At 43.6% G+C, this 237,305-nt stretch overlaps 3 protein-coding genes and 2 long non-coding RNA genes across 11 annotated transcripts; 2 read left to right on the top strand and 3 right to left on the bottom strand.

Moving 5' to 3' along the window:
• The first annotated feature begins 10,722 nt into the window (after positions 1-10,722).
• zgc:158464 (uncharacterized protein LOC791139 homolog) lies at positions 10,723-95,854 on the top strand. 5 transcript variants are annotated; one of them, XM_027008002.2, is made up of 8 exons: positions 10,723-11,380; positions 27,627-27,759; positions 70,402-70,617; positions 71,297-71,383; positions 76,921-77,067; positions 85,846-86,020; positions 86,297-86,416; positions 92,003-95,854. In XM_027008002.2, exons 1-8 carry the CDS (start codon positions 10,940-10,942, stop codon positions 92,187-92,189), a joined length of 1,506 nt encoding a protein of 501 aa, XP_026863803.2. In that variant the 5' UTR covers positions 10,723-10,939; the 3' UTR covers positions 92,190-95,854. The 5 variants fall into 5 exon arrangements, with proteins under 5 accessions (XP_026863803.2, XP_026863806.2, XP_026863804.2 ...); XM_027008005.2 differs by lacking the exon at positions 92,003-95,854 and adding an exon at positions 87,390-87,771; XM_027008003.2 differs by lacking the exon at positions 71,297-71,383.
• A 3,565-nt stretch (positions 95,855-99,419) lies between these two features.
• Positions 99,420-104,189, bottom strand: ubl7b (ubiquitin-like 7b (bone marrow stromal cell-derived)). Its single transcript, XM_027007976.2, has 11 exons — positions 104,088-104,189; positions 103,699-103,876; positions 103,469-103,588; positions 103,233-103,315; positions 102,920-103,004; positions 102,776-102,833; positions 102,233-102,366; positions 102,042-102,091; positions 100,409-100,585; positions 100,051-100,161; positions 99,420-99,685 (listed from the first exon to the last, which is right to left on the bottom strand). The coding sequence occupies exons 2-11, from the start codon at positions 103,871-103,873 to the stop codon at positions 99,545-99,547; spliced, it is 1,134 nt and encodes a 377-aa protein (XP_026863777.1). The 5' UTR covers positions 103,874-103,876; positions 104,088-104,189; the 3' UTR covers positions 99,420-99,544.
• A 3,602-nt stretch (positions 104,190-107,791) lies between these two features.
• cd276 (CD276 molecule) lies at positions 107,792-167,927 on the top strand. Of its 3 annotated transcripts, XM_035525229.1 has the most exons (8): positions 107,829-108,123; positions 111,164-111,344; positions 119,883-120,233; positions 122,442-122,738; positions 142,763-142,897; positions 150,286-150,336; positions 155,098-155,135; positions 166,787-167,927. In XM_035525229.1, the coding sequence occupies exons 2-7, from the start codon at positions 111,245-111,247 to the stop codon at positions 155,118-155,120; spliced, it is 957 nt and encodes a 318-aa protein (XP_035381122.1). In that variant the 5' UTR covers positions 107,829-108,123; positions 111,164-111,244; the 3' UTR covers positions 155,121-155,135; positions 166,787-167,927. The 3 variants fall into 3 exon arrangements, with proteins under 3 accessions (XP_035381123.1, XP_035381122.1, XP_035381124.1); XM_035525230.1 differs by lacking the exon at positions 155,098-155,135 and having other exon boundaries at positions 107,792-108,123; XM_035525231.1 differs by lacking the exons at positions 107,829-108,123; positions 111,164-111,344 and adding an exon at positions 118,125-118,212.
• On the bottom strand, positions 124,401-126,276 carry LOC113576078. The gene is made up of 3 exons (XR_003410466.2): positions 126,219-126,276; positions 125,849-125,931; positions 124,401-125,202 (listed from the first exon to the last, which is right to left on the bottom strand). It is a non-coding gene; the product is annotated as an uncharacterized LOC113576078 (long non-coding RNA).
• Positions 167,928-215,941: 48,014 nt separating the features above from the next.
• Positions 215,942-218,751, bottom strand: LOC113576096. The gene is made up of 3 exons (XR_003410469.2): positions 218,662-218,751; positions 217,158-217,231; positions 215,942-216,222 (listed from the first exon to the last, which is right to left on the bottom strand). It is a non-coding gene; the product is annotated as an uncharacterized LOC113576096 (long non-coding RNA).
• Between the last annotated feature and the right edge of the window lie 18,554 nt (positions 218,752-237,305).

Genomic DNA, 237,305 nt, shown 5'->3' with positions numbered 1-237,305 from the left:
AGGAAGACCAGACCATGACACCACCGCCTCTCCTTCTGGACTGCAAAAGTGTGTGTCTGTGTGTGTGTGAGAGAGAGAGGGAGAGAGAGAGCTGAGAGCCAAAGAGCAACCTAAGGCCAGCTGCAAACCTAGGACTAGTGTGTAATTCATAATCATATTGAGCATATACATTTTTGTACGTTACAGCTTTTAAAGTCGTTCAACTGTTTATAGACTGTAGTTATGCAGCTATGAACTGATTCAAATTCCATAACATATGCGAGAAGTGATATCTCATTATCTGATACATATCTAGTAGTCCATGCATAAAATCTGCATATTACATTCACCAGATTCAGCAACTGAGCATGTAATGTCTTGAGGGAAAATGAGGTACTCGCAAGCCTGTTTAGTCAGAGGGGAGTTGCAGTTAAATCGAGCAGGCGGCAAAAATCGCCCATCAGCCACATGTGTCATAAGATAAATAGTTTAGCCAGTGCGGCTGGGTTAATGAGGCTGCCCTTCGAGCAGACAGGGGTGGTCGTCTTGGCGGCTAACCGCCAGTTGGTGCGCCGCCCGCACACTTCTCCGGTCCCGGAACCTTCGCCTCCATCATCCATCATCTTCAGCATCTAATCATCTTTCCGACAACTGCACTTCTATCGGGTTGGCCGGATCGACAAGCCGGCGAGGAAATTACTTATTTATCATCCATGGGCCGGTGATTGCAGAGCCGCATGTCTTAAAGGACTCTCTTCGTCTGGCTGTCCGGAACATGAAGATATTCTATTTCTATGGTGCGTTGTCATGGTAATTTCTCCTCTCAGCAGAGCTGTTAAAGAGGATGTCATTATGTTTTGATTGGAGATGATGTTCAAGTGTGCAGAATGGTTTTCCTGCGATGCATAGAATGCATTCATTTGAGATTGCATTCTAAACCAGGCGTTAAGCAGTTATTCTCAACCTTTATGCTTTAGAAAATAACATAAGGTGAGATGGTGTATGCCTTTTCTTTTATCACAGCCAATATTTAACATTTACAACCTAATGCAAAGTTCTATAGGCCATTTCAATTATCAGTGCTGTTTACGAGTAGATGTATATTCTTTTATAAGGCATTGTTTCATAATTGAACATTTAAACTAAATCCATCACAGTGATTAGGTATACAGTACAGTTAAGTATACAGAGCAGCTGCTGGAGTTTTGCTAGTTCTTAATGCCCAAAACTAAGGTTCTAGGGTCCCTGCCCATCAAGCAATGCTAGAGCTCATCTGACAGTGCCCTAAGCTGCATGCCACAACCCGGCCTGTTGCCCTGGGAGTGTTTGTGAGCGTGATGCCAGCGATACACCTACTCTTATAAAATAAAGGCTGACAAAAAAAGACAAAGTGCAACCTATGGATCACAGTATATTCATATATATAGTTGAAAAGTATGGTGGTGTTTCTGGAATCATTTCAGTGTGATTAGACTATATTTCCTCATACAGGATAGTCACATGCCTAAGAATTATACATTAATAAATTATTCTCAAGTAATTAGTGTCATAAAATTGCCTTAACACTAAATTTGCGTTCTTATTTTTAACACTGGGTTTATTAATTAAAATGAGAACTATTAATGGTATTCAGTCAAATCTAAAATATAACAGTATGCAACTTCTTTCTAAAGAAAGTAATATAAATTACTGGACCAGGCTGTTTTCTACATTTTTTTACATCTCCTAGATACCAGCAACAGCCAATAGTTAAGTGATATCAAAACAGACAACTTATCTGAATGTCTAAATGGTTATTTAGTGTGTGTGTGTGTGTGTGTGTGTGTGTGTGTGTGTGTGTGTGTGTGTGTGTGTGTGTGTGTGTGTGTGTGTGTGTGTGTGTGTGTGTGTGTGTCCATATATTACAAACAATTTGTTCTGTATTTTGAAAAGGGGTTGGATAAGGTCTTTGTTCCAGTAGTTTAGTCTCTTGTCAGAAACAAAGGGGCACATGGTGTTGACTTGTAAATGAAAAAGTGTACAATGCACACATGCTGCCATGAATTATACTCCACAATACTGCAAGTATTTGTATGTACAAGCTGGGTTTTCATAGACTTTCAGTTCTTGGATTTAGGAGACATACAGGGCATTCCAATGCTGCACATACATTGATTCCTGCACATGCATGGATTCTTTAATTCCTACATAAAAGTGTTCCTGGTGAACATGTCTTAAACGTGCATAATATTCTTCATGGTGTATTACAAGAACTGATCCTTAGTCCCTTCCAGTTTTCCTACATGCTGCCATTGTGTCAATTTTTAATGGACCATCAGGCCAATTTCCATAACTGATATAATACACAGCTATGCATATCTGCTGCACCATGATACAATTGATTGTCAATTATTACCTGCATTACCATCAAAATGTTTCACAGTTCACAGGCTGAGTGTTTTAACTCTGAACCAGCTACAGCAAACTCCCCATTTTGAGTGTTTTTGAATGTTTCTGAGTGTTCATATGTTTCCAAGTGGATTTCAGTAATGAAGTGTATTCAACAATTGAGGATTTTGTAATGGTGCTTCTGTACAGGTACACCTCTTAAAGTAGGTGATGGCAAGGGTATTACTAACTGTGACCTTTGTTTCCATAAAATATCTCATCTGGGCCTCTTAGGCACCTTGTAGACACCAGGAGGTGTCTAGACTTTTTCTCAGTTAGTCAGCTAGACTTTTTCTTCATTTATAACACAAATACAGACTGTTCTCTTTTAAGTATTTTGTGCATTTGCTGCACACAAACAGAAAACGAATAAATATCACCCTTAATAAACAGGAATCAATATGCAATTAAAAGACAAACATGGTATTGATATAGCTTAAAGATTCCTGCAAGCCAGCCAGGCAACACATTAAAACACAAGCAAGAAGTCGATGCATAATTAATACTATGTGACTACACTAAATGCTTTACGCATGTCTGCTACAGAATTCGAATCTTTTGTTGCATACACAGTGGCAATTAGTAATAAAAACCTGAAGTCCAGTAGTTATGAGAAATATGATTACAAAAAGCTTACAAAAGTGTAAGTTTTATTAATTTGCCCCAAGTTAAGTGACATCCTGCTCTACTGTTCATTATTTTACAAAGGGTTTAGGCTGTGTGTTTTATGTTCTGCATCAAACATCAATAATACTCAATAAATAATTAGCCAAGGAGTGCTGTGTTCATTTTAAATTCAAAAGCCCCTGGATGTGCAGAAAGAAGTAAATGTGAGTGATATATACAGGTGAAACGGGCCAGAGTGGCACACCACGGTGCGGGCAGAGTCCCGAGGGGACTTGGCACTGCCAAGCACATGTCGGGCATGACAGCCACTGCAGCACCTGTGGACAAGAGTCACAGTCAAAGGCATTACAAGCATGAGAACAGCTCAGACAGAATCCCAGAACTATAGACCTCATTTTTACCATTAATACAGCCCATAATATCCTCAGCAATAAAGTTTTCGGAGAAGACACGGACAACAGATCTGCACACACTTATACACACAGACAAACAGATCTTTGGTCTGTTTGACAATTTTCATTCTCTCAAATTCATTATGGGCATATCTCAATTTTAATGTAAGCTGCACTGTGGGAAGTCACTACTGTGAAGACTGACAGAAAGAGGCATTTAATGAAAATAGAGCCTTGCAAAATGTGTGTTTGTGTGTGTGTGTGTGTGTGTGTGTGTGTGTGTGTGTGTGTTTGTGCGTGCGTGTGGGTGCGCGTGTGTGTGTGTGTGTGTGTGTGTGTGTGTGTGTGTGTGTTTATGCGTGTGTGCTTATGCATGTGTGTGTTGGAATCTATATCTTGTCTCTGGACTCTTCTTTTTTGGCACTATGATCAATAATGATCTAAGGGCAGTTCAACTAGATAATCACCCCTCAGTATAATGAAATGCCACATTAGCAGGAATGAAAACCCAATGGGTCTAACTCTGAGCTGTCCAGACAGGAGCGAAAACAGGGTATTGATGCGAGCCATTTTCACAAGTCAAGACTGTTGCGGTTTTACAGAAACCTGGTTACAACATTGAAGTCATCTGTATTTCCCTTTTTCTTTCACAAAAAGAGCAACATGATTGAATGCAATTTTCTGCAATTAGTAGTAGAAAGAAATTATTTCTGCTCCAGAAATTCCACCAATCTACTAGCCTTCCAATTCTGTCCAAGGTGGTGAGAAGAACAGAGCCATTAGAGCCACTGTTGCGGTGTTTTAAGTATGGTGCACATATGTGACATGAGTTTCAAAACCAAATCCTTCTATTACAGGGATGTCATTTTAGACACATAAATTGGACAGATGTATGAGGTTCGAATCACAGAATGGAGGGAGGGCTCACATTTGTCAATGGCTATTGAGTGTGTCAGTTTGTGTGTGGAGGCTGAGCCATGGAGCATGCTGCAGTCATCCATCTAAATCACACACACACTCGCACACAGCACTCAAAACCACAACACATACACACACAGCGCAAGAGCTGAAGGACCTTGGACATAGCACATGCTGGACCAAAGGTGCGCAAGTTACCCCATTAAAAGTAACTGAATACAGGACAGAAGACAAGCAGCATAAATAGGTCAAATGGGTCTAGACAAAAACAGGTTTTGGTTATTATGTTATTTAATGATGAAGTATGAAATGATGGAGTCTAAACCCTGTGCATATTCTCCAGTACACATTCCGAACAACTGAGTCACACTATAGTGCACAGAAAAACAAGCTTGTTAGCTCCTGTCACCTTAACTAAATTATGCACCTTATACTCATGGAAGGGAAGGTCAATACATAGCAAATCAGAGTGAGATAACCTTTATTAGAATGCTTCCCTTGGTCCCAGCAGAAAGGAGATGCAAGAAAAGCATTTGGGGTAGAAAACAAAACACTGAAATGCATCTCATGAATAACTTGCTGAATTCTGCCATGATGTGCTGTCATGCATGTAACGAGGACAGGAGAAAGTCTCACAGGAGCAGACATGTTCAGGAGGAGTGTTGTCCTGAAGGAGGTAATGGAGGAGAGAGAGATTGAGACAGACTGGCTGAAAGACAGATGGATTGTTAGATAGATAAAGAGAAACCAGGATGTAGCGACAGAGCACAGTGAATTACACTGAATGATTGTCTTGCATGTTATTTTTCTGACTTCTATATAAAGGAGAGAGAGGATAAAGTCATAGAGCCAGAGCAAGATTTTGCTCTGAGGGCATTGAAAAATATCCTCATACAAACTGCCCACACAAATGTCACTTTGTTAGAAACACCTCTGTTTCACCTAAACTCATTGGTCACTTTATGAGGTACACCTTATACATCTTGTAGGTGCACTTTACACATGTACTATTACTCTCTAGTCTATATGTTGTAATGCACAGTTTTAAATAATTTGACAGTTTGTCAAACACACTCTACCTGGTGCAATGTTCAGTGTCAACATCTGACAATGCTTGACTGGATATTAATAATAATAATAATTTTCTATAGCACTTTCTAAACAAGAAAAATGTTACAAAAATATTGAATTAAAATTAAATATGGATTATTTAAATAGAAAACTAAAGCTAATGTAAATATATAAGGTAAGAAAATAACAAAACATACATATAAAAAGTTACAAATAGAAAGAACAGATACTGCGCAGTGCAAAATATAAAATACCAAAAGTAAAATAATTTTAAATAATGTCCTTCAAGGATATAAAAGTGCAACTGCAGCAAGTAAAACAAAATAGCATCGTTAAACGTGTTTTTAAATATGAGCAAAGTAAAGATACAGGCAGAGCAGTTTATTTACAGGCCTAGAGAATAAAAGGTTATATGGGAGTTTGCCTATTCCCCACACAGCAGTGAAGCTGACATGGTATTGGCATGGTAGTGGGTGCTATGCTGGTGCAAGTTTATTGGACACAGAAGCATTGCAGGGGTTTTTAGACGTCAGTGTTATTCCTGAGTCGAGTGTGATTCATAACCCAAAAATATCCGACCAGTAATGCTTCCATCCAGTGGCCAGAAACCGACCACTTATGAGGCACCAGAGGATGGGTAGCATACATTTTGTATTCAGTGATTTCCGCTGAATAATTCTGTCAACTAGCATTCTACTTCAGATCAAACATGGAGATACTCAAAGCATTTCAGTTAATTCTGTAGTGGATACATTTCTCAAAAAGGACATCAAAGGCAAATTATTCTTATTATGATACTGATGCATATCGCCATATGCGCCATATTTACTCACTATTAATTCCTAGCAAGCAGTCAGCAACTTGTTGGCAATACGGGGCGTTCACAATACGGTTTTTTAAACGCCAGGCGCGTCGCATCGCTGGAAACGCCAAACGGGAGTACGGCAAAAAGAACACACCGTCTGTTAAACATTTCCTAAACTAAACGGGTTTTCCTTATCACGTTCGGAATGTGGTAATCTTTGCTTCGAGTGTTTTATACCCCGGGTTGTTCGAAAACAGCTAAAGGAAGCTTTTTTCATGTTGTATGAGTATAAAAGCAGTGAATGACGTATGTCACTCATTTGCAGGGCTCAGCGTAAAAGTTGACAGGTTAAATAAACACGAAAGGCGCTGCGTAAAGCTCATTTTACACTACAAGTGGGGCGGCAATCACGGGTATTCGTGGCTACTCCGCGGCACTATTTCACACTGGACGTGAAATCGGTTTTCCGATTAATGCTGATTAGTAGTAAAAAATTAAGATAAAATCTACACCTTTGTCGAGGTTTGTATTAATGCTACTGAGTCAACAATATAGCCCAGGTTCGCTATTTTTTTGTTCTAAATATGAGATTAGATGATGTAGCAACAATACTTAATTCTGTACTATTTCTATGTAGAAACTGCTAGTTTGCAACGCATGGCAAGTAGCAAAAATGGACCCAAAGCGTACTTTTTCTGTTGCTGCGAGTTGTGGCGCACACACCGGTGTGAAATGGGGTTTAGGTAGAGAAGCGCGCTTCAGTCTCAGTGCACGCTACTCCTAGTAAACTTTGAAAGAAGGCACGCTTTGGAGCGTTTTAAAATCCATGGTTCTATCAGATACGGTTTACCATACTCTCAATTTACTTGGCCCTGTGTCCGATTTTTGAAGTATGTGATTCACCTCGCGGGTAAAAAAAAAAGCATCACGTGAACACACCCTTGTTCTGTGGAAAATACAAATTCTCTGTACTTCAGAGTTTAGTACAGACCATTACTAGCAAGTTCTTTGCACATAACCCCATGCCCTAAAACGTCACTTTATTGGCTTGGAGGACAGAAATGCACATGCCTCATGAGCATGTGCTGTCTGGGCCGCAGACAGGGTGCGCATGCCAAGGATCAGTGTGACACACCAGGAGAGAAGCAGAGTGAGACGAAAACACAAAGGCGAATGAGATAAAGATAAAAAGGATGATGGAAAGAGGGATATATGGAAGAAGAGAGCGCAGTTTGAGTGCTCTCACTGGGCATGTATCACCTCAGCATCACATAAACAAATGAGTCTCACTCCAATGCAAATTGCCCTAAATGTCCCCATTTAACATATGGAGGTTTACAACTGAGTGGTTCTAGCTGGTGTTTAAAGAGTACCAAAATGCCCTCCGGAGAAAGTGGGCTCAGTCAGCAGGTAGCCTGACTGCATTTTGCTCTTGTTCTGACATTTGGGATTATCACTTCAAAAAGTAAATATCAGTATAATTTCACAGAGGATAGAAGCCTGACTGAAGGACAGATGAGACTGAAAGCCTAGGCAGATAAACATTAGAGGAGAAAATAACAGCATCTCACACAACACATTTGTGGAAATACCACGGTGTCTTAAATGAAATCTGACAGCAGTAATCTCTAAGGGTTTAAAGTCAGAAGGGTGCACCCACTCACTGTAAGCATAGGTCATATTAACCAAAGCCCAATAGTGACTGAACTATAACAAAGTTCAAAAGACAGCCTACATTTAATAATTCTACTTCACTCACATGCTCCTATGTTGCCTAACTGAAACTCTGGCACTTATTATAGGGTCTGAGATAGAGCTTATATGTGTTTTGCACTTCTAGGCATCAGCATTGATCCCTGTATTTCAACAGCATTCTAGTTCAATAGTATCTTGGACTCCATCCTACTGTACCAAGTAGGATGCATTCTATGAGTAAATGGCAAAGCAATTTTGTAAGTTGCTCTGGACAAGAGCATCTGCCAAATGCTGTAAATGTAAATGATGATATGACAATGAGAAATTAATACATCATATTCTTAAAAGAAAATATCCTACATTATTTATGAGTCAAGTCTAGTTATGAACACTGTTGATCACTGTAATAATGAAATCCTCCTCAGGGTTTCAAAGATATAATCAACAAAATAATCTTTTAATCTGTTTATTCAGTCCTGCATTCAGCTGGCAACAAAGTAAAGAAATATAAGCAAATAAATGTATGTGAAATAAGTATGAAGCATATATCCAAACCTTTTAATATGCATGTCTTTTAAAGAGCATGAAGGTTGATCAAAGGCAGGACCTTTTTTTATATACAGTATATACTGTTTTTATTTATATACAGTAGATCATTCAGTGGATCAGATAATATATGGTACAATCCCACAAACAAAATTATTTTTGCTCTCAAAGCCCAGCTGAGACAGTTGAGGTGCAAATCCACAATCGGATGAATATATCTATTCATAGATTCTCTTAAAGGTCAGGTGTAAAACCCTTCTTGCTGCTCATCTCTGCTCCCGCCTGCCTATAATGAATGTGTCAAGGTGGCAGATCCTGTGTGGTTTAAAGGAAGTCTGTCACCTGCCTTTAACCAGCACAGTACATTCTCTGATGACTTGGTTGACAACTAAGAAAAGGAGAAAGTCTATGGAAAATAAAGAAGCAACTCACCTCAAGGACAGTGACAAGCTGAGTTCTGTGCTAATATATAATTTACATCTACAGAGTTAAAATGGCAGTGTACTGTATAAGTTCGCTGGTCATCTGCTTAGTTTACTGCTTAGTTTACTGTGCTGTGATAAGTCATCTGAGAAATCAAGCCTGCACTTACATTTTATAGAACCAAAACAAAAAAAAAGAATGTTTCAAAAGAAAGATTGGAAATATGGGAAGATGGTGCTTTCAAAACTAATGAATTCCTCTATCAACAATTCAGATTTGGGTTGGTGAAATACGAGTGAAATTCACCATTGCCTCAGCTCCGTATCTGATGTGTTCTCCAGCAATTTCAGCACCACCCACTAAACAGGTTATGCCTTGCCAGGTGACAGGCAACAAAAGCCCTCTCAGAGCCAATAGATTGCTCTTCTAGCCTCTACTCACCCCCCTCTTCAACAATATGTCACATGATCTACAGAGGCTTCAAGTATCCGCATCTGCAGAAGACATACAGCAGATTCATATGACAGAAATGATCACTGTTGCGATAAGACATTTCAATTTGAGGTCTCAGCTACAGGATACTGTTGCCCTTGTATAAGTTGCTTGTGTTCCCACTCTATATATGTACAGGCAACTAAAGTATGCAAGTGCTAATGCACTTTAGAGGAGGGAAATAATTTTTTTACCCTAAGCAGATGAAAACACTAATTTACTACAACCTGCATTGATTTAACTAACAGTTTTTAAACACTGTGCATTCTTACATAATACATCTTCAACATAAATCCAGGAAAGTTATTGTGAGTTTAAATAAAACCAGTCCCCAGTCTACCAACTGTAAGTGGTTTATCATGAAAATCGTACAGTAATTCGACTGTGAGTGAAGGCAGGATAGAAGCAGAAGCAAGATTAAACCTCTGTGTACCGTGAGCTTTTGCCTAGAGGATACTAGGTTATTAAGAAGAAATATTGCTTCATGAGAAGCCATAGTCCCTGGCCATGTGCGTGCGTGTGTACATGTAAAGACAAATGAAATGACGCGTCACGTTTTGGGTTATCTAGAGAACGCATCTAGTATGCCATATATCGCGCCTGGCAGAAGCTGAAACAGCTGTGCGGGTGAGTGATGCATTCAGGGACATCCTTATTTGTTTAACCTCGGCAGCGCCGCACGTATGTAAAACGTTTTAGATTCTGCCAGGTCACTGGAAACCTTTGCTACACGGATTTGTTAACTACACACAGGGGTTTCCTTAATTAAATCCTTCTGGGTAAAGCCAAATGTTTGCACTGACATTTTTATTCTTCTCCAACAGAAAGGCAGTTCTCGCTGCCCATAACAGCCTGAGCGCAGCCAAATACTTTCTTGTACTTGTTGCTAATCTCTCTGTGAGAGTTACTTATGGGTCTTCAAATTTAACATCTGACAAGTATACATGCTGAGAATGTGACTGTAGTGTAGTCTGAAACATGTTAGCAATTCATAGGTGATCCCTTGATAGTACTGAAAATGGTGCTGAAATTACTATCATCAACTGGTGTTTGACAATGGCTTTAGTAGGTGGCCAATTCAAACACTAATAAACTGAGTATCTAAATAAAGTAGGCCTATAAGAATATGATAAACCTGTCTGTTTATTTATTCTATCATGAAACAATCATTGCTTCTTTTGTGCATTGATAAAACAGCGAAATGTTATACGGTCTCCTGACTTGGGATGGGGAGACTATTTTGCTGTAGTATATCAAACCGATAGGTGGCAGTGCACGCACTCCGGTAGCGCTTGGTGCGGAGCGTATCCCGTAGCCAGATGAGCGGTACACCGCGCACAGCGTGGGCAGAGCGCAATTCTAGACTCACCGTCAGCACGCACGCCAGAGTTTCCCCGAACAGAAAGTGTTCGCTCGTTAGAAACTGGCAACTCTGACTAAAGCGAACAAACTGTCCGGATTCGAGAGGGGCGACCTGCTTCGGAGCCCATAGGAGGACAGACGTTGGTAATAGAAAACTGGTACGGAAATATAGTATTTGAGTTTTGAGCGATGCACTGGCAGCATGGCCAGATGGTTCAAGGAACACCTGGGATTCAAAACGACCAAAGCTTCTCCACCGGCGCCCCCGAAACCGGACTACCGACATTGTCATACCGCCGTATCAGGTACGCCTGGCTACCACCAGCCAGGCACCGGTGCGACCTCGCTTTACCAAAGCTCCGCTCAACCCGACATACTCACTGCGTACAAACTACAAAAGGAACTGGACTTCGAGGATCCGTACACGGGAGGCGGAAATATTCCCTTCTCGAGTGGACTAAGCTCACTGGGGTCGCCGGATGTAAAGTACGTGTCTCCAAAACACAGGCTTATCAAAGTGGAAACAATCGAGAGAACGAGCTCGAGTTCGGGCAGTGGTGTTACCACAACCCAAGCAGTGGCTGCGGGGAGCGCCAAGTCCCCCACGTCTCCACCCGCGGAACCGGAGAGTAAGCAAGACAAGGTAAGCACGAGCTACGCTCGATAGACCGTGCTGTTCCAACATCATTTCACAATTGTTTCTGATAGAACAGCTGTTTCTTGAAGCTCAAACCAGTTTCTTTACCACACACTATTGCCCGACGTTAGGTGTGCTGTGACAAACTACTTGAACTCTTTGCATGTCCGACTTGTATAGCCCAGTCCCTAGGCTACTATTATCTATCAATGGTCTCGCGCTCCACGTGCTTTACGTTGTCAAAACCTGAAAAACTCGTTGTTTTATCTGATCCCCAACGGTTGTGTTGGGTCTTGGCAAAACATTGTTATATGACATTATAAACACTCTTCACGCGACGTCAACTATGCCCGACTTAGTATTCATTCATAACGAATGAATTACAACTAGTGTGTATTAGGACTCGTCAATTTAGATTCGTCTAAACTTTTTATTCTTGGAGGGGCGTGGGTGTAGCCTACCCTAGTCGTACATTATAAACGTCAGCATCGCATCTTAAAAATGACTATCCAAAATTACTTTATTATATACTCTGACGAGCTAAAATTGTTGTGTGTCGTAAGATGAGGAATGTACCACTACAGCGAATAATACGAGTAATAATGACGATGATGCGGATGTGATGAAGTCTCCGCTCGATCTTAAGGCCTTACGATACCTGTGATAATGAATTGCTTTATGATTGCTCAATACCAATGTAGCACCCAGAATAAGAATATATCACCCACGTGCGATGTCACACCCGCACTCGCCCACTGTGTTTATTTAATAAACGTGTCACCTTGTAATAACTTGGTTGATGTGTGTGTAAAACAGCCAGGATCATGCTTGTTATTTCATGTTATTGAACCTAGACTTCCTCTCTCTCATACCTGCCGCACCTTTTGTTCAAGGTGTGGCACGCTCGCTGCGCGCAGCTAGGCTAAACTTGCTCACACCTGAGTCGGTTGATGCTGCTGGCAGCGACTGTGAGAGGCTAAATAGTTGTGATGATGGATAGAAATTGATTGTCCACTTGCGCTCCGTGTGCTCAGGTCACTTTAGGTGTTATGCCCACCTAAGTTCCACCTTATGGAATTAGAAGCAGTGATATAACAGCTGTACAAAACGAAAACTGTACAGCAGTTTTGTTATGTTTGGTTCCACTGTATTCTAGCAGTGCACATTATAGTTGAGCTTTGGAGATGCTTAAACCACAGACCAAACCTCGTCGGTTCATTAAGTGGGCAGTGACGCTTGAAGTACCTAATGTCTGATCTCAGATGGCAGCATTGTAGTGTGTGCCTCTGACTGGCTCTATGCTGCATGCGGCCTTTGTCTGTGTTCAGTCTGATGACGGCTGTGGAGCATTTTAATCCAGGATTTAATGAACATGCTCCAGTACTGCGAAGCACTGTAGGGTGGCTGACTTACCTGTTCTTTCAGACCTTGCAGTGGCTGTTCTGTCTAATTAAAACGCTGCATGCTGGCTCCTCTTAACTGGAGCTTGGCTGTATTTTGATGGTAGTGCTAAGTGAACCCCTGCATTTGAAACAAGTCAGACAATGTAGTGAGTGCTGATAAGTACTGTTATTAGTGCTGAAAGGCTGAACTGGAGAGGCCAGTTCACCCAGGTCAGTGAATTATATAGTCCTGAACGATGAACACACGCATACACACAAAAAAAAAACGTGTAAGGTAAAGGATTGAAAGGGAAAGAGTGACACTGTGATGACTTGCTTTATGTTCCTAAAAAAAGGTGCTAAAGTCTCATTGCTGCTTGGAAACATTCACAGTGGAAGTATTTATAGTTTGCTGTATGTTTTAAGCTAATATGGGGCATTCATTTCGGCATGAAGATTTTTGGGATATTTGGAATGTCACTAATAATCTTAGCAGGGTTCATCAGTATGAGCATGGACCTATGATGTTATGCCTTCCAGTAATGAGGCTGCCAGAGTTTCCTGGCCACGACGGACCGGGCTGCAGTCCATCGATCGCCAGAGACTGACGTGCCGCCTACCTCATGATACTGCAGAAAGGCCAATTGATGTTTTAATTACTTGATTAGTGAGGGCTAATTATATAACTGCTTACCTAAATGCTCAGAATGCCAATAACCATGTCAAGTGTTTTATATAACCTGGGGCTTTGAGGCAACAGCAAGATACCCTTCATTCAGATCGGAATCGGCAGGCCAGGTAGTGGCAGGCATCGGGTGCAGAAGGAAATGTGTGGGACCGTTTTGAGCTGTAAGTACAGCGGTAGGATGCTGTTAATGTTGCTGGCATGGGCAGTGCAGGACCAGGCAATCAGACTGAAGTGTGCAGCAGAGGTGAAGGTGGTAGCTCTCGGCATTATTACTTTTAATGTGTTTTTGTTTAGAGTGATTAAACCTTCATGAGTGAATGGGTTTAGGTAGATTATCAATTATCATTCAGTTGCAGTGCTAATTAACACACATGCATACAGGCACACATATACACACACATCCACCCACCCACCCAAGCACACACACACGAACACACACACAGACAGCTTTCACCATTCTCAGCACAAGGTGGTCAAGGACTCTTCAAAGTGAATTAGTAGAAGATAAACAGCAGATAATGAAAGCAAACAAACCTTACACATGCAAACAAGTGCACACATGCACACACAAACACACACACACACACACACACAGACACACACACACACACACACACACACACACACACACACACACACACACACAAGCTCTGACCTTGCACTTGCCCACACCTTTGTTTAAGGTTTTCCTTCTCACGTGTGGTGATGATTTAAGATTTCTACCTTGTTCCTGTAGCACTAAACTCAAATTTTAGGCAACATAATCATCTGGATAGACAGTGCAGGGGAAATAGAGACAGGGTGAGCATGTTTGGAATATAAGTCACTTGTTTTCTTTTAGTGAATCAAATAATCATAGGTACATGGTGAGGTGGTATTTACTGCCATCTTCCTTCACATGTGGTGCATGCAACTAATAAGATGTCAATTGGTGTGAACCTTAGCCAGATCAAAATGTTTCTGCATAACTTATGTTGGGTGTTACACTCAGGTTTCAATGCTAACTACTTCGTGTGGATTCTACATTTACATTAGCATCAGGGTCAGGATCAATATTTATATTAACACAGTCATGCCACCACATCCCTACATGTACATTGGGGTGCAGATGTGGTTTTAGCTGATATGCCTGTCACCATAAAAAATTGATAATGTCTCTCACAGTGGCAAGATATGCAAAGCATGCATATTTGGGCCTTGATATCTTTCTGAGAGTTCCCGACCACTGCAGCAGTTACCAATACGTCTGTGTCAGGATTCAAATTTAAGCCTGATGTTCATGTCTGCACTAAATGGCCTGGAGCTTATTACAAGAGAAGGCAGGAGGCAGGATATCAGAGAACCACATGTAGCTGGGACACTGCTGCTTCTCCTTGTTGACTGATTATCTGATAATCTGCGTTGCTAGCCACCACCAAGTCCATCTTTGATGTTTGAAGCGATAGCTTTGAGGTGGGGTGGCGTGCATGGAGCGACTACCGGACCCTCCCCACGGTTAAAGGTGTATTTCTGTCAGCACATGAAGGAAGTGCAGAGAGCCTTTGGGTCTCTTGCTGGCTTCTCCTGCCTTGAATACGCACTTGAGTATCCATTTATAGAAGAGCTTTTAGACTTGTAGCATTGAGCTGACTCACATAATCTTCCTGACATGCTACTGATACATTTTCAGTGGCTTTTCTTTAATGGATTAATTTCCCTCCACCCTTAAATGGCTTTGAAGGAGACTAGCATACCCTTGAGCGGGAAGCTTTTTTATTTTCACCCAAGGAAAAGAAGGGTAAAGAACATGACCAAGGTTTGCTTTCCAAAGAGTAGCACAGCATATAGATCATAAAGCAGACATAACAGTATCATGTTGAACACTGACGGTTAACGTGACTTTGACACTTATATTCAGAATCTTTAAAAGTTACCTTCGAAATATTCTTTTGTTTCCTGAAATTAGCTACTTTGAATGGCTTTACCCTTTGTGTACTGCGATCAAATGTGCAACTGCATTACCCATAAAGCAATTACAGGACACTCAGCCAATTAGTTGGCTTCTCTAGTGTCTGTGATGGAACACTTCAGTGTCACTATCTTGTCTGAATGTGTCAGCAGTGCAGAGGCAAATAATCCAATTAACTTTAATACACTGGAAAATAAAATTAACATTTCCTCAAAGAATACTCCAGAAATGGAGGTCATATTCAAATTTCCTACAGTTTGGTATTACATACCCTCACTATGTGGAGTCACGTTGTCCGAAATATTTTAGTTATTTATCATTTTTATGTATGGAAAAGCAATAAAATATTAATAAGGTGAACTAAATTAAGTAGGTCCATGTTTTCATGTTTGACCACCAAACACGCCTTAGCTTCTGTATTTTATTGTTTTAGTAAAAAGCAGTTAAACCCAATTTGATTTTTTTTTTTACCATTTAATTGGCTTTAAAGTACCAGAGAAGAGGTACTGCTATTCCTCTTGAATTAGACTGATGGGGCTTCAGACTACAAAGGCCATTGTATCAGTAGCTATGGCAACAGATTGCACACATATGCTACTTTGGGGATTTTTTTTCTTTTTTTGAGCTTTTGTGAGCATTGTAATTGAATGGATGCGGAGGTAAGGCACAAAGACTGAGGCATTTGCTCTGGTATGTCAGATATTCATATCTCAACTGAAATTATTGCTCAATAAAAAGGAAAAAACAAAGTACTCCTTGAATACTGGCTAACCTCAAGTATGTGGATTTTGTTTCCTTATCACACTTCATACTTCTGGCCTCTTTGCAAGTGTCAGGGTGGAAGTGTGTTTAGCTGAGGTGGGAGAAAACCTCCCTCTGTATAAGTATCAGGCAGGAGTAATGGTGACTTGTGCTAGCTGAATCACACAGCATTCTTGCCTAAAATAGTCATGCTTCATTCATAAGCTTCCCCAGGGTGAGGATGACACCACCCAGTTCAAAGATAACCACCTCCCAGCTGGCAGTGGCGAGGTGGGGAGTGGATAGTGAAATCTACATAGCTTTTGATAAAGGTCCAATGAGTTCATGAAGGGTCCATCTCTGCTGCCAAGCTTAAAAAATGTACGCCAAGTACTTAAATCAACTTAAAACAACTTAAGCAGTTGATTAACCTGTCACCAAACATAATTTATGTTATGGCACTAAACTGCTGTGTGTCTTTCAGGCTCAGATTAGAAGTGTCCACTAGGAACAGTCAGTCAGTCTGAGTTGGTCTGAACAGGGCACACGCGTGCACACACATGCATGCTCGCTCATACATGCTGGGTGTTTCTGCTTCATGACAGAATGAGGAAAGGATGTGTGCTTAGAATTTTAAAAAAGAACCTGATCAGGCCTAGAACTTCGCCATCCAGAGAATGAGAGAGAAGACTGCATGGAAATGGAAAAGAGAGAAAAAAAACCCCAAAACAAAACATCTGAGCACCGCGGATGCGCAGGGTGTGGGGAACAGGAGGTATTTTTAACCACCACACTGAAAGCGTAGGGTGGTCAGATGCTGCATCTCTGCCCACCCCATGATGGCTGGTGATGGTGTTCTCTGGGGCAGTAAACACTCAGCTTGCTAAAGGTGACAGTGGCTATTGAAGCTTTTTTCGGCGGGGGGGATTCCTTGGCCCATAGACCTCAGACCTCTGCTATTAGGTTGAGCAGACACTTTGTTAGGAGTTCCTTGTTAGGAGTGCTGTCCTTCACCAATACTATGGCTAACACAGTAAACTATTGTTAGTTCTAAATGGCTACATATGGTTACAACAGTGCATTATGGTACTAAATTTACACCTTGGCAATGACTATGGCCATTTATTTTTAAGATGAAAACTACAGTAGGCATCATAAAATACCATTATTGAGGATTTGTAGTAACAGTTTACAAGGTGCAATGTTTAGTTTCATGTACTTTGTGTAAAACAATCAAGTAGAAGTCGAATAAAGTAGGCTGGTCATAGTTTAACTTTCAGTTGCTGGAAAAAAGGCTAAGAGGCATTTGCTCCAGGGTTAAGGAAGTGCTCTCTTCCTGACAGGAAGTGTTTACATTCCCTTTTGACTGAGCAAGTCTGCTCCCTCCACTCGAATTAGACAGGGAGTGGTTCCCTCCCTTCTTCAGCATCTTCGCTATGACATCTAGAGCTCCAGCGAAACCTCGCGGGTTTCTGAGCTTGCTCGGCTCTACTAAAGTTGGGCTTGCCGCTGTCTGAGACACCCAGACTCTGCTTGAGTTGAGACCAGCGTCGGCGTGGCTGTGGGGGTCAGGTAGACTCTGGCCACCGGCAAGCGGTGGAAAGCCCCGCTGCAGGGTTTGCACACCAGTGGGGTCGCTGGATGGATGTGGCCCTCCACCCTACTCTGCCCGCCCCATTGTCGGGTGCCCAGGTCGGAGGTACTTGCGCCACTCCGGGGGTATGCGAGGTCAGGCTGCTTCCTCCTGTAGCCAAGAGACCCGTGCGTAGTCCTTTGGTGTGGTTCGCCACAGCTGCTGCAACTTCCCCAGCATGTGCCCAGTGTTGCCGAACGTCATGAGGAAGCCTGTTTAAAGTCAATGGGAGGAGGAGCCATGCGACAGTGAGGTGTTGCCTCGAGTTACTGCTCCAGTGGGGTGTGCACAATATTGTTATTTTGTACACAAAGAAGGTGAAGGCGGTTAAAGAAGGCGAAGCCAGATATGTATCTCGGACCATTTGTAAGAATACTGTTTAAAGTGATTCCACATGTCTCTATACCCAAAGAGTAATAAAAAAAATACAAGAAGTGGTTTAATCTTGGTATCGTGTAGCCAAACCCTTGGCCTAAGTCTGCACACGTTTTCACATAATGCCCATGCATTATTATACACTATATTATATCTTTGGCACCAATTCTTATGTCCTAAAAATCATGTTTCAGTTTCTCTCTAAAACGCCTACTCACAAATCTTTCAACGAGTGAGAGATGGTGAGAAAGAGAGAGAGAGAGAGAGAGAGAGAGAGAGAGAGAGGGAGAGAGAGAAAAGATAGAGAAAGGAAATTGGATTTTGTCAAGCATGTCCCATAGTACTTAATCTTGAATATCTGTGGTGTATTAAAAGGCATGTAATCTACCAGCACCCCTCTCCAGCCTGTGGCAGGTGGCAAGCGGTTCCGGCTGGGCCAAAGAAGCACTCGAGTGGGCAGTCAGCCTTCGAGGATTGTCACCTCCTCCATAATGGAGAGTGGTTATGAATGAAGAGCGAATTTGACCTCAGCAGGGCTGCTGTATAGGCATTTTGCTGTGCGAGGAAGGTTTAATCCGCAGGGCTGTTGGGGTGTAGAGTAATGGAGTTTTAAGCAATTTTTAAACTGTGTGAGCACACATATTCTGTCATGAATTGTAAAGGAACATATATACAGTAGCAGTTTGCTGGTGAGAGAAAACATTTCTTCACACAACAGTGGGCTTTTTGAACAAGAGACCTGAACAATTGCTGTTTGGGCGAAGGACGGACTTGGCTGTCTTGGACGGCAAAGCGCATACCGAGTCCTGCAGTGTGGTCATCGCGTGCAGCTAAAATGCGTGTGAAGCATCTTGCGCTGTGCGCCCCCAGTGACTTTGTTAATGTTTTCTCCAAATTATATAAAAAGGCCTTAAGCGACTTGCTGGCTGAAACTCACTGTGCATGTTCACAGACGCTGAAATTTGAGACAGCAGAGTTTACATGAATCCTAACAAAGATGCTATTAAGTAAGTCAACACAAATGTTAAAAGTTCAGAGACTCGCAGTTCTGTCGACGCAGATGGCGAGCAGACTGGAGGAGAGGTCTGTGGTGGAACACGAGTGTATCGCTCATCATCTCACGAGTTGCCGAGCGGCATGCTTCTTGCTCCTGTTGCGCTCTTGAAATCAGAGCTCTTGGGGCTGCTTTTCTGCTCACTGAACCTGAAAGAGCCTTGGGTGAAGTAACTTGTCTGGATTACAGTCTAATCCAGTCCAAGATTGGACGTGGTGTCTGTGTGTAAAACGTGACCTTGATAGTTTTGGACCCGGACGTGAACGATCAAGCACGGCCGGCCATGTACTCTTGTATTAGGGCAAGAGCGGCATAAAGCTGACTGTGAACATTTCAAACGCAAAGTCACTGTTTTGCCTCTGTGAATCAATTCCCCGAAAGCCTATCAAATGAGGTAATGCAGAATCCTGAGGTAGCTTTTATGCTAAACTGCCTCCACAAGACTGTAGCGGTTAGCACTTTTTCTTTTTTTTTATCTCCAATTCTCTCTTCTTAATTTTTTTTTTTTTGATTGAAGCCATTGACGCTGGAACATTCAGTTGAAGTACATTTAGCTAAAAAGCATGTCTGATGACGGCATCTCATTTATCCACCCCCCCACCTTCTCCCCCTCCCTCTCCTTCCTCCCTCTATTTCTCTCCCTCTCTCTCCCCGTTCTCTCTGCTGTTCGTTATGTTGTTTTGTTGTTCGTTAGTGAGAATAGAAAAAAGATGTAAATGGAAGGCAGTAATTGGATTAGCTACCTTTCTGATCGCTTGAGTGACCACTCTGGCACTGTCTAATCCTTCTGCCAGCTGCCCCTGTCTTTGATGAGCCATTCCTCTGTGCTATTAATCATCCTGAGATATGCTCACGATACGCTGCATGAAATCACGTGTTTTCCAGACGATCCATCTCCATTAGGGAAATCGACAGCCTTTCCAACGCGACAGAAATGACTGTCGTGACAGCAGCGGGAAATCTCCACGTTGACGTTGTTCTAGTAACGTCGAGGTGCTGAAGTCTACATGCAAATAGAAGAGGCCTCTACAAAAACGCCTGTTCGTTCGGCTTCGGACCTGAAGGCCGTTTTCCTTTATCTTCAGCATGTGCAGTTGGCCGCATGGCATCCCGAATGCACCGGGCATTGTCCTGCCTTTCAGACTGTAGTCCCGGTCTGAGTGCGCTGCTCCACAGTTCCCGCTTCATGTGAACATCAAACCTGGAATCGTTTTCCTCTCTTCCTCCCCGAGCTGAGCCATTTGGTCTCATGCAGTAGGCCCTGAGTGCTCCTCCATCGCTTCATCTCGTGTTTATGTTGGGTGAGGTGATGTTGGGTTCTACACTTTCTCTGTCCAACCTTTTCAGCACAAGAGTCTTTTTGTGTTGTTTTATTTTCTGTTTTTCACATCAGCACACAGACCAAGGCCTCCTTGATGTCGTGTGCTCTCTCTCTCTCTCTCTCTCTCTCTCTCTCTCTCTCTCTCTCTCTCTCTCTCTGTCTCTCTCTCTCTCTCTCTCTGTTATATCTCTGTGGACACTTGGGCTATGGACTGAAAATGCCATATATCAAGACATGAAACTGGGTGTTGTGTTCATAATTACATGGTGTTACATTTTTGGCTGCCCATCATAAATCTCCCAGTAAAGTGTCTCGTAAGCTATTGCATTCTGTTGCTTTGTTTTGAATCAAAGCAGCGAGGATGATCTAGTTTAAACAGTTGCCTCACTGAGCACAAAGGTCTGATTTGCTTTCTGTGCTTCTTTCATATACTGTATTACCACACTGTAAAAATGCCCTGCAAATGTTCTGTTTAGCTGTTGCAAACCAGCTACATAATATACCTCCAAGCCGCATCTTTCTCACCTGGTGCGGTATTAACTGGGCCAGGACACAAGGGTTTCGATTCGGCCTAGTCTCTCTCCAACCCCTGCTCCGGTCCGGCCGGGCCTGGCTCTCTGTCCCTGCTCCCCCTCCCGAGGTTGGAGGGCAGCCCTGAGCAGTGTTTAGAGGGCAAGCACAAAGAGCAGTGGCAGCAGAAAAAGCCCCTTTGAAACAGCCCCTAATGCGACAGAGCTGCCCAGCCTTGGCCTGCATTAGGTTATCAGCAGCCCAAATCCCTCGTGGCCCGAGACATAAATCACACGTGACAGCCGCTGCAACCCCCCCCCCCCCCCCCCCCCCCCCCCCCCCCCCCCCCCCCCCCCCCCCCCCCCCCCCCCCCCCCCCCCCCCCCCCCCCCCCCGCCGCCTTTTTTTTCCACTGTTTTCCCTTTCCGTTCTTGGCGTAGAGGAATTCTTAGAGGAATGTCAGCCTGCATCATCTCCTGGAGCAGCGCTCTTCTAGCAGGGCAAACCAACGAGTATGCAGTCACTAGAAACTTGAAGATAAAAAGAAACGAAATTAAAAAGTTTTGCATTTGTGGTTCTGAAAAACCTATAACGAGACGGATGAGTTGATATTCATCGGCGCTCTTAACCCAGACACTCAGATTTCGATACAGCATAATGACAGAACATCAGCTGGAAAATAGCGGTTCGCTTACACAGACAAAAGGGAACCTCTCCCCTCCACCCACTCCCCCGTGCTTTCATTTGGGGTGCCGCTTTCCTTTTTATTGCCCTAGATTCTCAAAATGTTAATTGCTTTCCAAATTCATTTTCTCTCATTTGAGATTCTATCATTCTCTATCATTCTCCAGCAATAATGGAGGAATGTAGGATGATTGAATATTTCATTTGGAATATCTCTGGATGACCCGGCTGGGGACACTGGTGTGTGTTGCCTTTTTCTCTACCTGGTTAATTCACCCACAGGCTCCCACTGGATCCAGGTTCACTGCTGGGCCTGTGGTTAGCGCAGGCATTTTCGTTGAATTGCTATTTAACTTCCATGTGTTTACAGTTGAATATTTTAGTTCCCAGAGCTATAAAACGCCTGGAGGACATACAGGTGGAGTCAGCTTTGATTTTGTGCAAGAGGAAAGAAAAGAAAATGGTTAGCAAGGGAGTTTGGAGGTTTTCCTGTTCTCTGTGTGGTCATTGCAGGCTAATGATATGGTTGTGGTGACTTAGCCTAGCCTAGCAGACTGTGAAATAAAATTTTTATAGTACAATGTAGCAAGCTCTGTGACACCCAGAGACGACTACAAGTAACCAACGGTCCAGCTACAGCCAGTGGTGGGTTTTGAGTTTTCCAAGTTCATTTCTTTTGGTAGTGTGTTCTTTCATGGTGATATACTTTATTTCAACATCGTGAAGCCATCTGCCATCTTTAGAACTGTGGTGTTTTCTTGGCCGCCTGCCATAGCTGTCTGCTCAGGAATGCAACCAGGACCAGGCTTTCTGTTAAGTACCGTACTTGTCCATTGCAAGGTTTTGGGGCAAGCCACCTCTGCCTGCTGATTTCAGGTCAGTTTATTTCACCTCCTGTCAATATGGATCAGGTTAAGATGGAGAAAACAATGCTGATCTAGGAGCTGGGCTTGCTCTCCGCTTCTCTCTTCTTTCAAGGGAAACGTAGCGTGGAGCTTGTGGTCCAATTTGACTTTCATGGCAGCTGTGGCTTGGCTCTCCTCTCTGACACGCCCTGTACATGCCCGCCGGCAGATGGAGGGTCCCCAGGCGGCACTCTGCTCCCACGTCGAACCAGTCTCTCCAGGAGGCCCTTCCCACCCTGGCTGCCAGTTGATTAAAGCAATGTGCAGGACTCACTGTGAACGGGTGTTGTCATATTGCTAATAAGACCCACTTTGTTCAGTGGCTCACTCGTCATATCAGATGAGAAGATGGCAGCAATTGCACATGCTGCTTAATAGGAGCAACATGCAAATGATGGTGTAAACAATTTCTGTCCACAACATTTGGGCGTTTATGGGCTTAGTAGGTTCAGGGTTTTGTTTTGTTGTTTTCTGTTTTGCCATTCCCCACACCGCCCCTATTAGTGCGACCTTGGGATAGTGGCAGAGAGAAGGCTTGTTTATCAATGAGTAATTTGCTGACGTTCACTTTAGCAGTTTCAGAAGCACTGCCATAGCCTGGATTATCCTGCCTCGTGGTCCTGCTGAAGAAAAAAAAATCTGCGATGGAAAGAAGGCTCAGTAGCAGCAGCGCTCTTCTATTGAAGATCCTCTCTCTGGCCTCGTCAGAGAACGCCCTCTCTCACATGCAGCTTGTTCTATTCCCAAGCTGGTGTCAAGGTTCTGAATGGATCCCCAGCTTTAAGTTTAAGATCCCTGGACACACGCGTGCCTGGGTTTGCGTGACGACGGTATAAATTTGGAAGCGTATTTTGTTTATTTAGTAGCGGGGGAGATGGATCGATGCGCAGACAAGAATAAAAACCTGTCATTCCCAGTAGTGCAAGCAGGGGTCCCTCACGGAAGAAGAAACATTAGAAAGTTCTAAAATGATCTGTCACTCGTCCTTCAGTGGAGGGAAACAGTATGGTACATACACCCCCCTCTCATATTTAATGTATATTGGTGCTTGCTTTCTGGTGACAAGACCACACTCTCCCACTTGTGGTTTGGGGGCTCTGCAGAAATCATAAAAAGTGAAGCTTTTGCTGTTTAAATGTTGCTGTTTATGCCAATCTGGGTCACATTGGCTAAAAACAACAACAATAGCAACAACTGCAAACAACAGTTTGGCATTGTGAAGATCTTTGCTTACAATGACCATAATTCAACTTGGAAGTGAACAGCTGTTCTGACTGTTAAACACTAAGGTCTGGTTCAGGTCATCCATGTAACTTAGCCCTACCATTGTATCACTTTTAATAATAAACGAAATTGCCTCCTGAAGTCAGATAGCAGTAAATAGAATGGAGGAAGGTATATTGGATTCATTTTTAATTAAAAGAATTTGACCCGTGCAACAACATCCCACAGGGTTAAGCATGTTTAAGGTCATGTAGTAATTAATGCCCGTGTCTCTGGTGCTGTAGTGTTTATCCAAACATACTGGTGCCTTCACACCTAGGGAGCCTCAAATGCATATTACATCCTGCAGGCTGCATGCAGCTTTATACTGGCCCTGTATGGAGCAGCAAGGGTAGGGTTCGTGCTGCTCGCCTTCCCTTTAACAGGTGCTTTTCTAGCTGTAGTTCTGGAAGTATCCACTGTTTTCTTTGGGAGCATGTACTCTGTAAAACACGGAGGAGTTAAAGGAGGGTATGCGGAGTCAGTGATGATACGAAGAGGAGAGAAAACAAGGAAAGATTAAACGACTCACGCATCAAAAGGCGTAAACATTTTGTAACTGAACCTCCAGTCTCGTGTGTTGTCTTCTAACCAGTACTGGACTTTAACTGTGACATTAAAGTTAATTATCGGGGATGTTTCAGAGAAAATATGACTGTGGTAGAGACATAAACCATCGTGTTTGCTTTGGGTTGCTCGTGTCCGAGAGACACTGGGTCAAACAGAGAGGAGACCGAAATTACGTACGGGCTGTCCTCAGAAACAGAAGACAGCAAGATGATGCACATATGAGGCATATGGCACGCCCATCCACATTAGCAAGGTGGGCTAGTTTATGTTCTTAAATGTCCTATTTAGTGTTTCCTTTTTAATATCGAGTTGTTATAGCGCTAAATGATATGTAGTCATTTAAACATAGCCTGTATGTGTTTTGAGTCAATTGAGAGCATTTGCCTTCAGTTTAGATTGTAGAGCATATGGAAAGCCAGTGGCTGTGGTGGGACTGACTCCCTGTCAGATGTATTTATATTATGCCCAGTCTATGAAGTGTTCTAAAATGTCCACAGGCCAGTCTGTGAGAATGGTCTGCATGCCTGACAGATGTGCAAGCCGCACACTGGGGGAGGGTCAGGGAGCACTGGAGACGGACTGGCTGGGATGACGGCGCCCACGCTGCAGATGTCCAGTCATCCGACATGTGACAGGAGAGCTGAGTCACTGACAAACACAGAGCTTTTTTTTCCCCCCTGTATGACTTGCGAAGTTAGTCAACTGCAACACCCCACCCAGTCCCACTCTGCTCTGATCAAACCCCACCCAGTCCAGCCCCGCCCTGCTCAGGCCCCACCCAGTCCCACTCTGCTCTGATCAAACCCCACTCAGTCCAGCCCCGCCCTGCTCAGGCCCCACCCAGTCCCACTCTGCTCTGCTCAAACCCCACCCAGTCCAGCCCCGCCCTGCTCAGGCCCCACCCAGTCCCATTCTGCTCTGATCAAACCCCACTCAGTCCAGCCCCGCCCTGCTCAGGCCCCACCCAGTCCCACTCTGCTCTGCTCAAACCCCACCCAGTCCAGCCCCGCCCTGCTCAGGCCCCACCCAGTCCCACTCTGCTCTGATCAAACCCCACTCAGTCCAGCCCCGCCCTGCTCAGGCCCCACCCAGTTCCACTGCGCTCTGCTCAAACCCCACTCAGTCCAGCCCCGCCCTGCTCAGGCCCCACACACAAGTCCTGGATGCCCTATGAGAAGTGCTGCTTTTTTTATATGGCCCTGCTGGCTCTGTCTCTGCATTTTTGCTGATGTCCTGTTTTTTGTTTCGTTTTTTCTTTTTTGGAGGGGGAGAGGGGTTGCCTTGTCAGTGTAAGTGTCGGTGTGAATCAATGACTTTTTGTGCAGCCAAATATTCAATAACAAAGATGAATGAACTAGCAAAGGAATCAATTAATAAAGAGTCCATATGATTATGAAAAAATGAACGGTATTATTCGCCATTTCAGATATTAGTCTAAAATCAGTCTTTGTTATTTAACACAAGTTTCTTTGTCTGATAGTCCTGATAGTGAAGTACATGATAGTTGATATGCTGGAGAACAGTTGATGAATGCTCTCTTCTGTTCGTCCTGCCATTTCTGCCATTGAAAAGCAAAGAGATTTATCCCATTGATTGTCCACATACAAATCACCACAGAACGGTCACTGTATTTTCCCAATCAAACTCCTCAGTTGTCAGATCGGCTGCACTCGCATCTCTCCTCTCCTTCAACGCTGTCATCGCATCACTTTTCCGTTGCTTTCTTCTTGTTCCTTCCCCTCCTGCTATTCCGGCTCTGCTCGCTTCCCTCCGGACTCCGTGCGAGCTCGTTTGGAGAATGCGGAAGTGTTGCGTGCTGTGGGTCCTTTTCCAAGCTGTGAACTGGACTCGGAGCTGTGGGTGAGTCCAGCTCAGCAGATGGCATGCGCTGACTGTGCTCCCGCTCAAGACTAAATCACTGACATCTTGCATTTCAGACCATAATTAGTGTTGCCACTGTAGTGGTGTAAATTATTCATTCATTTATTTTGCCCAGTTTTATTAGGTTCTGACAAACGGTTTCCCAAAACCATGTTACCCACCCTGAATTACACAATGTAAAATGCACATGTATGGAGTTGCTACAACGAGTTGGACATCTTTATGTGCATGTCAACCACATCTCCTGTTTGTTTTTCCACTGGATACTCAGAAATTTTGAGCCCAAACATGCGTGTTTGTATGCAGGCTGCCAGTCATGTAAGCCCTCCTAAAAATGTTATGGTGGAAAATATTCCAAATTGCCGGCTTAGCGTGGAGTAGATTACAGCCCTCTGGTGTCCGAGGACTGCGTTCCAGCAGGAGATACAGTTCTGGGGTAATGAGTGAATATCAGAACCTTTTGTTTGTGTCCATGGCCCAGGATGTCCACCTAATTGCCATGCTCAGTATGAAATATCCTTTACAAAAGTCTAGGCCTGCAATTAGACTGGCTTCCCTGCCAAAGGCTGAGTTTGTCCTGTGTCGCTTGAGCACAGAGAGAGAGTTTACTAGTCGTTGTGGGCCAGTAGGTTCTCTCTCGCTCTCTGTCTTTTGCTTTGTCTTTCAGTCTTGCTTTCTACTACTAGCTTTGTATCACAAAGACAATGAGTGTGTGATGTTAATGCAGGTGACTTGGCAATAAAACATCCTCAAAAGAAAATAAAGGGAAAGATTAAAAAAGAAGAGACTTCTTTCCACACCACTGTTCTTGTCCTTTGACATTAAAGCAGCATTCTGTGTTTGTTTTCTTATTATGTTAATCTTCTGGGAACACAACATATACAAAATGTGTCTTTTGAATATCAAATTCCAGAAAACGACCAATTCATTTGGCCAGACTTTCTCCCTTTCTGACATTAAATGGGTAGTCCTAACGCTGGGTAAAAGTTTAAATGCAGGACACAACAGTAGTCAGTACTAAGTTATTTTGTTAATGTAGTCTGTCACAGTGAGCTGTCAATCAACCACGCTCATTAGAATATTACAACCACTCCCAGATCACTATAAGTTAGGACCGATGAGCAAAATTGTTTCAGAACTGACTTAACATATAATATAAAATGTTTAAATATGTTCCCTTTACTATGTCTGTGTTACTACCGAGTTAGCCTGCCTGCTCTCTCATCTGTCTCTGTGGGGTTCAGCCTTCAGGGCCTTTTGATCACAGCCCCTATGGTACTGTCCTTTCCCCCCTGCAGGTGATCATCCTGGAGGACTATGCAGACCCGTTTGATGCCACAGATCAGGCTGGAGTCCCGCAGAGCAGCGCGGAGAAACCCGTGGAGAACGACGGCTACATGGAGCCGTACGAGGCTCAGAAGATGATGGCTGGTAAGGCGGTGCTCTCACCCTGTCGTAGTAATGTTGCTTTTCGATAAAAGGCTTGATACACCAACATATTTTTTAATGTATTTATTTGCTTTTTTATTGTTTTCGTTGGTTAATGATGGATGCTGTCATAGGCGGTTTTGACCCACTCAGTGACTTGTGGACCTTGACCATAAGGTTTCGTCATCCATAGCTTGTCCTCTTGGTCTGCTGTTCCACACGCAGTCGGTCGTGGTTTCTTTGTTCTGTGCTCTGCGGCTAGCGTTTATTTAATCAGCCCTGCTGTCCAGAACTCGGGGGTGGGGGGGGGGGGGGGTGTAGCTCACCTGTCTGAATGAGGACACTGGCCATATGTGGCCTGTCTAGGTTCAAATAAACACATTCTGAACCCTGACGTTTCGTAGTAAATAAGCAACAGACTGTGTGTGTCAAGAGGCATGTGCACCCATGCACGCACCCACGCACGCACCCACAAGCGTATACACCCATACACCCACCCACACACACACACACACACACACACACACACACACACACACACACACACAGGATGTAATGAGGCCTGGCATAGTTAATAGGAATTATGATGTCATCTGGAGAGATTGTCTTCACTATCAGATTCTTTCTCATCTGGCTGTAGGCCGGAACAATAGAAGGCTCTGTGGGTGAACTGTATTCCTCGTCTGGCCCGAAACAATGGAGTGCCGCTCCGCTATTGTTCCACCCTTCTCCGATATCATTCGCCGAGGGACAGTGTGCAGATTTACGCCATGAAAGACAAATGGAAAGGCAAATGAGTGTTAATCTGCATCAAAGAAGGCATTTGCATTTCAGTTTCCCTTTCTTAGACCCATCAAACCAAAGCAGCGATACGTGTGAATGAGAGCAGTGCTGTGTGATGTTCGTTTCTTTTGGCAGTCTGGTATGTTTATGTATTTTGCTAATGGGAAAAATGTTATTAAAGAACAAAAAAAATCATAGCACTCCCTTTGAGAAAGATGTAGGTTTATTTCATTTGCAGTTCAGTTACTTTCTCTGCTAGTTCAGTAATGAAAGCAAAGAATACAATGAAAACTAAGATTACAGTGAAATTTCATGGTTCTTTGGCTGCATTTGTTATTGGCTCCTCTCCTCCTCTCCTCTGCTCTCCTCTCCTCTCCTTTTCGTCTGTTGGGCACTGAGCTGTAAAGCAGCATCGGCCTTCCTGATCAACCTCCCCACTCCCTCCAGAGAGCTGAGGTGAGCGATGGGAGGAGGGTCAAGGTCGACTCCCTTTGTGTCACTGTGCCAGCGTGTGTTTGTGTGTGCGCAGATATGTGAGTTTGTCGAAAAGGAAGGTGTTTTGTAAGACTCTTATTCATTGCGAATACAGGATATCATTAGGGAATGAAGAAATTACTGAGAAACGGAAACTGTCGAAAGTAATCCGCTTAAAGTGGTCTTTAAGGACAAGACTCTGAGTGCAATAAATGTGTGTGTAGTCCCTGCACTTGTAATACAATACATGCTGTTTTTCTCTGTTTGCTCTTTACCTCTTCACACAGGTTCAGATTGCTCACAGCTAGCCTGCAGTCGTTGACTGTTCTCGGGTTATGTTGACTATATTCACATGTACATTCACATATGATGTTTATGCAATTCCAGGTTCTGATGTTATATTTAAAGCCCAGTTCAGGAAGTTTCCTTAAGCTTCTGAGTTGGTACTTAGGCTGTACTTGATAACATCAATTATAGAAATTCAGATCTGTGCTTGCAATAACGTGGATGAATAATGACCATTCTGAACAATGTTGAAACACTTTTCAGCTTTTACAGCGAGGCCAGACTGGATAACATCAAGTTCAGCAATTTCATCTCAGTCCTCTCAGAATGTGAAAATAGCTTTGTTTCTTCTGTACTCAGGTGCAAGGGCTCAGACCAAGCCTGGGTCTGAGGTTGAGAATCTCTCTAAACTGCTGGCAAACTGTAGCTTTCGGAGGCATTGCTGCATATCGGATCTGTATTTCATTCCTGGGAGAGACTTTTCGTTCCACCATCAACATCACCATTACACCATGGCCATAAAGATAATGGCTTTTCTGACATTTGTCTCGCCTTCCTGTCCACCGATGCGCCTGCATTCCTCCAAACCACCCTCCAATCCCTTTTGTTCCAACTACCCTCCCACCTCTCCTGCCCCAACTACCCTCCCACCTCTCCTGCCCCAACTACCCTCCCACCTCTCCTGCCCCAGCATACCCTCCCACCTCTCCTGCCCCAACTACCCTCCCACCTCTCCTGCCCCAACTACCCTCCCACCTCTCCTGCCCCAGCATACCCTCCCACCTCTCCTGCCCCAACTACCCTCCCACCTCTCCTGCCCCAGCATACCCTCCCACCTCTCCTGCCCCAGCATACCCTCCCACCTCTCCTGCCCCAACTACCCTCCCACCTCTCCTGCCCCAGCATACCCTCCCACCTCTCCTGCCCCAACTACCCTCCCACCTCTCCTGCCCCAGCATACCCTCCCACCTCTCCTGCCCCAACTACCCTCCCACCTCTCCTGCCCCAGCATACCCTCCCACCTCTCCTGCCCCAACTACCCTCCCACCTCTCCTGCCCCAGCATACCCTCCCACCTCTCCTGCCCCAACTACCCTCCCACCTCTCCTGCCCCAACTACCCTCCCACCTCTCCTGCCCCAACTACCCTCCCACCTCTCCTGCCCCAGCATACCCTCCCACCTCTCCTGCCCCAACTACCCTCCCACCTCTCCTGCCCCAACTACCCTCCCACCTCTCCTGCCCCAGCATACCCTCCAACCCCTCCTGCCCCAACTACCCTCCCACCTCTCCTGCCCCAGCATACCCTCCCACCTCTCCTGCCCCAGCATACCCTCTCACCTCTCCTGCCCCAGCATACCCTCCAACCCCTCCTGCCCCAGCATACCCTCCAACCCCTCCTGCCCCTCACCACCTGGGACTGCGGAAGGTTTTGCCGTGTTTCAAAAGCACAAAAGCGGAAGCTATCTTTGACTGAAGGAAATTGTTACCTGGATTTTATAAATGATGCAATTCATCAGAACACCCACAGAAGACTCATCTGGAAAGTTCTAGGTTGATCAAGATGCACATTGCAAACACATGCACACACATACAAAAAACATTTGACCACTGGTTTAGTGCGCACACACACACACACACACACACACACACACACACACACACACACACGCATACACACACGCACACACACACACACACACATATATATATATATATATATATATATATAAAAATAATAATGGAAGTGATATATCATGCAAACCTATCTTCATTGCGGGAGTTTTCCTAGACTGCTGTTAACCATGCCTCAGGTCCCGTGCTTGATAAGGAAGAACGAATACAGTTTGGACACGGAGTGACATGTTGTGGGGAATGATGTCACAACCCTTGATTTCATGCTGTCAGGCACAGGCTTAGCATGACAGGGGCACTAGTTCGCCACGGTCACCAGTGTGCGACAGATGAGAAACCATGCCGCCTCACAAACCACATTGAATTTATGGTCACAAAACCAAAATATGCCATTATATCATGCCAAAAAAAAAATGCAATAAGTCATTGCTTTTTTAGAGTAGATGAGAATGGAAAAACTACAAAGGTGAACAAAAATCCATTCCAGCTGAATTCCTATGTGTCATGTCTCGTAGTGTTCAGTGATAACGCTGCTTTGCTATGCGAGTCGTGTTCCCCTTGGCTGCGCACCAGACCAGACCTTTTCGGACAGACCCCTTACCATGCTGAACAGAAGGCACAATAAAAAAGACACAAACAAACAAAGGGGAAAAAAACACAGCATTTTTAAATCTCATTTGCAGCTCTGCATTTCAGATTTAAAGTTGTAGCTCTATAGATCAACGATAGGGGTGTCTACTTAAATAGAAGTTGTTTTTCACTGTAATATAAAATGAAATAACATTTTTAGTAAATTGCTAAATTGCTCAGTTAATAATAAGTGATTTTGTTAATATGTTTGTTTTGTGGTCTTTCGAATCCCTCCAGTGTGTGCGCATGTGCATGCGTGTGTGAGTGTGTGTCAGTGAGGGTGTTTAGTCTGTTTAGTATGTTTGATCTGGAGTGACCTTTTGTACCTGTTCTGATTCCATGTGAACCCAAATGCTGTAATCCAGTTGTCCACCACCACAGTGACAGCTTACATATCAGCTGTGTACACATACCAACCCAACGCCCAGTGCGTCCTTCTCCTCCTCCTTAGAGGCATTGTGTGAAAAATGCCATGTAGGCGGAAGGAAGTGTGCTGCCAATTCCATCTTTTCCTTTCCCTTTCATTCTTACTTTCATGTCTTCCCCCTCATTCCCACCCTTTACACACACACACACACACACACACACACACACAAACACACACACACACAGATGGCTGTGTTGGGACTTGTCTCAAGCTTGCGTTCAGTAGGCATTATGGCCTACCAACTCTGTCCTGCCCTGTCTCTGTGTGTCTGTGTGGGGGGGTGGGGGGTGGGTAAGTGTGAGGAAGAGCTTGATTCCTCCCCTTGCCCCCACATGAGAATTTTCCCACAACCCCCAAGCCTTTCCCGGTTGCACAAACATACAAGATGGAAATGATGAACAAATATGGCCTTTATGGCGTTTCTCGGTTTCTCTCTTCCTCCCTTGCTCATACTCTTTTCTTTTTCTCTTCCTCTCTTTCTCTCAGCTACACACACACACACACACACACACACTATCTCTCTATCTCTCTCTCTCTCTCTCTCTCTCTCTCTCTCTCTCATTCCTACTCTTGTTCACACAACGATAATTCCCTGAGTAAGAGGAGAAGCTGAACAAGAGAGAAATGGATAGCAGTATGACGACAGGAACATGACTTCCTCTGCAGATGCCGAGCGTGTGTGTGTGTGTGTGTGTGTGTGTGTGTGTGTGTGTGTGTGTGTGTGTGTGTAAGAGTGGTGTTTTTATTTGCCTGAAGCCAATGGATGACTTGTCTGCTGGGCCGTGTTGCTTCACTAGAACACACTGCTTGCCAGTTGTTGTAATCCATTCTCCTGCAGTGCTAGCTGTGACATCCACCATTGCATTGAGCAATACAACATTCCCGGAGCTTACAATGATGGTCTTAGCTGACTAAGTGGCTATCTGGATTTGATTCAAGAGCCTAAACCTAATTAAACTACCGCCAGATGTTTTAGTGACATAGTATATATATATATATATATATATATATATATATATATATATATATATACACATACACACACACACACACACACACACACACACACACACACACACTAACATACATAATATATATGTATGTATGTGTGTAAAATGAGAACGATAGTGTGTGTATATGTCTATACATTATCATAATAATTCTCCTAATATATAATAGCTATTATTTGAGGATGAGGAAATGCTGGATGCTGGTGAGAAAGGCAGTAACAGAATTCCTGCTTTGTGAGAGTGAAGGTTGCTATGGCCGTTGCTCTGGGAAACCCTGCACCTCCACATACGACATCTTACTCCTGCTTCTGCACTGGTTGCCCTCAGCCTTCCATACCACATTACTGTCCTCAGAATCAGAGGCAATCCAGTATGCATATTCACACACACGCATGCCCGCACGCACGCACGCACACACACACACACACACACACACACACACACATGCACCCTTCTCTCTCATTTTGCAACAGATCCCCACCTGTGCTGTTATTTATCCGTGGAGGAGGAAGAGATTTATGCAAAGCGGCTGCTGAGTTGCTCGCGCGCTCTGGGTCTGGCGAGCCAAAGCATGTTGCTGTACGTCCTCACCCTTGTACTGGTTTGCTGAGAGCAAGAAACCTGAAGATGTTCAGACATGTGAAGGCGAAGGGGTGGGAGTGAGAGGAGAGTGAGGGGGGGCATGAGAGAGTAAGAGAGGGAGAGGAAGGGAGAGCAGAATGCTTCCTTCCAATGCTATGTACCTCTTGCAATTATTCCCCCCCCCCCAAAAAAAACCCCCACTTTGTGGGTCATCCTCTCTCCGGTGCACGGTGAGGCGTGCTGATGTATGTCCTTCGCCTCCTCATTCCATAAGAACCCGTAGGGGAGAGGGGGATTGGAACCAGCCATCCGCCATAGCCGTTAGCGGGTGGGACGTCCACTTAGCGATGAAGCGCACAGCATGGGCCCCAGTGCCCCGCCCCCATCTTCCCCTCTTACGGAGGAGAAGAGGCCAGAGATGGCCAGACCTGTGCGGGGCTGATGACCGCGGGCCTCCCTCCCTCCTGATGCGTCGCGCCCTCGGCTGGCGCAGGCGAAAATGGCTACAGCCACTGCTGGACCGCATGCGGTACGTGAGGGCTTGTCAGCAAGTGGGTGTGGGTGGGTGGGTGCGCATGTGTGCGCATGCGTATTCGTGTGTGTGTGTGTGTGTGTGTGTGTGTGTGTGTTCGGTGGCACGAGCTTTTGTCAGTATGAGTCAGTATGAGTCCTGACTGGGCATCTTGAGTTTGTGCCAGACTTGATATTCTTCATTTATGCCTGAGAAGTCAGAGACTCTGTCTGTGTGAGTGTGTCTATGAATGTGAGTGTGTGTGAGAGTATGTGTCTATCAGTGTGTATCAGTGTGTGTCTCTCAGTCATTGCTGCTGAAGATTTATGGATATATTAATCTGTCAGTAGAGGTGTGTGAAACTCTGCTGAGTTTCATGGTTGAGGTGTACATATTCAGAGTGCCATGGTAGGTGTGTATCTGCTGGGTTTCATGGTTGACGTGTACATATTCAGAGTGCCATGGTAGGTGTGAATCTGCAGATGGGTCATGGTGGAGGTGTATGTATTCAGAGTGCCATGGTAGGTGTGAATCTGCAGATGGGTCATGGTGGAGGTGTATGTATTCAGAGTGCCATGGTAGGTGTGTATCTGCAGATGGGTCATGGTGGAGGTGTATGTATTCAGAGTGCCATGGTAGGTGTGTATCTGCAGATGGGTCATGGTGGAGGTGTATGTATTCAGAGTGCCATGGTAGGTGTGTATCTGCAGATGGGTCATGGTGGAGGTGTATGTATTCAGAGTGCCATGGTAGGTGTAGATGGGTCTGCAGATGGGTCATGGGGCTCTTCAAACATGCCTGGAATTGTTTCCTTCCCGAATGTCTCTTCCTTCCTTCTTTAACACTCTTTAATCTGAACATTTGGGTGAAAGGTCATTGGTACTGGCAGCAAAAGATCGGCCCAGTGACCTGTCACACTAATTAGACGAGTAGTCCTACTAGTGTTGCTTGTCAATGGGCTAATCTTAAAGCATGCCTTCTCCACTGTCGTGGTAATACGTCCCCACAGTTTTCCAGTTTCAGGTTGCAACTAATAAATCCATTAGCCCAGACTGAATAAACACACACACACACACACACAAACACCAATGCCCAGCTCAGTCTTTACAGGAGTATTTAAGAGGGTGAAGTTTAAAAGAGGTCACCACTTTTCATAAATTATCTCAACAATGTATGTCTGCTTGAGTCCCTCACAGTGCAAGTCTTTTTGTTTTTTTGTTTTTTTTTTAAGTTGTTTGTTTATTAAGGCCTGGGGGCAGTCAGCGATGCTTGGGTGTGAAAGATAAAGAAAAAAAAACAGCTGTTCAGATTTTAAACTGTTTTAAAGAAATCGGAAATTTTGCTAAATTAATAAAATTATTTGGAGGCAAAGAAATGTTATATTAGGCACAAAAAAGTAATATGATGATGTGTTTTCTTTGACGGCGGTGACACAGAGGGAGCAAGAGGCATGGATGAAAGAAGGTGCTCCTTATTATCTAGAACCCAAATACAGAGTAGCGACCAAAGCAAAACAAACGGACGTGGCATAGCGCTCGGTCTTGACGCTTCAAGGCGTAGTCCGCTAATGCACAGCACTGTCCTCGGGGACCCGCGGGTTTAAATAGTGAGGGAGAGAGACGAGGAACAGGTGGAGCGGGATTAGTAGGTAGGTGACTGGGAGCAGGAGGGGGCGTGTCCCTCCTGCTGGAAGACCGGCCACCTGTGGCATTTTCAGAATATATGATATATACGTATCACAATGTTGAATTTTTCGGAGGCTTGCTAACAAGTTAGAACAGACAGCCTGCACCAGCTAAATGGCAGTGCTACATTTTAAAAGCCTCTGAAAAGCTGTGAGTATGATTTTATACTTAGTATCGTTAACAATAAACTAAGAAGAAAATGTAACCCTTGTTGGCAATATTAATAACTGAACCTCGGTTAGGCCTGGCTGATAGTGGATACAATGCCACTATAGTGCCGGTAGTGTTGGCTTCTTTCCCATCACACTGTGTCAGACTGTTTGTTTGCTTATGATTGACCTTATTTTATTGACATTATGGTATATTGCATATGGCATACGGTATATTACATTTATTAGCTACAACGTTATAGGAATTATGCTTTTTTATGTTAGAATCATTTGCTTGTGTGGGTTGAAGGCACCACTGTGCCCTGTGCTTTAGATTAGGAGTAATGAGGCTCATACACACACACACACACACACACACACACACACACACACACACACACACACAAACATATACACACACACACACACACACACACACACACACACAGGCACAAGTGCCCATTGAAAATATAGGCCTACATAAACTTTGCAATGGACTGAAGTCTTTAAAGCATTGTATCTTGTTAAAAGTTCCTGTGCTATTTACCTCATGACCAGTTTAAACATGACATTTACTGAGCAGTGACCTTCACTATATTTCTCACTTGGAACTCAGTTCTCCCGGCAAAACACAATTATTATTCCAAAGTACTTTAAACATTAACACCACATCACCTCACAGTTAACACGTCCCATTTCTCAGCGGACGCCCCTGTGGAGTTCTACATACATGAAAGTGCTCTAACCTAGAGTGGCCATAGTTCTTGTTTCTCACCATCACACCACACTGCCTTTTCTTAGTATGAAAATGTGTGGTAGTTTTTTTTTTTTTTTTTCTAATTGATGAACTTGTTAACCCTTTATAGTCCTACTCATCAGAAAGCTTTTGAGTTTTAGTAAGACCTGATCCATGACGCCTGCCCCTGTTAGTGCAAAAGCAATTAATTTGATCCCTGCAGGTTTAGATTAATCAGACATGTAATCATCAGATTATCTGATTACCAAATGAATCATTTTGCTGCAGCTGTATAACTCTCTCTCGTCCTCAGTCTTGTACACACAGACATGCAAGCACACACATATGCAAGGACACACATGCACTCCCACACTTCATGGGCACTGAAGGGTCCAGTCATGCCACAGTCATAACACGATTACATGCTTTGTTGGGCCCGTGGAAGCCGTCTGTGTGCGTGTGCATGTACGAGTGTGTACCAGTGCGTTTGTGCGTGTTTTAGACCAAGCACTATGTCACAGTGACACACACGTTTCTGTGAACCCCATTAGCAGCAGGGCTACAGTGGGTCACCTCACCTCCGGACCTCCAAGGGGCAGTAAATGCCTGGTTCATGGCCGTGACGTCGGCACCCAGCATGGGTTCATTAGGGTGTGTCCCGCCCTGCTGGCCCCTTACACTCAGCGGTCCCCCCTGCACTGGGGCCACTTCTCAGCGCCATGCCTGCATTAGCGGCCATAGCCACTGCTCTGCTCTGACTGCCACTGGGAATGCCAGTGTGAAAAAGGTGAGATGAATTATAATGGACTTACTTCACTTATATACTGTACTGTGTATGAGGTGTTGTATTTATTATTAGCCATTATATTAAATGGCAGAATATTAAACATATTAATTTTTCTGTTTGTAATGGATAGTAAAGTTTTCAATACGTTTTGTGGATGCTGGCGATGACATTTCTTTCAGACAATTTCTTTTTAGGGCTCTCTGAAGTGTAACCATAATTGTAATGACTCCCAACAGGGTGTGGTGGGGTTGCTACAGTGACTCATTACCGTTGTGGCGGCTTGTGCCCGTGTTCGTGAGCCTTCTGGCCCATGCACAGCGACAGGCACAACCGCGCGGGCATGTTGCAGCAGACCCCAGACCGCACGCTCACACGCCGCCATGGCCCCTGGTCACCCATGGCTACATTCCCGGTGGGGGGCTAGCAGGGGCCGTTTCTGGAGTAGTGTGAGGTGGGACAGGGCGTACCTGCCAATCACTTGCAGCCGTCAGCAGCGCCGAGGGCTGGGGGCGGAGTCGGAACAGGTTCTGGCGGAAACCAGACGTTACCATACGGAAGAGACTGTGCTCATTATATCGCCACAGCGGTAGGCGTAGGTGTGACTGGAAGGTTGTTTTTTTCCTTTCAGATTTTGTTTTTATGTGCATACCCATGCACTCGTGTGTATGCATATATGTGAACGTGCATGCGCCTGTGTGTAGATGATTAGAAAGCACATTTCAGCTTTCTCAGCTAGTTTCTGTTTTCACCAGTCCACCAATAAACAGAGCTAGTTAGGGGAAATTCCCTCTCCCTTTCTCCAACTCCCTTTTCCCTCTTCCCCTCTCTCTCTCTCTCTCTCTCTCTCTCTCTCTCTCTCTCTCTCTCTCTGATGAGCCAAAGCATGTGATGGTTCATTCTCACGCTTGTGAGCACGTTTGCTGAGAGCAAAGATACCTGATAGTGATCTATACTTTTCAGCTTGTTCCTGTGTTCACCGCTGAACAGTGAAGGCGCTACTGAGAGAAGAGACAGACTCCATTAACTGTTGATGGCACTATTAATGTACAGATGTGCCCTGTACTGATAATTCAATAACTGCTGCATGATTTGGCTGTCAGAGGGACCGCCTCTCTTGCAGGGAGTGCCCACGTGATTGGCTCTCCCCGTGCAATTGACTGTGCATTGATTTGCTGCTTGATGTAATTTAGGGGGAGGTGTGGGCAGGGCATGAGTCAGTGCATGGGATGGATAGGAGCCCCTGTACATGATGAAATGTCTCCACTGGGCTGTCATAGCTGGCCATGATAAATCAGATCTAGAAATCTGGAAACGTCACTGGATGTAATGACTGAAATTGGATTGAAAGTGTTGCAGGGATCATCAGTCCCCTCCCTGCTCTCTGATTTTCTGTTGCACTCTCTCCATCTCTCTCATAGTGTGTGTGTGTTTGAGAGGACCATCATGCTATGTGATTGTACAAGGCAGGGCCTTTGGATCCTAACCTCCCCCTTACTTGATGCTGCTGGCCCAGCCAGACCACTGATTGGGTGTGTGTGTTTGTCTCTCTCTCTCTCTCTCTCTCTCTCTCTCTCTCTCTCTCTTTCTCTTTGTTGCAAAGGCAGTTTCCTGTTTTTGCTGTTTATTTGACTTAGTGCCACTTGGTGTCATTATAGCAGCTGGCGATGGCTGTATTTCAAGTGAAAGAGGCAGTAGTTCAAAAGAGCAGGAACCACAAGGCCTTGCTTACCTTAGCTTTAGCCTAGCTTTGGTCAAGGGAAGTACACATATATCAAACAAATTTACTTTTTAAGTTTTTTAAGCTTTCTCGGTAAATGGCTTTTTAAAATAGTTTATGTGTAAATTATATGAGTACAAGTTATAAACTTCACGCTTAAAACTGTATTGTAAAAAAGGGCTTATGTCTCATTTGGGTAAATAATTGACACACCTGGTCAAACATTAACACTCAGAAATGTACAGGTACAGTAGCTGTGGAGGAGTGGGGGGAGGTTGGGAGGGGCGTGGTGGTGGTACTGTGGGGGCGGGGCTGTGTCCCAAACGACTCCATTTGTAAGCTCTGCATACTGGCCGTGTCATTCACATTAGCCTGCCACCTTCTGAGCACGTCAGCCTGCGTTTAGGGTGATTGCTGTCAAAGCAGATTAAATTGGACTCCCATTAGAGGGACAAACAGTGGCTGGCTTGGCAAGTGCAGCAGTCCCTTGGGCAGTGCAGAAAGGAAGAAAGTCCTAAAAGGCTGTGTGTGTGTGTATGTATGTGTGTATGTGTGTGTGTGTGTGTGTGTGTGTGTGTGTGTGTGTGTGTGTGTGTGTATGTATGTGTGTGTGTGTGTGTGTGTGTGTGTGTGTGTGTATGTATGTGTGTATGTGTGTGTGTGTGTGTGTGTGTATGTATGTGTGCGTGTATGTGTGTGTGTGTGTGTGTGTGTGTGTGTGTGTGTATGTGTGTGTGTGTGTGTGTGTGTGTGTGTACACTTGTGTGTATGTGTGTAAGTGTGACTTTAGCAGCACATAGATGGGATGGTAAGGGAGGGGAATTGTTGGCCTGTTATGGTGACGTCAAAGAGGTATTTTGGTTACTGCCAGTGAGATGGACATTAGATAGCTATGGCTCTGTGTGCACATGTGTGTCAGTGCCTGTGTGTGTGTGTGTGTCCACATGTGTGTATGAATGGATACTTCCAAGTGTGTGGTGTCAGCTGTAGCTAAGGCAATAAAAATCAGCACTGGTCTTTTATGAGATCTCATTTAGCTATGAGGGTGTTATACACACACACACACACACACACACACACACACACACACACACACACACACACACACACACACACACACACACCTTTTCAGATGCCTCTAGAGGGTTTAACACATTTTGTTTTTTAATTCTACAAGCACAGTGTGCTGACTTGCATCATCACCCAGCAAAAAAAAAAACACTTACTCCAATCCTGTCTGTTGTCTCCTCATCCCTTTACATTTTAACACATTATAAAACCCACCATTTGCTATGAAGAATAGAGCTTTTGCATTACTTAACTTTGAATTATGCATGAGAAGTTTAATTACCAAATATTCCACAGTGATGTATTGCCTCGGCACACGTCCCGCTCACCGGAGAGCGTCGTTTGTCATCGGGATTACTAATAGCAGTGCAATGAATCAACCTTGATGCGCCTTCAAACGCAGTGTGTCTGAACTGAGCACAAAATCAAAGACTTAATTTTATGATTAGGCTAAGCCATTCAGATCTGACTCAGTCAGTTAGGTATAAATCAAACTGGCAGAGACGTCTGCGGGTTCGGCTGCAATCCGGCCGACGGCCATGCAGTAGGGAGTGTGGGAACTTTCCCTCGCTGACGGCACTCCTTTCCCGACAGTCAGGAGAGGTTGTCTAAAGATCTGGGTGTCGACCCCGATATGTGTAAGAAAATGGCGCAAGCAGGAGATGATGAAGATTCTCTGAATCTTGAGTGGGACCTGGCACTCCGAGAAGGCGCACACAATCAAATTCGAGCGCTTTGCAGGGTGCAGAAATCCTGTGACAGGAGGAGTGTGGCTTTTAGGAGACACGTGAGATCCGCAGCCTGACCTTTAATGATTCATCCGACTGAAATAGCATCCCGAGGTTAGCGATTAGCCAAAACAACTCACGGTCAGACATATTTGTGTTTAAGATGAGAGTGTTGTGTTACAGCGTCTCATTCTCTCATGAAACTTATCAGCTGCTGTAAACATGTCCCACTTAACCCAGACCTCCAGCTGGAATGCTTGCGGGAATAATGACATCATAGTGGAATACCCATAAATACAAGAGAATAGTGATATCATACGGGCCATATAAGTGTCGTATGTAAACTGGTACATCTTCAAGCACACTCATAATCTGAACATACACTGAACTTCTGTTTGTCACATAAAACACCTTTACTGTATTATTCTAAGATGAAATAAGTGTAATCCGATAAAGGCTTGAGCTGGTCTCTTAAAGTGCTGACTTTCATGACTTGCATGCAGATATTTAGGAAATGCTTAACAATGGACAGTATAAGTTCAAATAAAGCAGACTTTGATAGATTGATCGTAATGCACCCAGTGAGTCAGGAACTGCTAGCAATCTAATTAAGAAAGAAAAGGTTTGTTCTTTGTGTGAAACTAAGAACGCAAGTGCAAGAAAAACATCAGCAACCTACTAAACCTGCTTACAAAAATGTATTGTTACAGGCAGCTCGTTAAGGCCGCAATATAAAGGGCAGACCACCACAATTTAATGAAAATCTATACATTTTATTTTAGCAAAAGTGGTTAAAGGTTTAATAAGAAACACTGTCTAGGACAAGACTAAAATTTGTTCCTAATAAGATATGATGAGAAGATCCAGACAGTCACATCAGTCTACACAGCACACTTGGTTCACACATGGGAGAGAGAAGAGAAACAGGATTAAACCTCCCTTACAGTGCACACACAATTACCTCTGTGCTCAGTCCCTTTATAAGCCATTCACCTAAAGACCTGCAGGTACATTGCATAAACACAACCCCACCCTAGGCCTACCCCCAACCAGAAGAGGACATGGTGGTCGTCACAATATAATACCCAATATATAAACAGAATATAATATATTGCATTTAGAACATGCACTTAGAACATGTAAATATAATTATAATTTTTCTGGTATCACTGTAACCTGATTATTCACAAAAAAAGAAAAATTGTATTTCCTTTCCATGTTGAGCTTCTGATGCCTGCTACAATAAGCAAACATAACAGACTTGCAGGCAGAAAATGAAACTCCATCAGCACTTACCAGGAAGCACTGGGGCTCGCCAACATGACCTCGAGCTGGGGTTCACTGTAGGGCTGTACCACACCCTGCTGCTATGCATTATGGGCACTTCTCTTTTAGTGTGCTTATTCCCATGGCTTGCATGCCTTCAGCATATGGTCACCAAGGTGTTCTAGAATGTTGTTTCATTGAAGCGAAAGAGTGAGAGAATGACAGTTTGCAGTCACAGTTGTTGGCTACAGTACAATTTTTGAAGCTTGTCTCAGTGGTTGCTCATCTCTGAAATGAAGAGGTTGGCGGAACCTCACGCCGCGGCCAGCCGTCACCTTTCTCGACAGGTTGGGTCTCTCTGTAGGCTGGGCAGCATGGAGCTGGGCTGACGTCTGTTCTAGAACAGCTGGTCCACTGTGAACAGATTGTTGTGCTGTGTGAGGACCCTTCTGCGGTCAACCACCTCCGAACTACCATAAGACCCATGGATACTTGGCCAGCTTTCATTTCTCCCCTGCTTGACTAGCCGCTGATTAACACACCAGATCTGAGCTGGATCATAGGCAGCTATGTGGACCGTAAGACCACATAGCCAACCTGCAGCAGTATGAGTAGTAATGAGTTTGAAATAGTGCTGTGCTTTGGCCATGATTGCATTTTTTACATACCTGTAGAATGCAGCTCAATCATCAGGTGATCTTGTGTACACATAATCACAAACTAGAAGGCCCGTGTGGTGGCAGTTGTTTATAAATAGTTGGAAGAAAATGAGTGTGTGTGTGTGTGTGTGTGTGTGTGTGTGTGTGTGTGTGTGTGTGTGTGTGTGTGTGTGTGTGTGTGTGTGCGCATATGTGTGTTCATCCTTGAGTGTTCCAGCAGATCCCTGCAGTGTGTTGGTGTGTGTTCCAGTAGATCCCTGCAGTACAATAGTGTGTGGTCTGGCAGATCTCTATATTGTCTGTGTGTATCTTTTCTGTTTGTGATACAAACTTGGACAGCACAACTAAAAGGGACAAAGGACACTGATGTCTGCATTATTGCACTGAGCAGGTGGTGGTAAAAGCCCTTCTACTAAAAGAATAAGGATGTAGAGCACTAATATGATTGGTCTGTGTGTGTGTGTGTGTGAGAGAGAGAGAGAGAGAATGTGAATGGATGAGGCTGTTCTGTCGTTTTTTTATTATCCACTTTTGGAAATGCAATTACTGCTCCCACCCTGGCAGTGTGTGACTCTGAGCAGTTCACCTCAATAAAAGAGAGCCACAGACAGGATGAACTGATGGCATCTTCTCTTCAGCCCTCATCTGTCTATGAGTGCCATTGAAATGAATTTCTACACACTCAAAGACTCGTTGCCGTGGAGCGATGAAGCACTGCCCAAAGAAACAATAAGGAGACAAAAAAACTCAAACAAAACAGTTTGTCAAAGTTTTTGGAATACAGCTGCTTTGGATACAAGCTACTCTGTAACTCATTTTGGCTTTTTTTTTTTTTTTTACTGCTTTGCATTTTAATGTAATTCCATTATCAGAAAATGATGTGACACCTATTAAGTTTCCAGTTCTAAACATATCTCCTGTAAGCTTATGGAACGAATGAGCTAATATCTGTCGAATTGTTGGACAGTGGACAGCTGTGGCCGGCTCTGAAACTAAGAAACATTTTTACCAGCCAACCCAGCCAATCCTCTTCTCGGGCAGTGTCATTTAGCCTGGTGCTAGTCATTATGTGACCGTCAACTGAAACTCCCACCTCTTGGATATGTGTTGTGAGATGACGGCAGAACATTTTTACCTGCTCTTTACCTGCCTAAAGAGGAGGTAAAAGCCAGGCTATGTAAGGGGAGAACACCCTCTCCTTATCATTTAGCCAACTCTTCTCAATTTAAATGCTGTCAAGATCAGTTTAGATTAGATTAGATTAACAGATAGATTAGAAAAGGAAAGATGGATTGTTATTAGTTTAACTGGGCAAAGACATCAGCAAGATAGAAACATAGTTTATCATAAGAGGAAAACAAGATATTCATGGAGTTTTAACCTGCGCAAAGGATGTGAATGACCTTATGATTCACAGTAATTATTAGGTTTGATCCTGATTCACACCTTTCACAAATGGCTTCTATGCCAGCCACATACCTCCTCATCCAGGTGGCCCGTGGAGAAACATTAGCGGGAGAGCCCAGAGAACACTGTGATGATAGTTTAGTGGGAAGTAGCTTCAGGGCAGGGGCTTGCTTGCTGGATTCCCAAGGTTAAGTGGTGTAGGCAGACGTCAGAGGGAAGGTTTTTCGATGCATGCTTCAAAAATGGATGAGCCATATTTTCATTTTCCTTTTATGGGTACGCATATATGCTATAGCAGCTGTAGATGCTGCAGCTCTGGCTTGTAAACACATCTGATCCTGGAAACAGGATTATCCTATTCCGGAATTGGTCTGCACTGCATAGCAAATCGTATGAGTTTGTTGTGTGTGATTAAAAACGCCATGACTAGCTGGATCTTGAGGCTGCAGCGGGGAACAGGCGCGCTCTCCCCCTCTCTCTCTTTGAGCTAATCCCCCCCCCCCCAGACTCCTCTTCCTTCGGCTCCAGACCTGCTCTGAATATTTAGGAGATTCAGATACTCCCACAAGGGATTTTTAGAAGGCACCGCGATACGGCTGAGGGAATATTTCATTCAGTACCGAGAGAGACAGCGATTATGCCAGGTGCCAAGTGTGTAGAGAGAGATGTATGTCTCCAGGGTGGGTTCTGCCCAGTGTCTCCACTTAGCATCTCCCAGTGCATGTTGCTTACAGGCTGGGAGCTCGTCACGCTGTCCTCGTGGCCTCACGTGAGTCACGTGTAAGTGTCAGATGCAGTTCAACTTAGCTTACGCCTTCCAGTTTGTTAAATTCCATGCCCAGTCCATTTGCTTAGTCTCCTCCTCCCTGTGTGCTGCTCCTGGGTGGTCTGTCTTACACAAGTAAAAGGTGCCCTATCAAACAAACTGTAGCTTCAAAGCAGGCGTCTGATAGAGGCACGGCCAAGGCCTACAGCAGTCTAGTCTTTCTCTTTTCCAAGAGCATCCTCTAACTTCCCTCTGATCTGGTATTATCTCAGCAGGCCTTCCAAATGGATGCCCTCAGGATGCCACAGTGTGGCAGTGCCGGAGTCTTGAGTTATTTCCCGAAGACGTGCGCGCCGCGATTGCGGTTTCATACCGAGTAATTGGACTCTGCAGGGCTTTAGTGCTCCATCGCGCCTGTGCTAAAACCGGCTGGGCTCAGCCCGAACACTCCTGCCAGCCCACCAGGCTGCCTTGGCCCGAGATGCCAGTCTGCACTGCTGACGTTTAATTGGAGCAGACTTTCGAGTGCCTGTGCCGGCTGGAGTTTTTCCTCTCCCTTTGTTTCCCAGGCCAGCCCCAAGCTCTCCGCGGAGACGTCAGCGGTGTCCCACATTCACGCCACCGTCTCCCCAGGGCTGCCGGTCCACGCTGAAGTCTCAGCAAAGCCCACCGACCCGAAGACTTTTCAAAGTCATGCAGTTTTCTCTCGTCCCCTCTTTACTCGCCTGTCCCTCTGCCTCTTTTTTTCTCCTATGCCTGTACCTTCATCCATCCATTGCTCCCTGTGCACATGTCAGACTGATTGGCTATGCAGCTCAGTACAGTTTTACTGCATGGCCAAATTACCAGCTTTGCTGCAAACTTAAGGAATGCTCAGACGTGCTATGTAAAAATGAGTAACACCCCCCCCCCCCATCTGCAACTCCCATGAAGAATTGATTTCCTCAGCTGCTGGAAGGGTTTGACTTCAGCACAGCATACTTCTGCTTACTGGCTCAATCCTGGCAGTGGCAAATGCTCCAAAGAGCCCATCCGAGCCGTGGCATCAAGGAAAAAGAGCGATTTAGAGAGTGTTAGTATTTGTATATGTTTGTGCGTACATGTGTGTGATCCTGAAGGTAGCACACAGCTTGTGTTGTACACACATTTTTCTCCTCGGATTTCTTTCCTTCCTCAGTTTGGCGGCTACATAATTCGGGGCGCTCCCTCCAGGCTAGATAGGGGAAAAAAGAAGACAGTTGAGTCGGAAGCTTGTGGGTCCATCCCACTGACACTGCTCCCTTATTGACTGACTAATTTAGCACTTATTGTAGGGCACTATTTATGCTTTTTAACAAACTCTAGCACTTATTGTTTATAGCACTTATCATTGTTTAAGACCTTATGTATTTTGCACTTCTAGGTATCAGCATTCATCCCTTTATTCTACAGTATTCTAGTTCATTGGTATGTTTAATTCTAACCTACTGTACTGTATTTATATTCTATGAGTAAATGACAACGCACTTTTGTAAGTCGCTCTGGATAAGAGCGTCTACTAAATTCCGTAAATGTAAATGTAAATTCCCAGCCCTTCCTCTCGGAGCCAAGAGCCTGCGCACGTTGGGCTGGGTTCGGCGGAGGCTGGATCAGCGTCAGGCTCCTAAAGCCGGTTTTGGAGAGGTGGGGAAGATTCAGAGCTTGTCTTAGAGTTTGCTTTGAACCGTCCGTCCACTGTAACGCGTGTTCGGATTAACACGTGCCGCTGCGTCCATGATGGAACCGCTGAAAGACGATGCATTCCAATCCTTCGAGAGGCCTTCGAACTGATGTGACAGGAACCCCTTTAGACACATCACAAAGAGCGCGCACCTATGAGACGAGCGTGCACACGCTCGTGCACGCATGTTTGCGCATCTACCCGTCAGCCTGTGGCACTAGCTCGACGCCATAGGCAAAACACAGCAAGGTTGCAAATACCGGTCTCACGCCGAGATGGAGGTCAGTCCCAACATAAGCACCGCCGTGTACGCCGTCTCTGTTTTCTGATAAGGGTGGACGGCCCTGGCGCTGGGGACAGATAAGGCAGGGCATGTCAGGGCCGGGCGCAGAACACGCCATCTCTCCCAGAGTAGAACACAATCTCTCGTCTGGCTTTTGAACCCCCCCCAAAAATCTGTTTGATTTTTCTTTTCTCCTTCTATTTTTCCTGCTTTCTTCTGCTGGCTCGGTATCTCTGCTGGAACCATGGCGCACGCTATTAATACTGCGGGGACCCCGACAGCACCCCTAGCGGTACCGCCCGAGCTATCGGCTGACACCTGTCTGCGGCTTTTGATAAACGGCAAAATCAGCTCGGCGCGCCTTCACTCGCTAGCCCTGGTGTGCCGCAGAGCGTGGTTTCGGGGTGGGCGTGTGCGTGCGCGTCGGGAACAGGGGCGGCGACCCGGCGTTCTCCAGCTCAAGAGCGGAGGGGCAGTCGCCTTTGGCCCAGCATCTTAACATGCCACGGGACCGCCGCGGACAGACAAGCCCGGGCAGCTGGGTCATGGGAACACCCGTGTTCCGCTTTGGTGACACACTGAACTAATGGCTGGAGCAGAAGAAAAGATGGAGGCAGCGTGCGCGGCTGAGGGAATCCGGGGCAGCCGCGCAGGTGCTGCCCCTCCCTCGCCTGGTTGTGCGCCGCGAGTGCCATATTAAGCGCTCGCTTTATGGATTTACTGTCTGTTGCTCTTCCTGCACCACTCAGTGTGACTGTACTTCGAGATAGAAACTTAGCTGAACTGCCAAATAGAAGACTTATTTATACTAGACGTGTTAATAGGCAGTAAGCACTTAGCAGCCGCTGTATAAGAAACACCTTCACTGCCTCCTTTATTAGGTACATCTATCGTAGGTGTAGTTTTGGTGCACGTAGGTGCATTTTGTAAGTGTACTGACTGCTGGCATGCACAGTACCACCATTCTCTATCCTTCCTCTATCACTGGTCTGTTTCTGACCACAGGGCCATGTTGCCCAGATATTATTTAGGCAGCGGACTGTTCCCAGCAGGACGTTGACTCCACAGTGGCTTTTGTGTGGGCTTGAGCTTGTAAGAGTCTAACAAAGCAGTGTTGCTATGTATTTTTAAATGTGTGAACATCTCTGGTGGGATAAAAGTAGTCTGTCACCGGAAAACGTCCAGCCAACAGTGGTCTAATAGCCAATAAGGAACAAGTGACATAGCGCTAGAGGATGGCAACACAATCTGTACATAGCGATAGACTAGAGACTCGAACTGCACACCTGCAAGGTGTTCCTACAAACGAGTGGTGGGAGTATTTTGTGCTGTGTTAAATAATAAATACAAAATAAAAGATCAGACCCAAAGATAATGTTTTACCAGTAGAATCGGCACAGGGCCTCTTGTGTGCTCGCTACCCGACAAGCTTGTGCCTCTGAATCTTTGGCGTCATCGCTTTGTCCGTAATGCCAGACATGGCGGCTGACTTTCGGAGATGTTTCAGGGATGACACGGGGGGGGAACTCAAGGTGTCTGCACCATCAGCGCACGCTTTCATCAAGGAGCCGCAGCGGAGATGACGTACCCGACGCCAACCCTCGGCGCGCTCCGAGCTCACAGTCCAACAGCTGCAAAATGTCGGGGCTGCCTGGCAGTGGGAGCCAGAGTGTCGAGGAGCGCTTTGTAAATTTGAACAGTGCGCACCGATCGCTTGCTTTTGCTGACTGTAGTGAGATAAAGGTAACGCCTGTGGCAGTGTCACTGCGTCGGTGATGATTTAGATCTGGCTGTGTCTTCTGAAGCTTCAAAGTTTCTCTTGTCTTGGAGAGCCCAAAACAGTAGAATAAGACACCGGGGATTTTAATGTGAAACAAAAATACATTACTGTGTGTCAATAGGAAGTTACTTCTGTTCTGTGACTTGCTATTACTCAGAAGTGGCATATTCATTGTATCTTTAGCAAAAAACAAGCAAGAGATGTTGAAAAACAATATGAATGCCCTTAGTAAAAGGTGTAGGTTAGGTGTCTGTTTGGCAAGTGACTAACTATTCCTGTATATGCGCCCTGACATTTAGATTAATAAAATAAAAAAGTGTTTTAGGCCAAACAACAGCCTAAATCTTGGGCTAATTTTATTCCTTTAAATGTTTCTAATGATTTTTTTAGTTAACAAGCATTCCACTGTACTCTGACCAGTTCCAGCCAAATCCTGAATCAGGTTAATAAACGAAGAAGTGTGGAACCCCTGAAAGTGCCTCAGTGGTACATGTACTGTTAGGTGAAAGGGGTCTCTGATGGCTTCTAACCAATGACGATAGATTTTTCAACCACTGAATTAAAGCATGATCATGTATTGTGATGAAATACCTGAGGACGTCGCACTTGGGTCGAAACATCATAGAAATGGAGTGTCAGAGCATGTTTCTGTATGTGGGGTTATCCTCTAAAAGCCTTTGCCCAATATAAGAGTTGTGTATGGCATGGTTACAACTGCCACGTGTAGGAATGTGCTTAAAAACTGCAAAAAAAGGCTTGGCTCTCCTAGCTTAATTACAGAATGGTGTTAATGTATGTAAATTAAGGCACCTTGGGTCTTTTCTTATGAACCAATGAGTGGAGTATGGAATTGGTGGTGTTTTCATAGCAGTGGAAGTCATTATCACTGTCTCTAGATGCCCTTTATGGGAAGGTCAATTAAAACAGTAGTTAGGTCATGCGATGAAACCTGGATTAAGCGAGAGCTGCAAGCATAGGTTTTTGGTTTTTTAAAAAAACACATAAACACACAGACACACAAGCACACACACACACACACACACACACACACACACAGAAAAAAGTGCAACGTCCTCTCATGAATGCAGATGTATAATCATGTGCACACACATAGACGCGCATACAAACACCACACACACACACACAAACACACACACACACATACACAGAGACTTACTTCAATTCTGTAGAGTGACATTTAATTAAAAAGCAAGGACTTGCATCAGACTAAGTCATCTCAGCTGCATGTATATCAGTCTTCATGATAGAGTGAACAGTAAGTGTAGCCTGATAAACTAATTAGAGCAGATTAGAGCATCTCTTTTCTGTTGCGCATATATGTGTGCGTGTGTGTGTGTGTGTGTGTTTGTGTTTGTGTTTGTGTTTGTGTGTGTGTATGCACATCTATGTGTGTGCACATGCTTATACATCTGCATTCATGAGCAAACGTTGCCCCCCCGCTGACAAAACAGGATTAGCATTTCGACATCGTCAGGTGGGTACAGAGGTCTAATTGAAGAGCGTCGAGGAGCTTTTGGACGTCGTTCGGAGGAAGCAGCATGGAGGGCAGGGAGATAAGAGGAGGAAAGAGAGAGAGCGATGTCGTTCGGAAAATGATAGACAGAACTGGAATCAGCCATGCACACTGATTGCCCTCATCCCTCTGAGCCATGGCACACTAGCACCAAGTGGCCCTCAGCCACTGTCTCATTTTTTGTGCCTGCTCACTCTGAGCTGTTGGACAGCCACTGCAGCGCAGTGTTTATGGCTCTGGTTAATGGAGAATGAAACTGAGTGAATAATCAAAGGTCCTTTACACAGTTTTCTGGCAGGAAAATAATGGCGAGAGCAACCAACAAGAAAGGAGGTGTCCAGCAATGTGTATCATAGCAGTCATCACTGTCCTGACTTATTGTCCATTCTTATTATGCTGTTTCACGGTTTTTATTGTCCTAGATTATAGCTTTTGCAGATCTGTAAGACACGATGCATCTGCCTTGCGGTAATTTGTACTATAAATTGTTACATGAGTAGTTAATTACTCTTCTAGCTCGTATTCAAGTTATGTATGGACTGGTGATCAGAGGGAGGGGAACTGCTCTTTTTAGAGGCCCCACCCATAGGTTTCTGACCCCAGTTCCCTACACCCCGGCACAGGAGGGGTGGTAGAGCAGGCTGCCCATGTTCTGCTCGTCCTGGGGACAGCGTAGGGCTCTTGCAGACGGCTCCTCAGCCTTGGTCTGCAGCATGGAAGCAGGGAGCCCAGCCAAGCAGACAGGGCATTTAACCTTCTGGAAAGACACCTGGTTAGGGCCCTCTCACCTGCGGAGGGACAGCGAGGCTCTGGGGTCAGAGGGAGAGGGCGACGTGGCCTCTTACTAAAACAGGCCCATTTAGTATGCAGAAATGGGTGATCTTACAAGGTTAGCATTTGGACAGCGTTTCACACCTGGATATGTGTAGTTTATTATGGGCGGCAGTTTACTTTATGCTTTTTAATTCACTTATTTCAGGCTATGTTAAAATTACCTACTGTGTAAACAAGACAATGGAACGATAACAAAACTTAGTGGCCCAAACCTCCATTATGCAAATCGACCAGCTGCTGCAGCAGGAGCCTGTATGCCCACCAGAGGAAGGTTTCGCACCCATGTGTGGCACCACTAATTATCTTCCATCCAAAAGCTCAATTCATGAGATCAGCTGCTTTCTCGCCTTCATTTGTTCTTTCCATTTTTGTTGTTGTTTGTTTCCTTTAGATTTACAGCATTTAGCCGCTAACCTCGCCCAAATCGGCTTACAAAAGTGCTTAGTTTTCTCCATGGAAGTAATCTTTATTCTAGTGCATTAGGCTGGAGTCTAAGGATACCATTAAGCTGTCAGAATCCTATCAGAGAGAATACACGCAAATAACTTAAATACAAATAGGAGAATAGGAGAACATGTTTCATTATATATTTATTTATATTTACATATGTATATGTGCACTTGTAAGTGCAGGTGATTAATCAAGTGCCACGAAAGTGTCTCGGGATCATCCAAGTGCCTTTTGAAGAACTGGGTCTTCAGTTTATGTTTGACTCCACTGTAAACAGAGACAGGCAGAGGACAGGCAGGGGAAGTTCGTTATTCCACCGCCTTGGTGCTGGCTCCTGAGTGCCGGCGGTTCAAGACGAGCCGTACTCGAGGAACGAAGGGCGTTAGATGAAGTACGGGGTGAGACTAACGCTTTCTGTTAGGAGGGGGCACATTCATTTTTGGGAAGGAGAAGCCATGCGAGGATATCGCCTCTAAGAGAGCACAGAGAGACAGGACAAGAGGCCCAAGCACTGATCCTTGTGGGATGCTTGTGCAGAAAAGAAGGATCCTCTCCATATCGGATATTGACTACCATGCTGAGTCAGTGATGCCAAAACTGGAGAGGATGGATAAAATAATGCTGTAGCTAACCGTGCCAAAGGTAGCAGAAAGTTTAAAGAGGATCGGGACTGGTGACATTTGGCCTGATCAGGATACAAGAAGTTACTGTGGTCAGGGTAGATCCTGTGGAATCTTTTTTTGTCATTTTATTCTTCTTATTGTTATTCTTTTTAGTCCCGATTCCTTGTTCTTTAATTTCTTCCTTCTTTAATGCTTTCTTTTATTATTTATGTCTTTACTGCTCATTTCCCCCTCAATTTTCTCCCTCTCCAATTGGCCGTTTGGCTGCCTTTCAGAGCCACGTTACTTCGACTGGATCATCAGGTACGATCAAACCAGCTGTCTAAGCCTGTAAGTGCAATCAGTGGTGCACTTTACACTCGCACACACACTTCGGATCCCTCTTTTCCTCATAATTACCCGTATGCTGTGTTCTAACGAAGAACAAGGCTGCAGTCGTCTAATTAAACACAAAGGCAGAAAGGAAATCAGCATCTCACTCAATGAAGATGCACCTCGTGTGCAAAGGGTTTTCTCAGTTCCAGCTATCATTTGCACAAAGTATTAAGGTATCAATCATCTCATTGATCCGGGCGTCCTCAAAATGTCAGCAAACGCTCGGGATTGATTCACGTGATGGTGTGCCTCAGACAGCCTGTCAGCGACATTGTGGGTTTTGAGCTGCTTTTCTCTCCCAGTCCTGCGGAACGGAGGCCCTGCCGACATGTTTTAGCGGCGAACGGAATTGCTTTCAGCGACGCAGCGAAGTGAGCAGACAGTTGCCTTCCGATGTTGCAGCTTGACTGGATCTTGCTTGAATGCCCGCTGCTTTGACTTTGATATTTTCTGACCTGAAAAAGAGGGACCCGTCTCATTTCCCGTTGCCTTGTGACCTTTAGTGCGTCGCCAAGGCGAAAAGACGCCTTGCATCCTCAAAGAGAAAACGTATGGTTTGCCTAAAAATTAATGACCGAGCGATACTGAATTGAGATTTCACTTATTTCACTTTTACGAGACAGGTAGTGTGTTTCTATTACAGGTGGTGTGTTTCTATGACAAGTAGTGTGTTTCTATTACAGGTGGTGTTTCCGCGAGAGTTAGTGTGTTTCTATTACAGGTGGTGTTTCCGCGAGAGTTAGTGTGTTTCTATTACAGGTGGTGTTTCCGCGAGAGTTAGTGTGTTTCTATTACAGGTGGTGTTTCCGCGAGAGTTAGTGTGTTTCTATTACAGGTGGTGTTTCCGCGAGAGTTAGTGTGTTTCTATTACAGGTGGTGTTTCCGCGAGAGTTAGTGTGTTTCTATTTTGTTTTTCTGCTTCCTCTTCCCTCAGATTCTCTTTCTTTCCTTCTTTGACGCCCAGTGAAGTCTGCCATGTAACTTCCTCAGCAGACCATTTACTTACACACACACACACACACACACGCGCGCGGCTTTCTTTGAGGCTGTATCCTGTAGCTGTTTCTTTATTTGCTAATCTTCTCCAGCTCCTTTCTCTGCTGTGCTGTGGTAGGCAGAGTTTAGGAAGGGCAGATGCAGGGCGGAGCCTGGCTGTAAATCCTGGGCGTGGCTCCTGGTCAACACGTGGCTCCTCCTGCCTCGTCCATCCTCAGGTTCTATTTACAGTGAAGTTTGGGTCTGGACTAAGCAATGTCCTTATAAAGATTAAGGTTTGGTTTATGATTTGGTGTAACATTTGGTTGTACTGTGCAGGTACAGTTGTGTGGGTGTGCACGCCTACGTGTGTGCCCGCCTGCGTTTGTGTGCGTGCATGCGTGGGTGTGTGTGGGTGTGTGTATGTGAGAGTGAGTGTGTGTGTGTGGGTGTGTGTATGTGGGTGTCCTCTCTACTTTACTGCAGTAACTCCCAGTGGCCCTCTCCATTGTAAACATTATGCCCAGCTCCACCGTAGCTCCGGCGCAGATGGTCCGTGCCGCTCTGCCACCCTTTCGTGCTCCTTCAGCAAACCTCAGGAAATGAGACACCTTCGTCACACTCCCCCTCACTGCACTGTACCACTGAGCCCAGCACCTCCATCGTCTGCTCCAGTTTGCAAGAATCTCATATGTGGTTTAGCTGCAGAGTGCAGGTCAGTCACTTGTTTCGTTACAGTGATCTCAAACCCTTTGCAGGACTTGTCGGAGACTTTTTTTGAGGGGCCAGCCGTGGTTTCGCCACTGCCCGAAGGACGTGGGATACTTTTGTAATGTTCAGGATGGTGTCTTGGCTGGGGTTGTGGTTTGCCTAGGACAGGCTTTGGGGTAGCGTCATGCGGGATGGTCGCGCGCTACCTCACTGTGATTGGCTGTGCTGTTCTGTAGCACGTCTGGAAACTGAGCGACAGGTACCGACCTTTATCCTCAGCCCCCAGTTCCTCAGCACAGGCGTCATTTAGCCAGTATCTTGGCAACGTAGTCTTTTGCTGGCGTTAATCATGAGCGGCCATTTAGAATCAGCCGATACTAGTAACTGAATATGTAAAGTAATGATTATTACTGCATACATTGGCGTTGGACATTTAAGGCTTTGTCTTATTTAAGCACAAACAGATTAAGAGAGTTAAATGACACATTTCCTGTAACAGATTAAGATAAATCTTCAGCCAAGTTACACCATTGATTATCTGCCATTGAAAAGATGGTTTAGTCTGCAAATTGGCTGCATGTGTGTCTGGAAACCAGCCTTGTATTTTTAAAATACTAAGTTCCAGTGTATCTGGCTTTCTGTATCATTTGAATATGTTCAGTGGCTCAGGTTCACTTTTATCTCTAAGTGCTTGTCCATTATTGAATTTTCCTAGCTTAGCCCAACGGTCAGTATCGTGTGTGTGTGTGTGTGTGTGTGTGTGTGTGTGTGTGTGTGTGTGTGTGTGTGTATGTGTGTGTGTGTGTTTTAGAACGTTTTGCTGACAATTTAAATCTAGTGGCTACCATCTAATTATTTCCCCTTCAGTTGTTCAATAATAAAATTCTGTCCTCTCTGGTGTACTGAACCCTGGGTTGTTATGATGTCTTGGCTTCTTCAGAACTTACTCACAGGTGTTTGCTTATCCTGAATGGACAGCTTTTACTAATCTATAGTCATAATGCGTTAAAGGGGTTTAAAATTGATTTGTTTTACACTTTAAAATATGATAGTACAGCTTGGATTTCAATATGGTATGGAGCAGTATGTAAGATGCAGTGTGTGTGCGTGTGTGTGTGGTGGAGGGATTTGGAGGATGGTTTTAAATTTGTGTGTCTGTGTGCGTGCATGTGTATGCGTGTGCACATTATAACCTGAAATCCGCTCGGCCTTATCGTTGTTATTGCCCCTAATATTATAGTGTTTCACTTTATCCAGGGATTCAGAGCTGCCAGACAGAGGAGATAGCAGGATGGCAAGCTCAAGCTAATGAGGTTTTTCCTGTCGCACTCTGCAAACAAAGTGATTATGCGCTACGCAGTCATCTGCCTGCCGGAGAAGCGGAATTGCACAGAGGGATTTTATCCCCATTTTTCCATTGTGTAACAGGCCAGTGCCCTGAGGCATGCTGACTGTGATCACACACACACACAGAGGCACACACACACACACACACACACACACACACACACACACACAGTTTCTTCATTTTAACAAGGACATGCTGTTGGTACATTCTGCATATTCTAACGGTACCTCAAAGAATTTTGCCATTGAAGACTCCCTCATACTTTTGTATGGTTAGCTAAAGTATCTTCCCATGCATGCATCACCTTGTGGGTCTGGAAACTCTCCATTATCTCAGCAGTGCAACATACCAGCAACTTCAAGGTCCATGATACTGGTTCTGTGTGAGTTGTGTCTTGTTGAGTGACTTGGGAGCTTTCACTCTGCCCTGTCCCTCTCTCTCTCTCTCACTCTCTCTGTCTCTCTCTCTCTCTCTCTCTCTATCTCTGGTCCATCTGAACACCACACACAGCGAGTGGTATGACCTCCTATGTACCAGCGGTACTGGTACTACAAATGAGTCTCTCTCTCTCTCTTTCTCTCTCTTTCTCTAATGAATAGGCCTGAGTGAAAGGAGGTAACGATGTGACCGTGTGACTCCCTCCTCTTGGCAGGCAGCCATGTTTTCCTGTCGGAGGAAGTGGCTGGCGTAATGGCCATTTTTATCGGACGGCAGCTCAGTCCAGCATCACCGCCCTAAATTTAGCCGCTGACCGTATCCCCTTGGAAATCAGTCGAGTGTGACAGCAGCCATCACACACTGTCGACGCACATACTTAAGACCGTTTGTGTTTCTTTTGCCATTGCTTGAACATTCTTTGTAGTACAAACAGTGGTTGAGAGTGTAGCGAAAACACGGAAATCCTTGTGTGAGCGTATGTGCAGTTATTCCCTTTTCTACATGTTGTTCAGTAATTCAGGCTCCGGCCGTGGCGGACGACCCCGCTCCATCGTGCTTCCTTTTGTGCTGTCCGAGCTCAGAGCCACGGCCTGGTCTCACTGTGGCAGATGGTGGATTACCCAAACAAGTGGACAAATTACCCACGATGCCCCTGCGTTCCGGAGCACAGCATGGGCAGCGGAGTGCCTGGGCGCCAGGACGTGAGCCAGCAGGTTGACAGGCAGGGTGCTATCCCTCACCACCATGCCAGGCAGTGCTCTTTTACAGATCCACCCCATTCTTCCCCTCTTCACGCCCTCGCTCTCTCTCTATCTCCTTCTTGCTGTCTCTTTCTCGTTTTCTCGCTCTCTTTCTACACACACACGAATTCAGTGGAAAAAAGCTTTGTCCTCATAGTCATATTTCGTTATAGTATTGCCAAAGCGTCAACGCAATTCCTGATGAATAAATAATGTGTATGAACAGATGAACAGGTGTAAGTCTGTCCAAACAACAATGCAGATTAAGGGCTTAAACTGCAGCGCTCAGTAGTTGACGTCCCTCCTTCTCATGCTATCCACACAGTCATGCTTCTGGGACATCCATCTCATCCCTTTGCATTGCCTCTTGGAAGCCGAGCGCGGACGGTCAGTCTCGGCTGTTTTCCGGCCCGGCTTGCGGATGCCGGGCCTGGTTGTGATGAATAGGCTGTTTGGCCAGCCACGCTGTCCCGCCCTCTCCCTGCGCCGTCCCGCGCCGGTCCCAAGCCACCTCCCTCTAATCGAATTGCACTGTTTGCGCTGAGTTGACGGATGTTGTACCGGGGCATCAGTGCCATCACAAGGGAGCGAGCGTGACGGGATGTCAGTCCTCTGCTCAAATACACTGTGAATGCCTAATGAAGGTTATCAGTGGGCCGAGCGCAGTCCCACCACTACTGCCTTGAAACAGAAACCCTTTCCAAGACAAATCAGGGACTGCTGTCCCAATCTATTTTCTCACCGACAAGCCTTGCCCTCCTAATCATCCAACGCTCTCAGAAATATTTGTCATTCCTGTCGCTATCGTCACATCTCTCCTTGGGCTGTGTTTCAGCGTGTTTCTTTTTCCCCCTGCCTTTTAAAAGGTTAGCTATCTTGCACTAGGGAGGACTGTTGTTTTGTGAACGCCTTCGTGTCTGTAGGAATTTGGGGAATTATAGGAGAAAATGTCACGACTTAAAGGGCATCAACACAAACACACGAGGCACCGGAGAGCACTCGTAGTGCCGCCGAGCATGCGTGTGTGTGTTAATGCCACAAGTGCAGCTACACTTTTTCCCTCTTGGGCTCCTTGTACTTTTACACGTGCTGGTTACACGTTGAAACCCCCCCACCCACCCCCAACGACTGTAGAGTGCAGGATTTACATCGCAAGAATCTCCTCATTTTCGCCTGCGATGAAAACCCTTTAAAGAATGTGCTGGTTATTGATTTGTGGATTTGTCCTAGAGGGAGTCGAGTCTGCCACAAGCAGGCGGTGCTGTCAGCTCAGAGCCTCCCCTTCCTGACAGGAATCCTGCTACTTCCTGTGTCTCCAAAGGAAGTACGTGAACTCAAGCTGTTTTATTTCTTGTACACACACACCCACGGACACAAGCATATATTCGCACACAGAAATGTGGTGTTCTTCCTATTAGGAGTCTGATACACTTCAGATAGAGACAGACATCCACAAATTTTAGTACTTTTAATGCAACACACTAGGAAATTTCTGCTCAATCTAAAGTCTCTGCTATGAACTAAAGATGTTGCATATATTTTATACAATACAGATATATCCTGTTTTTTTTCTTTCTTGAAGTAGTGATAAATGGAAGGTTAAAGGTGAACTTCCTTCTGTATAAGCTGGGCATTTATTATAATATATTTAAAACAATGTTTCCCATTATAGTTGTGTGAAATTAGCAGTGTTGAGGTAAACATTCCAGATAAACGAACTGCAACAGTATAACCAGTAGCAGTGGAGTAAGAGGTTTTTACAGAGCTAGGGTTACTGCTTCAGCACTTTATTAGCATGCATTGTGTTGGTGTGTGTTGGAGTGTGTGGGTGTGTGTGTGTGTGTGTGTGTGTGTGTGTGTGTGTGTGTGTGTGTGTGTGTAATGCATGTGTCAAGAGCAATTATTCATTGACTCTCCTTTAAAACATCTCCATATGACTTCCTCAGTTTTTATTTATAGACACAACTCCCCTCCCCATGTGCTGTTCTGCTGCAGCTGTCAGTTTACGATGAGTGCTTGGAGGGTCTTTACTTTTGGTTTTAGTCATTTATTAGGTTATCCTTCACAATGCAAGCTTGCAAATCTCAGCAGAAAGGCTTCGAGGTGCACATACCAAGACTTTAATGTCATGTTTCTCTCTCTTTGTCTGTCTTTTAATGCTTTCTTAACAAAGTGCTTTGGCGCATTAAGTCTCTAGGTTCTAACAGCATCCCCTATCTAGTCCTCCTGCAAGCTGCTGGCCTCTAGTTCTCATCTCTTTCTCCTTTTGAGCGCTTCAGCTCCTCTGTTCAGTGCCAATTAGGCCCTTCACACCGGTCCATTAGCATTCTGCCATCGTGACGGCCCCGCGTCAGCCGTGTTCCAGACCGCCGTTCTCCCAAGTCTGCGACATCCTGTTTTGCGATGGTCACATGACCGCGGTCCACTCATGCTGAACTGACTGATGGCAGCACGTTGTAGCGGAAGGGCCCCAGGCAGAGTCGGAAGGTGCAGAATCCAGAGCTTTATACAGAGGCACATACTGGTACTTTCTCGTTGAGGTTACGGTGGTTTTCTTGTCAAGACTGGTTAATGTTGGTGGCTGCATGCTCCCCTTTGGGAATGACTGAGTCGAGGTTTACTCGCTCTGCATCATCCTTTCATGAAAGTGTTAATTGGATGCCCTTGGCTGGGTTTTATCCTGTGTGGGATGGAAACGATCATATCATGTTAGTCATTGTGTTCTCTCTGGAGGCTTCTTGCTAATGAGTGTGGGAAGTAGCCCTGCCTTTCAGGAAAAACGGGGCCGGCACAAGGCTCAGCAAAGACACTGATCTGGGACCAGGACAGCGTCATTCCCGACCCTTACAAGAGGCAGCTGAAGCTGGCCCTGGGTCAGTCACACGAGGGGGGCGCGTTTCCGGCACGGCTGGCTGATGGCCTGTAAAAGCAAGCCTGTGCGTGAGCCCACTGGCCGAGTCTCGTGGGGAAAGCAAACGGCTCGCTAACCGATGTTTGGCAGAGGTTTGCCGGCCCCGTGGCGCCGGAGACACCGGCCCGGAGTCCGTGCCAGGGCAGAGGCACGAGAACGCCGACATATTGCATGGGCCTGGCCCAGGGCTGACGAGATGGCACAGCTGCCAGGAGCCTTCTGACCGTAGTGTCCCTTCCCCTCAAAAGCGCCATAGCCTCCAGGTGTCAGGCCGCAGAGGTGGGTAGGGACCTGTTCCAGGGGCGGGAAATACAGGACGGACCAATGTCAAATAAGGTTCAGAGGTTTGCACATTTAGACTGTAGGTTGGTGAGCACGCCCTTACACCCTCAGCACGTCTGCCTGTGGTTCACGCGTGTGTTCTTCTTAGGCAGATTTCATCAGCTTTCCATGATATATGAAGATCAGGAGGTGAGGGGTGGGGTTGAGAGGATATTTCGACCCTACTTCTAACAGATTATGGCACAAGACAGCAGGAAAATATTGATATTTTTCCAAAGGAAGTTTCACTGTATTTTCAAGTTCTGGTAATTTGACCCATATTGTCCCTGGTGATGTTATACTAATGTCTGTGAGACTCCGCCCACATACTCCTTGCATGTTAAAGGGATATACATCAGCCTCAGTGAGGAATGAAGAAGAAGCCAAAATCGTTAGTGTTAATCTCCGCAAGTGCAACGTTCCATTAATGTCAGATCAATCATGGGGTTATGTCAATGCATTAACTAATGAAATGGGCTTCGGCCTTAAGTGCTCTTGTTGGACTTCGCTAATGCATGTTAACTATGGAGCGCATCGTTCACCTGGTTTCGGTTCAGCTTCTGCCTTTGTGGTTGCAGCTCTGTGTACTATGTTTATTTTAGCTTGCTGAGACAGTGAAAGAGCTCCTGTGGCCAAAGTGTTGTTATTTATGTCTGTGTACTGAGTACTGAGGGCTCCCTGTGTCTCTCTTCTATGTCTCTCTCCCTGTCTCTATCTCTTACTCCTCTCTCTCTCTCTCGGTCTCTTCCTGAGTCTGAGGGTAATATGTATTGTAATAACTTGTGAGGGGAAATGTTGTGAAAGTGAATCTTGAAACCTGTCAGTGAGCTCTTGGAGCACCCTGGGTTGTCACCTTTTAGTGGAAACTGTGGTAATCCAAACCACGGGACATCTATACGTGCCTCCAGATGCTCCACACTGCGAGCAGTCCATACTGCTTGTAATCCATGCTGATGGCCCAGCAAAAACAGGAAATGTCACAAAGATTTTTTTTAAATATCTATGACAACATGTGAATGTTCTGCCAGAGGAAAGCAGTGTAAGAAATGCAGTCTGTGGGTCGCACTAAACGCAAACCGGATGGGACTGCATGTGGCTACAGAATGCTGTGGTTGCCAGGCTGGTTAAGTGTGCCTTAAATTTGGACTAAATCACCAACAAGTGTCACCAGCAAAGCACTCCCATACCATCACACCTCCTCCATATTCCTCCAGCCTTCATGGCAGCTCAACCACAAAGGCTACTTTCACACGGTCTCCTCTGAACAGTTGATGTTGAGATGTGTCTGCTCCTTGAACTCCATGAAGCATTTATGTGTAGGTGTTGTTTTGCAGAAATTTGCAGTTTCTGAGGCTGGTAACTCTTATCTTCTGCAGCAACTCTTGGTCTTCCTTTCCCGTGGTAGTCCTCATGAGAGCCAGTTTCATCATAGCATTTGATGGTTTTCATGACTGCACTTGGAGTACATTCAAATTTCTTGAAATTTTTCAGATTGACTGACCTTCATGTCTTAAAGCAATGATGGACTGTCACTTCCCTTTACTTAGTTGAGTGGTTCTCGACGTAATGTGGATTATAACAGTAGTAGAATAGGGCTATTCACTGTATAGAACTGTGTACGAACCCTGTACAACACACACACAACTTCTAAACACATGTTTCTGTTTCACTTCTAAATACAATGTTTATGTGTGTTTATGTGTGTTTATATTTATGTGTGTTTATGTTATGTGTTTAGAAGGAGGTCAGTTCAGTGTCTTCTCTCATAAATCAGTGGAATAAATGGAAACTCCCGCAGGGCTTTTCTGTGGGCTGTGATAGCTGGACCCTTCCTGCTGACCTGAGATCAGCCTGTTGCTTTCAGTTCTGGTGCTTGGCGTCCGGGTTCCAATTGTACTGCTTGGACCTCGATCAGTGTGACACACCTAGCACCGGACGTCAAGGGCTGTCCGCGCTGACGGGAGAACGACTGAGCGGACAAAAGGCTCAGTGTCGGACTCGGATGGCTACCCTTTCTGAAATGAGCCCCTATGCTTGCATCGCATCAGTGTGCTGAGCCGGCCTGCCGGAGCCGTTATCTGGTAGTGTCGCACTGCAAACCCGTTCATACTCATAATCTGCTGATGTGGGAGCACGGCTCACCGAGTACCGAGCCTGATGTTCTATTTGGAACGAATGTGGCATCATCTTCACGCCGGCAAACTTTTCAGACCAGTCTAACATGGAGACGGTCCACCCCACCCCCGTCAAAACCCCCCTCAGAGGAAACGTCAGCTCCTTGTTGATGCCTGATTTCTTCTCAAAAGCGTACAGCACTTGCAAGACTGGGTTAGCTCTCTCTGAAACATGAGCAGATGATTCAACTGCCTTAATGCCCCTGCCAAGCCCACCCACCCCAACCCCTCTCGGACTGCATACACGACCTTTTTTCATTAGCTCTGCTCTCCAGAGGACAACATATATGCTATATAATGAGCCCCTCGCTGGTGGAAATATAGGATCAATACCATATAGCCCAGTATGCTTAAACCAGAGATCTATATTCTGCCTTCTATACTCACAGCTGCTATTGGGTTTTTTGAGTATTAGGAGTGTAGCAGGTTCTAACATTTTCCTAGATCTCCTCTCAGATATTCTCTGCATTGATCATGAACTAAATGGCATACTTTTTTGAGTTGTGGTTTTTTTTTTTTATTGCTTTATTTGTTTACCCGTTTTCTAGCTCTAGATGCGCTCTGTGCTGAAATGAGTGCACCACAGCAATGCTGTAAGTGGACCCTTTGGGGTTTGTCCAGGTCATTAAATGCAGAAGCCTGTCATTATAAGCTATAGCTAGTAGCTGGGACTTACAAGAGTCCAGGAACCGTGGTGCTGAAGTAGGGAAAAAACATTGCCATGCAAGAAGCTCGTAGATGCCCTGAGTTAAATGACTGTAACCGGGCCTGTGAGACACCCCCCACCCCCACCCCCGTTCACTGGTGACAGTATGGAGGTAAGGAGGTTTAGTTTCTCACACATATCTTCACTGCACTGTCTTCTCTTAAGCGACGGGGAGAGTGGATTATCCGATCATGAGGTAATAAGCAAACAGGCGATTTCATTTTCCACGGCGAGGGGGTGGATAGGGGCTTTATCAACACACACCAAATGGTGAGAATGAACTGAATGTGATTTTTTTTTTTTGCCCCCGCTAATCCTTGCGATGATAATGAAGCGCTGGGGTGCCTGTGGATGCACTTTGACCTCTGTTTCACCCTGCCATTTTCTATTGGTGCCCTCCAGCTTGACTGTGGGGAGTTTTCTCTCTGTCGTGTATCCACCGACTCTTGACTTTTCCCTCTGGAGAGCAGCAATAAATAGAGAGCTTTTGTCCCTTCCAGGACACTAAAGCTAAAGGGTAGTCTAGGGGCATGTGAGTGAGAGTGTGTGTGTGTGTGTGTGTGTGTGTGTGTGTGTGTGTGTGTGTGTGTGTGTGTGTGTGTGTGTGTGTGTGTGCTGGTGTGTGCGCATGTGAGTGTGTGGAAGAGAAAATTTCTGTTAAAGGTTTAAAAAATGCCTGTGTGTGTGTGTGTGTGTGTGTGTGTGTGTGTGTGTGTGTGTGTGTGTGTGTGTGTGTGTGTGTGTGTGTGGATATAGTTGTTTGCACCTGTGTGTGTGTTTGCACTTGTTTGCACCTGTGTGTTTGTGTGTGTGTGTGTGTGTGTGTGTGTGTGTGTGTGTGTGTATGCATGCGTGTGTGTGTCCATCGCTGTAGGACCTGTCAGCACTAATGGTCTGTTGACCCCCAACAGGGGAAGGGTTGAGTGGTCATCCATCATCAGCACCTCCACACTGCCTCCTGGCCTCCCTCACCACCTGATCACTAGACAAGACTCAGCTTTGGTAGCAAACCCAAGACAGCTTCTCCTCTCCTCTCCTCTCCTCTCCTCTCCTCTCCTCTCCTCTCCTCTCCTCTGTTCTCCTGTTCTTCTTTCCTCTCATCTGTTCTCTTGTTCTCATTCTCTCTGTTCTTCTCTCCTTTCATCTTCTTTCCTCTGTTTTCCCATCTCCTCTCCTCTCCTCTCCTCTCCTCTCCTCAGAAATGCCTGATCTCTGTGTGCACCTAGCTGACACTACTGCCAGTGTTCTCTCCTCTCCAGAACAGTCCGCACAGAACGCTGCTGGCTCAGGTAGTTCAGCGGGCGGAACAGCACCAAGGGCTGTCGTTAGTCTCAGCTTGTTCACCCCTCACTAACAGAACAGCCTGGGAGAGAACATTCAAACTTCTCACCCTTCTGTTCCGTTCAGAGCCTGTCAGAAGCTGCACACGCTAAGTTGTAACTCTTCTGCCTGCACAGCACAAACACAGAATCGAGGAGCGTAACGCGAGGTTAGCCTTTCTTTTTTTTTCCTTGTTGCGTGTGCGGTGTATGTGTGTGTCGTGTTCCATCTCTCCAGAGTTGTTGCTCTCTTAAGGGGCGAGGTGATGCACGCGGGTGAATCCGCCCGGCAGGAAGGATCGTTAATCTTCCATTAACAAGCCCTCGCTCAGGTCCTAACGAGCTATAATTGCTCACGTGCTATAGAGGGGATCGATGCATCTGTTCAGGCCAGGGTCTCCCAGTGGTCGGCCAGCTGCCACGTCTGGACTCTCCAAGACCTGCTCGCTCTCTGAGCTTCAGACCAAGCTCCCTCTTACATTATTTATGTTTAAATTATGAGCTTCTGATTTGCTCTTCTTGTGCCACATTTAGGGCCAAGGCTATGGGCATTTGTACCTTTTTCTATGGGTTTTATTTGTTTGCTTTCACCACAGGGCAGCTGAGCCTCGTTAGCATTCTGCTAGCATTCTGGCAGACTGTCTTTGGTCAAGCACTGAAAATACTGTCCACTGGACGAGAAGGCAAATGCTGTGTTTTGAATGGCATTTACTTATAACGTTGGCTTTGTTTGCACTTATGGCGGCCATATGCTCGAGGTAATCCAGCTCTGCTTGTTTCATGCTAACAGCCGCCAGCACATTAGCAGTTGATGTTCATCCACCCTTTGCCTTCTGTTTATACTCTCTTACTTACTGTCTCTCACTCTCACGTACTGTCTCTCTCTCCCTCTCTGTGTCTCGCTCTCTCTCTGTTTCTCTCGCTCCTTCCCTCTCTGTCTCTCTTTTCGTCTGTAGCCTACCTGCAGGCGCCTGGCGTGTGTATGCGTGGTGCCAGCTCTTTGTCTATACCAACCACCCAGACTCCCCTGCTTCAGACTGAGATATGTCTCTATCTCCACCAGCCTCCAGACTCCCACTGCCCCGCCCCTCCACCATCTCTCTCTCTCTCTCTCTCTCTCCCTCTCACACACACACACACACACACACACACACACACACTGTGAAACATTCAGTCAATACATGTCAATGTTCAAGGAATAGAAACGTTTTAGCATGTCTTCACTCACCTCTGCCTGTCTTTTTGCCACAAGCACACACACATCTGACATCACTCTCAGGAAAGCTTGTGCGAACTAATATTAAAAAACGAAATCTTGGCAGGCTGAACATATTGGCAGTTTGAGGAGCTAGACAGGTTGCTCACATATTTTGTCCAAATTATCTCTATCTGCCTCTCCACTACAATACACTGCACACACAGCTTCTGAATTCCTCTTGCAGCTGTTGGGTTTTTACACACTCTTGCATATGTCCTCATAAATACTTCTGTGTGACTGTGCATGTGTGTCCCAAGCCTTTCCTTTATACAGCATTCAGCTCAGTTTGCTGTTGCCAAAGCAAGTTTCTCTACAACTGTGTACACACACACACACACACACACACACACAGACGCACACACATACATATGGGTGGTTAACATCTGTGAGCGCATCTCATTTTTCCCCGCCTTTCTGCACACAGTCCTCTGTTTACAGACAGGCACACACACCACAAAGAGACTGAAAATACTCCCTCCCCTCATGCAAGTCCAAGACTGCTGGACCGAGAGGCTGCACAGCCCAGAGAAACACAACCGTCCTGCAGTAGAACCTCAGCTATGGGTGTGGGTGTGCGTGGGTGTGTTCAAGGGTGTGTGCGAGAGAGAGGGTGAGAGTGTGAGTGCATGTGTGTGAGTGGTTGTGTGTGTGTCTACATGCATGTATACGAGAGAGTAAGAGATTGTTGGGAGAAAGAGCTGGAGTGTGAGAAAGAGACTGTCTGCATGTGTGTGTGTGTGTGTGTGTGTGGGTGTGTGTGTGTGTGTGTGGCACACTGGCAACACAGGAGTTGGCATGGTATTGGATGGCCACTGGGAGAAGAGGATGGCTGCTTCTGTTTCAGCTGTAGGACGGAGATAAAGCAGACAAGCTTTCCACAGACAGACAGAGTGACAGGCTGGGCCAGGCGGACACCACAGCAGGCAGACACAGGCTGACACTCACACAGGATTTGGGGCATTGGTGTGGCTTTCAAAGAATTATGACAACCTGGGATTTAATATTGGAGAAAAACCAAAGCTTTTTGAATGACATCCATTTTTTTTAACACATTCATGCTTTCTCAGTTATTTCTCAGTTACTTACACGCACACACACACACACACACACACACACACACACACACACACACACACACACACACATATGGGGCTTGTGTAAAAGGCTGCAATACCTCATGGGTGCTGCGGTCAGGTGGCAGTTCTTTCCTGCTGGGCTGAAGCTCGACCCAGACAGCTGGGCACAGCACCAAAAACAGCAAACAATAAACAACAAAGAATAAGCCTCTAATGCAGTGAATATACTAGGTCTGTGTTAGCTGTCCATCTGTTTGCAGAAAGACTCTGCGAAGTCGTGGACCCATACACACCAACCCAGAGAACACACGCGGTCACCATATATGTGGCTCAACATTTGGTGTAATGGAGCTGCATAAGCAAGCGGCCTTTTCTTTCATGTCCGTGCGTGTCGTCTGCAGGTGTGAGTGGAACTCTTCCCAGGCTGCGTGCCTCCACTCGGCCCCTTCTAAATGTCCACCTGCGTCTTTCATCTGTGACCACTGAATAAGGCCATTAATATTGATGATGTCACTTTGATGGACTTACCTCATTCTGTGTCCAGCCACAGTCTTAAGGGAGCAAAAGAGAGAAAAGTGTGTATAAACACACACACACACACACACACACACACACACACACACACACACACACACACACACACCAACAATGTGGACTTAGCCGCTGCCTCCTCCACACACACTTGTGCGCTGTGGAGCAGCTCAGTCCTGGGTGGAGATACGGGTCAGGGAGCAGACACAGGGAGACAGTCGTACAATAGCACCGATCAGCTCTGTCTGTGGACGATAGCACGCGGTCCGGCAAGGGGACTGCACCTCCATTTCTCTTGCTCCTTTCCGAGTCAGGCAGATAACACGGAACACAGAAACCACTCGTTCCTCTGGGCTTTTACAGATTACCACAGGAGAAAAGACTGGTAAAGAAATAAAGGAGAGAATAGAATAAAATAGAATAGAATAGAATAGAATAGGTAGCATTTTCAGTGCAGTTTGAAAGCACTGAACCTAATTTTTATTTTGACTCTGGTCATTGATTTCTCTGTACTCTAGCACATCAGACTAAAAATAAGATAGGGAAAGACTGAAATGAAATGGAGACAGTCAGCTTTAAATCAAGGAGAGGCCACACTTTAGTGGAAGTGAAAATGGCTCGGGTCTGATGCCCCCCCCGCCTGAGTATTATAGCGGACGAACACAAGCTGGAGCTTCACTCCAGAATAAGGTGATGAAAACACCTCGGCCATGCAAAACACCCACATCATTTGTCTGTCAGCAGACATCTCAAAAACGATTAGTGACTGCTCGGCATCGCTGTGAGATAACAGTCAAATAAACAGCCATGATGGACGTGCGAATCTCTGCAAGCAGCCCTGACTGACGGGAAGAGCTTTTTTTTTTCCAGTTTGGAGGGCGAGGGAAAAAGGCGGATGGTCTTCTTTATTCTTTTCCAGTCACGTAATGTTAATCGCATCTAAACCTCGGGGGCTACCGGAGGGCGTGTCCCTCCAGAGGGCCTGGCTGGCGGGGGCGTCTGTCGGGGGCGGCGGGCCTTTAGGCAGGTGGGCGGGCATCCGGGGCGCCCCGCATCTGGTTTACCGTAGGCCTGCATGCACGTGCAAGGACGTGAGTGTGCTCCAGAGGCTGGGCGGTGGGATTAGACACGGCCCGAAACCGCACAGGTGTTTTCGGGACGCGCGCGTATGGCCGGGCGTGCACTGCCGCTGATGTGAGAGGTCAAAGGGGGAGGGGGTCAACGGTTAACACTTCCGCTGTGCACGCCCGTCATTTTTGTAACGTGCACTGGCAGATGTGCACACCCGCCTCTCCAGAACATCCGGAGCAAGTCTGTACGTGTGGCTATAGGGTGTGAAAGCAGAGCTGCATAGAGGCGGGCCTTTCATGACAGGAAACAAGCCTACATATTAGAGTTCTGCTCCCGGTGACAGCCGGCCCGCTTTTACAGGTCTTGTGTCTGCTCTGGTCAGTGGCTGTCTAATCCTCCCACTGCACTCTATTTCAACTAGTGCTCGTCTTCCTTCTGCGACGCCGGGCAGGTCGACTCCTCCACTGTCTTGTCCTTTCTCTCAGTCTCCCTCTCACTCTCTACTGCTCCGTGTTCACTTTTGTAAGAGTGAACTTATACTGGTACAATCACGGTGTCTTAAATCTTCTCTCTCTCTCTCTCTCTCTCTCTCTCTCTCTCTCTCTCTCTCTCTCTCTCTCTCTCCCCCACTTACACGCCCGTGAGCTCTCTCACCTTTAACGGCAGTGGGAGGATTCTTATTCCGCCACGATCTTCTATCATCCGAACTGTTAAAAGGGAGATCTAAAGGCGAGAGACTTTGCCAGACGTTGGCATATTTAAAGATCTACACCCTCCCCCCCTGCATTTGCCTGCTAGCTCCATTAGTCCCTGCACTTTTCTCATTTTTCCGCAAGAGCTCCCTCGGGCTGAGAAGCAATTATGCCGTCGTGTGGTGTTATATTTCAGTCCAGAAGCATTCCTGCATTACGCCACTGCCACACAGTGTAATGCAGTGGACGCTTCTGGTCTGATCAGCCTATAACAGCTTCATTGCGCATCCAAGAAAGACAGGAGAGGATGCTAACAGCTCTGTGGGCCGGGGTGGGCGTCGAGGCTTCACAGGCCAGTGTCTGCGTTGCTCTAATACACACGTCGCATTAAGGCTGCTTACAAAGATATTGACATGCTGCTTGTTTATCGAGGTTGATTGTGTTGGTCATCTATAATCTTGGGAGATTCTAGCTGTTAGTCCCACAGCTGGAATTTGTTCTGGATATTAGAACATGCTGTTAGGAGTGACCGATTGGCATCAGGACAGATTTCTCTGTCCTGGACAGATTTCTTAGGTTTCTCAGAGCATGCTGAGCTGCTGATGCTAACCCCTGCTGCCCTGTTGTAATAAGTGCAACCTATATGTCGCGTTGTCTTCTCACCACATCTTGGGGGAACTGTCATAAGGACAACAAACCTTGAGAGAAGGAGCATGCTTTCACTGCTAGGACTTAATTAGCAGGTCTTGAGTGCCCACAGGGCCACCTGGAGGAACTGCCCTGCCAAGGCGCGTGTGGCCGGGAGCCTCCCCGCCGCATGTCCTGGCGTCCTGCTCAGGGGCTTTGGTGCGCCTCATTTGCCGATGGTCCCAGGTTAGCGTTGGGCCCTGTTCGAGCAACCACGCTAATTAGGGCGCGGGCGCACCGGGGCAGCTTATTTCAGTGTCCATCACGCATGCTGCAAAGCGCCATGATCCCAGCAAGCAGGTCTGTTCAGCCTTAGTGAGATGCAGGTAATTAGTCTTCCTCTTCAGGCACTGCAGCCTGGTTCTCCTCTGTAGGGCTCTCTGTGGGTCTGGAGGAGACAGCTGGAGCTTTCTACAGCAGCCTCTGCTCCACCAACACAGCAGGCTTCACTATTAAACACAATTAGCTTACTAAAAGCCTGTTTTAAGCCAAATTTACGGAATGCGAATGAGCCCTCGGGCTTACAGGAAAAGCAGAAGACCCAGTGCAGATGGTAAACAATTGTCTTTTGGATTTTTCTTTCTTTGCACCCATGTCATAAGCGAAATCGTGTGTCTTTTCCAAACTAACAGCCTAGTAAAATGTTTAACTCTTAAATTACGCAGCGCTAAAGGTGGCTGAAGTTCATTGTAACGTGCCATCTCAATATTAAGCTGCTTTTACTACAGTTAATATATAAGATTAATATTAGTGCACCCTCTCATCTCCCCTCCTCCATCTTCCTCTCCCTCTCTCCCCCCCTTCAGAGATCAGAGGTGGCCGAGGCCCGAAGGACGGGCCAATCCGTCAGCTGCCCCTGTACGACACGCCGTATGAGCCAGCCGAGAACGGCGAGGGGGCGGAGCCTGGGCGGGGGCGGTGCTTGCGCGAGAGCAGGCTGCCCCAGGACGACGAAAGGCCGCCCGAGGAGTACGACCAGCCATGGGAGTGGAAGAAGGATCGCATCTCCAAAGCCTTCGCAGGTATCTGCGCGCGCCACCGACGCCGTATGAGCCAGGCGTCGATGTCGTATGTGCTCTCCCTGGCTGGGGGCTGGTGAGGGGCATGGTACTGCTTTCCTGCTGGTGATGGGGCATGGGCACGTAAGGAACGGTGGAGCCAATTCCGCAAGGCCTCACGATCCGCACGGCCTTGAGCGGTTAAAGCGTTGTGATTAGTGAGAGCGGGGCTTTCGCTAGCTGGGGTACCGCTGCTGAAGCGCTGGCGCGGTCTAGGTTGTTTCCTGCTCGCTAACGCTGAATGGCTCTTTTCCAGTGCTCTGATGGGATGCCTTCAGAGTTAGATTAGATGGTGCCAGGGGAGGTAAGTGTGTGAACGTCTCTCACTTACAGGGGGTGAGCCGGGGTGCTGCTGGTGGAATGTCTACGCATGGTTGTGTGCGCGCATGAGTACGTGTGTGTGTGCGCGCGCATGCATGTGTTCGGAAAAAATTTAACTCTGAATGGCAGACAATCTCATGGCTAACTCAGCCATAACTAAGCAGGGCTGTTCAAGGTCAGGAGTCCTTTAGACAGTTATCATTGAACATGGTGGGAAAAAGACAAGATCCGTTAAGCAGAAAGCACCGGCTGCTTTTAGTTCTTGAAAAGTTTTTTTTTTTTTTCTCCCTCTTTTTCTTCCTTTTCCTGTTTCCTGGAACAGCTCTGCTTTGTTATGACTGCATTAGCAGCAAAGGAGCAGGGAGAGGATCACCTCGGAGAGACGGCAACCGCGCAAAATCCCGTACAGGTACCATCAGAGAAGGGCTTTTTCTTCCTCTCCATTAATCACTCTCTTTCTCTCTCTCTCCCCCTCTTACATGCATTCAAATGTGTTTGCATGAACACATCTGTGTCAAAAGCTACTCTTTGTATTCCAGCTCGCAAATGACTTTCTTGCACAGTGAAAACAGAACGCGCGTCCAGACGTCTCTCCCCCGTCGGCTCCCTCTCGATGTCTGCCTCTCGCTTGCAGAGTTGTGCAAGGGTGTGTGAGGCACGCAGACGACGCTCCTTCCTCGCCACGTTCCGATCATTAATTTCCCTCCGCCACGATCGCGCATTAATTCTTCCCTTCGAAGAGGAAACATGAGCACTTGCTGTCCCGTCTTGACAAGCTTTGATATTTCCCACCTTTGTTTGTCTTCTCGCTTTTCTGAGACAGGTTTAGCTTAAAATAGCATTGTTTGACAGAAGAGAAGACTCTCACCCCTCCCCCGCCTTTCTTGAGTTAGGAAACAGTTGTATGATAAAACGCACTTCTCTTCTCCTCTGTCACTGGAGCCCCTGGGTGGCGGGAGGCCTCTGCGTGAACCCCTTTGCCCAAGTTCAAACGAGACCCTCGCGAAATTCGGCATACGCGCCGGAGCCTAAAGGGCCGCGCCGAAGCGAGAGGCGGCGCCGTGCTCAAGGCGTGACGTGACCGCCCCCCTCCCTGAAAGGTCAAAAGGTCAAAAGGTCAGCCAACGGTCGTGTCGAGCCGTCGGTAGGACCCAGTGAGCCTCTGTTTTCCATAGTGAGCCCTTGTCTTCGGTTCACCCCTCAGAGGAAGGAGCTACGGCGCCGTTATCAGCAGACATGCAGAAGGTGCTTAAAGAGACTTTTTTTTTCCTCGGAGGGGATTCGGATGTAACTGGGTCACTGCCTCCTTTTTTATACCGTCTCCATTTTCACATAAAAATATGCAGGCCAGCTCCGGCTCTCTGATTTCCCATGTTGCACCACACTCTGCGCATTATGGGCTTTATTTACATCCACAGTTTGAATTGAGCTGTCAAGTCACAGAATCTGTGTGGCTAATTGAGATGAATGTACATACAAAAGAAAGTAAGGTTGGAAAGAAACAACTCTCAGACCAAGAATGAGAGAAAAAAACAAACTTCTGTTTATCAGAGTGTTGCAGTTTGTATTGTGCATTATGATATTTGAAATGCATTTCATTTTTTGCCATAAATCTTCATTAGGTTTGATGAAGTATTTCCAGTTAGTGGCTGTGCGCACGGCACTGTTATGTGCCGTGTGGTGCTTGTGCACGCAGCTCTTTGGTATCATGTTGGGCATTTCCTTTTGCTCCTGCCTCCGGGAAACGTGGCAGCATGCAGATATGCACCCAGAGCCCTGTGGGAGCGGGTACGTCACATCACTCATTTTTTGGTGCCCCGTAGGAGCGGGCGCATCACATCACTTATCCCCGGTGCCCTCTGGCCACAGATGCATCACATCACTCATCCCCAGTGCCCTGTGGGAGCGGGCATGCCACATCGCTCATTCCCTGGGGTCCTGTGGGAGTGGATATGTCATATCACTCATCCCCAGGGCCCTGTGGGAGTGTGTACATCACATCACTCATCCCCGAGGCCCTGTGGCAGCTGGTACGTCACATCGGTCCTGCTCGGTGCCCCGTGGCGGCGGGTACGTCCCATCGCTCACCCCCAATGTCCTGCGGGAGCGGGTACGTCGTATCACTCACCCTTGGCGCTCTTTGAGAGCGGGTACACCACATCACCTGTCCCCTTCAGCAACATGTTGGAGTCTAAAGGGCTGCACCAGTGCGTAAGCGGGTTCTGATGTCCAGATGCGACACCACCTCGGAACCCAAGCCCATGTCAGACTTTTCATAGCGGTCAGGACAAGAGGAGCTAACATTGTCTTCAGCTATCAAGCTTCACATTCCTTGCCTTAGACTGTTGTAAATGGTAATCTAGTGAATAAGATCAGTGAGGGTGTATAATCTGTGAGCTCCAGGTGACTGCGCTGAGAGAGACTGAGGAGGAGAGGGACTGTCGACCACCTCTAGAGGCCTGAGCTCTCTCAACTATCCCTACTGCTCTAAGACCCATTTGGCATTCATTTTTGGCCCTGCCATTGTGTAGTGATGACTTTACTTATAGGCTTGTATCATATCTCTCTCTCCCTCACTCTCTCTCTCTCTCACACACACACACACACACACACAGACACACAGACACACACACACACACACACACACACACACACACACACACACACACACAGACATATATATGTATATATTGTTAGGATGGTGCTGATTCCCTGACTCTAGACTACAGGTGTGTCCTTATCTTCATGTACACACATTGGCAGTTCTGATGCCACCCCTGCCAACGCCCCCACAGCAACAATCCCCAGTACCAGGATAAGGTACACACACACACACACACACACACACACACACACACACACGCAGACACATACAAACACGCGCAGACACATACACACACGCGCAGACACACACACACACACACACTCACACACACGCGCAGACACATACACACACGCGCAGACACACACACACACACACGCATGCGGACACATACACACACGCGCAGACACACACACACACACACTTTTATAATGCTTCTTTTTTTAACGATTCCTACAATTGAGCAGCAGCAGGTTTATGAAAATTTTTTTTTGTTGTTGCATTTAGCATGTAATTGTTGCATAAGCATCAGAAATGTCAAGCACTGAAAGCTCTCTGTATGCTAATGAAGCGTCACGCTCCGCACCCACGTGCTTCCGTTAAGCACGCAATCAGCAGGCTGCGATAGACACTGCCAAATCAAGAGGCACTCTTGAGTGAACAGGCTTTTCTCTTATTTACAATATGACATTCGTACTCAGCCGTAAGAGCTGGGATTGCATAATTGGAGTCAAATGAGTCAGACTAATTCCTCTACAATGGTACTACACTGAAGCATGCGACTGCCACAGCTAAAGACGTGACACACAACTCAAATGACCATTCCCTGTTTTCTTGCTCGGTGCTTCTCAGCGCTTGAACCGTTCGACTGTGCTGCCCAGTCCTGTTGCCTTCTGTCTCTCACATCCCCACAAGGGAGTGTGCAGCTCACAGTAGTTAACAGTAGCCCTGTCAGGACAGCCTAAACCCACGAGGCCTTTAGCCTGTTAACATCAGGCTGTTTTCTTGTCAGAGTCTTTTACAGTAATTGAATGCTCTGCAAGGTTTGAATGAAGGTGGAGATAAAGGTTTCTAACATAGCCAGCCAGTCCTGTAGCCAAATCAGGTTCAAATCCAGACAGCGTGACATCTCTTCTGTCTCCCTAGGAGAGTTTGGCTGAGTCGGGGTTGTTGGGAGCCTGAGAAGCTAGCCCCCCTCCCCCACCATCCTGCACCACCCTGGGTGCAGTACCGGTGCTGCCTGGCCATCAGGGGGTTCAGGGGAATGACGTCGTGGTGCACGACGGGTGGAGGTGCATTGCTAACCATCTCAGCATCACTTCTCTGAGCTCAGCCGTGTTCATCTGCCCATTGTGCGTAGATGACAGGCACACATAGTGTGAGCATGCAAGTGTGCATCTGTGAGTGTTGGGTGTGTATGCTTTTGTGCGGGTCCATGTGTGTGTGTGTCTGAAAAGACTTGTGTATATTTAAACTTTTCTTCAATTAGCTGCAACTAAGCCAGTGGATTTCCAGCCAGCCCTGGATCCCCCATACGTGACATATTTCTGTGTTTTCCCTGCACCAACACAGCTTACTTAGGTGATGAAGTCTTTGGTAATTAGCGCATGAATATACTCTGGTGCGTCTGAACGATCACAGAATTGCGCAGACTCAGAAACACTGCACATTCCAAGCCTGTAAAATGTCCTGAAGTCCTGGGAGTCCTGCGAATTCTGCAGCAGGGACTCTGCCAAGCCCATAAGCCCCGTTGATGTGCACCACTAGGACTGGCAGCTCTCCCGAGGTCCCTGGCCAAATGGCAGAAAAGTCACAGCTGAAAAACCGCCGCTTGATTCTCTCTCTTTTTAACGGAGGCGGAGCGCTAAAAGTGTGACAATTCATCTCGCTACTGTGTCAGCTAATCCGCCTCCAACCTGTGCAAGTTCAGTCCTCATCCTCGCTAGCGGGGAAGCAGCGGGGCGGCCCTCTCCCAAAACAATTACACGCTAATCTGCAGCAGCGAATGAGAATTAGCGCTTTAATCAGGCCCGCCACAAGCCCCAAGCTTCACTTGCCCATGGAAGAGCTCATTATACTGGCTGCCAGAGGCGTGACCCCTCTCTGACTCCCATGCCCGGCTCCCTTCACCGACACGGGGAGATAAGAGCTTCCCTGCCGGCTGTCACCGCGAGCTAGCCGTCCTCTGACAATGGACGCCGTGGCCATTCGCTGTGAGGAAGGCAGTGCTCCAGAACGCTGATGGTGTGGCTTGGTGCGGCAGGGTGTGGGGAGGGCATCCATAACCCACCACTTACAGGCCAAGCTTGGAGGCGTCGCTTTATCAGGCTGTAAAACGAAGCACGGCTCAGCGCGGCAGTCAACAGCCCAGCAGGTTTATTTCACTTAAAATAAAGGCACTTCCTCACTGCGCTTCCGTCACACGGCGAAGGCTGGTAGTTCAATCGCAAAGATTGCGATAAATATGACAGAAGCTTGTGTGTGTGTGTGTGTGTGTGTGTGTCTGTATATGTGCATGGGCGCAAGCACTCGTGCATGTGTGTATGATGGGGTGGTTGCGGTTGTTTTGTGCTCTGGGATCTGGTCACAGAAACTCAACAGGGTGAAGAGTGAGGAGAATTAAATGGTTTCCTCTTTGTAACATTAATTCTGGAGTACTTTTTGGAGCAGCTGTTGAGGCATGGAACATTTTTCTTGCAGACTTCGCCCTGCAGTCAGTATAACATGACCTTGTTTCCTATGTTCCTTAGCTAGTGCAGTGAACTCATGGAAGGTTAGAAAGAGAGAAATACAAAGAAAGTTATAAAATACACCTGAGCCAGTTATATGCTGTATGCTTATGTGCTGTGGTGCTGTCCTCTCATGGCTCTTGCGTTTGCTAGCTACTTTGTTGAAAGGAATCATCAGTGTTTTATTTGTTATTCCTCCCTAAATCCTAGAGAAACAAAGGGTTCAGAATTCAATATCGGTTAATCCCACAGACATCTGCCAGGCCAAGAGAGAGCGTGCAACTCGGAGTGAGAAAAAAAGCCTCTTTTAAAGGCTTATGCTTGCTAATTTCCTTTTTTTTTTTTCCCAGAGCAGTTTTCCTTGAGCGCTTCCTTCCTGTTCTGGGTCCCGGTTTCTGATGCACGGCTGACTTCTGTGTCCTGAATCTCAACCTGCTTCAACTGATGTCCTGTTTCACTCATTCACCAACCACTGTCTTCTCCCCTCCCTATCCTTCTCTTCTCTTCCCCCTTTTTCTTTTCCTTTTATTTCTCCTATTTACCTATCGCTCTCTCTCTCTCTCTCTCTCTCTCTCTCTCTCTCTCTCTCTCTCATATGCTGTTGCGTCTCTGCAGTAGAGATTAAAGTGATTAAGGACCTGCCCTGGCCTCCACCTGTGGGGCAGCTCAACACCACTTCCCCCGTGGCGGAGGCGGTGGAGGCGTCCCAGCCCTCGCCCGGACACAGCGTCTCGGCCGCGGCCTCAGACCAGCACCACCAGGGTGGGTCTTGCCCTAACACCCCCCACCCCACCCCACCCGCCCCGTCTGTCCATCCACTCATCCATCCCCGCTGGCCATTGCTGCTGTCTTTATATCTTTTTACATGGACTGCCACATCCTGTTTAGGTCCAAAGCGGAATTTAGTCCCCTTGCGCGCGAACAGCGGTATCGCTCCGCGAATTTGACTGACGTCTTTCAAAGGACTTGGGAACGGATGAATCTCGCACGTTCACATCAGGCTAATGGGGTGTGGTGTGATTAATGTTTCTCCCCAGTGGAGAGCACCTGCTTCCTTCGAGGCAGAAAATCGCAAGGCACCACCAGTGTTAGTGGAATCAGCCCATCGGTTTTAATGGCACAGCGCTGGCCTGTCCACGGGTAATTACAGACACAGGTGACCCAGGCCTTATGGCCATCAGCATCACTTATCCTCACCCTGCTGACATGCAGGGAACATCTGGCATTACAGGCAACGAGTGGGTCGCTTTGGTAATGCGACCTCAAACTATCAGACGGACCCAGTGTTGTGCTTTCAGCATGTGGAGAAAATCCGGTGGTGGTAGTTGCCCTCAAGAGATTACAGGCCTGCACTGAGCAGCAGGGAACGTGATCGGAGGCGTCTTGCCTTCGTGTCGGATCAAGCTTCACGAACACATGCTTCAATGCAGGGGGACGCTCGTGCAGCTGTTCGTGCGACAGGGAAGGTACTCCGAGTCTCAGCCCTGACGTTCGTTTCATCTCGCTGTCATGGCCCAGAGGCTCAAGCTGGGGGTGGTGGGGGGTGTCTCCTCACGGACACGTTATATCACGTCGACCTTGAAGACGACTCTAAATCAAGATTTATGCCGCGTGAGGCAGAAGGGAAGAGATCCATTTACTTGAGCGATGTACAGAGATTTAAGCGTGTCGGCAGTGCTGTAAGTTAACCTTGATTGATCTGGGCCAAAGGCCAGCTCTTGGGATTAGGAGTAAGTTGATCTGCGTTTCTCTGCCTCCTCTGAGGAATACGTGGGTTCAGGGGTCAGCTGAGAGAGAGTTAGAGAGAGAGAGAGAGAGAGAGAGAGAGAGAGAGAGAGAGAGAGAGAGAAAGAGAGAGAGAGAGAGAGAGAGAGAGAGAGAGAGAGAGAGAGAGAGAGAAAGAGCGAGAGAGAGAGAGAGAGAGAGACTATTGCATCACTGATTTTAGCCTTGTGTCTAGAGGAAAAGGAAAAACATTTGCTGAACAGTGACAAAACGTTGTCTTCTAGTGATATTTTCATCTCACTTGTCAGATCTTTTTGCAGCAGTGTGGAATCAAAATGGGAGTTCGTTCGGGCCATAGTTGCTGCAAACCCTTCCGACAGCCACCTAAGGATATAAGTTGTACATGGAAAATGATCTCAACTATTTATAGACGTGTTTCAGTCTGTATTTATCTGTTATTTTTTAATTGTTTTTTTCCTACTGCAGGTGTAGACAGTATCCCCTCCCCCGCACTTGCCAGCGTCTCAATATGAGCTCATTTCGGAACGTTAGTTGACGAGGCCGGACTTCCTTCTGCATATAAATTGCAGAGGAAGCTTTTGTCTGGCCAGAATGAAAACCTGGTGCCCCTTTGTTTTCTTGGATGAATTAATTGCTTTCAGCCCTTCCCACCTCTCCGCTGGGTCTCTGCAAAATGCACAGCAGCATCCTTCAAACATTTTCCGAATACCTTAGGGCAGCTCTAGCTTGGGGCCCGGGGCCTGCCAAGCTTTGCTTACCTTTTGTCTGTGCGATGTTTGTTCGATCACTCGTTACCGTTTGACGCAGCAGTAAAGGCTGTATTTCTCCCTGATTAATTCAGCACAGATTTAGGCCTCCGGTCAGGGTGCCGTAAACGGAGTTTTGTTTTAGGGCCCGTTCGGCGTGTTTTGCGTCTTGGAGGGACATTTCCGCTGGAACGTGAGCCGAAATCGGAGCTCTCTGCTCCTCCTTGTCTGGTGGGTCTCTGTTTGACAGGAAGCATTTCAACGCCACGTGCCCTTCCCGGCCACGAGATGGTGATTTGTTAATCATGTCAGCAGTCAAAACGAGAAGGCTTAATTGCAGCCCTGGTAACACTGCGATGAATTACAGATAAGTCTCCCTACTGAGTAGTGCATTTGTTTGATGGAAGTGCCATTAGTGAATGAGAATTAATTCGTGAGCTTAATTAGTAAATGTGCTCAGGAAGAGTGGTTCATCTCTCTTAGGCAGTTACAATGGACCGTAGCAATGTGCAACAATGTTTGAGGTGCACGTGTGTGTCTGTCTATATTTTGTTCTTTATTCAGGCTTCTAGTTCTTCTCTACACATTGTTTCACACTACTAGACGTTAGTAACCAAGTTGTCGCATTTCATCAGCTCTGAAAAGATTGTGCTTACATTCTGATTCAGCCAGCCCACAGGGACATAAAGTCCAGCAGCTGAGAAACCTGCCATTGCTTATTTAAAGGTGAAAGAGCATTTCTGTAGGGCCTTTATAATCATTTAAAACGTTTTTTAGCCAAAACAACAGTTACTGTAAGCCAAAGGCAGAGGTAGAATAAGGTGTTACAAATGTATGAACAAATGAAAATAAAGAACAAAGACTGCTAGAGAAAGAAAACAGAAAGAATAAGGCCAGCAAAACAATGATCTTTAACCTCCTACTTGGTCACATAGTCCATGCGACATTTGAGCTGGCTCCATTTAGACTCAGCATTGGTTTGTGTCTGGCTTGAGGAGATACTACAGATGGCCCACTGATTGCTGTGCGTGACCTTGGTGATAGCTCCGCCCCCTCCAATGCAGCCCTGTGCCGAAAGATGGCTCTGGTGGGAGGGTCTTTAACCTACCTATCATTATTTGATTGACAGCCTGATCAGATAAAGCTATTCTGTTCACTCTGTCACATGCGCTCGAGATTGCGAGTAAACAGACTCAGCGGCAGATAGACACTGCTGTTTTTCTTTCTTTCTGTGTTTCTCTCATTCCACTCGGGTTCCTCTCTGTACTCACCCTATTTCATGGCTTCTGTCTTACTCTGCAGCTTGAATTCCCTGCCTCTGCCAATCTCCCACATGTTCCCTCAATACTCACTTCAATCTTCTGTGCTCGCGCTGTCCTGCCTGCCGTAGAGATCAGCGGAAAATAAACCTGCCCCTCTCGCTGTATGAAATTTAGTGCAAGTTTAGCACTGCTGTCATTTCCGCTATTGTCACAGAGAAAACTGTCAATCACGTGAGAGGCTGTGTCTCTCCGTGCTATAATAGAAGTCCATTATTCAGAAAGGAAAAACGAAGGAGCAAAAAAAAATAAAAATCTAGCCTCTGTAGAGAAAAAAGAGGAGAACCCCAGTCTTGAAGTTATCAAGAAATTGTGTGAGAGAGAGAGAACTGTCTCCCCTATGCTGATGTGCTAACAGATATTGAGTGATATTCTAAAGTACTTATTGTGAAGCGAAATAAAAGTGGTAAGTCAGGGCTCTGTTTTCATTACACTGTAGATTTTTAAGGTTGTACTCGTAGTAAATCTAAACCAGGCAAAGGATTTGTCCTCTTCAAATTGAGTCCTGGAGCATCTCCTCACTGGATGCACTAAAAACAAATTCTAGGAAATTTACTGGACTGCGCGATGAGCATTCGACTAAAAACAACAGGCCAATAAAGAAAGCATCTAAACCAGCGAGCGGAAGAACACCACCATAACCATGCAGGATAGAACAGCACTTTAACAATGCAGAAGGGAACACCTCCATAACTACATTGGATGGAACACCACCTTAACCACACAGGAAGGAACACCCCCAAAACCACATTAACCAAGCATGAGGGAACACCAAAATAACCACAGAGGACGGAACACCACCATACCCACGCAGGATGGAACACCACCTTATCCATGCAAGAGAAAACACCACCATACCCACACAGGAGGGAACACCACCATAACCACCCAGGAATGTGGCTGTGTTCACGGTACATTAACGACACAATCCGAGTACCATTATCTGGCCAGTAGCTGCTTGAGTGCTGAAGTGAAGATCTTAGCTATGTGATGGCATCAGAGCATGGAAGTGCATGCCAATTGGACATGCTGTTGCCAAGGTTACAGCTATGTTTTTGGGTCCTCGGGGCAGGCGACTGAGACAAGGGTCATGGGAGATGTTGTATGTCGTCCACTGAAAACTAGCGGATTGTGGGTCCTGAATTCAGTACGTCCTGTGCCGCTAGAACCGAACACCTCCTACCAACCGGCCCTCTGTCTCAAGGTTGCTGTTTGTTGGGCCAATGACTGTAGAATACAGGGCTGCCATGTGCTCCATGCATGCTTGTTACATACCTCTTTTCCTCTTTCTCTCGGTTTCCCTCTCCCTCTCTCTGTCTTTCTGTCTCTCTCTCCCTTCCTCCTTCTCTCTCACTCATGGTCACACACACACACACACACACACACACCTCTATTATGATTATTGTGGAGTGTTCATATTGTGATTTGACAGTTATGACAGGACTGAGAAGCTGAAAACAGCTTTGCCAGTTAGGTTTCCATGGCAACTGACTTATTCCAGTAAACATACGATGCTCGCACTAAACAAAATCTATGCCTCTTTGTCATGGCTTTACATCTAGCTAATGTTTCATGTTTTTTGAGTGTGTGTGTATATAAAAATTTTTTTTTTTAAATGACCTTATATATATATATATACACACACAAACACACACACACACACACACAGAGAAGAAATTGCAGTGAAGTACAAGAAACAGGACATTTTGCTGCTGTGCTAGCAAATTGCTTCTGAAGTTCTAGAGGTCTCAGGAAACCTTCACTGCCATTTTTATTGTCTCTGCATCTTTAACTACAGTGCATTGCAGTTACTCACCTGGAATCTTCTTCAGGTATATATATATGTACCTGAAGAAGACTCCAGGTGAGTATATATGTGTGTATACACATACACACACACACACACACACACACACACACACACACACACACACACACACACACCCCTTCCTTCCTTATAGGTGCACAGTCTGTAGCTTGATTATAGTTATCCTGTAGTGTTATTTTAGCAACTGTGTTTCTGCTGTGGGCTGGATATCTCTGAATGGCTGTCCACTCATACCCTGCCAATGATGTTAATACATGTAAAACCCCAATGAAAAACAAAGGTAGCTGAGCCTGATAAACTTGAAGCAGCTCAGCACCCACCCTCAGGCCACTGGCAGGTCAGAGTTGCTGCCGTGATGCCTTGCTGGCGATGGTCAACCGCCTGGCTAGCTGCCATGTCCAGTCAGCAGTGCCCCTGTGGTCTGAACCTAACCAGCGATGAACAGAGTCAAGGGTGGGTGATGAACTCTGATTGTACCCTTATAAAGTGCATGTACCAGATAGGTGTATCTTATAAAATGGCTAGTAAATGTAATTACAATGTAGATGTTTCTAATATAGTAAAAAGAAAAAAAAAAGATTAGAGCAAATTGAATTTTATGATTTAGTGCAGTTTACAGCAGCACCATGTTCATTAATATGCCACGCTGATATTAAAATGGGTATTTTCCTTTTCCTTCTGTGAAATGAAATAGTGGAGTTGTTGATAAGGTTTAGGCTGTCCCCTAGTGACTCGCTCTGGAATAACATACGCATACAGAACAATCGTGTCCTGCTGTAGATAAACATATGCTCTTTTCGTTCAGATAATTAGTGTGCTTTACACTATAGTCACACAAGACCTGAGGCTGTATTAGCTGTGTAGAGGACTCCATTTCCCAGGATGCTTTGCCTGAAGATGTTGTAGTGGATCAATGCAGAGAACAAAGCAAGGTGCTCAGACAAGCAGTCAGTGTCTTTTGGTAAGCTGAAGGTGTCTCCTGCTGTTCGACATAGCAGTAAATGTCGATTAAGTGCTGTATGGATCTGAAAAGCCATGAGTCATGCCATTCATTCAGAGTAATTATACTGATAGAGTTTTAATTGAGAGAGAGAGTAAAATAGCATGCTTGGGGATGCTTGGGTATATTGAATTACAAACACTCTCACATGTGTATAAATACCTTTATACACATATACTTAGAAACACCTAGTGCTCAAACATACTATCCACATTAACACCCACCCCCCCACACACACACACACAGTGAGTTAGTCTTCCATTTTGTGTTCTTTTTTGTCCCGGATATGTGTGTTACTGAGGTCTGTAGTGTGCATACTTAAAGCCTCAGCTTCGGGGGTCAGCCAGAGCAGAATTGAATGCGTTACAGTGACACAGAGCTGACATCCATCTCAACCGGTGATTACAGGCACATCCTGTGATCTCTCTGACCCACACTGGAGCACCTGTGACCTCTGAGTGAACAGAAGGCGGCAGCGAAGTCTCAACCCTAATGAGCTTGCAAATCAGCTGGTTCTTTTCATTCTTTTTGGGGCACAGGGAGATATGCTTTCACCTTTACATGCACTCTGGTACCATTTTGCAGAAAAAAATATATAAAACAAAATATAAAAAAAAAAAACCGAAGAAACAATCAGAAAAGGCTGTGTGATTTAGTACTTGTTGTTCAGAAGGGCAGCAGTGGGATTTATTTATTTTTTTCCCCACTCACTCACTGATGGTTTGTTTAAAATTGTTCCTTCTTGCTTGCTTTTGTTCCCTTTTGAAAAGCACAGTGTTCTTGTAGCTCACATGGTAGAGCAGGTGGAACAAGGCTCCAGCGACACCAAGGTCAGGGCTTTGGTTCCCAGGAAGTGCATGTACTATCATACTGATAAGTATGTATGTTACTCTCACTGAGGCTGCCTGCCATGTAAATTAAAACCTAACAGATGCACTATTGTGGTAAACTGTCTGTGTTCCCCATGCTATCAATGAGCAGGTATGAGACAGCTGTTCTTGGTTCTCATGGTAGCCATGGGAGGTAAGAATTGAATATGTACTAGGCTCATTCTCACATCTCTCTCAAGTAGCATATCCCCACCCAGTCTGCAGTTTGTGATATAACACACCTGGATGCTTCACACACACATGCCCTCACTGTTGTACACGTAGCTATGGGACCCTTTTAACTCTGACAGCTGCCTGGAGCCCGCTCAGTGATTTAGCAGGGGACAGTTTTTCAGGACGTTTTCTGTCTCTCCTCTTCTCTCAAGCATGTGCACACAGCGGTGCTGTATTGATTTCTCTTCTTGTCTTTTGTGTTGAGCAGCTGGTCTTCAAAGCAGGCACTTTGTGTGCTTGTGCGCATTCCTTTGTGTGTGTGTGTGTGTGTGTGTGTATGCATATGTCTGTGTGAGAGAGAGAGAGAGAGAGAGAGAGAGAGAGAGAGAGAGGAAGACAGCGTGTGTACATGAGCATTGTCTCATGTCTGTTCGGTGAGAGAGTGAGCCGAAACCTCGCCTCAGGCTTCGTGGCATTTAGCACCCCCTCCTGGCCTGCACAACGCTGGCTGGATGTGGGCGGAAAGGCCGGTTGAGTATGCCACATTGGCATTCGGTCTGAGCAAACTTTATATGGCTCCAACGGCCTATGATGGCCTAGTATGCTACTTAACAACAGAGCCTGTGTCACGGACTGCTCCTCCCCCATAAGTCACGTGGTACGGCCCGCCGCGTGCAGGGGGATCCACATGTACTGTTTATTTGTGTTGTAACCATACCCCTCCGGGATTGCACACACGTGCACAGGATTTAATGCTAATGCTCCCTTTATTGGTCATTGTCGCTACGTGTGTTCAAGTAGATCATCATAGCCATAACATTAGTTTGTCCCATGTTAAAGTGTAGGTGTTTATCGTTTAATGTTAAGTGTATAGTTATGTTCGTTGTGAATGTATACGTGAGTGCCACCTTTGTCTTAAATGTGTACTGTCAATAAATGTTCTGCATGAACGAGAACGTCTGAGCGCCCTGCCCCGCGCCCTGCGGCACTTGGGCCAGAAGCGTTACAAGCCTGATTTATATGTTCAAGGTTGAGCTCAATATAAAAAACACAGTGAAAAGTAATAATGAATAAATAAGGAAAGGCTTTTTTCCCTCTAATTCAGCCTGTAGGTGTCAACTACAGTAGCATACATAATGAGGAACCAGGTTATGGAGAGGAGAACTATTGAAACTACTTTGAAGAGTCTCCTTTAAATATAGGTCCACCTGAGGAGATCAGAGAAGCCCTGGTTGCTTATAATTAGCAAATGCAGGCGGCTTGGGTTTAGTGAGAACAGTGTATGTCTGCCTGTTTAGGAACATCCTGGTTTTTAATATCTGCGGTGCCTGGTACACAAACACAATGACGACAAGCAAAAACAAAGTGTGCAGGTTTGTCAGAGCGGTTTTGAAAATGGAAGGTTGTCAGCAAAAGACAGTGGCAAACCTTCACTTGCCATCTGTTTACAAAAAGCCCCTGACTGTTATTGATGATGCAAGACAGCCCGTGCACTCTGGGTTAGAATGACTCTTCAGGCCTGTGTGACAGAGGACTTCTAGTGAACATGATGTGCAGTATCTTTGTTCCTAGTGCAATTAATCCAAATAACAAAGCAAAAAATATATGTTATTATTCTCCAGAATGATGTATTTGTGTGTGCACAGTATTGTATTGCCTGTATATAAGTCTGTATTTGCCATGTATTTGTTGTGCCTGACAGGTCTAGATAATGAAGCTCTATTCTATTCTATTCTATTCTATTCTATTCTATTCTATTCTATTCTATTTTGTCTTAACCCTGGCCATGATCCGTGTGTGTGTGTATGTGTGTGTGTGCGCGCGTGTGTGCATGTGTGTGTGTGTCTCTCCACTGTAGTCCAGTTCGAGAATGTGGAGAAGTGCCGGATGTCTCCCACTAAGGAGGGCTGGTCACGGCCACCCCAGCGCCACTCCAGTGGCTGCCTGGTCAACACGAAGATGAGCTCCCTGGAGCACTGCTCGTCTCCGCTGGGCGAGCGCATCGACCCCAGCCTGCCCCTCGACAGCCAGTTGTGAGTCGGTCCCTGCCAAAGCCCGTCTACACCACTCAAACAGAGCTGTTTGGAGCCTGTTAAACCGTGCATTCATTCTGGTTAGCAGGAATATTGGTTCCAAGATTGGTTTCTTTGTTTAATCCCTGTCATTCTTTCTCCTTCGTTCTGTGTCACTCTTGCACTCTCACTCCTTTACCCCCTTGCTCCCCCTTTCTTTTTCACATTCTGTCTTTCTCTCACCCCTCTTTCATCTTCTCCTTTTCTTTCTCCTCTCTCTCTTTGTCTGTCTCTCAGCTGGTATCACGGCGCAATCAGTCGAACGGACGCTGAGTCATTGTTGCGGTTGTGTAAAGAGGCCAGTTACCTGGTGAGGAACAGCGAGACCAGCAAGAACGACTTCTCCCTCTCGCTCAAGTAAGAGCACTCACCTCATAATGATGCTGCCATGTTTTGGCTGGCCTCTTCTCAAACACTCAGCAGTTGGCCTTCTCTCTAATACTGTGCATCGTTCATACAGCGATTCCCTTTAGAATGTAGGATGCATTAAAAACAGCTTTGATTTGAAAAAGATTGTCCATAATGTAAGAGGTTTTTTATTTTATTTTTTTATTTTTTGGTAAAAAAGCACACTTTAATACCCACATGCAGTAGAGTACTGGGTTCGGATATGGTGCTATAAAACAACACCCTTATGATGATTCGTGACTTCCATCTTTAATAGAAGGTCTTCCTCATTAGAGGTTCTAACGTCAGTCATTAATGGCTGGTCTTCGCTGGGAGACATCTTCTACATGTGCCCTATTAGAGGGTCTAGTGTACACCCGCTCTTCCGCTCTCTCAGTATTTCCTGTGGTGGGAGAGGCCACCACCTGCCACTACCCCCCATCTTTTAATTAATTCTACCCCTTACAACCATCCATCTTTGCGGTTGTCCCTCATTCCTTCAGGTAACCTTCCCGCTTGGTTTCCTCATTTTCTGACGTGCTCCGTTGTTCAGCCCCTCCCTTCTCTTGCCTTCTCTCTCTCTCTCTCTCTCTCTCTCTCTCTCCCTCTCCCTCTCTCTCTCTCTCCCTCCCTCTCTCCCTCCCTCTCACTCTGTCTCTACCTTCCTCTATCTGGTATACCGGCAGCCGATCAACCCCCATCTTAGGCTGCTCTGACGTCTGCCCCATGTACTGAGGCGGTCACCTTTAACAGGGTCACCTCTGGTTGGCTCACTGTGGGGGTAGGGGTAGAAGGGGGTAACTATCACAGCCTAAAGGAAATGAATACAAAGAAAACACTGGCCAACTTACAGCCTAAACAAGCCTTATATTACAAGAATCCTTTTCTGTATTGCCTTATTTTTGCTTATTTTTTACTTTTTCTATATTGCTTTATTTTATAGGTTTAATTGGCTGCATCACTGAAATTCTTGCAGAAAAATCTGGGTGCTTCAGGGATTAAGGTGCCCCGTTGCTACGGCTTAGAAAAAAAAAACTGTCCAGCTTCTCGGCTCTCTGCTCGTCTCCTCCCCCGCCTGCAGCCGGCTACTCTCACTGACCGCCAAGACAACGTGCTGTTCGAACAAGCCTAATATTTCACCATAATGTTCTGGAATGCCTATTCCTTCTTTGGACGAGAAATAATACAAATTTTAAGAAGTTAAATTTTCACTTCTTGGCCATCATTCGAATTATAGATCAGTGCTTTTGCAGTACTTGTTATCATCATGAGCCCTGTCATGCTCTTGTATGTGACTGGCTCATAGATAGTCCTTTTGAAAATTAAGAAATTATTAAACAATAAATCCACTTTAAAAATCTGATTTTAACTCTTTAAACCAAGATCCACCTTCCAAGCATGTAATCTGATTGATGTAATTGATGTTATTCATAACTGTACTTGCTGTACAGGTGCTGAGGGCTAGTGGAGTGTACCCACTGTCTGACAATTTCTCAGCCGCCTCTTTATTCACAAAACCTATGGGAAGCCACCGCTCACTGGGAAAAAAATATCACCTGCTCCATAAAAGTCGAACAGAACCTGCCTTTTCTAAAAAAAAAAAAAAAACCCTCTGTGTATATTTTAGATGTGAATATGACCTGAACAAACTTTTGTTTTTCCTTCCTGTGTTAGAAGTGTATAGTATGGTGTTGCTGCTATGGAAAGGCTCCTGTGTGTGGTGTTCTAAGGACAGGGTGAGGCTGTGCTAAGCTTGACCCTGCATTACCTCAGTGCTACTGCTGTTACCATTATGTGTCTTCTTCCCAGCAGAGAACCCCCCCCCCCCCCCCACACACACACACACACACACGCACTCACACACACATACAGGTGCAGGAAGGGAGAGCAGAGACAGCCAAGTATAGACTAAACAGGCAGACACAAAAAAACTCCTGGTTGCCCAGAGAGAGAAGACTGTGTGGTCACTGTGAGAATACGGATGTCAAGACAGAGCTGCATTTTCTCCTTTACTGGAAAAATTGTAAAAATTTCAAACAAACACGCACGCACGCACACACAGACACACACACACACACACACACACACACACACAAATAATAATAATAATAATAATAAAAAAAATAAATAAAACCGAAATCCTGCCAACTATTGGAATTCTGGTACTGTCTGAAAACGTCTAAATTCCTCTTGGTGAAGGGCAAACAGCATCTACCTCAGTGAGATGTATGCCAGCAGTATGCCACAGCCTGAGGGACAGTGAGTAACTCACTAATGCCTGCTGCTGTTGGTCTGGCCGCTCGTATTCTTTTATTAATGCTGTTTTATTTCATGTCAGTTATTTATTTCTATACTCATTGCTTTGTCTCATATTTTGTTATTATTAGTTCCGCCAAGAATCTTTAATATTTTAGGATGCTTTGACAACACTGGGCTTGCGACAGTCATGCCAATAAAGCTACATTAAATGGAATGAGTTAGCGATAAGGGTGGGCTGCTAGATGTTAGATCTGCTTAATGTTAACATGGATGATGCCAGGCAGTGATGAGCTGGGGTGGAGGGTTAAGCCTCCACCCCAGCGCATCACTGCCTGGCATCATCCATGGGCTTAACCCTCCACCCCACGAGCCCTCGGCCTTGGCCGCACGGGCCCCTGGCTCATGGGCCCCAACACGGTGGCGCGCCCACCGAGACCTCCAGCCAGGAGCGCTTTAGGTCTCAGCCTGTCAATGTCACCGCGACGTTGTCAGCATCTGCCCCCCTTTCCCCATCACAAAGGGGCCACAAGCTCTTTCTTCATCTAGGTTTGTTTCTTGTAAAGGCGGGAGTCCTCTGAGCGGAGAACACGTGCGGTTAATTTTTTGTGGGAGCCTGGTAAGCCTCCCGTGTCTTCCGGGACGTCTCTCCACGCATCTGCTTTATGAACAGGAAGACCATAAAAATGGAGAGGGGAAAAATAAATGGAAGGGCTTGGGTTTAATAAATACATTATGATCAGAAGGGACATTAAAGTTTATTCTCCTAAGAAGCACACGTGTCACATCCTATCGAGAGACCAGAGACCTGGAATACAAGTCAGCAGTGGAAAGCACAGCCAAGCGGAATTTTCTCGTTCCCTCCTAATTCTACACTGGTTACTGGTATATTTACCTGAACTGAAGTGATTTAAAATGACTTTGGAAAGGTGATTAATAAAGCCTACAGGGAATGCAAATGTAGATGTGTGGCTTATTCTTAGCTGCAGGGCTGGTTTCCATCATGGAAACCCTGAAGTAGCAATTTAACAAAGTGGCAACTTTCCAATGGATTGAACAGCTGTTGAAATATATCCTACACTAAAGCGATAGATTATCCCGCCATTCGTGACCCCGTGCAGTAACTCAAAATAGACGTGTTCTATTTTGACTTTCCCTCTCTGTCCGAGGTAGCTTTACCAGGAGTGGGGTCTCGATGGAGGTGTTGGCACACATAATACAAATAGCTAAAGATAAGAATTTCCTCCTGCCTGGAGGGTTGTGAGCTACAAGTCATGTTCTCTGACGGCCTTTTATCCAAAGCCCGTACGAGAAATAAGTCCTGGGTTAGAATCTAACAATTCCAATTATAAAGGACACCGCGATAATGTCACCGGAACATCAGTCTCCTCACGGCGGACAATGTGCCCGTCCTCTTATCGGTGATTGTGATAAATTGTGTTTTTCGCTTTGTTTTCGTTGGAGTGATAAGACGGCACGTAGACGCTTAAACTTGGATAGAATTGAACAGAATCCCGGCGTGCAGAGATAGGACGATTTTCTCCCGGTTCCCGACTGACCTGCGGCCCTTGTCTCCACGCTGGTGGGAAGATTAATCAGAGGTGCTTTAGAAAAGGCCTGTGGTGGTCTGCGCTCGCCAAAATGGCCTCCCGTCTCCCCTAACGATGATGGAGACGTAGGCCCGCTGATGGAGTGGAACGGGCCGAGGTGCCGGAGGACTTCGTTCTTATTTTAGTGCGAGTGGGTTTATAGATCATCCACGTGCCATCAGCACGCCCATGTACTTCCTTCGCCACGACGCTCCTATTAGAAGGGATTTGACTAGATGGCATTAAGAATAGGACTTAAAATCTCCGTTTCTGAGAATGTCTGTTCTGTGAAAGGCTTTGTCATTTTATAGCAGCATGTACGCAAGTCAAATCTCTCGTGACGCACCGCACTTAAGGGCTGCGGTGTTTGACTTGGCACAGGGCACTTGCAGTCGTTTTGGCTGACCAGCACTGTCTGCCCTGCCACCAAGGCCCTGACCTCTGTATACATGGGCGAGCTCGCAGGTGTCTTTGCAAATGTAATTCTGAGTAAAGCAAGGCATGGACTGGGCGCTAATTTACGATGCCTAGCACGTGTGAGGATTTTAATAGCATTGTTCTTTCTCCCTCTCCCTTTCTCTCATCATTTTGTGGAACACGTGCGCAAGCATTGTGAATAAGGCACGTTATCAAACCGAAATGTGGCAAAGAAAGGGAAAATTCTCTTACGTCTGTCAAATCTCTTTTTTTGATCTCATAGATCTCTCACCTCCTGTGTGTGTGTGTGTGTGTGTGTGTGTGTGTGTGTGTGTGTGTGTGTGAGTGTGTGTGTATGTTTGTATGTGTGTGTGTGTGTGTGTATGTGTGTGTATGTGTGTGTGTGTGTGTTTGTGTGTGTGTGTGTGTGTGTGTCTGTGTGTGTGTATGTTTGTGTGTGTGTTTGTGTGTGTGTATGTGTGTGTGTGTGTATGTTTGTATGTGTGTGTGTGTGTGTGTATGTGTGTGTATGTGTGTGTGTATGTTTGTGTGTGTGTGTGTGTGTGTGTGTGTGTGTGTGTATGTGCGTATGTGTGTGTGTGTGTATGTTTGTATGTGTGTGTGTGTGTGTGTGTATGTGTGTGTATGTGTGTGTGTGTGTGTTTGTGTGTGTGTGTGTGTGTGTGTATGTGTGTCTGTGTGTGTGTGTCTGCGTGTGTGTTGTTTGGACATCATACACTGATGAGCAGACTCCTGAGGAGTTTTTCCCACTACTTTACATTGCTTTTTGCTATCTCAATGACCAAGCTCTGATTAATGCCTTGTTCACAGCACCGGCTGTGGACACTGAGTGCTCTTCCTCTTCCTCTAGTGATGTTTTTCATCCATTTAAACCAAAGTAGCTGCTGGGACCATGCAATTCCACTCGCGCAAAATCTCGGCTCTCTAATTGGATTAGAGTAAAACGCCTGATACGACTCCCTCGCCCTTAGAGGTGTTGGGTGGACAAGCTTTTCATTTGCTTTTCACGTTTACTGGCCCGCCAAAGACTCGTTGGCTTAACGGTCTGTGCCGGCGTGCTCGTTAAAAGCAGCACAATTCCAACGCCTCTCGTGACCGGATCGCAAATGAATTCCTCCAGCACATTGCCCACTAAGCGGACCTAACGAGTGGCTTCCTTTCCTTTACTGTTGCTTAACCTTTCCCCTGTGCTCTCTCTCCCTCTCTCTCCCCCTCCATCCATCCCACTCTCCATCTCTCTCTCTTCCCCCTCCCTCCTTCCTCCTCTCCGCAGGAGCAGCCAGGGTTTCATGCACATGAAGCTGTCTCGAACCAAAGACAACAAGTACGTCCTGGGCCAGAACAGCTGCGTGTTCGACAGCGTGCCAGAGATCATCCACTTCTATTCCAGCCGCAAGCTTCCAATCAAAGGAGCCGAGCATATGTCCCTGCTGTACCCCGTGGCCATCCGGACACTATAGCCTGCCGCTGTTGCTCAAGTACAGGTTAAAGTGGTGTAGCCATTTCAGAATGCTCTGTAGATGCCCTGGATCGTGTTTTAAGGCCATCATGGATGGATTTATCACCTGTGTCCTCATGTTATAGCAGCCAGTTTTAGGACATCTTCTATAAAGCATTTAATAGATGCCTTGGTTGACAGTGATGGCTCACTTGGCGTTTATTAAGCCCTTATGAATGGCTACTTGTGTGTACAATGCTACTGTAACAGTCAGCAGACAGGGACTGGATGTCTTTATGCTGTCCTATCTCCGGTCTTAAGTGTGCAGCAAGTCCCCTTCCCACCAGATCAGAGGACTATGGCAACAACACTGATCCCTGAATAGAGCAATGTGGTTTTCCAGCTGTTTTTCTGTGCTGAAATGCAGCTGCTCTCTGATCCTAGAACTGTTTCTTCTCCTTTGCTTCTCACATCGCCCGCTCACATGGACCTATAACGGTGACCTTACACCTGCGCCCAACACTTTAGCCTCATTGGCTGTCCTTTCTTCTTCCATCATGCACACTGTAATAAATCATACAAACCATTAGTTGTGGATGAACTAATAGGCCTTTTGGAAACTCCGGGATGACATAAGTGTTTTGTAATGCTGTATATCACTAGTGAAGCCTTTGGAGTACTAGGCTCCATCTAGGCTGCCAACTTTCTTCCATTCATTAGGTATTCAGTCTTCATAAAACTAATAAATCTCTGGTGCCCACAAATGACTGACACCCAAGAACACATCTGCCACAAATCTATTGGACCTACTGAGAAGATATTATTGTGTACAACAGTGTAATGAGAATTGAGGTGGCAATAATGGAGGATATCATGAAAGGTATTTTTACTGAAAAGGTGATTGTTTATCTTATTCAGGCATAATTAGCAGGTGTTTAGAAAGTGTTGCTTAATCCTTAGAACAAGGACACATCACCTTTCTAGCTTAGAATGAAAATTCTCCTCTATTATAATTGAGAATGTGGAAACTTTGTAAACCATGCAAGTGAGTTTTGAGCAGTCCAAGGACCTTCTCCACCAATTAGAAGCACTTGGACTAAGCTGAAAATGTAAATAATGTCATACATATTTGACCCAAGATGTCTTATAGAAAAGTGAACAGAAGAGTGAATTGCCTTGTGGCTCAACCACCATGTGAAAAAAGGACCTTTTAGTAGCTTGATAAAACTGAGCCACTTTGCATTCAATCCCCCATCTTAGAACGCTCTTGACAAGGGAGAATGAAATATGTCTGTATTGTCTACCTCAGAAAATAAATTGAATTCACCCATCAGCCGATCAATAAGGTACAATAAGATTGCAGATATTGATCCTGCTCCCCCTTCCTCTCATCAATTTCCACAAAATTGTATCTTCGGTTTAGGAATAGTTCTTCTTGCCTAAACTCAATCAAAAGTGGTTGTGTGCTCTCTAGAGATTGTTTTATGATGCTATTTGTATGTAAAGTCACCCCGTGCTAGTATGTGATGCCTGTGACATGCGTTCGGTTCATGTCTTTACGTAAATGCATGGTGAAAAGCAAATCAGTCCAGTATGTCAAACTGATTTTCCAAAAAGTTCTGCTTTCAGTGAATGTTCTGTGACTGTAATTTATCAAGGAGTAATGATGCTTATTATAACGTGTGTTTTACTCCCAGACATAGTGACTGACACCCATTTTATGTTCTCTCTGTTCTTTGCGCCATGCGTGTGTGCATGTATGTGTGTGTGTGAGTAAGAAGGGAACTAGAAACTATGGTGCTTGGGTGTGTGTGTGTGTGTGTGTGTGTGTGTGTGTGTGTGTGTGCTTCAAATGCTGCTTCATCTTACAGTGTGTGTGCTTACTAATGGCCCAGTGTACTGACCTGGAGACCAAGTGTGTGGCGGCACACCACACAAAGGCTTCGGGGTGAGGTGTTCAGGTCGAGAGCAGACTCCTGCCTGCTAGCCTGGTCCCCCTTCCCACTGCCTGTGAGGTCTCGTGCATGAGTGTTAGAGACGATGTTCAGCTTGATAGTGGTACAGATATATAGTCAGATTATGCAACGGCTTTGCCTGTGTTTCTGCCTTTGTTTCTTGATCGTTAACCTCTTGGTAGCTGAGACTGGAGACAAGGCTTTCTCATCATCTTTATTGTTAGTAAAGTTAAGCCTTCTGCGCCTTAAAATGTCAAGGAGCTGAGATGAAAGGCACTAGCTGAAATTTCAAGCCCATGTTGTGAACCATGTGATTTTCATACATATAGCTCCTTAATTGTGGCATTGTCAGAGAACGTATGTAAGGCTTATATCTTTGCATTGTGACACTTGAACATTTGTCAGCGAACCGTCTTGCTTGACTGGCTGCTTATGGCGATCTCTTACTGAACGGCAGCCAGCCCTCCTGATCCTGCTGCAGCGGTATGGGCTGACCTGTCTGCCTCGAGGAAAGGGGGCCAGCATCAAATAGGTCCATGTGTGTGTTTCCTGGAAGTGCATTTGTGCTGTTGCCAACAGAGAGGCAGGGGGAGGCGGGGCAGAAAGGCAAGTCAGATGAAGTTGTTTGCTTGTCAGTGAGCAATGATGAACACAGACTTTAATAAAGCAACTGTGTGTCTTTGCTACCAGTCTGAAGTACTGTTGTGTTGATACGGAGCGGAGAGAGTTGACGTTTTTATGTGAACCAGAGGCAGGATGCCTGGCCAGTAGTGTGTGCCGTTGTTGAGACAGGTACTGAACGCATATTAACAGGAGGATATATTTACACAAACATTTCTCATCTGATGTGAAGTTGCTGCTGTACATGTTTTATTTTTTGTTTGTTTGTTTGTTTTTTGTCATTTTTTTTAGGAATGAAACAGGCATGTTCAGGTATCTGATGGAGCAGAGGTTTGTAAAGGAATTATGGGTAGACAGATGGCGGAAGGCAGGGGAGAGGTGGGGGTTGTATTTGGTCCGAGGCTGGATTTGAAGCTGTGGCATAGTGCAGGGAAGGGGCAAAGGTCAATCTGATCCAAACGCAATATAAGGAATAGTGATAATCAGTCAGGTGAGGAGAAGGAGGCGGGGAAAAGACAATGAAAGAGAAGAGGTGTGGTGGAGGAGGAGAAGAGAGGAGGAGAGGTTTGTGGAGCAGAGGGCACAGGGAATGAGGAGAGGATGAGAGAAGCATGCAAAGCTCAGGAGGAATTCGCTTAAAGCTCCTGCTGTCTGCTCAATGTCTTTTGGCATCTGCTGTGGTATCTCTTTCTGTGTCTACAAGTGTTCTTCAGGTGTGTGTGTTTGTGTGTGTGTGTGTGTGTGTGTGTGTGTGTGTGTGTTGCACTGAAGCTTCACTCTATTCTGGTTTTAGTTTGCTTTTCTATTCACGCACGTGTGTGTGCGCGCTTGCGCTTGCGCGTTCGTGTGCGTGCGTGTGTGTGCGGCGCCTGGCTGTGGGCAGGCGTGTGCATATCTGCGCACATGCACTTAACACTGTTGCCCCACCTTCATCGCTGTACGTTTGAGCTTAGTCAGTTGTGTGTCAGTGTAAGTTTCCTCCTGTGTAAGCACTACTAGAATAAATCTGTACAGTGTCTCTTGGCCAGGTGTATATACTGAATGTATTGGATGGGGATTTGGAGGAGCTGAGGTTCAAAGAAATAAAGCAGAGTTTATGAGTCTAACTGAACTGAGTTTTGTCTTATGTGCTCTTTTTCTCAGTGTTATTCTTCCAAACAAAGACCAGTCACATCTGAATGGAACGAGAGGTCGCAGTTCTGTTTACTCTGTGCCCATCAGAATTTGATTCGCACGTCAGTTCCGTACGTCAACCAAGCCCATCAAGGTCGTCCACGTGCCTTTCTTCTTCTCAAATCTCATTGTACGTTGGATAGTAATATAAGTGACTTGAACATTTCGCTACGTTTGAGCAGCAGGCTATGAAGGCAGCATAAAGATTATGAGAGGGGATGAAAAGCTCCCACAGCCCTTTGTGACCTTCCATTACAGTGAGAGGAAAAGGACCCTTTCTGAATGCAGGTTTTGAATAATTTACCTCAATTAATTTATACAAGCTACACAGAGAACACGTAGCCTGTGACAGTATGAACAGGTAGGTCTGCTCAAACAAGACTGATGGGTATACTGGTTACTTTGGCATTTAGAAGATGCACTCTGAATGTCTAGAACATGTACTCTTAACCTCTCTTGTTCAGTCACTGACACTGAACAGTGTGCGTGCATGTGTGTATGTTTATGAGTGCGTGTATATGTGTGTGTGCACGCTTGTCTGTGCATGTGTGTGTGTGCGTATGCGCGTGCGTGCACATGTGTGTGTGTGCGTATGTGTGTGCATTCGTGCGTGTGCGCGCGCGTGTGTGTGTGTGTGTGTGTGTGTGTGTGTGTGTGTGCTCAGCTGCCTGGACTCAGGGGTAATAGCTCTAGAGTGACATTTCATTAGTTTGTGCTGTGCTAGATGCTTCTCTACTTTAATTCAGTCACCACTGTGTTTGAGACACTCCAGTCTGGCAGAGTGCTCCACCTTGCTGTGTGCATCCACTGTCAGGAGAGGCTGCCATCTCCGTAAGGTTTATTCTCCGACCGGATGAACAAGACCTCATCTGTTGTTTAAATCTTTGGTCATGTTTGCTCATTGACAATGTTCAGTTCATGAAGAATCTCAATGTATGTATGTTCTATAAGTGTTATTCATTCTTTGTTACTAAAGAACAAGGAAAATGGGTTTCAATAGGCCACAAGAAAGCATATGTTCCGTATTTCAGTGGTTAATTATTGTGTAAGTGACCTTGTCTTAAGTATATTTATCATGTGCAGTCTTTCCTGGGGTATAACTGTAAATTCATTGTTCAGTGCTGCCATCATGTCATCTGTGGAATTACTACATTTCTGCTTGTTTACAATAGCGGGTGTTATCTTTTACAGCCTCGTCTAGTCAATAATAAACAGGCAACTACACTGGATTTGCGGTGGTCTCCTCCCACTGCTGGAGGCCATACGAGCGTCCGCACCACGGTCATATTGGCAGCACAGAAGACATCAGTCATGCTGGTTTAGCCACGAAACACCTAAGCTCTTCAAAGTCTTCTTTGAGGACCAATAAAAAAAATCCCCCAAAAAGCCAGGCATGAAAAAGAAATATATCCACCTGAGGATGAAACAGTCTCTCTCTCTTTCTCTCTCTCTCTCTTTCTCTCTCTCTCTCTTTCTCTCTCTCTCCTTCTTTCTACCTCTCTCTCCCTTCCTCTATCTCCTCCCCTATTCTCTGCAACCTGGTCACGTCCAGTTGAAAGCAATTTCAGGGAGTCAACCTGACGCTAATAGCACACACACTGCCTTATGGCGGTAGACTAAAACCAGAGCACTTTCTCCTACCGATTCTGTCCGTGTCAAGGCACAGATGGACGATAGAGCCCCCTCATTACCGTGCAGTCCCTGAAGCTGCCTGATTACTGAAGATTCTTCATTCTTTAAAAGGTCAAGTAAAGCAAAGAGATCTAAACCAGTCAGCCATCTGTACTGGAGCGTTTTAGCACAATTGCCTTGAATTATTATTTTTTGGCTCTGTAAACTGGCCCAGGTACAGTACAGGGAAGTCACAGATTGATTCTGCCCTGTAGAATGCCTGTTCTGTGAACAGTGAAGGACAAAGAGCTAACAAATGGACCCTCTCTCAGTACCCATGTACACACTACAAGATTATGCATAGTAGTAAATGACTCCCCTCTCCTGCTTGAATACAGTTCATAACTACGAGACACAGTAAGATCAAGTGGACTTAAGTGTCAACTGGATAACAGCCAGGAATAAAAAGTGGGGGGAGGCTTCCTTTCCGCTGGAAGATGCATTCTGTAATTTCCTCTTTCTCGCCTCTCTGCCCAGCGCACAGCTGGCACGGTGTGGTCATCTCTCCGCTGGGACGCGAGGAGGGCACGCGTGCCTTCCATCTGACCCCTCTGACTCTAGAACCCTTGGAATGTGTGGTGTTTGCAGAAGTTGCGTCTTCCTGCTCTCTCCTGGTTCATTTTTGTATTCGCCAAAGAGTAGCCAGTGTAGCCCTGGCAATGCCCTTGGTGACCATGGCAGAGTGTTAAGGATGGGCAGGTGAGAGGATGGCTCTGTGCATGTCCTCTGAACATCACTCTGCAGTGGAGAAGCAACCACTGCAGCAGCAGTAATATCAGCCAAAGCACATGAGAGTTCATTAATATGATGTATACAGTTGAAGGTTTGTGTACCTGAAAACAACAAAAAAAAAAACCTTGTAATGAAGGTCAGAATCAGTGGTCTGTCTACTCTGTGATTAGCTTACTATATTACACATTGTATTTTTGGAGGGAAAAAAACAAACTTTTGTTGCTGTTTTCGTTACTGCATATAAATAATATCTTGGGGCATTCGTCCTTTACCAATTGTCACATTAACTTAATGTGGTTATATTCAACCCTTATAGCCATTTAGTCTCACGTAATTTTGCTTGATTGCTCTGGGTGGCAGACAAGCCAACCTAAACCCCCACCTTAGGAGGTAGTGCTACTGGAAACAGGAAATTGCTTGCAGGTGTGTGAATGTGTATAAATCGGAGGCAGGCAGCTGTGTTTGGGCACTGGGCCGGGACAAAAGTGGGGATCTGATTAAGCATGCTCATTTAGCCCACTGCCAATGCCACAAAGCTGAGTGGGGCAATTAGGGTGCTCTGAGAGGCTTTCTCTCCTTCAGCTGCCCTCTGTAAAAAAAAATGTAAAAAAGAATGAAAGAAAAAACAAACAAAAAAAAAAACAAAACACAAAAGGCAAAATGGCCTTCAAATAGTCCCTTATTTGCTGGTCGTAAAATGCGTGGAAGACAAATAGTTAACACAATTGACAATTACCTGTTTGTACTAGCTTCCTTCAGTTTAAAAAAATAAAAAATAAAAAAGTTGCATTACCTTCACTTTTAAGGCTGTATTTTAGGTGGTGCGTTCAAATGCAGTTATATATCTGGCTCTAGGAATACAATGTACATGAACACGGCGTTTCCACTTGAACTGCATGTCTGATTTACTTTTACAGCAGCAGTTAAAACTGTGCAGAGAAAGCCTCAAACCAAATAAAATCGTATTTTGTTTGTCAGCAGACCTCCACCCCAGATACCCATTGTGTCCCTTAAATGGCAACATACTGCCATCTGGTGTTAATGTTCGGGAATTACAATTAGAAGTGTTTTACTACTAACAAGCAATTCGCACATGAATATATATTTCTGATTATTTGTTTATTAAGTTTACAAAGCTGAAAAAGAAAAAAAAGAAATCATGGAAATATTCAAAGTTCTTGGTTTGCAAGTTAACAGTTCATTGAAGCTGAGGACTTCACATTCCTCAGAGCCCTCCTCCTCCAGCAAAGATCAGCTCCAGGGCTGCCTGTAAGTCTCCATCCGTAGCTTGGAGAGCACGTACGGCCAGCTCTTCATTCCGGATGCCCATGTCTCTCAGCTGCTGCATCTGTGTTTGCCAGCGTCCCTATAGGACAGGAGGAGAGACTACAGTCAAATCTGATGAACTGAAGAGAACTGTCAGGTCAGATAACTCAAGTCACTGCAGATAACCACCGTTCAGTGAATGGTGTATAATTGTGTGTAAAAGGCCACAAGGGGCCCATCTCCCATCATAGTGTAAAGACCCTCTTAAATGAGAAGGAGAGCGTTCAGTGTAATACTCGCACCACCAGATGGATTAAATATAATCTTTGTGTTATGATGCTTTTGGAGAAACCAAACCCGGCTCAGTGTCCCTGTTCTGAAGGAATTAAAGAAAGGGGCCAGCACAGGGGCCAGCACTGGCTCAACAGGGGGAGTTTTAGCACGACATGGCTGTATGTGCGTCACCTGGAGTGAGGCCACCCCCGAGGCCTGCAGCGCCTGTTGTAGTGCCTGGCTCAACAGATTGGAAGTGACAGGGGTCCCTGCCGCCACTGATGAGCCACCAGAGGAGACATCCTGCACAGACAGAGAAAAGAGAAGACGACGCATGTGCAGAGGTTGCATATGAACTGCTGCGTTGACTTAAATAATTGCTACATATCGAGTTAGAGAACCCAGGAAAGATAAAAATTCCATGTCTGTTTATATCCGTGTTTAATGTCATGGTAATATGATTAAAATGTGCAGAGAGGTGCTTGTGCCCGTATGTGTATGTGTGTGTGTGTGTGTGTGTGTGTGTGCGCGCGCGCGCTACAGGACTCACTTGGCTACCCAGAATGGGTGTGACTGCGCCGCTCTCTGGCGTGCTGGCCAGTGCCAGGGCTGTGGCTAGCTCACTCTGGGTGATGGGCCGAGGGCCCGCTGCCCCGCTGTTTCCCAGGCTCATGGGCCTGGAGCCTGCTGGAAGCCGCTGGCGTCTGGATGCCCCTGCGCGACCTCCCTAGGTCAACAGAGGAAGGGGCATGGAATTAGACCAATTTAAACAACTAAGGAGCTTGGATAGGCAAACAACTGCAAAATAGTTACAAAGTACCAAAAATACAAGTTATAAAATAGATACAAAATGTTAAAAATAACTTTTTGCTCTCTCTCTTTTGATGTGTACGCCTACTCATCCATAATGTTGTCCATGGAGGCAGCAAAGCGAAGCTCTAAACAACATATCTGCTAAATGCTGTAGATGTAAATAAATACCTGGACAATGACAATTTTGGTTTATTGTGTCAGTTCTGTGCCTAGCACTGTGAAGTTAAATAGCAGGCAATCATCTATAATTAGAGTGTAGGTCCATGCATATCAGGAAGCAGCTGATTCAAATGGCAATTGGTGCTTTTTATACAGTTTTCCCATTTTAGGGCACCAGACATAATTAGTTGATTAGCTGCTCATTTTCAGAGCCAGCTATGTCATCGCATTACTACCTCATGCAGAACACAGGTAACAAAGAGAAAGGTTGGCATTTAGGGGATGACGGCATGATCTAAATCCTCATCTGTGACATGAAGGCCAGTGGAACACACCCACGTGGTGACACACGAAGCCAAAGCTGCTAGTGGAACACGCCCCTCTGACAACATGGGAAGGCACATCTGCCAATGGAACACTCCTAACTGTCAACTGCAGCAGCAGGAGGAGGAGATCCCAAGGGTACCAACGCATCTTAGCCACTCAAATCCACCCAAATACTTTAAAACACACCAGCTAGCATTTCACTGCACAGGACAATCTAAAACATTATGCTACAGCAATGATGGAGTTCAAGGCCAAAAGATGGGATGTTCTCTATTGGCCAGTCAATGAGCAGATCTTTCACTTACTGAAGGGCAAGGCAACATTGTAAAAATCCAACATACAGAAACTGAAAAAGGTCCATTTCTATTTCTAAGTTCATTCCTATTTATAAATATCTAAATAAATAGAAAAAAAGGTTTGTTAGTCTTGTATTCTGTATTATTTTTGTAACAATATAAATGCATATTTACTTAAGCTCTTTCCTTACCTTTTCCTCAAGTCTAACTCACTTTCACATTTCCTCACTGATACTGTCTAGACACTTAGAGACAAGTATAGATCACAAATGACTGAGGCTGGGTGAGACCTATTACATTAGCCTTTTTTAATACTATAATGCTCACCACATATGTAATACATTTCACAACACTGCAGATGTAGAAATGATCATTGAGCATATTTATTATTAACTGCTAAGTTGTTTATTTATCTTGTATATAAATGTTATGGTGATTGTGCAGCACAGCAGAATCTGTAGTGTATTTTTACAAAATTTGTACTGTATTTGTACAGAATTTAAACTAAATACATAACATACTGATTTCAGTGCAGTCAAAGAATTCAGCTGATAACTGAAAAAGCACCCAAAAAACAACCTGACTTACAGACTGGAAATCTTCTTCTTCATCAGACATGCCTTCAAACAGAAATCCTCCTGAAAAGACAACAAGAAAACACTAAAAATCTTAGTCAGAGTGAAACAAAAAGTAATGAGCACTCTTTAACAAAGCAAGTGCCATGAATGTACCACCATGACAGAGGCTGTCATGCGTCTAGCACTTAGCCGTCTCCCCACCTGGCATTTCACTGTAAGAACTAGCAGAAGCATTGCGAGAAGAGTTTGCACTTGATTGGCCAGGCATGCTGCTCGTTACAGAGTGCAGGATCAGAATGATGGCATTGACTAATGCCGGATGAGAACGGATCAACCTGTAAGCCAATAAGAGATAGATGTGGGAGACGAGAATTTCACCAAAGCCTTTGGTGTTTATCATTAAAGATGCTTTTAAAGCAATTTATTTTTCAGATAAACTGTCCCGATAGATCTCTCCAAATTCACATTTGCTGAGAAAAAGTCTTTGTGATAGTTGCTGATTACAGAGCCAAGAACAAAGATTTTAAAAACAGTCAATTACGTTTCATGTGCACGTACCACGCAGAATGCTATACTAAGCCCTACGTGGCATGTCCTCGGAGGGAGGGCCTGTGGGGAAATGTTTGGATTGAAGGGAGGGAGTGGACTTCTTTAAGTCTGCCAAATCTTTAAACTCTGTGTAAGCTTTAAACATTGCTTATATCAGTAAGAATTTTGATTATTGTAATTAACTGAAAGACTTACACATCAAGCAGATTTGGATCTGTAAACTGCACAAACAGATCTTTATCTTGAAGTACACCTACAAAAACAAATAAAGAAAAAGAAATGCATTTGTACTTCAACTGAAAACGTTCCAGCAGACCCAGTACATTATGTTCCACTTACCTAATGCTATAGGGTCAGATCTGAGTCCTGGTGAGGCAACAATGATCTGATCCAGAGACTCTTTATTGCCCAGCATCTTAAACACCTGGAATACAAAGGCAAACCAAATTCCAATCAAAATCGAAGAAGCTTTGTGCTGACTCATGACATCTACTAGTTCATGGTATTATAGCACTGGCACTCTGTCAGCAGTAGACAACTCTTAAGAACAGATGTAGGGTGTATAAAGGATCATCACAAGCTACATGCAGACTACTATTTGTATACAGGTTACAGCCTTTGCGCTGTTTCTCTGACCAAACACACTACTTACTGCGTCTCTGTAGGCAGCATTGGAGTGCATAGCGGCCTGCAGCAGCCGGAACTCCCTTGCGGCGGCACTTCTGTTAACTGGTTCTGGGCGGGGAAGGCATGGCATTTATTTGTGACTTAATTTGTGAACCACTACCAGAGTTTGCGATATCCGCGTTCCTCCTGTCCTTGAGCGAGCGGCAAAACGTGACAAAGGGCTAATGCAATGGCTCAGCGGACAAATGGCTGGCCACTCACCTGGCTTGACCTCGGGTTCTGGCCACGCTTTCTTTAAGATATGCAGCGTGGATCCGGACTTTATCCCGTAGGAATCTAGCGTCAAGTCATCTTTTAACTTACACCCACAATGCACCAGCTCTAGAAAACAGACACAAGCATTCGGATTGACAACGTTACTTTTTCCATAACATTTAGCTATAACACTGATCCTTGTAAACTGCAGAGTAGAGAGGAGAAGGAAGACAAACCTATTAGCTCTGGGTCTGGCAGGGAGTCAGGTAACTGCGCGGAGACTAGTTGCTTTAGAGTCGCCACCCGATAACCACCAGGTTCAACATCCCCCGGGACTGTCTCCGGGAAGTGAAACACTGCCTTTGGTCTGTCGTGAAGTTTCAGTGACAGATGCCAAACTGAATTTGCCATATCCTTTACAAAAGGTAAAAGTTGTAAAGACGATTATTAGCTTGTCTGTTTAGCTAACGTTAGCAAACTTAATGTTAAAAAGGTTAGCTAGCTAGCTAGCTGGGTGACCAGCTAACAGCAATCGTTTACGTCAAATTAATCGCAATTTTCCATTTTTATTACTAGTATCCCTCACATTATACTGATGCTTTTCTTATGAACAAACCATGCTCACCTAAACCGGATTAGTCACATGAACAAAGTTGCTACCTAGCTGGCTAACAAGCTATTAGCTCTTGTCAACAATGACGGTTTCTTCTTTAGCTAAAGTTTAGTTAGCAGCTCAACAATATGTGCATTACTGACACCTACTGTGCTGGAGTATAAGCAGCAGCTACTGTGCATAGTACATAGAAATTCTGTAGATTTTCTTCAGAATAAAATTTCCATCATCTGATTGTACAGATTACCCTGAGCTATACAAAATATTCTAGGTTTTCTCAAAGGCCAGCCAGCATTATTTCTTTCATCATTCATTCTTTTTAGCCTTTTTTTTGCCAGCATCAGTAAGGAATTAAATGTAGACCTTCCCTTAATCGTTTTATCCTTAGGTTTACATATGTCAGACATGCAATGGGCCTATTTACACTAGGCAGCACACTAGCTCATTCCCAGTGTGCGGGAAAAGTCCATTCCCTCCAGTCCAAATCTCATTAAACAACCCCATCGCTTCTTCAGGCAGGTGTGTAAGCATCTAATCACATTTCAAATCTTTCCTTGGGGCCATGTTTCCCCAATCCATTATAGCTAACATAAGTTCAAACTAACCATTTTTGACATTCCCATTCCTTCTAAATATTCACTTCTTCCTTCCAAATACTTAATGAACTGTGGATTGTTGTGAAAACCCTACCCAAACACACTGTCATTTCTTACATGTGATTTAGACAGTTCCCCTTCCGCTTTCACCATGGGAACCTATTGGGTTCTATATGAATTCCTTAACATTGCATCCATACCAGTCTCTCTTCCTACTGAATTTCAAAAAGTCTGCCTTGCCTGTCTCTTCCCTTTTTTTTTTTTTTTTAAATACTAACCCCCCCCCCCCCTTAAATCACTGAGTTCTCACAATTTAAGTGTTTTCCCAACACCCAGTAAACCTTCTCCCTCTTCCTGATCTCAGTACTACATTCTGCATAGATGCTACATAGATGTGCTCTATGGTACATATATTTGTTCCTTACAGTTACTGGACATGAGGGGAGTAACCTGTCTTGCTGATCTATAAAAAGCCAATACCATAGTAGTCCACTGTTCCACTAGGTCCCTGCTAAGAAATGCTACCAGAGATCTCCCCCTGTGATCCTTCAAACTTCTCCCACTCTCCGTTCCTCATACATGCATGTTCGTCATTGCAGGTTCCCGGAATACCAGTGGAATCACCAACAAAATGCAGGTGTGGCAAAGAGCTACAATTTCAAACCACAAATATAAAATGTAAAACTTAAGGAGCATCATTATTGCTTCTGCCTATCCATCGCTTCATGAAAACTGATGGCCCAGGGGAGCTCCTCTTAACTTTTGGGAGAAATAGTAATCTCTAGCCCTGCACCGCATTCCTCATGTCACAAGTTGCTCTCTATAGATCCAACTACCAGGAAAAGGTTTCTGCACATAGTGAAGTGTTCCTTTTGTTAGTATCTCTGATTGTGTCATTGCTCCACCACATATAACAAGCATTAAAGATAAGAGAAACAACTTCATCAGAGTAGCCTTCTATAGGGCTGCTTAAAGTATAACACTGACTGAGCATTGCTATGGGTTAAAGAACTTGATAACCATAATTTCTCTCCTAGACAGTGATAATTCTCTCATTAGACATTCACTCTCAGGCCCTAAGGAATTTTACTCCAATGTTTTCTTTGATTCAGATTGTATATCCTCCTCCCAGTCCTCTTACGTTGTTCTCTCTCATAACCATGTAAGCCTCATCTTTTATACACACAACATCTGGGGAAGTGTTCATTTCTTCAGAATGTTTCTTCCATTTTCCTTTCACTGCTCCCGGCATCCCACTGAGCAACGAGGATAGCCATCACACAATTAAAAATGGCTATTTTGTGAAATCCCAGGGTGCATTTGTTGGCTCCTAATTCCCCTGTCATTACTGCCCTCACCACTTTTATTGGCCATGTCGTGTATCCCGTTCTTCTGCAATAGTCCCAGGAGATCCCCTGCAGCATCCACTACACTTTTCAGACTGTCTTCCCCTTGACTCATGCCATTCCAGTCCCCACCACACAAATGGATGTGTTCTATCACAGTGTTCTTGGAAACCTTTTCCAAGGGATACGCCATTCCATGAGCTGCTTCCACATTTGAGTTAGAAATTAGTAGCTCTCATTCCCTGAATTTCCCAAGCTCGTGGTTGGACAGGACCGGCCACATAAGCAGCACTGTGCCTCCCACCACAATTACAACAGTTTTACAGGATGGATGGTTCAGGGCACTCTCCATATTTCTGGCCCTCTACCCGGCCTCTGTCTCCTCTGGATATCACTCTCTTTGTCTTTCCCCTACACTGAGCATCAGCTTGCCCCTTGAGTTGACATTTATAGCATCCTAATGGGGGTAGCACATATTCTTAGACTGCAAAGCTAATATATCCCAGAGGGACTTTGGATGGCAAGTCAGTATCTGCAAACTGCCACTGACAAACCACTGCATTTCTCCCTCTCCTTCCATACCGCAATCAGTTCTTCTCCTTGTTTTCGTTTGTCTCATCCATCGGAGCACACAGTAGAAGCCGCTCAGGACAACCCCTCTCTTTTGGCTCTCTTCCCCGCTGTCTCTGATACTGTTTTTTCCCATCTGGCATTTTTGTCCTCAGGGTTTTTGCTTGTTGCTTCTGAACACTGCAGACCTCACTCTCTCAGTTTCTTTATCACCTTCTTCACGCTCGCTGCATGTAGATGCCTGTTTATGAAAGTGACCATATCCATAAGTTTCTATGATCTCCCACCCGGGCATTTTGGCCATCCTACCTCAGACCCAGAACTTGGCTAGCCTTTTTGTTTGTTTGTTTTGAATAATTTTCACTCCAGCTTAGCTGTCTGCCATATTCTAACTTAATTTACAGAACTTTTTGTTGCCCAACCATAAAACTTATAAAAATATGAGTGTATGTTCTAACCATTGAAAAATTATTGCATGTCTGAGGGCACAATATGAAGAAAGGCATGCTCAGAGCTGAGAATTTCTAATACTCTATCATTTGCTTGGAATTTTCATGTTCTAGATTTAAGTGACCAATGACATTTAAATCTTTATGCTGGTTTGGTGATTGCCTGGCAAATGCTCTACAAATCGGATTCAGCAGCAGCCTGAATTGGTGTGTAGGTAGCTCATCAGGATTGACCTTTTTCTTTGCTCAGTAATACGTATCAAAAGACCTGATTGTAGGGTTGCACTTTAAGGAGAATGCTGGAATATATCTACCTTCAGCTTTTAGGCTTGAATCCATTATTGTTATTTCAAAGTTTCTGTCAAAATAACAGGGTATCAAAAGAGTAGATGAGTGATGAAATGTTCCATAGTAAAACACTCAGTATATTAAGAAGTAAGTAAAAGAGAGAGAGTGAGAGAGAGTGTGTGTGTGTGTGTGTGTGTGTGTGTGTGTGTGTGTGTGTGTGTGTGTGTGTGTGTGTGTGTGTGTGTGAGAGAGAGAGAGAGAGAGAGAGAGAGAGAGAGAGAGAGAGAGAGAGAGAGAGTGAGTAAAAATCAAGGCATATCAAGTTAGTCATCAAGTCAGTTATATTAAAAACATAGGATAGATAATTTGTTAATTATATTTATTTTAATTCCGAGCTTTCCCTTTTGTAATTAATCGAATTGATTTCTTTAGTTTAGTCGTCATCGAGTTGGTTTGTGTCTTCCACAGTCTATTGATAAAACTATAATTTGTCTTGACCGGAGGAAACGGTGGAGAAGGGGGTCGGGCTTTGGAGCGCTTTCATTGAATGACATCACGTTGGACAAAGCGACCGAAAGATCTAGGAGTGGTTTCATTTCTCGACAGGATTCTCTTTTGAATTAGTAGCTAATGACAAAAGCAATTCACTTTAAGTTCTGAAACAATTACCGTTTTCATCTTTTTACGGAGTAAGACGTAGCCTTGGCTGAAAAGGAGTAAGCAAAGTAGGCTAATGTTGATCAAATCATTACTGCTGGATGGTCGCTAGTTTCAGTCTAAATTGCGTTCTACTGGTATGGTAAGTTGATCATAAAATATATTTGAATGTTCTTAGTTGTATTAGTTTACCTTCTGAAACACTATATTGAAAGTTCCGGCATGAATCAGCGAGGGATTTTGGGGGTAGGCTAAGTGGAACAAACAGTTGTCCATAACAGCTGTAACTGGAGAAAAATGCGTCCAACGTAATGAAAAAGATGAGTGAGAAAAACAAATTCGCATTTACAGCACTGCAGATGGCAAGTAAGCTACTTAAACTTAGACTGTTAAAAACCTGTGTACATTTTTAGTCAGACTTTAACTGCCGGAGGCCCAACCACCGTTTCTACGATTCTGGTGAAATTTGGGAGCCCCACTGCTTAGACTCATAAAAGTTTGAGCTACAGTTTCAAAGTCAGTTTAACTGCCCAAACACCACCAAATGAACAAAAACCATACTAGAATAACGAAAAGATCAGGACGATATGCAGCGAATTCATGTCGCCAAACCTAATCTAACGTTCAGTAGGATGTTCGCGAAGCATATTTGCCATTATTAGAATGGAGTTTTGGAATATTTCAGGCTCAGTCATTAAATCCAGTTCCACCCTGCAAAAGCATTAAGCCCAAGCTTACCCATTCATTTGGATGGCTATCGTTAGGTTAATATCGCCAACTTCTCCGTTGGTGACGTTTCACTGGAACAGACGCAAACAGGATGGTTACCATGTGCAAGGGAAGAAGCAGTCAACAAGACATGCTGGCCAATTCGCTAGAATAAAATACAACAAAATATAAACAAACAAAACACGTTTATTTCAAATACCCAGATCTTCGCAGACCGCAACTTGGCATAGTCCAGAGACCACATTTAGAATACTCATCATTTCTGAATCACATGGCTCGGAGGTGTTTTCCCAGTTCTAATTTAAAACGGCTTCAAAATTGCACAAACCACTAAAGGCGTAAACCTTGCAGTGGAAGAGAGGATCTTGGACAAAACATGCTGCTTGCGTTATACAGCACTTTACTGGAAATGTTTTATAGGCAAGACAAAGGCCAGGCAATTTCTTAAGACTACATCAATGCACCTTCCACTCACTCTCTTACTGGCTGGGAGACATTTTAATTCTCTCAGGATATATATATATTTTCCATATATATGTGCGTGTGTGTGTGTGTGTGTGTGTGTGTGTGTGTGTGTGTGTGTGTGTGTGTGTTTAACTTTTTTTTCCCTTCATCCCAAGAGGAGCTTAATACAGATACCTCACAGTTGTACTGAAGAGGACTGAAACTCCTAATTCTAAACATTTTCATCACAAGAGGACCTTAATACGGATTGTACTTTCAGTACCTAACACAGTTGTACTGAAGAGCCCTCAAACTGCTAATTCTAAACATTGAGAAGTTTTGCCCACTTTTCTGTGGGTGGCTTGTCTGACCACTTCCCTGACCACTGGGTGTCTCGCAGCGGTTGAATCTGAACTGGGATGACGACTACAATTTTTTAGAGCACACTTTAGAGGTTAGGTGTGCTGAGGCGGGGAAAGGGGGGAGATGTTTGGAGCCCACGACGGCTGACGGCGGCGCTGTAGCATGTACGCTGTGCTAAGGTTATGGCCTTGGGAGGCGTTTTTATTCTGATCAAAAGCCGAGTCTTGTTAATTTCTTCCGAGCTGTGTGCCTGATTCATTGTGTATAGTGCTGACATATGGGAAACTTGAACTTGCCCCTCGAAACACGTCACACTGATATTTTCATACAACTCTTCCCTCTTTAATAATAGTTTGACTAACAACTTGGCTATGAGCTTGGTGCTTGTTGACACTGAGTTCTGTATGAATGAGTCAGCAAAACCAGAGAGAAGTAGTATGCTGTCTAGCACTAATGAGGCTACAGTGTGGTTTATGGTCTCATCTCGTCTTGTGAACTGAACTCCTGACCTTCTACTGGTCTTGTTATTTTCACTGCTCAGCCACTCTTTCTCTATTACTGTTTGATTGATTAACTAGTATGGGAACATAGAGGGGACAGGAAGCTTTAGGGAATGAGACATGTAATCAGGAGACAGTGATGGTGACATTACTTATTGCTTAATGTGAGAACATTTTCCCCTTTTCTTCACCAGTAATGGTTGAGCTGTGATTTGTTTCAGAAAGTCTGGTCCTAGAACAGGAGAAAAAAAACCCAAACCAGTGATGGTAAGAGGGGGAATAAAGAGAAGAATTTTGCCTGGATGGAATGTGCCTGGAGAGCTACAATGAGTCCAGTAACTCTGATGAGCAGTTTGGTGGTTGAGAAGTTTTGGCTCATAATGGTTTAAGGAGATAGCCCCCTGTACATGATCAATATGAGTATTTGTTTGTTAAAACACATCCTGAGTATGCTTTCAGGCCCATCTTTGTCGTACATATTCTGTGGCATTATCACCCGGTCGACGACTCCGTTTGGGCTTTCTGTCCCGTGTTGTATCATGTTCAGTTGTGCCATGCCATGCTCCTCACGCATACAAAGAAAGCTGAGATTGGAGCCTAGCAGATGATTCTGTGCTGGCTTCAGATCTGAGGCATTGACCTGTGACCATGAAATGGCATCACTAGAGGCCAGGTGGCAGTTGTGACATGTGTGGGACAACAGAAGCTCCTGATGTTAATCTATCAGATGGTGGGGTTTGTACTCAAAAGCAATGAAAGAGAAAGTTTTTTCTTTGTGGCAGTGATCAGTGTTAGGTGTATGATATTGACAAATTATGTATTGCTAGATTCTATGATTGAGATATCCCTCGGTGTATATTAAAGCACATTTGTAAACCCTCGATGTGACACAATTAGACACGACCTGCATAATTTTAACCAAAGATATTTGTTAGAGCATATGAATGCCAATCAAGTGTATATATGTAAATATATGGACACACAAAGCAAAGTTCAGTCATTGTTATCCTTGCCATGAACATCAGTTGATGTTCAGAAGAGGTTTCCTTGGTTCTCTTCTCAAACGCACACATATTCACCACATCTCTCCCCCCATCAGCCATGCCATTAATCAGCCTGTTGGCGTGTCTGCGTTTGCCCCTGCAGAGCCGTGATTGAAGAGGCCGCCCCTGCTGCTCCGCACCATCTACCCCGCGCCCCACGCCTGCTCCACTCCTTGTCTTGCCCATGTCTCACCCACGTCTCACCAAAGCCTCACCCAAGCCTCCTGGGATCACCATGCTGCAGACATTGCTATTGATATCACTGCTGGCTGTGAGATCGCTCGGTGAGTGCCCTGTTCTCTCCTCCCGCTTGTCCTAAAATTTGCACCCCTGTTGCGCGGAACACTGTCCTATGCTGCCCCTCTCGGCTCACGGGTCACCAAGGTCTGCCCTGGAGAAGTGGCAGTCCAAAGACCTTTATTAGAAATTCTGTCCCACCTTCACTTTTTGAGTAACACTGACATCAATGGAAAGTTTAAATAGTAGTACTGTAAGTAACTAACTTGTTTAATGACATTTGGTTCGTTGCTAAATGTTGATAGATTACATTTTAAATTCAGTCGATTAGTTTACTATATATATATATATATATATATATATATATATATATATATATATATATATATATATATATATATATACATACACACACACACACTGCTGTAAGTTCTGGAAATCCTGGGAGTTATGTACTTAAGGGCACAAAATCTGTAGCATTCACATGGGATTGAATCATAGCTCAGTCCTCATAATAGTCTTGGGTTATTAATCAGTACGGAACTCATCTATTGGCACTTTAAAATGGTGTGAATTTGTAACAGTTGTATAAGTTACTGCAGAAGCACATGAAGTTGTGGTCAATTTGCATTAAAGTTAAATTGTATGTCTTTTTTGCCCTCTATATTTTATAGTGAAGGATCTACTTTAACTGAGATAAATCATTTTATATTTAATTCAGAACCTCTTTAAACCCCTTTGCCTTTAGGCCTTAAATTGAGCTCCAGGTCCACATAAAATCACACACACTCTGTGGTCAGAATGTCCTGGATTTTAGGATAGTAGGATAAAAATCTGATTATGAAGCAGAAGTTCCCCCTGCAGGTGTGTGGGGTTTAGTTGGAGATGGAAAAAGACGGGTTTTCCCCTCCTGACTCAGACGGCTGACGTATCTGCTCCCTAGAGTGGTGGGTGTGTTAGGTGTGGACAGCCACAGTGGGTGTGGAGTCTTGACATCAAGCCACAGCTGTAGGTGCATTATGGGGGGGTTGGGTGGGATAGCGTAGCGCAGGCTGTGAGCTGGCAGTCTCTTTCCAGGATTATCAGGCTTAATCCCTCCACTCCTCCTTATCCTCATGGTTCTGCTATGCTGATATTTGCTCATATCTCTGGACAGGATTAAAGACACACACACATGCACAAACATACTTGCTGTACTATCATGTATGTAAGATTGATGCATGCCTTGCCCTGCTTCAGTTGCTATCATTAACTAAATTCCCTTATGAAAATGAACCTTTTCTTTACCATGGTAAAGAAGTCCTAGGTACCTGATAATCATGTTTTTTTGTAGGACAGAAAACCATGCTTATACTATGGTTACTACGTTATCTATACCATAGGTTAACTATCGTTTGACTGCTACTGCAGAGAACATCATTTGTGAACCATGGTTATACTACTTCGGCTTAAAAAATGTTATGATAATATCATCACCATTGTTTTCTACTGACTGTTCTCTGTAGTTTACCATAGTTCTAAGAAATGGACAATTATTAATTATGATCTAAAATCTAAACAAAAAAGTACAGTAAAAATTTAATAAAAACGTTGTCAGTCTTTTGCTACTTTTGCTATGCTTAGGTGGTAAGTCCAAATTGCTTTCATAGACTTTGTTCAGGATAACAGCCTTCAGGTCATCCATGTCCACTGGGATAATGTAGTCTTTGAGGGAGTGTGACATACATTAAAAAACCTCCATGACAAGCAAATAAACGCAAGATAACAAGGCAAAAGATGTGCTATGGTGCACATGAGGGCCAGATCTCCTGCGACGCAGTGCGCTCGGCTGGGTATGGCTGGTGCCAGTGCAGATCAATATCACAATTGGTCAAAGGCCCGTGGCTGTCACTTCGCTAGTGCCGGATGTGCGTGTATTGGGATGCTGTGTCTGTGAGAGTACACGGACTGCGCTGGGTTAGTCGTAGCACCCTGAGCCCGAGATCCCCCACACCCTTATAGACGACAGCCCCGCTCCCGCTTCTGCAGTGTCTTGTCAGGTTCTGGTTACAGTGTCAGGTCCAGACGAATACACTTAGAGTAGACTCTTTGCTTCTATCTTCAACCATGCTTCTTCCCATCTTTTGTTATACTACTGTTGTAATATCTGAGACAAGGAAGGAACACTTTAGTCCCCAGGGAGAGGAGTGCGGTTTGGCACCTGCTTTAGTAATAACAAAGGCAAGGCGAGCAACTGCATTTTTGTTTCCTGGCTAATTTCCTGATGACACAATGGAAGAAAGATAGAAGAGAAAGAAAAGAACTAGTGGAGCATAAAATAAGATACCTGATAACGTATAGGGTCTGCGCTAACATAAATCAATCCTGCACACAGGGTTTGAGTTTCCTACACTGAGATTATGAGTATCCCACACAGGGTCTGAGTTTCCTACACTGAGATTATGAGTATCCCACACAGGGTCTGAGTTTCCTACACTGAGATTATGAGTATCCTGCACACAGACTGCAGTAACAGGCAGTGATGGATTTACTCTGTGTCTCATGACCCCTGGGTTGCAGCAGAGCACCAGAGAGTGTACATATTCTATCCTCCCATCCTCTCACCTTCATTCTTAATGCCTCTTCTGTGGAAACAGAAGTTCTTACACAAGTTTCAGACAATACAGTGTAGACATGATTATATCATACCATATGTGTGCTATATGCTTTGTGATTATTTATTTATTTGCAGCTGGACTGTGAGACTTTTATTTTGCTAGACTTGCTGTTGCTGGGCTCTAATCATTAATCCCGACCTGCTCCCTGTTCTTTTCTGTCACTAATCACTGGGTATGTTCTGTCCAGAAGCTAGGTTTCTCCTAGGTTTCTCTCGCTCTCTCACGTTCTCTAACTGTCTCTGAACATGTGCATGTCATGTAAAAACTGAGTATAGGTTTTTTCAGTGAGTATACGCCCCTTAAGCCTTACAATGCTAACATCTCTAACAGTAAATGAAAGCAGATGGCCCCCAGTCAACCTATCCCACCAAGTAGCAAATACCACCTTCCATTCATTGTTAACATGTTTGCTTCAGCATTCCTTTGACTCTGATTACTTCAGTACCCTTGGTGATCTTTCCTTCTCACACCCGTTTTTCCTTTTCCTTTGTTTCTTGGACTTCCTGAAGGAGTTAGCAAAGGAACAATTAAAAAAAGAGTAGTTCATCGCCTTGTCTTTGCTCACACTAAAGCAGCCATCTTGCTCCTCTCTCTGGGGATTCAGTGTGACTTTGTCCCCTCAGCTAGTAGGAAGTGGCTTTGTCATCAGCCCTGAGCCAGTCTCCCACATGCCTCGTGTGCGAAGAGTGCAGATTAACCTCGGCCCCCGGATTGGGATTCGGATATATTTATACACTTCCCACACCTCTTGTGTTTCAGCATTCAATTTCCCCTTCCCCTTTCGGTCATGCTGTCTCACTGTCTTTATTTTTTTCACTCTCTCTCAGCCACACACACACACACACACTTTTTCTGACTCGCCGCTGTCCTTATCTGTCAGCTCTTCATCCACTGCTTCTGTCTTCAGCGTTCTGAACCCATTAACAGCTTATTGATGGGTATGAGAGCAGCGCATTGATAAATCCACCGTGGCCAGTGACACACGCAGGGAGCGAGAACGGAACTAGAAAAAAATTGTCTCGGAGATAATTCTGTGATTAAAACGAATTGAACAGTACTTTCTTTGAAACACGTTAGTATAGTTTAGCATTTTGATATCATGACTTTGGTTGAACACCCTGTGTTACTGATCAGGAGATTCCTCATTAGACTATGAGAAACAGAGAGGGCGCGAGAGGGAAAGCCACCTGCACCTGACCTTGTGTCCTCGCGCTTGGACAATACATGGACCGAATGTTAAAAATGCTCATTCGAACAGAACTCAAAAAAGTGTGGACAGGCAAGTGTTGATAGGAAGGAGGGAAGGGTGAGTGCGACCAAGCAAATAAGAGAGGAAGAGATGGGGAGAGCATGGAGGAAGAACATCATCTAAATCTGACATGGGAAGGTGTGAAGGAGAGAGAGAGAGAGGGAGAGAGAGAGTTTGATTTGACAGTAGTCTGTGGGAGGGTTGTCATGTCCAGCTGTGAGACTCTGTTCCACTGTGCCCCAGTAATGACCTGGGCAGAGAATAATAATCCAACCATCATGTTTCAGATGGGAAAGGGGACATTTCATGTGATATGTCATGTAGCCTTGCAAATGGCTTTCTTTGTACTGCCCATATGTAGCCTATTAAAAGCCTTGGAGGAGCTGTAAGCCATCAGATTCTACAACGGATTCCTTCTTCGTTTTAGTGCCGTGTACAGGTTACAGTTCATAGACTTTCAGAGGCATCTGGTGCTCATGGTAAATAGCTTCTAATTGCTAGTTTAGAGAAATAAAACAAGTTGCAGTTCTTTTACCAGACCACCTGAGGGCGATGCTGTCACACTGTAGTTTTTTTTAGCTCTGAGTCTTACAAGAAATACAGTACATTTAATTTCTGTCAACTCTTGCCTAGATATTAAATAAATTAAACATGCAGGTATTTGGAAAGGTGTGTGTGTGTGTGTGTGTGTGTGTGTGTGCGCGCGCACACGTTCATGTGTGTTTTGCGTTTGTGCATGTGTATGTTTATGTCTATGTGGCCAATCTTCTAAGTGAATTTTCAATGTGTGTCTGCATGTACACTTGCAAGTGCATTTCCAATGCGATGTTCTCCAAATCCAAGTACGTCCAAGCTGGAATGTGAGCCTTACAGCTCTGCGCAGAGTGATGGAGGGCTGATCGTGCTCCAGTCGGTTATTGAGCACTTTAAAATGGACCTGTATGTTTCTCCATGGGTAGATATTGAGCTCTGTGTTTTTCAGTGATATTGAGCGCTGTTATTTGGAGCTGCGTGCGTGTGCGAGTGTGCGAGTGTGCGAGTGTGTGTGTGTGTGTGTGTGTGTGTGTGTGTGTGTGTGTGTGTGTGTGTGTGTGTGTGTACCCAGTACCTGAACTGATAGTGGTCTAAAGAGTGTGTGTTATATTAGGAACCGAGATGCTAGCCCCCCCATTATTGAATAGAGCGCATAGAACTTCAGTGCATTACAGCTTGTGTTATTAAAGTTAGAGATAGGATGGTGTGCGTTATTGAACCGCGAAGCGACTGATGGGGATGGATAGAGAGCAATGGAGGCACTGGAGAAGAGAGTAAGTGAGAGATGGAGAGAGAGGGGGATGAGGGGAAGGAGAAGCACAAAGGGGACACGTTTGCCAATGGAAAATGGGGATGTTCTGCATCTCGAGATCCCAAGCTGAAGTTTGGGGCCATAGTAGGGGAGTAGGCCCAGTGACGCACTGGAGCTCATTCTGGGGATGATGGCAGGACACAGAGGTGATGGCCAGGAGAGAAGCTGGCCCCAAAGGTACCTATTGCTCTCTGAATGCTTGGATGTTTTCTGAAGATTAAATGTATTACAAATGGGCCTAGTTAGTTGTGCTTTGACCATTTGAATGACTATCATTTTAATATGAATTGGATTTTTAAAACCTTGTGTTTAAATTTGAATAAAATATCAGTAAAGCAAGACTGGCTTAATGTATCAGACACTTGAGAAAATGAAAAATAACAAAGAGTCGGTCTCAATTTGACATTCATTTGCTTTATGCTGCATTTTATCATGGGCACATGTACAGTATTTTTCCATTTAACACAGACCTATTCAAAAAGTCCTGGAGGCTGAGCCCTAGTATCGGTCGATGAAGGAAGGAGACGAGGAAACGGCTCATAGACACGGTAAAGAGAGAGAGCAGAGCTGAGAGAGTCTTTGATTGTATCCGAGGGGCAGAACGCTGGCTGAGGAAGAGGGGTAAATAAGGTATAGCAACTTCTAGGGCAGTGCTCATAGGGATTTTAACAACTTTATTTGATGCTGGTAGTGTATGACTTCCATCTCTATCTCTCTCGCACTCTACCACCTCTCTCTCTCCTTTCCTCTTAGCTAGTCATACATCTCACAGGATTATTAACTGAAAACCCTGACGGACTACTCCATCCTACTCTTAGTCTCCGACGCTATGTCCTTTTCTCCTGTTCTTCCTGAAAGAGCACCCGTAGATCAATCATCTGTGGTATTTAAAGGGTCCCAATACCCTTGTATAAATCTTAATCCCCACATTTTCTGCTGACATGGGCCAAATTCACATTTAAAGTGCTTGAATGAGGATTTGGTGTTCTCAGATGGCCTTTTGCTTCCAAGGTGAGAACAGAGCTAGATATTACATACAACGGCCACAAGCACAGCTCAGTCCAGTAGATTTTGGGTTTTTTCCCTCCAGTTATTCTTTTTATATTTTAAGAAATATTTAAAAAAAAGATTGACAGAGGTAAAATGTAAATTTTAATTGTATTGTGTGCTATATCCGCCTGCATTGCGGTACAGAGTCTTGGCCGACGGTCACATATTGTGTCTAATTTGTTCATTAGACGTGCACACCCACACACAAACACGGACACTGGCGCATGTGCACACCAAGAGGCTCCCAGTCAGAGGCAGGTCTGCCTCCCAAATGCAAACAGATTGGAGCTGATTTGAAGCAGCAGTAATCAGGGGTGTGAGACCCTCCCCTGCGCCTCAACTTTCCGTGACGCTCCGCGGCCCAGCCTGACGTCCCTGGCAGCTGACGTCCCTGGCGGGGGCACCCGAAATGCAACTGCTCAACATAGCGCACAGAGCAACGCCACAGCAGACGAAGGCCCCGCGGCCAGCCTGGGGGGGGGGGGGGGGAGAGGAGGAGAGACGATAGCGTACGCTACCGTGTTAGAAGATGAACGGCTACGGAGAGGTAAAGGATAGAGAGCGCGTCACTGGCAGTGAAGGAGGTACGGGGTGGAAGGCAAAGTGAGGAGGAGGTGAGGCTGTGTTTTTAAGCAGGAAAGTTGTTCAGTTGGAAATTGCTCTCTGCTGAACACTGATCTTAGTAAAAGGATCCTTGTCTTGTTTCTGATAATACAAGTGCTTGTATATTCCCACCTTACCATTCCACTCCTCTCCTCTCCTCATCATCTGGGTTTATTCATGCCAGCCTTCCAGGGTTCCTAGGGGACTGAGCTAATTACCCTCACTGCATGTTTCTCTTTCCTCATACACACAATCTTTCTCTTCAGAGTTCTCAAATATAACCTTTTGCCTCTCCTCTCCTCTCCTCTCCTCTCATCTTCTCCTCTCCTCTCGTCTCCTCTCCTCTCCTCTCCTCTCGTCTTCTCCTCTCCTCTCCTCTCGTCTTTTCTTCTCCTCTCCTCTCGTCTTCTCCTCTCTTCTCTTCTCCTCTCGTCTTCTCCTCTCCTCTCCTCTCGTCTTCTCCTCTCTTCTCTTCTCCTCTCGTCTTTTCTTCTCGTCTTTTCTTCTCCTCTCTTCTCCTCTCGTCTTCTCCTCTCTTCTCCTCTCCTCTCGTCTTCTCTTCTCTTCTCCTCTCATCTTCTCCTCTCGTCTTCTCTCCTCTCCCTTGTCATTTTTTATTTCAACCCCCACCCCAAGGCATGTATGTTAATGCTGTTAATGAAGTACACCAAATTGAACAGATGACACATTATGGCTGCAGAAAGAAAGAAATTTGGGGAGATTTGTCTGTTCATTTAGCTCAAATATTGAGCTACCAATCATATATGTATTTAATAACATGTATTTAACAATGTATTCATATCTACACATATATTAACCTATAGAGCATTTACATCTGTATTATTTCTGTTGACTGCATCCTGATGAATGACCTTTAACATCTTATATAATAATAATAATAATAATAATAAGAAGAAGAAATATATTGAAAAGCAAAAGCTTCATTTCAGCAGTTAAACTGGCCTAACGGTGGCATGCTGCATGGTGTAGTGTAGCTTTTTGGAAGTCCTGTGTAGCTCAGGCATGGTTGGGGAGCATTACGGACAGGAGCCTGGATGATGGCCTGACCTGGGGCCTGACTTTTGTTCTTAAATCTACAGCACTGATGGCGGAATGACTACTGGAGTTTTATTCAGGCATCTTGTATCTTATGTGCATGCATTTGGTGGCCTTGTGCTTATACAATATTGAAATTTGTGCAGATTTATGTTTTAAGTGTGTTTGCCTGTGCGTGCGTGCATTCGTGTGTGTATCGTGCGCTCTCTGAATTATCCTTCCTGTATGTTTGGTTTTAACATGCTGCTGGTGTTGCTTTAGATACTGAATTGGGGGAATGACTGAGAATTTCACACCATTCTATAGAAGTGCGAGTGCTCATTTATCAGATAACACTCTTTTTAATAGGTCTGTATGTACATCAGAACATTCTGTGATGACAATGCAGAATATTGTTGGCCTGTGTATGGGGCTAGGCTTAGATCTTTTATTAGCTTCTTTAAAATTGTATCCTCTCTCTCTCTCTCTCTGTGTTCAACTCAGTTCAATTCAACTGCGCTTTATTGGCATGATATTCACATTTGTACTGCCAAATCTCAGATGAAGAAATTAACATGTTTAAACAAAAGATATACTAGATAACATCAATACTACAGCCTCTCTTTCCCTATACCCCTCTCTCTAGCTCTGGATGTGCAGGTCCCGGAGTCACCATTGGTGGTGCTGTTCGGCATGGACGCCGTCCTCAACTGCACGTTCTCGGGGGGGGTGCCGGTCTTCAACCTGTCCGAGCTGAGCATCTTCTGGCAGGTGGCAGACACCCAGCGCAGTGTGCATAGCTACTGGAACCAGCAGGACCAGCTCTTGTACCAAGAGGAGAGGTTTGTCAACCGGACCAGCCTCTTCCCTGCGCATCTGGCAACCGGCAACGCCTCGTTGCTGCTCAGGAGGGTCCAGGTGGCCGACGAGGGCATCTACACCTGCTTCGTCAGGGTGCAGAACTACAGCAAAGCCGCCCTCGTCATGCAGGTGGCAGGTGATGCACTATTTGTCCTTCATTGCACCTGCGCAGTAGCCCAGTAGCCTACTGGACTTGGAGTGCAACTTCAATACAGTGGGTTGTGTGAAAGGACAGCATCGCACTATTACTGCAGTGTAGAGATGCACCGATGTTGATAAACATATCCGAATTCAAACTAAATTGTACTAATGTACACTCATTTGTAATATGGGTGTCAGTAATGCTGACATCAGAGTTTAATATGTATAATGTTGTGTACTATGTATGCAGTATTGTCGACTTTGGTGCATCTTTGGTGACACAGGTGAAATTTCTGGGATGTTTGCCCCATCAAAATTTGGACTATGATCGTTTTAGCTAGGGATTCACTTACATTGTATGTATTCATCACCACACACTTACCAGAACATCACACCTTGTTATTCCTCACATATCCGTCTCTCTGGATTTTACATATTTCACAGGATGTGACGGTGACATCACATCCAGCAAAATTCCTGAACGTGTTGCTGTGAGCCCTGAGTGTGTTTTCCGGCCTTGCGTTTTATTGCCATGAGGCGGGGTCATCCTTCAACACAAAACAAAGTGCCATACATCACAGGAGATGTCGATAGAGTTACATGCTTCCCCTGGTATACATGGACAATCACATGACTGATGTGCTGACACTCTTCTGAAACCGGTCTCAAGATACAGACTCAATCTCAACGGAGGTCAATAACACGTGATAAAAGGTCTAGATCAGCTTCCCAAAGTGTTTACTGTGACCTTTCTGTTTTTTTGACTGACCACTCTAATCCACTAAGAGGAGATTCCTGTTCAGGTGCATGCTCTTATTCTTACAGCTAAGTGCCCTGCCACTTAAGATGATCCATCATCATCATCCTCTGTTGATTGCATTCAATCTCTTTGTGTCTTTTCCCTCTTTCTCTCTTTGTCTCTCTCTCTCTCACACTCTCTCTCTCTCTCTCTCTCTCTCTCTCTCTCTCTCTTTCTCTCCCACTTCATCTGTGTGTGTATGTGTGTTATGGAAGGCCAAAGTGCTCTTTTTATCTCTGAAGATGCATTGCATTAAGTGATGTTAATGCTCAGAAATGCCCAGCCTGTGTATGCTTTTCTCTGTTTTTCCACTGGACCTGCCAAGTGATCATGCCTTTTCCAGCGCACTGCTTGAGATTTGTGGACAGTATTATATTTAGCTGCCACTTACAGGCTGCATGGACTGCCAGCCTGTGGGCAGAGAACTGGAGAGATTGAACACAGGTCTCCACGGAGACCCCCCTCCTTGTGTCAGTCATGACGAGCCATGCCAGAGGTCACAGCCTCCGCTACAGCCGCACCCCACTCTCCCATGGTTCCTTTTGCCTGCCTGATTGCATTTCCTCCCCTTGTACCCAGGCCCCTCCCCTTTGTTTGCTGGGCCATGATTGGCTCGGGGAATTAGGCCGCATCCTTTCCCCTCGGGGGACACATGCGGCGTGATTTTTCTGTCAGAGAAGCGACCCGTGTCACCTGCGCCTCCTGGAGAAAAAAGGAAAGCACTCTGCCGCCACCACCCGATTTCCCAGTTGCCATTTCTGTTTGTGTGGGAGAGTGAGACAGCATCAGGACATGTCCCAGTCACCTCTAGGATCATGGGTGGAGACCTGGCTGCAGCAGACAGGCTAAATCTGATGGCGAGCTACATATCCGCATTATGCTAAGCTCCTGGAATATAATTAAAACTTTAATAGTGATCATGTCAGGATGTTCCCAGGGCAAGGCACTGTATTAGATTGCTGAGTTAGATGACTACTCTTGCTTCCTCTCTGTTAATCTTTACTCATCAGTAGCCAACACCAGACTACTGGAACCAGGAGGCTAGTTCCTGTCTAGATGTACACAACACCTCTCACCGTGTTGATGTACATGACACCTGGCATTGTGTTTCTCTAATGTCACACTGGATGTTAAGTGTTTTGAAAAGTTCTAATAGTTTTAATAGCATTTAAGTGGTTTCACCTTTGCATAATCTTTATTTCCTCGTGTGTCTTGAGGATTTTCTCATTGTAAACACAGGCACATGGTAACAGTGTAACATGAATTGGTTATAAAGCTCCAGTGTATCTTCTAGTAAGTTTGGTCAAAAAAGATTTGTTAGTGAGATGTCATATTTGAGCACTATTGTTTGGTAGTGTTGGAAAAACATAGTAAATCACATCTTGTGTGTCTCCCTCTCTTTAGCCCCTTACTCTAAACCTTTGGTGACCTGGGAGGCAGCTGCTAACCCCAGGCCGGGGGATCTGGTGGCCCTGACTTGCGTGGCGTATGGAGGATACCCCGAGGCTCAGGTGTTGTGGCAGGATGCCAGCGGCCACAACCTCACGGAGAACGTCACCATCTCGCCAATAGCCAATGAGCAAGGCCTCTTCACCATCAAGAGTGTCCTCACAGTGGTCCTAGAGCCTAACAGCACCTACAGCTGCAGACTGACCAATCCGCTGCTAGGAGATGAGGGCCATGCATATGTCACCATCTCGGGTGAGTGGAAGTGATGCTGGTCAATCAGCAATTATTCTGCAGCTTGATAGGTTAACTGCTGAGCTGCAGTACATGCTGCAAAATGTTCTTGGTGTCATCATCTCTCAAAATAACATCTGTTCCTGCCTTGTATGCATTGACTAATCATTCAGAAGTTAATCAGGATGATCTGAAGTCTATCAAAAGTCAATTAAAATCCTAGCTTGGATAGCTTTTCCCTTTGTATCTCATAGCTGTTCTTTGCCAAGTTAAATGGAAAGAAAATAATGAATTGTCCAATTATGGTCCAATAAGCATAGCCATCAGTTCTCTCCCACTGTTAAATGAGTTGAGTGGATGATTATTTTATAGATTATCTCTATGAAATTAGAATGAGCCTTCATCAGAGATTTTCTGTTTAACAGAGGGAACAGGACTCCAAAAAAGAATGCCTAACCATGGCTGTCTTTAATCTCGAGATTCAGGCGACCGGGGGCAGAGTTGGATGGGGGCATGAAAGTGAGGCTGGAGTCAGTGGGGTCATAAGGTTGAGATCCAGTGGTCTGGCAAATTGTCAGGCTGTCGGGGGCTAGCATGTGGTTGACCCATAGAAAGATGAACACAGACAGACAGGCTTCGCTTAACTCTGATGCTTACTGGTGACTGCACAGAGGTGGAACATCCCTGGTGGGCTTTCCTAAACTCATGTTGACTTTGGTTAATGAAATTATTTCATCAGAACAAGCTAATCAGGCAATTGAATATGTGGCAATTTGTCTTTATGGAGCAATGGTCAAATGCCATCATTTCATTTTATTTTTTTTGCCAGTTTGACAGTTCAGAGTATGGCTTTTAGGTTCTTGCTGGGAAAGGAACTGCAGAATTGCTAGAATCCCCCCCAAATATTTCAAAGAAGTGAAATGTTAACACATTTGTTTCATTATGTCCTTATGCCTTACTATCCAGAATATCCGCAGTATGTAACAGGATGAAAACACAATTTGCATATATTTCCATTTGTTTTGTGACAACACTGAGCTGCCTCAGATGTGAAATGAGCAAGCGCTCCGTTAGAACAGAAACAGCACTGACGCGGCAGCAACTCTTTTCCGAACAAGAATTTAAGCATTCTGCCACTTTGAGACCTAACCGTTTAGGTCCCAGCGCGAAGATGCACGCACAAAACGCGATAAACGTCTTTCTAGTTATCAGCGGTAGCTGGCATGCTCTGGGGTGGACCGTGATCTAAGCGTGTGGTTTCAACAGGCCCCAAGGAAAATGGGCTCTAAACTACATGCCGGAGAAACAGTCCGAATATTCCTCCTTATGCCTTGTTTGATTTGAACTTGCATTTGCCTTTGTTTACAGTGGCTGCTGTATGCTCAATAACTTGGGTAATTAATTTCGACCTAGCTATGTTTGCGCAGCCTTTTTTTTCTTGGAAAATTATTAAACTGCGTGCTCAGGGTATTTCCCAAGTATAGCAGTCGAAATCGAGAGTGGACGTTAAAAAACGCATTGCAGACACGGAGTCGCTAGAACTAACAACTGAAGTCACGTTCATTTACAAAGTCTTTATATTGTCGTGTCCGTTGATGCAGGAAAGAAGAGACAGGAACCAGTGCGTTACCCTGTGGCCTTTTATTAATGCAGAGCTCTGGAGATGTCACTTCACAACGCAGTGCGAGTGAGATCTAAAGCATAACTTTGCAACAGACAGACTTATATTTTTTCTTGCCTTGCACCACTTCTGCTTTTGCGTTTTTCCATCTCAGCCGTCACCTCTGTTTGACCGTCTCGTACACATGTCTTCTTGCGTAATCACACATATGCACGTCTAGGTCATTTGCTTTTATGTCTGGACATACAGTAATTATTTTATTAATTCAATCATTAGTCCTATTTCATTCTGCGCATTATTCTCTATTAGTGTAAGCTTAGCATTCATTTAATTTATGAAACCCCACAATATCAACCTAATTATGGTGACTGTCTTACTTTTCCGATGTTACCAACAATCGTAACCATCCACAGACCGCTGGTCAAGACTGTCATGTAATGCATAGTAACATATTTTATTTTTCTATTCTGGCTGTCTGCCTGCTATGACCGATATTGCGCAAGTTATAATGAAGTTGCAGTTACCTGACAAGCGCGTGCGGCTGCGGTTATAAACGACGTTCGGATTGTAGTCAGCGCGCCGCGAGCAATCGCGTTACTTGAGAACAGCAAACTCTGTTTAACATTCAAAAGGGGAGCGTTCCGGTCGAACGGCCAGAGATGCGGAATGAGAACAAGCAAATGAAAATGTCACACTTCACTCACAGTTCCGATTGAAAAACTACAGTAGAGCAATGTATCCGAAGGAAGATGACACGGGGGCACGTTCAGCTGAACCGTCACGTGGCGCTGTCCAGCTGACATCGAAGTGTTCACCTTCATGTAATGACTGCAAAGGTCGCTTTTACTGAAACTGGAAGAAAAGCTGATCAACAAGAATACACCAGTCATGTTGACACTTGAAATTAGGATTTCCTTAACTAACATTATGTACAGCGTTAGGTAACATTACCAAATCCTAAAGTTCAGCAAGTTCAACATGTTAAAGTAACTAAACCCTGTAATAAGGCCTGCCGGCCAGAGGAGGACGGGCCCCGCTTTGAGTCTTGGTTCCTCTCAAGGTTTCTTCCTCCTGCTCTAAGGAGTTTTTGCTTGCTCACTGGGGGCTTGGACTTGGACATTTTTAAAGCTGCTTTGTGACATCTGTTGTAAAAAGCACTACATAAATAAATTTGATTTGATTTGATAATTACACTTGGTGTCCATTATTAAGATTATTTTAATTACTTATTTTCATTTACATTACCCAGTGCCTTTTAATTCTGAAATTCATGGTTTGCTTATGTTAATTAGTTAAAGTAACCATAATATAGTGCTAGGAAATATTTTACTAAATATTGTTTAAAAAAAAAAGAGTGCTTTACTGTAGTACCTTATACTCTTAACATTTTCAGGTCTGTTGGATACTGCTAGCAAGTGACCTTCTGTTCACACACATTTTTGGAGTTTTGTGTGTGTTTGTGCATTCAGATGCCAAAAGAGAAGACCTAAATGGTGGCATACACACTTACAGTATTGTGTTCACAATTTCAGCTTGCAGTGTGATCACAGATATCTTCCAAATTAGAACCACAGTTCACCCAGCTGTGCTCATCTAAAATGGGTTCAGGACACAAAGAGGTGATGTATGCCTGAAATAGTCAACTGCTTATGCTACAAAACACAAAACAAAAAAGGGAATATTCTACACTTTCGTACCCTAAGTTTTGTCCTTAGTCCAAAAAGCATTCATCAAAAAGAACAATTTTCATATCGCCGTCCCAGTACTCACACTGTACTTTAATGTCTAATGACTTCAAAGTGTGCTTTAATATCACAGATCTAGGATCAGCACAGATTGTAAGCCTAGTCAGTGAGAAGGCTGTAGCAAAGCTCACTCACAACAGCTCCACAGGGCAGGTTCTTCCACGACATTCTAGGCATCAGCTTTCGGGGGATGGTTAAGTAATTGGCTCTCAAGGAGACCGTAGCTATCGACCTCTAGATGTCTGAGGTATGAAGCGCAAACAAGAAAATGAGTGCGGAGGGCTCCGAGTAAACAGGGCGCTCAGGGGTTGGTTGGGGGTGGGGTGATGAGAGAGGCAGAAGGGCACAGGGAGAGAGAAAATAGATGGGGGGTGGGGGGTGGGAGAGAAGGAAATTGAGATGAGAAGGAGAGAGAGTGAATTGACAGTAGGTAATGGCTGCAGCTGTAGTCCCTGTGTGAACTGGGCTGGCTCTTAGTCTGTCCTGTGTGTCTGGCTGCTTCAAAGCCAGCCGTTTCAAGGCTAAATGGGAAGTTTGTTTCTCTCTCTCTGTCTCCCTGCCTATCTGTCTGTCTCTCCTGTCTACATCTTTCTCTTTCTCCGTCTCTCTCTGTCTCAGCACGCACCCCGTCCATAGGTCACTGGCAGGCCCCTGTGTGAGCCAAACGCCTCTCTCTGTACCATTGACTCTGCACAAAAGTGCTGCATCATGTCAGGAGCTCAGAAATATGGCACAAATATTGCATATATTTGCATGAGAATGTTTGTTTTTGCAGTGCTGGGTGTGTCTGTGTGTGAAGTGGTTACAGAAGATGACAACGACCAGGAGTGCCTGTTCATCTTCAACCTAGTTCATCCCTCCATCTTCCACTAAGAACTTTTTTTAGCCACGCTTTCAACACTGGAGGTCAGAGAGAGGGAACGAGAACAACAGAGAGAGAGAAGTTTCAGCTCTGTTTTCGTGCGAGTGCCTCATAGAGCATACAAATCCAGCAAGGTAGTTCTAAGCGCTTGCACTCGTAGACTGCTGGCCAGTCTGTTGGGGGGGGGGGGTTCGTCACACACCTCTCAATTCCTCAGCTTTCAATTTGGATTCATGTCAAAGTAAATAAAATGATAATAGATTCTGATGAGATGCTCTTAGATGGATGAAAGATACTCTTTTCGCTTTGCAGTGATATTAGAAATGCTCTGCATACATAAATACACACACACACATACCTCTATTCATCCAGACTCAGAGCAGCACGCGGTTCACTCCAGCTTGCCCAGGCAGTGGTGTTGGCAATATCGCTTTGTTGTGGTTTTTCCCTTCATTATCTTGCCTTTCAGGCATTCTCCCTTCCCCAATGCCATCGTCTGTCCTACCGCATGTCCCGGCACGTGTGTCCTCCTAAATTACTACCTGACCAAGCTGGCCACAGTTGGCTGGAGAAGAAATGAGAAAAGCCAAAGTGTGTGTGTGTTCTGAGTGTGTTGGGTGGAAGGTGGGACAAATGAAAGAGAGCAGGGAGAAATGGAGAACAACAAAGTTCAAAAACAAAGCACTGTATTAGACGTTGCTCTCTCCCTCTCACCACTTCTTTCCAGGTCTAATTTAAATGTAATTAGCGCATGCAGAGGCAGGAGAAACAGCAGCCTAAATGAGTGGGCTGTCAGCAGAGCTGCTCTCTGCTCTGCTCCCCTGATGGAGCTCTGGATTAATTACTGTCTTAAGCACAAACAGCACACTTCTTCATACGAACACTTGCCCTTCTCTGCCCCATTGCGCGTGACCAGTCCTCTGATAAATATCCCCAAAAGGAAACTCGAGAGACTAAATGCTTTCTGGTAAAAAACAAAACAAAAAAAACCCAAAACCTAATTTGCTGCAGGTGAGTATGGGCTGAAGTTTATCAAATAATCTTCTAAAGGCCTCTGTCTCCCTCTCTCCATCTCTCTCTCCTCTGCCTCTCTCTGCTCCTTCCTTCTTCCCTCTCTCTCCCTCTCACTCTCCCTCCTTTCTCTCTCTGTCTCTCCTCTCCCTCTCTCTGTGGTGTGTGGGGTGTCTCTCCTTCTCACTCTTTCTTTTTCTCTCTGTCTCTCAGGCTGCAGGCCCCTTACATCATCTCATTTATCCAGCTGCAGGTCTTTTGTTTGCAAACACAGTCTGGATACTGATAAGCACTGTATTTCATAAGGCTTAGCTCATCCTGCATCGGACCTCGGCGCCTCTGACAATTGTTTTTTAATTTTTTTTTAATCTGATTAATTTCTAAGTAAACTGATAAAACTCCTCTCTTCGCAATTCATTTGAGAAACAACTGCCATATATTGCTTTGTTTCACATTACTCATAATACCAACTACAAACCTATATTTTTTATTATTATTATTTTTATGGAATTGATGGTGACTCAAGTATTTGGACTTGGTAGTAATACATTATGGGAATGCCTTGATATTAAATGAAAATGTGAATCTTGCCGTCACCGGAAGAGAAAATAAAAGTGGTCTGTGATTTATTTATTTATTTTTATTATTATTATTTTTTGTCTGACTACACTTCAAAGGCACATGCCAAAAGAATCCTTAACTTTCTTTAATTGATGTAGGCAAATGGTTGTCCAAAAGGCTAGCTTGTATGTGTGTGTGCAGGCCTGCGCATACGTGTTTGTGTCACACAATCCCATTAAATCCTGTCAGAGATTGGTTTTGCACAGAATGTCATCTTCCTTGGCTCAGATATTTAAAATCATATTCACCTCAGCACTTTAGCTTAAACACTAAACAGAGAATAGCCTCCTAAAAACGTCTGGGCCATACTTACCAAGAGCACTCTGCCCAATTATTTACATCCCTTTATATTTGGATTTAAGTCTCCAGAAGATATGGACACAAATTAGTGTTGCACAAAGGAAGCTTGCCACCTTTTTAAATTGCTTTTGTTTCTGGCTTTAAAACAGTCTAAATCAATGTCAGCTTATGCACAAAGACCATTGTCTTTTGGTGTAATGTATTTTCAATTAGGCGCTTGGCTGTCCCGGACTCAGCTAGCTCTTTTCTATAGTTTACTCTAGGGTCCAGTAATTGATTGCAAAGTGTGAAAATGAACCCTAGGCATGGCTAGACCATGGGCCCCTTCCAAAGAGAGAGACCCACGCACTTTTAGGAGCCATTCAGTTATTCCACCAATAACTTAAATTCAAAACCAAGGCCAATGCAGAGTGCTTACATGAAATCCCATGACCCACTTGTTTCACCATCAACTAATTTTGACGGTTTCTATTTAGATGCAGTCATGGAGTTCTTTAGCTTTGAAAAGTTGCCCCATCCCCCGCCCCGCCGCACAGTGTCATACTAATTTGTCCTGTGCTTTAGCTGGCCTCCATGCCTGTCTGCACATCCCCGTGCTCCTCATCCAGTGTGGTTTGACGTAAATGTGCTCTGTTGTATGGCCCAGCTCACAGTCCTCAGTGTTAAGAAGTCAGAGAAATCCAGATCCGTCCTTCAGCCTCATCAGTCTAACATTAAAAATGCAGGCCATTGTCCTTTTACTCATAGGTCTCGTATTCTCAAGTAAATCTCAACAAACATGACAGATGGTCCTTGCTGAAAAGCCGGATGTCAATCTCTCGCTCCATCCGGTCTCACTGTCCTGTCTCGCTCGCACATGCGTCAGCCTGCTTCTTGGCTGGCTGAATGGGCCCAAGGAACATAAGCTCCCTCCTCCTCTGTTTAAACGTCAGCAGTAGGCTTTGCTCCATGCTGTTTGTGTGTGGAGTCTCTAAACAGGGACGAGGGGAGGGAGGGGCTGTGTTGGTGGTGGGGGAGTGTTGGCGATAAGAGCAGCCTGCCGTCGGCGACGCTCGGTGCACAGCGCATCAGTCCTCTGACCCTCCCTTAAATGGTCTCTCATAGGCATAATGCGCCTGTCTGGGGACAAGGGGAAAAGCTCTCACACCAGTCACACGCCAGAGGGTTAACATGCAGCAGCACTGATAACTCTTAATTCACACTGAAATCACTTGCATGTCAATGCAACCCCTACAATTTGCATATGAGTGCTATATTTGTTTGTTTGTTTATTTATTAATTCCCATTGCTAGAGATGGCCAGACAACCATGGTAACAAATTACACAATGAACTATGCACCTTGTTCGGCCAGCAGCATTGGCAGTAGCTATAAGATCGTGGCCTGCGATTTTACTCCTGTGATGAGCAGCAGACTCGGGGCTGACCCAAGCCTGCTAGTCAGTGGCCAGCCCATAACGCAGTCACGCAGGTCCCTGCCTGCTTCTGGCTCCATGTCGGAAAAATTGGTTCCGGGCAGAAGGAGGTCTATTGCGTCACTCTCACTGTGTCAGTGGGAAGCAAACAGAAAGGCAGGCTTGTCTGAGATATGTTGAATTGCTGAGGGTGTTTTGGAGCATTCTGCACTCACATATGCTTCTGCAGAGAGAGAGAGAGAGAGATTGGGGGAAGTAAAAGAGTGAGGGAGAAAGAGTTTAGTCAGTTTTTTAAAAAGTGGGCCACTGAACACATCATCAACCCTGCCCAGCAGCTCCACCATCGATTTATTGCAAGATCACAAACTGGTGCATGTGATTCCAGCATGGATCGACATCACAAACTGGTGTGTGTGAATCTAGTATGGATCAACATCAAGTATGGATCAAGTATAGTTCACACACTGGGGCATATTTAGTATGGCCCCCAAATTACTGAGACTTATCCTTTTAGTTTCTTCCAAGCCATATTGATCCAATACCTCTAATAATAGACTTCTAAAAAAAACACCAAGCCACAAATGTCCTTGGGGTCAAACTCTGCACACCCTTTTTCTTCCCCAGCCATAAAACTGGGATGGAAGCTTTCAGTTGGACTTTATATAAGACATCATGAAGCAGCTTTCTCTATATCTGTGGCCCTTATAGAACTGAGACTAGTAAAAAAAAAAAAAAAAAGGTTTTTCTCCAGAGGATATAGTCATTGTGTAAATGAATCTGTCTGAGGTCTTCACGATGTGCTTGAGGGGGGAATCGGATGAAGTACACTTGCCTGGTGCCAGGTATGAGTTCACTTCCTGGCCGTGAGTTGAAGCAGCATTAAGAGCCGGGGGCACGACCTGTGCGGCCATAAGATGTAATTGATGGCTGGGTGAGCAGCGGTGGTATCTGTGAAGAGAGAGTGGCCCAGTTAGACGTGGAAGCGGAGCTGACTCTCCCTCCCCCCTTCACCCACTGGGCTGCTGCCTTCAGGAAACTCCTCATTTATGTCCAAGAACTGAGCTCAAATGTCCAAACCCATCAACAGGAGCATCCTTGAAGAAAAAAAAAATCAAGTGGCTTTGTTATTTTGATGCTCTGACTGTCTTCCTCATGCATTGTCTGTCAGTGGTGTGTTCTCTCACTCTCTCTTACACACATGCATGAACACAATTGCACATCCTGCTTCCCAATCTCATTTGCATTTTTACATTTTTCAACTCAAGGTTTCTGAAAGTCTAATTATTTATTTAGCAGTTTGTTCATTTATTTATTTCTCTTGAACCAAAACTGTGCTGTCTCTAACTTCTCTAACACCTCAGCTCCAACTAAAATACCTGAATATACTGCTGTCCAGAAAATGGTAATAACAGAGAGAGAGAGAATCATGTCTTTTTTAGAAACTCTGCTGTTACATAATCTGCTGCAGTGGATGAGCCACTGTCACTTGCTCTTTGAACTGAAGATTTGTGAAAAAAGGATGCGAATTAAATGCGGTCTTACTTTTTGAGCATGTGGTTGAGGTCTGGTGAGGAATATCATGGCTCTCCAAGACAACTGATGCAATGCCAGTGCATTTGTTAAAGTAAGAGAAATAACGAATGAATAAATCGGGCAAGCCAAATCAGATGTATTTATATATATATTTACAATTTTTCAAAAATATTGTGTAGGTTATATACACTCACCACCCACTTTATCAGAAATGCATCCTAGCATTCTTTCATCTACATGCACTGGCCATTTGTATTTATTTTTTATTGTAGTGGGTGGTTTTTTTTTTTGTTTTTTTTAACCTCCTCCATCACTGGTCAGTTTCTGACCACTGGACATCTGTTGACTGGATATTATTAGACCATTCCCAATGCAGCAGTGACACTCACATGGTGCTAGCAGGGTATTTGGATGGTATGCGTGCGCCTGGCACTTAGCTGGAGTTTGTACACGTGTTTGTTTCACTGCTGAGTGTACACCTGTTGAGGCCTGCGTCTATATGCATACCTAATAAAGTGTCTGGTCAGTTTGGGCACAGCATAGATGCTACTAACATACTGGCCACTGAACATGTAGGTTTATTGCTTGGTTGCAAACCCTTGCAGATTCTTTGCAGTCACTGGCTGGCTTAGCCCTGTGGGCTAAAGATGTTACCAAATGTTGGGTATCTTCACTGGTCACTCTGTGCCAGGATAGTGCCATGTTTAACTCTGGCCTTGTTTCAGGGGCTTCTGTTAAATGTGTGTATTTTTAATAGTGTTCAGTGGTTAAGAGTTTGGCTGAATCTGAGCGGTAAGAAGCTTGCTGTGTGCTACTAAATAAATCCAGACACTGCTACTGCTGTCAGCATTCACGTCATCAGATCCTTGAGCTTCTCCCCACTGGCTAAACTCTTGGAGGCCAATTCTTATGCCTGCTCCTCATGTTTTGGTGTATTTGACACATCCGTGCCTATATTTTGGACAGCATTCTGCATATGTCCAGCAATTTTTCTTCATGATTGAAAGTGTTCATTGAAAGTGTTTGTCTGTTCATTCATCTTCTGACATCCTCTGCTATGGTGTGCCATGTTTTGTTCTAAGTGATTTCTTGTCTTTCAATCTTCAAGAAGCCCTGCTATGCTGGCATTGACACTTCCTCTACCCTCATGTCGAGAAACAATAAGACCAGACTGCACAGAAAAGTGCCACGTCTAGAGTCGACTGCATATATATATATATATATATATATATATATATATATATACACAAACAAAGAAATATTCAAAACCATACACATACAATTATAGCAATTTTATTTTTGGTCTCTGTGTGTGTGTGTGTGTGTGTGTGTGTGTGTGTGTGTGTGTGTGTGTGCAGGTAGATTCAATAATTTCTGTAATGTCCTGGAATCACCTTAAGGTTATTACATGAACAATTGAACAAACCATTATACTTTTACTTATGGACTCTTCACAACTAGCAAGTGAAGTTTCGCTTGCAATGAGGAAAAAAAACAAAACAACTTGCTTTACTCGCACTCTGACCATTTGAGCATGAGCATGGGACCAGCCAAGGCTTTCACATTTTTCAATTCAGAAACAACGTGGGTGACCCGTTCTGGTTAATGACCCAGAGGTTTGAGCTGGCGGGGGCGCTGCTGTCTGCGTGCTGCTTTGGGAACTCATGAAGAGAGCTTTTAAGCTGCATCTTGGGGGCAGACCCCATCAGCCCAGCTCCACCCCCTGACAGGCGAGCATGTGAATGAGCTGTGCTCTTCACCTGCTTAATTAAGGCTTCCCAATGTTCTTGGATGGCTAATAGAGGCATAATGAATAGCTTAGCCTACTTTTCGGGTTGTTAAGGTTGTTCTAAGTGATCATGAGCAGTTTAATTAGACACCTTTGCAGCTTTATTGTGCGCTGACGGCAGTGAGTAGGTTCAGTCAAAGAGGGCTAATTTTCGGACTTCACTGAGTTAATAACGGGTTTGTGTGGGGGGTGTCATTTATGTTCTACCATGAGTTATAAGCTGAATACTGCTTCTTTTGTAGACCTCATACGGAGGATTCTTATGACGATTATATAATATTAAACTTTAATATTGGGTAAGGATGAAGGTTAAACCTAGCAAATCTAGATGTTTGTCAATTGTTAAAAGAAAGCTTATGTGGGAATTTTTTTGATGGAAGGAGAACTGATTCCTTCTGTACTGGAGAAATCACTGTTTCTAAGACTTTAGGTAGATGGCATAGGTGTAGCACTAAATGATAAAAGCAAATTGTGTGGCTAAAAACAGAATTGTGAAGGCTATTAATAGCATTGAGAAATCATGTTTACTAGGTAAATTTTGGTGTCTCCAGTTTGGCTTCTTGTCTTGTATCAGATGGCCACTGACGCTTTATGAGGTCCCAATTTCAGAAGTAGAGAGGCTGGAGAGGATTATAACAAATGCTATAGGGAAGGCGCCAGGGTTGCAGCATTGTTTAGGTAGTGTGCCATGGTATGGAAGAGGGATGTTGGAGCTATCACTGACAAGTTTAATTCAGAAATTTAAATGTGCCAAGGTGAATTGCTAAATGATTTTTTTAGGGTCTGAGGATGTGGTAATAAAATCAGCTGCACCAGTCACTAAATTGGGTAAGAAGTGGAATGTGCCATTCGCAATGCAATTAGCCAACATCTCGTTAAAACTAAGGGATGTCATTGGCCAGGTGAAATGTGGAAAAGCAGGTTTTGGGACTGGCGATTTGACCTGACCCAAAGCCTGATCCATGAATGAAAAGGCAAATTTGACTAGTTTTATTCACGAACAGGAAGAGCACAGAGCACCAAATGGCAGCATCACAACGAAAACAAGGACACTGTCTGCGTTTGGAAAATCTAGAGAAGCAAAAAAATCACCTGACAACAGTTGTGGGCAATGGATGTGAGTCGCAGTAAGTTTTTGCTGGGAGCAACATCCGATAACCTTCAACTACACAAAACCTTTGTTGGTGAGTAGACCCTAGTTGTAAATTATGTGTGGGGTTGGCATGCTGAAGCATATTTTATCAGGTTAGTAAGGTTAGCTGTAAGGTTAGTTTGTTGCAGGGATGATACAAATGGAGACAAAATAAAGTGCTTAGTGTATTAGCATGTTTATTCAATAGTAAGCGCCTAGAGGTTAATGCGTTGCAGGGTGGTGATGGTAATAAAGTGGTTAGGTTTGTGTGTGAGGTGCAATGTATTGGAGAGGGAGTGCAGACTATGAATATAGGTAGATAGGGTGTAGCATGTCATTGGAAATTGCTAGTGGCTGTAGTTAAAGAACCACAGGTCCCGCAGTGCATTGTGCCAACTATACTGAGGCCAGACATGCTGTTGTATCTGAACGTAAATGGATAGTTTATTTTATAGAGTTAACGATTTGGGAATGCAGTGGATGAAGCTTTTGAGAGGAAAAAGCTGAAATATGCAGATTTGGTGGCTGATGTGAGTGAACGCGGGTGGCAGGCACATGTAAGACCCGTAGAGATGGGTGTTGGAGGATTTGTAGCAAAGTCTGCCACACCCTTGCTTGTCCAGTTCAGCTTTAGAGGCCATAACTGATGACTCTTTCACAGCTACACTTAGGTTATCAGTAGCTGAAAGGGCTAGTCAGTGGCTGTGGATAAGGAGAGCACAGACTATTTGGAGAAATGTTTTAGGAACATGGAGGACTGGGTTGGTGAGTGAAGTGTTGTATTGTCATTGTATAATGTGGTACTTCCAGCTGCAACCGGTGGCACTGAGCATGCGTTAACAGTGCCAGTGGCCTTAGTCACCGAGGAGGCCAGTATGGATCTGCTGTGTTGGGGGGGAAAGCGTATGTATCTGTGGGGCTGAGTACGGCCTTGTTCACCAGGGAGGCCAGTTTGGGGTTAAGTTTAAAGAGTTGTGATTTGGATTAAAAGTGAGATCGGAGGGGGGTGTGGCTGGGACAGCAGACGTCACTGTTGGCCATTCTGGAGGTGTTGTGGGTTTAATTCAGTAAAACACGAAGGGAGGTGAATAGCTGATAACACGTGAGTAGAGCTTGAGACAATGTTGAGTGCTGGTATGAAGAAAGTGGGCTGGGACCTATATGAAGCTCTTATTCTATGTATAATTACAATTTACTTGCGCGCACACACACACACACACACACACACACACACACACAAGATGGCGAAAAGTAAATGAACACCATATAAGTATATAGCACATAAATATAACCTTGATGGACATCTAGTTCCAAAACCATTGGTGTTAGTATGGCCCATGCTTCAGGGAAGGCTTGCACAAGGTTTTGTAGCCTTTTGGGAATTTGTGCACATTTGGTCTAAACAGCAGTTCGATGTGGGGCATTGATGTTGGACAAGAAGGCTCATCTCACAGCTGATGCTCCCATTCATCCTAAAGTTGTTTTGTGTAGTTGAAGTCAGCATTCTGTGCAGGCCACTGGAGTTCATCCATACAAAATGTGTCAAACCATGTTTACAGCCATTCTGGAACAAGAAAGGGCCTTTCCCAAACTGTTGTCACATTATCATTACCCTTCACTGGAGCTAAACGATGTAGGCCAAACAACAACAACAACAAAAAGCCCTAGACTATTATCCTTCCTCCACCAACCTGTTGGCACTGTGCATTTTGGTAGATAGCATTTTCTTGGCATCCACCAAACCCAGATTCATCCATCAGACTGCCAGGTAGTGATGTGTGCTTTATCAATCCAGAGAAAACTTTTTCACTGCTCCAGAGTCTAGTGGTGATGTGCTTTATGCCACTCTAGCCAACGCTTGGCATTGGGCATACTGATCTTAGGCTTGTGTGCAGTTGCTCAGCGATCCCATTTCATGAAGCTCTCAACACACAGTCCGTGTGCTGATGTTGCTTCCCGAGGCAGTTTGGAAATCTATTGAGTAATGCAACATAGGACAGGTGACTAGGTTTTTACATTCTCTCTCATGCCAGTGTTTTATTTTTATATATATAGACACACACAAATGTTATGTTACTTTATAATAACATAATAAATGTGTCTTCTGTCTTTCTATTTGATCTATTTCTAAGTCATCAGGCAGGACACTAGGAAAAACACTGAGAAGTGAATACACACATGTTCAGTCCCCTCATAGCTGAGACAGCTTAGGTCTGAGTGATTGCCTCCTGCAGTTCTCTCACCCTTGCAGAACAGGCCTTTTGTTTAAAGCTAATTAAAATTTTAAAGAACATGACGTCTTAGGCTGATTATAGCAACCAAAGTTCCTATCGCCCATTACCTCCTACTGGGAGAAAGAGAAAGTGAGAGAGAGACAAACAGAGAGAACGAGCAAGCACAAATAGAGTAGCAAGAGGAAAAATCAATAGTCCAGTCCAGCGGTGATGGAGCTGGTGTCAGTCAGGGCCTGGCCATCGGATCATCCCCCTGACTGGAGCTCGATTAACGCTTCCCCTAGCAGGCTGCAGCTGGCCAGGAGCGGTCGGGTCCTCGACTCCCCTGACTCCTAGCTGCCCTACATTTCTCCTGTTCCGGCACACTCTCCTAATGAGTACACCCCCATGCTCTTCCACTGAGCAATGGGCATTTCATATTTAAAATATATAATATATAAAATTTAAAAAAAGTAAAAAATGAGAGATGTAGATTTACAGGGAAAAAGCATCTAGAAAGGAACTGTACATCTGCACAATTGTCAACAAACCTTCTATAAAGCATTGTTTTATTTTTTAGGTTTTTTATACATAAAAAAAATCCAGAGGCCATAATTAGGGTAAATTATGTCCATGTCCTATTACAGGGCTTGGATTTTATGCTGGTTCATCAGGTGAAGTGGAGATTTTATTGTCCTGTTGGTATATTTTGTTAGCAAATGTGGTGCTGCTCAGCTAAACATATCAGACATTTTTCTGGATGGCTTAAAATGCGTTTTATTGATCCGGGCGGGAAGGGCAAAGCATGAAGAGTGTATTTACATGGCTGTGTTCTTTCTGTTGAGAGCACTACCATTAGATCAGCCTCCAGGCCCAGTGTAGCAGCAGCTGTGTAAACACTATGACTAGAATGCTCATTTTTGAAGAGTGCCATACTAATGTGTCTCATCAGAGCGAGACTCATTTAGGGGTTTTCATTGCTAGGGAGACTGTTCTTTTGTCATTGCCAGGGAGACGCCAACTTGGCTCAGCAAATCAAACACGAGTGTTACACCGAGTTTAGCCAATCGCAGCTCGGCTCACTGTTTCAGCTCGTGCCAATCAGAGAAGCTCCTAGAGATTGTAATTGTTTCTAAACAGTGACAGGGAGTGAACTTCACTTACTGCTGTGGTGGGCTCGGCGTGCAGTGTCTTGGTTTGGGTTTTGTTAGCGTGCTTGTTGTGTCTATGGTCACATTCAGTTGCAGAAACCTTTGTGTCACAAAAAGGCCTGGTAAAATGTTAACAGTCCGTATTTGTAGTTGTGGGCCTGACACCTAAGATGGAAAGATTAAATGACACTTCATGGTAGAATCAGAATGAGAATGGGAGCCCACAACTCCGCCAACATTAAATGCCGACGCGGTTCAAACGGAGCCAACCGGGGCTAGCCGTGATGCTAGCTGATTGATGATTTCGCACAACGTGCGGCACCCAATATTTCAGGGATTTTTCTGTCATAAGCCTGTAATTTATTACAGCAAAATGTGCAGTTGTCAACAAAGTCTGCCGGCTTGCGGAGAGCCGCTGGGGGTCGTTCCGAAGGAGTCCAAGTGTGCAGTTGCCTGTGGAAACGGGGCAGCTTTCTTCCTTAAACATCGCCATTTGACATCAGGATAAGCGGAATGATGTCGTTTTAAGAGAAGTGGTTTTTTGGTGTTTTTGTTTTTTGAGCAGGCAGAAAGCGAAGCATGCGCTCCTCTTCTGAATGCCAAATAGCCGGCCCTCTGCTTTCCCGCCTCTAACGAAACTCCCCAAAACAGCAGGCGACTGCTGCACAAAGATGCTGATGAGACAAAAGACAGCCCCAATTCCACAGTGTGCCAAGCTTCTCAGCTCCCATTGCGTTGCAGGTCTTCTTAAACACACACACACATGCATGCTGAGGGACAGGTAGCCTTACCAAGCCCCGATGCTCTGTCAAGAAAAAAAAAGAAAAAGAAATTGAAAACCGTCACCTTTATTGAAATTAATGCCATGCGTCGAAGGCAAATCCAAAGTCATTTATTCAAACCAAATCCCTCTAAAGGAGAGAAATCAAATCTTAGCCCTTCTTGTGTCTTCCTGTTTGGCTAATCTCTGTCCTCTGACATTTCTGGCTCGCCGTCTCTGATTGCATTTATTGTTATTGCTAATCAGAATTCTTGCAGGCTCCTTGGCGAGTTTGGTGGAGGAGCAGAAAATAAAGAGATGGATAAATAAATAATAGCAAATAGCCTCAGAAATGTCAGTGTGCACCAGCAGGAGATGACTGCTGCATTTTCTTGATCATTTTAGGCAGTGTACTGTATATGTTATTGTTTTGGGTCTGTCTGCTCATGGCATTAAAAGCTATAGCAATAGCAGTTAAGAAATTGCAGTGAACTGGAGCTGTCTTGTTTCTTCCTGTGTGGTATACTTAGTTGCATTTATCACTCGACACTGTAAAACTGTATTTCAGTGGATAAACAGTTGGCCTTTACAATGCAGAACACAATTCTTGTTCACACAGACGTCCCTCTTTGTCTGTGACATCTCAGCGTCTCAGCTGCTCCCTGTGCCGGTTCTTTGGCTTCTTCCTCTCCTCATTCCTGGTGCCCTAGAGTCTCAGCTTGGCATTTAGCCTGCAGGAAGCCGTTTCTGAACTGCCGCTTGCTTTCCTTTTCCCCTTCCTCATTTTTGCCTGGGGGCTCATCCCTCACTCCTTTCTCACTCCCTGCCTGTCCATGTCCTTGTGCTGCTGTGTGGAGGTGACACTCTCTCTCTCTCTCTCTCTCTCTCTCATTCACACACCACACACACACACACTTCTCACTCTCCCTTTTTTCTTTTTGTCACAGATAAGGGAGGTGGTTTCTTTGATCCTTGATCCAGGTGTTTGTCAGAGGGGTGAGATGGAGGTGGTGGGTAAGAAGAAGCCAGAGAGCTCGTTATTCCCACACACAAAAGGAGACATGGTGGGGTAGGGTGGGGTGGGATGCAAAACAGGTGCTACTGTGACCCATGCAAGCCCCGGCAGTGTTGTTTAAACCATCGCCAGTGCTTCTAATAACTACTCATCACATGTGCCTTAACATCCATTTAACTTGGTAGTGCTATATTTAGAATGTAGATGTCATACTGGTAATATTAGCAGTTCAAGCCATTGTACATTCCTACTTAGCCCATCCCTGTGATGCACTGTGGTGGTAAAAAAAAAAAAAGAAGCAGCAAAACAGAGGACTCAAAGGAGGCGCTATGTCCCAAGCTAGAGGAGACGAAGATGGAGAGAACAAGCTGGAGATGAGTAGGGACCGTAGAAAGGAGCGAAGGTGGATGATGGGTAAATAGAGCCATTAGGGACAAATCTATTGCAGTGGGAAACAAAATCACATCATCAAACAGCCAAAAGAGAGAAATATGATCCTGCAGGCCTCAGGGATTCCAGCGCAGAAACGATAACCCTCCCCAGTATTTGTCTTTATCAGTCTGTCCTCACTCAGTGGAGGAGACGGCATGAGAGATAGAGGGCTGAAGCAGAAGAGGAGAGAGGAGGGAGAGGAGAGATGGAGAGGCAGAGGGAGGGACAGGAGGAGGAGGCTGCAGGGCTCCGCATGGCTATTCTAACACCACATCCATTTATTCCATTATCTCTCTCATACCCCCTCCTTTGTCTTTCTCTCTCTCTTTCCCCCACCATCTCTCATTCTCTCTCTCTCTTCCCCTCCTTTCCTGTGTTGTGTTCTCGTTCTGCACGACCACGTTCACACGCGTCAACGTTCCCTTATCTCAGGTGGTCCAGAGCGCTCGGAAGATTCATTCATTTTTATTTGTGTTTATTTTATTGACTTGTTTATTTAGATATATCTTTTCCATTCCTTCACGGCTTTGCTCGCCCGTGTTGTCCTGTGTTTGCATCCAGGAAAAGCACCTAGCTCTCCTTGACAAGATACTGTGGGCTTGTATGACTTCCCGTTCCCTGATATTTACACAGCTAGTCCTCAAGGACATTAATATAGAAGTAGGTGTCATATTGATTTCTCGCATACGCAATTACTGCTTTGGCCACTGAACTGCAGTAAAAGCACATACCCTTTAATTATTACTGAGTTATTTTGACTCCATAGGCCACACAGCTATTTTATTTTTTTAGTACTCATTATCTTTTCACAGCCTCCCACCCTGTACTCTCGACCTTCTTATGGTTTGGGAGAAAAAAAAGCCATTAAAGATGGGTTACACCACAAACTTATAGATCTTCCACGTCCACCAGGACTTTAGGGGTGAAGTCTCAGCATGCCGAGTAAGCCTAATGCTAAAGTGTGGACAGTTTGCATGTGGACAAAAGGGAGATGGAGGTGGAGAAAATATAAGAGGTTGAGGAAAAAAAAGCTGCAGGATGACTTTGAGTTACCCTACACACACACACACACACACACACACACACACACACACACACATACTACCTCGTAACTGTAGATGAATAGACTTTGAGGCTGAAAGGTACAGGTTTTTCCATTACGGATCCATCGGTCTGTCCTGTGTGATGCAAGATGCATCTAGATTGAGGGAAACGCGTTCTAAAATCGCTTGTACGCCACGCAACAGCTGGACAGCCTGCAATGATCCTCCAAGCTGGACTCAAGGCTTCACTCATGGCATCGCTGGCCTCTAAAATCTCTGTCTCATTGACCAGTGCCCTTGGTCAGAGTTTTTTCTGTCCCAGTGCCGTTGGTCAGAGTTTTTTCTTCTCTCTCTTCAGCTATTGCGTCCTAGTCCAGAAAAGCATGACCTAATAAGAATAATATTTTTTGGCAGGTGTTTTAAGCTCAGTTATCTCCCCATTCTTCTGGCATTGGCCCAGAGTTCTCCCTCTTTTGCAAGTTAAAAAAAAAAAAGTGTTATATATATATATATATATATATATATATATATATATATAGAGAGAGAGAGAGAGAGAGAGAGAGAGAGAGAGATGTTTTGTAGTCAGTATACAGTATGTGTTGTGATTTTGTTAAGGCCATTTATGGGTGCTTCTATTTTTTCTGTACTTCCTTTCTCCCTCTATCCATACACGCGCACGCACTATGGTGCACTGGTACACCCGCTCCCACACAAATGCAGACAGCAACACCCGGTGGAAATCTGCAGTAGTCCACAGTAACTTCCTCTGTCGGCACAAGCCTGTTTGTTTTGGCCTGCTTCTTCTCCCCCGGCCATGTCCTGTCCATTAGGTCACTGCTTTGTTTTATCCAGCGTCCAGTCCTGCCCCCCATGCCAGTAAGCTGCCCGCTCTCTGAGGCTCTGGCCTGGGCCTCCCCCTCCTCCCTCCCTGCAAAGACGTGACTGAGGAGCTGAGCTGAGGTGAGGATCCCATGTTAGGGGAGCGGAAATGTCACATGGCCCCCAGGGAAAGGGCACACGGCCAGCGAACTCCGGCACACAACACGCGCAGGAGTGATGCTCCAGCAGTACGGCTGAGGTGCCTTCTGGGAATCTTTTAGAGCCTCTTAACTGCCTTCTCAGTGTTGTCAGCCAGTCACCCGCACGATGCGGTGCTTCACATCGGACCTTTAGGAGAGTCTTAAAACGATATTAAAGCAGGATGAATACAAGCCGTCATGAATGGCTGCTAATGCAGCTACTTCTTGTGCCCATGAGAGTAATGTGATGAAGGTGAAGATGATGATGGCCATAAAAGTGAATATCCCATAATACTGATGTCTCCATCTTTCTGTCTGTGTGTGCGTGTGTGTGTGTCTGTGTGTGTGTGTGCGTGTGTGTGCGCGTGCGTGCATATGTACGCAGCCCAGGGCATGGTTTTTCCTCCCCTGGCTCTCTGGGTGACGGTGGGGCTGGCCGTATGTTTGCTAGGCCTCCTTGTCGCCCTGGCTGCTGTGTGCCACAGGAAGATCAAAGAGAGCTGTGAGGAGATGCGAGCAGGTAAGGGCATGCGCCATAGCACGGGGGGGGGGGGGGCATACTTAAAATGCCTCCCCCACCACACCACACTCCACCCCCTCTCCCTAGAGGACATATTACATAACAAGGTATGAGTCAGCTCATGAGAAACTAAGGGCCATACCCAGCAGGTGTATGTAGAAGACCTTGCCCTGGTTTACCTTCCTGTACCCTGTGGCCATCTAGAGGCTACTCACCTGAGGAACTGCAGTGTTCAAAGGCTTTTGTTTTTCCACACACTGATGTACATACACATTCTTGCTGCTGTTGTCCTGAAGATGTTTTGTAGAACCTGGTTGTTTGGTAGAGTTTAGAGGGAAGAATAGCTGAAACATGCTAGGTATCAAGTACGACACTACATACCTATGTTTGGGTTTTTATAATAGATCAGAATTGTAGTGCCGTTCTGTTTTAAAAATGGATTCAACTCATTTTTTTTTTCACAGTAGCTTTTCATCCTGTAAGCCATAACATTCTCATTTCTAGACTGTTGTCTATTTTTATTACTGACTTAGCTCTAAAAATGTTTCGCTTATATCTTACTAACAAACAACAGTTCATATAGAGATCTTTTCTTGGACCTCTTCTTCTCATTTTATATATTTCTCCAGTAGGCCACATCATTCATAATCTTGGCTGTAAATGCCACTAATGGGGTGACAACTTTCAGATTTTTATTAGTACTGCTTTCCCCACAGTTTTTGCCCATGCATTGAGTTCATGTATTGCATATCTAAAATTCTGGTTGCATAATACTACTGGAAACTTAATGCTGAATTGATCTCCCTGCTAAATTGATCAACTGCCTTCAGTACATCCAAAACTCAGCAGCTAGAATACTTATATCTACCAACTGTTCTGCACACATCAAACCTGTCTTTCAGCAGCTACACTGGCTAGCTGTTATCTGCAGGATTAAGTATAAAATCCTTCTTCTAACATTCAAAGCTCTTTATGGTCTTGCTCCTACTCCTACTATAATCATGGGTGGCAGATTCTTCCAGCTGCTACTCCAAACCATTGGGATTCTCTGCCATAATCTCTTTGTAACTGTGCTACTCTGTCTTCCTTTAAAATCTAGCTAAAAACTATAATTTTTATTTCTCATTATTCTTCTTAGTTTTTTCCCCTCCTAAATGTAAAGCATCATTGGCTACTACATCTGGCTGCCTAGTCAGTTTTGGATCAAGGCCTTGGTCAGACAGGTAACCAAGGACCTAATGGTCATGTAATCTTAAAACTTTAATAAATTGTCAGTCATAATTGATGAGATTAATTGGGGCACCACCCTCATTAACAGGGAAAATTAATTCATTTTTAATAATTCATTAATAATTCATCATTAGTTTGATAATGTGATTATTTCTCGTTTACCAAAAGATTTGAGTAACACTCTTGAATCACAATCATAACTATGGGTAGGTTTATAGAATAATCAAAGATATGATAACATGCATAAGCCCACTGACTGATGCTAATAATGACCAGAGGTATTGAGTTCACTAAAATCACTGTAGTAAAACAAACCATGTAAGCAATGTAACCAAACCAAAATGTAACGCAAATGAGATTTTGGTGGACTGAACGTGGCTAACTAAACAAAAAGAACAAGTAAAGGAAAAAGAATGAAAAGAAGATAAAAGAGAAAAGAAATATTGTTTAAGCCACCCGTAAGAACTAACTAGGACTGAGTAGCAAATGGGAGGAAGGAGTTAACTGATCCAGTGTTGGGTGTATAAACATTATTAACCATTGATACCAACTGGTAATGTAAGAAGTAAATGGCTTTCCTTATTAAACCTTGGGCTTGACCATGTCAAGATGTCTGGATGGCACTGAGAGAGTCCGATTTCTGTAGCAGTGCTGGCTTGGCCCTGTGCGAGTGATGTAGGCCAATAACACTGAAGCAATCAGGCTTTCTTGATCCACAGGATTGGATTTTCGGATCTCCATTAGAGAGACAGACCTTTTTCGCTAGGTCTTTCAGAAACAGGCGTCCTGGTATCAGTGGTTAGGTGGCCTGTCCTTGCATTTGATGACAATTCTAGAATGGTTCATGGCTGGCCAGGTGATGAAACTTCAGTGAGAAATTAAACAAAATAAACAAAGCAACAAAATAAAGTAACATGGAACTCGAGTCTGTTTCGGTCACTTAGCAAGAGGCTATTGGCTTAGTCTCAAAAGAAAAGCTTAAGTCCCGATTTCTAAGGGGTCTAACAACCTCCTGCATTACTCTCATTTCACACTGTGCACTGACTAGGAGGGTCATCATTTGTCAGGTATATGATGAGGAAAGGACATGCCTTGGTTCATGCAAATTCAATAGCCTTTGTTTTAAGTAGGAGAAAGAGTTCCAGTAAGACCTTCTAATAAGGTTCACTATGAGTCAAACAAAAGAAAATAATCATGTTTGTATCATGAATCAAAAGAAAATAATCACAATTTTTTACCTCATGGTGTTAAAATGAAGTTTACAAGCAAAACTATCAAAACATATGATGGGTGATGCGATTGGATAGTCAATTTAATTCCTTTCTTATTTTCAAATTACTGACTAATATATTTTTGTCTAATAGATTTCTAGTAAGCACAATTAGGAGTGATTAACAGTTTGTTTACATTAAACATGAGGTAAGCCACATACAAGTAAATTGATTATGAGGAATAATGCAACTTAATAATGAACAAGTAATGAAGAGAATAATGAAACAATGGAGAATTATCAAATGATGGAAGCAAACATACAATTTGAAGATCTGATTACCATTTGACATCATAGTGGTTTAAAATAGCAAGTTATTACTTTGAGAAGCTGTGGGAAAAGAAACATATATCTGTGGACATCTCTTTGTGGGTTGAGAAATGTTGGTTGTCCTGAAAAGGTTTTAAGTCTCATAGAATTTATGGTAATAGTTCCTTGAAGTATAACCAGGCTCTTAAAAGGTTCCTGCATTCCAGTCTGTGGTTTCATGACATCTAAGAGGAGAGGGAAGGGTTAGAGTCAGGCCAACATAAAAAGCCAGCACCTAGGCTGTTTTATGGCTTTGTTGCTAGGCATCATGGCACCAGAGGGGTCCTGGTTCCTGTCTGTGGACCAGAGATGAGAAGCCCACTATAACCAGATTAAAGTTTCATCACAGGAAGACGTTGTAGTGTAGATAAACAGCAGAAGGGTTGAAGGAGAGCTAGAAAAGATGTAAAAGGTGAAGGTAACAGTGGTTCCCATAGTAATTGGAACATTTGGGGCTATGACCTCCAAACTGTGAGAGTAGCCCAGAAGATTCCAAAAGTGTGCAGTCCTGGGAACAGCAAAGATATTTTTTTTATTTTTTTTAATATATATATATATATATATATATATATATATATATATATATATATATATATATATATATATATAATAGCGCGAGGGGGAGAGAGAGCGCGAGTGAGTGCTTTTCATGTTCCTTTTTCCTGGTGTTGCTATCACTTGGGATTGCCACATCTATCACTGCGGCACCATTTCCGCTGTTTATCAATATATCCATATAATTGCTTCCAAAGTGCTTCAACTTTTTCCTCACCTACAATCTTATTTGTGTGTGTGTGTGTCTCATATATATATATATATATATGTATGTATGTATGTAATATGAGTATATATATATAATATAATGAGAATGAATATGAATGACCTGTGTGTAAAACATGGATGCTGAACTTCCTCTTTATGTTGGATAGCATTACTGATGACTGGTTACCGATTGCAACTAATAAAAATGTCATTCTATGCAAGGCTGTTTTGATCTACAGTCACTTTCTGTATTACTAATTGAGATGCTGCTTGTGTTTGTGGTGCCACCAAAATTATACACGTTGCTATTTTTAAATTAACTTCATTCATTGTATAGTTTAGGATGGACTTTACACCATAACTTGCAATTGTGACTTACGTTCAGCTGGTGCAACCAGCTGCAGGCCTTTATGGTAGGTTGCATGTTAGAGTCTGCCTGTAGTTTGCCAAAAGGCACTCAGACCATGAGAACAAGATCATCTGGTTTCATGAAATGAAAATTGAAAGATTTGGCCTCAATTCCCAGTGGAGTGTTTGTTGGAAACCAGGCACAGCGCATCACCTCATTATTAAAATCCCTACAGTCAAACATTCTGGTGGCAGCATCATGCCGTGGGGATGTTTTACTGTGACGGGGAATGGGAAACAAGTCAGGATAGAGAAAAAGATGAATGCAGAAAAATATAGAGCAAATCCTGGGTGAAAACCTTTTCCAGAGTGCCAGGTTTCCAGGTTCATGTATATTTTAACAAGACCAGCAAGAAAACACAAGCATCGCAATGGGAAAATTCTGTGGAAGTCCTAGAATGGCCCAGCCGCAGTCCAGACCAGAATCCAATAGAGCATGTCTGGAGAGACCTGAAAACAAGGAAATGAAAGGGTCTCAAAACTTGCCGTATCACTTGCAGTGATACAAATATCAGTAAGCGCTTTCCATTGTGTGGAAAGGCAGAGTAGAAGGCTACAAACACCAAACAGCCAGTGAGTGTCCATATGCAAGTCCTCCAGCCACCCAGACACTCTCCTTAGTCTTAGTGCTGGAGGTAGTCCATTAACTGGCAAAGGATAATTAGCAGCAGCCATTAACTAGGGAGTGGGACAGACTTGAGAGCAGGAGCCCAGCAAAAGACAGGGACTGAGGAGTGGGGTGATGGGTGCAGAGATTGAGGTATGGAGGGGTGGCAGATGTTTCTGGGGATGTTTTGTGCACTAGAATGCCACCACTATCTCAGCTATAATGAGTTTTGCTCATAGCAGAGGAGACATTTAAATAAAAGGTCAGTCTATTGTAACGCAGGACCCATGGGCTTTTAAAAATACATCTGCAACTGGAGATGGGAGCGTGGTGGTGCAGACTGTCTGTATAGAATGAAATGGGTTCAGGTGAAAAATGCTCATGTGCAAAATCACTAATGTTCTTTTAAAGGCAGCTCTGCCTTGGAGGCAGAGCTAAGGTAGCTAATTGGTTAACAGTCTTTGAGCAGAGATTAACGTGGTTGGTTAACAAGCAATGGCCAGAGGTTTTTAAATACTGTGTGTTCACCCCACATGGTTCCACAGAGCAAGTAGTGCAGCACTCAGCACAAGTGAAACAGCTGCTTGTAGTGGGAAATCTAAATGAATCATTAATGTACAACAAAATAAACTTTTATAAAGTTAATAGGGCATATTATTAGAAAAATCAATATTTGTTCAAAACATTTTTAGGATATAATGGTGGTTAACATCTTCGTCCCATACAACTCTTACATACTATTTCATGTTAGTACCTGCCTCAGAGGCAGCAGAACATTTATCATTCTGCAGCTTCCTCAGAAGGAATGTTGTCACTATGGCAACATTTACATGGCTGCATACACTGGATGCAATTCTCCTAGGAGGCATGGAATGAAGTTTTTATATTTTTATATATATATATATATATATATATATATATATATATATATATATATATATATATATATATATATATATATATATACATACATATAACAAAAACATGCCTTCTCTTAGACACTGCACAATATTAAGATTGCCAGCAAGTTATTAAGCTGCCATTGTTTAGCTAGCATTCTTAGCAGTTAATGTTACTTGACCTGCACAACACCTTGCTAGCTAACAATGAGTGAGTAAGATGCACCTTTAGAGGCTAGCTAGCTTGTCAGGTAGTTTTATGAGAAACTAAATCCATATTAAAATAGCATATTTTTCACGTAGTGCCCATACAACAATAAGCTCTGATGTGTATAAAAAAGATATGCTCTGCCTACTGTTATTTTGAATGACATTATAGTCTGAACCAATTAGGTTCATTCTGCCTGTTTTAAATAGTGATTTTGCACATGAGCATGAAGGTCATAGAAAAACATGAATGCAGGCTTCTACTTAGGCCTGAAATGACATGGGGTCATAGCCCAGTATAAATGAGAGAGGGGCAGGGTGGAGGAAATGACATAGTCCATTTCCTGCAGCCCACACTGGAATAGGATTTAGTGAATGGGTCACCTGCTGCTGGAGTAATTGAGCTGTTCAGTGAGCCAGTGGGACGGACACAGACTCCAACTCCAAGAATTCCTTCGCTGGCTTTCCCCTTTCAAGTCCGCTATGTGTCGCATTCATTTTACCATAAATATCTGCCATGTTTCTAGAACTACGATTCAAGTTCTCATTTGCCTCATGCAGTATACATGGCTGCATGTGTTCCATTGTGTCAGTGTTTTGGCTCCCGGTGCTCAGCGACCACAGCATAGCAGTACCTGCACACTGCAGGTTCTTTTAGAGCCTCTGCCCATGGGCATGCATGTTTGCAGGCCATAGCTGACAAGTTTCAAGTTTGGTTTATTCGTCACATACATAGTCATACACAGTATAACTCGCAGTGAAATGGTGGAGAGTGTTCTGTCCAAACTGAGGAAAAGACAATGAGGTAAAAGGAGTCGGAGCCTCTGCTATGGGCAGAACCAGGAGTTGAGCAGCACACATATTGAGCCCGCCTTCTCGTCCGATGAGAGTTGTTACTGGCTGGTGCGTGGACTGGAGTCGACACTGCTCTCGTCTCCTCTTTATGAGAAAAGAGTGTGTAAATAAACAAAGTTTTGGGTGAAGGACATAAAACTCCTTACAGTCTGTCTCATTTGACCCATTTGGAGTTAAACCCCCATATTTAGCTTTGTCCCAGTACAGGTTACTTTGATTTACTCTGCCAAAATAACGAATGCATCTGGGCGGTGGTCTGCAGTAGCCCCTGCTCAAAGGCTTGACCTTGACTTTACTTCTGAATGTGTTTGTGGAGATAGCTATAAAATGTCCAGCTCACAGGAAAGGAAGATATATACACACGCGCACTCTTATCCCCTGTCCCTGATATTTATTTATTTATTTATTTTTAAAAGTCTGCTCAAAAGTTGGATGGCAGTCAAACACAGGGACAGGTAGATTGTTATATTTCGATTGCTAACTTTTTATTTTCTTGCATTTATTTTTGTGTGTGTGTGTGTGTGGGAGTAACACTGAGACTATGAGAATGTCTCCCTCTTTCTGAGCTTGAGAGGAAGAGAAGGAGAACCAACACAGGGGCCTGGGTAGCTTTTAATGTATTCTGTCATATATTATACTGGTGCACTGAATATTTTGCTTTCATATATATGTTCAAGACTTGAGCTGTATGTGTATAGATTGCACCGAAGTAAATGTACATTGGCACTAACATCCGAATAGCTTCTGAGTTGCATTGCACTGCCTTTCTTTCTTTCTTTCTTTCTTTCTTTTTCTTTTTCTTTCTTTATCTCTCTTTCTTTCTTTCTCTCTCTCTGCACAGAAGAAGAAGCCAAGGAACTCGAGGAAGCCAAAGAACTTGAAGAAGCCAAAGGTCAGTCAGTATACACCATCTTGTCACGGAGTTGGACATTTATGATTGTACATGGTTCCTGAGTGTAATAATCCCTGAATTATTCAATAAAGGTGATGTTTTAGAAGTCTGATACCCAGATAAAAGCATTTAAAAATAACATGAGCGGTCCACAAAGAAAAAAGAGTTAAAAAACTTAGACTGCTAGCATTCTGGGTGTTCATTTACAGCACTTGTTCAGTGTTTCATTATCAGGACATGGGGTTGGTGCTAATGGGGTTAGACAACAGGGTTGGTGCTAATGTTAGCTATTCTGGGCTTTGGCTGGGCACTTTGGGGGAGATAAGTCATGTTTCGTCCACTTAATGATCCCTTATAGGTATAAAAGCATTTACATTTTTTAAGAAAATAGATGATAAATGTGTCATACAGATTTTAGTTGTTTGTAGTTGTAGTTGTTTAACTGATTTGCATATCATTAATGTCAAACAAAGGCTGATTTCTTAACCTTCTTAATCCTTTGTCTTTCCTTAGCTTGCTTTATGCACTGGCAAAAGTGGTAAAAAGCACCCCCTGTTTTTCTGAATTGACTTCCTGAATTGTTGAGTGAAAAGTTTTTGAGCAAAGGCCAGAGTAAGTATTGCCAGAGTTGCATCCTGCTCTCCCTGTGGCAGCAATGTCATTAAAGATATTAAAGATATCTTTAGTCTGATTGAACTATTCAGCCTGGCTATGAGTGGCAGAGTGGATAATATGAGATTTTAATAAGCATGAGGGTCAGAAATGGAGAAAAGAGAAGGAATGAGACAAAGAATAAAAGAGAGAGAAACGTATTGACATCTTCCTTGTAATGGAAGGCCCATGAATATTTAAGCAATGACGTTCGACCAACAGGGTCGAGAGCCTAGAACATTCCGCAACAGAGCACAGCCTCCTGTCAGAGTGGTGGCACTTTCAAGTGGATTTCCATGTCTGAAAACTTCATATTCACCTCATGATGGGGTCAGGAATGGGAGAGGGAGAGCAGTTAATCGCTTCTACTGTTTGTGAAGCTGATGTCATTTGAAAGAAAACTCCAACCCTGCTTCCTAGAAAAGAACTGAAGGTTTTTGACCTTGTGCAAAAGGGACTCAGTTTGCTTTTGCCGAACTCAAGATGTGTCGAAACGTGACCAATAACTCCTCGTTCTCTTGTGAACGGAGAAGCGGAAATTGTATCCACCCAATGCCAGTGACTTTAGCCCTTGGCCTGCTCAGGCGACAGCCACATAAAGCTAATGGAGAGTCATTGCCAGGATCCTTCCTTTACTGGTTCTAGTCAAGATGGCATTGTACCCATAGGCTTGATCAAGGCTGCATTAAGGATGGTTGACTTTTACTGAGAGGTGGTTAAGTGATAAGTGACTTCTACACTGGAGAGCATGAGGCCTGTGTGTGTGTGTGTGTGTGTGTGTGTGTGTGTGTGTGTGTGTGTGTGTAGATAGATAATAGCGGTTTGACCTCCAATGAGATGGAGTCACATTCATACAGCCAAGGTGATCGATGAAAGTCAAAATCTGAGTGTCGCCACCTAGTGGAGACAGCTAGTTTAACCAGCTTTAACTGGCATTTAACCAGCATGTCAGTTGGTTAAACAGAGGACACTTAACAAGGACACTTAACAAGGACACTTAACTTGCCACAAGATGGAGGATTCAAATAGTTGACAAGTATCAGCAGCTTGTGTTTGGGCTCATGTTGAAAGTTGGGTAATCAGAGTTGAACACCATAAATACAGTTCAAGCAGTTTCAGCCTGCATTTTAAAGACTTGTCGGAGTCCAACTGCAGATTAGCCTGCTGTATTAAAACAGTCTGACATACTAAACACACTAACACTAAACTTGAATTGCAGTTTTTCCTAATTGTTGTGTTGTACCCAGTGTCAAAGTGCTTCGACAATGGGGTGGGAGGTGGGGTGGAAATCAAAGGCTTCCCAGCAGGTGAGTGTCACTGGCCATCTGACTCATAGTTCAAAGCGTGAGGAGCAGAAGCCCACACACACTCCACATGCAGCTGACCTTTCCCTTGCTTCAATAATAGAGTCTGAGTACCAGAGTCTACACACCTGCTGCTAGAGCTTCACTTGTTGTTGCTTATAAATATATAACTAGAATCTCAGCTGGATCTGGATCTGAAAAAAAAAAAATCCAAACAAATTTCATACATGAGAAATATATAAATATATAGTGCTTTAATTTTATTTATTGAAACCTGAAATTTGCGTAATGACAGAAATATTGTTAGAATGTTTTCTTAGAATTTTCTTATGTTCTCCTACAGTGTAGTAAGCAATGGTATAATTAATATACATAATGGGCCAGTTTTAGCCAACATTACATGATAGTTTAGTTTATTTAATAGTGTTATATCGCTATAGCACTATTAAGTCAACTAATCTTGTTTATTTCAAAGAAATGTTGGTTAGGATGAACCCCACTTGATTTCATCTGTAGACCTGCTGATCCAAGCTACCTGATCACATGATGAGGTAACAGGAAGTAGTTAATTCTCTTTGCCACTAAATGTGACTATCACATAGAGCATGCTTTAAAGCGTATCCATTATTTGCTTTTGAAATTTGTGTTAATAAATCCATTGATTTGCCATTGCTAATAAATGAGTCATCATGGTGATCTACAGTATATGACAGCATCTTAAAAGTGCAATTGTTTTGGTCGCTAATTTTATGGTCAATAACTAATTATCTGGAGAACAGTTATTGTGACTATTGGCCTTTTAAAGCTTATTTAAGCATATTTTTTTAGACATGTACACTTACCACCTATTTTATTAGGGGCACCTCAATTGCATCTACTCTCACTAGCAACTTTATGAGCTACATTTGTCCTCCATGCACATTTTCTGAGGGTCCTGTCTGCAGTCCATGAATTGCTCTGCATAATTCGTTTCCCACCCAGTATCCTGTAGCCCCTTATTGGTTGGTTTTAACCATAAGTCTACTGCTGACTGCATGTTATTTGGGTGGCAGATATTTCTCAAGTCAGCAGTGAAACTGACATTGTAGTGGCTGGTGCACTGGTATGAGTGCATCAGGCACAGCAGTCTTGCTGGACCTTTTACTTGCGTCAGTGCCGCTGCTGGGTTGAGAGCGGTCTCGTCCAAAGATATTCAGCTGAGTTGGCCCAGAAACTGACCACCAGTGAAGCCAGAGGACTGCAAACACAGAGTCCTCATGGCCACAGACGAGCTATAGTCTATACCAGTGTACTAAGAGGGTGTTCTAAATTAATAAATGATCAAATATTGTGTTTTACTCGCAATATGAGTTATATCTTGCAATATGGGAGTTGCTTCTGGGATACGTTTCACTCCTGAGCGGTGACTTCAGCATTGTGGCCTCTGTCAACCATTTCAATACACTACACATCCATTCTGACAACAAAAGTTTATTTTTTCTGTCATTGTCTTTCTGTCACACTTCCTCTCCCTCTCTCTCTCTCCCTCCCTCCATCCCTATCTATCTCTATCTCTCTCTCACTATCTTTCTGTCTCTATCTGTCTCTGTCTATCCATCTTCTTCCTGCATCTCTCAAACACATTCACACACACACACATACATACATACACACACACACACACACACACAGAAACAGTGTATCTTCCCCAGTCCCTTCCACTGGCTACATTGCTAGGGAATTGTTCATGCCATTCATACCTGCTCTGTCTCGCCTGCCACGGTAACCCTCAGCAACCGGTCTCCTGTATCCGCAGCCTCCTGGGGGCTCTGACACACATCACACTCTGTGTTTTCACTCCTCTGCTTTGGGCTCCACACAGGGTCTCCGCATCAGCCACTAATTAGACAAACCCCTCTGCCCTCTGTCTAGTGGTGAGGGCAGCAGAAACCGCAGCGATAAAGCAGTAGAGGGAGAGAGAGATGCTTGGAGAGAGGGAGGAACTTTTAGAAGGGATGAGAGAGGTGGAAGCAGAGAACAGAGATGGATGGAGAAAGCCAGAGTCGTGCATAATGACAGCCATGCAACTAGGAGAACAGGAGGTTTGCAAAGTCCCTTTTGCATAAACGTCCCTGACTGCCGCATAAACAAACCTAAGATCTCCCCATAGGAAGACTTAATAAAATGCTTCGGCTATTTGTAAATGTTGCATAAAGAGCATGCACTGATGCATTTATAAAAGGACACTCAATGCATGTCACTGGACAGCAAACATCTGCTTTGTAAACAGAAGCAGATATGACGGCTAAGAGGCCAGCAGAGGCTGAAACCATGGCACAGTGCAAGATTGGGGTGCATTCAGGCACCTGATTTCTAATTGCCAGCGATGCCTATTCGGAACACATATAATGCATTTATAAATGTAAGGCAGGTATGCCTACTTGATCAGTCACCCAGTATGTGGGTCATCGAATGGGTCATTAGTAAATGTCTCAATGTTTTGAGTAAGTTGCTCGTTAGACGTGTGTGTTTGTGTGTGCTCATGTGCAAGAAGACAGTGTGGCAGCGCACATTTTAGTGGTCTGTGAAAAGCAAAGTTACTGTTTGAGAGAGTGGGGGGAAGTTTGTAGTGGCCCTAGGTGGAGCTCTGTCTCGGAGGGGGGGGGGGGGGGGGTGGAGGAATGCTGTGGATCGCTCTTTCCACAGCGCTCCAACCCTGTTGTCTAGCCCAGCATACTTCTTGACCTTGTGCTGTTTACCTCCTCTGACGATGCAGAGTTCAGTCTCTTGGTGCCTGATACTATTTTCTATTTGCGATCTTTTTTAGCCACAACTCCTCTGAAAAGCTAAAGGCAAAGACCACAGGTAAGGATATGTTCTGTTTTTTTCATGACGGTTCACCTCAATACATTATGATGTAGTGACTTACAAATCAGCCTGTTTTAAAATATAGCTCTGATGTAGTAAGATTGTTGTGTTTTTTGTTTTTTTTTTCCCCCATTATTTTTCTTTTTCTTTTCCCTTTCCAAAGGACATGCTCCATTTTAACCAGTCTGGTTTCCTGTCATTTTCGGTGATTTTACCGTGTGTGTTTCACTAGAGCAGGGTTAGCCTGGGCCTCTATTATAATGATTCGACGTCGACTTTATTCCATGAAGGATGTTGCAGAGTTCCAGAAGTCTTGACATTTTAATTCTGGAAAACGTAGCAGGTCGATGGTTGCCATGACAAATTTGTTTCAGCCCCTTGTCATTAGAAAGGCCGGGTGAGGCGCTTCTCGCCCAATCGCCTACCACGCTGTGCCGAGCTGTTAATCACAAGTGATCTGCGTCATTAAACACTAAGACCCAGGTGTTAATATGTTGGGCAGCAGCGTAGTTTGTGCACATGCGTGTGCCTGCGTGTGACAGAGGGAGAGAGAGCGACCGCCGGGTTCTAAGCCACGGGAATTCACGTCTTGCTTTCCTAGACACGTAGGAGGCTGATTGACGGAGCTAACATCGACAAGCAAAACTATTTTTAAACCATGTCTCTTATGCCTTAATTACAAAAACATGGAATGAGTGAATGCGTCTCCTTTGTGGGAAATTGGCGCTGAACCCTCCCGGCCCGAGTCGTTGCCAGGGCTCTGTCCAGGGAAATTCGATCCGGTACTGACGAGGAACAGATGTCATTTAGATCAAAACACAAGAATGAGACAAGTGCCTTGTGCAGATCACATTTAAGATGCTCAACCTTTCTGAGTTTAAACATGTAGGGAGCGATCATTTCTCAGTAGACTTTGACTGCAGATGAAGTTGTAGTACACCAGTCAGCCACAAAATTAAAACCACTGACAGGTGAAGTGAATAACATTGATTATCTCATTATAATGGCCTCTGTGGAAAGGTGGGGTGTATTAGACAGCAAGTGAACACTCAGTTCATGAAGTTAATGTGTTGGAAGCAGGAAAAATGGGCAAGATCAAGGATCTAAGCAACTTTGACTAAGGACAAATTGTGATTGCAAGACAACTGGGTCAGAACATCTCCAAAAAGAAAGGTCTTTCTGGTATGCAGTGATTAGTACATACTAAAAGTTGTCTGAGGACAACCGCTGAACCAGTGATAGGATCATGGGCACACGAGGCTCACCTGTCTGGTCTGATCCCACTGGAGAGCTACTGTAGCACAAATTGCAGAAAAAGTTCATGTTGACTGATAGAAAGGTATCATCTCACACAGTGCATCCCAGGTTGCTGCATATTTTGCTGTGCAGCCGCAGACGGTCAGAGTGCCCATAATGACCCCTGAGGAACATGACAGAGTTCAAGGTGTTGATTTGGCCTCCAAATTCCCCAGATCTCAGTCCAATCAAGAATCTGTTGGATGTGCTGGAAAAACAGCTCCAATCCATGGAGGCCCCAACTCACAACTTAGAGGACTTAAAGGATCTGCTGCTAATGTCCTGGTGCCAGATACCACAGAATGCCTTCAGAGGTTTTGTGGAATCCATGCCTTGAGGGATCAGAGCTATTTTAGCAGCATGAGGGAAACCTACACAACATTAAACATGTGGTTTTAACACTATGGTTGATTGGTTTATGCCTGGACTCACATTTTGTTACAGACCCATCAGTATAACACAACACTTACAGTCATCCTAAATGTCGAGTATTTAAGTATTTATATGTGCAATAAGGCTGTTTTTCTGATGCATTTTTTCAGTATGTTTACTGCATCTCGCTAGGAAAAGGTGTTTTCTGAAAGTTTTGTAATATATTGATCACAATAGCATGGTGAATGCGACAATGTCTGTAAGACAAACCCCTAAGGGCTTCTGGAAAACGTAAGTAGAAAGGCCCCTTACTTGATCACACAAAAAAACAGATACAAGCACAAATGTACCTATTGTCCTATTAGGAGTGGAATAACCGATTTGGCCATCTACTTGTTAATGTAGTCAAAACTTGTTAATGTAGTCAAAAGGTTATTTACCAAGGACACTTTAACACTGTTAAACTGGAGGAAGCCTTTATATGATATTTTGTGGTTGCTAATGTACTATGCAATAACTGGCCATAACTCAGATAAAATTGGGCATTAAATAAAAATAACTAAAAAATAAGGATTAACAGGATATGAGGTTACTAACACAGTGTTTAACAGCTGACATACACATTCCAATACAGGGTGTTCTTCATTTGGATTTGCTATAATAGAGATAATATTGAAGTTAAAAACCAAAAAAACAAAACCATCATCCAGTCCAATAATTACCTCTAACTGTTAAGAAGCTGATGGTTTTGTCTGTGAGGTACTAGTGAGATAAATAAAGAGGAAAAGAGTAGAGATGAGAACAAAGTAAAAATGAGAGGGAACTACAGTCCTAGACAGTTCATTTTATCTGGACCAGACACAACGGCAAAGCAATTTCTAACTACACTAGTACAGGGACCTGTTTGCTTCTTCAGGCCTGCTTTTCAATCCCAAATAAATTGTTGAGATAGTCATGTTGTCAGTTACCAAATTGTATTTTTAACCCTTTCCAGTCATCCCATTCAAATAAAAAATTAAACAATCAGTGGCTTATACTGTTGTATCTCAGCTGACCAATCACCAATTTTAAATCTGTAAACTGCCTTGTGATCAGGACAGAATAACCCACATTTCAGTATCATGGGTTAATAGGTTTGTGGTACAAATTTGTTTCCATACATAATGATATGTTGGGGGAACAAATTCTGGCTTGTTCTGCTGGACTCAAAGAAAACGCGTGAGGATAAATCATCGCATGTTTTCATCAAAGGAGAAACCTGGTCTAACCAGGTAAGACATTTGTAAAACTTTACTATGACTTCATATTTTTGCTGGGAAAACCTCATTCTGTGAGAAATATGCAAACACTGTTTAGATTTTAACAGATAGCCTTTTTAGTCCTGTTCCATCTAAATTAGCTAAATATTAGCTAGATGTTTGCTAAATATTTAAAAGTTTTACATTGACAAATGGCAGAATCTACAAGAAACTAGCAATATAGCTAAGTACCTTTGAACAGTGCAATCACGTTTAATATGGCTAGTTCAATGTTCAGTGCTTTACAAAATGAGACTTTGACTACAGTCTGAAACTGTTGCTCAATGGCCATGTCTACAATAAAAACATAGTTATTTTGTTAGGGCAAACTAGAATGTTTTAACACTATATGGGTCTAATTTATTAAAAGCTGTTGACATTTGCATTTATTATATTGAAGCAGATGAAGGGCAGTTCACACTATGGTCCGACTCTACGAAGAATAGGTCCAATGAAGAGGAGGAGGCACCCTTCTGGTGATGGGCTGAGGCTAAAAAATATATATATATATGATTGTGTGTGTGTGTGTGTGTGTGTGTGTGTGTGTGTTTAGTCTTTTTTGTTTTGTTTTTAAAGTTCAACATGTACAAAAGTGGTTGGGCCAGTCAAAACCTTTGTAATAATTTAATATATAAAAAAAAGTTTTAAAAAATTGTCTTTATTTTAATTAAATTATTTGCTATATAAGCACACTTTCATGAGTTTTTGCTTTATTAGGACATTGGGAATGAGTAATGTGAAATAGGAATGACATTCTAAATCACTAAATATATTGCAAAATTAATCACTAAATTGTAACATTTAAATAATAAATGTTACTTATGATATTTGTTTTGATATTTGAACAATAAATAGGTCATATTCTCTAAGGTTTTCTATATTTTGAACAAACATGTATCAAAATCACTTTCTGAAGCCTTTGCTCTCTTACCACCTGACATGTTTACAAGTGTGTGTGTGTGTGTGTGTGTGAGTGAGATTTGCACCAAAATCTTTTTCTTTAGTTTAAAGAGCCTTCTGTGTGTGCAGTCAAATGGGCATCTTACTTTGTCAGACTGCAGCAGTAGGCAAACAAGCAGACAGGCTCTGTAGCACTGCTGCATTACACACGATCAGTTCTTATTGTTACAGTTTATGCACTGATTGCTGATTAACACAGCATGGAGAATATATTAGTTAATATCAGAAATCAGAATATTGCTACTCTAAGCTACAGATTTTGTGTGTGCGTGCACGTGGTTTTTATATATATATATATATATATATATAAAATGTGTGAATATATGTTTATATGTGTGTGTGTGTATATATATATATATGTGTGTATATATATGTATATATATATCTGTGTGTGTGTGTATATATGTATGTGTATATATATATATATATATATATATATATATATATATATATATATATATATATATATATGTATATATATGTATATATATATATATATATATATATATATATATATATATGTGTGTGTGTGTGTGTGTGTGTGTGTGAGACACGTGCGCACACACACTGTATGTATGTGAGGTGGTTTAAGGTGAAAGGGGTTAAAAGGGTAAATATGATTTTAAAGATGGATTTCTTTTCTGTTAAAAAACATCAATATGTATAAATGCAAGTTCATGCATGTCAGTCCTGTCCATTTCTGAATCATCTTTCGAATAACGAATAATACAATTTTGAGTGCAATTAGCAGCTCTCTCTTTCTCTCTCACTCACACACACACACACAGCTTTACACTTTTCAATTAACCATCTCATATTGTATTTTAATAGTATTCCATAATAATTCCATAAGTGGTATTTCACAAGGCCTGCTCTTTCCTCATATTTATCTGACAATACTTCCGGTACTCCATTATGTAAAGGCAGTGGCTATGGACTTCTTGGTAATATAATACACTTCAGTAGGAAAAGCCTACAGGGACAGTTAGTGGTAGATAATGGCTCCTGCACCCACAACAACTTAAATGGTGCACTCAAATATTGATTTCATTTTCCCCTATATATTTACCTTAACTGCTGTACTGTCACTCTAAAAATATCTGTCATTGTCAGCCGATGTCTGTGGGACTTACGCATGTGGGGACTGAGAAGCTGACCGTGACAGTGGAGAGGAGTGCGGGAATGAAAAAGCAAGAGAACTATTCTGAATAAAAAGTGTTTTTGTGATGATAGTTCCTAACACACCCATTATTAATATGACATTTTGATCTTTGATTTACCATGCATTTGTCTGTTTGTATTTACAATGCCAGCCTATGCTTTGCTTTCTGGTTTCAAATCATGGTTGTGTGGATTATATATATGAGAAAGAGAGAGATTCAAAATTGTAGTAAAGTACAGTTTCCAGAGAAACAGAACATTGCTGACAGAGGTCAGCTGTGCAGGCAAAGTGCTTTTTATATATACATACATGTCTAGTGTTCCTCAGATGTAGATGTTAAACTGCTTGAGTTAGCTATAAAATATAGAACCCAGCCACTTGAGGTGTTAACTTGAACAATTCACATTTCTAAATCACCAGCCCCGTTAATCATGCTGGGATGATTGTTGCATGTTTTGCCTCATACCAGTTTGATTAAGTGCTTTACCTAGAGAGGAAAGGTAGCTTGTTTTTTTTTTTTTTTCTCAGTATCATTAATTATATGAATGTATACATTTGCTATTAACACCTTTGTTTTGTTTTGGTTTTTTTGCCACAGAATAGGTGGAGCAAACAGTGTGGTGGCTTGTGATGTTACGAATACAGCACACATGGTCCTGCTCATCAATTTCTTTCACTGGTCTTGTATCCTCTGGATTACTCTGGCATGGGGCCTCTGTAGGTGGGGTGGTGGGTGGGGGCGGAGCATCAGAAGAGGGATTGATGGAGCAGACAGACGAGTGATCAATGAACAAGCAGTGAACAGGCCTGGAGTTGCACTCATCTAGCTGTGAGGGGAACAGTTATGCAAACCAGCTGGCGTGAGACTCAGTTTGATGCTAAGACTGGCTGTAATGCAAATGAGTGGGAGAGCATGGGAGCAGAGGAGGCGACCTCGATGCTCTTTCCCTCGTGCTCCTGTGGTGCCCTTGATGAGTCCTGCTCTCTTGGCTGGGAGGGAGGACAGTGAAAGTTGTGTTCATTTCTCTGTCACTCTTACAATGGGCTTCCTAACACCTCAGGCTTTCAGGGCCTCACACAGCTTAATATCACCTCGTGCTGCGACCTGATGCATTCTGTGACGCTGTGTATGGATGTAACACACCACTAAAAAGTACTGCAGTTCCCACAAACCCTTGCAGGAAATGAGCCATAATGTCTTTAATTTTGTTTGTTTTCATTTGAAAACTTTTTTACCTTGGTTCATTAACTATGACTTATAATACTAATAACGTTTGTTTCAGTCAATCCACCCTAACTCTTTGTTCACTATGTTTACTTTAGAAGTGTTTAATATACGAGATGATGGTTGGTATGTAAATTGGTATTGGAGAACTTTTTGCAGGTTTATTGTTTCTCCACCAAGGCCTTCTAGGTGTCCATGTCAGCTAATTCATAATATTTGCATTATGTACATAATGATGTTGAAACCATTTACCTAAAATCAATTAACCGGGTGTCATTTTGCCAAACAACTACAAACAAGAAGTTAATCAGAGCATTGTATAAGTACATTGTGATGTGTTTAAAATGCAAATGGTTGTGTTAGTTCTTTATAATGGGAATATTCATGAACTTCATGACCGCACACAGGAAGTGCTTATTAAGCGCTTTTCAAAGTGGATAACTGTCGAGGTGGAAACATGTATGAACAAATTGATATCAATCCGAGTTATCAAATCAATGTCCAGCTTATAGGGTGCTGGTGATTATGGTTCCTCCCAAGAAATATGCAGTCCATAGATTCCTCGTTGTGTCTTGGAATCGGTAAATTAAAAAGAAAACACTGTCCGAAAACCCTCCAAAAGCTGTCACTTGAAATGGTTTTGCTCAAATAGGCTGACTTAGATAGATATCCTAATATCCTGACTTACCGAGAAGAAAAAAGGAGGAGAAAACATTATTTGAAACGGTGAGCTCTGCGCGCCCATGACGCGCCTGAGCGGCGTACATCAGGCGAAGCAGTGGAGCTCCAGCCGAGGCAAATTGAGGTTGGTGTCGGAGGCCCGCGGGCCTGTGAATGTATTAGTGTGGTTGCAACAGTACGTGTAGAAGGCAGCGCTGGATCGGCGTCAGAGCTTGCACCCCTGTTATAGACGCCATTAAATATATATCAGTCATCCTGACTCAATCCAGAATACTGCATGGGCTTTGGTGCACTCTGACCAAATATTCACAGCTGCACTGTTTGGAAAGCTTGATTACTTAACACCCTATGTTGTATGTCAGTAGTCTTAATGAGAGACATTTTACTTTGAACAGATTCGTATTACAGTCTGGTGTGTAATCCTTCATGATCGGAACACTCAGTCCAGTTTTTTGCACATATGTATTTGTGTATATGTGTATCTTGATTGTGGAACGCTTGCATAAACGTGCTATTTCAGGATTATTTCAACGCACATAGATTTCAAAGCATCGCACTGTGTTAATTAGAGGCACAGGGAGTGTCGTTCGTTGAGAGGTCACATCTGAGATGTGGAGTGGCAAGGAGCTTAATCAGAAACGATGATCGGTTCACTTACTTGGAAATTGATCCGACTAAAATGGAGAGGCGGAGAACTTCATTGAATGTGATAGGCCTCCACCTGCAGTGACCCTCATAGACTGGCCAGACTTCAGGTTGGTGGAAGTGCTCCAGAGGCATTGGGCAGCCCTGCAGGCTGTGCTGCTTCACTCTGGACCCCTCAGCAGGATACGAGCGCAGGCACTTAGGGCAACAAGCCTTTGCGTGCTCTGCAAGGTGCTCACGTTTACAGGAGAAGATATAGACCACTTTCTTCCTACTCTCACTCTCTCTCTGTCTGTTCCTCTCTCTATGTCTGAATCACGCTGCCTTTGGGGCTTACCAAAGGAGACTCTTCAAACAAGGCTTTGTACTGAAGTGGAGAATCAAGATTAATGCACTTCCATAGTTCTGCTTGCTCTAGGGGAGAGATCCAGTATAATTAACACCACAGGGCCTTGAAGGATAGTGCAGAGGGGGAAATCATACAAAATAATAGAAGCGAGAAGGAGAGATTACACTGGTGATTTTTCCCCCCCTCTGGCTTACTTTCTTTGTGATGTGACCTGGTGCGACCAGACATGACACCGATGGCCGTGTTGGACGCGAGTGGTCCCGCTGGGTTGCAACGTCGGTGCTCGCATGATTGGAGTCCAGTCCTCGATTACATCACGAGGTGCAAACAGTCTGCCGTGCAATCGAGGCAAGACCAATATCAGGCAGGGTTAAACTGTGATGTGCTGCAGTAGCAGCTCAGTGTGGGGCTTGCACCAGCATCACTCGCACCCTTATTTGGGTGTGTGTTTTTAATCCCAGCACATAACCGTGGGACATATTACACCCACGCTGCCTGCGTGGGCACTCGCTGGCAGTGTACTAATCTTCGCAATATGGAACGTGTGTGGGGCTCACTGATTATTTCCACCCTTGTCCCCATTTGAATTGCATTATTATCGTTGCTATCATTCACATTAGAGCCAGCCGAGCGACAGGCACATGTCCTGCCCTGGACGTCATACTGTAAATATATAAATAAGTGTAAGGTTACCAGGGAAGAGAATGAAATATGGCATTTCCATTTCAATGCAAATGAAGGGAAGAATGAATGCAGTTTGGATTTACAGAGGCTCATTATAATGGGACCATTGTGCCTGTGTGTTTCTTTTAACGGAACAATCTCCTATAGGCCAAGGAAATTAGTGTGCAGGGCTCGGCACTCCGCACAAATGAAACTGTCTGTCAGCACAACTCCTTTCCTGCTAACGGTGCGGGATGGGGGCAGTTCCCCTCTCAGTTGGGTGGAGTTGCACCACGGGGACAGTTATACAGTATATGTGGATGGGTGGCAGCTCACCCCAACCCCAATCATTTATGAAAAAGAAATTGATGGGCTTGACTGCTAGAGAACAATGTAGACTCATTGTGGAGAGTATTAAAGGATCACTATGGACAATACTATACCAGGAATTCCACAGGAATTCCACCACTGTCCCATGCTGCAGACTACTTCACACAGTGTTTGCAACCAAACTCTGAGAAAAAGAAAGGGAAAAGTAATGTTGGAAGAACTGGAAATTTCTGTTTTAGAAATTTTCATTCTACCTTTTTAGTAGTGAGTTACCTAAGCTCTTCCTGGAAGACCCATTTTCTGAAAATCTGATAATGCACCCTTAATTTGCTTATCAATCTTTTTTTTGTTGTTGGCTCCCTTGTAATGGCTTCTCATGGTTGGAAAATATGTAGTTGCTTCTACGTGTTAGATAAATCTTTTCCTTTGCAATCCATCTCATTCGCTTCCTCGCAGAGCAAGACCTGAAAGGAGATTCGGGTCCTGGGGGAGCAAGCAGGTGTGAAAATACAGTGCTGTGTTCATTTGTCTGATGGATTACTGCGAAGCTGAGGGTGCGTGAGCTGAAGGAAGTGTTCAGCACCACGTCTCCTCTCTTACTCTTACCACTGTCTTTTGGCTTGAACTCTATGATAAACACGGCACTGGGAGACGTTGCAGCTTTAAATTACAATATTAAGTACTTCCATGTCACCGAGTGTATTTTTTTTTTCTGCAGATGTCATAATAGCTTAGTTGTCTTGGACAGTCCTTTTTGCGTGACTTCGTAATGTACAGTTTGCTGAGTTTAAACGGCGACATCTTTGTGCTTGAGGACAGACTGGCCTGAGTAGAAGCTCTAGGTAACGAGGAAATCCTCAGGGCTCTGGCTGTGATTCGAGCATTATTGGCAGCAAAGTTACCCACCTTATGCATGAAACTATTACATTTGCTGTCTGCAGTTTGTGGCAACAGATCAAGATGAGTCAACATCAAAACGAGCATTACTGCTTTGACAGCTAAAAATATAGGTCCACCAGACATAGTGCTGCTTAGAACAGGATCTCTTTTTGATTAAAGAGCTTTTCTTCATCTGTCTGTTATCTATCTGCTAGTTTGTTCCATTTTTACATCTTCAGTCTACTCCACTTTTTGGACAGATATTTTATGTTTCACTTAGCAGGCTAAAGCCACTCTCTTGAGTATATGGATGATTGATTCTAATTATGTGTCTAAACTAACCATCTACGCTCTCTAGCCAGCAATATTGCCCTTCTCCAAGTCTTAAACTTGCAGGACCTCGTGTGTGACATAATTAAGTTCTGTCCAAGTTAATTCTCCAGCACGTTTAATGATGCAGTGAGAGCTATTTCTTTAGCCGTATTACCAGCAGGGTAAAGCAGCCCGTGGGGAATGGAATTGAGAGTGCATTAAAAGTTTGAACTTACCTGTTGTAACAGTTTAGCGGTTTGTGATTGGCTGATATTTGAACACTGAGGTTTAATGAAAGCCATCTAAACAAGCTTTTTTTCTTTTCTTTCAAGGTAACTAGTAGCACACTAGTGCATTAATTAGACTCAGACTATTACAGAGGACTTTCTGACTTTGAATCCACCACTCATAATTAGGTAGATGTTCACACTAGGTTACGTTTATTTTTGTTATTTTGTTGTTTTTCCATTCCTGTATGCTTTTGATTAATTTCAATGATGGTCCTATGAGAGAATGCTTCATTCATCAAACTCTTAGGATCCAGTTTACAAAGATGTTAGTTTCTAAGTGTCAGGTTTGGATTGTGATATGTCTATAAAGGCACATATAATACTACCTCATTAATAATATTATATGAAAACATTAAAAGGCATGGTTTTCTGTAAAAGGGTTTGTGGATTACTGCATTTCTTTATTGTTAATAAAGTTAATTATGTGTCAGCAAAATTGCAAAAATAGTGGACTGAAATGCCATGAGATGATGATGGATGTTCAGTTTATAGAACTGACTCTAAACATGATGGTTCTGATCATTTAGGCTGTTTAAAGTTGGCTGTGGACACACATTATGTCTAAAGGTAGCTCAGGACTTTCAGCCTGTCTAGAGCTGACTCTGGAATTCCAGTCTGTCTAGAGGCGACTCTGCCTGTTCAGTGTATCTAGAGGCAACTCTGCATGTTCAGTCTGGATCTAGAGTGGGCTCTGGACATTCAGTGTGTGACTCAAGCTCTGTCAGCAAGAAATATTACAAGAAACGCAGTGCTACACAGTTTATCACTCAGATGCAGAAAGTAATGATTACCATTGCGTAGAGTGATATAATGTTTTACTCATTGCAAAAATGTTTGAACACAGAGACAGTATTCATCCTCATGAGAGGTCTTTCATCACAAAAAAGTTTGATTTGGGACTACCAGCATGTCACTTAGTTTAGAGCAACATCAAGATGGTGATGCTTTTGCCTCCTTTCAACATTTAGTGTCAGCAAGGTGTCAGAGCAATTCTGCAGCAAAAGGATTATCAATCTGCTGAGTTCTGCTTTTCACTTATCTTGGCCTGTAGGGTGATTATGCATTCCTGCACTCGATGCAAAAACACAGGTGCCCAAGTGTTACTTTAATATGAACCCATCAGGTTCTATCCATAAAAGAACATTTGCTCATTTAACCTGGTCTGTCTCCTCCTTTTGTGTTGCAGGGTGAATCTACGCATGAAGCAACGAATCATACGTTAACCCTCAGTACACCATGCCGGCAAAAAAGAGGCGCATCTCATTTCAACACACACACATGCATATATACACCTAGCTTTTATAGGGCCTTATTGATGTTCTTAATACCTACGCCTTTACTGTATGCTGAAAATGGCAGTTTAATACATTCCTTTGAATCGCATGCTTGTCATCATAAATGGACTCACTTTACAATCCTGGAACTCAGGGTTCAAGTGAGCTCATAAGGTAACTGGCACTGGCTGATTTCTCATTGCCTTGCTGTTGAGACTCATAAAGCCAGTTCTGCCCTTTTCCCCATGAGAAGAATTTGAATAAAATGACATGCCATAAACACACAGGTATCAGAATTCCTTTTCAGTGTCATCAAAGTGGCACTCGCCATTTCTGCTTCCGTTCAGTTCTGTCGTCAGTCGAGTTTCCTGTTTTGTATTCCGGGCACCTCTCCGCCTTTTCCAAACAAGCACGATCAGAAATCACCTTGGCCGCTTCCAGGCGCCCGGCCCCCGCAACTTGGCGCCGATCGCTTCCTCTCTCTGTCACCGCAAGGTGCGTGCCTGAAAGGCACCAAGCAGGCCCATAATTGTATGCAGAGGGCGCTAAGCTGAAAACGGGTTTGAAGGCCATTGGCTTTGACAAGCTTCCGGCTCCACCACTGACACCAGCTCCCTCCACTCTGCATGCAGGCCGCCGCCACTCATTACAGCTCGAGCCTAATAGAAAGTGAAGAGCTTAAGGCAAGGCCCGGCAGAGAGGGAGCCGTCAGTGTCTCGAGCGAGGGAAGGCTCTCTCTTTCTCGTCCTCCCATCTCCACCAGCTCTCCAGCCTGGACTAATTAAGGCCTGCCCATGGACTAACTTGTTCCTGTCAGCGTCTGCCGGCTCCGAGGAATCCAATAACTTTGGGGAGAAACTTCAATTGATTGCCAGCTAAGCTCGAACAGGCTGCAAATGGTGCATGGGGCACACCCAGGCTTCTCTTCACCCTGACAGCATTATGGTGGAAAATGGTTTTAATGAACACAGAAAACTGTTGCTGTGCCAAACATTTGACATGTTGTCCTCATGTTTTTTCAGTCCGTTATTAAAAACATGCATTAAAGTCAAACGTGATTTGTCTTTAAACTATTTCTTTTAATGGACTGTTTAGTGTTAGGCCACTGTAAAACATCACTCTTTTTGCTTGGGTTTTAAGACAGAAACTTGCATCCTAAGATGTGCAGTCACGGAGTAATCTAAACTTCTCGAAAGACACAGCCTGGGATGTATGCTATTTCTGCATGAATGTGCCTGTTTGTACTGCCCTTCCTAACACTGGAGTGCTCTCTGGAGTGCCCTGGAAAACTGCTTAAAATTAAATGACAGATTACTGAAAGCACTCTCAGGGATGGCTTTATTTCCTTCCACCTTTTGTGTTTCTGCCATAATTTACTCATCCTGAGTGCAGGCAAATGTCATGGGATTGGTGAAAGGAAATTGGAAACTCGAAAGGCAGTTCACAGTAGTTCAACATTGGTGTCTAGAGCTGGTTCTGGACATTGGCCTCAGAGTAGGGTAAAGCCATGTCTCTGTTTGGCAAGATGGGCTTCCTGGTGGAAAAAAATAATGTAATATTTTAGCCATAATCAAACCTGAATTACTTAAATCACTTTTACCAATAGTCCTTTGCTAATCTACAGTCCTGAGCTGATACCAAAGGTTACTATTTTGTATGTCTAGGACCTTAAAAAGTGTTGAATCACTATAAATCCAATAGGGTTGGACTCTGAAGCCTGAGAGCTGCAATCTTTAGAGGACATAGGAAGGTAATTTTAAAAAATCAATGCATTAAGATAGGCCTTAATATATCTGCTTAAGATAGGCTTACTCTAACTTTCAGAAGTCAGAATATGTCAAAAAATTGCAGTAGTGTCATAGTGATGCATGTTAATTATGAATAATGGTAGTTCAGACCATTTTGTCTAAGGGAAAACAGCCCAGACTGTGGGGAGTAATTGAAGTCAAGAAGACGATCAAGGTAACTGAAATGAGTGGCAATTAGTGGTGATCAAAACCACTAAGAACAAGGCAGGTCTCCAGACCATGACCAAAATTGTTGGAAATAATATAATAATATTATAATATAATATCATTCCATATTATATCATTCCAATGATATCATTCTGCGATGGGCCACTGTAACTATCCAAGCAGGAGTGAACCTAACACAACTGATCAGTTGTCTGAAAACTGAAACCCTTAAAGTGTGGACTCAAGTGTGCACCTTGGTTGGAGTGAAGAGTGCAGCCACATGCTGTGATTCCCTACCCTTGTTCTATATAGATCTGCCAAGTCCCAGTTTCTGTTCATCATTGCTCGCTGGCTCTTTTGGGGGTATTGATAAAGGTTTTCCACACATCATTTGCCTGATGAGCATCCTGAAAACTTGTATCAGTGCAGTGACAATTTGGCCAAACCAGTTAGGCTACATGCACCATTATCTAATTTATGGTGTCTTTGACAGCAAGACTGGAACTGAGATGTTGGGGTGAAGGGCTTCAGTATGCTCAGGCTTATATTACTTGAAGGTTCAAGCACTGAGACAAAAAGGCACCTTGAGCTAGCAAGGGGAACAGCACATTCCTTGGAATCAGTAGTGGACCAGATAATGCCACTACGGACCTGACTATTTTTTAAAAAGGCCCAAGAATATTAAGTGTACTAACAGAGCCATCAAATATTGATAAAAAGCATTTTCATTCAAGCATTTCTAGCTTGCAGCAAGCTATTCTGATCACTAACTACTGATTAGATAAAGGTCTCTGTGCTGATAGTGTGTCAGATTTACTAGCTGTAACCAGCTGCCAATATTTAAATTTATATATATATATATTTATTTTTTTTTTTTCATTTATTTTGTTTTCCCTTTACAAGCTGGCAAAGTTATAATGTGTGGAAACAGTGACAGATATTCAAAGCAGATGGCTGAGGCGGAACTTTTAAATTTGCATTTAATAATATAATCTACTATAATCTCATATACCAAATAACAATCATCTCATTGCATTAGGTGAACTGATTAAGGTAAAGAAGGTTTGCATTATGCAGTAGCATTTTACTGCATATAGCAAAGAAGCATGCAGTGATGTTCTCCAGTTGCTGAGTGCTGGGAGTTTGGGAAATCTCAGACCTTAAAGCTTCTCAAAGTTGTGATTTGAATGTGATTTGAAAAGTTCTGATGGGTACTTTTTGCACATGCGCTTTTCAAGTAGTCTGCACTTTCAGGATAGGCATGTGTAGGCTACTTGTATCCAAAGCTAGTTTTAAATTAATAAATAAACCTGCCATGTTCAAAATTGTTTTTGGACTCTTGAAGGCGGGTCCCCCGTGCTAGATTATTGGAGTGCGATTCAGAATTGCTGTTGTTTTCTTTTAGGATAGGGAAGCTGCGACCCTTTATAACAATTTGAGCATTCCTCTCACTTCCCTACCCTAGAGGTAGATGGGTTTATTTTGTGTGGAAAAACTAAGTGATCAATAAAACCAGCTTCGGTGAGCATGGGGCCATATGAGTGTGTGAAAGTTTCCACATGTTATTAAGTGCAAAAATTCAACTGGATGCTGAGTTGCTGGCTGTGGGCTGACATCAGGGATAAATTCACCAGGGGGGCTTAATTTTTGGATTACATGGCCACACACAGACCAATGAAAGCAGACACTGGTTTGGTTTTTGTTTACTTTAAATATATTTTTAAAAATGTGTCTGTAGGAGTATATGTATTATTTCTTAGTTCCTATAGAATTGAATGTGCTTTGCATATGAAATTAAAGCTTGTTTGTTTTGGAACAGTAAAAATCATAGGACTATATGACACACTATATATGGTTTGATACATGCATGTAAAGATGGGTCAAGTTAGAATATGATATTGTTAGAAAGATGTGTCTCCTATGTATCTACTGTAGGGCACTTACGCTTAAAATATGTGAACTTAAGTTTTGTGGGTAGTGCTTGAAAAATCAAATAATTATTCAAAATATTGAATTAATAGGGCTACTGCAAGTAGCAAATGGTGGAACTGCTCATTCAAAATAAGTAGATGCTTGTGCAAACTGCAGTGAAGAATGCCAAAGGCAAAACCTGGAGATGTGAGGGCTTTGCTATGAGCTGTTTGCCTAAATGAAGAAGTCCAATTGTTTTACACGCTAAGGATGTGAATAATTATGTTCAGATGTTTAACTGAACAAGGATTTATGCATGGTTATACAAACAGAATTAACAGTCAGCACACTCTTCAGGTCTGGATAAGGAGGTTTTTCACAGTAGCAATGCTCAGTGGAATAACGTTCGATTTAGCAGCCAGGGATTGCCTACATAAGACTATGCTGAACTGGTAACAGTCAGAAGTGTCTGTCACTCATTGGCAGTAGCCCTCAAGCAGACTTTGGTTTTTATCTTTATTAAGAACTACCATCCCCTATTCTAAGGATTATTTAACATTTGTTAAATTGTTTCCATCCTCAGATTAGGATTATTAAACCAGCATTTTTATACAAGTGTTGAGTGATGAATATAAATACACAAACAAAATAGCCAAAGGTATGTGTGCACCTGACCATGACACCTATATGAGTTTACTGGACATCTGTTTACATTTCAAAACCATGAATATCAATATGGAGTTCCCCTTGTTTGAGTCTATTATACCCTCCTGTCTTCTGGGAAGGCTTTCCACAAGATTTTAGAGTATGTGTGTGGGAATCTGCCCATTAAGTCTAAAGAGCGTTTATGAGGTCAGAAATTCTATGTTTTAATTCATCCAAAGGTGCTGAGTGGGCTTAAGGCCAGGGCTGTAGGCAGATCACTGGAGTTCCTCTACACCAAACTCTTCAAATCATGCATTTATGTACCTCACTTTGTGCACAGGGGCACAGTCATGCTGGAACAAGAACAGGTATTCCCAAACTGCTTGTAGTTATCTAAAATGTTTTTGTATGCTGTAGCATTAGCTCGAACCCTGAAAAACACCCAGACCGTTATCCCCTTTCCACCAAACTTTACTGTTGGCATAATGCATTCAAGTAAGCAACATTCTTCTGACACTTTTTCACTGACGATCTTGATGTATAGTTCTTGTACTGATGTTGTTTCTAGATGCTGTTTAAAATGTTTTAGTTAGATATGCAACAGAGTATAGTTGATTTTTACATGTTGTGTTACAGTACTCTGCAGCCCTACTCTTGGATTTTGTATGGTCTGCTGCTTCGTAGCTGAGCTCTGTCATGACAGTGCCACTTTTAAAGTTACTGAGCTCTTCAGTATGACCCATTATACTGCTAATGTTTGTCTAAGAAGATTGCATGGCAATGTGCTTGATTTTATATATCTGTGTATAGAATGAGCTCAATAATTAGGAGGGGTATTCACATACCTTTAGCTGTATGTTGGAATGAATGGATTAACTCTCTGTAGTCGTAAGGGCATTTTCTCTGTACACATACACTGCTCACTGCATCATACTCTTTAGGCCTGAATGCAAGGCCTAAAATCAAACAAGGATTGTGAGCTAAAATGTTCTCATTGCTTGATTCACATGTAGTATAGGTGGAGTAGTTGGAATCTAATTAAATCGTTACGCTCTACAGCATCTCCAACTGGTCCACAGCAATCTTAGGCTAGCCCGCCAAACACACACACACACAAACACAGAGCTGAGATAAGTCCTGTTTACAGTGAGAAGGAAACAATAAAAACAGCAGTCTGATGGAGGCCCATATTTAATCCTAAATGGATTTTTCTTGTCATTGTTAAATGCTACTGTACTAAATCCAAATTTGTAAATGAGACCACTGAAGAAGGTCTTTGAATAGAAGAAGAAATTGCTCTGACTAAAGCAGTAACTTCAAACTCCGCTTTTTACATTGGCATTGCACTTGACTTTCATCATCTGCTTGGTTGGCAAACTTCCATAAACCACCTAAGTAATGAACGTCCACAAAAGACACTTAAAGTCTAATGGATTGAAATATCAACAAACAAGACATTGCTTGACTAACACAATAGGCACTGAACTGGTCAACAACTGTGGTATAAAACCGGTATAAAAAATGTAAAAGGAAATGGCTGGGCTGCAAAATATGGTCATCTATACTGCTACATATTGAGCTTGTGTTATGCCTTACAATATATTAAAACACTTCGGTACCAAGGGAAAAAAACAAAAAACAACTTGACCTGCCTTATTTTGATAAATTATTCACGATTATTTATTTATTTATTTAGCGTCCAAGTGAATGCTGTGGCACATCACAGAACACTTACCTGAAATGCCTGAGATAGTCCAAGATTTTAATAAAATACAATAAAAATGTTATGATTTGCTAGAAGGGTCATTTTATTCAGGCTTCGTTTATATCAGCATTGCTAAGGCCAATATTATGATAAAGATTAGAAAACGATGCATTGCGTATCCCAGGGAATGGTAAAAACAAAATGACATTACTGCAAGCAATAGAAGATTGTGAATTTTATCTATGATGTCTTGATTATGCTTATCAGAAGTTTTATGGATAGGTTAGGCAATCTACTTTTAGTTAAGGTTCTCCGAAGATGTAATGGCTAGGTTTGCATGTTTTCTTTTTAGGTTCAATGCAATTTCTGACTTCAATATTGATCCCATTATCAATATTTTATGTGTTAAAAAATTTATTGATTTTCCAGAGCTTTAATTAATTAAGTACTGGACAGATTGGTTGCCTAAAAATGCTACTCATTTTATTTCAAAGCAAAGTTTTCAAAGTCGCATGACCTTGTGCAAAAAGTGATCTTTTAAAACAGTACAGTTGAACTATAAACATACAAAATCTGAACTCCTCTATAAACCTCTATATGGAATATGAAACACCCTCAGAAGAGACAGAGGGGAGTATCAGCAATGCTGTTTAAAGGTTCTATACTTAAAAAAAGCAATTGTAATTATATTAACTAGGCTCCAAAATATCTGCTCCTTCCTGTCAGTTGACTCTCTCTGTGTTGTCCCTTTAGGTCTGTTAATTCATTATTCAGTGTTGGTTCATGCGCAAATTATTAACTTGGATGTGCACAACTCCCCCCTCCCATCTCTGTCTCATGCTTTGCCATTATACATGATTAATTATCTGCCTATAGTCTCTCAGTATTGGGCTGTGGTAATTAAAAGATAATGATTGGCCCCTTTGAGACTTCCAAATAAAGATGCGGCAACTCATCTGTGATATCAGCCTGCTCGATAAAATATTAGTGTCTGCAAAAGACGACTTTTTATGCATATCGGCCACGGTCTGCTTTTCCCCACCTTCTCTCTCTCTCTCTCGTACCTCCACCTCTGCAGTGCAGCTGCCTGGTCCCTGCAGAATACCCAATCTTGTAGCTCTGGTGTTCATGCAAACCTTACATTAGTAGAGTGGAAGTGCTAATGAGCGAATACAGGTGTACACTACTACTCTGGCCCTCTCCAGCAGAACACTTTGATTAATTATGTGGGATAACCTGGATGAATGAAATATCAGTGCATGATGTCAAAAAACATTTTGTTTCAAAAACATTTTATCTAAGCTGCAGAAAATGTTTTGACTGGATTTCAATCTTTATTAATGATAACATACTCTGTACATATATAAGTCTGTATCTGTGATCAAATAAGATGTTTGTTTAAACATAGCAAGAGATTTTTCTTTGAGTATGTTTTTTTTTCTACAGTTTTGCTCTAGTTTACACTAGAAAACCCAACAGGTATGTTCAGTAGTGTTGTATAAAACCTAGCCTAATACTAACAGCCAGTGAGGTAAACTTGCCTTAAATCTATCTGTTAAAGGTCATTATGGTTACTTTTCAGGAATATTATGTGCTGTTGTGATATTGTTAGGATGTTGAAGTAAACCTATCCCAATATTAACAGAAGGTGTACATAATATAACTTAAATTTGACTATTCGAGAGCATTCTGTTGAGCCTTTAATGCTCATAGGTACTGTATTTTTATCACTGACTATTGACATTAGAGGTGAATAACTACAGCACGTGCTGTAAATTTACAGAAAGTTTCATCAGATGTGGGCCTCTCACAGACCTGTCAGGGTTTGGTGAGATGGAAGTGTCTGTTACTTAATGCCACCACACTTGGGACAAAACACATAACTGAGGGCTACTGTTGATAGTAGATGTTGAGGCAACTCTTTTGTCATTTGCAATTTCATCATTGTGTGTGTTCCTAATGAACCTCATGAAAATGATTATAAATGTTTACCAAATGTCATGGTTCTGTTTACAATTTAGGACTATAGACTAACTTTTCCAGTTGTAAAAAAACATTTCATGCACAATGTGTGAATTTTATAATGTTGGTGTTTTATCAAATACTTTGTTTATTATTTAAACGTGTATATATGCTAGCTCTGTCAATAGTGAACGGTGTTATAACCAAGTGACTGAGGTAAAACTGTTAATACTATATTCGATTTAAAGATGTACCAACGTGTATGTTCCAAACTATAGAAAAAGGTATGTGGTGTTTAGTTAAACTGTAGATGTAATTGAAAGAGTTATCAGTTTTATTTGAGCGTATAAGTAATATCGTAAATGTTTCATTAAAGTTCGTTGGTTCTTTGGTATTGGTTGACGTTGATTCAGATGATCTTGTAACGTATGTACAGAAAGCGGATGAATGGAGCAGTGGTATTTGTTTGATGTTTTATCTCAACATTATTAAATGCACGCTGTGAAGAGAGATTGCTGTCGAACCTTCTGCTCACAAATCTTCTTTTTCTAGAACATTTACATACAAACTTAGAGAAGTATACAGTTCTGTCGGATTAGATTTCCATAGAGTTTTACATGGTTAATACTGTCTGAATAAAGCTATGCTTTCGTGTATCGTACAAAAAATGTTACCATTAAAAAAGTTACCGTTTCACCACAGGCTGCTTTGACTTTCCTAGAAAAATCCACTTTCTGAGTAGTATGATATAGGAGAAAGAGCTGTGGTCACCACAAGGCTGTCTGTGTGTGATTGTTCTTAAACGAGGGAGCAGGAAAGAGTCATTGAGTGTTTTTACAATAGATAAATGAAGTGTGACAGGTAATCGCGCAGTCCCAGAGCGTAGTCGAGCAGAGACTTATTAATGCCGCCGTTTGACCACAGATGATTGGTCCCATTACCAAGTGCGACACTCCTTGAATGAGAAATGATTGCATGTAAATGCGGCAGAGGTTTTACAAGCCACACAGCCAGGCTTGAAATGAATGGTTTTGCACCGTGAGTGTAAAGACAATGTTTTAGGTTCTCTGCAGAATTCTGGAGTTCAGGGAAACACAAAAGGAGCCGTGAGTCTCCCGGCATGCCATGTGTTCTCCTGAGACTTTTTTTTATTTCATGTAATGATCTTCTCTTGTTACAGTGGTAGCAGGCATGCCAAGTCAGTCCTGGATCCGGAGGAGACAGTGGGTCAAAATTCTTAGGAAGTCAGCAAGTGTAAATGTGAAAGCAAAATGGAGGTGAGAACCAAGGATGGTTTCCATGGGATAGAATAACGAGCAACAATAAAGAAGGAAGCACTTGGTGCATTTGATCGAACGTAGGTATGCATGTATGCATTTGACCATTATTCCAGTCTTTGTGGGCAGCTTTAATGATGGGAATTCATCCAAAAATGCCCTCAATTTCCTCTTTTTAATCTTCCTTTTTCACTCCACAAGCTATAGATTTATTCCTCACAGCAATCAATCCGCCATCGGCGCGCTCATGGCCCATTCTGCTAATGATGATGACTGCTCTATTTATTTATTTATTTATTTATGCTTTTTTGCTCATCTCAAGCACAGATTAAACTATTAGATCATAAGGGTGGTGATGATCATTTCCATGTAGAATATTCTGCAGTAAATGCCTGATATTTTAAAGTATGCAAGCCCTGAACAGAATAGTGATGGGCATAAAACAATGTGCAGATATCCAAATAAAAGAAAAGGGAAAAAAGGAAGGGTATTAGAAACGTTACTGAGTCACAAGTTCAGCTTCAGATTGACACAAGATATGGAGGATAGTCCTGCTGTGTCTTACTGTGTCCTGAGTTTATCATTGCTCTTCATTTGGAGGGCTGCCAGGTGCTTGAGCTTCACTCCTTTGACTTACCTGGCTTCTTTCCTTTGTTCACTCACACAGGCATCAACATCTTCTCTGCTTCTGCTTGCAGTCCTTCAGAGGAAGCCCAGATCCGCTGCACTCTTTACTTGCTCTTTGTCGACTCGGAGCACTTCACATTTAGTCACAGCTTCGAGGAGGAAGTGAAACACTGCAACAAGTCATGAATACAAAAATACATTAGCATAAACCATATGTTAAGGACTCAAAGAGCACTAAAATGCTAACCGAACGAAAAAAACTAAATCAGATAAAAAAGCTATAGTATTGAAGTAGCCTAATATTAAAAAAGATATAATGGTCTCTTGGAGACAGAGTGCCGAGAGGTCTGAAAGTGTGCCTACTCATCGCTTACTCATGCCGGCTCCTGTCCTCCTCTGCCTTACCTCAGATATCACCTCAGTAGCCTGGGTGACTCAACACTCTCCCATACAGTGAGTGGAGCCCTGAACAGCTGGCTGGGTGACGCCATATTCTGCACTAGGAGAGTGTGCGTGTGTGGCCCGTGGCAGTCGGTGCTGGCTGAGGGGGAGCCGTGTTTCCCTCCTCCGTGGGTGAGAAGTCAGATTTATGTCCTCCAGTGCATGTGGGCTTTTGATGCAGATGTGCACACACTAATTAGTGCCCAGTGATGGGATTGATGCGTGGTGTAGCTCGGGCCCCCACCTTCACGAGCACGCGATACACTGGCTGGAACTTTCTCCTGCTCAGAAACAGCACAGGGGACTGACCTTAATGACCTCATAGTCTGCAATAAGGTATCTCACTCAACGTTTATAGACTTGTGTTGACTCACTTTCACTGATGGTGAGAGGGCTCAGTTTCCAAGAGTCAAGTAGCCACAATGGTAAGAGATAGCAGAGCAGATAAATATGGATGAACATTTATTCTCTTACATTATTGAATCATGGTTGAACGATTACCACATGGGTCAACTGGACAAAGCATTATAGTAAATATGGAAAGAGAAGAACATCATTTGCAGTGATCTGTACCACAGTCACAGTCAGACTGATGCTGGTTAGCTGTGTTATCTGCTCGTGGGCAGAAGACTCATGTAATGTGACCTAGTCATCCTTAGCAGTACATGAACATAATAGAGAGCAAGAATAAGCTCATTACTCTAGCATGACACAAAGCTGTTCTATTCCCCATTGACTTCAAACATGCCCTACAATGTTTTGGAGCACAATCCTCAGATTCTACCGAGAACCAATAGAAACTCCCTGTTTTACATCGGCCATGCGAGGCTGTCAAAGCATAGGAAATTCCAGTGAATTCTAGCTACACATTTCAAAACAGAGTTACATTTTGCTGTAGCTCTCTTGGGAAATAAAAGACATGTCATTTGCAGTTACAGGTCATTTTGCCTCTTTACAATAGCCACAGAGCATGGACCTCCCTAGGGGGCTTCAAAAATGCATTTCAAATCCGACAGCACCTATAACTGTGAAAATAACAGCTTGCCTTACTCGCAAGATAACGTTTGGAACACAATTACGAGTCCATTTCCAAAAGGTATTTGGCTGGTGCGAGGATGGTGATTGGTTTGTTATGCAGCAGGAGAGAGTGGATGGGGAGAGTCTGGACCAATGGGCCATGGTAATTAAGGCAGGGCTTAATAACACTGGGAGAAATGGTTCCCTGCTGACTCACATAGGATAAATATTTAATCATTCATTATAATGATAATGGCAATCCAATGTGCCAAGACCTCAGTGGCTGGTCTTCAATAGAGAACTTTAACCTGCATGTAGCCTTTGGGCGACAGGATAAAACAGACATAATAATTTTCTTTGATCTTGTTTGCATTAAATAAGATGAAGAAGTTTAATTTCGATAGTGTAACTTTTAAAGTAAGTTTTCTGGCATCAGAATGGATCTTGGAAGACTTTCGTATGATCTGAGTCTTATTTAAGATGGCAACATATAATTGCTTTGGTTCGGTTCTGTGTGGTTGTCTGACAGCAAACCACAAAGCCTGCACAGAAGTGGTTTCTGTGATGTGTGATTTACATTTGGTCCTAGGCTGACAAGACCACCGGTTTAGGACAGAGGCAGAAAAATGACTATAAGTGAAATGCTGACCATTATGTAAAATCATTAGTCACGTGTAAAATCTCCTTGCGATCTCTCCTGTGACACTCCTAGTACTCTGCAGAGCCAGGAAGGCTATGTTCAAATTGTCTTTGATGATTTAACCCATACAGACACAAGGGAGTTTTGATCAATACCATTTGGCAATCATTATCCATACATGTCCTCCACGGCTCTGAAACTGCGGGGTCTTGCCCTCACAAACTCTTCCTCTAAAAAATCTCCTGTCACATTAAAGCCTGATTTATGAAGCTTTAATGGTGTCCAGCCGTTAATTAGCTGACAGTGCGAAAGTGTGGACCTCATCAACGTTGCGGGAAGCTTTGTCTTCCAGCGTCTCTTTAAGTCAACCCTAGCAAGACGCTGCTCGACACAGAGACACTTACTCTAAGAGTATCAGTCCCTAGACCACAGTAAAACCCAAAGGCTCGGCAGAGGTGCTGTCACTTACTGAGGCACCCAGCTGTATACACAACGTCTCTCTAACAGCGTGAATCCTGATGATTAATCCCAGTGATGAATCCCGGCATTCCGATGGCTCAGCTGCCAGTGGCTGCAGCTTCACCCACTCCACACTCTCTTGAGTCTCCCACGCCGATGGCCTTGCATGCTTCGGTCCTGTTTGCTTCACTGAAGGTCAGTATGAAGGCAGCTTGTCAAAGTTTATCTGGCAGAGTAGATTCCCCTTAATTAAACCCTCCCCTCTCATCCCTGGTTGGCCTCTGATCCATTCCACCTCACACGGACAGGCCCAGGCCTGTCATTAAAGAGCTCGGTTCGGGCTATGTAATGGAACGACATGGCCTCGCAAGCCATCGAGTGGCAGCAGTGGCGTGGAGAGATCCAACATTATCTGCTCATTAGCGTGAGTGGTGGAGCTAGCGTGGGCCGGGCTAGGGCGGGGCATTTACAGTGAGGCGGCTGATGAATTGCATAATAACCAGATTAGCAATATGTCACACTAAGCCGCTGGCAAAAGGCAGAGGAATCAGGACAATTCTCCGATCTCGCGGAAATGAGGAGCCTATAAATAGACCACTTGGAAGCTCTATCTGTCTAGTGTAAAGAGAAGCAGATTGTGAAGTTATCACAAAGGAGGGATGTCAAAGACTTGTGTTTACATAAAAGTTCTCCCTTCCACGAATAAGTCCAGAGTTATTAAAAGTGTTGTACAAATGCAATGGTTTCATTAAATTTGTCATTACAACTAATGTAATTTCCTTGCCACAGCAAGTTATTTTAGGCAGACTGGAAATTCTCTGCGCATTCATTGAAAACTGCAGCAATTTGAGTCACTGTCACGCCGCTGGTAAACATGACTTCAATGGATGTTTTCTGGTTCATTTACTCAGTATCTCCTTGTGAGCTTGCAGCTACTCCAGTCTTGGATGGTGAACAATAGAAAACACTCCGGGTTCTGAGTGATGGAGCACACAATCAGACCTACAGTTGGATATTGGCAGGAGGCACGCTGTTTGGAAAGCAATTACACTGAAGGCCATGGTGGGGCCATTTGCCACATGGAAACCAGTGCTGACCATAAGCAAGACCCCAAGAGGCAGTGATCAGGGGAGCCTACTGCTGCTGCTTTGCAGCCAAATCAGGGGGACTTTCATGCTTTCTGTGACTGCTGTTACCACTATGTCCCCAGTGTCACTTATTTGTGGAAGAGAATATAGACCTAAAGCCCTGTGAGGTACAAGTGCTAAGAGCTGTCCAATTTTCCTCTTGCCTCTCTGGGAGACTAGATTTGATTAAATTAGAATATCATGTCTGCCATCAACAAATCTGGAAAGCGTGATCACACATGAGAGGTTGACTATCAGTGTACGAAAGGGCCTTATGCTAAACGTGATGCTTGTGTTATCAGGCTAGAAACCACATTTGTTAATAATCATAAGGAAAGAAGAAGAAGAATTTTGCCAGTAATAAATGTCATGTTGTGAAGCTATATTAATTGTTATTAATTGGTTGCAGTTTGGGTTTTTGCAAAGCTCAACATATTCTTCCATAGCAGGCCTGGGTACTTCTATTCAGTGTTTCTGGCAAATGATCAACTAAGGTTATATCACAACAAGAGGAAAAAATCATTTCAGATTTTAATAGCATCCCTGGGTTTGCATGTATTTATGGAAGAAAAGACTAATTTATGGAAGAAAAGACTAACAGTATGTTTTCTGGTCCAGATGTTTCCTCAGGGGAAGAAAGAATAGTGTAAAAGAAGGAACAATGGATGGATAGATCAGAATGAATGGATGCATGGCAGGAAGGAAGAAAGATGTACTGAGCAGCGGTTCCTAAGAGACCCCCAAATGTTCGAATTGCCACTTGCTCACTCTCACACATCCACTATCTTCACTCTAAGTGTGTTTGTGTGTGTGTGGGGGGGGGGGGCTTAACCAAAAATACAGACATGTATGAAGATCATCTAAAATACAGATATAGACACAATCAACTTGAATCAACACAACACACAATCAACCATTAACAGTTTATATCATGAAAGATTAAAATTAAAGTATAGACTAATTTCCACAATGCAGGGAGGCACATGGCATTACGGAAGTCCTCACTGTGCTCTCCCCACTCTCTGAGGCAACCCCCAAGGGTCAGCCGTCCCCGGAGACCTCCATAGCCCCCATACATCACCGGAAGTGCAGCCGAATACCTGGCCTGGAGCCATCTGTGTGGTGGAATCTTCCCTTGGGCATGGTGGAATCCCTCATGATTTGCAGCATTAATTCCGGAGCTAGTGAATGCAACAGTAGTAGCAGCATTCCGCTCAACTGCCTCAGCTGCTCTCCGTGCTGTGTGCGTTCTCCATCATCCACGGCGTTGTTGGTGCTGATGAAGATGCTGCTTGTGTGTTCCGAACCAGAACTCACACCACGACGGGAAGCCTATTCCTCCCTCTCCTGCCTACTCTGCTGCCTTGAGTTGGGCCACTGTGGCTCCTCAGCCACCCAATGTGCTGTTTGTGGTGTGAGGGAGCATGCCTAGTTGCAGCAGTGAACCAGTAGCAATGAGAGCACTCAAACCAAGGTTTGTGGTGACCACTGATCTACCTAGCTGTGGTGCTGATGCTGAGGATTGTTCCTACCAGTGGCTGCTCACCCCTCACTGAGCACCCCCACTTCTGTTCCTCCACTGGCTCAGGTTTGAGGCATTGACGCGTTGTGCCCTCTCTTCCTGCACCACCAGCACACCAGTGGCTGCACCACCACTTGTTTGGAGCCTGCTTGGGATGTCGTCTCTTTACGGAGCTCATAGCATTGTGTCATTTCCTGTAGCTGAGTTCTCTCTGTCTCGGCAACGGCTGCTTGGATGCCGGCTGGCACAGTGAGCTACACGTGCACCACAGCTCCTCTGGTAGAAGCGCGCTCAGGAAGCAGTCCAGTGCCAGCTCTTCCTGTGCGGCCTTCTAGAACTCTTGGTATGCCTGCCAAATCATCATGCTCAGTTTGCCGCCAGCAGCCCACGCAAGCCATTTGACTGATAACACTGAGGCCACCTGCCTGCAACATTGTTGGAAGGCTGTGGTCAATGCTGTGAGGTCGTCATGCTCCTCAAGCGGCAGATCCGTGAGCACCTGAAGTGCCTTCCCCTCCGGTGCCAGACACAACACGGCATCCTGATGATAGCCACAGCCGTGATGCCAAGTAACTGTGGAGTATGGCTTCCAAGTGCATTCTCTCCTGTTTACTGTTGTAGCATGATAACGTGTCATGGATGTGTGTCATCTCTGTGTGTCACCATCTTCTCTCTCTCGCCAGGAGCAAGGCAGCCCACGAGCCCACTGCTGAGCCTTGCCATGCTGCACTCCTCAAAGTGTTCCCCAGCCCGCTGCCTCGCTCTCAGACAGGGGGCAGGAGTAGTGCTCGATATGCCCTTCATACCGCCGTCTTCGCCACCTGCCTTTGAGTTTGTTGATACGTCACTCTGTTGCTTCAAGGTCTGCGACTGCATCCCACTCTGACACCAGTGTAGCGTCAGCACGGAGGAAGAGACATTTCTGCTTGCAAACAGCTCTTTTATTGCAAACTCACACAGCACACAAGGCAGAATGGAAACTAAACTTCAAAGGATAAATGGGGGGAGGCTGACCAAAGACAGATGCTCACGAATATAATACTACAACTCTATAAATGTTTACAGCTTGTATTAAACATTAAATTTAAACTAATTTACAGAATGCAAGGAAACGTATGGCATCATGTATATACATACACTCTTTGTGGGGAACACGCCTGCCTGAGTCTCCAGAGTCATGGCTGTTTTTATGCTGGCATTGCAGTGCTGGGTCATCTTCCTGAGTTTAGCATCCTGGCTCTTGTTTTTACCAATCCAGGCTTGTCTTTCCCAAGTTGCCTGTTTTGACTTGTCAACTATTACACAGAGTAGATGCAGGAATGTTCACTGTGCTGCCTTTCTGTGATCTTTGTGACATGACTTTTTGTGATGTAACCCTGAAGCTTGACAATTACTGTAGGTAGAATCACTGTAGCCTTTCTGTTTTGTATCTGTTTGTGTAGTGCTATGTTGTTATAGAGACCATTAAGTAACAGCAGATTGTCACGGAATGCTCGCCTCCCGCGAGTCACGGGGTTTGGCCCGCCACGTGACTTGGGAGGATATGTTTGTGGGCACGCCTGCACACACCTGCACCTTGTCTTGTCTGTGTATTTAAACCCATGTCAAGGTGTGCAGTGCATTGGTCATTGTTAGTGTAGCATGTTTGTAACATATGTATCGAGTCTTGACTGTTTGTTTAAATATTATGTTAAATGTTAAAAGTCGTTAGTGTTTAGTGTGCTCATGTTCATTGTTTGTGTTTTCACGTGAGTGCCACATTTGTCCTTTATCTTGTCTTTGAATAAATCTTTGTCCATGTCGAGGAAATCTTGCTCCACGCGCTTCAACACTCTGGCTACCATGTTACAGAATGACCAACCACCACAGGATGTCAGCTCCCTCGGCCAGGGACGGACTTCCTAGTGGAAGGTGCAAAGTCACTCCCTGCACTGCTGCCTGGATCCTTGGATATTGGGGAGAGGACTGCAACCAGTGTCTGCGTCCACTCCTGAGGTGGAGGGGAACAGCCCCAAGAATTTCTTGGGGGGGGCCTGGGGCTATCGAGCCTGGGTTGAGGAGGACCGATGTGCCCCACAACGATTGTAAAGAGGGCGGTTGGGTAGAGCCAGCAGGAACCCCCGAAGGGCAGGGCTGAAGCCCAAGTCCCTTCCCTTCAGCAGACTCACCAGCGAGACTGGAGGGGTCCGCCCAAAGCCTAGGAGGCAAAAACCTCCTCAGCTCTCATAGAGTGGCTGGGAGAAGGCGGACCATTCGGGGGAGGAGCACGGCTGGAACTGGGGCGGATGTGCACCTCCGTGTGTCCTTCAAGGCCAGGGATACGGTTACTGCAGGCACTGCAGTACAGTGCCAAAAGGGTTTATGTGAAGGTGCTTCTGTCTATGTATGTATGCGGCCATTGTCTGTCTGCGTTTGTAGGCGCATCACTATGCGGGGAAAAAGTAGGACTGACCCGAGAGAGGCAGGTACTCTGCCTCTGTCCCTGTCTGGTGTGGGTCTCCCGGGTGGGAGCTTCCTGGCCCGCCTTGTGCTGGATGGGCACCGGGCATGGCCGTACTGTGTGTGTGTGTGTGTGTACAGCAGCCTGGAGTTCCCTATCCTGGAAGTGGGAACGTCAGGAAACAAGTCCCTAGGGAGGCATCGTCAACAGGGAGTGTCTCCCCCTGCATGTTACGAAGGGTGTGCCAGACTGCCCTGAAGGAGGCAGAGATCCTGCCTTCCTCCCTACTGTTGAGAGGTCTCCTGGGACATCGGTTCCTAGCCCACCTCATGTTGGGTGGGCACCAGGCAAAGCCGTATTGTGTTTGTATGTGTACTCAGCGGCCTGGGGATCGCAGTCATGGAGTGGATGCATCGGGAGCCACGCCCCTTGGGAGGGGATTCTGTCATGGGACGCTCCCCACCACGAGTCACTTAGTACGGCCTGCCGTGTGCAGGGGGGTTCACTCATGTTTATAGCCACACCCCTGTGAAGGCACGCACCTGTACGGGATTAAGTGTTAGCGTGTGTCTGTCTATTTAAACCCCCGTCAGACGTGCCTCACCGTTGGTCTTTTTTGTTTGCTAACGTCTGAAGTGTAATGTTAGGATCCATGTTTGTCTAACCTGTGTTAATGTTAAAGTCTTAATCGTTAGTGTTAAGTATGTCTATGTTTATTGTTAATGTTGTGTTAGTGTCTCCATCGTCTATATGTTTTGTGTATCAATGTTTCACTCAGTCAAGAGAGTCTGTGCGTCCTGCTCCACGCCCTTCGGCATTCAGGCATCCGTTACACAGATGCTTCACCTCAAAATGATTAACTTAGCATACTAATTCAATAGAAATGGAATGGAATGATTTGTAGGTTTTATATTATTAATAAAACTGTCTTCATTTCATGATAGTTTTATTAAAGCTCTGCTCATTTGCATGTGGTTATGATATTCCACAAAACACTTAACCTTCAAGAAAATGTAAGTTTTAGGATCAGCAAATAAGATCCCAATCAATCCTGCTTTCCCATGTCCTCTTTCGGTACCTTCACTTCAAAGACAAAACTAAATTTTATTCTGGGGAGAGTAAGAGATGTAACATCCATCCAAACTTGAATATTTATTTTCTCTCTCTCTCTCTCTCTCTCTCTCTCTCTCTCTCTCGCTCTCTCTCTCTCTCTCTCTCTCTCTCTCTCTCTCTCTCTCATAACTAAATAAGATGCATTGTGCACAGAATTCTCTTTTTAAAAAGTCACTCACATACTTAAAACTGTGCCTGCATATGAATGTTATCTACCCACAAAATACATGTTACTACTTATAGCTGGGTGAAGGGTTACATTTTCTAAATGTTTTATGATTAACATTTGTCAAAAGCAGAAACATGCTTCCTCACTCTTCTTCTTCAGATTGTTCCGTATGTCATTAAAGAGCATGGGCATCCTAATATTCACAATCTAGTGAGTATATGCTGAGTGCTCGTGTTGGATAGAATCCTCAACACAGGGCCCTGAGAGCTTTAATTAAATCAATTCTGCAAAGTAATTCAATTATGATGTGTCAAAGTTTTTAAGAGAGACTGAAAGATTTGTTGATGCAAAAGTTCAAAAAGTGATATGTATGTCACCAAGTGAGAAGACTAGCTTGATTTGGAACTTCAGCAGGTATCCACCTCTTTATATCTTAACATCTGTGAAAATGAAAAACATTAAGCTATTGCTTATCATAACCACTGCTACAGGCTTTTAAATGAACAGAAATTATTCCCCATCAATTCACAATATGAAGAGACCCCTTATTACTGGTGGTGTTTCCTGTCAAGAAATAAGGGCTGGAGATATCACTGAAATAACTTGAGTCACCTCATGCCATTGAATTAATGTTCTCTTGTTGAACCAGTTGAGAATTTACAGATTAGTCATCACTTCTGTAGGTGAGGGAATTCTAAGAAAGCAGAGCAAGGATTCCTTACATGTGATATAAATTATGATTTAACTTGGGTGTGCATTCCTGGTCATTTGAATTCCTTAATGCTCTAAGACATATTCAGCTGATGGACATTTTTAAACCATTCATGAGCTGGAATTTAAGAGAGAGGTTTTGGGACTGCTCAGATATACAGTTCAGGAAGCATCAGTACTAACAGTAACACTGCTAATCATGAAATAATCATTCATCTTCTCTTTCTCTCGGTTTCCTCCCTCAGTGGGTCTTAGATTGCTAGCTCAAGCTCAGACTCCTCACTGGTGAGCTATTTTTAGCTTGTTAATAAGAATTCAGCGACTACTTTCTCCTTAAACAGTATGTGCCGAATAGCCATCCTGCAGACGCAGAGCCACAAAGCAAACAGCATGTTCCATTGCTTTGAGGTTCTGCTTGAACGTTGGTTCATTTACTGTGGCTCATTTGAATGTATATTCAAAAACAAATAAATAATGAATGGTACTGTTCTGCTAGGCTTTGCAGTTCTATTGTGCAGAGTTGTGGCTACCTTGAGCCTTTTATATATCAAGGAACTTGATGATTTTGAAAGCAGGAAGTAATATTCTCCTTTTTTGCCCGTTGTCTAATGTGTATGGAATACAATACCTTCCCGAGCCGACAATCAAGTCAGGAGAACTGCTGCTTGAGAGTTCACTTTTTCACTCCAGTCAAGACTCAGGTTTGCTGTATCACACACTAGCCCGATTGAAATAAAAGGGCTCTACGGCCATGCAATATTTATTAGCTAAGATTGTTTGCTTTGAACTAGTGCACTTACCAGCCAGCCAGACACCATCTGGTTCCCCCGGACTGTTGATGGCAGGTGATGATGTCGGGATTTGACGGCTCCTCGTCTCGATTTGATCAGGCGCTTTGTCTGCAGCTCTGCTGCTGAGCACAAGCGAGTTCACCTGCTTTGCTCCATTTGTCTTCCAGGGATCTGGGTAAATCTGAAACAAATCCAAACATTATCAGCTGCTTTTCTGAAGGTGCGTGGCACCCTGCTCTGAACCTCCGGAGAGCTTTCCATCCCCAAACCCCAAACACACACACCCCCACGTGTCTGCCTGCTCTTTCTCTGCTGTTCTTGCAGAGCAAGGAAGATGAAACGTCAACGGTGCCAGATTCCTGCAACACGGGACGCATATGCTCTTTCACGCATTCGCCGACAAAATGCGTGTAATTACAGTAATTATTGCCAACAGAGCAGCCACTAAAATGTATTTACAGTGGCATAACTGTCATCTGGAATAACCTTTTAGCATATTTCTATATATGTTAAAGTATGTCATCCCCCCACCCCCGCCCCCGGGTCCTCAGTGCATTTATTACACTGTAAGATTATGTGTTTTGTTCAGAGGTGTGGAGGCAAAACAGTAAAAGGGCAGGGATTTTAGCAGCCAGGCTGCCCTTCAGCAGAGGAAAAAGATACCACTGTGCACTGTAACAGAGTGAAACTGGTCCCTCCTCTGGTTTCTCAAGTCATGAAGCTGAACCACTCTAGATAACATGCCTGCCTCCCATGACTGCAGACTGCAGCTTCACGACAAAGGCACTGTACCCCCGTTGCGTGTGTTGAAAGATGAGTGAAACTACCCCTATTACACTTTACCAGAATTCTCTCACTTAGCAAGTGAACTGTCACCCTAAATGTCTGAAAAGCTTCACCTAAGTGTACACATATTTTCACACAAGAAGTCAGTCTACTGCTGGTATGGTTTGTCATTTATTGTTCTGTCCACATGTTGATAACTGTAGTGTGGCACAGGGTTTGACATATATGAAAGGTTAAACAGACTTATCAGGCATTAATACCATGTTAACAAGAGCCTGTGCCATGTAATTTAGAAGACAAGAGGACAGGTACAATAAGAGACAATAGTTCCACTCTTTAAATAGATATCCTATATTCTTATTTTGTCACCAACCCTGTACTTTAATCAACTTGGCTGAATGCCCAATTAAGTCTTTCCACACATGCTTTTACTGTATTGAGTCTCTTCATTTTCTTTGCTCATATCCATATTTATCCCATATTTATTTTATTTGGGGAGGTGAGTGTGTGTGTGTTTATGTGCGCATGTGTGCATGTTTGACGTGTGGGTTAAATGTTGTGTTATTGATGTGAGGACATCATGTATGTAAAGACTAGTGGAAAAATGGGTTCTTTGTGTTAAACAAACATACATTTAAATAAATCCACACCCCACGCAGAGAGACACAAAATGGCATTCTGGATGATGTGATTAGCTGTGCTCATGCACCTTTTCTTCTTATTATAATGACTTAATCCAAGAGCAAGGCTTTAATATCAGGTGTTGAAGAAAATTGAAAACACCTCATAAATAAGCAAACAGCCACAGCACAAAAACAAATGGCTACAAGATACAATAATGGTGCAGCCATCTCTAAAGAGATGCAGCTTCCATGCATTATGGAAATTTGCTAATGAGATCACTTCCAAAATGCTAACAGGACAGCTGTGGGTTTTTTTCCCCTACTCCCCTCGGTCAGGTGATCTAAGCACTGCACCAGCATACTCTTCGGCGTGGAGCGGGGGACGAGCCATGCCAAGCCCTCCTTGGGTCTCAGCCAGATCCGGGTCGCTGTAAATGCACCAAAAGCCAAAGCAATGGGACAGAAGCATAGCACCCCTGCCGTGGCTGGGATGGCAGGGAGTGGAGAGATGGCTGTTTCCATGGTGATGTGACGGGCACACCTGGTGAGACTGAGAGCTCTGTGGATTTATGTTCGTGTGTGAGCTGCATGGTGTTCAACTGCTGGATGTCAGGCCTGGAGTGGACTGCACAGAGCGGAGTTCTTGAGTGGCATGCATCTTAAGGTGTAAGATCTGATTGGTCTTGTTGGAGTCAGTTGCACAGAGCCACTTTTGGACTCGTTCCTCAAAGCTTTCTCGGGCATTGGCCCTTCAACTGCCAACATATCCCAGTCTCAGTGTTTTACCAATGCTATGATCCTTGACCCTTAATGCACACATGCCTGGGGCTTAATTGTTCCTGTTTTGAATTCCATATGTCTGAGGATGTGGATAGTGTAATCCAATGTAATATACAGAGCTTCTAATGAAATATTTTGTCAGTTTACTGTCCAGAGGAAGCTGCTTTTATCAGGGATGAGAATCCACCACTAATGAGGCTGCAAGCTAAACAGACTGGGCCTGCTTCATTCATTACAGACAGCAAGTTGTTTAGTGTTCTCTCTCTCTCTGTCTTCCTTTTCCCTCTTCTTCTTCTTTCACCCATCTTTCACTTTTCCCTCCCTTCTATATCTGTCCCTCAAATTATTTAAATAAAGTTTTTTGCTTTGCTTAGTATTTTCACTGCTTTCCTTAACAGGGGAATTAGAATATGTTACTTGTTCATAACACATCTAAGTGTCTTGGACAACCATCACACTGACCCTCTGAAGGCACCCCACATAGCATGGTGGGGATATTTTTGCATAATGTATGAAGTGATCACATATGAGTGCTTGTGTGCCGTGGTTCATCTCATTGGTCTCTCCCTTAGATGTGTTGGAAAGCCCACAGCCTTTGTTCACACTGTTCCACTCACCTAAGATTCTGATACTCACGAATGACACATCATGGTTTTGTGTGGCCCACAGTAATCCATTTTTAAAATACCTCTAGTCAATTTTCGTATTAGTGTTGAGAAGTGACACTTTTTAGGGAGCAATGGTTATGCTTCCTTCATAAGTAATATAGTTACCTGCATTCTATGCTTAGTATGCATATTTTATATTTCTGTAACTGGATGGGCTTTTCTTGTTTTGTTCTCAATTACAAGTAACCCAATATATTTTCTGTCATTGTGTCACTGTCATTCTGTTACTTTGAGGAGTTCTTAAAAAATAGCCAGCTAAATCTGCTTCAGTTACTTTAAGCAGCCTATGATCCTTTAAGGGGGAAAGCAGAAGATAGGAATGGTAGCATGGAGGGCCGTGAAGCCTGCGATCTTCAAGGACTGCTCCATCAGCTGTCCAGCACTGGCTTCCCAGTGGACTACATGACCTGCTGTGAGACAGGAGTAGAGGGAGAAGCAAGTAGAAGCAGATGGGAGGTTTACGATAAGCCTCTGCACATGTGAAATATTAATCCTTTCATGGCACCGCATGATGAATTCTGCTTTTATAAACTGACAAATTTTTAATGCTTTGCCACTAAAAGGGTAGAGTAGATCAATTATGCATGTATTCCAACCACTGTTTTCTCTTGTTTGGATTGTGCAGATTATTGCTGCCATGGTTTGGAATGAGAGTTGAAATATGCAAACTGTTTACCCAGGAGAGCATATTCATAAACATAAACAGTCTTGTTTTGTTAGAACTTCTTTAGCATACGCTATTTACAGTTTAGACATTTTGGGGGCATATTAAAACATCCTCATCACCCTCAAGAACTGCTTCACAGATACACTGAAAATAGTTTTGTAAATGTGTATCAAAATAAATTACTTTTATTATTATTTTATTATTTATTTATTTTACACACAGAAAAAAAAACTTTTACCAAGTAAATTGCTCACTTATTTGGACAACAGGCAAAGGGAAATTCTTTGACTTTCAATGAAAGTATACTTCAGTATACATCATTTAAAAACTACACACCATCCCACTTCCCCTCCATCAGGCAGGACCCTGAATGGCTCGCTTGGGGAAAAGACTCCCTGCATGAGCATCCAATGCTCCTTTACATCAATGAGAGAGAAAGAAAGAGATAGATAGATGGAGAGAGAGAAAGAGAGAGAGCAAGAGAGAGGGAAAGGCCTTTGGCAACCCAGAGGACCAACCAGAGCTGCCAAGTTTGGAAAGAGTCTTAAGCTTGACATTGATGCACCTTTGTCTTATTGTATGCAAATTGTCTGGGATGAAGGAGGAGCACGTTTGAAGTGCCGATTGTAATTTTAGGCCACAGCTTGGGTCTGCTTTATCCCAACCCTATTAATTACCCCTACCATGGAGGAGAACAACTTCATTATAGGATGGATAACAAGAGCAGAGAGAGGGAACGTAAGTTGCAAAAAGTCAAGAGAATGAAACTTATAATAAACTAACAGTTTCTTTACATAGAACTACAGTAGGGTGTATTATATGACCTGGCCTGTCCAAGAAGCAAATTAACAAGTATAATATGGGTGTCATGAGTCCACTCTGCTAGTGCCTTGTTATGTTGTTCTAGCCTCTGTTTGTACATAGCCTGTTCTGTTATCATGTGTTTTTGCTTATTGTACTCTATTCGTGTTGGATCTATGACCTTGTAGCGTTACCATGACATTGATATTGGATTTGCCCTTAATAAATCTTGCTCCTCTCAGCATTTCTGTCTGTATCCCATTAATTCCACATTACAGAATGGCCAGCCTACCAAGGACACAGTGAGAGAGTGAGAGTCCAGTATGTGGTTGTCCCTGTTTCTAAGCAGTCCAAGCCGGAGACAGCAAATCCTCTGGCACTGTGGGGATAAGGGCATCTCGTCATTCCCGGAAAACTTTAAAGGAAGATTCCAAATTCTATGACAGTGAGATCTCAGGTAAGTACCTTGGGTCTATCCTTCTTGATCAATGCCACTGGGAGGAACATGTAACGAGGATACAGATAGATGGAAGGAATGTACTGAAAACCCACTCTATGGCACTCGGTTAGCCCTCAAGCATCACTGCGAGCTTCCCATAGCTGGGGTGAGCCTTGTGAGCTGCCAAGAGGGTTCTGTTCTGAGTGTTCCTCCAGAGTCACCAAGCCTGCTTCCATGCCTGTCCCGTTGGCCTTCCATCCTGTTCCTGTCCCTGGCATTGTGGACACTATCCAGCCTGTTTCTGTTCCTGGTGTGGAAAATGCCACACAGCCTGTTCCTGTTTCTGTTCCGGCATTGTGGATGCAACTCAGCCTGTTCTTGTTCCCTGCATGGAAGACATCATCCAAGTTCCTGTTCCCATTGTGGAAGATGCCACTCAAGTTCCTGTTTCTGGCATGGAAGACACCGTCTGAATTCCTGCTCCAGGCATGTAAGACTGCCTGACTTCCTGTTCCCATGCCTCATGCCAGGTCTGTTCCCATGCCTTGCGCTAAGCTGGTTCCCACAGTCATGCCTCCAGACCTGCCACTGCTGATAGCCGCCAGGCCTATTCCCGAGCCTTGTGCCACACCTGTTCCTGTGGCCATGACTCCTGTCGCCTCTGCACCTCTGGACCTGCCAAAGCAGCTGCCAGCAGTAGCCACACATCCAGACCTGCCAGACCCGCCAGCCCCTAAGTCTGTTCCTGTGGCCACATTCCTGTGGCCACATCCTGTGGCAAGCCTGTGACTACAGCATTCTCCGCACCCCGAGACCCAAATCCTGTTGTCACCACTTTGTGTTTCCCAGCAGTCCCACTCCTGTCCAAGTCTCCTGTTGCCACTGCCCCATGGTTCCCACCCATCCTGTACCATTTGTTTGCTGTTCACCCTGGGATGCCAGTACCTCTGTTTTGCCTGCCCGATTGTTTTTCCTGGCTTGTTTCTGTGCCTGTCTTTGTTCCTGTCTCTGCTTCTGTTTCTGTCCCTGTGCCTGTTTATGTGTCTGTTCCTGTGTCCGTGTCCATTTTTGTTCCTCTCCCGGTGTGTTGTTTGGTTTTTGTTGCGTTTGTTGCCTCATCCTGTTCTTCCCTCTGTTGTCCCTTGTTTGGCCTTGTTTTATGTTGTGCCTCCTCGTCTTCCCCGTCAGTCTGTTTTTTGGCCTCAGCCCATTTATGTTTCTTCTGTTCCTGTTCCTACTCCCGCTCCCGTGTCCGCATCTGTGCCTGCTCCATCTGTTCTGTCGCCTGTTCATGTTCCTGTTGTCACCCCAGTTCATGTATCTGCTTCTTGTTCTGTTTCTGTTTCAGTTTCTGTTCCTTGTTTGGTGTCTCCTTCTTTGTCTGCCTGTATTCCTCCTGCTCCTGTTTTTGCCCCTGGTTCTGCCTCATCTCCTGTTCCTGTATCAGTTCTGGATCTCGGCCCGTGTTTCACTCCTGCTTCTGCTCATGTGTCAGTTGTTTCGGTTCCTGATGTTTCTGGTTCTGTTCCTGTTTCACCTTCTGTGTCTCCTGGCCCTGTTCTGCGTCCTGCCTCATATTCTTTGGCTCCTGTCCTGGTTTCTGCACCTGCATTGGTTCTGTTTGGTTCTTTTCCATCTGCTTTAGTTTCTGCTCCTCTCTCTGCTCACTCTCCAGAGTTCCACGTTAGAGAGAGGTTACTGTCACAATTCCCTTCCGCTAGCATTGTGATCTCCCTAGCAACCATGTCTCATGTTTTGCTTTGCTTTACATCCTGGTTTTGTTTCAGTGTGCTTTGTTTTGTTTTTTGTTTTCTCTGATCTCCCCCCTTGTTTGGTTTTCTCCATTTATTTGTTATAGCTGTTGCTTGTTTCTTCCTTGTTAGCTTGCGTATTTAAACCCCATCTTTTCCTCAGTATGTCGCTGGTAATTTGCCCTAGCTCATGTTATGTTTACTCAGCCTGTGTTCTAGCCTCTGTTTGTATGTAGCCTGTTCTGTTAACATGTGTTTTTGCTATTTGTACTCTGTTCGTGTTAGATTTATGACCTTGGACCGTTACCATAACCCTGATATTGGATTTGCCTTTAATAAATCTCACCCCTCTCAGCTTTTGCCTCTGCCTCCCATTTGCTCCATGTTATAATGGTACCTTATGTTATTGGGATGGTAACTCTGATGGACAGATTTCTTGCATTAGTGAAATGATCAAATTCTGAGGTGAAAAATTTAGGTGAAGATGCCCATTTGTGGAGCAAGTGTACATTTAGAAATACCAAGTGTGTACTTTTTAAGTAAAACTGACCCAAGTTCAGACTGCAGTTAAAAACAATTCTGAAGCCAGGTCTAGCCCACAGACATGATGTGCATAATAATAGTTTTCTGATGGTGTAGTTGTTTTGTTGTTGTGAGAGTCCTTTTTTATTGCAGCAAATATTAAAATTTGGGCTACCATTTCCAGCTGTTCCTGATTGGGCCTTTGAGGGACTGAAATTCATGCAGTGTTAGAAATAAAGTGGATGTGTCTATAAATGTCATGCACCCATTCGAGACATTGGAAGTGTTTTAATCATTGCACTGCAGCTGAGCAAACTCTTCATGTTGGGTTTGTTTCAGACAAAAAAACGATGTTCCCTCTGGTGGAGAAGAGTAATTGAAATTTGTCTCAAAGCAGTATAATTTCCATGTTAAATAAATTATCTGACAACACCTGGGCAACTCAATGAATCAATTAAAACAATGCTGCTTAGCTGAACACCAGAGTACAACCCCCCTAGCAGAGTAATGGTTTGCTATCTGGAGCAGACACACTGGCTGGTAGTGTAGTTGGGAAAAAGAGTTCTCATAAAGACATGTTTGTGTCAGGTCCTTGCAGAATGACTGTTAAGATAAAGCTTTTAAACTGTATGTTATTCATGTATCTAGGAAAGTTACCTTTATATCTTTATATAATTGGAGGATGGGCTTTATTGCATTTGAAGGGCAAATAATTTTCATATTATTTTAGCTTTAGGCAGCACCGTAACCCATATGCAGGACCTAGGTGTGCTTTTCCTTGTGGGTTTCCTTACAGAATTTCATTTGCAGTGTGTTGATTGTGAACCTGCACTGCACTCATAAACTTGGACAGGTGGAGACATAAAACTCAATTTCAACTGATTTCAACTGAATCAGAGGCGTAGATAATGTGCTCAAGAAACCATTTCCATTTACACTTTGGATTAGCATAAATATAAACAATATTGTACAAATATTGTGTTTACACCTGTATTTAAGTGTGCTCTTGTGGTGTAAATTGTTTAATTTCTCATGCACAGTATGCAAATAGGTAGAGTGGTAGGAAGTCTTTAAACTTTAAACATGGCAAGTGTAGGGTCACCAGACATGATTTTATTGTGCTTACTTTTCCACCTTTGACAGGTATATTAATAGTGCTAAGTTGTCAGGAAAATGTTTGCAGCAATTGTGATGGGAATTACTGAAAATACTATTCCACTGAACCAGCCACTATTGTTTAGGAAACAGAATTCATGGAGTTCCTTGGGATGATCTGGTGATGCATCCTGTGGAAGGGTAATTTCTCTAATTTGAACACATTGCATGGTTTCAGTGTACACCTGCTTGGGATCCACTCTCTCAGTGTGTGGTGTGTATTTTCACCTTGCGTTAGCATAGTTTTTACCCCATTCTTCCCCCATTTTTCCCGATCCAAATAATACACTCTGATATACACTATATTGCCAAAAGTATTCGCTCGTCTGCCTTTGCACGCATATGAACTAGAGTGAGATCCCAGTCTTAATCCATAGGGTTTAATATGATGTCGTCCCACCCTTTGCAGCTATAACAGCTTCAACTTTTCTGGGAAGGCATTTCACAAGGTTTAGGAGTATGTTTATGGGAATTTTTGACCATTCTTCCAGAAGTGCATTTGTAAGGTCAGACACTGATATTGGACAAAAAGGCCTCACTTGCAGTCTGCGATCTAATTCATCCCAAAGATGTTCTATCGGGTTGAGGTCAGGACTCTGTGCAGGCCAGTCAAGTTCTTCCACACCAAACTTGCTCATCCATGTCTTTATGGACCTTGTTTTGTGTACTGGTGCACAGTCATGTTGGAACAGGAAGGGGCCATCCCCAAACTGTTCCCACATAGTTGGGAGCATGAAATTGTCCAAAATCTCTTGGTATGCTGAAGCATTAACAGTTCCTTTCACTGGAACTAAGGGACTGAGCCCAGCTCCTGAAAAACAACCCCACACCATAATCCCTCCTCCACCAAACTTTACACTTGGCACAATGCAGTCAGAAAAGTACAGTTTTCCAGGCAACCGCCAAACCCAGACTCGTCCATCAGATTGCCAGACAGAGAAGCGTGATTTGTCACTTCAGAGAACATGTCTCCACTGCCCTAGAGTCCTGTGGTGGCGTGCTTTACACCACTGCATCCACTTTGTATTGCACTTGGTGATGTGTGAAGGCTTGGTTGCAGCTGCTCGGCCATGGAAACCCATTTTATGAAGCTCTTTACGCACTGTTCTTGCGCTAATTTGAAGGCCACATGAAGTTTGGAGGTCTGCAGCAATTGACTCTGCAGAAAGTTGGCGACCTCTGCGCACTATGTGCCTCAGCATCCGCTGACCCTGCTCTGTCATTTCACATGGCCTACCAATTTGTGGCTGAGTTACTGTCATTCCCAATCGCTTCCACTTTGTTATAATACCACTGACAGTTGACTGTGGAATATTTAGTAGCGAGGAAATTTCATGACTGGACTTGTTGCACAGGCGGCATCCTGTCATGGTACCACGGTAGAATTTACTGAGCTCCTGAGAGCGACCCTTTCTTTCACAAATGTTTGTAGAAGCAGTCTGCCTGCCTAGGTGCTTGGCTTTATATACTTGTGGCCATGGAAGTGATAGGAACACCTGAATTCAATGATTTGGATGGGTGAGTGAATACTTTTGGCAATATAGTGTAGATCACATTATTATGCAAGGTGTACATTGGGGTTTGGGGAGACTAGTCAGCTAACAGCCACTAAGAAACACCTAGCTTATAACTACACTCACTGGTCATTTTATTAAGTAGGGACATTTTATCATGTACAATTACAGACCATACTCATTCTATGCAATTGTACTGCATGTATCTTTACTATCTTCAGGTATGCATTAGCCATCAGTTCATTAATGTTCTGTTTGATCACAGTGCTACTGCTGACTACATATTAATAGGGTAGAGGTCCACTTTCAGCACAGCATGAACACTGACATACTAGCAGCATGGTCATGGGGGTTTGTACTAGTACACATTTAATACATGATGGAGCTTTTAATGTGTGTTTTTATATAATCCAAGTCACTGCTGGGTTAAGAATGTTCTGGCATGTTCTTCATTAAAAACCACCTACTGATGAAAGCATAGCAAATGATAGCCTATAGACTTTCTATATATCTACAATGTGTTAACAGTAAAGTGGTGTTTCTATTAAATGGTGAACTTTGTTACTTTTTGGTTTTCTTTTAAATTCTTATAGAGCACATTTACATTCTGAATATAATCTTTATGTTGTTACTTTAAAAAAGATGACTCATAAGACTAACACATTGTGAAAGGAACAGAAGTTCAGAAAAGAAACAACATAATGACCCTATCAAGTCACAGCCAAGCCAATTACAGATCTTTATATGCGCAAGGTAAAACCAAGAGTGCTCGCATCATTGCTATCAAGTGACCTTTAGTTGTGAGCAGTAGAATGTAGTCACAAATTCTCACAAAAGGTTTTGAGCTGATTTAAAGCAAATGATGAATACATTTGAAAACAAAATTTTTCCAGAAGTTTTAAAACTTATAGGTACAAAACATTCGGTTATCATCCAAATATTCCAAAAGCACCCATCTTGTTTCAGGGGTGGTTTGTTTCACTTTTGATCTTTTTGAAGTGTAACATTATATAACTGTGCATATGCTTATTTTATATTTGACAAAGGCAAATCAACCAACTGAAGGTGATGGGAGAAGGGGAAATCAGATAGCAGTGGAAAAACTTCCCATATTTGTTCAGCTATTTATAGAGATCACACTCTTTCTGCCAGAGAGTGAAGCTGCCGTTATCCTGCCTGATTACTTGGCTATCACTCCCCATCAATTTGGCTATCACTCCCCATGAAGGACAGACATGACACATTCCATGGAAGACCATGGACTCTTCAAAACCACTCTGTAGATCTTGCAGGGAAAGAGACCTGGCTGGACCACAGAGAAAAGACTATGCTGCTGATGCTAACCCATGTAAAAGGAGTATCCTTTGGTTGTGTTTATGTTGAATATGTGACAGTAGAATTGGGTCTGGCTCTGCTTTTGTGTACCTTCATTTGTGTTGTTGAGCCCCTGCTAGGTTTTCTGATCACATTGTCATCTAGTCATTGTCACACCTCATTCATTAAGCAGTGTTTGCAGAACAGAATTTGCATTCATGGTACCTCGCTAACAACCTAAGAAGCACAGCTCACCTATCTATCTAGCTCAAATCATTTAATACTATTATACTGCTAGTATATCATATAAAAAACTCTCTGTTTACTGTACACGTCTACACGTGATGATATTGAGTCTGGCATGTGGGAAACTTCACCACCAAGGACAGAGAAAGGAAACCGCTAGAGGCTGAGCACAAAGCGCTTTGAAATGGAGGTTAGAAAGGATCTTGGGCCCCTACAGATCTCTCTTCGTATGTCTGGGTTAACACTACACTGACTATGCATGAGACACCTCATTTGCATCTCAGGTTGCATAGAAACACTGCTGCCAAGTCTCACAGACCTTATTCTCTCTCCCTTTTGATAAGCCCTGTTCACTAGTCTATGATGGGGGTCTTTAAATCCCTCAGCTAGCGTCTTTGTAAGAGTGCCCTGCAGGGACATGTGATACTAATGAATTCTCAGTAGTTTGCAGTGCTGGAGCATAATGTTATGCCCAATCCTCATTTGAACCCCCTTGATCCTTTTTCCCCCTCCATTTTTTTTCTCTCCCACTGCCTACAGACTGCAGCCGAGACCTCTCTGCAGACACCTGGGTTTTCCCAGGTTGTCCCAGGTTAGCCTGGGATGGTGCAGGACAATCAGAGGCTGGAGAATGGACACAATTCTGCAAGGCCTCACACAGGAGCAGCAAGATCGCATGGTTGCTGATCTAAGCGATTTTACTTGATTGTTCTCTCACACTATACTTACACAGTCGAGGTGATTAAATCCATAGGCTACTCCTCCCTTCGCTTCCATGTGCTAAAGTGTTTCCCTTTTTCCAGATCATTTTGTAAGATGTCTGAGACCTTTAAACTTTAACTTTTCTGTCTCGTGACTAAGTAGCACTACCCTAAACTATAAACTGTTGTGTCACAGAGATAGTGGGAATCTTTCTCCATTGTTCCTGAGCAGTAATTACAAACAGATCATCTTCTTCTCCCCACACAGCTGAGCGATAAGGCCAGCAAGCATGTAGGAGGAAGCGGCATTACATAAAGTTGGTTTGTTTTTGGGCGTTTATGAGGGAAGTCAGCAGCCAGTGAGAGTCAGAGCGGGTAGCGCAGCTTGCCATGGACAGATAAGAACCGGCAACGTGCTCTGATTAAGGAGGCAGTGTAGCGTGAGCTCCTTGCTATCTCATTGCATTGTGAAGCCAGAATGAGAGTTTGGGACAAGGCCCTGGGGAACACTGCTATGTCTCCCACATTCCAAAAAAAAAGTCAAAGGAAGGCAAGAAATGTAATAAATAAAATATTCCAAATGATTCAAAGCCAACTCAAGGTTCTGAAACAGCATGGATAGCCTTACTTTGAATATAAATATAGAAATGACAGAGGACTTTAGAAGGTGTCTAGAATTCTGCAGTAACCATGGTGCCAAAGAATAGAATTTGGCTTTTATCACATGGGCAGATTTTGTAGGAGCAAAGTCATGGAAGCAAACTTACTGTGTTGAAGATGTACAGTTTAAATTCATGTCATGTACATTGTGGCTGAAAGCCAAGTCAAGTGCTAGGCGATTTCCTCAGCCAGCCACTGGGAACCAAAAGTTCCAAATTTGTTCTCTTCACTGCTGCACAGAAAAGGCGCTATAACAAGGGAATGAGTTGTGATGGATGGGGCAGAATGGCACCATTTCTGTTAATGAAAGTGATTACAAGTGTCAGGAAACGTCACACCACCGCCTTTCCTCTAGAATATAATTGGGAGCAGGGCACACTGAGTGATAATTGCAGTTCATCAGATCAGATTTTACACCAGGGGCTTTTGTTCACATCTCTCAGCTACCTGCAGATCTTGTACCTTCGGAAACGGGCAGCTCCCTCATGGGCCCTCTCTGTTGTGCAGGCAGAATATGAAGAACCTTGAAATGTAACAAATTACAGCAGACCTGGAGAGTCACAGTAAGGAAACTTTTCTCTATGTATCATTGGACATTAAAACACTGGCATTAAGTTGCAGTGTGCAGAGCCAAGTTGAAGGATTTTCATTTGCACCTCCTCTCAGGGTTCAAGTGCTTGGTTCAAGTCCTAATGATCTGCCTTTGGACCTCAGACTAAGGGTGGCAGGAAAAGGGAAATTAGAAAGAATTCCTTATATTTCATCCTAGCGTTTATCGAAAGGACAAGTCACCGTCTCACTGACACACACACACACACACACAAGTGCGTACACACACACACACAGACACACACACACACACACACACACACACACAATCAACATCCCACAGTTGCTCACATTCCAGCTTCATTAAGGTGCTGTGGCTTCCTTCCCCTCTTCCTCTCTTCATTTTCATCAAAACATTGCAGATGAGGTCCTGAGCCCAATTAATCACAGAGCACTGCTTCCTCATGCCCACTCTCTCCCTCCCCCCACATTAATCAACCAGCCCACCACACATGCTAACTCCCCTTCACTGAGCCTGGCAGTTCTGTCAGCCAACATCAACACATGGGCCTATACACACACACACACACACACACACCCTCACACGTGCGCTTATCTGCCATGACGCGTTCACTCGAGATGTCTGTCACATGCTCAAATGTTCATAATCTCTTCTTCCTTCTCTCCAACTTGCTGCACCATCCCATATGTCCACAAATGCATGCGCACACACAAACACACACATCCCCATGACATCATAACATGCATTCATTGTTTACTGACTTACAGTCATATCACTGTGGACTGCTTAAGGACACAGTGAAGAAACACATACGCACAGGCTCGCACACACGCACACACACACACACACACACACACACACACACACACACACACACACACACACACACACACATATATATATAATTACTGAACATTATTTTACCATTATATATTGTCCCAATTTGGAGTTATATTGTCATTGTTAATTTGTGTCTTGCTGCAATGTCATTCACAAACTTTCAAGCAACCTACTTCCTTTGATTCAGCAAAGAAGCAAATCACCGGTGTATGGAAAATGAATAGCCATGTGAACCCCCCCCCCCCTTCCCCACCCCATGTCTGACAGGTCAAGAGTGAACGGAGGGAGGAACGTAGAAACGTCGCACTGTATGCACTCAGGCGTGTTCTCACACACGCTCCCTGCCTAACTACAGTGCACGTGGGAATTGGCTGCAGAAGCGCCCGCCCTTTTTGGGGGCCACCATGTTGCTTCTGCTCTGTTAAGTTCCAACTACATGTGCTGATTGCATTTTAACGACAATGCTGTACTGTTGTCCTACATGCCGATAAAGCCACCAGTCTTGTTCAGTCGCATGTTACATGTGCAAGAGAGAGAGACACAGAAAGAGAGATAGAAAGAAAGAGAGAGCAAGTCAAAGGGAGAGAAAAGCATTGAGCAGAGAATGTCAATGCTGACTCCTCTGTCTCTCTCTTATTCAAGCGCTCCCTAAAACCTCGAAATGGATGCAATTATTGATGGTGAATTTGCGCTGTTGCTTACAGAAGTCGGGGTAATTCTGTAATCCACATTTTAGCTGGGCTCCAGCACACTAAGACAGGCCTCTTGCCTGCACTCAGCCTCTCCACTCCACTCATGGAATGAGCTCCTCACCCTAACGCAAAAGGTCAAAAACTGCGAAGGGTAACCGCAGGGGCCGCAGTCGTCGGCTGAGGAAGAGTCAGTCACGATGGACGCTCCCCTCCCACCAGCATGTGGCAGCCGAGCCTGAAACGAGACGTCGTGCCCTGAAACTAAAGGAAGTGACAGCCATTTAAAGCATTCCAGTGCTTGACAGGTCCTTAAACACCCAGAGTCACAGTCTGTGTGTTCCAGCAGCGTATGAGCACAGTGCACTCAAAGGAGAGTGGGCCAAATTAATTAAGCATTGATAGCACTGGAGAGAGGCCACATGGATTCTGATTCACATACAACCTGCTGTGAAGCTGCCTGCCCTTATCTGACATTTAGACTTCACATGCTGCCACTCTTTGGCTTAGGACCTGATAACTCATAAATGCTTCATGTCCTTATTTATGACTGCCCGTGTTAGGACAATGACATCTGGCCATTCCGTGTGGGCTTGTAGATTGCCTGTCCCGAAAGAGGCCCTTGCTACACATCAAAATGACTTCTCGGACTACATGCAGTATGGCACACTGCGCTGCCTCTGACACTCAGATCATCACAATGTGGCAGATTTTGAAAAAAGCAGACACGCACACTGAATATGGGTGCCAGCCAATAAACAATGTGTTAAGTGCTCAGAGCATGACTTGAAGCAGTGATACATTATTAATACTTCTGCAAACATAAAAGCCTCGCCTTGTAAACTTGCTAAGACTTTCACCACACAACCTTTTCTGATCATCAAACTATTTATGTAATAAGAAATATGAAAATTTACTGCAGATAGCTGCAAATCTCCCCGCTTTGATCTCGGTGGCCATGAAAGGGATGCGCTCTTCACAACCGAGATAGTTGGCCGGCTGCTCATCCATTAATATGCCTCAAGAGAACCCCCAAGAATGGGCCTCTTCTCCCCTCTCCTCCCCTCTCCTCCACGCGCACTGAGTCGAATGCTCATCCAGATGGAGCCTGTTGTCTGAGCCACTCATGCTCACATATCATCTTTGATTCCGCATAAACCTTGCCATTTCGTTTCATTGTTAGGTTTTCCCGAGGTGAGGTAGCACTGGAGTCTGCCAAGCTGCAGCACTGTACGACTGGTCGTTAAGGTGCGAATTGCAGGATTCCAGCTGCCCGTGTGATATATTCACGGCACTCGCTTGGGTATCTTAAAACGTGGTTTGCTTCGGCCAATTCCGCGCTTCGACACGCGGTGTTAATGGAACCAAATCGCCTGCACTGCAGATTATGCTGTAAAAAGATTGGTGTCGTAGAAAAGCGATTAGAGAACCCTGTTCTGGAGAAAAAGACAAAGAGTGGTAGGGTAGCAGATGCTGGATGGCAAATTTTAAGCCACAGTTGGGTGTAGCTAATGCGTCATGTGCATGAGAATGCCATCGTTCGCAACTACGTGAATGTTATCTTGAAATGTCTACTATATTAGTCAGGTGGGATCATGCAGTTGGTGAGGATGAAGTATAAACGGGTGAAATGTTGAATTTAATCCTCAAGTTTTTGATTGCATAGCATCAGTATAATGAGGCAGGTTCACAAGTCAAAAGCTATTTTGCAATTAAGTCCCTCCCACCCCCGCACTTTCTTTTGAAGTCAGTACTGAGTAGTGTGCATGTTGCAGATCTAGTGAGGGGGGGATCACCATAATTAAATCACAAATTACCCTAAAGAGAATAGAAAGTTAAGAAATTTTCTCCTGGAGTATACAACGTATCAGGCATGTGTATGGCTAGAATAGGCTATAGGCAGTTTTGCATCTAAGTAAAATCATTACATACACAGGACCATGCTTCTATATATTCATAATTTATAATATATAATAAAGCATCAGCTTTATTATTTACCATTTGTGAATGATGGGGCCACGATTTATTGGGGTTTGAACATGAGAAGTTTAAAAGCATATACACATAAAGAGGGGTAGCTCGCTTTCCCAATTTGGTCCCTCACGTCAATCTTAACAGGCGCAACTCACATCCATGTCTACCCATCAATTAAATTTTAATAAGAAAAAGGTCAACTGCTTTTTTTTTCTTGCTTTTTTTTTTACTGTAACAGTCCAAATTGTCGCTTAGCACCATGAAGTTCAACATCAGTTCCTCTGAAGTTACGCTCTGTATTGATCCGAGCTTGATTAAGCAGATTTATTCAAACAAGTCCTCACACCGCGGCTCAGGAAATGGTCCCTGGCTCCTTGGTAATCGTACATGTAGATGGTAATTGCTTGTTTATGCTTTGAAGGCAGATGAGGGGAGTTGAGAGACACTTGGAATTGATCCGGACGCTGAGTGATGCGAACGTGACCCAGTGCCGTCAGAGATGGGTGGACTGATGGGGTGAGTGATGGCAGTTTAACGTGATCATGCTGGATTGCATCTGCTGTTCTCGCATGCTCGTTACGACCTGGAGCGGACTGAGCAATATTTGGACGGCCCTGAGGCCTTGCTTTTACTATCCCTCACTCTCTGTACCATGCGGAGCGCCAGGCATGCCAGGCACGGGGTGCAGAACAAGGCGTGCCTTCTCTACCCAGAAACCCTCCAAATGGCTACAGTTCACTTGCACTCTTATTTCCCAAGAACTCAGAATCCTTCCCAGCGACATACTCACCCGTTTTTCAAAAACGGGGCACAGATGTCTCAATTGACGTAAAACTGATGAAAGTTCAGGCATTTGATGTTTTATGGCCTGAGGATGCTTCCAGGCTAATGCTGTCCTTGTCTAAACATTGTGTGGAAACACATGACATTGGAGACTTAGGGATTTTCAGTTGCAGAAACGAATGTCTTTCCTGATTCTCAAAGTTTTCCACAAGTAAATTGCTGATCGAGCTACTCAACACCATTTTGTTATATGAAACATCTTGAAAATAGAAGATTTCTAGTAAACATATAGACAATTTAATGTCTTTGTTTCTCTGTGTTGTAAAACTATACCTTTGTTTCTCTTTGATCCATGCCCCATTTAAAATACAGTTAGTATAGCTATTATTCTAAAGATTTGTGGCCTATCAGGTCTGGGTAATGGCCCTCTCGTAGTCTCTGTAATAGCCATGCATTGTCATGAAATACGAAGTGAAGGGCTCATCATTAATGTATGAATAGCTTCTTTTTGCTCTTTTTTTTGTACTATGAGATGTAATAATCATTATTTCAAAATCTATTTAATGGAACAACATCCGTGTTCACATTTACTATTAAGATTACACTTAAGTATGTGGAGTCAAGAATATATGAATTGGTGTGGCACAGGCACTACTAAATTAATTCAATATATAGATGCATTACAGTTTTACAGTGATTATTGTAGTGAAAATAAACCAGGCCAAGCTTTTATGTGGTTACTCTTCGAACTCCAAGAGTCACTGATCTTAGTGGGTGCTTGGTGACAAAGTAGGTTTCAGTTATTTATGTAACTTCTGCGAACTTTATATAAGAGAGCATGTCTAGATTATAAACACACAAATGACAAGCACATAGAAACATGGTTAATGTATCCTTCTAAGATACTTCTAAGCTTGCATATCCATGATCCCTAAATTTCTTTATCAAGAATTGAATTACCCTTACAGCAAAGAGATCATACTTCATTAGGATTTTCTGTGTGTGTGTGTGTGTGTGTGTGTGTGTGTGTGTGTGTGTGTATGAATGTGTGAGAGAGACTGAGGGGAATGTGCTGTTCAGAAGGCATTGATTAATTATGCCACACACGATTAGGCCATCAAATCGAGTGTGTCCTCTTCCCCTGTGACGAGGTGATGTCAGAATTTGATGAGGTAATAGTGTGTTGCCTCTTCTATCTCTCAGTAGTGAAGATGAGTGACTTCTTCAAAAGCTCTGGATTAAGGTGCCTTCACTGAGACTCTGGAAGTGTTAGCCTTCAGGGAATGGAAGGAGCATAGCAACCCCATTAGGCCTGTTGCCTATATATATATATATATATATGTATGTGCGTGTGTGTGTGTGTGTGTGTTCCGACATCCTCTGCATATACCCTCTCGCACTTGGGTTGCTTGAATAACCAAGATATGATCCTGTGGAACTTCCAGATACAGACTGACGAAATGATAATGCCTACCCATCTCTCTCTCTCTCTCTCTCTCTCTCTCTCTCTCTCTCTCTCTCTCTCCTCTGTCCAAAACATACATATCCAGTATAGACACTTACTGGCCACTTTATTAGGTGTACCTGTTCAACTGCTCGTTAATCTAATTTCTTATCAGCCCATCATATGGCATATAGACATGCTCAAAGTGACCTGCAAAAGTTCAAACTTACCATTACAATGGGGAAGAAAGATGATTTAAGTGACTGAGTGTAGCATGGTGGTTGGTGCTAGACTGGCTGCTCTGAGTATTTCAGAAACTGCTGGTCTACTGGGATTTTCACACACAAACATCTCTAGGGGTTACAAAGAATTGTCCAAAAAGAGAAACTATCCAGCAAATGGCAGTTCTCTGGGCAAAAAATGCCTTGTTGATGCCATTCTTGTCAGCTAAGAACAGGCAACTGAGGCTACAATTCACATGGGCCCACCAAAATTGGACAACAGAAGATTGGAAAAATGTTGCCCACTCTGATGAGTCTCGATTTCTGCTGCAACATTCAGATGGTAGGGTTAGAATTTGGCGTAAACAACATGAAAGCATGGATCCACCCTGCCTGGTATTAATGGTTTAGGCTGCTGCTTATGGTATAATGGTATGGGGGATATTTTGTTTTGGCACACTTTGGGCACCTTAATACAAATTGAGCATCGTTAAATTGCCACAGCCTACCTGAGTATTGTTGCTGACCATGTCCATCCCTTTATGACCACAATGTGCCCATCTTCTAATGGCTACTTCCAGCAAGATAGCAAGCCTTATCATAAAGCTCAAATCAACTCAGACTTGAATCTTGAACATGACAATGAGTTCACTCAGTCCAATAAAACACCTTTGGGATGTGATGAAATGGGAGATTTGCATCATGGATAAGCAGCGGACAAAATCTGCAGCAACATGTCAATATGGACTAAAATCTCTCAGGAATGTTTCCAGCAGCTTGTTGAATCTATGACATGAAGAATTTAGGCAGTTCTGAAGGCAAAAGGGGGTCCAAACCAGTATTAGCAAAGTGTAGTTAATAAAGTGGCCTGTGTGTGTGTGTGTGTGTATTGTCTCTGTCTCTATCTTTCTCTTCCTTCTTTCTCACAACATCTACCATGTTGGAAGGGTGAGGAGAGACATTGATAAAAGTACTAAAATGAATGATGATATGTGGGGGAAAAAGGTTGTTCATCTTCAAAATCTGCCTTGCACTTCTACTGAAATTTCTAATGAACATGGAAAATAAGCAAATGTTGAATATGGAGGAAGTGGTGATATGTTTGGTTTTGGGATTGAAATAAAGAGGGAAAAGGGAGAAGAAGCACATGTCTGTCTTGTCTCTTGAAAGCAGGATAAAATCGCTGTCTTTAGCAGTGGATGGTGATTAAAACCAAGTGATCCATTAAGGATTCTCCTCACACCCTTTAATTCCAGCTCCATGGCTTGTCATCTTAAACACAGGCTCCGCCATGTTTCCACCTGTTCTTGTCTAATAGGAAAGCAATGAAATGGGGTTGTAAAATCACATATAAATCTTTCAGGGTGCTAATAAAAAAGTCCCTTCAGCCAGTTAGAGCAGTTGTCTTTGAGTGGATATCACTAAGTATTAGTGTTTGCTGCCTATAAGAAATAATGCTATAAATGTGTGACAGGCAGCCACTAAGATGACAGGTGTCTTCTCTGTCTCTCATAGCATTAGAATTAAACTTTAAAAGGAAAAATGCTCCTAGGGGAGCCATTTTAGGGTGTGTTCATCTTATCACTGTTGGGAAACCCTGCTTTTTACAGTAGACATTGTTGCAAAGAAGCTTTATAAAAAAATCTTGCTTCAGACCTCTAATGATTGAGTTGAGAGTAAAAAATAGAGGGAAAAACAAGGGAAGCATAACAAAGAGGGATAGGGAAGTTCAGAATGAGGTGAAACCTTCCTTGGAGTGACACCAGACAGTGAAGATTTAGACAAAGCAGGAATTTAAAAAAACAAACACTTGGATGTCACAAAGGAAAGGCAGGTAAGCACCTGTATAGGTTTAGGACAACCACCACCAGTATACATGATGTTATAATATTAACCATTGAGGGGCATGAAGAACATAACTTGAGTAGATTCAATTAAAGATGAAGTCCACATCTCTGGAGTGTCCAGGGTGGAGGGTGGTTACAGATGAAGTCCACATCTCTGGAGTGTCCAGGATGGAGGGTGGTTATCATTGCTGCTGCGAGGTGAACGGCACAGGCATATGGGTCATGAGACGATCCAGCAAGTAAAGCAGGCATCCCACGGAATTACCTTGGAGTGCTGGCCCATCACACGGCTTCTCAGCATCGGTACTCTGGGTCAAGCACCAGCCAGAGCACATGCATGGCTCAGTGAAACATAAAATAGATTGTTAAGTATGGATTTCTCACCAGTAGTAGTACAGGATGATCATTTTACAAATTAGATTTCTGTGAGGCTTAGCTGTAATTCGATGGAGCCTCAATTTCTTTTAGCCTAAATGGAAAAAAAAGTGGTTTTGCTCTCTGTTAGCAATACACAGATTACAGGTGAAGTCTGGGGCTAGTAGTAGTGATGTGGATGTGATAACTCCTGTAATAGTAAACAACAGAAAATGTTTGAAGAAGTCTGATTGATCTGTACATAATGTTTAAACATTTAAAATTCCTTATTCTCAGTCTTTTGTGTAAACCTATCCTGCATAAGGAGAAAGGTTGTTTCAGACAATTAATTATTATGCACAATCATTTTAATGTGCATGATCTAATTGGAAAAAAAAAAATAAAAAATTGGATGGAAATGTTTAGAATCCTGCTTAGAAAGGTTTTCCACTCGCTTGAGGCTCTACACACCACCCACATTGTCAATGAAAATTTTATGTGACAAATAGGTGATGGATTGTTGAATAAATAAGAGATGCAGCAAATTTTACATGACAGATCAGCTGTTTGGTCTGAATGCACTGCACTGTTGCACCCGTAGGGCGCTATAAATAAAGAGACCCACTGGTCTCATGCGTCAGAGTGGCCCGCTGTCATCCTGTTTCCGAAAGCAAGAAATATGGTCTCATATTTATCTGACACAAAACAACCAGGTCTAAACAACCCTGACATCATTTTTTTCACCGACATTGAAATCTTGTTTTCAGAAATCCAGATTATTTGCTTCCATCCAACAGATTCAGATCCTTCGTTTGTGGCAAAGGAAACAAGATTGTGGAACCTAACAATTGTACAAAATGACTGCAGTCAGCTCAAATAATCGTGATTATGTGATAATTGCGAGAGGTCTATGATATGTGTGCTACCTGAATTTAATTTGGTAGAAAATAGGTTTGATGTTAGTTGGACTTTTAAGGGTGAAATGGGTCGAGCTGGGTAGATGCAGTATCATGAACCTCTCGTAATGAGTACAGCTTCACTGTGAATATTCATCATGAGGACTTCCCTAATTCAAGTGTGCAATTCCAAATTAAATTCAGGCAGCACACGTATCATAGACCTCTCACAATAATTATATAATCATGATTATTTGAGATATTAGGATCTGCAGGCTATATTTTCCTTAAGGCAGTAGGTTTTATCAGGTTTAAATGGTTGGATTAGGAACCCTACAACCTGTTCGAACCCATTTGAGAGCAATCCAGTGATGCCTGTATATCTGCACCATTATCACAACTTTATATCATGTCATGCTGTTGCGGTATTACATAACAGAAGTGTCAAAATTGTGCTCCAAGGTGGGATATGAAGTTTGAAAAAGACAGTAATTCTGGATGGCCCAGCTCATGTCCTGCCCCCAAAAAAAATCACACCCTAAAGCGTGATTAATGATCGATTGCTTGCTGTATCTTTCCCTTCGTCTGCTGGACTTGCTCTCCCTTTGATGTGGTCGGTTCACCATTTCTGAGTGACTCTGTTAGTGCAGGTCATGGTCTGAGGAATCATTTCCATGACAACAGTGTGCTGAGGAGCTGGTCCAGGAAGGTGGGAGATAATTCTGAAATCTGCACACCTCATTTCCGTAGAAGAAAAAAAGAATGGAAAGGAAGAAAGAGAAGGGACAGAGTAAGTAAAGGGAGCGAGAGAGAGAAGGAGAGAAAGAAGAGGTAGAGCAAGAGAACCAAGGCCCTTCAGGCTTTGTCAGCAGCTGTGGATGCACAGGCAGGAGAGAAATGCAATCATTTATCTATTTTTGGATTGTTCTTTCTGAAAGGGTCATTTTCCTGTGCACTGAGATGATGATTCCAGACTTAATATCATCCCACAGAAGTTTAAATAGCCAATGGAAACAATGAGATAAGGTTACCACCCTAACCAGGATGTGAAATTCATTATTTCAATCAAAACATTTAGGGTTATGGATTGCTCACACACCTTCAGCTCACCCCACAAAATCCATGATTTCCACAGGAGAGCTGCCCACAATTAGCCACTAATGACTACGCATCTGTGTTAATTACCTAATGATTACCCAGACTCTATTAGTGCATACATTAGGACCTAGGCATGGATGGAATTACTGGTAAATGATGTCAGAGGTTGATTGCTAAGGATATTTTCAGGGCTCAAGTTATTACAAAGCACCGTGTGTTGAGTTTCCCGCTAAACCTAAAGCTCCTGCTGTTTGAGTGGAGAGGCCCCAGCATCTTTCTCAGCTGACTGAGATGGAACAGGAGTGTCAATATTTGGTGAGAGCTCGGAGGCAGAGTGACGTATTAATAACCCATGGTTTAACGCAGACAGCCCCCACATGAACTAGTGCACCAGCACATAATCTGCAAATGTAACAAGGCTAATTCACCACACAACCTGTAGGAGGGACACCTCCTCTGCCCGGACTGACTGCTTGATCACAGCCTACCTCTGGGGAGGGCTGACCTCCAACAGCTACCCAATCACACGCCCCCCACCGCCGCCAAATCTGCGGATAAGGATGGCTCTGTAGCCAACAGTCTGGCTCGTTGAGCATTCACAAACACACATGAGGTGAGAGCTGAAGCAAGACTTTAAGACGGTAGTTTGAGCAGACTTTCCTTGTGATTGGAGCATTTGTGTGCTCTCTCTGCTAACTCCATCTACATGTGAGAATTCATGTGTACTGTGTATATGGTAGTCCTCTAATAATATTCAGTGATGTGTCTGAACTGGGGAAATGAGTCAAGTCGTTCATTTCCCTGCTGGTGTTTTATGCATGGACCCTATTCCTTGATGGAGAGTGGACACTTTTTAATTCATGAGCCACTAATCCATTTATTTATCAAATCCCCTCAAGTGTGATATTTAGAGGTAGTTGGCCCTCTGTTGCACTGCCTACCTAACACCAGCCTCCCTGTATGTATACATTAACCTCTTGACACAATCTCTTACTCTTTTTAGCAGACAAATCTCCGCAATGTCTTTAGCACAGCCTGGAAACTGGGTTTGATTTTTTATTTTTTTTATTTGCTCTTGACACTGTTTTTCTTTGTAGAGCATGAGCCTATCAACTGGATATTTTGACGTTCAAGGACACTCCATGAATGTAAATGATGATGTATAAGCGCAAAAGCCTAAGAACTTTGTGCAAAGTAATAAATTAATCTAATTTAATTTTCTCTGTCTGGAATCTGTTTATGGTTTATGCAAAAAAAGGACTGTCAGTGCTTTTTCATTGCAAAGTTGGCAGTGGCTACATGCAGTAGGCTCTGGACCTGAAGAGGCACATTCTTGTTTCACATGAAGGTGCTCTTTGCACCTGTGGAGGTCCAAATTGTTTATGTTCATTAGCCTTCTGACCACCATCCTCTTCTCTCCAACATTCACACCTGATCCTTCAAACCACACAGTTCAAAACAATCAGGTGATCTGACCAAAAGGCTTTGAAGTAGTCAAGAAATTCTTGAAGGGTTGAAGGGAAAAAAAAAGGGTCTGGTCTTCAAGAGAAGATGAGGCTTCAGCTCTTGATATTCTTGCCAAAATAGTTCTGATAAAAGGGCACATTTTCTTACAAAACATTTCAATTACAGCTAATCACTACTAAGGGAGATAATGGCCTCCACTGTCTAAACAAGTTTGTTATTGTGAGAATAGAGAGCAAGGAAACCCAGTACATTTCAAGAAAGAAAAGCCTAACCCAGACCAGAGAAGTTCTAAGAACTTCAGCAGAACACACACACTCCCACACACACACACAGACACACAAATTCTTAATATCTGCTAACCATACATGCAGCAGGGATGGTTCAAACACTCCAAGTGCTGGGAGACAGGTGTTGTCGGCTTTCTCTTGCTGTACTCACCAGCTGACCAGCATGATGCCCTGGATGTGGAGGTAGGAGGCATGGGCTCTAATAGCCTCATGTGACTCGGCTGTCCACCAGATTTGGGCCCGATATGCACATCCATGCCAGGGACTTTCATCTCCACTTCCCTGCAACCCCCTTTGCAGTTTTGTTTGGATGTTAACTTCTCTCTCCACAGGCAGACTGGGTCTTTAATAGGATGTGTACTTTTCCCTTGTTTCCCATTAGCATCATGCAGTCTTTTACTAATGTATATCTCTTCCAACATTGCTTTTATAATCTACCATCTCTGCCTCTATTAAGGCCTCCTCTGGCCTTCATTTTCTCAGAGAAAGTGATATACTCTGATTTCCTGAACTGCAGCTTTAGGATCAATTAAAAAAAATTAAGCGTCTAATGAAGTGCTGGCTTGATGAGAGGCCACAGATGAAGTCGGGCTGTATCTACACCATATCCAGCAGGAATGGGGAGGACTGGAGGTAGACCACACAGACCAGTCTGATGAATGGGGAGGGTTGGAGGTAGACCACACAGACCAGTCTGATGAATGGGGAGGGCTGGATGTAGACCACACAGACCAGTCTGATGAATGGGGAGGGTTGGAGGTAGACCACACAGACCAGTCTGATGAATGGGGAGGGTTGGAGGTAGACCACACAGACCAGTCTGATGAATGGGGAGGGTTGGAGGTAGACCACACAGACCAGTCTGATAAATGGGGAGGGCTGGATGTAGACCACACAGACCAGTCTGATGAATGGGGAGGGTTGGAGGTAGACCAAACAGACCAGTCTGATGAATGGGGAGGGTTGGAGGTAGACCACACAGACCAGTCTGATGAATGGGGAGGGTTGGAGGTAGACCACACAGACCAGTCTGATGAATGGGGAGGGCTGGATGTAGACCACACAGACCAGTCTGATGAATGGGGAGGGTTGGAGGTAGACCACACAGACCAGTCTGATGAATGGGGAGGGTTGGAGGTAGACTACACAGACCAGTCTGATGAATGGGGAGGGTTGGAGGTAGACCACACAGACCAGTCTGATGAATGGGGAGGGTTGGAGGTAGACCACACAGACCAGTCTGATGAATGGGGAGGGCTGGATGTAGACCACACAGACCAGTCTGATGAATGGGGAGGGTTGGAAGTAGACCACACAGACCAGTCTGATGAATGGGGAGGGTTGGAGGTAGACCACACAGACCAGTCTGATGAATGGGGAGGGTTGGAGGTAGACCACACAGACCAGTCTGATGAATGGGGAGGGTTGGAGGTGGACCACACAGACCAGTCTGATGAATGGGGAGGGTTGGAGGTAGACCACACAGACCAGTCTGATGAATGGGGAGGGCTGGATATAGACCACACAGACCAGTCTGATGAATGGGGAGGGCTGGAGGTAGACCACACAGACCAATCTAAAGGAATGGGGAGGGTTGGAGGTAGACCACACAGACCAGTCTGATGAATGGGAAGGGGCTGGAGGTAGACCACACAGACCAGTCTGATGAATGGGGACGGCTGGAGGTAGACCACACAGACCACTCTGATGAATGGGGAGGGCTGGAGGTAGACCACACAGACCAGTTTGATGAAATGGTCTGCTTGCCTAATTGCTCCATACACAAGTTGTTACATAAGACAAACCCTAAGGTACCTGTTTTTTTCACAAAAGAATTGGGCAAAACCCAATTATGCTGCCTATAATTCCATGTTAGGGATGGACCAGTACTGATATTCTCTCACCCTATTGCATATAGTTGATATTTCACGGTATATTATCTTCATTTTGTGATTTTGTGAAGAATACTAAATTATACTCTACCATGATTATCTGGATGTCATCCCTGTTTGTGTGGGATAGCATCATCTTTATAGACTTGAGATGTCATTTGATTTAATTTGTTATTTTGTCTCATTCAAGAGTGAAACTGTTAAGGAGGGCGTTTAGAAGGACTGTTGAAATGGTGAGATAGAAAAAAATAATTTTTGTTTATTTTCTTCTGCATGCACAGTACATTTGGTTGCAAGTGTGTTAAGAGTATAATCCAGTAAATATTCTCTTTCCTTTTGTTGTTTTCTTTACTTTGATCATTTTGTTTCCCAGGAGATGGCATGTTGCTCCACCAATGAGTTTCCCCATTTAGAGAAAGACGAGAGTGTGTTTTAACTAAAAGTCATTATATTCACGCTCAAATAACTGTAACAATGTGGGATGTGCTGTTGTGAACTGAGCCTTCCTCTGTTGCACATCACCAGACTTGGATGACTCAGTTCACAGTAAGATTGTGTTGGAAGCAGATGTTTGAAATGGAAGAGCATGCATTGATGGCTAGAATCCAAACTAAATACCATCCATCCAAATCTGAATCAAACAAGAGAATTTGGCTTTTATGGTTTGTCAGCATATATTTTGGGCACAGGGTCATTCCAGGCACTCATTCTGTGCAATGAGATTTTTAGAGAACTTGGACCAAACATAGTTACTTCTAAGACTGAAATAGTGCATCTGTGGCTAAACAATAACACTTCATAGTCCTCTATTTTCGGCCGAGCGGTTTTATACATAATGATGAACCAGCCTCTTGCTGTGTTCTTTATTCCACACTGAAATGTATCTTGTTTCAGCATGTATGGCTACCTTGTTATTTATTCATGAGACCAAGCATTCTCTACACACTGGATTTTTTTTAAATGTGCACCTGTTTCTTTTCCCCCCTCAAACTACTTCCTATAATAAACTACTAATAAACAACATAATTTAGTTTCAATAGCTATCATGTGATATTAGTTACCAGTAGCCAGAAGAAATTAAAAATGCACTTGGCAATATATCAGAAGTTATATTGCATTTGCTATGTGCACATGTGAACTTAGGCAATGAGTTTGTTTATAAAGCAATTATCTGTTGAGTGTATATTCTGGAGTTGATATCCAGTACAGGGGAAAAAGCTGATATCAGCCAAAAATACTGCTTCTGCAAATTATTTTTGGGTCATTATAAAAAATTGATTGAATTTGGACCTAAGTGTTCCAGTAAGTGCCATGTTTGTTGTGGTTAATTCCGCCCACTTAATGCTTCTCTGTTTTGCCTGCATCAGACATAAGCCTTGATAATATTTGAGTTTCCTCCGTCGGGGGCTAGCATCATATCTGGCATCACACACAATATGTTCCATCGACTTTCTGTGCAGAACCTCTCAGCATAAATTGATCAGGCCACTTTGCCTAAAAGCGAGCTAATTCCACACACCGTTGCAAAGGTAAAAGTTTAATGAAGGTGCTGAGGCATACAAGAAGAGAATAATACAGTATACTGTTTCCTTTAATGGCCCTTCATTTCAGGATGCACCCATTGGCATGCGTTTAAATTGACAGCACGCGCAACGGGCACTGTCAGATGTGTTTACGCCACGCTACAGCAGGGTGTAGCGTTAGGCTGAAGGGATCTTGGAGGAGACCAACTTAAGGTTTGCTAATGAATAAACCATAATGCCCAGCTATACATCTTGTAAGACACGATCAATGCTGTCTTTTGCCAAGACTTGGCTCCTGAATATTTTATACCCATCAATGTATCCTAGCAAGAAAAGTAATGAGAGTTATGAAAATCAAAGTATCTGACATCACAGCAGTTTATGATCGATTAATAAATAAATAAATAAATAAATAAATAAATACTTTTAGAATGGCACATGAACATGTTGAGGACACATATCAGGACCAGGTCTCTGAAACACTAACTGAAAGACTAATTTGTGTTTAGCAGCACAAGGTTCCCCTGAAGCACTGTTATTTTATGATGATGTGTTAGCGAGAATGTTATGACAATGTTGAGTTTAGAGGGAATGCTGAATGCCATGCTTATTTAACTATGGCCTATGAACTTCTGAAACCCAGGACAACACTCTCTCTTGCTTTTCTCACTGTGATTTCCTAATAATAGCCATAGATAATAGATAATAGATAAACAAAACATTACTGGATAATTAATCAATTGGCCCATTACTTTGTACACTATAATAGGCCAATATAAACTCTATGTCTTGTTGTAAACATAATGGAAGTCTGTACTGCAGAATTTGACCTTAATCCACTCCAATTATAAGGCCAGTAAGTAAATGTTTACAATTTCTGTAGGCAAATTCTAGTAATGATCTTGGTATCCCACAGCTTTGCCAAGAAAACTGCAAATCAACTATAAATCATCTATGATCCTCTCTGAAAGAAGCAAGCAAGGTGAAATTCTACCTTGGATTTGAATATATAGGCATACTAAAATTTGAATAAGTATAAGAAATAAAGTATACTTTGAATATAAATATACTTTTAATAAATATAAGTAAGCATCTTGAAACTGTCCATTAAAAAAAGAAAGCATTCTACCTTAAGGGAATACTAATATTTACAGAATTGTCTCCTTACCCCAAGCATTTTTGGTGTCCTAATTATGTTTCTTTAGTTTTGCCCTAATGCTTTGAGACCAACATGGCTATGGAGAGAATTTATACTCACCAATAGGCCAATTTCATGGCAAAACTACTACACCCCTCAGACTGCATTGAGATGTTGAGTAATATCAAACAGACCTGGAGAAGCAGGACAAATTCTGTCACCAATGATAATGCACAGCCTCCTAAGCTAATTACAGGCAATAAACATGTCTACGATATAGAAGCATTCTAGCCTACTTGCTTCACAGCAAAATGTTAGTTATGGGTGTGACAGCGGCTCTTTCTCTCTCAAGGTCATTTCCAGTGTTGAGTTTGGTCTTTGCTGCCTCCCCGGCTGAGCAAAATCGAAAGCATTAAGAGACGATGGCTCACTCAGGGGGAAATAGGCTTAGGCTGCTTGCTGTCATTGTAGGCAGGCTCAGATTGACATTTGTGTTTATTTTGGTAGGGGAGTGATTCAGAGGCTTCACAAAGAATCCATTTAGTGTTAGCATGGCTCACACCACTATAGACGATGTAGTAATATTCTCTACCCGCACACACACAGAGAGAGAGAGAGAGAGAGAGAGAGCAAAAAGAAAGGCCTGACTAATGGTACAATGTAAACAGTGATCTCATCCAGTACCAGGAGAGTATATACAAATACGCAGTTTGAATCAGACATGAAGACTCTCAGAATCAGAGCCCACAAAAGTACAGACTCCGTGGACCTTTATTTTTCCTGAAATTTAAAACAACACCATTCATTTTCATGAATCATGTTCCAGAGCCTATAATTTCAACAGGAGGAATTGGACTGCGAGCAAGGCAGTGAGGGACAGAAAGCGGGCGACTCACGTGGAGAAATCCACCCCTCTTACCCTGGCAGCTCCGCGACTCTCTTTAGGAATTCTCAGCGTGGCTTCAATAAGTGGTACAGGTCAGTTTGCTTACAGCGCACGCTCAAAGCAAAAAGAGCGGCTTGGAAGAAGAAAGCCAGAGTTCCCAGAGTACTTTCCAGCTCCTGACATCGCCAACTTGCCCTCAGGATCTGGTTGCGCAGCACGAGAATCGCAAAGATTTTCCCGAGATTATTTAAAAAGAGTGGTAAAGGGGCTAGCTAACTGGATATAGGCTACAATTGTCTGCAGTAGCAATGATCGACATATTAGGAGTATTCTATTACCAGCTATCGTTTGCCTACGCATCCTCGAGGTCTTTCGCATAGCGACTCGACAGCTGACTCGACATGGTCCAGGACCACGCCGTTAATAAGGTGTCGCTGTCCTATTCATTACCACACTGAGTATTAATATGATAGTATTAAGCACTTAAAGAGGGACTCGAGAACTCGTATTTATAGTAGGGGGCGAACATGACCTTCGTAAGCGAATCCTATTAGAATGAGCTAACGAAGAACACCGCACGGCAGCGTTTAATCGATTGTAACTGCTTCATCGCTTCCTCATAACGACGGCTACAGCTCCCGAGATGCACAGGTGTGCGAACGTACGTGTGTACGGCTGTCTCCGTGTGTGTGAGCGATTTGAGAACACGTTAAGCTCTTCTGTCTACTTTTCACTTACCCCCACATCTCTCTCTCTCCCCGTGCCTTCCACAAAAGACGGCTTACGCTCTGATATAACATGCTCAGATTTTATTGGAGCAATCGCTGATTTCCCCATTTCGCCTGCTGGGTGTATCTATGTCATCGTCAGTGAACTTAAAGGGACATGGTGTTAAAATGTATGCCTTATAACGTGCTTTTAAACGTCCCATTTTTCATGATTCCCTGCAAGGTAGAGTTTATAAGATGTGTGCGTTGATATGTAGCCAGTGAAGGAAAAGTCAGTAAGTCAGGGACAATGTGCTTTTAAGACTTACCTTGCAGTACTGAAAGAGCACAGAATATGTGTTTCTCATTAAAGATTTTATTTTGATAATGGTCATGCATAAACATAGACCATTAAATTAGTACATTTTTTTAGATAATCAACAAACTGTGATATATTTTACTTTAGATTTAAGACTGTATTTTAAGAGCATGTAGATTGTTTAGTTTGAGAGGTTTTTTTTTTTTTTCCTGATCCTACTCAGTAGTACTGGTCTTTCTGGAGTATCTATAAGGCTAAGTGGAAACAACACTTGTCAAAATGTAAATGAAGTAAAGGCAGCTCAGTAGTGTCTGTGTATGCTTATTACCAATCAGACAGGTTGGCGCTAATTGTGTTTAGTCTAGTACCGAGCAAGAAAGGAAAGCAAACACAAACGTAATCACAGTACACTAAAGTACAGTATTTACATGGTACTTTTGAATTCATAAGAGCAGGAGAATGCAAAGGAGTACATTAATGAATACATCTAATTAGAACAGTAAATTACGTGGCAGTATGACAAGTCATTGCAGTACAGGGAATGTTACAGACCATGAAAAGGTGGTGCTCAGCAACAGGTAACTAGATTGTTAAGGTGCGGTCATTCATGCAAGTGCAGAACCAGTGAGCATCAGCTCCTGGTCACATGAGATTAGCACTGGAAGGTGAGAGTTCTGCTTGCACTAGAAAAGAAACCTGTTAAAACGAGCGGTCATGATGGTCAGGTATGGATAGTGTGTCCTAGAGGGGAGAGGCTGAAAGGACCGATGGGCTGGGTAACGTGGGGGAGGGGTGACTGCCATGAGTGCAGCTGTGGAGCAAGTATGCTGATGAATCCTTCTGTTGAATGTTTGGTGTGCTTTTTATACTCAGTTTCAGTGTCTTTCTGTCTTTAGCATCAGGGCTGCCATGCTAGGCAGTTAGGGATGATGTCAAGATGTGCTCTGGGGAGTTTTTCCTTGCTCACTGGGGGCTGTAAAGCTGCTTTGTGATAACATCTGTTGTAAAAAGTGCTGTATCACTAAATTTTACTTGACTTGACTTGTATGATGGCAATGTAAAACCAAAATAAAAGCTGTTTTTTTTTAATTAGTGGAATGATGTCTGTGCCAAGAGCTTTGTGGGCATCCATGCTGATGATTTTCTGATTATTAATTATGTTTCAAAGTTTATGGTTCTACCAAAAAGTCAGTGATCATTTCCATTGCTTTAGAGGTGTAAAGAACAAGGCCATTGTCCTGGCATCATGGTGCTTGGTGCTCCTCTTTATGGTAGCTACCTTGGTCACTGTCTGCGAGTAGACCAGTAGTGGGAGTGTCATCTGTGGTATTGATGATCCTGACTGAGCAGTGAAGAGTGTTAAGAGCAGGAAGGGGATGCAGCTCTGGGATGCTCTGTACTGAGGACCACAGTTGTCCTATTTTCTGGGAACCCGGGAGCGCCAAGCATGAGCGACTCTCCTGTCATGGAGTGTAGCGGAGTGTGCTGATCGTCTTGAAAGCTAGGCTGACGTTGATGAAATGGATGTCAGGTAGGTGCATCAAGGTGTAGTGGAGTGCTGAGCTTCAACAGTGCTGTTTTCACGATAAGCAAACTTGAAATGTCCCCTCTGTAGTGTGTGAGTAGACTATAGGTAAGAACTGAAAGCTTAAATGTTTTCATAAAGCAAATGTAAAGGTGGCAGACCTGTAGTTGCTGAGACACAAGTTGTTGATATCTTGCGATTTTAGTATTTTTAATAAATTGTCACTTACAGTTTGTAAATTCAATTTGGGCACCTCCCTGATTAACAAGGAATGTATTCATTTAAATTAATGTATTAATGATTATAATTCAGTCTCAACTTGAATAAGATTCTATTAATGACCAGGAGTGGCTAGTTCACTAAAATCATTATAGTCACAAGCCTAATAATGTAAACCGGAGAAAGCCCCCCGCCCTTGTTTCAGTTGCAGTTCGCACCTGGTCCGACTAGACTGCTCGACTTGACAGACTCCACTCTTCACCTCTCAACTTCTCCTCCCAATTTCTCAACTTAACTGAGGGGGTAGAATTTGTCAGTTATCTTTTGGAAGAAAAGAGGACTGCCTGGGTCATACATATTCAATAATCTCTGTTCACGATTGGGGGAAAAGAATTTAAGAAATATAAGAATACAGGAACATATAGGATCTACTACAAATCAATAATAAAGAAAATAAGGAAACAATAAAGGAATTTATTAATAATAATAATAATAATAATAATAATAATAATAATAAAGAAAATTACATATTCTTATCTATTTCTACCTCCTGGCCTTAGAATGAGGGTAGAGCATTTGGATAATCAGTTTAATTACTTTCCTGGTTTCTAGTTGTTAGAAACTATTAACTTTAATATATTGCCCTTTTGGTTCATACAGGATTTCTGGTAAACACAATTAGGAGTGAGTAACAATTTGTATACAATATGCATGAGGTTAAGCAACATACAGGTGAGGTAATATGAGTGGAATAATACAAATTAATGAAGGACAAGTAATGAGCAGAATAATGCTCCAACAAGTATTTATAAAATAACAGGAGCACACATCACAATTTGGAAATTATATTAAAATCACAATACATTATGGGTTGATTATTTGACATCATAGTAGATTAAATGGTAAATTGTTACTTTGTGAATATGTCAGATAAGCAAAGTTACTTGCCTTGGTAGGAATTTATGGTCTTTCTTACTATACCCAGGCTGGTAAGAGCTTTTCACTTTAACATCCATCAGTTTATGACCCTTAGGGAGAGGGGGTTGAGGGTTAGGAGCCAGGCCATCTTGATAGCTGGACCATTTATGACTTTGTTGCTAATCCTCAAGGCACCAGCCTGCCCCAGGTCTGGTCTGTGGCCCAAGGTTGGAAGAGAGTTCCCCTTCTGACCAGGTTAGAACTTCATCGGGAATAATTTTTTATCTATCTTCACTACACTTGGAACAAAAGATAGCTAGTCTAATAGTATTGACAGCTCTGCAACATTGTAGGTGACGGAAAGAATTTCATTATAAATGGGATACAGTTGATGGAGAAAGAGCAACAGACCTCAGAATGAACTGACTTGGCTTGAGATTGTTACATCAGGTCTATAAACTGAATGACAGAAAAAGCAACGACTGAGTGGTTGGCTACTAGGACATCTAAACAAAGACCATCCAATCACTCAATAGTTACCAGTCATAACAGGTCATCCTCTGCCAAGCAGGTGGCATACACTAAGTCTATAGTAGGATGCAGCATACTGCAGTCGAAACTAGAATGCATATGCTTTAGACAACAGTTCATTGATTCTTTAAACATGAACTGTTTTTCTCTCTATTTTCTGTGTTGCTGGACTATTGGCTGATTCGTTGTGGTAAGAATTGTTTTCCGCGCATCTTATGTATTGGTTTTCTTATGTATTGTTTTCTTCTGGAATTGTATTCCAGCACTTCCTTTGTAATGCACCATTGGGCCACCGTACTCCTGGCATCTTTAATTATTCGCTTATTTAGTTGCAGCTGATGAAAAACAAAAGGCAGCTGACACTGAGAATCATAAGCCATTTCTTTAAAATTATACACGCTTCTCAGCTACTAAAGGGATTTGCATCATGATAACAGAGATAAAAAAAAAAGAACCATTAAGGGTTTTTGCTAAGTTAATTAAAAGCAAGAGGATTAACCAAAAAGAAAAGAAAAACACTGGCAAGGATACTGATAATGTTCCAAAAACCAGAACAAAGCAGGGCTCCGTATCTGCGATAATCTACCCAGATCATCTGAGAGTGTGTGGCTGTTAAACATTCCGTAATGCGTAATTATGAATAAATAAATATTTCGCCGCTCGTCAGGAGGTCAGGGTTTCAGGACGCACTGAGGCAGGCGCATGCTGTTGCTCCAGAATTCTCCATCCTGGTGTGTTATTGTGTAAGTGCTCCATGCGTCTGTTCGGGTGAGTGGGTAGGAAAATTGCATGGTGTGGAAGACTGGCGTCGCGTGATTGCAGCTCAACAGTGCGAGCATTGATCTGGGCCGAGTGCAGAGGTAGTGAGCAGAGATGGAGGAGGATGAGGAGGATGGTGGTGATTTGAGTATGTATCACCCTTAACAGCAGTCCTAGTGCAGTGTGTGTGTGCGCGCGTGGTTGTCGGACGGCAGAGAGGAATGAAGCCTATAATGGCTCTCTACGAGGAGGCCCTGGTTATGCGTCACTCCCTGTGATGGGCCAGGCTCTATAAATACTGTGGCTGAATCATATTCACATTAACTGCAGGGCCTGTACTGACGACTTCTAATCTAGCCTGCATTCTACAGGCAACATGTTCCAAAGCAACATTGGGAACAAGGGAGTTCTCCAATCTGTGGGAGCCTAATCATACATGAATCTTTACACTTGGATGGAGAATGTTTGGTTCAAATATTGCATGATTTTTAGCACTTAATTGTATAAACCCTAATGTTTTACACCCAAAGATTCAATTGCAAGATGTGTCTCATTTCTCATTCAATTTCATATGTGTTTTTGGTGTTATAGTCCTGATACTATCCGTGCACTGATAGGACAACCATTATTAGAATGACTGAATCTCCGAAACTTTGTCATCTGTTCTGTAGTGTATCCTATCATGTTGGATATTTCTTTTTCCCTCTTCATGCTGTTCAGTCTCTCTCTCCCTCTGCCTTTGTCACCCTTTCTCTGTTATTCTTTCTCTCTCTCTCTCTCTCTCTCTCTCTCTCTCTCTCTTATACTCAGCTCTCTACCTCTCTGCCTGATCGATTCTTTTTTCCCCTCCTGGCAGCCTCCAGATGGCTGGTCTGTGCCGATGACATGCAGTATGTCAGCATAAAGACTGTCATCCAAAGAAGAAGAAAGAAAACAAAACAACAACAGCTCATGATTTAACCTGTCACGCTGCAACAATTACTGTTCAAATGAAGTGACCCATTTTCTTCAGAGCTCTGTACAGAGGCACACAACGGGTTAATGACAACTTGTAGGGGAACTGACCCACAAGGGAGCACTAGCTTTGACTGACTGATGCACTCTATTGATTTTGTATTTGTTAACAGAGACTCATGGATAGAGAGAGAAACATTTTCTGTGACAGTACGTTCCTCTATTGACTATTGGGAAATTATTTGAGAGAACCTTAAACCATTATCAAGTGTTTTTCATGATCTGTGATCAAAATGAGTCCCTGAGAAAGGATATCATGTGAGTTAAAGGGTAGTACTTGAGTTAAAAGATATTATGTGAGTTATCACTTGAGATAAAGGATATCACGTGAGATAAAGGTTGTTCATGAGACAGGGACAGGCAGGAGCAGAGAACGTTGAAGGGCCTCAGCAGTAGATGATGTACAGGCCAGCAGGGGAGGAGATGTGGCTTGGGGAAATAAGCCCCCCCCCCCCCCCCCCCCCCCAAGACTAATTGCGACTTTGCAAAGGACAAAAAAACAAAAAAAGGCATGTGTAAAAGTGCTTGCAAATTTTCAGCAATATTAGATTAGAAAATGGAAGTGAAAACACATTATAGCTGAGGAGCTTATTAATGGTGCTTTGCATGGTGGCGCAGAATATAGGATATTTAGCAGATTTTAATTTCACAGATGGATATTTCAGTTGGCTCTAAAAGATACGCAATTGTGTTTAATTGTTTTTTATTTATAGCCTCTGCGTGTTGGGCAGCTACTAAAATACATTAGTGGAAGAGTAAAGATAAGCTGTGCCCCCCTCCTTCGCTCCTTAATTCCTTTGCTGGTTGTGCTGCCACACCTTCAGAAACACTGTGAGCTGCTGACAAATGAAGAATGAATTCAGAGGAAATGAATCAGTGACAGAGACAGTGAACGGGTGAGTCAGTGAGTGTGTGAGTGAGGTAGTGAAGGAGTGAATGAGGGAAGGATGAAGGAAAAAGATAGTCTTCATTCATATAAGATGGAAGCCATGCAATGTTTGTTTTGCGTTTAGCATTAGTTACAGCTTCTGTTTGTCTCCTCTTTAATTATGTTGCTCTTACAGTCAGACCACCTGCTTGGATGGCTTGCTGCTTTTCTGGGAGGGTTGGGGGGTTGGGCTCGGATTTTCTTTTGCTCCCACGTGGTTGTGAATGCCGAGACTGCTGGTGGTATGCTGGTGGTATGAGACACTCGTGTGCGGCTGAGACCACACACCATGACGGCCACAGTGATGAAGCTCCTGAGCAATGGCTTAATTCTGGGCCGAGGTGGAGGCGGCTGGGGTAACTGATGCCATCTCACCCAGAGAGGCCAGCCCATCTTGGACATATCCATAAAACGTATGAAAAATGATTAGGATGTGACTAATTGCCCGTTTAGTGTCGCAGAAAGTTGTTAAACAGACCATTGCTTTTTAATACTTAAAGTAAGGAACAGGATTAATTAAGCAGAAATGTATTCTTCCAGCCTGCCAAGTTCTTCCTTCTTGACCTGCTGTGTAAAAACGCGATGTGGCGCTGTGTGTGCTGGTGTGTATGCCGGTGTGTAAGTAGATGATGTACTGTAGAATGTGAGATTCATCTCAGAGTGGAGGCCAACTGCATGAACCAAGGGGATGAACTTACGCCAGTAGTGAAACTGCTCTGAAACATTTGATGATCACCTAAAGGGGGAATAGGGAAAAACATAAAGAGCTCAATTTAAAAAATGCATATATCTACACACGTATATACCAAGTTATGAAGCTGAACTAGTGAGAGTTCCATCACGTGGGTCACTGAACTATTATCATGTGTGTAATAAAATATATCTTGAAATCACCACAGTGATATAAAAAAGTGGAAAGAGAGAAAAGGCTGCTGGCCCCTTTATTACAGCCATAAGAGTTTGCAGTTCTCTGAGCTTTTCTAAAGAACTGCTTGTGGTACAGCTCTAAAGTTCAAGTTTAACTTTCCAGTTTCTCACAGTGACAGGCTCTTGGCACACCCTTTTATGAATGGAGCTCAAGCACTTTTGAGTCGGTCAATAAACCATCACCCCAAGCATGTTAGGAGTTTAAAAAAACTAAAAATATACTGGCAATTCCACAAACAGCTGAAGGTGTGTTCTGGAGGGATTGAGTGACAGGACATCTTGTAAATCTTTACTGTGTGTTTTGCATATAAAATTGATTGAGATGTGTGTTTGGCAGAGACAGGAGGAGGTCCCTCTCCCGCTGTGTGTAGGCTCTATGAATGCTGCACAGATATCAGAAATCATGTAGTGACGAATTAGAGCTATTCTTCCATTAGACACTGCCAAACCATAACTAGTGGTGCAGAACAGAACAGTCATCACACTGCACCTACAATAAGACAGGCATTTAATGGTTGTTAGGAGTCTCTGTACACAGAGCACAGTTTTCTTGATTCTTTGATAAGTGAGTTTGTGATTGTGAGCCCAAGTTAGACACACTCTAATTCAGTAGCATCAATCGCTGTACAGTTTGCCTGATGGAAACTGAGCTGTGTATCGACTATTTTCACATACTTTCACTGATTATCCCAATTAACTGTTTTTTAAAAAAAAATATATATAGTGATAATCTGCTATAAGAAAGTGTCTGTCAGTCTGTGGGAAATAAAGAAAAGAAAAGAAAAGAAAAGAAAAGACAAGACAAGAAAAGAAAAAGACTGCTACTACTCATGCTAAACCATCTGAAGGCAAATGGCCGAAGTTGAATTACTTTCTATCTGTCTTTCTGTGCTCCCAAAGCAAATGACTTAATGAAATTCCACAGCTATTAATCTTTGGCTGTACCTCTGAGCTACTATGCCAGTAAGCCACGGAGAGAGGCGGGAATGGGACATGACATTTGACTAATTGTGCTCATTTGAGAACGATCACTGCTCCAATGTATTTGTGATATGCCGCAGAGAAAAACAACGGGGAGAACCCCTGTCAGGCTCATGACCCTCTGTGCTCTCTGGATTCTGTAAATCTGGTAAATATATCCAATTAAAGCCATAATTGCATGAATTAATTAAACTGCAGGGGAGCAAAGGTGAAATTAAAGTTGCTGAAATTTCTCAGTTGGCCCCCTGGATGTGGGTGGTTATAGCTTGGTAGGGCAGGGTTTCTTAAACAGTTAGTTTCCTGTGACCCTCAAAGTGCAATGTAAAACAAACAAACAAACAAACAAACAAACAACAGCACCAACAAAACTATACCAGTGAATTCACTTTTCTTTCCATTTTAACTTTGTCCAACTTTCCTAAGTTCATAATCGCAGCAGATATATATAATAACAATAATGGATTTGGATTACCAAAAGTATCATTCAAATTAAGTCGTTATAAGTCAAAATTATTCAGTGTTTCTTGGAACGCTGCTGTTATTTCTTCAGGAAGAACCCTTTCATGTTGATCAATTAGGATCTCGCACTGTTGTAAAACTTTGGTTGCATATGGAAAAGGAAAACGTTGGAAACACTTTATTACATCAGGCCCTAATAAATAGCAATTTCATCATTATCTAGTAGTTTGCAGCTGACTGATAAAATGTATATAATTATTGAATTTTTATTACTAAATACTAAATATAAACCTTTTGAACATATTGGCACAGTGAGAGCTAAGAAAACAAATAATACACATGCTTCTATATGGCTTTCATCCTTTGTTAATAATGGCTGGTTAAAGGTGAACTGCTAGTCTTACAAGTAATACAAATTTATAGCCACACACCTATTGAGAGAACATATGGTGAGAAGCTGGAAGACTGTTAATGCATATGGAAGCATACAGGAAAGAGAACACATCTGACTGTCTCGAATAGCTGGCAAAAGGCACTGCAATGTTCCCATCGAGGCTCTAGTTACTGCATGGTACTTAGGCATTCATTAATGTCTACAAATTAATAAGACCATTATTAGCAAAGTTAACAACACTGATAAGATATTTGTTAAACTTTTTAAAGACTGTTATTCTGAAGTTTTGCCAGTGTGTTTATTGCAGGTTAAGTTAACTTTTCTGTGAATTGTGGATCTTGCTAGGAAGATTACAGTGAATACATTTCCTGTGAAATAAACTCAGGAAAATCCAATATGTATGACAGCAGCTAATCCGAATGACATTGTCATTGTTGTTCTATCTTGAGTCGGTTGGTCAGTGGTCAGTGTTCTAAAACTACTGACAATACACACAAAACTCATGGAAAAGCAAAGCATTTCTTAATGTGATTATAGCATATTGTTGTATAGCACAAGCATGTTTTTGGAACCCTAATATGGCTGGAATATAGAGGTGAAACTGTAAGATGAAAGAAATGATTCGACAGTTATCACCTTCAGTAACTATAACTAGACAAGAAATTAATTCCTGCATTCTAAAGACAGCTACATATTTGACTGTCAAGACTGTGTTGCTTCCATAGATAGCCTTTTTGAGTGGTCTGTCACTGTAAGACATCTAAAATAAAGTGCCTCAATACAATTGTGATCTTTAGGTTCAACAGATTGTGACAGCCTTTTTATTTAAAAAAAAGAAAGAAAGAAAAAGATTACATTTTAGAATAACGGTGCACGTGGAAAACAGAATTCTCTTCACAGAGCAATAGGGCATTTTGTGCTTTGAGTGTTCATTCGGTTTTTGAGAGATGACCATTTTCAGTTTCATTTGAAGGATTTAAAATATTACGAAAGAAAAGAAGTAAAGAGATCTGCGTAAGGAAGTAAGAGTTGGCTGAAGGCGTTTGATGTGGCAGGCACATTGTCATTAGCTGGAATGTGGCATTTGACCGTGAAGCTCTAAAACAAAAGGCATGTGAGGACTGCAGATCTAAACGGCTCAGCCCTACATTCAAGTAGCCTCTGAGCAATATTGAATGAGGACATTGATCTCCAAAATGCTGATCATGTCCCCGTGCTTCCTGTCCAGAGAAGTCTTCAATTCTGTTCTGTCTTCTGTTCTATTTTAGGCAGTGGAGACATATTCTGATACATGTTAAGCCTCCACCAGTACACTGGGCCATTTGTACAGTCATATATGCACAACCCACTTCTGTCTGTGATATGCAAAGTGCAATTACATGGCTATATAGTTTTGCCTTTGATCTGTACTAATTATAGTTATAAAAGTTCATGGATCTTTATGCCAAAATTAGGTTGTAATGTTGTTTAATTTTCATTTGAGATATTAAACCCGTTGGTGACACCATTGAATCGTGTTGGAAATATCTCAATCACAGTGAATGATCTGATATATAATCTAACTTTGAAAATAAATGTCTAGCTCAGGAGCTAAGGACCAGACTGCATTTTTTTATTTCTCAGCAGATGTTAGCAGACCCTTCTTAACCTTTATAAGGCCAAGATGGGAGACAGCCCAAATTGTTGGAAATACCGAGTGGAAAGAACAGTTGTACATGCTTTCTGGAGCCGACCATTAACGCAAGGGTTTTGGCAGCAGATCCATGACTGCAGTGAGAGGATTATAGACCAACAGTGCCCTTGCTGCCCTCAACTATACATACTGGATAACTATTCGACCAATGAGAAGTTACCTTATTTGGAATTGTAGCAGGATCTTACAGGAATGGAAATCCGGCAGGTTGCCCTCTATAGCAGGTCAGAGTAATTACTTTTAAGAGGCTTTTCCAGGCTACGTTACCCTGGCTAATAAAACTGGTTCATATGTGGACAAAAGAAATAAATATATTACTTACACCAAGAGGTAATAGACCTAAAGAGTTGCCTTATCATACTTCAGTTCTATTTCTAAATCATACCAATAATTTTTCTTTTGTTGTTAATTTAATTACATGGTTTCCTGTATTTATTTTTTTTTTACCTTACTTCTTTGTCTTTTTCACCTTGTATTTCTTAAACAAAACCTTAGTAACATGTTAAGGTAAATTGATGGATTGTCTGTTTGCCATCAACACAGGTTTTTCAACATGAGAATCATTCATTCAAAACAAGATTACAGCAAGTGCCTATCCACAAGTCCTGTTCTGAAATGGCCGTTAAATAGCCATACAACAATAAATGTGAAAGTTTAGTTCTGCCACCTTAAATTACAGTCCACCTGAGCATATTGCAGTTTTGCCACAGTAAATGTTGTTAGTTTTAAATAGAGTACTGTGAGGGTTTTGAATAGTCTACTTTGCCACGCTCCTGCACCATGATCCCTATGACTTAATTTAATGAAGGCCCAATATGTAGACGTGCAAGTTAAAAAAGTGAAAGCAATTAATGAATGAAATGAATTCTGTCTGTTGGCATGAGCTAATTAACAAATCCAGGCGCTTGGAACAAAATCCTACAGAGGACTTTCTAAACTTAAACTATTCACCTTTGATGTGTATCAGTCTGAATAACGCACCTACAGACACTATAAGAAAGTGGATGCCAGTCACATCTGCAATATATTGCACTAACTTCAGATTTTTAATGAATTAACTAGATAGCTAATTAATGTAATATCCTGCATCTATTCAGATGAGTTCACTTGGTTTTGATGAAAGACAGGCCGCTTCTTATGGAAACTCCTGTCAAGAAGAGAAATGTGAAAAAGCAACATGAATAAAGTCACCTTCTAAAATATGCATCCTAGTGTTCTCAGAGACTCGCTCTGTCCAGTGCAGGCTCTGGTGATCACTGTTCATTTACCGGCCATACTAAACTGTCAGCAAAACTGCGGCCTCCTGGCCCCTACCTGTAAATGCCAATGAAGTGTTGACAGGCCGACAGTCTGTGATATGCAGCAGAGGGGAGTGAGGGGGGGGTGTCTAGTTTTCTTTTCAGCACTATTGTGCTCAGTCAGAAAAGCAGTTGCTGGCCTTAGCTACTTTAAGCATTAAGCATTTTTCAGCCAAATAGCTCTGTGCCTTTCAAATGAACTGTGGTTTATATTCATGCACTGTGGTGAAACTGACCTCTACTTCAACCCAAAGTGACCACTTTAGAAACTCTGGGAGTCTGCTCCGTCACACCTGGAGTGTGCTGTGGGTTCAATATCTGTACCCGCTGTCCTTCATTACATATTCAGGCCTGATTCATACAATGGTTATTTCTAAGTAAGGAAGCTTAAGATGACATTAAACAGCAAAATAATTTTCCTAATGAACAGAAAATGTTGTCCTTTTCTGTCCGAAGAGTGTTTGTGAGGTCAGGCATTGATGTTGGACAAGAAAGTCTGGCTTGCAATTAAAGTGTTTAGTGGGCTTGAGGTCAGGGATCTGTGCAGGCCATTGGAGTTCCTCCACAACAGTTTCTTCAGGCCATGTCTTTATGGAGCTCACGTTGTACCCAGGTCACAACCATCCTTTGCCATCGTCACAGAGCTGGAAGCATATAATTGTCTAAAATGTCTTTGCATTAACATTACTCTGGAATGAACGGGCCTAGCCTAAACCCTGAAAGACAACCCTGGCCATTATCCCTCCTCCACCAAGCTCTACTGTTGGCACTATACATTCTTGTAGATAGCATTCTCCTCTCATCAACCCAGATTTGTCCATCAGAATGCCAGATAATGATATGTGATTCTTCACTCCACTTAACGTTTCCACTGTTCCAAAATTCAGTGCTGGGTGCTTTACCTCACGCCAGCCAATGCTTGGCATCATGCCTAATGATTTTAGGTTTATGTGCATGTTCTTGGAACATAGAAACCCATTTCATGAAGCTCCTGATGCTGATATTGTACTTCATACAGGGGACAGAAGATTTTTATGTTCTACATACTTCAGTGTTCGGCATGTTTGGTCTAGTGCTTTATGGCTAAACTGTTGGTACTCCACATAAAAAAAGTATACTTTTTGCCATATACTATATCATCAGCTGAAATTATTATTCAGTTATGACCACTTCTAATTATTTCTCTAGTGTATTCAAAAATAAGAATTTTACAGATATCAGAGTCATAAATGCACAATAAACTTGTACCCATATTGCATTTGGCATTTTAATAAATTTGAGCCCAAACAGATTTCTTACTTTTCAGTGCTGTTAAAGTTAAGTGTACACTGCGCGGTGTATTTAGCAGTTCACTGCCACTGCCTGGTCCTCCTGATAAATGTTGTTCTCCCCATAAATTTTGAGGGAGGCGAGCCCCATTTGTCTCAGCACAAGCCTTTTTTTTATTTGTATTTTATTCAGAGCTGGTCAAAGCTGGCTTTGGGAGCACATCTTAATAAGTGAAACTCCTTGGTAGGAATTTTTAGCACCATTTAGTAGTACTAGAGGAATTCAAAGATTTTTTTGTGAATGCAGGGCCTGATATCAAAAACCCTCGAAAAGAGTCTTCACCCCACTCTGAGGCGCACATACACATCCCTTGCCTTCTCGTCCTTTCTTCTGAAGGCCTTATCAGTAGCTGGTCTCTGCCTGTTCATGAATCTGTCACAATACCCATTGAAAATGTGAGTGATGTCGAATACGGCCTTGTGCAAAATTCTCTCTGTGGGTAGCAACATCCCGCTTCTCCCTCCAAGCTAGTACAGAGGGACTCATCATGACAGCCAGCCTTCACCATTTCTTAGGGCTCAGCTGCATACATTTGCTGTGAGATCCAGCACACCTGGATTAAGAACAAATACTTGTTATAACAGATGATTTTAATTCACACCTGTTGTCAGAGATGTCTGCTACCACTTAACATGCTTGTGTTGTGCTAGGTCTGACCAGTTGATTCATGAGTTTTAAATATGAATTTAAAAAAAGTCACATTATTACAAATGGATATAAAAAACATATAGTGATAATTTCCCCCCAAATATACTATTAATGAATACAACCCCTTATCATGGTACACCCCCCACTCCCTCCCTGCTGACAGCTACCGGCATGCGGCAGCACAGGTGAACTTGTGTTTATGTTGAGCTTGTGTTTGTCCACACCTCCCTCAGGTGGTGGGTATTAGCTATCAGCAGTCACACCACCCGGGGCTTGTTATGTTATTATATTTAGTCCCATTTGGTTTCCATGACCGTTGTTGATCATTAATGTTACATTGGCTTTCTTTGTTGCAGTTCGTGCACTTTTATGTTTGGTTTCGTTTTTGTTACTTTAATTAAGCGCTTCAGTTGAAGTCTCATTTGCTTCTCTTTGTTTCTTTCTGTCTGCAAGTTCTTACCCCTCAACACCCCCATGTCAGGGATATGATAAGCACATAGGAGTAAGTTTTACATCACCCATAAAAATGAGGTTAAGGCATTTCCTTTGTTAGATTTAAAACAGCCAGTGGAACCACTCTGTGAGCACCAAGAACAAAACAAAAGCTACAGCTGGAACATATCACAGTTGAAAATAAACTAGAAATGTTGAATCTTAAGATGGAGTTTGAATATCATCTGAAGGCTATAGCAACCTTCCTAAGGGGTTTGTGAAAGTGGCTGAACTGCTGGAGAGTCCTCGAACATCTCGACAAATTGAGTTTGACACAGGTCAGTGCAGTGACAAGCATGAATCAGTGATGCCTTTAACCACCAGCAAATCAAAATGAGTGCTGAGTGGTGAGTGCCTTTTATCTTCTTTTAGAACTGTTTGTTTTAGCCGTAATCATCCAATGAGCATCGTGCTGAGCAGGGATGTTGGTGCAGTGGTCCTTGCTCTGTAACTTTGTGTTCTCTCATTAGGGCTGTTTTGCGTTTGGTGTCATTGGAGTGGACTGACTGGATTGGGGAGGATGTAGTAAATGCTTTATTTTACTCCCAGGAGTGCCCAAAAATTAACTGCACCAAATGTCATAGAATGAAAAAGAGGATCCCAGATGTGTCAAATATGTATCAACAAAACTGGTTCAAGATGGAATTCAGAAAGCATCTGCTTCTGAGCATTTTTAAATGTGATGGCAACCTCTGCCACGAGCACTTGTGGACAGCTACATCTACATAATGACATGTCTCTGTGGCAAATTAGAGGAGTACTGAAGGAAGAAGGAAGAGAGAGAAGGAAAATGGACAGTAGGTACCAATAGACACCAAAACAGAAAACCAAGCATTTCCAGGGATGGAACACATCTAGGCTTAAGATGTCACGTCCAAAAGGCAACAGAAAGGCAGGACAAAATAGTACTGAATCACCACCCTTAGACTAGATAATGAATATCACACAGTCCAGTCCTTCAGGGATAAGACTGGAAATCAAGAATTAGAAAAAACTGACAATTAAATTTAAAAAATGAACTTTTAAATTTTGTTACATAACAGAATAGAAGTAAAATGAAATACCAGAGCCATGAAGTTCAAACATCAGCAGAACATAGCAGCAAAGTGTTATCTGTAAGCTATATGTTGAAAATAATTTATTTTAATTTCAATGTACATGTAAGATAATAAACATTTCCATGCCTTTTGGCCTTCACTCATATAAGTGGCTTTACGACAGACAGTAGTAAATAAATTTATTTTTGTATGCACAAGGGTGGGCTCCATGCTAACTGTGCACTCTATGACTCTTTACACTGTGGCTCTTACATTGGTTCTGACTCAGCCTCTGTGTTAGTATAAAGTGTGAAGACATAACAACTTGCTCTGAATCACATCACCGACATCTCTGAGGCTCTCGACAATGGAATTGTAATTCCAACCACTCTCTTAATTTATAAATAGTCTACTTTGTCAACAGTGCTCTGAATTTACTTTGAATTTAATCACATTGGTGCTCCAAATTCAGCAAGTTGTTGCAATTACTGCTTGGTTTTTCAGACTACCACATTTTCACTAACAATAACATTACAATAACCTACAAATCTTTTTCTCTACTCCTCTTGATAATTTCCATTTCTGTTTTTAAGTGTTTGGTATAGCTAGCTAACATTTTCCCCAGCATTACCGTCTACAAGCCCATTCTGACTTGAATCTCATTTCCATGAGTTTGCAGTCTATCATTACTTCATATCATATAGAGTTCTCATAAATTGCCATCCTCATGATCGACAAGCTCTTGTATGAGTGGTGCTACATATTATAGCCTCATTAGACACCTGCCAACAGTGTGTCATTTACCCATGAATGAAGAATATGATTTATTCATTCTGTTTGTCAATAAACAATCTTTGTTGTGGCTTTGTTAAATCTAGATGTGGAATTGGCACTGACACATCTATTGGCCTGGTTTAGTTGTAAGTAACCATGTGTTGTGATGGATGTGTGCTTGTCATAATTAAATTCAAAGTTTGTTTACTTTCATAAATAAGGTATGCAGGTTTGTTTTCACAGGCAGAGAATGTATTGCAAATTTTCCGCAACAACAGAAGACATACCTTTTTGTCACCGCTGATGAGAAGCACTTCCAATTCAAAACTTTTATTTTGGAGCAGATTTTAGAGTAAGGACTGTCTGTATATGGATTTTTGCATATTAATTCATACTATGCTTTGTGGATTACCTAGTAGTCTATAGGTTGCTGCAATATTTAATTGCAATATTATAACCATATCATACCTTACTCTTAATTAGTGCTATAGGGCTTTTCACCTCATAGAGCCAATTTATTTAGGAAGGCCTTGCTTCATGGAAACATCACCAGAGACTGGCCATTAATAACAAGTAAATGTCTCTTCCCACAGCTGAGACACCTGAGACAGAAAAGAAGAGAAACATGACTAAACAAAAGAGAATAGATAAAGAAAACCATTTTGGAGAACTGAAGGGAAAGCATGAATATGAGCAGAAACAAGAGGTACTAAAGAAATAACAACAAACAGAAGAAACACTTAGAGGACTGGAAAAAAATTATGGAGATAAAGATTGCAAAGCTTGAGGAAATAGAGAGGAATCTTTTAAAATGAAGATAAAAAGATAAGTACAGATTGCCCTGGAGGTTCAGAAAGAAAAGCAGAGGAAGCAGAGTATGGAATAGCTGCTAAAGGAGCTGGAGATGCCTAGAGAGCAGGAAAGAACCCTCAGAGATCAAGCTGGCCTGGATTTCTGCTCACCATTGCGGATCTCCTCAACCCTAGCCCTGGCCCTGCAGAAGAGCAATCATCCACACACTTCACAGCTTTAACCACTGCACATTTAAGCCCAGAGAACAGTGTGGGGGTGGGAGCAGATCTGAGGGACCCCTTCCAGAGACTCAGGCTTTCCTTGGCCAAAAGCCAGGGAGGAAGCTAAAGAGGCTCAGGCTCAGACTAATGACTTATAGGAACACACAGATGACAAGATAATGGTGAGACTAGCCATGATACTGGGGCTGGGATGGGACTCAGACTTAAATAAGATACACAGCAGGATTGTTGGAATAATTTGTTTAAAAAAAAGAAGAAGAAGAAAGAACAATTGCAGCAGACAAGAGCCTAAAGAGGCAGGAGCAATACAGTCTCTCATGAACTAGTCTATAGTGTAAAGTCCCAGTGTTCCAAATGACCAGAATAATTGAAAGAAACTGGTAAAGAAGAGCGAAAAGCAAAAGGTCAATATTTCCAAGCTCCATGTAGAGGCCGATGAAGATGGGAGCCACTTGCTTGACAAAGAGGAATGCAGAAATTCCTATCCTAACTATGTCATTTAGAATTAAATGAATAGTCAACATTTAGTTGAAAGGCCTGAAACTTCATTTTTCTTTCATTCCATATACAAAGCTATATGCCTCTACCTATTCTTGCTTAAGTTAAACACACTGGCTATTATCTCTTTATAAACCTCATTTTTCCCCATTTACCGTGCGTCTTTCTTCCTTCTTTTTTTGCCAGTGTGGATGTGAAATGCTCTTTTATTGCTCCAAACTAAATTTCTCCTGTTGTTCCAAATATACAACAAAATAAGGAACATGCTGATTACTTGAACAATGGAAGCATTCTATGCGAGCTCCAATTCACCATTTCATTTACACTACATCAGTGCCACCTCAGAGATGTCTTTGCTATTGTGGGGTGAGGTGGTTCAGAATATATAATTTATGTCTTTATGTCTTGATTCTGAAATGTATGCCAGCACACAGCTTCCTAAACTCAGAAGGCCACCTGATTCACTTGAATATAACATGGAGGCATACTTACCTCAGACAGTTGTACTGAGTGTTCTAGCAAGGAAAAATGAGGGACTGAAAAATAAGAGAAATAAGTTTGTTCTGGATGCAGCAGAACCTAAATGACAGAGATGAAACAAATCAGGTTTTAGCAGTGATGGCAGGTGAGTCAATCCATAGTAATCAGCGAGACTGTATTGAGCTCTCTGCTTCCTGGATCCCTGATCGCTGAGCAAAATACATGCACCTGTCATCCATTTTCTACAACTCAGTGGAGGAGTGACCCTTAATGTCCACATGACATGTGCCACCTCATTTTGCATGCTGATGGCAAAGGTTGCATTAACTCCCAAGCACACACTGTCATCTTTAAGTAACTCAACAGCAAAAGAGGTTTTTCAGCTCTAGGATAGTGCCTCCAACATGAAGCAATGACT

This window comes from Electrophorus electricus, chromosome 4, assembly GCF_013358815.1.
Source record: "Electrophorus electricus isolate fEleEle1 chromosome 4, fEleEle1.pri, whole genome shotgun sequence".
In the NCBI taxonomy this organism is placed as follows: domain Eukaryota; kingdom Metazoa; phylum Chordata; class Actinopteri; order Gymnotiformes; family Gymnotidae; genus Electrophorus; species Electrophorus electricus.
Note: the sequence above shows the minus strand (reverse complement) of the source record. Positions and strands in the feature narration are given on the sequence as shown.

Coding starts and splice junctions, on each gene's coding strand:
- zgc:158464 (XM_027008002.2), top strand. CDS start 10,940: ATGGCCAGATGGTTCAAGGAACACCTGGGATTCAAAACGACCAAAGCT. Junction 11,381..27,626: donor CGGAGAGTAAGCAAGACAAG/GTAAGCACGAGC, acceptor TCCCCCCTGCAG/GTGATCATCCTGGAGGACTA. Junction 70,618..71,296: donor CATCTCCAAAGCCTTCGCAG/GTATCTGCGCGC, acceptor TTCCTGGAACAG/CTCTGCTTTGTTATGACTGC.
- ubl7b (XM_027007976.2), bottom strand. CDS start 103,873: ATGGCAAATTCAGTTTGGCATCTGTCACTGAAACTTCACGACAGACCA. Junction 103,005..103,232: donor ATGCTGCCTACAGAGACGCA/GTAAGTAGTGTG, acceptor TTTGTATTCCAG/GTGTTTAAGATGCTGGGCAA. Junction 99,686..100,050: donor CGGGGGTGGCCTCACTCCAG/GTGACGCACATA, acceptor CCTGTCCTATAG/GGACGCTGGCAAACACAGAT.
- cd276 (XM_035525229.1), top strand. CDS start 111,245: ATGTCTCACCCACGTCTCACCAAAGCCTCACCCAAGCCTCCTGGGATC. Junction 111,345..119,882: donor GCTGGCTGTGAGATCGCTCG/GTGAGTGCCCTG, acceptor CCCTCTCTCTAG/CTCTGGATGTGCAGGTCCCG. Junction 150,337..155,097: donor AGAACTTGAAGAAGCCAAAG/GTCAGTCAGTAT, acceptor GATCTTTTTTAG/CCACAACTCCTCTGAAAAGC.